Consider the following 263,547-nt stretch of genomic DNA (forward strand, 5'->3'; position numbering starts at 1 on the left):
AATTGCCATGAGTTTCAGTTGTTGTGACGTGTCACACTAGCGTATATATATATATATATATATATATATATATATATATATATATATATATATATATATATATAAGGCTGAAACACTACATCGTTTTGTGATTGTTCGATACATGACTAAGCTGTTTTCTTTAAAAACACAAAAATGCAATATGTATATCATTTTGATGTAGAACTTTTTTCAAGGTCACAGAAATTTCTGAACTTTTTCGAAATTTCGGGAATTTACTACCGCCCCCTCCCTCCCTCCCTCCCTCCCCATCCAATGTAACTTTGCGCTGAATCACGGCTCCTTTCATGGTAATGATGTTCCAGTCAGGTAGTACCATACTTTGTAGCCACTCCAACAAGGAAACAGAAATAATGTTGTTGTTGCTCAAAAACAAATGAGCGAGCACGCTGTTTATGTTACGAATACAGTATGTTAAATGTGGTGACAACGCCCCATATTAAGTATTTCTTCATTAGTGATGTCTTATAAAATTCAACTAACACCCCTGCCTTATTTTTCACCTGTTTCTGCGCAAGCCATAGCGCTACATGTATGCAGGGGGAGAGTACTTTTGTCACTTTTCAAGAATTATCAAGAACAGGTAGAATAAAACCCTGACTGTAAAGGTAAATTGAAAAAAGGTCCTATTTCACCGGTGATGAACGTGAATATTTGCCAATTATCACACTATCATCACTGCTCTCGCCACTGCTTTCTATGCTGTAGTGTTTTATATATTATAACTAATCTGTATAACCAAGGAGTATATCCTTCCATCAAGACTTTCTATAGTGTACGACACACGTGGAAAGGTTTGTCAATAACTTGCCAGAGGCGTTCCGCTTTTCATAAGTGAACAATCTGTAAGCACGGCTTTAAATAATCAAATAAATAAATCAATAAATAAATACATAAAACCATCTCTGGTAGGCAGATGTTAAGTTTCATTAATATACGACATGTAAAGTAATCGTTCACCTGCTTTAATCCGAGCCGAACCTGAATGATAAGAGCAGGATCGCATTATTGCCTCTATTAGCTAATACATTTATGACATTTATGCACGAAAAAAACAAAGGAGAACCAATCCGGGGCGTAACGTAATTCGGTCTGTTGTTCTTTTCTACCGGATTGGTGACGATCTCTGGAAAACTGGTGACGGAGTACACCATTTTAATTATGAAGATTTCAATCAACGTCACAAGTTACCGCTGCAAAAACTAGCGTGTCAAGGTTATTCCATGAGACGCCTTCACTTTAAGTTTCGGCAGTTTTACAATGAGTATAATTATCTTAAGTAAGTAGAGTATAATTACCTTAAGTAAGTAAATAATGACGCAGCGACCAGAATCTCTGATGCTTTTGCTTTATGATTATTCTGCTAATTCTGCTTAACCTGGGATGAGAGGACGTATATTCATCGTGTCGAATTAGCTGGCCACGTTGGACATTTGAACAGCTGCAATCAAAGCGCAAATGAGATACATATTTGGATGCTAACTTACATACTAGCATGGTACACAGTATGAACACTGTATTCACTAATTCGCCTAGAACATCCCTTACGTCTCTCCAACATCACTGGAAACTACTGACTGTTTCTCTTGGCATGATTCCGACATAATTTCGTATTTTATATACTTTCTTAGTTTTTTGGTGGTATGTGTTAAAGGCCATTTTAGGAATTTGCCTGGAACGTCCATTGTTGTGCTTCGAAGAAGATATAATTGTCAATCCAGCTTGAAACGGAATTGCCATTGCTGGACAAAGCGAGAATCTTTTCGCGCGTGCCACATTAATATAGGGTTGAATAGAAAGATAGCAGAGACATTTCTTACATCACTAGCTTATTAACTTCATCCAGTTGACTTAAGTAAACCCGTTTTTATAAGCATGCAATAATTTGCGCCGTGAGTGACGGGAATGTTGAAATGTTACGACAGACATCGCCCGCGGAGTGATGACACCTCATGAAAACCAGTTTTCACGGATTCTGAATTCTCTCAAGCGAGCATCATCGCGGTCAAAAGGTCAATGGATCTCTAAGCAAAACATGTCATAAATTTCTCAATTATCACAATTAGTTGTCTAATCTGAAAAGGCTTTTGCATAATAATTTGGAGTAGTAAGTAGGCAAATGAATAAAGCTACCTAAGTCTAAAACTCGGAATAAGACGCAGGAAATTTCCGAACAAACCACCAATTTTGCATTGACACAACATGAATGACCTCGTCACAGAATAGTCCATGGGCAAAGTTTATAATCCATGAAACAGAAGGAGTCCTTGGTGCATTTATGTATGTGGCATTGTGTAGGGAAAGGTTTTACGCATGCGTGTTCAGTCCTTACGTGTAGGCCTTGGTTTGTTGAAAGAAGATAATCTTTTTCTGTGAGTTGGGGTTATTGATAAATAAATTGTCATCCGTACCTCTAGTATAGAACAAATGTTTGTTTGAGACATCATCAATACCATGTCCACCCTCAGAAAGGATATTCAGGGAGAGAAAACCGGGAAATTGTGAAGAGTAAATCCTTGAAAAGAACAACAGTCATTTCCTGCATCATTTACGATCTGGAATTGCCTACGTCTTTTTCCTATTGCAAGTTTGTTGATTGAATGCTTAGGTTTTTGGTTTCTGCAATTGCTTGTGCACGGTTAAATGTTTATCGCCTTTCATGAGGAAAATATTTATCTATACAGATATTTTTAGTTAATTTCTGTTACGTTTGTTTGTTCAGTTGATTAATTGATAAATTAAAAGGTAAAAGGCGTTGACTGGAAACAAATATGCCGTTGAATACAGTTTCATGCTTATTGCCATGATTTACACTTCTGTTTTCGGTGAGTTTTTTTAGCCCGCCATTTTGACGGCCAAATATTCGTGTCATGTCATAAATGTCAGTCTCCTTTACATAATTAGCCTCTCGTTTTGACGTTTGTGAATTTGTCAGTCTCGTCTCGCGTCTATAAACAACAAATGCAAGGTCAGAAGGGACAGTCTTTACGCCTAGAAACCACTATAATAAATTCATTACACGCTATTTTTCTGCTGTTAAGACTTCTTGAGGCTGTGAAAGTGAAGGTATTTCCCCGGGGGCCTAAGCCGCTGGGTAGGGCATATTTTTTGTCCTGATTGTTTCTGCAAAAGCAGAATGACTGCTAGTGAGTGTCAATCCCAAAATGTCAGGCCTTTTACATAACAGATAACGGGCAGATTGCTGATAAGTCGACAGTACATCGAGCATTAAAACATATTACACATTTTTTCAAATTAAATTATATTTTTTGAAATGAAATCTTGCACAACGCGAGAACATTAATCATGCTTTTAACGAATGTTCATTTAGCACATGCCCTCCCAGAGTTCTTTGCCGTACGGCGTATTGTTTGTTATCTCACGGCCTCAAATCAAAATAGCCGTATCTGCCTTTTGATTCAAACTACATGATGGCTTTACTTCAAGGGGGGCAAAACTATGCTATCATTTTTTCTAAATTTGAACTCAAGTTTGTTCTATCTCTTTCCTATCTGAAGTATGATCACCATTCACACCAGCTGGCCGACAGTGTTCTGTCCTGACATCTCTGCGTGTTGTGCGCCGTAAAAAATGCCACTTACTCGTATCGATGTGCTAATGTCGTAATCTCTTTTATTAGCCAATAAGTGAGAACTGTGCAACATCCTCTTACAAAAGGGTTAAAAACTTAACAAGGTTGGCTGACTTCTGACTGTTTCATCCGCTTTAAATTTAGGTTCATGCTTTTTTTGCTTACACTTTTTTTTCTGTACTGTGGTAATGTAACAGTTAACGTGCTAACAAATCCAATCCTACTTTAGCTCGCGATCAACATGTGGAAGTAATCCATTCTGATCCCAGACGATCAACGCCTCTAATCTCTAACAATTCGCGGTTTTCGAAGCTTATAATATTATCTACGATCTCTCTCGTCTGGGATTCAAATTTCTTTTCTGCTTGCCTTACTTCATTTTTATGTTTTGTCGTTGATTTCCGTGTCCCATAAACATGACTGTTTGATTAGCTGCTTGTTGGCTGTTTATCACACTGTTCTTTACACTCTTGGCGTTTTGAGAAGGAAAGTTTTTTTTTCGTTTTGTGTGTGTGCTAATTAAGGTTGTATACGAATGTGAAATGACAAGCGCGGCCGTTTTTCTGTCCTTTTCATACAAGATGTTGTAAACTGCCGGCCCGCCAGGAACAACTCCTGTATACAGAAAGCCACACACGGAGGTACTTAACTTCAGGCAAACTCTACCTAGATCACACGATTTAACCTTGGCGATAAAAAAGACAAAGTTTGAGCTGCGTAAATAAAAGAGAAAATAATCCATCGATATTTGAGTGAGAAATATAACCATCACTCGTTTGTTGCTACGCACCCAAACCAAAGTTAACGCTGTTTTTGTAGTAGCCCAGCACTCAAGTGGGAATAAAAAAGACGCCTTTAATAGTTTATAAGTACGGCGTAAAACACCAATCAAATGTATTAATAAATATCCTAGAGTCGAGATTTCGCCCTATTAGTCCGAGGGTGTATCAGACGCTTGACGAATGGCGATGGTTTCCTGCCAGGTCTACCCAGTCTAGTCCACAATTAAACTTGCTAGCCGTCTTGAGAGTGGGTAATTCTTGATGAAGCTAATAAATAAATCTAGAAACAACATACTTAGGTTTCTTGTAGCAGGTGTCCATGTGACAATTGAAGGAATGAATGGATTTTGCTTAAAGGTGAAGAAAACATAAAAACTACATCTTCTTCAGATGAAAGAGTGTTAGTTGTAAATGTTTTCTTCGATTTTTTCTTTAAACGGAAAAAGACACTTGAAAATGTGTTTATATGGTATGTATTGGGGACCACCTTTTGGTACATATATAGTCTTTGTGTTATAAATGAGGATGTAACACATGTTTAAAAAATATATTTGCACTAGAATTTGGTCTTTTCAGGTAACAAATGTGTTCAGCCTGGATTTTGATCATATTTATATCTTTAATATATTTATGAATATTGTCATAGTTCAGAATAAATGCATATGTTTGGATATAACAAACAACTTTACATTTAAATAAATATATTAGACATGCACCACATCCTGAATTAGCAGGTTATTATGCAACGACGATAAATACCAAAATGTGGTCCTAAATACCCAACATATTAAAACATTTTCAAATACATTTCTCCAGCAAAAAATCAAAAAAAAATTTTGAAGACCATATTTTTGCATATAAGTCTGACGCTCTTTCGTCTGATTTTGAACTCAGTTTTATGTTTTCTTCTCCTTTAACCATGTCAGCAATACCGTGGCGAACATATGTTTGACAGGAACACATATGGTTTTCGATATGGTCAGGCAAATACAGCTATATCTGAAACCCACAATATCTTCGAGACATAGTTTAATTATTGGCGTTAATGGATTGAATTGTGTGTGTGTTTTTTTTTGTGTGTACATTGTGGTTTAAAAAGATGAACCTTTAGTTATTTGTGAAATGGTCATATTCATATAAAAACAGGTTATAAAATTTGTTCTGCCATATGAAGGGCGCAATTCGTACACCCACTGAAATATTTCATCACGCTGGTAAAAACTATCAGCGAATTTTACACATATATACTATTTACAACGAAACGTCTCATGGATGGTAAATTTTGTCAAAGGTAAAACTATAGAAGGCCTTGTTCCCCTTGATGTTAATGTAACGGCGAACACCAAGACAATTGATGACCAAATTCTATGAATAGTTAATTTTTGTGAGGAGTTTTAATGTATAGTGGAGACACTATGGTAGAATACGTATGAGTGCTGCACAGACGATTTGTCCTCCCATATATGCCAAATATGTTCTTCCAGATATAGAAATAAAAATATTTATGTCTTCTTCACATATATACTTTGGGATCTTTTACAAGCACTCGTTAGCAACGAGTTTTATGCTGGCATGTGCTTTTTCAGCTTTTACAAGAACTTTCTGCAGCTTTAGACATTCGTATACCAGCCGTCAACCAAGGTGGGCGCTCCGGGTCAATAATCGAAAGGCCAATTCCCAAAACGACCTTTAACACAAACTACCAAAGAATACAAAGAAAAGCAGTAAACAGTTTTCAGTGATGTAGGGAAGACGCAAGGTGTGTTCTAAGTGACTGAGTGAAATGAGTATTCAAACCGTTTACCATGCTAGAATATAAGTTCATATATCCAACGTGGCGATCTAATTCAACGCGATGAATATACTTCCTCTAGCCGCGGATTACGGAGAATTAGACACAATCATGAAGAGTGCAGGAGATTCTGGACGCTCTGTCAGAAGGCGTTTGATGAAATAACTTTGACACACAAGTTTTTGCAGTAATAACTCGTGATGTTCATTGAAATCGAAATTTAAAACACGCAGGATCTAAGAAATGTTACAATGCAAGATATGTACATGCCATATGCATGAATGGTATAAGATCTTCGAATGTAGATGACATATACTTTTAGAGCTTTAGAAGAACAAAGTGACATACCCAGCTTGTGTATGCCGGTGTTCGAAAAGCTTTTACAAGAACTGTACATCTCATCATGGACACATATATTTTTGCAGGTTTTACAAGAGCTTCTGTCGCGCTAGCAAAGACATTTTTCACAAGAAATGGGACCGTCGTTTGGTTACTCAACTACAGAGGGTTTTTCTGTCGCCCAACAGATCAGCCCCTGGTCACTTATGCTGCAGTTTCGAAACCAGCTCTCGTTGGATTGGTGGCGGTCTTAATTCAGAAAGTTTGTCATATTACCCCAATTTCACAACTTTATACATATTAGCTATATAACTGAGCCCAGTTCCCAAACAGAAAACGAATGACAAGGTTACGGTTGTTCTTGCCATGGTAACAAATGTCTCCAATAACAGTTACAATTCCACTTGCAGTCAACAAAGGATTTCGTTACATCGTGGAACAGATCTAATTTTGTATGATGCCTTTAACACTTATCCCTATATTGGAGAACATTTCCTACCTATAAACCAGCCAGTTCGAAGTTTATGAAAACATATGCTTCCCTTCTTCTGCGCTGCTGTGTCTGTGGTGTCGAATTACATCACTTAACTATACATTTATTTATTTGTTTATTTTTTTTATTGGTTAGGATTATATTCCAAACTTTTCCACACATACGATGGCGGTCATTTTTATGAATACTGAAAAACGGCCCTTGGAAAGATGCAGACGAGCATACAACATGGAGAGTACAAATCTGCACACCACGTTGATTCCAGACAAATTCTGGTCTTCAAACAAATTTCGGCTGCTCAAAGGGCCACACCAGATTTGTCCATCTGTTTCCGTGAGAGCGGGAGAATCCACAAACTCCATGCACCAGGCCATATTTGAACCTGTACTATGATGCCCTATTGAAAGTGAAATGCCAGCGCTATACCCAATCAACCACTATCCACTCATTCACAATTAACTACACAGACATAAGTGACGTTTTACACTAAAAACACAAGTGTGCACGGCTTGGACGGACGAGTTTTAAGCGGGTTATTTCTCCATTAACTCAGGCTACACGAATGTTATATGGGACGAACTCATTTTCGTTACTTATAACGAAGGATTTTCAGTAACAGACACACCGGATATAGGCTAAGCAGTTCTTTCCTTGTGACATTTCGAGCGTTATATAGAGTGAGTGAAAACTTACAGCGCTGGGTAACATAAAAACATTACGTATATTACAGGTGTGTTTAATTAGGATTTATTTATGTATCTTTATAAGATTTATGATGAATGACTTTAGAGGAAACCTCTAATATGACAGGTATCCCTCAGGTGAGCCGGGTATTACAGTTACTGACGCCTAATGGCTTAAATATGCAAATTTCTGGTTCGCTGAAATTGGGAACATGCTGGGATTAATTATTCTGATGGGCTGAAGAAGACGCCTTTGGTTCTTGTCGCTTTCAGTATATCCGTTTGGTGGCTGTAATGCAATGATAAATATAAACCTTTGAGAACACGCTTAGTCTATTTTATAGCCACCGTTTAGTAATTTATTTATTTGTTCATCTTTTAATCATCGGCGTTTAAAAATTGAAGAAACAGACTTATGTATTACATTTTGATTAGCATATATATTAAATTATTCGAACATAAATCTAAAATCTGTAAAATATTGCTACATGGTCTCTGTCCCTGTATAATTTGGAAACGCTTTGTTGTCACGACTAGCGGTATCCGAATGAACATCTTGGAGAGCCGTATGCCCCTTCATTCAGTCAAACATCTCTGGTATACTCATCTATGTTTATAACGTATTGAACTGAATAAATCTAAATCTCTGGAATGAAAGGAAAAGAAAGAAAATCGTCTATCTAAAAAGCCAGAACTGTAATACAAAAATATACTGTGAATTTCTGTGCTTTGAGAAAAATAATGTCCCTTTACAAAAGAAATAGTTTGAAAAATTCCTAATTTTATTTTGAAAAATATGAAAAAAATGAAGTATATATCAGATGAACGTCCATTAAACATTCTCTTGCAAAAATAATTTGATTTACTTTTTAGAGTTTTTCCAACCGAGTAAAATGGCTTTAAAACAGCAGATGCTAAGGTGGTCTGTATATATATATAGTGAGACAGAAGGTATCTATCACGGATGTCCCATTCACGTTTATGGCTTAGAATAGTTCGTTTTAAGGGGAATTCAGCGAAAGCATTCACTGTTCTATATGGATATGCATTTTATATGCAGTCTATATAGGAAGTTGCAAATACCACTGGTCTCAATATGGGCAGGAAAGGTCGCCATAGAATCCAAAGTTTCTTGTGTATTTTGCTGGGTTAAAAAAATTCTGAGAAAACTAAGAATGGCGTTTAATAGTGTTTCGTCTGGAAAATACTTCACGGTCTTTAACGAATTGGCACGCCTGAGGGCGCTCCATGGTTTGGCATGGTTTCCTCCGCCTACAATCCTGGGAATAACTGAAATACAAGCTTGCGTAGAGACTGGATAACATCAACTGAATCCAATGTGTAAATCATGATAAGGCACATGTAGATCTTTGGTATCTAACTGCTGTCGCTAAAATTTGTTACTTGCAGAATATTTGTTGGTCGTAGTGTTATTTTGTTGGGTTAATATTTGCAGAGATATTGACGTTAAATAAGTAACATCCAGGTGATATTCTCGATATTTGAAATGCGTGCGTGAAATGTAACCTGATCACTAAGTTCAGCTTAACTTTTGGCTTAAATTTACCCATAAGTCATTTTTCATACGAGTAGGTTATATTTTAGAATGGGGTAAGCTTATTTTAATAACCCTTGTGTTGAACTAATCGATGATACAGCTTGTTTGTTTTTTATTAATACACGTGTATGAATTGGTACATGTGTAAAATGTTAGCAGCCTACTCTGTGCGGCTTCCATGCAGTCACGGGTGGCTCGAGGTGACGCGCAAAATTGCCCCTTTTAATCCTCTTGCCGTCGCCACATAGAGGGGCAGAATCCCCACCAGAGCCGCTCGGCTTGAAGACGTACACCTTGTGTTAGTATGGAGATAATATCTGTGTTTACCCAGCCGTGCAGGCCATGACAGCTCCCCCATATCACACCTCCACGACACCTCATCTCATTTGCATGTATTTAAAACACAAGGATTATTGAGACGAAAGGTTAATAAGCCCACTGTGGCTTAGATAACGCTCCGTTGTTAACTAGAGGATAAATAAATCTTAAATGGAAAGGTATATTTTTAATAATTGTATGCTTTCTAAGTTCTTGTTTTGTTGTTTTTATGTCCTCAATTAACTCAAAGTTAAATCGACAGTTGATTTTATTTCAAGAAGGATTTCTTTTTCTTAATTTCTATAATTTGTTGTCTGAGACTGAAAGATCATCCGGCCAACTCATCAACTTGGCACGGATAAATATACTTACAACACTTTTTCCAAAATCTCGAGATTTTGTTTCGAAGTATCCATTTTGGACATTATTCATTTTAATCCTTTAATTGTGGTTTTTAAAATCTATATAGACTGTTCCAACGGAAACCGTTAACTACAAAACTTATTTTATGGCGGTCAGTCTTATGTGTGGGGAAAACAGAGAGCCCGGGGTAAAAACCACGGAGTTTAGACGAAATAATGATGATCTTTGCCACGTGTAATAAATGGAATATATAGGTGGAAGAGTATATGGTGATCCTCAGCGAATTCCGTGCGTGCCAGAGCACACACAACAGCACCGTCGACCATTATCACGGTCATTAATAATCGGAGAACAATGACACACTGACGGCATAAGCCGACTTGGTGCTTGTGAATCGCATAACGCTAGAGTTTAAAACCATGAGTAATTAATATTTGATTGACAACTGGAAAACTATTCTGAAAATACACATGTTTACAATTAGGTTTCGTTTTGTATTTAATTACCTAAATAGTCAAATGATTTAATTTAAGTCAAAGTTCAAGAGCGTATCAGTCCATTTATTTTATTGGGGTTTACTACCGTATTCAAGGACATCTTCTGACACGAGACGGCACGAGGATTTGTGGGTGAAGGAAAGCGGACTTATGACCACTGCAAATTAGGAAGAACCTGGGACCCGTTCTACATGGTGTGCTCAAATCAGAAGCGAATCAGCGGCTCTCGGATTCGACCCTGTGACCTCATTGCCCCCAGCAGTTGTTGCGAGATGTATTACCATACACAATCGATATGTATTACATCTTGACCAGGTCACAATCATGAAGCTGGATTGGTTGTAGTCCTGATGAGCGGATCTGTACATATAGCCCTCAGGGTTATTATCATAATTAGATACATAAGAAAGGTAAATTAAATCACATGAAATTAGCCGCTACAACACTTGCAAATCCGGTGCAAAGGTAATAAATGAGTTTATTCATCTTAGTCGAGAGGCATGCAACTGATTAACCGGTAATGCCGTGTTTCTCACCTGTACACTAAACAGACAATTCACCAGCTCACCTGTGCTTCTGAATGAATAATACAATCCTGTCACCTTCTTTATCAGAGTTAAATGAAATTACAAGTGAGTCTGATGTCCTCGCTGAACGTGAAAATTAGCAAGTGCAAAGCCTGTTTATAAGGTGATGTTAAATTAACTGGAAGTCCGTGAGGTGTGAACAGACACGTCTTTTAACCTCCATACAGCGAGCTGCACATGTAAATTATACCCGTCCGAATTCATAACTGGGAGATTTTAAATCGCCGCTCTTTACAAAAAGGAAACAAGTCGACTAAGAGGGTGCGAACGTCGTGTTATCGCTGATGTCGTGCTGATCTAGGGCCGGATAATCGCCTTGTACTGGATGACACGTACCTCATTCCCTCATATAATCTACCAAGGAAATCTCAGAGCAGAGATATTTTGTCAATAAGATATACACGACCCCGGTGTCAGCATATCATACAGCAGGTAGATTGCTTTAAAATAGACCACTCCACTAATTTCGTGCAGAAATTAACACAGACCTCCCATGGAATTAAATGACGAATTATAACAAAATTCGCACCTTAAGGCATGGGATCGTACTTACCAGGCAGCTTCATTTTAAGTCCTAAATTCACGAAACACGAGGACCGAACTCTTAAATCAGTGTACAAATTTCAAACTTCCAAGAGCAAAATATTTTAATTGTAGGTCTATGAATTTTTAACTTAAGTCGTAAGACGTTTGATAAATAGGGGCCCAGGGGCCAATTCCGTTCAGGCACTTTTGACGTTAATCATAATTTAAACCTGCTCAGTCGGTTAGCGCGCTAGCGCAGCGTAATAACCCGGGAGTCTCTCACCAATGCGGTCGCTGTGAGTTCAAGTCCAGCTCATGCTGGCTTCCTCTCCGGCAGTAAGTGGGAAGGTCTTCAGCAACCTGCGGATGGTCGTGGGTTTCCCCGGAGCTCTGCCCGGTTTTCTCCCACCATAATGCTGTCCGCCGCCGTATACGTGAAATATTCTTGAGTAAGGCGTAAAACACAAATCAAATAAATAAATAATTTAAACCTTCGATACATGTTCGGTACAGTTTCTACTGCGCAAAAAGTTCAAACTGCGGTACATATATCTTGACTTCCCTTGTAAGTTGTTTGAAATTTTAATTCCTGGCGTGTAAGATTTTCAGATTCTAGCTAAATTCAAAATTGGCTTTATGTAATCAATCCCTTACATATTAACTGGCGTAAAATAAAGGCATAACTGGAAAGACAAGATCTTTAGGCCCTGCTTCTTCTGTTTTGTTTGATGTTAGGTAGACGGAGCATTTGTCGGACATTCACCAGCCTTACATCATTGTGTCATGTATGTGAAACGTGACCGGCTCTTCTGGGCCAGCTACGGCCTTGTGTCAGAAGGTTTGTCACGTGCCAATGCATGGTGAAGGGCGGCAGTTTTATCATCCTCTTCAGCGTTGTTCCGTCCCAAATATGAACCACCACGTGCTTATTAGTAATAAACTCTTGAATTCTGAGTTAAACACCTAATAAAGAAATGAAACAAATAAAGTTATTTTTTAACCAACGTGTTACTAAGAACCGAAGTGGAGCTTGTACTACAGAACATTTTCTACAAGTCCTTCCTCTCGGTCCGACGAAAGGCGTATACATGTCATGCCCTCAGTGTTAGAATTTCCAGTAAACGTTCAGGGACTACTGTATATGTTTACCCTTTACAGTAAATATTCCACATTTGTAAGATGAACTAAGGTATTTTACTTGAAATAATAATCTTTCACATCGAGACAATAACAGTCAGTAAACATGTACATGTTCAGGTACAAGTATATCCCACTCTCCACCCAACATCACGACAATAACAGTCAGTAAACATGTACATGTTCAGGTATAAGTATATCCCACTCTCCACCCAACATCACGACAATAACAGTCAGTAAACATGTACATGTTCAGATACGGGTATATCCCACTCTCCACCCAAATAGCTAAGGGTTTACATCTGGCCATGGAAGAGGCTTGTGTTTTTTTTTGTTTTTTTTTTTTTGTTTTTTTTTTTTTTTGTTTGTTTGTTTGTTTGTTTTTTTTTTGTTTTTTTTTTTAATTATTGACGTCAAACAACTACTTTCCTAAAGCAAATAAGCCTACTGCAGCATGCATTAATGAGGACTACAAATCTAGGCTGCATCTAATCTGAGTCGATGTTTAAGTAAGGATTTACACATGGCCGTTATAAATTTACGACTACCTTTACATTACAAACGTAAACGTATACTTTTATGTGAGGTGAATCTTTACTAAACTGGATGCAGGCAAGTTACCGTTAGGGGAAATTTTTAACGGTGTGTACACCGTATCGTATTGACCAGTCGCAAAACATAATGAACGGTTTAAGTCAATAATAGCATGATCAATTTCTAAAACAACTATCAAACAGATTACAGTAAGACACCAAGGCGCAGTCAGGTAAATGTACCTGTAAGCATTTATATTTAAAGAAAACTGTTTTTACTGAAGGCGGTAATAATCACAAGCAACGGTCTACACGTGAGAAGTTAATCACCATCCAAACCCTGCACCATATTAGTTATACAAGTGAACATCAACCAAATTAACTATCTCCGTTCTTTTCGGTTGGAACTATTCATATATATCGAGTGTGACAATTTTATTCAACGAGGTGATGCATATACAGTCCCTAGCCCTGAGTTAAGCGGAATACAATACCAGTCCATATAAAACCACATGTGAAAAACCAGGGGAATGTTATTACATTTTCACCTGTATACGAGAAAGTCACGAGAGCGGTCATTTTATTCGGCGCATGCGCATGAGCCCTGTATAACAACAGTGAGGTCCGTGTAATCCTGAGTTTTCTTCAGCTTATTTGATCGACCGCAATTTGCTCTCGCGGTGATATTCTATTGAACGAGATCAGATCCATGGTGAAATGTATATCGCATCACTGTGTGTAATAGCGCTAAGGATATATAGGCCGTTCAGAAGTTTCCAACATGTATAATTGGCGGTTTGAATACTACTAGATTATGTTACCTGATTTGAAGTGTAATTACGGGATCAGCCACCTGCATGTGGGGGTATAGTGAGAAGCCAACTCTGAACTTGTTTTCTGGTGTGATCTGTTTACCTTTACAGGTGTGAATACCTGTACAGGTAACACAACTCGCTAATTAACTCACCTTTACTGGGCCCTACCCGGGAGTCAACTTCCTCAACACCTGGAGTAGATTATGTTTCAATGATTTTTGTTCAACAGTTTTATTTAATGTCTAAGTAGCAAGGTATCAAGTAATATCAAAAGACATAGTAATCGGGCCCCACCAATGCCTCCCTGCCGTCACCCCATAGCCTGTATTTCCGTACCCACCTCATACCACAAGCGTTGAAAAGAAGGTTGACGAATAGTATAATGTTCCGTATACCTGTGGGGTAGACAGGTATATTTACATGAACACGCCCGGGGGTTGGATTTTATATACCAGTATAGCATGACATACCACTGTTCTCGGGGCGTTGTTGGCAAAAGGTAGCCCATAGCCCCATATCAGCAACTTTGGGGTACAACTTCCATGGAGACTACATGGAGATCCATGGAGGTTGCATGCCTCCACTGATATGGCATTCCTCTGAAACTACAAATTTCATTCAAGATAAATCAAAATAAAACGAAGGCTTTTGGGTTTAATGCCACATTGTCTGCATTCCAGCCATGCCGTGGCGGCGTACCCCTGTACGTGTCCGGACCCATGAAACTCACTGTAATCGCATAGGTGTAAAACTTTTGCCTCTGGCGTTAACAAACAATACCATAAATAAATAAAACTAATATGTCGATATACTGGTCAAACTCATGCAACTCTTTTAATCAAAATTATAATTGTCCAGATCAGAAAAAATCTCAGATTAAAAATTTTCATTTTATTTTGTCGGAATATATCGTCTGCCTCTTCTTATACGAAGTACTGATTGTGGATAAGTAAGAAAATAGGTGATTTGAAAAAGGTGCTTTAATTAATGACTTACATTCAGCTTCAGCTACCAATATCACCTGTTAATCCAAGTATGTGGTGTAGATAAGCATGGATTATAGTGGATGTGTAAGAGAAACTTGGGACTTTTCTTGAGTTGTCTCGTTTTCTCGCTTGTCGGTTCTGTTAACTGTTCGGATGTTGCACTTCTCAGCAGTCACACACTTGGTGTTTTGACACAAACATCTGTTGATTTTCTTTACACTATGTGTTTCTTTCGGTTTATTTTGTTTCCATATTTCGATGATCGTGTTTATTGTTTCTTAATTTCACGCTATTTTCATGTCTCGGTCATGTTTATAGTTTCTTTCATTTCATGTTGTTTTCATATCTCGACGATCATGTTTTTGGTCCCTTTCTCAGCAATATTAAACATACAAGATTGTATGTCCGCATTTGGAATCCTGTTTGTGATGGTTCACATCATGACTTTAAAAAGTTGTCATATACAGCATATAGTACAGGCTAAAATACAGCTTGGCATATACAGCATATAGTACAGGCTAAAATACAGATTGGCATATACAGTATATAGTACAGGGTAAAACATAGCTTGTCATACACAGCATATAGTACAGGGTAAAACATAGCTTGTCATATACAATATATAGTACAGGTTAAAACACAGCTTGGCATATACAGTATATAGTACAGGCTAAAATACAGCTTGGCATATACAGTATATAGTACAGGCTAAAACATAGCTTGTCATATACAGCATAAAGTACAGGCTAAAAGACAGCTTGACATATACAGCATATAGTACAGGCTAAAGCAAAGCTTGGCATATACAGTATATAGTACAGGCTAAAACATAGCTTGTCATATACAGCATATAGTACAGGCTAAAATACAGCTTGACATATACAGTATATAGTACAGGCTAAAATACAGCTTGGCATATACAGCATATAGTACAGGCTAAAGCAAAGCTTGTCATATACAGCATATAGTACAGGCTAAAACAAAGCTTGTCATATACAGCATATAGTACAGGCGAAAACAAAGCTTGTCATATACAGCATATAGTACAGCCGAAAACAAAGCTTGTCATATACAGCATATAGTACAGGATAAAACACAGCTTCATTCATCATGCATCAGTTATCAGTTTTTAAATTTATCATTTTTTACACCTGAAGTAAACTAATGCTCGAAAAAATTTAAGCCTGATGATAAATTTTAAAGTAGGTGTGAACAATGTTTCTCGGTTCAAATGGATTTATGTAGCTTTTTAAACTATTTCCGTAACATTCTACATAACTAAGCAAAACACAAAGAGAATATGTCCGTAGTGGCATTTCCATTTTAGCTCTCCACATGTTCGGCAAATGTCAAGGGAGAATTCAGCAGGATATATACACAGTCCTGTACATGACTGACCCCTTGTGTATACCTGAAGACGGGGTGGAGAGAGGTTTGAGGCATGGGGTGGAGAGAGGTTTGAGGCGTGGGGTGAAGAGAAATTTGAGGCGTGAGGTGGGTACATGGGTCATGCAGTGGACAGCCCCTGGTTTCACCGACTCACCTTTCTGAAATTCCATTTGCATAATTGTGTCACATACCTGTCCTTGGACGTCCAGCCATTCCCATATAGTAGTTTTACCTACACGAAAACAGCTTAATTAGAGCGGTCAGCCGGTGCAAATCTATACGTCATATCTATGTTCAATTCATTGAGGTATGAAATTTTATTGTAGAACGTTTTTCACTCAGCTAATTTGATTATTTTTCTGCCTGATGGGAGAGAATGTGGACGCTGGAGGTCGACTAAATTCTTGTTTCGAATCCGGAATGTCAGATAAGGATAATAATATCAGGTGTGGACATATCAGCAATATTGTATCATATTACCGGGATGAATTATAGAGATCTAACACTTCATCTTCCCACAGGTAGCCTGCATAAGACGTATACTCAATTGTTACTCGACCGTGACAAAGACAACTACATATTCAGTGTATTATATGTTTGAATTTTAAAAGGTGTAGAAATCAAACAAGCGCTCATATGCATGCTGAAAATATATGCACCCATCGACTGTATTATTAATACATGCATGTAAACAAGATCTTGTCGTTTTTCCTTTGTAGTGCTCGGAGAATTTGTTTGATGTCAACTCATGTGTTCAAATAAGTGAGAAAATTTAATTACCGTAAAATTAACCTTTTGAAGTTTTCAGTTTCACATGCCGTTCTCGCGTTTCGCTTACTATATAAAAAGGAGATGAATTAAAATGAGCCTTAAGTTGTATTATAGCAATTCATCTTTTAAATGATTTTGAATTAAAATTTACCCAATTGCATTAAAATGCTCCGTACATTTATATTTGAATCTCAAAAACAAAAATTAATACATATATATGATTATTTTAATATTCATTCTAACCCATTTAACGTTTAACCAAACTCACAAATCTGTGAGACATAATTTCAAGTCTTATTAAACATTAGTTTGAAAAAAGAAGTATTTTTCTGTCCAATATATGGCTAAGCAGTGCCAAATAACATCAAATAATCTTTAAAAGTTTCATTTACCAAGCTATATTAAAGCACATAATGTTTGCTTCCGAGGACACTTACGCCTGTGCTTACGTCTAGAATAACAATCATCTTTGTTCGCATACATAACTGGTGAAAACCTGGAGCGACATTTGAAAAATTTGAAGCCAAGGTCTTGGCCATTAGATGACGATTTGTTAAAAAGCTGTAGTGGCGATGTGTGCAGATCAATCGATAACGAGGGTATTTCTCTGGTCCGATGCTCACGAGGTCAAGGACTAAGAACTCTTCTTTCTTGGAGGTACTTAAAAGCATTTCTTGGGGGTTTTTTACCATATCATGGTAATAATCAGATTTTTTCCTCCTCTTTTTTTCTCGGAGATTTTCGGATTTTCTTTCGTGGGAATTACCTGGGTGTCGCTAGTTGCTGCAGTCAGCGTGCCGCGCGTTCCTATCAATGATGTCTCAATTAGTGATGAGACAGTTCACCGTTATCTCGCCATCTAGGGCTTATTCCCACAGAATATTTCCAGGCTAAGTTTCAGTCGGATAACAATCTGAAAAGAAAAATCTTCATTTCCGACAAAAGCATTGCTGTCGAAGAAAACAAACTGACAAATGCGATGATATTTTGATAAAAGTGATCAGATGAATATATTTTTCCGAGCTGGACGTCGTCGTATAAGTGAAATATTCTTGAGTACAACGTTAAACACCAATCAAATGACTAAATAGAAATTTATTAATAAATTAATATATAGACATCAAGGTAAAGGTTTTGTAAAAATTTATATGTTATACATTTGTAAATATCACAATGGACAATATTATTTCTCGTTATTTCTCTAGTAGGAAGCATGAAATTCCACGCATCCAATCACTTATAGTTTAATGTGATTTTACTGAAGTATATTTGCAATACATCGATAATTACTTTTCATCTATTCAGCGATTCGGTTTTTTGCCTAGCCGAAAAAAACGCACTTTTCTGTGAGTACTGGGTATATAACCCAAATCCAAGCACAAGGTGCACTGAAAAGAATATTACAGTATTTGAGGTTGAAGTTCTGTATGCCTACACCAGAGCTATGCAACATTCGGTGCATTCGGGGGAAGGAGCGGCAAATTTTTCGTAACATTATGACGCATTAGACAGACTGATTGATTGATTGATAGATTTATTGATTAATTGGTGTATATCATTATATCACAGGGGTGAAGCTTTAAAACCACCCACGCTCGTAAGGTATCTAATAAACCAATTGACTTAAATCTGCAGAGGAAACAGCGAGTTCTAGATCGTTCAAATATATTTTATTACGATATCTTCAATATGACTAATACGACGGCGATCTTATTAGTTAGTGGAGGAATGCGTAGAGCCCTGAATAATCTACGACTCTTCGCCAGGTACAAAAATGCGGCTTAGACAGCGAGAGCCGGATTTGAACCAGAGATCTGATTGGCTAGGGGACAATTCAACAATGGGTGTATTCCTTTGTCAGGTTCATTGGTCAGAAAAGGTCACCGTAGAATCCAGAGTTTTAAAGATATTAAATTTTACTCGGTAGGAAAAAACAAATCAAGAAATAAATCTTGCCTTGAAATGGCCTATATTCCATTAGTGTTTTCTTTGTCTATAAGACTATACAATTAAGTGTTTTATTCAACATGTTAAAGACAATGAGTACAAGTTTTTTTTGGACTCTCATAATGGCATAATGTCATAATGAAATAAATTATTCACGATCCATGAAGACTTAACAGCCCATTTCCGGACAACTAAAAACTCACACCTTGAAAAAAAAACACAGGTGCATCAATTTAACTTGGGTTTTTTTTTTGTCCTGGGCAATGATGCCTAATCTCTTAATCCACTGTGAGTCACGTGAGCGTGCTGGTGTCATCGATTCATACTTGTACTGGCTTTATGGCAATAAGCCTAACCGCAATCGTCTCATCAAAAGTATCCTTCCGCTTAAAAAATAGAACTATCGTTTGAATGTAAGATAGTTTAAAGTTTTTCTGAAGTTGTCTGTCTGCTAATTCCAGCTCGTGATCATGCTGGCGTTATGTTACCTAATGAAAGCAAAGATCGATGATTGATCACTTAACGATCGCTGAATTTAGATCTAGCCAACCTAATATTACATGCCGCTGTAATTATTCTTCTAAATCCAGGGTCTCAGCTCTGACAGTTTCACCAGGTACGCACGTACTCATTTTATCGTAACAAAGATGTGTGTGTGTGTGTGTGTGTGTGTGTGTGTGTGTGTGTGTGTGTGTGTGTGTGTGTGTGTGTGTGTGTGTGTTCTCTGTGTTAAGTAATGTGATGAGTTTTTTTTAAGGGATCAGAAAAAACTGGGCGGTCATATTTCGGTTTCACATTCTGCATAGTATCATAAATAGTTTATAACAATCCGTGTGCAAACAATCAGGTGTGCAAACTGCCGAGGAAATAGTTTAACAGTTTTCGTGTTATTTGCTGTAAAATTATTTGAGAGGAAGATCGCCATAATAGGGAGAAGGTACTGGTTCAAATCCGACCTTGGTCATGATAGTTGTAAATTGCCCCTCTCTCGCTCCACGTGAAGCCTTGCTGACAATACGCGGTATAGACGACGCTAATGTGGGTGCTCGACTATAGTCTGATCGTTGAGGATCGCTTGTCTTGCGCCAATACCGTTTGCGTATTGTCTGGTCGTTGAGGATGGTTTGTCTTGCGCCAATACCATTTGCCTGTTGTCTGGTCGTTGAGGATCGCTTGTCTTGCGCCAACGCCGTTTGCCTATTGTCTGGTCGTCGAAGATCGATTGTCTTGCGCCAGTACCCTTTGCCTATGGTCTGGTCGTTGAGGACCGCTTGTGTTGCGCCAATACAGTTTGCCTATTGTGTGGTCATTGAGGATGTTTTGTCTTGATCCAATACAGTTTGCCTATTGTCTGGTCGTTGATGATCGCTTGTCTTGCGCCAATACAGTTTGCCTATTGTGTGGTCATTGAGGATCGCTTGTCTTGCACCAGTACCGTTCGCCCTTTGTCCGGTCGTTGAGGATCGCTTGTTTTACGCCAGTACCGTTTACCTATTGTCCGGTCATTAAGGATGTTTTGTCTCGCGCTGGATTTTCTTTCTGCTGCACGTCTTTAATTTTATTATATACACTGGTGTTAACGGTGTGTTTTCAAAACACTGAAAACTACCTGAAAATACAATAGTATTTTGTGGATTTTGTCTTTATTTTAGGCGGGCACAAATGTTACTCAAAACGCAAAACTGGATCTGAAGATCCAAAAGTTGCGTTCCTGGGTCCTTTAAAAGGCGATATGTTAAGACGGGCAATTCATTGTCACATCCTGAAAGATATCAGCTGTCAGCGAATTCTGGCTTCCTTCAGGTAATAACCGGTGTAAATGGAGTTTAATTTTGTTTCTTGGCTGAAGCTAAATGACGAAAAAGAGAGAAAGAGGATTGATATATTCAAGCCGTTATAACAACCCTCCAATAAGCCATAAACTAACACTTTTATAAGCGGGTTACAAACATTCACACGTTTTTGTAAAATGCTCGTTTGTGCGTATCGTCGGGTACAATAAAAGTACAGATTCTCTTCATCGGCGGAAAGTAAACAATCCCATTTTGTCCTTGCTTTATGCGCGAGTCTCGAGTTAGTATCCCATAATTGTATTTTAAAATGTATGTTTAGAGTCAAGAGACCCCTGACCCGCTCGGGCTTTGATCTGCTGGATTCAGCGGGGTTCACTGCGCATGGGTGACTCCATTCAATCAACTCCCTGAGTCATGTCATTTTATGGCGGTGTTTCGCAAATTCCTTACAAGATTAGCTCAAAGCGGAGCCAGATCTACCTTCTCATCTTGATGGCTCAAAAATCAGAAGCACAATAGCAATTTATAAAATAGGAAAAACTGAACCAATTAACTTAAGGAAACTTGAAACCGTACCAATGGTAGCCGTGGACAAAAGAGTGCTCAGCGCCTACATGACAAATATTTATCTTTTCACTGCGGACTAAAGAGTTGAGAATTAACGATCTGCGACTGTCAGTCCGAGGACCGGAAGAGTTCACTGCGACCAGTCAGTGACAATAGCGGAGAAAAGGAGAGTCGCAGAGACGGCTATGGTTGGATGGACTTGACGACAAAGCAGAGACTCAACAGACCTATCGCATTAATGGTCCAACAGGAGGGGGTGAAGAAACCCAGGAAAACAGGTATCACTAATACTGAGACCTTCTGCCCTTTTCTCTTTCAATGATCAGCAATATTGATAGGACAAACCCGCCGATTATTTTTTTTCCTCTAGGAGAATATCCAACCGGCGTCTCTTGATGACGTGATAATATTTGCCGCGTGAAGAAGTAGGCCCCATGAGGGAACACGGTTTGGGGTTGTTTAGACTAAAATGCTGGAAATTCAGTCCCGTATCCCATCCCTCGACAAGTGGACATGGAAAAACAAGGCTCATAGCTTCACCATTGTTAATCAATCAAGTGGACTTCAAATGACACCTGATGGCCGTCTAGACCGTGTCATTTTCACGCCATTCCGACCGTAAAGCTTGCCCATTGCACTGAGCTAATCGGCCGAGGTGGACAATCAACTCTATACCATTTAACATCTGTTCGTCTAAAGCTACTGGATGTGCTACAACTGCTGGCTGAATGGTCATTTCGCCGAGTGTGCAATGAAGCGGGAACGCGTCGTGTTGTTCGGAATGGTGCAGACAGACAGCATTCCGCTTGTAAAAGATTTGTTTGTTTATCTGGCGACCGGGAGCCGGAGTCTTACCGGATCCTTTCCATTTCCCGTGGTGAAGGGAATCTTGTCGAACTATTTCTATTTTTTCCTGTTTTTGTTCGCAAGAGACCTCGTGGGTAAATAGGGAGAGATTTTTTCTTTAATGCCTCAGATTTAGAGTTATCAAAGAAATTTACACGACCATAAAACATTGTTTAGTTTGTTCGCCTTTTTTCTCCCCGCTGTTTGTGGTATAGAGTTAAATCCTGTTTCATAGCTTTTCCAGCTGTCACTAAGTCCTTCTTCAATGTTCCGAAACCTCATTCACGAATCGCGATGAAAATTTAATTCTTTTAATCTTCTTCTTTTTGATTTTGTTACCTAATAACTTACTTATTTTCAAAGCTTTTTTTTCCAAAATGTAATGCGGTTTAAAAATGTTGGTTCTAAAAAAGTCATTCGAATTCAAGGCTTGCCCTTACGATCATTTTCCTCAACGTCCATCTTGGTAGCCGGATGGTATACAAATATCTTTTTTCACGACTAGGTCATAATTAACTGTGTATAGTATTGCAATGTACGTGTATATTTCCATTTCTTCCCATAAAATATTAGCCCACGTGATATCACCATCGTCCAGGTTAAATAAATTAAGAATTCGTCACATGACAAAGCTTGCAATAATTATTATGTTAATGACTTCAGAATTTATTTTGATTGTTCATAGTACATACGACATAAAGTAAAGAGACATTTAAAAATGTTACAAACAATCATATATATTTACAATCATTCACTGGCTTTCTCTCCGATCGCACGAGAGGAGGTCTTCCATTAAGTTGCGGATGGTCGTGGGCTTCCTCCGTCGCTGCCCTCAATCCTCACACCATAATGCTGACGGCCGTTGTATAAGTGAGTGTTCTTGTGTAGGGTACATAAATATTAATATAAATAAATATCAAAACATTCCACCAATAGGATCTGGACGATTAGCAAAGCCTCCCCTAAGCAAAGCAGACTGCATCAGCTGAGTCACCTAACCAAGTCCAGAGGTTTGTCAGGTAATTACCAATATTCAGCTATTCATAAAGAAGTTTATTATTCCCTATTACACAGTCTTTTAATTGTTACTTCACGTTATACCCAGTAATTTATGACTTACACGACGGCGGTCTGTTTCATTGATTGCCGAAACTAGACTGTTATACATGTCATACACGTTTCTTACTAAACTATGCAAACTAATTGCTTGGATGGATAATCTGTTTTCTAATCCCATATCTCAGTGAGGTGAGCTGAGTGAAACAATAAATGTTAGTTTATGGTTACCGGTAGTTAAGGCATTTATATGCACCCAATTATGTTATTGTTGAAACATGGGTATCTACAAAATGACACTGATGGAAATTCAAAAACCGTAACATATACCTTTAGAGGTTATTAAGATATATTTAACTGATTCGATTAAGCATAGCATTGTTGTTAGACTTTGTCATGCACGTGGATTTTAACACCCCTTAGCCACCTCTGGGTCAAAAGATCACAAGGTTTGCCGAAATGTTAGTGCACATTTAATGCCTTAACATACTGAGTTATTTTAAGTAGGCTACCTAAGGCTTGAATGAGACTTCTTTAATTATTTTGTCTTAATCTCAACAGAATCCAGGAGTCGCCTCTTGAGATCTTTATTTATCTGTGTACTGCTGTGGTCAACTCTGACAACTCATCGACATCAAGTGGAGCCGAGGTGTTAGACTAAACCCCTTTTCTCACATTTTAATTGTTGCCCTTTTTAGGTTTGTGAAGAGTTCTCCAGCTAACATGCCGGTCTTTGATCCGTTTTATCGGTTTTTGATTTCCCTACAGGCCCAGCCTAAACACAAACCCACTTATTAGCGACTAAGGATGCTGTAGCCACCACGCCTGGAGCCGACCCCCCGACCCCATCGAGTGATCTCTGAACCATGTGTCACTATCGGGGTGTGAGGGCGACGGACCTCTGACCCGCCCATTAAGTCTGGAAGCCACGCCCACCTAGCACAACATGAGGACCGACAACGGCATTACTTGGACATGGACACGGACAACATCGGAACAAAAGAAAACAATGACCCTTAACTGAAATGCGAGTTTTGCCATTGTTGCGTGTTTTATGACACAGTGTGCGGTTCTCGAAGTTTAGTCCACGTTGTGTATTTGTATAACATCAATACGTGTTGTTGTTTGCTTGTATGTTTAGTTGGTATGGTTTTGTTTTCTTTTTCGTTTCACGGTTCAAAAATCAGATCGAACTCCGCGGCCTTTTCTTGCTCAGTTGCGCTTTGGCCTTAATGTTACAAAATTTGGTTAATTTCACAGTAATTTCCCAGTTCTTTATGATTAACGTTTGCGGCATATGGCTATTGAAACGATAACCGATTTTAATTGTGGTTTTAAAAAAAAATGTTAGATTTATTGCAAAAGCATATAGTAGGGCGCATAGTTTTGCACTACACCGATGCTGGAATAGTTTTGAATTTATAATATATACCCACAGCTGAGCGTCATTTGTAACAATATTGTAACTCCACAACTTTTTAACGTAAACTAGCAACATAACCACTGTAAACATGTGACGTACATCCTCGTGACTGGAAGCCACTATATGACTGTGTCAATTGTAGACTTAATGTGACGTATTTTCTCCTGCAATTACATGGGAATTTTCTTTGTGAATGGACGATATCAACATTTTGGATGCTGTGAAGAGCCAAGCCACAAAGCCCTGGTATGAGGGCAACTTTTTGAAGAAGAGCAGTTTGTATTCGGTTCTCTCTCTCTCGTTTTACCCTAAAGGCCACAGGATCATAATTTCGGTTGGCAGTCTCATACTCATTTGTGTAGAAGGGTTTAAAAAAATAAAAGAATAAGAAATAAAAATATGTCATTTGATATGTGATTCGTCCACTGAAAGTACTAAAAATAAAGCCACATTCGGCTCTGAATATCACAATGTGTTAAACCTGTCAAGAACCAAAATAATCATATGTCGCTTAAAGCCTGATAGAAAATCACCGATAAAAAGCGGTACCTCAACACAATGCTATTGGGCAGTTACCTGGCCTCCTCATTTCAGTCGTTCATTACGCCGCCGCCCCTCGGGGAGCGTTCTTAATCGGTCTCTTAACAGATCACCTCTATTAGGGTCCGGTTATCGGTAAAGCCATCAATGGCTAACGCCACACATGATCTACCCACCCTCGCTGACCGCCGAGAGGACAAAAAAAAGGCAGTTTCATCCGATTTCATTCAGATAAGCTATTCTTTAACGGCTTAAATCGGCTTGTAAGAAGCGGTCGGCGCAAATTTATGTGTGATTTGTATCAACGCCCAAAGTTTCTTCCGCCCTAAGTGTCAAACCGAGACAACTTCCGGTCACTAAGAAAATCTTTCGAAAATAAGTCGTAACCACAAGGCAGATTTTCATCTGGGGGGCCGCTAGGAACTACCACCCCAATTTGCGGCTTCTTCGGGTGGTTAAACAAATTAAGAGTTTCTGGGTCAGTGGTATTTAGTCCACTGTTCGATTTGATCTCGTTCGAAATGCCAGTATCGTCGTCTGAAAGAATTAAGCTATTTATACATATTCAGTCAAACTAAATCCAATCCACGAAACTGCTAAAGTCAAAGTCACCTATATGAGATAAACCAGACTAGGCCCCCTAACTGTATTTCAAAATTACTTTCCGTATTTTTCTTTCAGCTACTTTTGAAACAAAACTTAAGACACTGGATTGTTTTAATTGAAATTTAATAAAAAAGAAATATAATATTGTGCAAGTGTCAAGATGTAGCTGCTTTAATTGCGCAAACATCTCTTGATAACAGTTGATGTTAATTAATTTATCCTCTACAAAGACGAGAGCTTTGTAATTACTCGGTCAGGTGGACGTAATGTTATTGATACACTCGCTGATAAACTACTTGTCCCTCAAAACGACAAATGAAGTGAGAACGCCAAGGTGAGCTAATCCCACTGTACACTTACCTAAAATGAAAGACAGCCTTTGTTTCAAATCAAACAGGCGTGATGTAACACGGCAGCAAATTTAACACTCTCATCGATTGGTCACTGATAACAGATGCAGACTTTTTTCACCCCCAGACACTGAAGAGTTCCGTTATCTGTCATTCGAACAATGGAACGTTTATTTAAATGCCGTCGAGGCTATAAATAGCTTTCATCCACTCACGCGACATACGTGAAAATTAAAACCCCATTGTTTCAGGGATTGTTATTTTAATTTATTCAGGAATATCTATGATAATTATGTACCGCGGGGCTTAGGAATGTTCTGCCAATGTTATAGCGATAGCTAAGAGGCTTATCTCTGTTATACATCAGTCGGCATGTCCAGAGAATGTAATGACCTCTAAGAATTTTAATTGAACCTGTTCGAAGGCATTTGCCAAAGCTGTTTATTTATAGTTTTTAAGAATACAGTAACAGCTTTCTGAAATTTTCAAAGGAAAATATTTCCAACCATGGTGCACGAAAATTTATTTTACATTTCCTCAGACGAACACCATTATTTCGTGTCTACTACATGGACACAACGGGGCCTCAGTGCCTCAGATGGTTAGCGCGATAGCGCGGCGTAATGACCCAGGAGTCTCTCACCAATGCCGTCGACGTGAGTTCAAGTCCAGCTCATGCTGGCTTCCCCTTCGGCCGTATATGGGAAGGTCTCTCAGCAACCTGCGGCTGGTCGTGGGTATAAGTGAAATATTCTTGACTACGCCGTAAAATACCAATCAAATAAATAAATAAACATGCACACAAATTTTCTGACATGAATACACTTATTTCGTACCAAATACAGCTACAAGTACACAAATTTCCTGACATGAATACACTTATTTCGAAACAAATACAACTACATGTACACAAATTTCCTGACATGAATGCACTTATTTCGAAACAAGTACAGCTATATGTACACAAATGTCCCGACATGAATACACTAATTTAGCAACAAATACAACTACATGTACACTTATTTCCTGAGAGAAATACACTTAATTGTTAAAAATAGGTACATTAATTTCCTGGCAAAAGGCATTAATTTTCCTAACAAAATGAATTCACATATTTCTAAACAAGGTGAGTAATCTTACTTTCTAAAAAGAAGAAAATTCCTACATTTTTCTAAGCAAAATTAATAATTTACGCACACCAAACAAATCTGTTTGGGAGACTCAATATTCAAAGGTGATTATCGTGACATTGAGATCTGTATTAAAACTGCTAGAGGATTGCGGTATTTGGTATCTTTAAATATGTAGTTTTAATCTATCACATTGCAGAGTAGTTCTCAGGAACATTTGGCAATTAACTTATCGCGTCTGACTTTAATACATCGAACTCGGCTAACATGCGGTTTAGATGGTGCACATGTCTAATTTAGACGTTACAATACATAGCTGACAGTGCTTCGTACATCGCACTGTCGTTTTACATTGGTATTAATGTACTACGCTTTTATCTTTATTACATATACTTGTTTCTAAATAACTATATTCTTGTAAAACACCAATCAAATCAAACTAATTACATATTCCTCCTGACTTGTGAAATATTCTTCGTCAGATTTTTATGTCCTATCATGAGATGTGTGTATGTGCCTTGTCTGATTGCTCTCACTGAATCCAGTTTTTACTTCGGCTGTTAGTAAGAACGCTTGTCCACAAAACACCGCTCCTCGCCATGTAGTAACGATAATTTCTCTCGATGCACGGTAGTGTCATGAAAAAAGTCCCCGAACAGTTTAAAGACCTGTGGTACTGTACTGCACACTACACTTCAGTCCTGTAACCATACAGTATTCTGTCTGGCGGCAACCCGATATAATGTCTGCTCGTGTAATACAAGTTGTCATATTTCTTTGGTTATGTGTGACCATTTGCTGCACATCTTTGATTATATTTTATTCCTGCGTAAACCAGAACTCTGCTTTTGGACTAAGCATCCCCGAGGCCTGGTCCCCGCTTTTGGACAAATCACCCCCGAGGCCCGGTCCCTGCTGGTTCACATTGTATTAATGTGATTATATGCGAAATGTGATAACAATACAGTATTTTGAAAAATTCTAGACCAGTGACGTCTAATTAATTACGATTAAAATCACTTCACATTTTCTTACCAAATTAAGAAATAAAACGGAGTTTGCCATGTTGAAATCACCCAGATAATTCAAAGCGGACGGGAATTGCCCATAGGCCTCTCGCGTCTGCTCCCGACTGACGGAAAAAACGGCAGAATGTAAAGCACTGCTCAAAGAGCGTGCTTCAGGCGGCCTCTGTATGTAACTCCTCAGGCTGGACTCGTCCCTGTGGCGCATTGTTTGTGTACTGCCGTGTGCATCACTGGAGAAGTCTGCTTGTAATACCAGCAATCCGGCGTTTTGGACGGGTTATTAGAGAACACATCATTGCTCATGGTGCTCTTATCCAGATATAGTACATAGATGCTTGTTGTTTGATGCCACCTCTCTCTTCTACTCCCTCCAAGCACTCACTCACTCACTCACTCCCCCGCCTCCCTGGAGGTTAATAAGGTAACAAAATGTTATGACTTCACTTCTGACAACCATGGCTTCATAAATGATGGTCATCGTAGGTTGATTTTTTGTATGTTTTAGAGAAAAGTGCAAGTTTCATATGGGGTATCACGCAAAAGTGGCGTTTATATTTTCAAGGTTGAAGTCGACAGATTCACTACATAAAAGGTAAGGAAATTTAATGCGCTCGTGTAACCGTAAGAAGCTCCACAAAGCCTGAGCAAAATTGTCTCATGCCTTCCTAATTTTAGGTGACTTGCAATGCAAGGGAGATAATCAGCGTACCCATATGATTTAGGCCTCTCTTTTCACTCTCCATTCTGTTGACGTCGTTCTCTATATCAAGCTGCCTGTTGGGTACACTATCATAATTTTTCTGAAGTTTAGTGTAGTGCTCAAGACTTTTTCTTGATGGTGCTCAGGGTGATGGTTGGAGAAAATAGAGTTGAACATAAGCAAATCTACGGTCAGATCATTTTCCGTCAGGACCCCGACAAACGTCCTTACATAAGCCACTGTTTTGGTGACTTTTCAGAGGGCATCTTGTGTCAGTAGGTTAGTCTATGGAAATCCAGAATTTATCCCAAACGTTATATGTTTACGCTTTATGTATACGTACTGCTCACATGACCCTATTCCGTAGTTATAATCAATAATTCATCTCACAAAAATCAATTAAATACGTCATACATTTTATAATAAATAATGATTAAATAATTAAAAAATTGAATATTGATTCATTAAATATATTTTGACCTAAAGAAAAAACATTTACACTTTTCTTTAAAGTTCTTTCATTTTAAGCAACAGTCATCCCGAAATTTTAAGATAAATAAGCTGGATCGATTAGTACGTTTTTTTAAATCAGCATTAATATGTTTTCCTCGCAGGTTAAACACAGTGTCTCATTGCAGTCAATTTTGTTACTACATCAGTCACGTTATTTTACCTCCAGCTGGCGTCGTAACAAATTCACCTTACTCTTGATCAAGCCTTTCTGTTAATGTTCCACCTTCTCCACTGAGCTTGAATCAGATCGTGAGAAGTGTTGTAGTATATTCAGCAGATCTCATTCAAAGAGCTTTCCCAAACAAGGCGGCTCATTTTCCTAAATACGTGCAGGCATATATATATATGTATTATGTTGTCTCCGTTACAACTCTCACACGGCTAAGAAGCGTTATGGGTGGAAATAGACGGTCACAGACAATTTTCAGATGTTAAATCAATGTTTAATCTGGAAAGCTCAGGAGGTCATGGGATGCGCCATGTTAAAGCAACCAGAAACACAATGCCGCGTCACTCGAGCGCCACACGCATATGATTACAGGCAAAACGTTGATGTAGGCAGAATCAGCTGCGTTTTAGGATAATAGAGATAACTTGCTATATCTAAGTTAAACAACATGAAAAAAATATAAAGTTATAATTTTTTAAACTTCATATGGGAAACTTTATCAATGGATATATACATTTGCTGTTGTCTTTTCTTTTAACTTATGGAATCTCTTATGCCATATTTTTCATTGCCTCCTCCCTATTTTGACATATCAACTTGTTGAATTTGACTGGTGGAACGAAAATAGAACAAAAACTGTACAAAAGCCACATTTCACAAATGGTTTAAAATAATGTCTGTAATCGCATTCTATACATTTTGACTAAAGAAATCGCACTATATCAACATGGCTTTATACGACCTAATGTGATAACTCTCTGTGATCGTTATGCTTTTGTTCAAAGAGATGACGAGTTGGAATCCAAGTCCGGCTGGTTCGTGTGCAGCTTTTAAGCCAGGAGCTTTGGCAGGCACCTGACGAAGGGCGGTAGTTAACTTCAGGCACTCCTGTTTCCTCCACCCACAAAGCTCACCAGTGTCACATAAGAGGAACATTCTTTAGTAGGACGTAAAACACCAATCAAATAAATAAAAGAAATATTTGCATCCCCTCTGCTGTTCAGCCATTCAACATCTTTCCGTACGTTGTAATCCAGTCCGTTGTAATCTTCGTTTCACTGCACATATCCGTGTCAGTTTGTAACGGCGGCTCTGAATTTGACCTCGCCCCTCCAACACCTCAGAATCGGGCGGATTGGAGGTAAGTGTTCCTTCAGATCTGTTAAACGACAAGTCAGTACAGAGAGCGCCGACTGACTTCAGTGAAATATGATTGACTTCGTGCGAAAAAAAAAACCTGTTTCAGGGGAGATAACCACAGCAGTCGAACAATGTTGGTTTGATCGATATGCTTCCCTATAACAGGTACAGTTTTGTTTTCTCAGACAAGTAGTCCTTCTGAAGTGTCTCGCCTTACGCTCTATATTTTCAAAATAGAACCCCCGATTTCGTATTTGGTCGGTTATTTTCATACTGACAACTTGTTCAATGATTCATTTCAAGAAATGTGTGACCTGAGAATACAACGATATCTACCTGTGCAGATTATCTACCTGTGCAGATTATCTACATGTGAAGTCAGTTCATCACAGGGCGCTACAGGTCAGTAATCGCAAGGTCAATCCTCAAAACGACGCATAACACTAACCAATACGAAATATAAAGTACGAAAATAGGACGGAATCTTGCAAAGAGAAGCAGTCAACAGTTTTCGATCATGTTGGAAGAACGCAAGGTATGTTCTAGGCGACTGAGTGAAATCAGTATTCAAATTGTGTACCATGCTAGAATATCAGTTGTCGATAACAAAATGTGTATCTCAGTTACGCTTTGATTGTAACTGTTCATATATCCTAGGTGGCGATCTACTTCATAACGATGAATATACACCCCCTACCCTCGGGTTATGCGGAATTAGACACAATCATGAAACAGAGTGCCAGAGGTTTTGGACGCTCTGTCCATATTTACTTACAAGAGAACTGCACTCACTCTAAAACTAAGAGTGAAGACGTTTGACCTTGACACAGGGATAACCTTGCAGTAATAACTTGTGAGGTTGATTGACAGAGGACTTACACGGAGTCTGTGGTTTCCTTTAAATCCACCGAAGGTGAGCAAATATCTTTGGCAGCCTTTGCGATATATGAATTGTTAAAGCTAGCAGATCATCAATACACCGTTTTGTGAATGAGAAAAATCGGGCCTGGTAATGGGTTTGATGTTCTACTGGTTCGTTCGGCCAAAGCCCTTTTTAGCTCGTTCGACCAAAGCCCTCTTTGGTTTCTTCGGTCAAAGACCTATTTGGCTCCTTCGGTCAAAGCCCTCTTTAGCTCGTTCGAGCAAAACCCTGTTTTGTTCGTTTGGCCAAAGGACTTTCTGTCAGTCGTCAACCTAAATGAACCTTGCAGACTCGAATCCAGCCCCCGTTTATTCAACTTAGGCATTGTCAGAGATTTGTGACGTACATGTACCTGGCCTAGGACAGTGGTTTACTCCAGTTTGAGCCACTAATATTAACATCGAAGAAGTGAAAAAATCTTCAACACAACTCTAAACACGCATACAATTAATTCATATCTGGAACACGGACGTCTATGCGCCTTACCCGATTTCCTCCCACCATATTGCTGGCCGCCGTCGTATAAGTGAAATATTATATAAGTAAATACGGTGTAAAACACTAATCAAATAAATAAATAAATAAATAAATAAATAAATAAATAAATAATAGAAAAGACTAGCGCAGAGCGTATAACCAGTGGAGCGCAGACAGTGTGTAAGCAAATGGTTACACATAACCGGTAACATACGGCCTCTTGTCAGTTTACCTAATCCGGGTTTTTTTGTAACTGTTCATGTATATGCTTTAAAAGTAACACCCCCCCCCCCATACCCTGCCTTTCTTAAATATGACGAAAAGATAAGGTTTGATCAATTTGAGACCAAATAAATTGCAATTAACATGCTCCAGTCATAGTGGGCAGATAAGTTGCAAATCTCTAAGAATTTACACGAACAGTTAGAATAACGCCTTGACGAAGGTAAACATGAGAGGCCGGTTACGTGCGACCATTTGTCATCAACTATCAAAGTGTCGTCGCTATTCGGGTTTTGTACCTGTCTGCTTAAGCTTGTGGGTTTAAAGTGTTCTGAATAAGAAAAAAGAAAGAACCGTTTAAAAATTTCCGGATCAGAATTCAGATCTAGATGACCGCCAAAATTTGATGTTGGCCAGTTATGTGCGGACGATATTGTACATGGACTTCTACCGCCTCAGGTTTATCATTGAATATGTCGCTGGTTTCACTCTGGATTTATGTCAGAAAGTTCGCCACGTTTCCCAAGGCCGTTCTGGTTTCATCTGCCCATAAACCCAATCATCGTCATAAAATGTATATCGGTGAAAGCGGCTTCAGTAGGCATTAAAAATAGTAAATAAATAAATAAATAAATAAATAAAAACAAATAAACAAGTGCAAAATTCAGGCATTTGTAGATTTATTTATTCACTTGATTGGTGTTTTACGCCGGACTCAGCAATATTTCACCTTACCACGGCGGCCAGCAATATGTTGGGAGGAAAGCGGACAAAGCTCGGGGAAAACGACCATCCGCAGATTGCTGACAGATCATCCCACGAATTCAGGTATTACCAAGAGATTGGGGTAATGTCATAACACTTTCTTAGCGTTGGGAAATTCTATAGTTTGTTTCTTAGTTTGTGAAAGCTTCGCTTTAGTTTAAATTTAACATTGATTGGCTCATATCACGACCTTCAGTGCATTTCTATGGTATAAATATGGTATGTGTATGAAGGTCACCAGCAACTTGCCAGGCCTCAGTAGTTTACACCTCCCTGTTTGCTCCAACCATATAGATTGCAGCTGTCGTTTAAGAAGCATGGTTAAACAACAATTAAATCAACTGTTGTCGTGTCTGCCTCAGTAGAACATCAAACCTTACAAATGTAACCAGACACAACACTGTGACACTGTGCCTCACCTAGTAACCATAAACAGTGACACCAGTTCCAAATAAACTTATTTTCCCCTTTTTACACGCTCCACAAAACGACAAAGGACCAGCGGGTCCAGATTCACACGCTTATGCGTCTTATCCGCATGACCCCACACGGGATTGAATACCCAGCGCCTTAACCTCTCAAAAATCGTTCACATTAAGCAAAGTAGAAAAAAAAGTGTTCGTTTACGCAGAAATTCAGCATTCCTTAAAGCAGTTCAGCCAATTAATTGTCAGAGTTTACCCCTGCATATACAGCATTTTCTTTCTTATGATATAACGCTGAAAAAGAAAATGAATGTAGAAGACAAGCTTAGAAATTAACAGTTGAAAACAATTGTAATTCCATATCTGAAATCTGAATTATGGATTTCATTGCTTGTGTTGGAAATCAATATAGATGACAACATCAAGAAAAAACACTTCATTCCTACAAAAAGCATCAATATGTCAAGAAATAAAGACAAAAAAGCACGAGGACAGAACTATTTGATGTCTTTCTTATCGTCAATTGCTCTTTTCTTTATCGGTAGTATTGTGTCCAACTTCGTCTCGCTTTCGTCATTTTCTTCTCTTAACCGGAACTCACTGGAAATATGTTCTGCATTTACCGAGGCCTCTTCCTGTGACTGATTATTTTGTACGGTTACCGGAATATTGAGAATCTCCGGTTTCTCCCGGTTTTCGTTGGACGCAAGCGTAGTACTGTCACAAATATGGGATACCAGTGTCTGTTTGAACATCGTCTTTGATTTCCTTTCCGTCACTGAAATTGGGGGTGAGGATGTTATATGTTTTGTGGGCTTACAACGATGTCGGTCAAAATCTCGTTGACGCGAGAATACCGCGAGACAATCGTAACATTTGTACGGCGTCAGGAACAAGCGGCTGGACGCCGACTTTTGGCGAATTTGCTTACATGATTTTGACTTCGGATCTTGATTGGGAGTTATCTCAACGATTTTCGCAGAAGAACATTGTGGTTCCTCGATTTTGGATTCGGTTTCCTGTGGTTTATATGTAAGAAGTGTTGGGATTGCGAAGAATTCGGAGACTTGGTGTCCAATTACGCTTGACGAGAGGTGTCGGAGAGACGACACGCTTTCAAGCACAGTTGATGTTGAGATGTAGCCGTCATTTTGCAGTTCCGCAGAGCGTTGGGTTTGATTCGCTGAGAGCTCATAACGGTTCTTTTGTGTCTTCACCAGTCGGTCTGTTAGTACTCCACTGACATTTCCAAGGTATGGCGACGCGGAGCTGAGAATTTGCCCCTCCTCAGTGAATCCACCTTGCAAACTCTGTTTTGTCGGCGATTCAGTGGAGTTCGGCCCGAGGCTGGACGAATTCGGGGACAATTCGCCACGGTAATTTCTGTAGACGGCAACTTCATTACTATCGTTGTCCTCCGAGATAGCCTCTCCGTCCATAGAATACTTCCGGTCGTGGATTTTCCGGTGTCTCTCCAAGTTGCTCTTGTGACTTGTGGCGTAGCCACACTGGGGACACGTGAAATCTTTCTGACCGCTGTGCACCGTCAGGTGGCGCCGGAGTAACGCTTTCCGACAAAAGTTCCTCCCACAGTATTGACATCGATATCCCGCCCGGTGGAACAGACTCACATGGTCTCTTAGCAACGCTTTGCTGCGGAACACGATCCCACAACAGTCGAGAACTTTAGAGCAGTCTTGATGCATCGTGGAGATGTGTCGTTTCAAATTGTTCTTTCTATCCGTGACGTATTTACACTGCGGACAAGTATAAATCTTCTTGCTCTGTGCCGACCCGTTAGATTGTTTCCGATACAGTTTCATGCTTTTGTGATTGCAAACATTCTGGCTTTGACTCGGTAATGGTGGACAAAATCTTTTCTCAGGTGAGAAACGCATTTTTGTTTCTCTCACCTCTAGTTCCCTTTTATAAGACTTCAGCTGTAGCTCTGTCGCCGTTGGTGGAGACTTGAAGGGTGACCTGCTAATATACTTGGTTAACGTAGACGAGACAGATTCTCCGGGATTCTGCTGGTGTCCCACAAAACTCGGAGCTTTCAAAATGGCGCTCTGTGGGGGGAAACCTTTAAACGGATCAGTGATTAAAGGAGTAGATCTACTTTTGTACGGTGATTCTGGATACGTCAGCCCTCCGAAGCTAGTTTCGCCCCCGACGAAAGATTTTTCCGGCAACGGGAGACGCATGTTCGGAAAGGCTCGACGGAAGTCTTCGTCGCTATGGTGTCGGCCACTGTTGTTGTACCACATTTTGCTGAGTCCAATTTCGTGGTGGTCAAGCGCTCGTGGCCAAGGGGTAGGGGGTGGGACGATGACTCTGGGGCAGAACACTGGGAAGACGTCCGCTAGTATCATTCTTGCATATGACCGGAGAATATGACGACTGACTCAGATTGTACACCCAACTGAAACAGAATAAAATGGCAGTGTTAACTACAAAAACAAAGAGATATTTAAATCTATGGGTCGAAACAGACATTAGTATACCAACCGTCAACCAGTAGGGATATACCAGGTCAATAATCGCAAGGTTAATTCCCAAAACGACCAAAACTACCAGAGAACTAAGAAAGTATATAAAGTACGAAAATAGGATGAAATCATGCAAAGAGAAGCAGTCAACAGTCTTCAATGACGTAGGGAAAAACGCAAGAATACAATAGTTCTGTATTACATCACCCCATGGATCGGGTGACTGGGTCAAGCAACGTCACAGCCTAGACCTTGCAATTCATTTGCAACATCTTGGACAAAATTTCCAAGATGGCTGCCTCGATTCACACCAGCCATTTTGTCAATATTGTCATTTTGCTTTACCGCTTATTCGATTAAAAATAAAGTTGAATATTTTTTTGAAAACTTGAGCATGCTGCTTTCTAGTGAAATATGTTTTCATCAGGCGTTTTATTCTCCTTTAACACGCCAACCGTCACACATATTTTACAGTCATTTTCAGTTTTACTCCTTTCCGTTTTGCACATTTCTTGCGTCAATCGTTCCATGTGAGATTCCGTGCACATTAAACAACCACAGGGTCCGTATTCTGAGAACCAATGAGAATACCACATTTCCCGCGTGATATATTCGCGGTTATATTGCTGTTCGATGAGTTTCAGATACTGACTAAAGTAAAAGTGGAGTTTTAAAATGAGAGATAAATCTAAGACATGATGAACAGAGATCAAACAAGAACGGGATTTGACCAAAATGGCAAGCTGTGTACCGCATTTAAAAATATAGTATACATTTTATCAGTTGACACGCATGAGAATGTTATATCTTCAAGAAGTAGAGATGAAAATGGAGGAAAATAGAGCAAACATATATATATACCGCTATATCCTTGTTTGGTTGCCATGTACATGTTACTAAATTCTACCTGTGTATTTGGTGGCGTGCTTTTGGCAATCGGGTTTCCTCCATTCATAAAGCTCACCACCATAACATAGGGGGCAAATTCTTACGCAAAAGGGGTAAAACAACAGTCAAATTTATCTATTGAACAGACATTCGTATACCAGCCGTCAACCAATAAGGACTTTCCAGGTCAATAATCACAAGGCCAATTCCCTAAATGACGTGTAACACAAGCCACCAAAGAACTTAGAAAGTATATAAAAGACGAAAATAGGGCGGAATCATGCAAAGAGAGGAAGTCAACAGTTTTAATAGTTTTAAGACAAACCCGCTGACGTAAAGCCTCATCCGAACCAGACAGAACTGGATTCAAGACGAACACAGCAGTTTGAAACATTCTAGACTACTGCATTTTTCTACACAGTGCAGCACAAACCATGGTGCTAGAGGGCGAGTAAATTGCTACTAATTAAGCATTTACCAGAACAGTTAGAATAAAGCCCTGACTGAGGTAAATTGACAGGAGGTGTATTTCACCGCTTACTCGTGACCATTTGCCAACTATCACACTGTGGTAACTGTTCTGATTACTCTCTCTATAGCCTTTTACATCGAACCCGTGAATCTATATTCATGAAGGGTTAATGATCTTTCAACAGGCCCTCTATGAAATCCGTCAACTCTGCCAGTATGAGCGATATTTTGCTAAATGTTAATCGGTATGCATTTCATTTTCAAATGATGATTTCTGAAATTCTTGTTTAACACAGACTTATGTTATCGTGCAGCAGGTAGGCCTGGTATAATTTTTAAGCAAATTATGCCTAATTGAGGAAAAACAGATGGCAAACCCTGTAATCTGCAACATTCAAATTACAGCAAGTTTTAATGCTGTAAAACCGTTTAATTTAATTACTTATCTGACCAATGCTTGAGGCTATATTCAAGGTATTCAGACTTTAGAGTGATCAGTTGTACTCAGTGAATAATTGTATTTATTAATGATACCGTAACTGATGATGCATGATAATGCACTAAATATAATTATCCAAGCGACGAACTCTAAGATTAATATTTCAACGAGAAGATATCACAAGACATCACATGCTGACTTTTCTCCACGCAGCAACAACGTACATGACTCAATGTATTTAAATGTCTTGTAAGCAGATATAGCCAAATCACACGTAAAACTGAACTCTACCCCCTACGGCAAAGTTTGTCATGTTGCACATAACATGTTGAAAATGGCGTTGGACTACATGACATTATTCCGGCATTTTGTACACAGACGTTAACCAAGATAAGCTGCATAACTAATATGAAATCATCTCCAGTCTTAAGCCATTGTTTAAACGTTTGTATGAAATAAAATGATTGTAATGATGACGTATGCTATGTTCCATTAACAGTTGAATTTTACGTCCGTCAAACTTCCTACATAGGTGGGCGTTGTATGGTTTACGTCGGGTTCGTCCTCCACTCATAACACTGATTTTTTTTAGATCAAGGAATAAATCTTTGGTATAATTAAGATTATACATATCTTAGTAAAGTCCTAAATCTAAACGAAATCTTTAAATGTGATGACAACACAGCATATTTCATTATTCCGGACCAGTCACGTCTAATTAATTGCAACTAACATCACTGCATCTTTTCTTTAGTTGTTTTCCTAATTCTACTTAAGCCATGGCGCTAGGAGGCGTGTAATTTGCTACTATTTGCTAGTATTTACATGAACAGTTGGAAAAAAACCCTGACTGACAAGAGGCCGTATTTCACCGGTATCGTGTGACCATTTCCCAGCTATCACACAATCGTCACTGCTCTGGTTTTACTCCCCGTGCTGTAAGTCTTTCATATTAACAGTATAGACTTCGTTACTTCATTTCCTAATCTGAAGCCGTTGTTCCACTGTATACCAACAGCACTTAAAACTAATCTGGCAGCTGATAATTTCTGAGAAACATACCAATTAACACTGACCTGTTTTCCCGTCTTCTTGAAAAAATTGTTCCTGTGACAACGGAAAAATGTTTCCAGTGGTTGACTTCGGCAATATTCCTGTAGGATGAATGATGAGAAATCTGAGCGTTTTTCTTTATATAGTGCAGCTGATGCTGCATGAGGAGACAGAACAGCATTGCCATGGTATCCACGTGAGAAAACAGCCAATCAACGACGGTGGTCTACTGTGAAGGTATGTTTGTCGTATGTATCTCAGGCTGTGATTGGCTGTGTGGATTCTTGGATTGTGCGTGACGTTATTGTAAGCTGTATCCAATTTCCACATGTATGTAAAGACACTTCTCTTGTCGTCACATCGAGCGAAAAACCAAACAGCACAAAAATATATACATTCGTTTGAAAGGAGTAAATAAAAACGATCAACAGAGTAGAGAGTTAAAGGACCATTTGAGGACAACGACTCGGCTACAAACCATACAACTATGAATGAAGCCACGTGCTCCTGAAAGGATGCGTTTTTATGAATGAAACGACGGCCGGTTCTGCACCTGCGTGGGAACGCGGACCGAGGCAAGAGCACTGAACCGTGCGGGATGCAACAAAAGAGAAACACAGCGAGCCATACATACGAATATGTAAGGATTACAAATATCGTTGTAAATGTTCGCGTAGTCTCTCTTATACAGACCGATTGTAAGGACGGGCAAGTTGTGTTTTTCATGAACTCAGCAAGGATTTGAAACCGCATAGCTCACAGCCAACAGCTGTACTGCTGAGAACAGGCGAGTTTAACAATTATCCCAGTATTTCTCCATCCATTTTAACCTTTATTGCCGCTGAAAACACGGCATTGTTTTGATTCTTGCTGGCGTAATGTATGGGAAACCCGACACGTTTTTCTGTTTAGGTTGTTAGTAGCTTTTAATTCTCCTTCTCCGCGTTTGTCCCCTCGTGAATTGACTTTACCATTATTGTTGAAATAGACAAATCCTCACGTTTATATGGAGTGAATGTAACAGTCGATTACAAAAACATCGTCATAGGGCTTGTATAAAAACAATATTAAAACGAGTTTAAAAGAGTATTTGAATCTGCTTCCATGCTCTCCAGATGCGAGGCATAGCGGAGTTTTAGGCACATTCTGATTCTATACCTAAACGCACAGAATATGGACAATACAATTCGAATCCTATAAACATGGCATTGTGTAATGCCAGAATGATATTTGGTATGTTCTGACGAAAGTTAAGTATTTATTTTGTTTATAAAGCCATAAGGCACATTTGCCCAAACCATTCCTTATTTATATGATTGTCGTTTGATACATTCTACGTAACTTTATTGATTGCGGCCAAGTTTACAGTGAAGCGAGTCTGCACAAGTCAGGTGGGAATAAATTTCGAAACATCCGTTCATCATATGATGGGAGTACAAAATGGAGTCAAATAAAAGGCAATGAAAGCAGCAAAAAAACATTTATCAAATACACGTCCTTACTTGACCTGCCTCCCTGATCTGGTGTAAACATCTTTTGGAAGACTGAAATCCAGCTCAGAATTGGTTTGGTGATCAGTTAATTTTAGTCTTTCATGTGCTAACTATAACTTCCATATAGCGTCCGATAAGGTACAAAGACCATTGAAAGCTATATCCAAAACCCGATTTATAGTTTTTTTTTCTCATTTCTAAAGTGGATCAATTCATGGTTTTGTGACCCTGCGAACTCGTTTTATTTCCATTCCAAATATCCTAAGTAATGATGGACCACCTCTCTTTTCATGAGGTCTCTTTTTAGATATGACTCTCTTTTTGTGCACGACTGGAAATTATACAATAAATATTATTTCATTCAACACCTGTATTTATTACAACACCTGAGCTACGTATCACTTTCATCGAACATTATTAAGATTATTCATAAAGCCTATATAAAATGAAATCCAAGTATTTAACCGGGCAAAGAAATCTTAAAAAGTACAAATGGATACAGATCTTTCACCACTTTTCACTTTAATGAATCAAATTAGATCAGCGGTCCTTGACGATCTTCATCTTTATAAATGTATATTGACAAGAACTGATGCTTTTATATGTAGAGACTTTACAGCTGTATGAGTTTGGATATTATAGATCAATGAATAAATGAAAATCCTCCAAATTTGTACTTTCATAATTACATATTTGTTTTGTGTGATTGTAACATTAAGCGTTGCTATGTAATAAATTATTAATTTATTTAAATATTTTGTTATCTTCTATTTTAATATGAACATTGACTAGCTTAAACCAGATATAAGACCAGCATCTATTTGTTTTTGCGACTTTTTGACGGTCACACTTTTGTCCGGTGTCCCCTTGACGGTTGCGTTGTTAAGAAAACATTTCAAAGAAGACATTCCTTCACGGACTATGGGTGTGGAATTAGATTTGGGTGCCACACTGACAGTATCGACTACCTTCCCTGCGTCAGCTTCTCTCACAAATGCTGTGGGCTTTATTTTCTGTTTATGTATGTATTATTTCTTGCATATTCCTTCTGGGGAACCTTTTGTTTTAGATTATCTCGCAAATCGCTCTCACAATTTTTCGACACGGGCCATCTTTTCATGGTTTACGAGTGGCATACGAGTGTCTTAGTTTTACCCCATGTAGTCTCTGGCCAGGCTCTATCCCGACCCTTAACCATACTGTCCACCTGTCAAGACACCTAACTGTCCCGTTCCCTCAACCTGTGCTTGTCTGACACGACCAGCTGGGCCCGGGGGTGACGCGAGAGTAATCAGACTCTAAAGGGAAGATCGGATGTTGGTGTCACAGAGGAGGGACTGATCTAGCAATATGGCTTTGCTCTGCTCTGTAATATAGACTGTCCTAACGCTTACATGTTAGTTATAAGTCAAACAGTGTCAACAAGCTCCATCAAGTTGTGAGTTGAGACGAGAATTTATTTATTTATTTATTTGATTGGTGTTTTACGCCGTACTCAAGAATATTTCACTTATACGACGGCGGCCAGCATTATGGTGGGTGGAAACCGGGCAGAGCCCGGGGGAATCAAACGACCATCCCCAGGTTGCAGGCAGACCTTCCCATGTACGGCGGGAGAGGAAGCCAGCATGAGTTGGACTTGAACTCACAGCGACCGCATTGGTGAGAAACTCCTGGGTCATCACGCTGCGCTACCGCGCTAATATTCAGAATGATAACATCGCTCGCATGTTTACTTATTCATTTATTTATTTACTTATTTATTTATTTAGTTACTTAGTTACTTAGTTACTTAGTTAGTTAGTTAGTTATCTGATCGGTGTGTAACAATGTACTCAAAAATATTTCACTTATACGGCGGCCAGCATTATGTTTGGAGGAAACCGAGCAGATCCCGGGGGAAACCCACGAACATCCGCAGGTTGCTGACAGACATTCCCACGTACGGTCGGACAGGAAGTCGGGATGTGCTGGACTTGACCTCACAGCGACCGCCTTGGTGAGAAGCTCCGGGTCATTGCGCCGCGCTGGCGTGCTATCCCCCTCGACCACCCCCCCCCCCCCACCCCGCGCTGTTTATTAACATGCTAGAAATTAAACACTTAACAAAATGACAAGGCCAATTTCTCTTCTAACACTATCTGATGTCAATGTTAACCTGCTTGTAATCTGACATTCTAATATGTTAGCGCTCAATATTTCCTGTAAGATTTGGGTTTTAAGTAGTTTACCTAATCTACCATATATCTGGGGGGAAAATCGCATTTTTCTCACTCGCTTGAGATTTGACTGATTGGTTGATTGATTAAAGTCATACTCAAGAGTTCTCACTTATAAGATGACAGTTTATCCATGGGATAGAGCATAGTGCCCACAATACATCACTGACTGAGGAAATGTTCCCCGTGTGATGTATACAGATTTACACACCATATTCACGGAAGACAAAATGTCTTAGACGACTGATAGCCTTCGCTACCTTAATGCCGCACACCCGATTCCCGCTTTAATTGAAACTCTAGATTAAAATACCGTGCAGAGATAAGGACAGCGATTCCTACACATCCTCTTCGATAATGAACAGTAAATCCAAACAAAGGGAAAATGTGTTCGTGATTATCAGTGTTTCCATTGTGGACGATATGACTTATGTCGAACAATACAATACATCAGACTTACAGTATAGAGAGAGCAAAAAAAACCAGAGCAGCGACGATAGTGTGATGACACATTGTCACATATAGCCAGTGATATACAGCCTGTCGTCACTTTATTTATGTTTAATCCACATGTGCTGGATTTGCCTATTGACTTTTTTTTGTTTTTTTTTTCGTTTTTTTTGTACCATGCATTACGTATAACATGGCGCTGAGATAGTTTCATCACATAATTAATTCCAAGTGTTTTTATTTTGACATTGTAACTCAGTTAGCATGGCTACAGGAACGACCACAGTGCGAAGATACGACCATCCAATTTATAGCAGTAACTTTTTTCAAAGTATCAGCGAACAGGTATACAATTGAAATCAATCTGCTTTGTGGCTGAAAAGTCTCCGAGCAGTTGGTCGAGTAAATAAACCGCTGGAAAATCTCTTGTCAAATTGGCATTATCTTAACACAAACGCAAAATGCCACAAGCATGGAGAACAGGGGATAGCGGAGTTATCCAATTAAACCTGCGGTCCAGCACTCTTCTGGACGAGGAAGTAAATAAGCACCTATAGAAATATCACGGCAACGATCGTGGATGGTTCAGCTAGAGATCTGATGACATAACAATTGAATAAGCTGGGTTTTAAAATATATCTCAATAAACGCGCCGTAATTGGCATGCCAACTCATCGAGCTCGCCTCGAGATGCTCACGTGCAAGTCACGTGCGCGTTTGAAGTTGTGGACCACGGGACTGTCAAGTTCGCCTCAAGTGTGGTCATGTGACTCCTCGAATAGCCGCAGCGCTATTCCAACGTGTTGTCACAAACCAGGCTCTGGAGGGAGGCTCTATTATGACTATCCGTCTGTCAGCCATTGTGAAGAGCTGTGGTAAAAACCACGTATCCTTTTTGTAGAGCTCTAGTGCCATACATGCTAAGGGACATTCTCTTCAATTTTAGAACTATTGAGTTTTTAATGAGATTTTGACAAGGAAGCTATGGCCTAACATCTGCTGGAATAATTCTTAAGACTCTAACAGATAGTGAAAGTAAAGATCCTTCATCATAAAGCTTCTTTATCGACATCTTCAGTCGTGTAACTTAAAAGTTTTCCGTCTTAAAAGGTTAGAATAGTTCAAGAAAAGAAATGTGTTGACAGAAAAAAGTTTCGATGATAATGTAAAGAACATAGGTTTTACAATCACTCCACTGAAATATTTATTATCTAACGAAGAATTCTGTCAGTTCTCAGGTAAAAGGCGTGTAATAGTGTAACGGGAAGAGAAGACTGTCGTGATAAAACAACTGTTGGAATATCTTTTAAATTACATGCAAGCTATTCAGTTTATTATTCATTTATTTATTTCTCGTAGGTTTACCTGGCACTTTTAAACAAAAAAATTTGGTGTGAAAACAACACAATGACCAAAAGTCGAAAATAAAATAATAAAGTGTTCCTGTATAATTATCAGCCTTTGTAATAATAAGCGATTATAGTCACGCACGGCTCAAGTTGGCTTCCTCTAGGACAGGACGTGGGAAGGTCCCAGCAACCTGCGGATGGTCGTGGGGTTTCTCCGCGGACTTTGTCCAGGTTTCCTCCACCATAATGCTTGCCACCGTCGTGTAAGTGAAATATTCTGAGTACGGTGTAAAACATCAATCAAATAAATAAATATAGCCATACGCGTAACGGTGTCCATGTCTTGAAACAATACAATCGCACTTGTTCATTTTGCCATCTATAGCCGCCGGGATCTGAACTTATATGTGGATATCATAACGATCATTCGAAGGCAAAATGCCTAAATGTTTTACCCAAAGAAACACTTTATATGAACGGTATTTGTGATGAGTAACTGTTGTTTATATGTTAATGAACACAAAGAAAGGCTAAACAACCAAATGTCCTAACGAACAGTGCATGTACGTTTCTGTAGCACAATACGTATTTGGGATTTGCCTACTACTGTGCAGCTGGGACGCAACTTAATTGTCGCTCGCAGACTGATATTAATAAAACTTTACATTCAAGCATCACCTTTCCTTTCAGAACTGAGAAGTCCTTGGCTTTATCGGAAAATATGTAAAAGATTTCAAGAGAATGTATATAGAAAAAACTTCGTCAAATGTTACTGTTCTCAATTTTCATTTTAGACCACATCGTATCGCCATTAATCCCCTTGAATCCCACGCTCTGTTTTGGTAATTGACTGCATTTTAGAATGTGAGATATTTTCGAAACTTGCTGTTCTCTTTGATCTCGATTTTCTCGTTCCTTCAGACGTGAGGTTTCCGAATCTGTGGTGTCAGTGTAAAAACATTAGCTGATCATTAATCCCTTGATAATCGCTCGTCGCTTTCACGTTCGCCCCCCTTCCGGTGTCGTTTGCCTAAGTTCGGAACCACGAATCGCGCGAGAACGAGACACGGTTGTCATAGTAATCGCGAGGAAGTGTCGTCTGCTTTTCACGTAAATGCCCGAAACAAGCAACATCGTTTTTTCTCACAGGTTCGCTAGTGTGCGGGCCTGAGATCGTAACATTATGTCAACATTTCACGTCCGGACTGATGAGCTAGGCGTGTCGCTGAATCCGATCAGGGCCTCTCGCAGTGTTTGTCCTCCACCATGGATGTATAGATTGCCAATTTGTGCCGTCATCGCTTTGCGGAGTACGATGAAGTTTTCGCGCGACGTCCCCAAGAACTCGTCGGACGGCAAGCACGTACTGTTTAAGATTCCTTACGGAGCACGGTGCCTTCTAGACACTGCTTAAGACATGAAAAAAGACCACTGTCAATATTGGCATTGTCTAAGCGATGACTTGTTAAAGTATCATCGGTAAGTTTTGCACATAATTGAGAGTTGGGATCGATAGTGGAGCGTATAACGCCACTTGTAGCGAGACAGGGATCGCCTTGTCTTTTGCACATCTCACACACACTTAATTAGTCGGCGGTACAGGCCATAGCGTCTCCAGCCGCGAGTATTGAACATCCACGAGACGGTGTGTTTCCACTAACGAGCGGTTTGAAAACTAACAAGAATTCGCATATAAAAAAAAGTCCGCAAGTTTCATTGCTCAAGGATCCCCTCCCTGACAGAAAACAAGTTCTGGCTTTTGAAGCCAACATGGCTAGCTTTATTTTCAAGTGACCATTCAACGGCAGATACATTTAATCGGAAATTTCATATACATTCGTCGGTCCATACATTTCATCGATTTTACAGTAAATCTCACAAACATTTATTACCACACAAGATATTGAAATATCTCATGCTTTTCGTCGTTTCATTGACACATACAGTTCAGATATATTTCAACAATAAATTCATCTCAGAATTTTCCGCGTTATGGCAGTTGTTTCCAAACTAGCATTGAATGCAATTATGTTTGTTGTTTTGTCATGGTTGCTAAGTGAATATAACTAGATGGAAGAATAATTCGATCGGATAAAAAAAAATTGTTCTGTCCACTGATTTGAGCAAAGGGGAATGTGAGTCCCGCTTTGATTGCAACTGTTCATCAAAGTACCATGTTGGTTTAATAACATGGATACTTCTACGTACCTGGGTTACGCTGTATTATATACTGGGCTTATATGACCAAAATCTGTCCGTATTTAGGGTTATACAGGGTTATATATAATGTCAGTGCAGAGTTAAGAAACATAGAGACGTTTGATGGAGTGTCCTTTTCCGAATATTTGAATCAGAAACTTGATTGAAATAGACACAGATTGAAATCTAGGATGCAGGATCTAGATGATATTGTACAAGACGAAATATGTGAAATCTAGGATGCAGGATCTAGCGAATACTGCACAAGTCGAAATATGTGAAATCTAGGATGCAGGATCTAGCGGATATTTTATAAGGCGAAATATGTGAAATCTATGAGGCAGGATCTAGCGAATACTGTACATGTCGAAATATGTGAAATCTAGGATGCAGGATCTAGCGGATACTGTGCAAGGCGAAATATGTGAAATCTGGGAGGCAGGACTTAGCGAATACCGTACAAGGCGAAATATGTGAAATCTAGGATGCAAGATCTAGCGAATACTGTACAAGGCGAAATATGTGAAATCTAGGATGCAGGATCTAGCGAATACTGTACAAGACGAAATATGTGAAATCTAGGATGCAGGATCTAGCGGATACTGTACAAGGCGAAATATGTGTATACACTATATACGTATATTGGACTCTTTGGTACATTACTTTCCAAATACAAATAATTTACAATTTCAAAATTGAATTCTTCCCTTTTATTGTAAAAAACGGCGTAAGAGGAGAGGAAATACCGATCACACCGGAACACAGTATTCTCACACGGGGACAATCGTCCCTTTCATGGGGAATTAATGCCACGGTTGTGGATTTCAAAAGTTTTAGATTTGCGTGGAATATACCTTGGTCTCTTGTTTCCATTCGAATGCTCTTCTTCTGGAAAGTATCTATGAGAACCTGTATAGGACATAATTTACTCTTTGGAAAGTCCCATGTATGCCAGACTAGAAAATGTCATTTATTTTCCCTTGTGTCCTGTGTGGTGGCATTAAACGTGTTTTGCATATGTAATATATTTTCTGTCGATAAACACGAACCAAAAGTGAAGTCAGCTGAACAAGTTCCCATGTTTACCTCAATACAGTTCTGTTCCATACTCAATATTCCATGGGCCTTTTTCACGGAATTTCTTTTTTTCTCGCAGGGATATGTCTAAAGTGAACCGTCCCTCAACTCATTTCTGTCAGGGAGAACATATTCATTGTTGACAAATAATGAGTCCTAATTACTTAAAAATGCGACAGAGGACTTAATTCGTTATTTGCTCTCTTTGTTTTCCGTTTCTGTAAATCGGTCAACACTTTTGTACAGTCCTTCTGTACTTCCCATTTCGAGAATAAAAACCACTGTAAGTTCCAATATTTGATGAACCTGCAATGAATAGTAATGAGGCAGAAGTTTTATTATCACAGCCAGTTTAAGGGCAATTAGCAGTAATCCATAAACCAAAGGGAAGAAAATAAATTCTTTGTTTTGTATGAAGAATGGCGAATTTCAAAATTTCTTTGTTTACTGAAGAGCTTTAAAAGAAAGACTGTTTTCTGCTTTCTTTTCCGTTAAATTTTGTCAATTATCAAAGTCTTAAGGCCAATTTCCAAAAACGTCGTATAACACAAGCCACCAAAGAACTAAGAAAGTATATAAGTGCGAAATTAGAAAGGAATCATGCAAAAACTGTAAAAATATTTATGTTTTTTGTACACAACATACTAATTTGTCTATGTGTAGAAACCTAATCACTTCGGCACCGAGTCAGTACATTTACCAATACATCCATTCAGCATGCAGGATACAACATTATCAGGTATTTAATGTATGTATATTTCTTTTCTTTTTTCAGATCAGAACCTCATGTCTAGAAATAAACTTCAATTTTTAACAAAGTACTTGTTATTGTTATTGTTATTATATTTCAAAACTTCCACATATTTAGGACAAACAGTTAAAATTTCCAGTCATCAAGATCAACAATTCAGACACTCCTAGACAACAAAGCCTGGCCCTTGCCTGCTCAGACTAAGAAAGCAGTGGCTCGCTGCGATTATCAGGTCTTTGGCAAAGACACTTCCGTCACACAAAAGCTGACCACCGTAATATAGGTAAAAAATTATCGAGTATACGGCGTTAAATACCAATAAAATAATGAAAAATAAGCAAATAAATAACAATATAAACAGGTGTTCATTAATACGTATTTCAAAATACGAAAAATAAATATAATTGTCTAGTGAAAGAAAGACCTGACAGATTTTAAAAGTTTCGAAAGGGCAAAACAAGCATGTGTATATACACTTTGAAGCTTGAATAACATCACAATGAATAATATCACAATTCAAAGGGACTGGGACCATTACCTCTTTCAATATTTTTGTTAATTTACAAAAGCTTTTTCTCCTGTTCACTTCCCTGTTTCTTAAGAAAGCTGAAACAAGGTAAAACAAGCCTACGCGGAGTTTTCATTCCTCCTCCCCCACCCCCCCCAAGTTAGACCATGTCCATTTACCCTCTGTTTGCGCCACACCAATCTAGTGAATAAATTAAATAAAAATATACCGAAAACTAAAGAAAAATAACACAACGAAAAACAGTTCAAAAAAAGACTTTCCAGCATCAGCTTGAAACTGTTTTCCTGGCTGACAGGTTGTATGCGTGATTCCCCGTCATGACACATTGATATGTAACCCGCCCCCTGGTGGCGGTCAACTGCTGTGGCGGCAAGGTTTTAGTCTGGGACACAGATTCTGTTTCCACCGGCCATCCTCACCTCGTGACATGCAAACCAGGCGTCTCTTGACGGACGTACCAGCCCTTCTGTCTCCCCAGCAGGTAACGGGACCTGTAGCCAAAAGTGTCCAAATAGTGCACCTCATCGAGACGGCCGATGGTCATCTGGGTGTCGCGTGACTCGTGACACTTTTATGACCTGCCATAACTGTGAGCTCTCACTATGTATTTCTTTACACTTTTAAGTAAAAAAAATTTGAACATTTTGTTGATCAAACTCTACAATATGCACACTACTCTCACACTGTATTTATTTTGTTTGTTTGGTTTGTGTTTTTTTTGGGGGGGGGAGGGGGGATTAAAACATGATAGGGTACTCTTTGCAGCTAAAAATTCTTGAGCATGTCCTTAGTCCAAAATGGAATAAATAAATAAATAGATCTGAAGACTGCTCAAGCCGATGGTTGAAGTCAAGCACACAGCACAATGGAATACTGTTAAAGGTGCTGAAAACACGCCCCGATCACACAAGTTTCATGATCGTCATTTGGCAATTACTACGCGTAAACAAAGACATAATGGCTGTGTTCTGCGCATGAATCTAAGCGTCGGAACAGATATGCGACAACTATACATCAGCCATAATGGACGTCCTAGGTCAAAAAGCGCAAGACAAATTTTCCAAAATGATGTTCAACATAAACCACCAAAGAAAAGTATATAACGTTAGAAATTAAGTCGGAGGTATGCGGACAAGATGTAAACAGTTTTCAATGATGAGGTCAAGATGCAAGGAATGTATAACGAACAATTAACGTCTCAGGCTTCTCTTTCAAAATACGTCCAAGATGTTATCGCATTATAGCAACTTTCTCGATGATTGAATTATGTCCACAAAAGATTCTCTTTAGATTTGACTTTTTGTGACACACGCCTATAGATTTTATCTCTACCCCTGCAGAAATTACTTTCGTGCTGCACTTAAGTCACGTGACACACGAAACGTATTGATTTTAATACATTTTTATTATGTTAAGACTCGATTTTATCGCGTGCCTTTAGATATTAAAGGTAAATTTACCTATTTATATTTAAAATGAAATACTTTTTCCCGTACCGTATACACAGATTAATGTTATAGATCAGGAAAACGTATTAAATGCTGCTTAGAAATATATATAGGGCCTAGCGGTATATAGGCCTACGTGATACCACCGAGCCGTCTCTCATCCTGCTTTAGTGCAATCATCAAGCTGAATTATTAACTATTCCCCTCCGGTGGCACCCGTTTAGCGGTATGGGGCCGGGGACAAGAGAAGTTTTGTTCAAATGTGTCGTACACATTGTAAAACCTGACCCGAAGTGTTGCACGGTTTGAGGTCTGCCAGTGAAAGGGCAGCCATTGTTCGCGAGCCTTTACAGACAAGGGACATAACCCCAGGCCATATGACCTGATGTAGGCTTCTGAAGCTTTTGTTCCGTGGGGCATTTACAGGAGAAATGGTAATGAGGGATGAGGAGCGGAGATATGGGGAGTGGGTAGGTCCTTTCTCCGGTTCCCGTCGTCCCTGCATGTTTGCCAGCGAGCTGCGAAGGCGGAGAAAACGCGATGTGATAAATGCTTAATACCGTTAAAGTAGAAACGATTGTCTCTTATATGTGCAATTACAGGAAAACACCATGCATATTTAATGAACACGGTCAGAAATAATTCTTTACATGTCTATCCCCACTGCTTGTGCGCGTTGTTTACTTAAATCTTGAATGAATAAATAAAATGGCTTTGAATGGGCTTTTGGACCCTGTGAGGTGAAATAGGTGAGGTCTGAGCTCGGACAGAGGACTAGGCATATGATCCGATTTAAAGATTCATCGAGGAGGGGTACCGCTGCCCTCTAAACATTCAAGAGGGCATTCGTATAAAACACACAGTAAACAAATCGACGTTGCTTCTAGGCCCGGCCCTTCATTGCTTGAGAAAGGTACAAGTCTAGATCCGGGGTAAAAGGCCTGACGCCATTAAAATATTTAAAATCTGTGAAAGAAACGCCGATAACGTTGTCGCGTGCCGTTTTGAATTCAGATTCAGCTCTGTAATTGAATGAAAGGAACAATATGCTCTCGATTATCACGTGATGGGGTTAATTTGCCGTTATACAGACTTGCATAATTTATCATGCTCTCCGCACGATTGGCAGGCATTATGGAGAGCGTACATATAGACAGCGTATACGCACTCTACGAACCAAAATGTGACATCTGAAATTCTGTGGGAATGTCGTCTTGTCGTATTTCACAGAGCAGAAAAGGCTTTCATTAAATTTAAGTTTTAGTCTGAACTTTATTACAGATATAAATATTTTATACCGAATCACTCCTCGATGGCCTGTGATGTAAAAATATATACAACTGAGTTAATGCTGTTTGCGTCATATGTGAATGGGTTATACCCATTCCCGCAGGTACCAAGCGTCAACAGTTCAAAGTTGGGGGGAAAAAGCGGTTTACAAATTACAAAATGATTGAATTGCCATTTATGAATTCGAGTTGAAATTTTTTTTTTTTTTTTTTTTTTGATTGGTGTTTTACGCCGTACTCAAGAATATTTCACTTATACGACGGCGGCCAGCATTATGGTGGGCGGAAACCGGGCAGAGGGGAAAACCTCTGGGGGAAACCCACGACCAACCGCAGGTCGCTGACAGACCTTCCCACATACGGCCGGAGAGGAAGTCAGCATGACCTGGTCTTGAACTCACAGCGACCGCATTGGTGAAAGACTCCTGGGTCATTACGCTGCGCTAGCGCGCTAACCAACTGAGCCACGGAGGCCCCTCGAGTTGTCATTTACGTTTGATAATATATGAAACATGAAACATCATAAGGCATTTCTCAATGCGACGAGATGTTTACACGCACATAGAGAAATGAGGTATAAATAGTGGTGCTTATACGCCACATAGGGAAATGCCTTATAACTAGTGATGGTTATATGCCACATAGGGAAATGCCTTGTGAATAGAAAAGCTTATACGCAACATAGAGAAATGCCCTATAAATAGTGATTCTTATATGCCACATAGATTTATTTTTTTATTTGATTGGTGTTTTATGCCGTACCCAAGAATATTGTCTCGACGTCTGCGATCGTATTTATTGTGATAAGTGAGTAAAGTTCTGCCAGTGTCACTCTGATGCAAACGGTATTCCCCATCAAGACTTCAGTGAGCATTGCGCTTCTACTAAGTTCACTCAGCCGATGAGTGAGAGACGCTCAGTAGGAACCCATTAGGGGGCGTGCCCCCAACCATCTACAGGATGCCTGTCCGAAAAATCTGAAGTAGGCGAAATGAGACTCATAAAGGTGTGAAAGTAGGCGAAATGAGGCTAAACCCTGGAGGGAGGCTCCTGTGTAATCGCGCGACGCTGGTGTGCTAATCCCTTCGGCCACTTATTCGCTACACAGGGAAATGCATTTTGAAGGCCATATAGAGAAATGAATAATAATGCTTATACGCCATATAGAGAAATGAATAATGAATAATAATGCTTATACGCCATGTAAAGAAATGAATTAAGAATAATGACGTTTCCATTACAGAGCAAACAGAGAAATGCATTATGAATATCAATGCCTGTGCCTTACATAGGGAAATGTGTAATGCATGTTAGCCACACAGAGAATGGCATTATGAATATCAATGCCTGTGCCTTACATAGGGAAATGTGTAATGCATGTAAGCCACCCAGAGAATGGCATTATGAATATTCACAAATACCAATGCCTGTGCCTTACATAGGGAAATGTGTAATGCATGTAAGCCACCCAGAGAATGGCATTATGAATATCAATGCCTGTGCCTTACATACGGAAATGCTTAATGCATGTAAGCCACACAGAGAATGGCATTATGAATACCAATGCCTGTGCCTTACATAGGGAAATGTGTAATGCATGTAAGCCACCCAGAGAATGGCATTATGAATACCAATGCCTGTGCCTTACATAGTGAAATGCGTAATGCATGTTAGCCACACAGAGAATGGCATTATGAATATCAATGCCTGTGCCTTACATAGTGAAATGCGTAATGCATGTTAGTCACACAGAGAATGGCATTATGAATATTCACAAATACCAATGCCTGTGCCTTACATAGTGAAATGCGTAATGCATGTAAGCCACCCAGAGAATGGCATTATGAATATCAATGCCCGTGCCTTACATACGGAAATGCGTAATGCATGTTAGTCACACAGAGAATGGCATTATGAATAGTGATGCTTATACACCGTGATAGAAATGGTTTGCGGATAGTGAATGCCCTGACTTTTGAATGGCATTTATACTTGAGTGGTCACACGAAACAGTAGGTGTATGTGCAATAGAAATGGTGTTACATATTGTCACATACACACACACCCACCAGTAAGCACATATAACAAACGATTTGTAATAACAAAGATACTGATACATTCTAATAAGGTGCACTTTGTATCTAACTCATATAGTTGAAAAGTTACTAAAGCAGGTTTTCTTAAAGAGCCATTTACTTTGTGTAAATGTGCACACGTAGTACTTCAGTGTATTATTAGTGCATTTAGACGCTATCTACTTAACCTGTCTCTTATAAAATGTTAATGGTGTCTTATTATCTAACATTCAACTAGTCTAATTGAATTATCTAATTTTAATTAGATAATTCTTTAATTATCTTTAATTTATCTAACTCTTTAACTATCTAACTAGTCTTATTATCTAACATTACATTTTCTTTAACACCAAACCATTCTAATTAATTATATATCGCTGTTTATTAAACTGTGAGTCTGACTTTTAATGTGGCTTTTCCCCACCTCTGTCTTTGTAGAGAATTTTTTTGAACTTCGAAAGGAATATTATTTTTTATTAAGATTTTTGATAAGAAATTTGAAACCATCCCTGTAACTCCCCAGGCCGTACGTGGGATCTCTCAGCAGCCTGTGAATGGTGGTGGGTTTCCTCCGGACACTGCCTGGGTTCCTCCCACCATAATGCTGGCCACCGTCGTATGAAGTGAAATATTCTTGAGTAAAACATCAATCAAATAATTAAATAAATAAATGTAACTATCCAGGATATGCTCAAGATCTCTGCAATGGGGACTGTTTTTTACCGCTGATGAACACAATACACCTTCGCAGGCTTTTTTTCCCTTTTTGTTCGTTTTTCTCCACTATTTACTTTTTTTACTCTAAAATTTTGTATCTGACTTAACATATATGTTTTCTGTTTCTTGGAATTTGCTTTCTATAATAATATGCAGATACATATCATTATAGGTTGGACTCTTGGTTTCATTGGCCCACCCTCCAGAAATAATTCGTTAACTGGGTTAGTGCATGGTGACCAAAAAATGCGGAAGGCAAACGAATATATTCAGTTGTGTACATTGACAAATGTAGAGCGGATTCGGAAATTACCGGAGAAAGCCGTGTAGATGTTATAGCGCGTAGCACGTCTGGAGACTCACATGTGATGACGTCACGACGACTCTGATGCAGGTGTCGTCTGGACAACATATGGCAGGCGAGGTTATGGCGGAGACGAAGCGTTGAAGCACTCTGAGATTTCTATTAAATAAACAATCCAAGGGCATTCGTGGATAACGATCAATTTAAAACACATCCGCCGTTGACAAATGGAATTTACCAGAGCTGTTGAAAACATAGAAGCATGACTTTTGTTCGAGTAACGAAAAAGAACAAATAAACGGAAACAGATTCGCCTTTTGATGATATTTAAATTGATTCAAAACAGAACTGGTTTCGAAATTATGGAGACGGTAATTCAAAATCAAGTGCTTGAACGGAGACTTTTTTATCATTTATCGGGTAGCCAAATATTTTTTTTAATTTCTATTTCGTTTTAACTTCTATACTGTATGCATACATTTACGCATGGAGAAAGAAGGGCTGTGTCTTACACACGCAGCCTTAGGCGTACATTAGACCTCAAACATCGTAGGACAGCCTACCAAGTCACGTGATGCAGGTGTTCACTGCTCGTAAAGACGCTCTTAGCGTAAATATCAAGGTAGCCTACCACTCCCGCCCTCACATTGCAGGGCAGGCCATTTTAACCTACCTCAACGGTACACCTATTGCAACGATCAATAAGTTGCTTAATATCAGAGATGTTGTTTATTTTTCCTTTTCGCCCTTTCAAAACAACATGTATTTTGCTGAACGGAATAGTCTTGACCACACCTACAGGCCAAGGATGCAGTGGCTGAAGGCCCCTTTGTCTTGTAACGCTCAGGAAATTCGCACGCACTTCCGGCCTATTCCACGCACCCTATAAATCATTGACCAGTGCACGGGCCTTCGTAGTGTTAATATGTACCTTTAACGCCATAATCAAGATTTTAGGTTTAGGTGTGATCAGCAGAAGTGTTTGTCTTCAAGCTTATATGAAGAATTCAGATATCATACAAAATTATATACATTATAAGTTACATCTTACCTGCAAATTTAATACTGAATTTTTGTGTTGTTTCTTGGCACAGTTAACCGCTACATCTTCGAATGATTATGTTAACGTAGACTGTTTGTGTTGTTTTTATGAGGGGATTTAAGAACTAAAGGAGTCACGGCTTTTTGGCGTGATCCAAATGTATCTTAACACAACTGTAAACAAGAGGAATGTTGTGAAATCGTAAAGAAAGGTACAATAAATCTATGTATTGGATATTTACAAATGTCGACTAAAGAAACCACACTTACTTTTCGAGTGGTGTCACTGATTAATTAAACCGACTAATTAAACAAATTTACTCGATGCCTGTTACCTTCAAAGGAAAAGAAAACATATGCAAATAAGCAACTTTGGTGTTTAATATTGTTTTCGATTTTTTCCCTTTTTTAGTAGAAAGTGGTATTTGAAAATATTTTTGTAGGGTGGGTAGTTGGAACCAATTCGTCTCTGCAAAATAATGTTCTAAATAAAAATGTGATGTGTGTCTTACAAATTTTTTGAATGCAAATGTGTTGTTCATATCCAAACACAAGCATTTAATCTGAATTATGATAGTATTTATGAACATACTAAAAATATTAATATGATTGAAATTCATATTGAACATATTCTAGTTGTTTTCTTTCTAATATTTAAAATTTGCAAAAGTCAGATATATTGATTTTTGGCTAACTACAGATCTCAGAAATTACCTACTACGAGTGGGCAGTGGTCAGGTGGTTAAAACGCTTGTCTTCCAATCGCTATGACCCATGAGGTGGGGTTTAACCCTGGGTTCGGACAAGGAATTTGTGGTATCCTTATGCTCTCACAGTTGATGAAGAATTGGTGACAGTGAGTGGTAGACGAAACTCACGAGGCCACGAGGCCACTTGTGCAGTCTAACTTTGTTTGAAGATCGCTCGTCTTCCACCAGTAAGGTGTGCGCATATCTACCTCATATGAGAAAAGATTTGTAGGTAACTCGCCAAAGGTTGGTGGTTTTCCTTGATTACTCCAGTTTTATCCATCCATAAAACTGACTTCAGAGTGTAGGGAGGGGGGTGGGGATTCTTGAGTATGATGTAAAAGAATGAAACACGTAAATAAATATTCCCGTCTGCTGGTCGTTAAACCGAAATCTTATAATTGGCTGTTTTTTGGGAGTGAAGTAGACTGCTAGCTGCTGTTGACCTCATTGTGTTTTAAGACGACGACTCTGAATTCCTCTCTATTCAAAAAGACTGATTAGTGGAAAGGTGTTAAGTCAGATATGGTAAGTGTCGAAAGTAATGACGATGTCATAAGTTTAGGAGTCTCGGTGATTTTTGACACACCTTCGTCTGACGAAATTAAAGTGAGAGTGATAGAAAAAAAGTCGGAGAAAAATCGAAATATGACACCCTGACTTGTCTAGTTAAATTTGACAACACGTTTGCCTCTAAAGCCATTGTATTTGTACTTAACTAGCCACGAGTAGAATGGCACCAAAATGTGCAACCTTTAATAAAAAACAGCAATTAATACAGAAAAGAAAAATATCACGATAACAGTAATTCTTGCATAAAGATATTTAATGCATGTTTTCATCTTTCATGTGATAAACAAAATAAACAAACAAACACCACGACCCACACGCTCGCACGCAATCTGTGGGCACGCAATGATATTTAAGTTCGCAGGTCTGTAGTGAGCAAACGGGTAAATGTACCAAGTAATTAACCTACGACTTGTGTATTGTCAGTTTCAGAAGTAATTAATTATTGATGACCACGTGATTCCGCAGTTCATTAATGGCCGATCATGCAGGTATGAGAGCAATACACAAGAATGAATTATGCCCGGCCACGTAGTGATATCGGCAATCCTTATGGGCTACCGTTACAATGTGATGGGTAAACCATTTCACAAAATAGTGAACCTTTTATTAACAAGCGGCATTTCCAAATAACATGGAAAGCGCCTCCGTTGTGAGGAGCGTGAAAGTGTAGCCGAAAATTTTGGACGTTAATACCTACGCTGTGAGAAGAGTGGCCGACAGGGTAGTCGATGTAGACCCAGACCCCCGTTAAATTTCCATAAGCGGCAATGTTAACGTTTAATGCTGTAACTCAGTCCCAAACAACACGTGGCCAGTAAGTTTTGGTGCACACCTGACCCAGCCTGTGAGAAAGCACCCACGAAAGTCTTGCCTATCAACGCCAATACGACATCTTACGCAGCCTCATTACCACCTATCTCCTTGTGTCCTCTCGCCCAGAGTTTCAAACCTGCCCAAAGTTCAGACAATTTCTACCATTTTGATACCGAGCATGAGCCCCTTCACCAAAAATGATAGGCTGGCAGTTAAAAAAGACTTCACACCATAAAATACACAGAATTACATTCGTGTAATAGGGTACTGATTCTGCTTAAGCTACGCTGTGAGGAGAGAGGAAGTGTGGCGTGTGGCCGATAATGACAGGTACAGAAACACGCGCTGTGAAGGGAACGACATTGTGGTCGAAAATGGCATTTCAGTTTTGTTCAAATCCAGGACAGAAAAAAACGAGAGAAGAAACAAGGGAAGACAAGTCACGTGTTTTATCTTTACTTATCCCTATGCTCACTCCCTCAGCCAGTTCCGATTTCCGACTTCCGCACCCTCACCATGTCACTGGATTACTAATTTGCAGTCATCGTTTTTCTCATTCAGTGTTAATAATTCCCAAAGCCACCTACTTATTCCACACTTAACCAACATCCCTGCACTGGTCCACCAGCTATTTCCCACGGCATGCCACGTAATGACCACTGTACTTATTTCCATATAGGCCCACCACCACTTACTCTGTCTCACACACCACCAATTACTCTGTCTCACACTATCAATTACTCTTTCTCAGACTACCTTCAATTAATCTGTCTCACACGACTTCCAAAAAAACCTCCAATTACTATGTCTCACACACCACCACTTACTCTATCTCACACTACCTCCAATTACTCTGTCTCACATACCACCACTTACCCTGTCTCACACTACCTCCAATTACTCTGTCTCACATACCACCACTTACTCTGTCTCAAACTACCTCCAATTACTCTGTCTCACATACCACCACTTACCCTGTCTCACACTACCTCCAATTACTCTGTCTCACATACCACCACTTACTCTGTCTCAAACTACCTCCAATTACTCTGTCTCACATACCACCACTTACTCTGTCTCACACTACCTCCAATTACTCTGTCTCACACACCACCACTTACTCTGCCTCACATACCACCAATTACTCTGTCTCACACTACCTCCAATTACTCTGTCTCACACACCACCAATTACTCTGTCTCACACGACCTCCAAAAACACCACCACTTATTGTGTCTCACATACGACCACTTACCCTGTCTCATACTACCTCCAATTACTCTGTCTCACACATCAATTACTGTGTCTTACACACCACCAATTACATTGTCGTCGGTTAGCGCGCAAGCGCAGCGTAATGACCCAGGAGCCTCTCACCAATGCGGTCGCTGTGAGTTCAAGTCCAGCTCATGCTGGCTTTCTCTCCGGCCGTAAGTGGGAAGGTCGGTCAGCAACCTGCGGATGGTCGTGGGTTTCCCCCGGGCTGTGCCCGGTTTCCACCCACCATAATGCTGGCCGCCGTCGTATACGTGAAATATTCTTGAGTACGGCGTAAAACACCAATCAAAAAAAAAAAATTACATTGTCTCACACACCACCACTTATTCTGTCTCACACACCACCATTTACTCTGTCTCACATACAACTACTTTCTCTGTCTCTCACTACCTCCAAATACTCTGTCTCACACTACTTCCAAATACTCTGTCTCACACACCACCAATTACTCTGTCTCACACACCACCAGTAGTTCAGGTTGAGAATCAGTACTTGTCGAAAACAAATGTGTGCTACCTGGATGAATTCTTACATAGGGCGAAATAATCATGAATTTTACCTGTAAGAATACTTACTTTGGGCGAAATAATCACGAATGTAACCTGTATGAACACTTACACTGGGGCAAATAATCACGAATGTTACCTGTATGAACACTTACACTGGGGGACATAATCACGAATGTAACCTGTATGAACACTTGCACTGGGGGAAATAATCACGAATGTAACCTGTATGAACACTTACACTTGGGGAAATAATCACGAATGTAACCTGTATGAACACTTACACTGGGACAAATAATCACGAATGTTACCTGTATGAACACTTACACTTGGGGAAATAATCACGAATGTAACCTGTATGAACACTTGCACTGGGGGAAATAATCACGAATGTTACCTGTATGAACACTTACACTGGGGGAAATAATCACGAATGTAACCTGTATGAACATTTACACTGGGGGACATAATCACGAATGTAACCTGTATGAACACTTGCACTAGGGGAAATAATCACGAATGTAACCTGTATGAACACTTACACTTGGGGAAATAATCACGAATGTAACCTGTATGAACACTTACACTGGGACAAATAATCACGAATGTTACCTGTATGAACACTTACACTTGGGGAAATAATCACGAATGTAACTTGTATGAACACTTACACTGGGGGAAATAATCACGAATATAACCTGTATGAACACTTGCACTGGGGGAAATAATCACGAATGTAACCTGTATGAACACTTACACTGGGGGAAATAATCACGAATGTAACCTGTATGAACACTTGCACTGGGGAAATAATCACGAATGTAACCTGTATGAACACTTACACTGGGGGAAATAATCACGAATGTTACCTGTATGAACACTTACACTGGGGGAAATAATCACGAATGTAACCTGTATGAATACTTACTTTGCATGGGCGAAGAGTAATTATTGTGGACATATATTATCTAGACGAGCACTTTCTGTGAGTAAAACAATCGGGAATATTACCTGAAAGAGTATTCTAACTGTGGATTACACAGCCTCCTATGCACCTATTCAGTGTGCAATACTCGTGAGGTCTGGAGCACACTCGGATTGTTGATTAACTCTTCTGGCGGAAACAGGCTGATTAACTCGGTCATTACATTCAATATCCTGAGCTGTAATTCTGAGATGTTTATTCATTCTTATCTTGTTTTCTGCTTGGAAATAAGCCATCAATCAATTTACAACGGTTAATAATACAAACGGGTTAATTCTACGATTACAGGGCACACAGGTACGCTTTACTTTTAGGGCAAAAATTAATAAATCTGTTATGTGGAAATAACGATTTGCTCGAGGGGAGAAAGAGCGATCAAAGTTTTGGTAAGCATCAAATGCTCAATGTTCTAAATAGCGATTTAGATGATATATGGTAGGCAAAGCAATGTAAAGATCACTACTCGGGTTACGAACGTTCTTCTCATCATAACAATTACTCCGCGTCTAAATGACGAGCTTGCATGCAGCTAATGTGAAACGTAAGCTTGATTTACTCGCTGCTTTGCACGGGCTCTTTTCGTCACCACCCTCGCCGCCATCCAACCAAGGGACATCCTTCACAAAAAAGCCGCATCAAAAATTCAAGACTCGCTCAAATCTTTTTGTCCTCCGCCGAGTTCGTCAAATATTCTCTTTCTTTCGATGTGGCCGAACGCTCACGGAGTTAACCGAGTGGCGCGATAGACTGGAGGCAACGTTGCGTGACCCGCCTGATTATCTGTCGGGTTCTCTACGAGGTTCGCTATCAAACTCCGACATTAACTGCCGCGATCTGTTTTGTTGAATATTTTACAAGGTGTGTTTGTAAATTACCTCTGCTGCTTTTATATATGCCCACTGGTGCCCGATAGGACTTCACTTGAAAGTTAAACAATCTTTGGTTCTGTACATCCATTCCTTCAGAGTCCCGCAATCGATCCGTACACTCAGAGCACAATCAACTCCAGTCCGACGAGAGCCATTCGGAACTCCTATAGGATTCACTGCCAAAAGAAATAATCTCTGCCGGATAGCAACCTCGATGACAAAACCCTGGCACTAAAGACAAAGTCAAACATTCTTTTTTTTATATTTCCTGGTGCATTCGCTGATATAAAGTTTTCCATATGGTCCTTCCTGTTCATTAGCGACAATGTTACCGTTTATTGCTGTTACTCAACCTCTAATATTCCATTGCCAATAAGCATTGATGCGCACCTTGCTGTACCTGTTTGCACAGAGGCACTGGTTGACCGTCAAACTCCGGACATTCCCTGGCCAGCTTCTCGGAGAACGTACCGTATCTTACAAGGCCAATGGGACGTCACTCGCAACGTCATCACCACCTGTCTGCTTGTGTGCTTTCGCCGAGAATTTCAGAATTTATCAATAAAACTCAATAAAAACTTTACTGTTTCCATACCAAACATCCACTTGTACACCAAACGGCTGGTAGCGAAAAAAAACTTTACACCCAAAAGTACAAGAATTACATTCGTTCTCCAGCAAAAAGAAAATAGTAATATAGGCTCCAAATTCTATTTGAGACTAAGCACTGTTTTGTAAGCGAAATCTATCCCTCCATATTGCAATAATTCCTTTATCCGTCAAGGTGCCCTGTTCTAACGCGGAAAACAACTGGCCTACAGCGGTGAGCCAGGAGTGACCTTATTTTACCCATTTGAATTCCACGTGACTGAGAGAAGATGGAACGGCTCAGTAGCAATTCTATTTCAATTTTTCAATCGCCATTAACAATGTTATGTTTTTCCTGGCATTTGTGTGTCTATCTCTTTGTCAGATTTGATTTTGTTTTTCAGGAGCTATTCTTCGCCACTACAACCTAGGTCACAGCTGCAGAGTACTGTTTCTTCTTTTATTACAGGTAAACTTGTACATTTAGATTTTGTGGAACTCCTGGAGTGCCTTCGGCTTGTATCCGTTTTGACCACTCAACACAATCTCGCGATGTTGACCAGATATCGCGACAGCCCTAGCGAGAGGCAGGTTCACGTATTCGATTACAACACGTATCACTAACCCATTTTTCCAAGAACAAATTCGGTAAGCCTTAATGTAATGCTGTTCATCTCGAGATCAGTGTCTTGGAGTTAATCGATGTTGCTATATTTTTACGCACTTGCATTTGTGAATGAATTATCCAGTCGCACAGTAGACCATCATCTCAATCGTTTCAAATTGAAATCCAATATCCTTAACATAGGAAGGTTAAAAGAGTTGTTTGCCAAGCAAAAAACCATAAGTGCCCGTGCACTTTTGTTTGTAGATATGGACACCATTTATAACAATCGTATAATCATATTAAGTATTTCTTAAGAGACGTGATGCATGAAAATATTTAATAGCAAAGTTTCTCGAACTATGAACCCATATTAAATAAAAAAGGATACAGCATTTTTAAAAATACAAACGGTCGATTTGTAATGTTCACCAACACGATATCATCCGGCTTACCCAAAAGCTATAGTCCGGTGAGACAGAGGCAGAAATTATAGTCTAGTCACTGCGTGGAGATCGACAGTCTGTAGGGAGTACGTATATCTCGCGCCGTGGTTTCACAAGAACAAACCACACGCACGTTTTTGCTCTGGTAGGACAAGAGAGCTATAGTCTGAGAGTGTTTGATTTGTTATCTCAGTCACAGACTCTCTCTTCGTGAATATTTTATCCGTTATCAGCTATGTAAGCTTATACAATAGGTCCAACAGAGAGAATTCCAGTGTTTTTCTGAGAAGTCTATCATATTCATTTTTATCCACGTGTGCACACGTTTTGTGGAAAAGATGTGGGAAATAAAATAAAAAGGCGTTTTGAGTGCGACTTTCATTCACCGTAAAATTGTTTTCAAGAGTATATGAATACATATTTACCCTGCAATCCATTTATGTAGCTGAAAGCCACACATGCAATGTCAGCAAATACATATACGACGTTTTGAAGAGAAAGCCTTAAAAAAGGTTTCCCTATACCGAATACAAATGGCCACACGCGTTTTGGTTCTTTAGGGAATCTTTAAATGAGTCCATGCGCTGACAGAATTTATAAGCAGCCATGGACCAAAATTAAAGATACTTTGTTTACACGGAAAGCGAATATCAAAATAAAGTAAGCAATTCCCTTTATGTTCAGGTGTGAATAAAATGTTTCTTCATGATTTTTCAAGCTTTAATTCTGCTGTCACAACATGTATCCTCATGTTTGTTGAACATAACCTTTTCCGATATGTTTCATATTGTCTTATACGTTTCAATTCATTCGACTTTTACCTGCTTCGGCGCCACGCAACAATAGAATTCGTCCACATCAGCCCGTATTTATTCAATAACCTGTAAATACAGTTATGTTTTGAGGTAGTACAAATATATATATATGTCGAATTATTTCGAACAGCCGGCCGGTAAACAATGGGCATATATTCCTTCTATATTTTGTAAACGAGTGATTCTTACAGAACCAAACTTTACAGAAACATTATAATATAAAAACTGCGACGCGGGATGTGGTTAACGAGGTATGGGTTCAATTCCAGTCTTAGAGAGAGAATTTCTGATTGTCAAGCGCCGTATATAACTAATAACATGAAGTTGGCCGTCTTATACGCACAAGTATTTTTCAATACAAGATGGCGGACAGGTTTACGAGTTAAAGGAGGAGGAGGGGGGAGCACCGCCCTTTGTTGGGTATCTGACAAACCACCTCATTTAAAGGCGCAATCGACGCGCCGGGACCTGGATTTCAACATTCGACCTCACGTCAAGTTCCGATCAGCACGGCGGGCACATTAAACATATGAGGCAGTGATGGGACGATTCGTGTGGAAGCATGTATGTATGTACGTTTGTGTGTGTGTATGTATGTACATATGCGTGTGTATGTATTACGTGTGGATGCGTGTATGTATGTACGTATGCGTGTATGTGTATATATGCGTGTGTTTATGTATGCACGTGTACGTGTGCGTATGTATGTATGTATGTATGTGTGTATGTGTGTACGTGTGAGTATGTGAGTACATGTATGTATGCTTGGGACTTTACGTGGTACTTACCAATTTTTTTTAGCCATATGACGGGAGGCATTAGATGGGTGTAGATATAATGTGACTTCTTGTGGCAGTGCGAGTCCATACCGCCAAAGTGCTGCTGTCACTGAAGTAGCGTGCCGAAGGCACCAGAAATGACATCCCACCCAGTCAACGGGCCAACCATGCGGTCCCGTTTCCATGGTCTTAACTCTCATGGCCAAATTCATAAACGTATTTTAGCACTAACAAATGTGTAAAAGTACGACACAGGGGATCAACGTCTACTTAAAGTCAGCGATTCATGAAATGTGATAGGGAAACACAGGACTAAATGTTAAACATACACTTCTAAGTAACAAAATAAACTTTAATCGTCGGTGAGAGGTAGGTTATCTGTTTAGCTCGTTTCGGGATCCGAAAAGAATCCTTTGTTTGGTCACTAAATTGAATAGAAGCCGACCTAATTGAATAGAAGACGAGCAATTGTTGAGAGGTTTCACGATATTGCTCCTTTCACCCGGAGTTGTAGGTGCTATCCATGGCCAGCTTTATGATTTATGAACAGGAAAGAATATTACAGTCTGAACTGCCAAGCTGTGAGTGACCATCAGCTTGACTTTATGAATATTGTTCCTAGATGGTGTGGTTCAGCACAGTTGAACATTTGAGGAGTCGAGCTCTTCCATACAATTCAGGCTGGAGAATACCAAGGCATTTTCACTTTGTCACCGGGTATATATGTGACGCTAATTCATTTTCACGCCAGTTCGCTACTCGAGGAAACCTACAGAAATTTGTTACAACCAATGCACCTCATGTGTCCCGTAAGTCAGTGGCATCGTCCGTTTACCTCACTGGACTATATGGCGGCCTTAGTAATTGCCTCGATATAATCAAACCAAAACACATCATAATTTAGTACCGAACAATGACACGGCTGACGTTTATCCCCTCAAAGCTTAACTCCGGATCATCTGAACTCCTGATTTACCGCGTAGACAGTAGTTTAGCACAATAGTGTAGAAGATAACCCCCCCCCCCCCCCCCCTCCACCACCGTGTAAAAGATAAGAGAGTTTTAAGAGCACGCACCTTAACACACCTTTATGAATGCGGCCATAGTGTATCCCACTAAATAGACCCTAAACAATATTCTGCCCTACAATATGAAAGAAAAGCAAGTGACATATACAATAACAATTATCCAAACCACCACTCTCCGCCATATATTTTGAAAAACATCCTGAATTAACACATCCGCCGAGTATAGAGCATAGCGTTATGGCGAGTCAGCACTTTAACCATCTCTGCCAGTGAAGGTAAGGTTTGAACAAACATCAAACAACAAACATATAAGTTGAGTTTGATTTTGTCGTGTTTTGGCACGTTGTCCACGAACTTTCCCACATGTGACCTACAGCCATGCACCCCATACTGGTGCAAGACGAGTGGTCGCGAACGAACGTACCCTCGACATCGAAAACGGCCACATGAGCGTCGTCCACTGTCTTTTGTAGACAAGACCCATCGGAACCTGATGCGTGTTAAGTTGACAAATCTGTAGCAAGACTGGCCACGGCTGAAACAAGTGCATGGATAACTGCTAGACTTGACGCAACATGTTTTAGACCAAACTCAAGAATACTTCTGCAATACGTCTGCAATGTATCTCAGCCATCCGTTCCTAGTTGTTCCGAAATGTATTAGCTAATAACTGGTATTAAGTCGTATTTTACATTTAATTTTTAGCCAAACTCAGCAGCCATTGCAAGTTAGAGTATAACAGCAGCAGTTTCAGTTCATACTTAACATAATGTTACACAATGTTTTTAGACTAAGTACAAAATCGAAGATTTGGATTAAAGTTAAATCTGGTATTAAGTCTTAAAACAGTTTTGAACAAGTGGGCCCTGTACACTACGTAGGAATGCTTGATGTCCAGTTAGCTATCTACCTTCAGTGTGGAGGGTAGGAATGCATTCACCCACAGCACAGAACGCACGCAGATTCATCCTACGACACACATGTAACTATGACAGCACAGGAATGCCAAAGCTTCCCTTGACCCACACATATAGGCCATTGAGAGATCAGTGGTTCTTTATTCAATAAAATAAAAGTATAGTATACGTTGTGACAAAAAATATATATACATATGCAAGGAAGACATAAGTACACATGTACGAGAATACTTTCCTAATCGTATTTCCTGGAAACAATGAAATAATAAAGACAAAGCTCAAATAGACTGAAAAAATGTTCCTGTATGTACAACCTGTACTATTTTACAAGTTTGAACACACTGTGTAAATTTACAGATTACAGAGCTGGCAATTTTAGGATCAGTGAATTAGGCATTACATCTCCAGTATAACCAAATAAATTCCCATCATAAAGATGTAATATTGATGTACAGAAACTAGCAGCGTATAGACAGGATAACAGGTGTAACTCTGCTGATTATGTAAATTGATTTTAACGGGTTTACATTCAGGTGCACAGATACGCCAATTTATTTGTATATACGAATAGCTGCTGTGTACTTACTTTACACCTTAGTACTTGAGTGGAGTTATAAGGCCACAGTCAAAATCAGTGGTCTCAAAATTGCAAGCAATGGGAACCTGTCCGGCAGTAGGACCTTGACGGCATTGTGTTGATGTCAAATGTTCGTTTCCCAGCTCATACTGATGCCGCCACCAACAGAACGACGTTACAGTAGAAACTGATACGTTGTAACATTGTAGACAGTCAGTTACAAATAATTTATGACATAACAATGTCCCGCGGTCCTGCTTCACACTACCGCCACATCACAGGAATAACAAATATGGGGCTTCCATCCCAATTTGTAGCTCCAAATTTACAGCAGCTTTTGAGAGTGAAAGCTCTATTGTGTCATTCTGGCTCGATTTACCACAACAACACTTCAGTCTGACAAATATTCATTAAAATATAGTAATAACAATACAAAGAAAAAAAGAAAAAAACATTAACAGTTTGTGTACTGCATAGTTTACAATATTCATGTAGTACACTCACTTCAAAACTTTCCCTCACATCAATTACGGAATTACATTCACATGAAAATCTGTAAACCTGCATGTGCCGTAACTAACCACCATGTGACATCAACATCCATGTAGTACACTCACTTCAAAACTTTCCCTTACATCAATTACGAAATTACATTCACATGAAAATCTATAAACCTCCATGTGGCGTAACTGACCACCACGTGACATCAACATCCATGTAGTACACTCACTTCAAAACTATCACTCACATCAATTACGGAATTACATTCACATGAAAATCTGTAAACCTCCATGTGGCATAACTGACCACCATGTGACATCAACATCCATGTAGTACACTCACTTCAAAACTTTCCCTCACATCAATTATGGAATTACACTCACATGAAAATCTGTAAACCCTCACGTGCCATAACTGACCACCACGTGACATCAACGTCCATGTAGTACACTCACTTCAAAACTATCACTCACATCAATTACGGAATTACATTCACATGAAAATCTGTAAACCCTCACGTGCCATAACTGACCACCACGTGACATCAACGTCCATGTAGTACACTCACTTCAAAACTTTCCCTCACATCAATTATGGAATTACACTCACATGAAAATTTATAAATCCCCACGTGCCATAACTGACCACCACGTGGCATCAACATCCCTAAAAACATGTACACGGTCTTGAAAATGATTTACTACGTCCGATACCATAATGTACACGGAATCCAATTAAGACATAGGCCTACTGCACTTGTCTCACCATCCCGTGCTGAGACAATCGCTATTAAATAAAATTTCGTTGTGTAATATATATATATATATATATATGTATATATATTTATAAATAAAACGAGACAGATTATGCCACAAAATAAATCGAGGCAATGCAGCTGAAGTTTATAAGGTGCATTTAGAGTTTGAAACAAATCCAATGACAGGATAGGATTGGACACTCGAACATCCATTTTGGCGATGTCTTCAACATCCTTACCTGTATACTACAGGAAGACACGGTCAAAGACAAAATGGTGCATATACAGATGTTCTGCACAACCACATGCATGCAAAAAATATACTGTACACAAGAGTAAAAGAAAAACAAACAATGAATTCATTTCAGTAGAATGAAATAATCCAACTTGAGTGGAAAACTCATATGGACATAGAAGTTAAAACCTTAAAATATATATCACCTGACAAGAAATAACATGACTGCACTTCTCAGCAAAAGGTAAATTTCACGTTGTATATTATATATGGTCCCCATAATATCATACTGAACATCTGCTAGACTAGCAATGAAATAAGAACTTCAGTAAAGATTTCAAATAATACTTCATTATGCAACAGGAAAGGATGATGTACAGACGATACTTAACATGATCTCTAAAAACACAATAACCTATTTTCAGATTCTCTTCAACACCATTAAATGGAATGAAATGTTTGGATTGTAAGGTGGGCCACGACAGTGTGCAGTTTATTAGTTATATATGTCACCTGACCAATGACGTTACTTAGGCGATATACATGTCAATATCGTCCATCAAGCCCACCATACAACTGGCAGCAATTAGTTCAGTGAAAACCCTTAACCTTTACATCCCACGCAGCGCCCTCTATATTCGCTTTGCTTTACTGCCACCACTAGCAAATACTGTAAAGAAATCTTGAATGCCAAGTTCACTGGTGTCACAGCGATGAGGCAGGAAGTGACATAAGAAAATACTCTCTCACAATACTTTATATACATGCATCCCCTTTATCTAGAGTATTCACAACACGATTCTAACCAAAACCTGAAACAATTTTATAGATGAATGCTCGTTACATAGTTCCGCACGGGGACACCAGTGGTGAGGCTAAGCCTAAACAAGCCTTCGTGCATCACAAGTCTAAGCCTGTCTTGAGACTAGAGAGTTGAATATACGCTGTAAAGGGTATGGTGGAAGCCATCATTTAAAAAAAAAAGACGAAGTAATGGTATTTTCAGACAGTTTTCAGTGTTCTTTCGGCTGACCATAATGCTAAAATTACACATCCACCGATTCGATCACTGATTGTGAGGATGCTCCCACTGATTGTGAGGAAGCGCCCACTGATTGTGAGGTTGCGCCCACTGTTTGTGAGGATGCGCCCACTGATTGTGAGGTTGCGCCCACTGTTTGTGAGGATGCGCTCACCTTCAAGATCTTTCCTGGTCCAAGGCAGTTTACAGCAAAAAACCTCCACTGGCTGGTCAAACATCAAGTAATTAGCAGGTTTAACTTGGTGATGTGAAGCTTTCCAAGTGACTGGATAATAATACAGTACATCCTTAAATCTTTAATTATTAAGATGGAATGGGATGGAATGGTGGAAATGAACCTCAAATTTCATTTTGGCAACCTTATTTATAATGCAACCATATGAACCACCAACATATTCGAACCACCAAAATATATGAACCACATGACCATGATTGTAATCCCCTCAATTCAAAATCCCCTAACTTCCTCACACAAGTATGGCAAATGTAAAGTTTAACAAAAAATACTAATAAAAAGTATACACTGTATATTGAATACTTTCCCCAATACTTGGTTTTGTATACACACAATACCTTATATAAGCTACTACAGGTGTAAAAATATATCAAGTTTCATAAAAGTGTCTTTCTGAGCAAAACAGTTAATATTTCATTAACATGTAAATTCAGACAATAGTGTAATGTTATTACAGGTCCTAGCAAGAAAATGAAAGTGAAACCAATGACACAATATTTAACCTTTGACATGTACTGGTAGTGAGCGTCCAATACCAGAAAATTAATATCTTCTCTGACATACTTTGTTACGGCATCTTGGAATCTTAAAGATGTTAGAGGAACACACAACTGCTGTAATTATGCTCGTGGTAAAAACTGTTCAGCCTAAAATCTGGATGTATTATCAATTTCAAACAAACAAATATCATAAATCTGATAAATGCTACCAAATTCCCAGATTTTGGAAGTGGTGGGAGAAACAACAAAATCTTGTTATCGCAAAGGAAGATTAGGACCTGAAGTCATAAGATTGGTGTTATTAGAAACATGAAATGTCCTACGCACAGCATTCTCCCATAAAACATGCATTGGTCATTTAAAAAACTGACTAGAACTTTATGAGTGAGCGTTTGACAGCTCGTTTTCACCAGGCATCAAACAAAATGATGTTTCTGAATAGTATCTAGGAAAGTTTTGTCAGCTGTCATTTCCTTCAACCAATCCAGAGTGGGTTTCATTTCAACCCTGAACTTGTGAGGATGTGCACTAAGTCTGACATTTAGTGACAATACTGGGAAAGCAAGCGCTAAACAGAGATCCAGTCAAATAAGAGATTAAAATCAGTATCACCGCTGTGTTGTGCTACACTCTTGTGACATTAACAATGTCCCTGATCATTACATATACATCAAACCCCACAGCGAACCCGAAATACAAAGGCAGTAAATACTGGAGGTAGTAGACCCAGCCTGGCAACGGCAACGGGATCTGGAGATTCCTGCAACAGCAAAAAAAACACAATTTATTGTTTAATTATTTATTTATTTACTCAAGACCCTTTTCACTCATGCAATAGTGGTCCCTTTTATGGGTGAAGGAAACTGGAGATTCAGTATACATAACACCCATGTCAATACCCAAATTCTTCAAACTTTGCAAACGCCTGTGCAACCACGATTTTGAAACATTCTGCGAGATCTATGAGGTGTAGAGAAACAATTTGCACAGTTCTATGGAGCTTGCATATTTAATGTCAAAAAAATATCATTTTTAGCATGATTTTAATAACAATTGTATACCTAAATAATACAGAAAGAAGTGCTTCAGTAGTTGAAAAAGCTGAAGATTTACAGCATATTAACTATAACACTGGTTACGATGGTAGTCATGCACAAATGAAAAACGTTACAAATAATTAAAAAAACTGGTTCTAAAACCAGATGTCTTCAGGCTGCAGCATGGAAACAATGAACAATTGCTCTTTTGGGGGGGGGGGGATGAGGTTTTGTGCTAGTCAGCCAGTCCTCACCTTATACCTCAGCCAAAACCACGCTTAACTCACGAGAATAAGACATACATTTAAATAAGAGAGAGAACAAGCTTTAATAAAACTGATCTAATTTCACATCCTTTAAGGACATAATAGGGAACATTCAGTAATATTTATAATTCCTATTGATTGGATTTTGGAGACAAAGCTACACTGGTTGGGTTAGAGGATTTCAGGACAGAACAAAAAGTATAATTTTCATACCACACAGAATAACACAATCAGAATATGGTTGAATAAACATCTTGCAAACATGTGAAACGTCTGAAGTATTATAGTAGCTAGATTTGTACATGAGTCAAACCCGTTACAACGTATACGGAGGTAGCTTGTATCTTACCCAAAACAGTTCCTTTTCGTAGCTTTATGCATCATGAGGAAGAGGAAAAAGCCACTCTGAATGTTGAGACTAAGGGAAGCAAACTTCTCTAAAATCTGAACAAAGCCCTGCGGATACAAAAACAAATCAGTGATATCACATAACAAGCTGAAAAAAGTCAGCATCACATGGATTTGAACACATGGCTTCATTGGTCATTGGTTTTATTTATTTATTTGATTTGATTGGTGTTTTACGACATACTCAAGAATATTCCACTTACTCGACAGAGACCAGCATTATAGTGAGAGAAAACCCTGCAGAGCCCTGAGAGAAACCCACGACCATTTGCAGGTTGCTACCAAATCCAAATTGGTATTAAAGTGTATGGCCAATGGCTTTATATCAGTACAACAAACGATTTATCTTTGTGTTTTTAAGATATATCCCACATGTAACTTTGCACAGATAAGCAGGTTTTATCGCAGACAATTCTAGCAGTTAACACACTGTTTCATCATGATTTAGTAGATACAGAAAAGTATTTTCCCTGGAGAATACAAAGTGTTTTCATGTACCAGTACTTTTACTTTCACTTTCAATATGTCCAGTAACTTACCTTAGGATTTGCCATAGCTATACAAAACACAACACTGAAGGCTAGAAGTGAGAGAAAAGAGCCACATACACTGAAAAGAAAAAAAAAACAGCAATCCACTAAAGTGTTAATAAAATCACTTAAATATGTAAATCTATTTTCTCTGAAAGTATTGGTTGTCTATTTTTAAGTCAAGTTGTCAAATTTTTAAGATTTGCACATATGCTGTGTTCTAAAGTCTGTGATTTGCCCCAATTTAACTTGACTGCTTCTGGGCCATTTTGACACATGCCCTTATACTTTATACTTTAATCATCCCCATAACACACAGTGTTTACTGCTACTGTCCTGCTGGTCAAATATTAGCAGCAAAATCAAGACATTTGTGAGGAGAATTAAATCCAAACAAATTACTTAAAACTGAATGACATAGTGTGAAGTTACGCTGTAGACCAGAAAAAAAAAAATGTTTTTTTTTTTCCAAATCTCAAACTGATAAACAGTTGAAAGCTGACCACATACAAGTCCAGATTTCACTTTTCACGTGCCAGTTAGGAACGTTCCTAGTCATGATGTTTACCAAGTGACACACAATATTTCTTACCACCCATAATAGTTCACAATTTCAATACCAGAATATTTTCTCACACAGTTTTCCTTCCTTTTCAGCTTTTTCAACCACTGCACAATAAACAATACCTAGTTTAAAATCCCATAATACCCACATATAAAGTCTTCAAAGTGTGCTGAAAAAAGTTGTCTATCATGGTCACTGTAACCGCCCACTTTGAACATTTCTATCATGGTCAATGTAGCCATCTACTTGGAACATTCCTAACATGGTCACTGTAACTGTCTACTTTGAACATTCCTATCATGGTCACCGTAACCGTCTACTTGGAACATTCCTATCATGGTCACTGTAACCGTCTACTTGGAACATTCCTATCACGGTCACTGTAACCGTCTACTTGGAACATTCCTATCATGGTCACTGTAACCGTCTACTTGGAACATTCCTATCATGGTCACTGTAACCGTCTACTTGGAACATTCCTATCATGGTCACTGTAACCGTCTACATTGAACATTCCTATCACGGTCACTGTAACCGTCTACATTGAACATTCCTATCATGGTCACTGTAACCGTCTACTTTGAACATTCCTATCATGGTCACTGTAACAGTCTACTTTGAACATTCCAATCATGGTCACTGTAACCGTCTACATTGAACATTCCTATCATGGTCACTGTAACCGTCTACATTGAACATTCCTATCATGGTCACCGTAACCGTCTACTTGGAACATTCCTATCATGGTCACTGTAACCGTCTACATTGAACATTCCTATCATTTAATCCAAATGTCACAACTCATTTCAGTTCTGCTCTTTACATTTGATGTTTTGGCTGTCCTCTCCGGTTATTACTGAAAAACCAGATAACCATGTAGAGCTTACCATTTTGTATTGCACCATTCGCAGAGTCTCTTACTGCGCGCCTGGAAACGTGCCTTGTAGACCGCAAACTTGTCCTGACTCCACAGAGAGTCCACCCAGCCAGAGACTGAAACATAGCAGGGGAGATAACTCAGAACTAGGACACTATACCACCTGACCAGAGAGGGAGAGAGCGAGAGAGAGAGAGAGTCTCTATTCACACTGTACACTTACTGGTGTGATGTAGGGCAGCTCCAATGGTCAGGTAGGACACTGTGGTGCTGATGACAATAAATACCTCCACTAATACAGCTATCCACATGTATGAGGGGCAGGGGTCTCCACTAGGACACTGTATACCACTTGACCAGAGAGAGAGAGTCTCTATTCACACTGTACACTCACTGGTGTGATGTAGGGCAGCTCCAATGGTCAGGTAGGACACTGTGGTGCTGATGACAATAAATACCTCCACTAATACAGCTATCCACATGTATGAGGGGCAGGGGTCTCCACTAGGACACTGTATACCACTTGACCAGAGTGAGAGAGTCTCTATTCACACTGTACACTTACTAGTGTGATGTAGGGCAGCTCCAATGGTCAGGTAGGACACTGTGGTGCTGATGACAATAAATACCTCCACTAACACAGCTATCCACATGTATGAGAGGCAGGGGTCTCCACTAGGACACTGTATACCACCTGACCAGAGAGAGAGTGTCTCTATTCACACTGTACACTTACTGGTGTGATGTAGGGCAGCTCCAATGGTCAGGTAGGACACTGTGGTGCTGATGACAATAAATACCTCCACTAATACAGCTATCCACATGTATGAGGGGCAGGGGTCTCCACTAGGACACTGTATACCACTTGACCAGAGAGAGAGAGAGTCTCTATTCACACTGTACACTCACTGGTGTGATGTAGGGCAGCTCCAATGGTCAGGTAGGACACTGTGGTGCTGATGACAATAAATACCTCCACTAACACAGCTATCCACATGTATGACGGGTAGTGATCATGGATAATCTACAAGACAACAGAAAAACAAAATTATTTACTTGTGCAACTAACACTTCACAAAGGAAGGAAACCATTATGATTCATTTTTGAAAAATGATTTAACTGTCATTAAAGGCCTATTATGTGGTCTTTTGTTTCTGATTAACAAAAAATTAAATAGAATCTGGTCAGTCATGTACCACATGTACAGTCTAGCCGGATGGTCTGTCTATCATACACTCACTCTATGCCGAACTTGGCCACACCCTGATCAAACACGCAACCATCCTCCACTTACCACCCGTCGGTTCGGCCCACGGGCCACTGTCATGGTGGTGCCATGGTCCGTGTATCATACGCCCATTGTACGCCAACCTTGGCCAGACCCTGATCAAACACACCATCCTCTTCCGCTTACCGCCTGCGCAGGGTAAGCCCACGGTCTGACGACAGTCCGTCTATGGCGGTGCCATGGTCCGTGTATCATACGCCCATTGTACGACAACCTTGGTCAGACCCTGATCAAACACACCATCCTCTTCCGCTTACCGCCTGCGCAGGGTAAGCCCACGGTCTGACGACAGTCCGTCTATGGCAGTGCCATGGTCCGTGTATCATACGCCCATTGTACGACAACCTTGGTCAGATCCTGATCAAACACACCATCCTCCTCCGCTTACCGCCTGCGCCCATGTATCATACGATCAGACACACCATGATCCTCCGCTTACCGCCTGCGCAGGGTAAGCCCACGGTCTGACGACAGTCCGTGCATAATGGCACCATGGTCAGTGTATCATACGCCCATTGTATGCCAACCTTGGTCAGACCCTGATCAAACACACCATCCTCTTCCGCTTACCGCCTGCGCAGGGTAAGCCCACGGTCTGACGACGGTCCGTCTATGGCAGTGCCATGGTCCGTGTATCATACGCCCACTGTACGCCAACCTTGGTCAGATCCTGATCAAACACACCATCCTCCTCCGCCTACCGCCTGCGCCCATGTATCATACGCCCATTGTATGCCAACCTTGGTCAGACCCTGATCAGACACACCATGATCCTCCGCTTACCGCCTGTGTAGGGTAAGCCCACGGTCTGACGACAGTCCGTCTATGGCAGTGCCATGGTCCGTGTATCATACGCCCATTGTACGCCAACCTTGGTCAGACCCTGATCAGACACACCATGATCCTCCGCTTACCGCCTGTCTAGGGTAAGCCCACGGTCTGACGACAGTCCGTCTATGGCAGTGCCATGGTCCGTGTATCATACGCCCATTGTACGCCAACCTTGGTCAGACCCTGATCAGACACACCATGATCCTCCGCTTACCGCCTGCGTAGGTCTAGCCCACGGTCTGACGACAGTCCATGCATGATGGCACCATGGTCAGTGTATCATACGCCCATTGTATGCCAACCTTGGTCAGACCCTGATCAAACACACCATGATCCCCCGCTTACCGCCTGCGTAGGTCTAGCCCACGGTTTGACGACAGTCCGTGCATGATGGCACCATGGTCAGTGTATCATACACCCATTGTATGCCAACCTTGGTCAGACCCTGATCAAACACACCATGATCCCCCCGCTTACTGTCTGCATAGGTCTAGCCCACGGTCTGACGACAGTCCGTGCATGATGGCACCATGGTCAGTGTATCATACGCCCATTGTACGCCAACCTTGGTCAGACCCTGATCCAACACACCATGATCCCCCGCTTACCGTCTGTCTAGGGTAAGCCCACGGTCTGACGACAGTTCGTGCATGATGGCGCCATGGCCAGTGTTTCATCATACGACAGTTCGATGTAACAACATCAGACGTACACTGTAGGCCTTGTATCGAGTCTCGAGCCTTACAGGCCAGGCTCGTACCATAAAGTTATGATGTATCTTGCTCTATAAATTTTTGAAACTTTATCACCTATTTTGAATGTAACATTTGATGAGGCTGATATTTGATGGGCTATTCTAAAGTAACAGTCAAAACTGGATTGGAATTGGGCTTATCTTCATAATTAACATATTAATGAGTTGAGGGATATTCTCAAAATATCCAACATATTTTACACCTTGTAAGATTTAGGATATACACTTACACTGGCCTAGGGCCAACATCCCATTTACTCACGCGTAGGCGTATATAAACGCTACATATGATTGCGCTTGTCGTGTGCAAACTAAATAAGCAGATGTTTGAGCTCATAAAATTTAATAAACGACAGGCCCTACAATTCTGAAATTGGGAATATCATAAATAGACTTGATGTTAAAAGGAAAGACATGCTGACCTTTATATGCGCCAGTGGTTTGAATTTTATAAACTGTAGGCCATGTGGGATGTACAGATATAATTCAGGACAGATACAGTTTCAATACAGACTTTTGAAAGCGCCTTTTGTTGTATATAAGCACACACATTACACACACCAATGCCAAATATTCCTGCGTAATTTTGTAGTCAACATGAAACTGTCATAAATTTATCAAATGATAAGCCAAAGACCTTGAGTCTGTTTCCAAATTCTGAAATTCTATACCGCCACAGCTGTATACAGCAGTGCAGCGTGGGTTTCAGTGATGCAATGTGCTGCACATACATATCTGCCGGTACCTAACTCTGCCATATATGCCTCTAATGAGGCTTGCTGTTTAAGAATTAGTGAAGTAATTTATGTCATATACAAAATATTGCATACTCAAGATGCAAACTTGAAGCCTCTGTCCTCAAGAGAACAGTACGTATGGGTGGCAGACCAAAACAGTTGGGGTCCCAAACAGTAAGCCCTTAAAACTCGAATATTGTGCACAATTTGTGTGGTACCCATATGAAGGTACCTGGTCGGCATATTGTACGCTGACCGTGGGCCGCCCATCAACATATCCTTCAGCCACACTGGGTGTAGGATTGAGGCTAGGATCTGGCTGTAGTGTCAGGGTCGGCATACTGTATGCTGACCGTGGGCCAACCGTCAGTGTATCCTCCAGCCACATTGGGTGTAGGATTGAGGCTAGGATCCGGCTGTACTGTACAGGGTTGGCATACTGTATGCTGACCGTGGGCCAACCGTCAGTGTGTCCTCCAGCCACTTTGGATGTAGGATTGATGGCTAGGATCCGGCTGTACTGTGCAGGGTCGGCATACTGTATGCTGACCGTGGGCCAACCGTCAGTGTATCCTCCAGCCACATTGGGTGTAGGATTGAGGCTAGGATCCGGCTGTACTGTACAGGGTCGGCATACTGTATGCTGACCGTGGGCCAACCGTCAGTGTATCCTCCAGCCACATTGGGTGTAGGATTGAGGCTAGGATCCGGCTGTACTGTACAGGGTCGGCATACTGTATGCTGACCGTGGGCCAACCATCAGTGTATGCTCCAGCCACATTGGGTGTAGGATTTAGGCTAGGTTCCGGCTGTACTGTACAGGGTCGGCATACTGTATGCTGACCGTGGGCCAACCGTCAGTGTATCCTCCAGCCACATTGGGTGTAGGATTGAGGCTAGGATCCGGCTGTACTGTACAGGGTAGGCATACTGTACGCTGACCGTGGGCCAACTGTCTGTGTGTCCTCCAGCCACATTGGGTGTAGGATTGAGGCTAGGATCCGGCTGTACTGTACAGGGTCGGCATACTGTATGCTGACCGTGGGCCAACCGTCAGTGTATCCTCCAGCCACATTGGGTGTAGGATTGAGGCTAGGATCCGGCTGTACTGTACAGGGTCGGCATACTGTACGCTGACCGTGGGCCAACTGTCTGTGTGTCCTCCAGCCACATTGGGTGTAGGATTGAGGCTAGGATCCGGCTGTACTGTACAGGGTCGGCATACTGTATGCTGACCGTGGGCCAACCGTCAGTGTATCCTCCAGCCACATTGGGTGTAGGATTGAGGCTACGATCCGGCTGTACTGAACAGGGTCGGCATACTGTACGCTGACCGTGGGCCAAACGTCTGTGTATCCTCCAGCCACTTTGGGCGTAGGATTGAGGCTAGGATCCGGCTGTACTGTACAGGGTCGGCAGATTGTATGTTGACTGTCGGCCGACCGTCAGTGTATCCTTTGGCCGCAGTGGGTGTAGGATTCATGGCTTGGATCCGGCTGTAATCACAGTACATGGTCGGCAGATTGTACGCTGACCGTGGGCCAACCGTCTGTGTATCCTCCAGCCACATTGAGTGTAGGATTGAGGCTAAGATCCGGCTATACTGTACAGGTTTGGCATATTGTATGCTGACCGTGGGCCGACCGTCAGTGTATCCTTCGGCCGCAGTGGGTGTAGGATTCATGGCTTGGATCCGGCTGTAATCACAGTACATGGTCGGCAGATTGTACACTGACCGTGGGCCAACCGTCTGTGTATCCTCTGGCCACATTGGGTGTAGGATTGAGGCTAGGATCTGGCTGTACTGTACAGGGTCGGCATACTGTATGCTGACCGTGGGTCAACCGTCAGTGTATCCTCCAGCCACATTGGGTGTAGGATTGAGGCTAGGATCTGGCTGTACTGTACAGGGTCGGCATACTGTATGCTGACCGTGGGCCAACCGTCAGTGTATCCTCCAGCCACATTGGGTGTAGGATTGAGGCTAGGATCCGGCTGTACTGAACAGGGTCGGCATACTGTACGCTGACCGTGGGCCAACCGTCTGTGTATCCTCCAGCCACTTTGGGTGTAGGATTGAGGCTAGGATCTGGCTGTACTGTACAGGGTCGGCAGATTGTATGTTGACTGTGGGCCGACCGTCAGTGTATCCTTCGGCAGCAGTGGGTGTAGGATTTAGGCTAGGTTCCGGCTGTACTGTACAGGTTTGGCATATTGTATGCTGACCGTGGGCCGACCGTCAGTGTATCCTTCGGCCGCAGTGGGTGTAGGATTCATGGCTTGGATCCGGCTGTAATCACAGTACATGGTCGGCAGATTGTACACTGACCGTGGGCCAACTGTCTGTGTATCCTCTGGCCACATTGGGTGTAGGATTGAGGCTAGGATCCGGCTGTACTGTACAGGGTCGGCATACTGTATGCTGACCGTGGGCCAACCGTCAGTGTATCCTCCAGCCACATTGGGTGTAGGATTGAGGCTAGGATCCGGCCGTACTGTACAGGGTCGGCATACTGTATGCTGACTGTGGGCCAACCGTCAGTGTATCCTCCAGCCACACTGGGTGTAGGATTGAGGCTAGGATCCGGCTGTACTGTACAGGGTCGGCATACTGTATGCTGACCGTAGGCCAACCGTCAGTGTATCCTCCAGCCACATTGGGTGTAGGATTGAGGCTAGGATCCGGCTGTACTGAACAGGGTCGGCATACTGTACGCTGACCGTGGGCCAACCGTCTGTGTATCCTCCAGCCACTTTGGGTGTAGGATTGAGGCTAGGATCCGGCTGTATGTACAGGGTCGGCAGATTGTATGTTGACTGTGGGCCGACCGTCAGTGTATCCTTCGGCCGCAGTGGGTGTAGGATTTATGCTAGGTTCCGGCTGTACTGTACAGGTTTGGCATATTGTATGCTGACCGTGGGCCGACCGTCAGCGTATCCTTCGGCCGCAGTGGGTGTAGGATTCATGGCTTGGATCCGGCTGTAATCACAGTACATGGTCGGCAGATTGTACACTGACCGTGGGCCAACCGTCAGTGTATCCTCCAGCCACATTGGGTGTAGGATTGAGGCTAGGATCCGGCTGTACTGAACAGGGTCGGCATACTGTATGCTGACCGTGGGCCAACCGTCTGTGTATCCTTCGGCCGCAGTGGGTGTAGGATTCATGGCTTGGATCCGGCTGTAATCACAGTACATGGTCGGCAGATTGTACACTGACCGTGGGCCAACCATCTGTGTATCCTCTGGCCACATTGGGTGTAGGATTGAGGCTAGGATCTGGCTGTACTGTACAGGGTCGGCATACTGTATGCTGACCGTGGGCCAACCGTCAGTGTATCCTCCAGCCACATTGGGTGTAGGATTGAGGCTAAGATCCGGCTGTACTGTACAGGTTTGGCATATTGTATGCTGACCGTGGGCCGACCGTCAGTGTATCCTTCGGCCGCAGTGGGTGTAGGATTCATGGCTTGGATCCGGCTGTAATCACAGTACATGGTAGGCAGATTGTACGCTGACCGTGGGCCAACCGTCTGTGTATCCTCCAGCCACATTGGGTGTAGGATTGAGGCTAGGATCTGGGTGTACTGTACAGGGTCGGCATACTGTATGCTGACCGTGGGCCGACCGTCAGTGTATCCCCCAGCCACATTGGGTGTAGGATTGATGGCTAGGATCCGGCTGTACTCACAGTACATGGTTGGCGTATTGTATGCTGACCGTGGGCCGACCGTCAGCCCATCCTTCGGCCACAGTGGGTGTAGGATTGTCGGCTAGGATCCGACTGTAATCACAGTACATGGTCGGCAGATTGTATGTTGACCGTGGGCCGACCGTCAGTGTATCCTTCGGCCACAGTGGGTGTAGGATTCATGGCTTGGATCCGGCTGTAATCACAGTACATGGTCGGTATATTGTATGCTGACCGAGGGCCGACCATCAGCACATCCTCCGGCCACAGCGAATGTAGGACTGATGGTTAGGATCCAGCTGTACTGCATGTATACCTGTCTCAATCTAAACCTATCTGACTGTTGTGTATTTGCACTCACTAACTCACCATTGTTAAAGGCACTGTAGAAATTTCACCATTTTCATTCGAGCTGGAAAAGGAAACAGACTGAATCATTAAGAGAATAAATTCCTCTACATATTGTCATGGCCGTTACGTTTTCCAGTCATACATTTATTCAAAAAAATAAATCACTATGCACAGAAACATACCAAAAATTGGCCAAAACACTAAAACTTTAAGTCAAAACACATGCATTCGTAATATCAATTCAAAATCACACATTAAATGTTCATAACTGTAGTTAATTTGACATCTTATTTACTTATTTATTTGATTGGTGTTTTATGCTCTAAGAATATTTCACTTATACGAGGAAACCGGGAAACCCACAACCATCCACAGGTTGCTGACAGACCTTCCCATGGAGAGGAAGCCCGCATGAGCTGGACCTGAACTCACAGCGAACGCATTTTTTAGGAGGCTCCTGAGTCATTGTACCATGCTGGCATGCTAACCCCCTCAACCGTGGAGGCCCCTTGAAATTTTAAATGTTGTAACTACACACGTGTAATTAAATAACAAGTTTGCATTAGAACAAAATGATCCAAATTTTTGATGGAGGAATATGATACAAGATAACATAGAAACATTCTGTATACAAACATAAACAGAACACAACTCACTGTTGTAGAGATATATTTGAGTGACAGCTGATAGCATTTTGCGCATAGATTTCTTTGATGGCGGATGTGTTGAGAGAGTGACCAGTGTCCACTCCTGCTGGACACTCACTTGTCTGAGGAACGATGTCCAGCACTGCCCAGCACCTATAGGAAGGCAGGTGAGAAACATGTCAACCTTGAGACAACCTACACCATGAAGAGGAAACAATGATGCATCCAGAAATTTTCTCAAAATTCTTGTATCTTTTTTTCTTTGTTTTTGATATCAATAACCAAATGATATAAGAAAAAAGTTAGCACGATCTAAAGCAAATCCAGTTTGAGAGCGCAAAACCATCCAAATGTTATGTTCAAATGCAGAACAATTTGACTTTCTTACATAAGTTTTGGGCCTTTCAAGTTTTTGGACGAGTCCTTCTGACAAACACAACAAGGCCCTGTATTGAACAGTGTCACAATGCAAATACTTATAATTTAACAATGTTAAGTCTATACGTTACAAATATCTTACAAATGTGATTAGACAAAAGCAAAAGTGAGAAGACTATTTGTGTGTGTGTGTGTGTAACCCAAACAAGACATTATACACGCTGAATCTAGAGAAACACATTTAACGTTTATTTTTTGCTTTAAATTATAAAAATCACTACTCAAGATAATCAAATGTTTCACTCACCATAAAATATTCAAACCTGTACAGGTTATAATGCCCAATAGCACAGATCTTCTGTAGTTTATCACCTGAGAACAACAACAACAACAACATCTGGGTTAAGTTTTCTTTTTTTAGGATTTATTCTGCGTCTTCCTGTCATACTTATACGATTACCATTGGCAATGTTTAGAATTCCTTTTTTCCGCGAGTCATTCTGATGCCTGCCTGTGAAGCCCACAGTATGCTAAGTACCAAGCCTGGAGGGACCTGAGTCCCGAGTCCCATGCCACAAATAAGTCAAAGGCAATAATTGTAACTACAGTAAGTCTTCAACCTTTTAGCATGTTTGCAAGGTGTTTATCCATGCAAATTCTGAAGATAATGTTTTGATTTATTTGATTTATTTATTTGATTGGTGATTTATGCTGTACTCAAGAATATTTCACTCATATGACGGCAGCCAGCATTATGGTGCGAGGAAACCGGGCAGAGCCTTGGGAAACCCACGGCCATCCGCAGGTTGCTGCTGACCTTCCCACATACGGATAGTATTTTATGTAGACTGACAAATTACATATTTTGTGATTCCATGAAACTGGCCAACCAATGTGGTTTGGTCTACAGAATCAAATTATAAACGTGCATAAATTACACTGAAAGTTGCTCTTTGATGGTGGAAAGGGTTAAGGAATTAGGGTTTAGGGTACTTCAATAACATGTAATACAGAGTATTCTAACAATATACAGACTTCAAATACAATTGCTATGGTTTCCTCCCACCAAATAATGTTCTCAGCCATCGCTTAAGTGAAGAAACACAATTCAGATAAATAAATACACCTGTTAGGTGGAAGCATGTCCTGGTGCAACATACACCCCTTGCTACAATACTGTTTTATTTAAACCATGGTAACAACGTGTCAAAGATGGAAAACAGAACTTCAAATACAATGGTAAACTGTAGCAGGAAGCAATAACCTGGAATGTGATTCAATGTTCTGTCTCACCTGGTTAGGAACTGGTTGTATTTTCTCATACAGCATCGGCATTGTCTGGAATATACCACCTGTGTATGGAAAAGAACCATTCATATATGTTAGTAACACTGTCCTCCTTTGTTTGTTTGGGTGTTTGGGTGTTAACGTTAACATAGTGTTAGCCACAAATTGTTAAACTAGGAGTGCAAAGGAAATTTTAGGGAGTGCATCGCCTTCGACCGAGTGTTCAGGCTGGGGTCCAGAGGTCACCTAGGTCCCTGTAAGCTCTTGCTTTCTAGATTTTCTCTGATGCATTTGGGGTAAATTTAGTGATCAAAAATACACAAGACATCAACTTTTTGAGGAAAGAATGAAGAGTTACCACACCTTATTAATAATTAGTTATTTATTTATTTGATTGGTGTTTTACGCTGTGCTCAAGAATATTTCACTTATATACGACGGCGGCCAGCATTATGGTGGAAGGAAACCGGACAGAGCCCGGGGGAAGCACACAACCGTCCACAGGTTGCTGGCAGAGCGCTCACCACGGCTGACATCACCATGCCAGCTGGCCCAGTTGGAGTATAGGCCTACCCTGGCCTATAAAGAGAGCCTTTCCTGACAGCTTGTACAAGGCAACTCATGATGTCATTTTGCAGTATACGCGCTTGTTTTAAAAAAAGAAACAGATAAAAATATTCATACCGGAACATCAATCTAGTGAAAATATATCTTTGCAATTTCCCTTCCCAAAACATTTACCATGCCGTTTTCTGGGTTGTGTTCTACAAACTATGCTATCCAATATTTAAAGTCGATAGTTGTGTGGCATTATTTACAGGGAAGCATTCAACACCCCATCGCATTAGGCTTTATATTCGCAGGATTGCGTTGAATCTACCGATCGCTTGTCTTCCTCCCCACTCGCATATGGGGTCCATACAAGAATGGAACATGGATGATTGCCGTTGGATCACTGAAATAATAATGTTCAGTTGAACACAGCTAATCACCACATATGTTACAAATGAGATGTACCCACCATTTACAAGCCAAAATTCTGGAAACATCTGTTTTTCTGCAATTTTTGTACTTTATATAGGTCTACCAATGTGTGCAGAGTTTTAAACAACTTTGGCAGTATTGAAAAACAGCCGTCCAATCACACAAAAACTTAAATCTTTTCAAAACGCCTCTTGCCAAGTGGGTGAGGCTCACTGAGGTGTGACAATGGCACCATGGTATACATTTTCTAAAAATGCACCTGAAATTATTGAAAATGTATGGTAAGAATAAAAATTTGATGAAAATTGATATTTTTGTTTCGTTTCATGGTCTTGCCAAATGTAAACTATCACCTTTGACATATTTACACATTTATATCAGCGCATGATACATGTATATATAAAATTAAATGACAGAAACAGTGACAGTATTCAGAGAAAATTAATCCAGTAAGCCACACAGAAAGATTAACTGGGGTAGACTCAAACTCCCAGTATCAAGAGGCCAGCAGGGCTTGTTGACAGGGAAATCAACAGGCCCTTCCTCGAAATAGAAAAAGCAGCACACGAATAAGATTTAACATTGTAGGTTGTTCTGATATGCCCCCATTACAGTGTGTTACTATCTTTTTTCAAAGAATTACATGTACATGTGCCTGGTTACCAATGACATGAAAATAGTCAAGAAGAAGTTCATGTAGCAGAGAATTGTAGCCAGGAAGTCAGCTGTGAACTTTTAATGTTGTGTAAGATGTTTGGAGGTTCCTCGCACAGACCCATCTATAAATACCGGTAGTTAAATATAAGCCATCCTTAGACCAAAGCTTTCAGGTAGAGCAGACTGAAGTCAGCTGTAGCTTATCAAGATGCTGGCACTCGTAATGGATTTGCTACATCGCTGTGACCTTTAGTTCCAAAACTCCAGTGCAGATGGAATCAAATTTACAAGCAACCTTTTATTTTTAAAGTCATCTTCTTATGTAACTCCTGCCAGCTCGGCAAAGTTGTTACTATCAACGGGCCAGCCTATGAACGGTTATTTCGACCAGTCAAACTACATCTGATTGGAAAACAGCCGTTTTACTATCCAACAGATTAAATTCCAATCAACCAAAGACCGTACATTATGACCGTACATTATGAGTCAAGTCCCCCGTGAAGCTGGCTCCTTGCACTGTTATTGTTGCTGACAACATTGAAGTCAGTCTTCAGTGAATTCCATGCTTGGTTACTTACTCTAAATTAAACACTCTACATGCCAACACAGTGAAGTAAAAGCTACAGGGCTTGTTACAGGAACAGCTGAGCTATGCATGAAATATTTAACCGTGTTTTCTCAGATCTGACCATGCAAATCACGGCTCCACTGTTCGCTAGCTAAATGCATGAACATAAAGCAATGAGATTTCATCTGATTTGTCACCACCACAGAAAATTACAGCAATTAGTTCGCAAAAACATCTATTACAATATAAATTCCTTAAAATTATATATGATTAATTGTAAATAAATACATGAAATGTTGCTTAAATTGTGCCAATAAGTGAGTAAGAAAATTGGGGGAATCTCATGAATTTTGTTCCTGCATCTGTTTGATCATTTCCGCACAAAGATAACTCACCCAATGCCACAGTGCCCATCAGAAAAGGGTCTCCAACAGCGGAGAAATCATTGCTAATGGAATTGTGGATTTTGGTGCCTAACAAAAATGTCACAACCACCTGGAGAATGAAGAGAAAGTACACACATACATGTACAGCTGATCAACATTTCCGAACAGAAATAAAATCTCAAACAAGTCTAATAATCTAACAACTAACAACCAGTCTCCTACAGCCAGAGAGACTTGTTAAAATTACCTTTTGGTGATAACTCTCTGGAATTGGAGTCAAAAATACATGTACTGACAAAGGAATAGATGTACTCAATACAAACTTTAGTAAATACAAGTACATGTAGTAGATATGGGAAAATCTGCAACGTCACCGAAACTGACCAAAAAGTTCCGAAACATCATCACCACTGTAATTTATGTAGCAAGTAAAATTACAACCGCACATTCAAAACCTGTGAAGTTATACATGTAGCTGGACAACGGAGACAGACAGACAAAATCACAATGACCAGACAGAAGTTGGGCATATGTAAATATAAATATGGCAATGATATTCTCTAAATTTTAGCTTTTGGTTGGCTGATGACAAAATTTTTGTGAAGAACATTATGTAATGTATACCCGCACATATAAAACAACTCTTTTCACTGTAACCAAATGGCTTTAGGGCAAATAAGAAAAGCTTGGAGTATCATGGGCTCCAAACACACTGAATATTGCCCACAATTCTCCCAATAGAATTCAAGTATTTGAGTGTGCATTAAATTCAGCTGGAGAAAGTGAAAAGATCTCAGATACAGTTATCAGTGGTCTGTCTGATGATTATTTTATGTTGTTCTTTGCTTTAATAAAACAGCAGGAAAAAACATAATTCTGGGGATGGGGGACTAAGGGGAGATAAATCATGACTCACTGTTCCCAGGAGTACTGTCCCTTTGAGGAAGGTGAGCACTGACACCACCGGCTGGATCAGTTTCAGGGCAAACACAATAGAGACAGTCAGTACACCGACAAACACAGGAATCACGTAAAAGTGACTGAAAATAAACACAACATACCCAACAGTTGGCTTAACTCAGAACCTGTCAGCAATAACCCATGAGTTATTGTCTACCAGAAGTCATACTCACTTTGTGTGTAAAATGTACATAAAATGAATCTGTTTAGGAGACCTTGTGTTAGTAAAACTAACAGACCTTGTCAAACAACACAGATTGTCTTATAACAAATTGTGACAATTTTCTTGTCAATGTACATATGAAAAAAATATATGATAGTTTTGTAAAACTGTGTAACGAAGAAAGCTTCTAGTGGGCTAAGGAAGAATTTGACAAAAAATACAGAGAATTTTCAACAAAGAACTTTTTCTTTCATTTCCAGACGACAGTATTTAGTTTATCTAAGAAAAAAACAAAAAATGCAATCTAAGTGAATACAATCTGCAAGTATTCAATGTTTTATATGAACGCCTGAGATCTGTTAAATAACATTTAACCTTGTCAAACACACTAGACCTTCTTAACAAAAGTTAAGAACAGTTTAATAAAAACAGCAATAGAAATTATCTCAAACTGAAATTTTAAAGCAAATTAAATACTCTAAAGAACAGTTCTAAAACACATCCAAAAACTCAGGTAAAACAGCTACCAAAGAGCTTGCCTGTAAATGTAGGAGAAACTTGAATGCAAAACAGAGACATTCTGCTTTTGGTATATGTATGATGTAAACCCTGAGCTCAATATATGCAATACTTCTTGAGATACCACGTCTAACATCTACCTATACCTTGATTTCAATAAACAAGATGCTAAGTTGTGAATTTTGTGATTTACGATAATTATTATACACGCGTGGGACGTGGGCAAAAAACATCCCCCTCCTGTTCCTGTGCATTACATCATGACATGTATGCAAAACCTGGGACATAGGCAAAAAACATCCCCCTCATGTTCCTGTGCATTACATCATGTCATGTATGCAAAACCTGGGACATGGGCAAAACACATCCCCCTCATGTTCCTGTGCATTACATCATGTCATTTATGCAAAACCTGGGACATGGGCTAAAAACATCCCCCTCAAGTTCCTGTGCATTACATCATGCCATGTATGCAAAACCTGGGACATGGGCAAAAAACATCCCCCTCCTGTTCCTGTGCATTACATCATGCCATGTATGCAAAACCTGGGACATGGGCAAAAAACATCCCCCTCCTGTTACTGTGCATTACATCATGTCATGTATGCAAAACCTGGGACATGGGCAAAAAACATCCCCCTTCTGTTACTGTGCATTACATCATGTCATGTATGCAAAACCTGGGACATGGGCAAAAAACATCCCCCTCCTGTTCCTGTGCATTACATCATGCCATGTATGCAAAACCTGGGACATGGACAAAAAACATCCCCCTCCTGTTACTGTGCATTACATCATGTCATGTATGCAAAACCTGGGACATGGGCAAAAAACATCCCCCTCATGTTCCTGTGCATTACATCATGTCATTTATGCAAAACCTGGGACATGGGCTAAAAACATCCCCCTCAAGTTCCTGTGCATTACATCATGCCATGTATGCAAAACCTGGGACATGGGCAAAAAACATCCCCCTCCTGTTCCTGTGCATTACATCATGCCATGTATGCAAAACCTGGGACATGGGCAAAAAACATCCCCCTCCTGTTACTGTGCATTACATCATGTCATGTATGCAAAACCTGGGACATGGGCAAAAAACATCCCCCTTCTGTTACTGTGCATTACATCATGTCATGTATGCAAAACCTGGGACATGGGCAAAAAACATCCCCCTCCTGTTCCTGTGCATTACATCATGCCATGTATGCAAAACCTGGGACATGGACAAAAAACATCCCCCTCCTGTTACTGTGCATTACATCATGTCATGTATGCAAAACCTGGGACATGGGCAAAAAACATCCCCCTCATGTTCCTGTGCATTACATCATGCCATGTATGCAAAACCTGGGACATGGGCAAAAAACATTCCCCTCGTGTTACTGTGCATTACATCATGTCATGTATGCAAAACCTGGGACATGGGCAAAAAACATCCCCGTCCTGTTACTGTGCATTACATCATGTCATGTATGCAAAACCTGGGACATGGACAAAAAACATCCCCTCCTGTTACTGTGCATTACATTATGTCATGTATGCAAAACCTGGGACATGAACAAAAATCATGTCATGTATGCAAAACCTGAGACATGAACAAAGACCATCCCCCTCGTGTTACTGTGCATTACATCATGTCATGTATGCAAACCCTGGGACATGGACAAAAAACATCCCCTCCTGTTACTGTGCATTACATCATGTCATGTATGCAAAACCTGGGACATGGGCAAAAAACATCCCCGTCCTGTTACTGTGCATTACATCATGTCATGTATGCAAAACCTGGGACATGGACAAAAATCAGATACCTCGTTTTCCTGTGCATTACATCATGTCATGTATGCAAAACCTGGGACATGGACAAAAAACATCCCTCTCATGTTACTGTGCATTACATCATGTCATGTATGCAAAAGCTGGGACATGGACAAAAAACATCCCCGTCCTGTTACTGTGCACTACATCATGTCATGTATGCAAAACCTGGGACATGAACAAAAAACATCCCCGTTCTGTTACTGTGCACTACATCATGTCATGTATGCAAAACCTGGGACATGGACAAAAATCATCCACCTCGTTTTCCTGTGCATTACATCATGTCATGTATGCAAAACCTGGGACATGGACAAAAAACATCCCTCTCATGTTACTGTGCATTACATCATGTCATGTATGCAAAACCTGGGACATGGACAAAAAACATCCCCGTCCTGTTACTGTGCACTACATCATGTCATGTATGCAAAACCTGGGACATGAACAAAAAACATCCCCGTTCTGTTACTGTCCATTACATTATGTCATGTATGCAAAACCTGGGACATGGACAAAAAATATCCCCCTCGTGTTACTGTGCATTACATCATGTCATGTATGCAAAACCTGGGACATGAACAAAAAACATCCCCGTTCTGTTACTGTGCACTACATCATGTCATGTATGCAAAACCTGGGACATGGACAAAAAACATCCCCTCCTGTTACTGTCCATTACATTATGTCATGTATGCAAAACCTGGGACATGAACAAAAATCATCCCCCTTGTGTTACTGTGCATTACATCATGTCATGTATGCAAAACCTGGGACATGGACAAAAATCATCCACCTCGTATTACTGTGCATAACATCATGTCATGTATGCAAAACCTGGGACATGGACAAAAAACATCCACCTCGTGTTACTGTGCATTACATCATGTCATGTATGCAAAACCTGGGACATGGGCAAAAATCACCCCCCTCGTGTTACTGTGCATTACATCATGTCATGTATGCAAAACCTGGGACATGGACATAAAACATTCCCCTCGTGTTACTGTGCATTACATAATGTCATGTATGCAAAACCTGGGACATGGACATAAAACATCCGTCCTGTTACTGAGCATTACATAATGTCATGTGTGCAAAACCTGAGCTCAATATATGCAGTACTTTCAGATAGCACCCCTATTATTTACCTCAACATTGGTTTCACTGTTACTGGACAATGACGCCTACACTGCGGTTTGACAATAGTTACACTAGTACATTCAGTTACAATACATATGTCATTCTAACTAAGATGTAGAAAAAGAGTTCTAGGGAAAAAAAAAACAAATTTGTAACATTAAATAATTTAGTAATTCTCTATGTAACAGCCATTTTTCATTTTAATCTGGTCAAAATCATTTTGAAATAATCTTGATTTAAAAATTCTGAGTAATCTGTTTTATCAGGTGATACATAGTTTTAGGTCTCTGATAAATTTATCCACTCAGGATAAGCCTACAAAACGCATAACTAGAGCTTATTTCTACAGATTAAAGTCTAGCAAATTTCATGGCACTGGATGAATATTCGATATAATTAATATCTACTGCTTAACAAAAAGGTGTAAAATTGCTACAATAGGGCAAACAAGAACAAACTAACAGAAGTGAATAAAGACGAAAATGTCTACAAAAACTGAGAAGAACTCAACAAGTCAGAATGTAAGGGTTTACACACAATGAGAGAAGTGAACAGGCATACCCCACCTCCAAGAACTACTTTTCTCCGAAAATTCTCCTGGAAAAGACCGATCCTCATTGACAAAAGATAAAAACTGAGATCCATATACACACATGTGTACACAGCAATTATCTGAATTGCTCATACTGATATACTGATCATGTGTATCGTTTTTTAAGTTTGAGTTTTTGTGCTTTATTTTATTTCAACCAAAGATTTTCTAAAAGGATTAGAGTTAAATAAGTAATTAATTTCATGACAGGTCAATTTACGAAGTCTCTACACAATGCAATGCCCAGGTAGGTGATCGCTATAGTTACCTGATTCCAATAATCTCAGCATAAGCTTCACTTCCAGCCAAAGCATAGCTGATGAGAATTGCAATACTGAAAAAAACAAAACAAAACAGAATTCTTTCAAAACAGAACACCAAAGTTATTATTTTTATTAATGAAAGTAATTTTTCCTCTGTTCAAGTTCTGTTGCACAAGTGGGAAAATTTTATATTACATGAAACTAAACCTCCATGTATAATAAGGAAACCAGTTGACATTTCTTTAAGCACCTTTAACCTTCACGGAATCACATGTTCAATCATGCCTTCTTCCTGGTTTTGAGTAGGTATGTGATTATCACTGAAGTATCAACAGTCTGATGAATGAAAGGCCATCTTCCAAAATCCAATAGAACAAACCCTGATAGTCTGAGCAAAACACAGGTATTGACCGCTCAGATTTGAGCAGTTTATTTCAAGCCAAACACAAGCCACACACTGCAAACATGTACATACGTATACCAAGTAAAAGAAAACTGTTACCATGCCATTCCCAGCATAACTTTCAGTGTCAGATCAAAAACCTTTCCAGTCCACCATTAAGGGAGCTAAACTAACACAAGCTAAGTCAATAATTAAGCAGTAGAGTTGTTAATTTGTGTGACAAGTACAGACTTACAACAACAACAGAATGGAGACATCAAAAAACTGTCGTATCCCACAGAGGAGGAAGTATTCTCCCAGCATGTGCAGGTTGGGCGGTTTGATGGCATCCTCTGCTGGAAGAATCACATGTCCTGCCAAATCAGGTACGGAGTCTGAGAAACAAGAGGAAAAAAAACACTCAATGATATCTTCACAACATACCTATAGGTGTGCTAAACAGTTCATCCTGGCCACACTCCTGTATCAACACAGGACAAATGGTAAAGTGTAGAGAGGCATGTGTTTAATCAGGTACGGAGTCTGAGAAACAAGAGGAAAAAACACTCAATGATATCTTCACAACATACCTATAGGTATACTAAACAGATAATGTTTTCACACGCATCATGATGTGACATATACATGCAGCTGTGCAGTGCATGTCAACTGCTTTCACTGCAGGTCACATGCACGATTCATACAATACTTTCCAAGATTTGTCTCTGAACTGAAGAGTGCGGGGCACTGATTTGATCATATTGCCACACATCATAGTTTGTTAATACACTATAAATTTCTCCTCTGCAGTCTTGCACAAGGATAAAATATATCAGAATTTTCTCTGTTTTGGATAGAACTATGTCTGTTTTTGGATAGAAATTTTTGGCCCTGTGATGTTACCCGTCTCCAAGGACATGACAGAGGTCAGAAAATGCCATTTATATGTAGACAAAAGCGCAAGTTGGATGTGGCAGTATGACATTACACTGCACGGATGTTAGGGGATAATTATATATTCGCGATTGAAGACAACATTTACTGCATAAATAGTAAGGAAAATCAATGTATTATGTTGGTAATACACACAATTATATAGCCAACTGACTAGGCAATATTCACACAAAAACACAAAATGAATCAAAGACCAGAACCACAAAGAACTGCATGTATTTTCAGGCTTTACAAAAACAAGGGTCAAAGGTCATATTAACATATATATGTATCACAAGGAAGGACAAAAAACACCCCTCTTCTAGACAAACACCAAACACTTTTTAAAGAATGTACCCACCTTGGATTTCTTTTTCATTAATTTCCTCTTCCTCTAAGGATTCTTCTTCATCTATTATTGAGTAGAGAGGCAAGTGTTCACCCCGGCCACACTCCTGTATCAACATAGGGCAAATCGTAAAGAGTAGGGAGGCAAGTTTTCATCCCGACCACACTCCTCTACCAACATAGGACAAACAGTAAAAAGTAGGGAGGCAAGTGCTCATCCCGACCACACTCCTCTACCAACATAGGGCAAATGGTAAAGAGTAGGGAGGCAAGTGTTCACCCCAGCCACACTCCTGTATCAACATAGGACAAACGATAAAGTGTAGGGAGTCAAGTGTTTACCCCGGCCACACTCCTGTATCAACATAGGACAAATGGTAAAGAATAAGGAGTCAAGTGTTTACCCTGGCCACACTCCTGTATCAACATAGGCCAAATGGTAAAGAGTAGGGAGTCAAGTGTTTACCCCAGCCACACTCCTGTATCAACATAGGACAAATGGTAAAGAGTAGGGAGTCAAGTGTTCACCCCGGCCACACTCCTGTATCAACATAGGACAAATGGTAAAGTGTAGGGAGTCAATTGTTTACCCCGGCCACACTCCTGTATCAACATAGGACAAATGGTAAAGAGTAGGGAGTCAAGTGTTCACCCCGGCCACACTCCTCTACCAACATAGGACAAATGGTAAAGTGTAGGGAGTCAAGTGTTTACCCCGGCCACACTCCTGTACCAACATAGGACAAATGGTAAAGTGTAGGGAGGCAAGTGCTCACCCCAGCCACACTCCTGTACCAACATAGGACAAATGGCAAAGAGTAGGGAGTCAAGTGTTTACCCCGACCACACTCCTGTATCAACATAGGACAAATGGTAAAGAGTAGGGAGTCAAGTGCTCACCCCGGCCACACTCCTGTATCAACATAGGACAAATGGTAAAGTGTAGGGAGTCAAGTGTTTACCCCGGGCCACACTCCTGTATCAACATAGGACAAATGGTAAAGTGTAGGGAGGCAAGTGTTCATCCCGGCCACACTCCTGTATCAACATAGGACAAATGGTAAAAAGTAGGGAGGCAAGTGCTCATCCCGACCACACTCCTGTATCAACATAGGACAAATGGTAAAGTGTAGGGAGTCAAGTGTTTACCCCGGGCCACACTCCTGTATCAACATAGGACAAATGGTAAAGTGTAGGGAGGCAAGTGTTCATCCCGGCCACACTCCTGTACCAACATAGGACAAATGGTAAAGTGTAGGGAGGCAAGTGTTCACCCCGGCCACACTCCTGTATCAACATAAGACAAATGGTAAAGAGTAGGGAGTCAAGTGTTCATCCCGGCCACACTCCTGTATCAACATAAGACAAATGGTAAAGTGTAGGGAGTCAAGTGTTCATCCCGGCCACACTCCTGTATCAACATAGGACAAATGGTAAAGAGTAGGGAGTCAAGTGTTCACCCCAGCCACACTCCTCTATCAACATAGGACAAATGGTAAAGAGTAGGAAGGCAAGTGTTCACCCCAGCTACATTCCTGTACCAATATAGGACAAATGGTAAAGTGTAGAGAGGCACGTGTTCACCCTGGCCACACTCCTGTACCAACATAGGACAAATGGTAAAGAGTAGGGAGTCAAGTGTTCACCCCAGCCACACTCCTCTATCAACATAGGACAAATGGTAAAGAGTAGGAAGGCAAGTGTTCACCCCAGCTACATTCCTGTACCAATATAGGACAAATATAATACAGCAAAGTGTTTAACACCCTCCACCCCTGAAATCTCTCCCCATTCCCTCCCATACAAGGCAAAGGAGACAAAAAATTCAATATGGCTGCTGATCTGCCAGTAGAATTCTTGGGTTGAAATGATGCCAGAAGTATTTAGCTGTGTGAGCCATTAAATGAAAGACATCATGTGGATGTGCTATAGTGTTATCAAACGAGGGAATGTGTAAATATGACAATTTGTCCAAAAAAAGACCAAACAGCTACACTCTAACTTCAACCTACCGTAACAGCCTCCAGTTGTACAGCATAGGCTCTCTGTAACAAGTCAGTCATGAAGTAGACCACTAACCCCTGTAAAGGAGAGAGGATTTGGGGAGGATTTAATAGCAACAAGGTTTGTCACGTTATCATTGACTGAATTGCATATGTAACTGTAACCGACTTTCCCACATACATGACATACATGTAGTTATGAAATACATGTAAGCTTTGTAACAATGGTCCTACAACTAGCTACCAAGACACAGCTTGTGAAACCCACACATTTAGTAGCAGATATGTCCATTCAGAGTACAGGAACTGTTTATATTGAACTCACTCGAACAGGTGGAGACCATCTGAATATTATCAACTCCTATGATTATAATACGACAAATGGAGAACATTTGGGTCCATGAGCAAGTGTCAGTAATACACTGCCGGGAAAACGAAATACTGATTAAAACTGTACCACAAATAAATACCTGCATAAAAAACCCAACACCAAACGAGACCAGAAATGGGTATAGCCCTGCATATGTCAATGTGACTGGTAAACCTGAAATGAAAACAAGAAATGAAACAATTACCAAGTCACAAATGTATTATCTGTTTGTTGTTAAATGCTAACACTGTAGAGCTTTTCACTAACATGGCAGTCAGTCTTATTGCTGGAGGAAGCTGGAGTGCCCGGGTAAACCAATGACCTTTGGCGAGTTGAAGATCACACAAGAATACTTTTTGCTGCTAAGTCCTACAGAGCTATCAAAGCATGGTATTGTAGAAAATTCTGTTCTAAAGTAGGATGGAACCGACATCTCACATGACCTTAACGAAGCAGTCAGGTTTAAGGGTTATAAAACCAGACGCCAAAGGAGTCTGGTGGGCCTAATTTTGGAGGGTTAGTCAGGCTGTCTACAACAAACATGTTTTTAATAATGGCCTTAGCATCACACATCCAAGTTCAGTCTCACCTAATATGCCAGTTCCCAGGATAGTTGCTATGGTGACAAAGTCTGAAATGAAAAGAAATAATGCATGAGTCACATATCAAAACCACACATTATAATAAAATTGTATGCTGTACTTTACCAAGAATTACCCATTTGAACTTTAATAATTACGGAAACAGCTATTAGAGTATCACTTACTAATAAACTTTCCATCAAGGTGTTATCCAATTTCGATAAGGTTTATACCCATGAGGGGTTAAAATCTTTTTTTTTTTCACCACCTGCATGATTTTCCCCATAGGGAACCGCTGAAAATAATCCCCCTGGTGTCTATCATAACCAAAGCCACTTGCCACTGAAGTATCATGTCAAAGACACTAGATATGACACGCCACCTTGTCACGTTATACTGACACTGGGACAACCGGTGTGGTTTCATTGCTCTAACCTTTCAGAGCTGCGTGTTAAGCCTTAGGTATCACCTGACCCATGTTTGATCCCAAATCTCCAGACATCGAGCCAGACAATCTAACCATAAGGCCACCGAAACCATCACAGCCAAGCATTTGCACATGCGTGTTGTAATCCATGCTAGTTAGTCCGTCTTTATCTTTGATAAGTCGGCCAACACATAGATGTGACCAAACACATGCAGAATACTTGTTTGTGATTAGTTTCCCTTGAGTAACCTGCATCATGCAATGTGCGAACACGTCAGCGAGACAAGGAAAAGCAGGAATGGAATCCTCAACCTCGATGACAGTTACAACACATGCTGAGTGCACACAGCCATGTACAAAAATTTATATAACTTCAAACATGTAAAAACATGTCAAACAATTTGAGCGGAAGAGTGAAACGACACAAATCTGTCCTAGAATATTTCCCTCTGTCTCTGCGCAAAAGTCTGGTACCTGACCTAAAATGAGCTCTTCGGCGGTAGCTGTGAAAAAAAGAGTCGGGATCAAAAAAAAAAGAGCGTTACAATTTTCAGAAAAATGAGAAAATTTGAAAATAAAGACTTGTCAGTGGGATTAATTTCTCCGAGTGGTAAGTGCTGTGACACAGGCACTGCTTTTTATTTGAAGAAATCACATGGAAAATATGCTCCACAACTGCGATACATCAGAAAGCGTTTCACACTGTCACTTTTGATCCTGGCTGCGCCACTTGATTCAAAGTTACGTATTTGCAACTACTTCCATCCATCACTTTGAGAGCACCCAGTCTCATCTGGATCTGCGTGAACCTGCAACTCCTGCAGTGCTGATTTGGCTGATAACTATACAACACCGCAATCTGGAGATTAAGACTGTCTGATGGGCGAACATTGTCAGCGAACATGCAGTAATAGTTATAGTTATTTGGGATAACCGAAATCTAACAGCAATTACATGAAATTTGCTAACCCCATCAACGAACAGATGAATTGACGTCACTCTAGCACATGACATCACCCGATTCCTTACAACTTAATGATGCGGACATGTGGATTTCTGAGAAATGTAGGACAGTCTTGACGACGAACTGAATTTTTAGCCCATGCTACTGATGACGTAAACTTACAACATTGAAGGTAAACTCCAAACATCCAGCCATTGGGCCGACGACGATTCGGTCCGCTCCCAAACATGGTTATTCCTTCAAAAACAATCCGGTACAAGCGTTCATTTTGTTTAACGGAACAAAAGAATAACAAAGATTTCCAGTCCAACGTGTCTGTATTTATGACAAAGCCGCACAAAAAACAGCTGTTCAAAGAAAATCCTGTGGTAACTTGGCTGGTCCAAAGTGCCTACTTGTTGATAGCCGGTCACGTGTCAGAGGTCAACTTTTTGTAGTTCATGTCATTTCACATCGCCCCGTTATACATAGATTTATTCTCCCGCCTCAAAAAATGTATGAATATCACTTAAAGAAGGTCTATTGATGTGTGGAAATAAAGTGACCGCTTGAGGTATTAAGATGCAAAACTATAATTGGAAGAAATCAAAACTGCTTCGCATTATTGACGTACTATTTATTGCTCTTTCACAGGAAGTAGCGTTGGTACTTCCTCTCGGATGTTGTTAGGTCACAGGGGCGGTCATCTGCAAAGTGGGACAAACTTGAATTCGCTTTTATTGGCGTACGTTGTCTTTTTAATATCAACAGGTTTACTGAAACAAATATTTGATGTATATTTGATATATCATTCAGACATTGCCGGACCTGTCATGATTTGTTTTGGACTGTTATTGGTTTTAAACGGGTGGTCTGTACCTGTTTGTAAGGGCTCATGTTTGAAATTCGAATGTCTTATCTTTGTACATGTGTAGCTCTTAAGACTGATATAGATTGTAGTGTAAATATAACCAGGCTAAACAAGCTGCGAATAGACGCCAGCACTGCTGTAGCTTAATAATAGTTTTGAACGAAACAAGACAGTTTTGGATATCAAGTAATTTACAAATTATTTGGTTTTGATGCACAGATAAAATGTTTGAAATGAAACCTTATTATCCACAACTGAGGTATTGCTACGTTACATTCTTGTGAACAAATGAAAACTTTTGAGGTTGTTTGCCCAGCCAGTTTCTTCCATCCATAAGTCTTAATTACTGCAGTTAGAAATATTTGTGATTATGGCACCTATAAAATGTTCATACTAGATGTTAAAAATCTAGTTAGACCTGGTTTCCTCCCACCAAAAAGCTGGCCACTTTGGTATAAATGAAATATTCTTTGGTGTAAAACATCACTCAAATAAAGTCTGGCTGAAGAAAAAGAAACATGCCAAAAAATTTGGCGTAAACTACAGTGAAATCAAATGAATAGTATGTATTGTTATAGGGTACTAGCCATTGCTGGCAGAGTTGTATAATGGGATTGATGTCCTGATGTTAAGAGTGGGAGCCAGGGGAAAAGCAATGTTATACCAATTGCCCATACACCCAAATGTCAACTCTTGGAGTTTCCATGCACATTTGGTACATTATGTAGCCATTGCTGAAGAACAGGGGTTCATCTTTATTGATGTTATCAGTTTAGTTGCAAGTTTTATATCCCATGAAACAGTTTTTAAAAAGAATATTTTTTGGTTTTTGTTTACAGGTAAAAGAAAAAATCACCATGAGCCTAAAAGAAGTTACTAGTGTGAAGTCCTTTGGAGGCTGGCAAAAAGTTTTCAGTCACGAAAGGTCTTTAATTAAGTGTATCATTATCTCCTGCTTGTATTAATTATAATCACTAATATTTCATGAGGCCAGAAGAGACAGTTTTTTTTTAGAAACTGCACTTGTAGCATCTGTACTTAACAAAAGCATTTATTGCCTGGTGTCTTTGCCATGTTCCTTTTGCCTAGCCAGCATTCTAACAAATGCACATTATCCTGCATTCAGACATGTGAAGGCTGTGTAGTCCAAAAGGAATTAAAAAAACTTCTTTGACACTTCAGTGAACGTATTATTAGTTACAGTACATGTAAGTGTCTTTGACATGATTCTGAGAATATTGTAACTGCTTACATTGGAGATTGGGAAAAGAAAGGTTTTCAAATGAGACATTTATTATTAATAATCTTGAAAACAAAGACAACACTAAAAGGAAGTATTTCAGATGAAAGACCAATGAAAACAGCTCAGGAAAATATTTGAATTTATGTTTTAGAATTTTTGTAAACAAGTAAAATGGTGTCAATAGATCAGATTCTGTGGTAGTCTGTTGTGACCGAAAGGGTATCAGGACAGTCACATCTATACTTTTTTCCTGAAATCGGTGAATGCATTCATATATCTATATAGAAATGTGTGTTGAGTAGCAAAAACCTTGCGGCGTCATTGATCCCAATGTGATCAGAAAAGACCACCAGAAAAAGTAAAATGTTCAAATGCATTTTACTAGAATGAAGAAATGTTGAAAAACAATCTTTGCCTTCAACTGGATTAAATTAGGAATTGCTTAATTGAATTTTTGAATCTAGACACTCTAGCTTCTCCTTTTCCTAATTAACATGATTAAACTTTGTTCTCTGCATTCTCCAAAAGTATTTCCATTAACAGATTTCTCTATGTACATGTTTTATTTTTAAACATAAGAATAGATTCGGTATTAATTTCTTATTTTCAGTTCTGTATTGAAATGCTCCATGAATTTCGGGTTATACTTACCGCCTCAATCCGATTCTGGCAAAGTTCCCGTACTTTACTGGCTCTCAGGTAAGCTCTATTTTCTTTTGACTGGCTGAAAGAGGTGTGGGTGAAAGGAAGTGGTACTGTAATTCTTCAACCTTTTTGCAAGTTTGCAAGGTGGTCATTCAAGCATATTCTAAAAACATTATTGTGTGTAGACGGGATAAATTACTTTTTTTGCGAAGCCCTAAAACTGACCAATCTAACTAATTTAGTTTTGTCTAAAAATCAACTGAAAATGTGTATAAATTGCACTGAAAGTTACTCTTTCATATGCGAAAATGTCGAGGAAAGAACTATCTGTAAATAACAGATAACTATCTGTAAATTTTATCTGGTAATGAGTGTAGCTAAGACTGTCATCAGACACGTATGATGTTGCAACATTGCAATATTCCTCTGTCGTCGGACAAATACACATGTTCCATCATTGCAATATTCTTCTGTCATCAGACAAATACACATGTATGCTGTTCCATCATTGCAATATTCCTCTGTCGTCAGACAAATACACATGTATGCTGTTCCATCCTTGCAATATTCCTCTGTCGTCAGACAAATACACATGTATGATGTTCCATCATTGCAATACTCTTCTGTCGTCAGACAAATACACATGTATGGTGTTCCATCATTGCAATACTCTTCTGTCGTCAGACAAATACACATGTATGATGTTCCATCATTGCAATACTCTTCTGTCGTCAGACAAATACACATGTATGATGTTCCATCATTGCAATACTCCTCTGTCGTCAGACAAATACACATGTATGGTGTTCCATCCTTGCAATACTCTTCTGTCGTCAGACAAATACAGATGCATGGTGTTCCATCCTTGCAATACTCTTCTGTCGTCAGACAAATACAGATGCATGGTGTTCCATCCTTGCAATACTCTTCTGTCATCAGACAAATACAGATGCATGGTGTTCCATCATTGCAATACTCTTCTGTCATCAGACAAATACACATGTATGGTGTTCCATCATTGCAATACTCTTCTGTCGTCAGACAAATACACATGTATGGTGTTCCATCATTGCAATACTCTTCTGTCGTCAGACAAATACACATGTATGATGTTCCATCATTGCAATACTCTTCTGTCGTCAGACAAATACACATGTATGGTGTTCCATCATTGCAATACTCTTCTGTCATCAGACAAATACACATGTATGCTGTTCCATCATTGCAATACTCTTCTGTCGTCAGACAAATACACATGTATGATGTTCCATCATTGCAATACTCTTCTGTCGTCAGACAAATACACATGTATGGTGTTCCATCATTGCAATACTCTTCTGTCATCAGACAAATACACATGTATGATGTTCCATCATTGCAGTACTCTTCTGTCATCAGACAAATACACATGTATGCTGTTCCATCATTGCAATACTCTTCTGTCATCAGACAAATACACATGTATGGTGTTCCATCATTGCAATACTCTTCTGTCATCAGACAAATACACATGTATGGTGTTCCATCATTGCAATACTCTTCTGTCATCAGACAAATACACATGTATGCTGTTCCAACATGGCAATACTGTCATCACACCAGTAGACATGTATGATGTTCCATCATTGCAATACTCTTCTGTGAAGATCTCTAGTCATGCTAGCACTTAACCAATCAATACCACGCTACCGCTGTCATTGGTGTGAATTTGTATCAAAGCTTGACAAGCTGTGGTGTGGAGTCTGCCAAGTTTCCATCACCCAGCCGATAGCAGTAGCATAGTGGATAGAGCATCTGCCTCTGCAGTTCATTCTCCATTCTGCCAAACTTAAGACGTCACAACAGATAATCTGGTATTTCCTAGTCTGTGTACAATGACCAGACGTACATTTAGTGGGGGAAATATGTGGAGAAGTTATAATCATGGCTGCTAAAAATTCAGTCTGGACCCTGGCTGTTGTGGCTAGGCACAGATTGCGGCACAAATAATTACATCACTTACATATGTCTAGCTAGTGAAATGCAGGTCATAACATCTACCCTTCCAGTCATCACTTATGTGTGTCTAGCTAGTGAAATGCAGGGCATAACATCCACCTTTCCTGTCATAACTTACGTGTGCCTAGCTAGTGAAATGCAGGTCATAACATCCACCCTTCCAGTCATCACTTGCGTATGTGTAGCTAGTGAAATGCAGGTCATAATATCCACCCTTCCAGTCATCACTTATGTGTGTCTAGCTAGTGAAATGCAGGTCATAACATCCATCCTTCCAGTCATCACTTACATATGTCTAGCTAGTGAAATGCAGGTCATAACATCCATCCTTCCAGTCATCACTTACATATGTCTAGCTAGTGAAATGCAGGGCATAACATCCACCTTTCCTGTCATAACTTACGTGTGTCTAGCTAGTGAAATGCAGGTCATAACATCCACCCTTCCAGTCATCACATGCGTATGTGTATCTAGTGCAATGCAGGTCATAACATCCACCCTTCCAGTCATCACTTGTGTATGTGTATCTAGTGAAATGCAGGTCATAACATCCACCCTTCCAGTCATCACTTGTGTATGTGTATCTAGTGAAATGCAGGTCATAACATCCACCCTTCCAGTCATCACATGCGTATGTGTATCTAGTGCAATGCAGGTCATAACATCCACCCTTCCAGTCATCACTTGTGTATGTGTATCTAGTGAAATGCAGGTCATAACATCCACCCTTCCAGTCACCACACACAATTTTGTTACCGAATAAATCACCTCTCTCAATAAGCTCATTTGCTTCTTGATAGGCTAAGGTATATTTGCAAAATTAAAGCCATGACAACAGGATTTCAAACTATGGAACACAGTAGTTACACGTACATGCTTGTCATACCATACTGAACCAAATGAAATGTTAACATATTTTGACTTCAGGTTTGACGTGCACGGAACAGAATTTTATAACAAAGGCTGGAGCCCAGAAATATGCAGCAGAGCATGGCCTCATCCTTGTAGCCCCAGACACCAGTCCACGTGCGTATTGAATCGACCAAGATAATGGCTTCCTTTTCTGTGGGTCTTTTGGTGAGAATCGCCAGAGGCCCATTATAGAGGCGTGAAAGAATGTGAAGAAATTGTTGGAAGTAGTTTCACCCAAGTACAGCATGTCAGTGCACTTAACGACATTGACTGTGCTATGGTCAATTATTACCTTCCTTTCGTGATGTTTTCTTCATTGTTTTGTAGGATTTATATGTTATGATTATACATTTTTTTTTTCAGGATATTATACTGCCATCTGGGCTGGAATTTTCTACAATTTCTGGTTTTTAGGAGCAGAAAAATTAGCCCATTTTATGCCGATGGCATTGTTTTAGCTGTCTTGTCTGTCATTATACATCTTGTGAAGCTCTGAAATTGGGCAATCCAAACAATGTAGTTTTGTGTCCAGGAAGCTAATAAACAATGTGCACAGATTGCACTGTAAGTTTCACGTGCCAAAGGTTGAGGAGTTGGGAGTGGCCAGATTGTAAAAGGTTTACCTACAAGACTACTCTACTTTTTGATAGGAGTGGGTTTTATAGTTCATTTTATCAAATCATTCTCATGCAGGCCTACATGTCCCAATTAGAGATGGTAACAGCGGAACAGTGAAATATCTGATGTAGACCATTGTGAAAAGTCCAAATATTTGAAACTCTGATATATATGTAACACATATCGTTTTCAGAATTTAGCATACCACTAACACAGAGGATTAAGGATGGCCTTAATATTATCTTATGTTAACCAGAAAAGCAAGCTTTTATTTTTTATGCCTTATTTATATATTTGTTATTGTTTATTTGTGATTTCTATGTTCCTCACTTGCCTTGTTGGTGTGTAGGGGGGTGTAACATAGAGGGTGAGGAAGAGAGTTGGGATTTCGGGACAGGGGCGGGGTTTTATGTGGACGCTACAGAGGAGAAGTGGAAGACAAACTACAACATGTACAGCTATGTTACCAAAGAGGTAAGGGCCAGGGCTGTCAACAGGAGTGGCCTGAGGCTAACATTAACCAAGTATACTTTTGAATAAAGCTGTATTGTTTAGTCACTGGGGAGGGGGCACAATTTTTAACCCTGCGAGGTGGCGCTAGTGTAAAGCAGGACCTCCAGTCATTGTCACCTCAAGAAATGATTGTAACACTGTATATACAGTGTTACAGTGTATTAGTTTCTGCTGTAATGTCGTTCTGTCTCTAAAAAATGGTATCAAGGTCCTACTACCTGTCGTTTTACAGGTCTCCATTCATGACACTGCCATTTTTAAAAAGAGAACCATTTTAGATCTGCTTCGTCCGTATTGTGCTGCGTGATTAGAGAGTTATATTTTTTTCATAAAATATACGCTATCAAAGATTTTCATTTTATCAGTAACCATTTTCTTTTGTTTTTCCAGCTCCCAGAGCTAATAAATGCTAACTTTCCAGCCAATCCTTTGAAGCAAAGTATTTTTGGACACAGGTAAGGTTAAAAATAGGAGCAAAGGCAACTTCATTAAGCTGGCCATAAACAGCAGTGAAAGTCCAGGGTCCTAATCTTGATTACTTCAGTTTGTATGCATCATTACAAGAGAAAAACAGGCCATGATTCACAATACCATCCAGATTTTACACCTGGTTGAGCTATACCATCCAGATTTTACAGCTGGTTCAGCTATACCATCCAGATTTTACAGCTGGTTCAGCTATACCATCCAGATTTTACAGCTGGTTCAGCTATATGATCCACATTTTACAGCTGGTTCAGCTATATGATCCACATTTTACAGCTGGTTCAGCTGTACCATCCAGATTTTACAGCTGGTTCAGCTGTACCATCCAGATTTTACAGCTGGTTCAGCTGTACCATCCAGATTTTACAGCTGGTTCAGCTGTACCATCCACATTTTACAGCTGGTTCAGCTGTACCATCCAGATTTTACAGCTGGTTCAGCTATATGATCCACATTTTACAGCTGGTTCAGCTATACCATCCAGATTTTACAGCTGGTTCAGCTATACCATCCAGATTTTACAGCTGGTTCAGCTATATGATCCACATTTTACAGCTGATTCAGCTGTACCATCCACATTTTACAGCTGGTTCAGCTGTACCATCCAGATTTTACAGCTGGTTGAGCTATATGATCCACATTTTACAGCTGGTTCAGCTATACCATCCAGATTTTACAGCTGGTTCAGCTATACCATCCAGATTTTACAGCTGGTTCAGCTATATGATCCACATTTTACAGCTGGTTCAGCTGTACCATCCACATTTTACAGCTGGTTCAGCTGTACCATCCACATTTTACAGCTGGTTCAGCTGTACCATCCACATTTTACAGCTGGTTCAGCTGTACAATGTAGATTTTACAGCTGGTTCAGCTATATGATTTTACAGCTTTGTGTATTGTGGACACTGTTCGGTTTCCAGTGCAGTTTTACTTAATTTTATCAGTGTTATATAAATATGTGTGTGACATGAACTTGTTCCTGTTTCTGTGTCAGATATCTGTATTGTATCAGAAACACCTGTACATCTCTCTAGGAACGTCTTTTATCCATGATTCCCATGCAGCTTTGTGATGGAAAATTTGTTCGTAGGAAGCTAACCAATACGTACTTGGTGAAATCTACCCAGTATGTACTTGGTGAAATCTACCCAATACGTACTTGGTGAAATCTACCCAATACTTACTTGGTGAAATCTACCCAATACGTACTTGGTGAAATCTACCCAATACGTACTTGGTGAAATCTACCCAATACGTACTTGGTGAAATCTACCCAATATGTACTTGGTGAAATCTACCCAATAAATACTTGGTGAAATCTACCCAATACGTACTTGGGGAAATCAACCCAATACGTACTTGGTGAAATCTACCCAATATGTACTTGGTGAAATCTACCCATTATGTACTTGGTGAAATCTACCCATTACGTACTGGGTGAAATCTACACTATACGTACTGGGTGAAATCTACCCAATATGTACTTGGTGAAATCTACCCAATACGTACTTGGTGAAATCTACCCAATACGTACTTGGTGAAATCTACCCAATACGTACTTGGTGAAATCTACCCAATATGTACTTGGTGAAATCTACCCAATAAATACTTGGTGAAATCTACCCAATACGTACTTGGGGAAATCAACCCAATACGTACTTGGTGAAATCTACCCAATATGTACTTGGTGAAATCTACCCATTATGTACTTGGTGAAATCTACCCATTACGTACTGGGTGAAATCTACACTATACGTACTGGGTGAAATCTACCCAATATGTACTTGGTGAAATCTACCCAATATGTACTTGGTGAAATCTACCCATTATGTACTTGGTGAAATCTACCCAATAAATACTTGGTGAAATCTACCCAATACGTACTTGGTGAAATGCACCCAATATGTACTTGGTGAAATCTACCCAATACGTACTGGGTGAAATCTACCCAATACGTACTGGGTGAAATCTACCCAATACGTACTGGGTGAAATCTACCCAATATGTACTTGGTGAAATCTACCCAATAAATACTTGGTGAAATCTACCCAATACGTACTTGGTGAAATCTACCCAATATGTACTTGGTGAAATCTACCCAATATGTACTGGGTGAAATCTACCCATTATGTACTTGGTGAAATCTGCCCAATACGTACTTGGTGAAATCTACCCAATACGTACTGGGTGAAATCTACCCCTGCAGCCATATGTCACACATGTGACAAAGACACCACAGACAAAACAGTTAATCAAGTATCCATGTATGTATATTAAAGACTAATACATGTTCAGACATGGGAAACGTACATGGAGATATGCACGTATGTACGCAGATACTCAAACATGTACATGTTCACCTCTCTGTCATGATAAATATGCAGCATTGTAACTGAGGAGAGGTGTATATACCCATGTCAGTCAGCCAAGCTGCACTCTTCCTAAATCCTGTCATTCCAGTATGGGGGGTCACGGGGCCCTGGTGTGTACCCTGAAGAATCCTGGGAAGTACCAGTCCGTCAGCGCCTTCTCCCCTATATGTAACCCCATCAACTGCCCCTGGGGTCAGAAAGCTTTTGCAGGGTACCTGGGTGAGAAGAAAGAGGCCTGGGATGTAAGGATATCTTACTGCATGGAGTTAAAGCATTTTCCTATTTCCCCAGAATACCCGCACGAATTTGGTGTAAACACTTGAGTGAATGAGTTCTTGAGGTTTAACGTCGTACTTAACAATTTTTCAGTCATATGACAACGAGTAAACACTTGAGCAAAGCTTTTAGCAGAACTGTAAATGACCTAAAATTTGGCCTGGAAAAGTGCATTATGGCAGACAAGTGAATGTCATAAAATATTATTTTTGATGTTTGAAAGTACATACTTCCAGTAGGATGTCATCTCCACTTATCTTCTGAACAAACCTCAAAGCACCTTTCTGAGGAGAATAGGACTGTCAGAATTTATAATGAAAAATGAAGAACAAAATTTTAGGCCTTCTTAATACAGTATTTTGTATCTTCGCTTTGCTGGCAGAATTCAGGGGAGATTACATTACATTACAGAATAGGTCAGGTTGGGTTAGTGTCAGTATAATGTGAGAGGAATGTTGTGTCTGGTGTCAGTATAATGTGAGAGGAGTGTTGTGTCTGGTGTCAGGATAATGTTAGAGGAGTGTGGTGTCTGGTGTCAGTGTAATGTGAGAGGAGTGTTGTGTCTGGTGTCAGTATAATGTGAGAGGAGTGTTGTGTCTGGAGTCAGTATAATGTGAGAGGAGTGTTGTGTCTGGTGTCAGTATAATGTGAGAGGAGTGTGGTGTCTGGTGTCAGTATAATGTGAGAGGTGTGTTGTGTCTGGTGTCTGTATAATGTGAGAGGAATGTTGTGTCTGGTGTCAGTATAATGTGAGAGGAGTGTGGTGTCTGGTGTCAGTATAATGTGAGAGGTGTGTTGTGTCTGGTGTCTGTATAATGTGAGAGGAATGTTGTGTCTGGTGTCAGTGTAATGTGAGAGGAGTGTTGTGTCTGGTGTCAGTATAATGTGAGAGGAATGTTGTGTCTGGTGTCAGGATAATGTCAGAGGAGTGTGGTGTCTGGTGTCAGTATAATGTGAGAGGAGTGTTGTGTCTGGTGTCAGTGTAATGTGAGAGGAATGTTGTGTCTGGTGTCAGTATAATGTTAGAGGAGTGTCGTGTCTTGTGTCAGTATCATTTGAATGAGTGGCATGTCATGTCTTTTGTCAGTATCATTTGAATGAGTAGCATGTCATGTCTTGTGTCAGTATCATTTGAATGAGTGGCATGTCATGTCTTGTGCCAGTATCTGGTGTGTTGTATGCGGGGTGTCAGTTTAAAGTGAGTGGGTATCCTGTCTAGTGTCAGCATGATGTGAGTAGGTGGTGTGTTGTATCTGGTGTGTCAGTTTAAAGTGAGTGGGTATCCTGTCTAGTGTCAGCATGATGTGAGTAGGTGGTGTGTTGTATTTGGTGTGTCAGTTTAAAGTGAGTGGGTATCCTGTCTAGTGTCAGCATGATGTGAGTAGGTGGTGTGTTGTATCTGGTGTGTCAGTTTAAAGTGAGTGAGTATCCTGTGTAGTGTCAGCATGATGTGAGTAGGTGGTGTGTTGTATCTGGTGTGTCAGTTTAAAGTGAGTGGGTATCCTGTGTAGTGTCAGCATGATGTGAGTAGGTGGTGTGTTGTATTTGGTGTGTCAGTTTAAAGTGAGTGGGTATCCTGTGTAGTGTCAGCATGAAGTGAGTAGGTGGTGTGTTGTATCTGGTGTGTCAGTTTAAAGTGAGTGGGTATCCTGTCTAGTGTCAGCATGATGTGAGTAGGTGGTGTGTTGTATTTGGTGTGTCAGTTTAAAGTGAGTGGGTATCCTGTGTAGTGTCAACATGATGTGAGTAGGTGGTGTGTTGTATCCGGGTGTGTCAGTTTAAAGTGAGTGAGTATCCTGTCTAGTGTCAACATGATGTGAGTAGGTGGTGTGTTGTATCTGGTGTGTCAGTTTAAAGTGAGTGGGTATCCTGTCTAGTGTCAACATGATGTGAGTAGGTGGTGTGTTGTATCCGGGTGTGTCAGTTTAAAGTGAGTGGGTATCCTGTCTAGTGTCAGCATGATGTGTGTATGTGGTGTGTTGTATCTGGTGTCAGTTTAAAGTGAGTGGGTATCCTGTCTAGTGTCAGCATGATGTGAATAGGTGGTGTGTTGTATCCGGTGTGTCAGTTTAAAGTGAGTGAGTATCCTGTCTAGTGTCAACATGATGTGAGTAGGTGGTGTGTTGTATCCGGTGTGTCAGTTTAAAGTGAGTGGGTATCCTGTCTAGTGTCAGCATGATGTGAGTAGGTGGTGTGTTGTATCTGGTGTGTCAGTTTAAAGTGAGTGGGTATCCTGTGTAGTGTCAGCATGATGTGAGTAGGCGGTGTGTTGTATCTGGTGTTTCACTTTAAACTGAGTGGGTATCCTGTGTAGTGTCAGCATGATGTGAGTAGGTGGTGTGTTGTATCTGGTGTGTCAGTTTAAAGTGAGTGGGTATCCTGTCTAGTGTCAGCATGAAGTGAGTATGTGGTGTGTTGTAACTGGTGTGTCCGTATAATCTGAGCAAATGCCGTGTTCATATCGGTATGAAGTGTGTAGGTGGTGTGTTGTATCTGGTGTCATTTGTAATTTGGTAACCTATCTAGTGTCAGCATGATGTGAGTGGGGTGTCATACCTGGTGTCGGTATAATTTGAGTGAAGTGTCATATCTGGTCTCATTAAAATGTAAGGCAGTGATTCACGCCTGGTGTCAGTATACATGTGCATGTATGAGGAGATAGGTCATAGGTCATAGTGTATGTACATATAGCTCAGGTGTGGAGGACAGATTTCTGCCATTATGAGGACATAGATCATAGTTGTGTATGTACATATAGCTTAGGTGTGGAGGACAGATTTCTGCCATTATGAGGACATAGATCATAGTTGTGTATGTACATATAGCGCAGGTGTGGAGGACAGATTTCTGCCATTATGAGGAGATAGGTCATAGTTGTGTTTGTACAAGTAGCGCAGGTGTGGAGGACAGATTTCTGCCATTATGAGGAGATAGATCATAGTTGTGTATGTACATATAGCGCAGGTGTGGAGGACAGATTTCTGCCATTATGAGGAGATAGGTCATAGTTGTGTATGTACATATAGTGCAGGTGTGGAGGACAGATTTCTGCCATTATGAGGAGATAGATCATAGTTGTGTATGTACATATAGCTCAGGTGTGGAGGACAGATTTCTGCCATTATGAGGACATAGATCATAGTTGTGTATGTACATATAGCTCAGGTGTAGAGGACAGATTTCTGCCATTATGAGGACATAGATCATAGTTGTGTGTGTACATATAGTGCAGGTGTGGAGGACAGATCATATTTGTGTATGTACATATAGCGCAGGTGTGGAGGACAGATTTCTGCCATTATGAGGAGATAGGTCATAGTTGTGTTTGTACAAGTAGCGCAGGTGTGGAGGACAGATTTCTGCCATTATGAGGAGATAGGTCATAGTTGTGTATGTACATATAGCTCAGGTGTGGAGGACAGATTTCTGCCATTATGAGGACATAGATCATAGTTGTGTATGTACATATAGCTCAGGTGTGGAGGACAGATTTCTGCCATTATGAGGACATAGATCATAGTTGTGTATGTACATATAGCTCAGGTGTGGAGGACAGATTTCTGCCATTATGAGGACATAGATCATAGTTGTGTATGTACATATAGCTCAGGTGTGGAGGACAGATTTCTGCCATTATGAGGACATAGATCATAGTTGTGTATGTACATATAGCACAGGTGTGGAGGACAGATTTCTGCCATTATGAGGAGATAGTTTTGGATCAGGAACTTTTTCTGCGCACAGAGAATCAGGATGTTTATAACAATATCAGTCACTGTATGACGCAATGACCTCTGTTGCTTTTGACCTCTGTTACAGGAGTATGATGCTTGCTCTCTGGTGAAGGGGTACAATGGACCACCTCTAGAGATTTTAATTGATCAGGTAACCTACGTTGTACAAGTCAAAGAACATTTCATTATAATTTTTAATATTTTTCTCTTTTCTTTATTTGCTATGTGTTTTGATTTACTACTGACATTGAACTTAATGAACACAAAATAAGGTGATCTATACATCAGAAGAACTTCATATACCAGAGAAGAACTTAGTTTTCTGTGATGGACTGCAACTGTCATGTTTGATACCTCCTAGGGTAAGGCCGACTCTTTCCTCCCCGCCGGGCCAGCTGCTCCCCGACAACCTGGTGGCTGCCTGTGCCAAAAATAAAGTGCTGTCATCCTCCGAATGCAAGAGGTAGGTAATCACTGGCTGCTGTTTGTCATCGTCAGAATGCAAGAGGAAGGTAATCACTGGCTGCTGTTTACCTGGTAGGTAATCACTGGCTGCTGTTTGTCATCCTCCGAATGCAAGAGGTAGGTAATCACTGGCTGCTGTTTACCTGGTAGGTAATCACTGGCTGCCGTTTGTCATCGTCAGAATGCAAGAGGTAGGTAATCACTTGCTGCTGTTTACCTGGTAGGTAATCACTGGCTGCTGTTTGTTGTCCTCCGAATGCAAGAGGTAGGTAATCACTGGCTGCTGTTTACCTGGTAGGTAATCACTGGCTGCTGTTTGTCATCCTCCGAATGCAAGAGGAAGGTAATCACTGGCTGCTGTTTACCTGGTAGGTAATCACTGGCTGCTGTTTGTCATTGTGAGAATGCAAGAGGAAGGTAATCACTGGCTGCTGTTTACCTAGTAGGTAATCACTGGCTGCCGTTTGTCATCGTCAGAATGCAAGAGGTAGGTAATCACTGGCTGCTGTTTGTCATCGTCAGAATGCAAGAGGTAGGTAATCACTGGCTGCTGTTTGTCATCGTCAGAATGCAAGAGGTAGGTAATCACTGGCCGCTGTTTTCCATCGTCAGAATGCAAGAGGTAGGTAATCACTGGCCGCTGTTTTCCATCGTCAGAATGCAAGAGGTAGGTAATCACTGGCTGCTGTTTACCTAGTAGGTAATCACTGGCTGCTGTTTGTCATCCTCCGAATGTAAGAGGAAGGTAATCACTGGCTGCTGTTTACCTAGTAGGTAATCACTGACTGCCGTTTGTCATCGTCAGAATGCAAGAGGTAGGTAATCACTGGCTGCTGTTTGTCATCGTCAGAATGCAAGAGGTAGGTAATCACTGGCTGCTGTTTGTCATCGTCAGAATGCAAGAGGTAGGTAATCACTGGCTGCTGTTTTCCATCGTCAGAATGCAAGAGGTAGGTAATCACTGGCTGCTGGTTGTCATCGTCAGAATGCAAGAGGTGGGTAATCACTGACCGCTGTTTTCCATCGTCAGAATGTAAGATGTAGGTAATCACTGGCTGCTGGTTGTCATCGTCAGAATGCAAGAGGTAGGTAATCACTGGCTGCTGGTTGTCATCGTCAGAATGCAAGAGGTAGGTAATCACTGGCTGCTGGTTGTCATCGTCAGAATGCAAGAGGTAGGTAATCACTGGCCGCTGTTTTCCATCGTCAGAATGCAAGAGGTGGGTAATCACTGGCTGCTGTTTAATTGTAAAGCTTACCAGCTCCGGTGGCGTAGTGGACAGAATTTCTGCCTCGTAATAGGTAATCAGACCCGAGGATCACAAAGTCAGACTTAAGTCTTGCCTTGCGGTGTGATTCCTGAGCTTATTTTTTAACTTAAGCGCAAATTTTCAGTTTGTTCAAGAATGTCTATGACAGCTCTTAAGTATTAAAGTAGAAATCCCTAAGATAAGTAACAATTTTACAGCGATAAACTGTTTTGAAGTTAAGACCATGAAGTCTGACTTAGTTGTAGGTGCTTCGTGATGTGCTTGGGGCCAGTGTTAAGTCCTGAATTGAGTCATTACTTTGGTTTGACTGTCAGTAGAAATATAAGTCTGAAAATAGACCACTCATCACTGAACTTGTAGTGTTCCTATAAGTTTTGTTTTGTTTTGTTTACAGGGTTATGATCACAGTTATTATTTCATTTCTACGTTTATGGAGGACCACATTAAACATCATGCAAAGTATCTCCTCAACTGATGGCTTTCGTGACAGATCAAGCTTACAGACAAACAGAATATGATGGGGACTGTCATTTGATTGGAAAATGCTGGTCATAAAAATTGGCTGTTAATAGCTGTTGTTAATTGTTCAGGAAATGAAGGGTGAAACAAAATTAAAATCTGAGATAGATATCTGTTGCAAAAGATCAAATAACAATCAGATGAAAGTACATGATTTTATTGAATTGATGAAAACCTTTATATGAAAGACTTCCATTAATGGTTTTGATGATTGGCAAGTAAGCTGTTATTACTTGTTGTTGTGATCAATAGCATAATGACTTCTGTAAGAAAGAAGGAACTGTAGAAGTTGATGTGGAAAATGATGACATGGCTGTTGATGGGTTTGCTAATGTATATGTAGCTTGGGCTAAAACCTTCATGTCGGTAATCCTACCTTTATGGTAAACACTACACGTATACTTGTGCAGTTATTGATTTGCTCAGTGTGTTAGTTTGAGTTGATCGCGTAAAAATGGTGCTAATACCGGTGTACAAGGAAAGGAACTGTAATACTGGCACCCGTAAGCCACGCTTAAAAGTTCAGCTGCAGTAGAATCGGACTCGACGCTGTCCAGTGCATAAAATGTACAATCAGTCCTTGATGTCACTGATGGATACATATGTATGTAGGGCCTACGTGTCAGGATACATGGTTTGCATTTCTGTAAATATGCTAGAATGTAAAATACAGTGTGGATCAAAAGGCATACGGCTAAATATCTGGGAAGTGGGACATATTGCGTGATTTCAGTGACGGCTGAACCTTCTAATGGAGCGTCATCAGTGTGACGTCACAGTAAGAAGACCATACTCATGTACACATAAGCGCATGTCCCTTTTTTCAATATTTAACACTAAATTTAACAATTTATACAGGGGAAGATAATTATGAGTAAATAATAAATCTGGACAATAATTCTTTAACATAGGGCAACGAAAGACACATGATCTGGAAGTCCAAAAATTCACCATCTCAGTATTACGAGAGGAAATACTGACGGTACCTCATTCCTGTTATGGTTCATGCCTCCTACCCGTGGATCCTTATTTCTGCAAACTTCAAGCCGTACCTGTCGTTTCATTCCTGGAATTATTTGTGATACTTGCTATCAGCCTGGGTGGACTTTTCAGGTTTTTGGAAAATTCGGAAACTGGTGTGCTATGAATTGCTTAAAGTATAACGTCAGTGAAAAATGTCCGTCTATATTGACTTCCAGTTTGTAGATGGTGGTGTTTTTTTCCAGTGGAAGATACAATAAAAAGATGATTGTTCCTTTATTAGGAATCAGTTGAGGATTTTCATAACAACCTTATGGCTCTTGGAGTGTTATGTGAGTACAAGGCTTTTGGCTCTTTATAAAGAAAGAGTCACGGAATATTATAAATATTTCTGTCTGTGTCAAACAGAAGGGAAAACATTACCCCCTTCCATTATGTCATTAACTAGTGCATTGAAGCTCAGTGCTATTCAATACTTGTCAGCGCTTAATCTGGTACAGTTACTCGGAATAGGACAGACTAAATTTGGTTATTTGTCATTCTGCCTACTTCTGCTGGTTATACACAGGAACTTGAAATAAAACGGATGGTGTCAGTTACTGAGGACGGAGGCTTTGTCAACTCTGCTGGACCAATAGTTATCTAGCACGGGTAAACCAATAGCCACTCACTGACCAGCCAGTAGTTTGGCACTTACCAAGCAATCTTCTGGGCCCAACCGGCAGTGTCATTTCTGACTTGTTCAAAATCTTGTAAGCAGGGTTTTTGGTATTGGAAATTGTACACATTTGCCTTAATTTCTAGGAACCGAAAATAAGTTCAAAAATGTTTTCTAGTTTTAGTAGGTTAGACGTTTATGTCAATATTGACTTTGTGGTTTCGGCACCCTGTTCTCTTTTTGTTTTAGGATTTGTTTACACTATGTATGTTTTTAAAGATTATTGGATTTGTGCCATAGTTGACAACAAAACGCATCGCTGCCTTAACTAAAAGGCAAGTGGACATTTTAATCAGGACCGTTATGCTTTTGTCCTGTCCTAAAGAGTGTGAATAAATGAAAACAAATTATCAAGTAAAACAAAATCCGATTGTTTCCCTTTTTATGTAGCAGGAAAAAAAGCAGCTGTAAAAGTCACTCTGTTGGTCTGCTAATGGTTCAAATGTTCGACATCCAATCCTTCATCATGGATATTAATGGCCTAATAATGGCCCTAAGTGGAAGACGTTCTTGAAGATGTTGCAGTTATTGCGAATTTGTGTTTTTATTGTATACCTGTACATGTGGATAGTCGTGGAATCACCCCAGGCTCCGTTGTGTTTCCCCCAACCCTGACACTGGCAGGCATCATGGAAGTGAAATATTCTCGAGTACGGCGTAAAACACCAATGAAATAAATAACAGGTAAAGGTTAGATTTGCCGACTTCTGAAGTGTGTATTATTTCACCAATGCAAAAACCACTACATGTTGGCAAGTACCCCACAAATTCCCCAACAAACTTCTTAGGAAATCCAGTGGAAGCTGGGTTCAAGGGTTTATACATCGAAAGTAATTTGTACCGTAACTTGTAGCGTTCTGCTACCAATTGTTGTAACGGTTCATAATCCCAGTATAATCCCAGCGGATTGACTGCTGAGCGGTATAATGGCGGATTGACTGTTGGGAAGTATAATGGCGCATTGACTGCTGGGAAATATAATGGCGGATTGATTGCTGAGCGGTATAATGGCGGATTGACTGTTGGGAAGTATAATGGCGCATTGACTGCTGGGAAATATAATGGCGGATTGATTGCTGAGCGGTATAATGGCGGATTGACTGTTGGGAAGTATAATGGCGCATTGACTGCTGGGAAATATAATGGCTGATTGACTGTTGGGAAGTATAATGGCGGATTGACTGTTGGGAAGTATAATGGCGCATTGACTGCTGGGAAATATAATGGCAGATTGACTGCTGGGAAGTATAATGGTGGATTGACTGCTGGGAAGTATAATGGCGGATTGATTGCTGAGCGGTATAATGGCGGATTGACTGTTGGGAAGTATAATGGCGCATTGACTGCTGGGAAATATAATGGCGCATTGACTGCTGGGAAGTATAATGGCGGATTGACTGCTGAGCGATATTACGGCAGATTGACTGCTGGGGAGTATAATGGCAGAGACTGCTGAGCGGTATAATGACAGATTGGCTGATGAACGGTATAATGACGGATTGACTTGCTGAGCAATATAATGGCGGATTGACTGCTGGGAAGTATAATGGCGGATTGACTGCTGAGCGGTATAATGACAGATTGACTTGCTGAGCAATATATTGGCGGATTGACTTGCTGAACAATATAATGGCGGATTGACTGCTGGGAAGTATAATGGCGGATTGACTGCTGGGAAGTATAATGGCGGATTAACTGTTGAGCGGTATGATGGCAGACTGACAGCTGAACGGTACAACTTGTGTGGCATGTAATGTGAAACTCGTAAAACTCCTTTCCGCCTGTATCAAGACGGCCCAAATTTGTGAACTCATTTGTTCTGTCCATTATTACGTGTGCTCGTAAGACATATACGAAGTACACACGTACTGCAACGTCACAGAAGAAAATGATGGGTTATAGTGTCATTTGGGCCACCGAGTCTCCCATTCTAATGTTTGCCAGTGCCTTGTAAATAGTCAACAGGTCACCCAGAGCAGCGTGGTTTTCCCACGCATATAAATTAAAGAACAGTTAGAATTAAGCCCTAAATGAGGTAAACTGACGAGAGGCCATATTTCACTGGTTACTTTTCACCATTTGCCAAATATCACACTGTCGTGGCTGCTCTGGTTTTACTCTCTGTACTGCACGTCTGTCACACTGTTGTTTCTGCTCTGGTTTTACTCTCTCTGCTGTGCTCTATCACACTGTCGTCGCTGCTCTGGTTTTACTCTCTATGCTGTATGTTTACCACACTGTTGTCGCTGCTCTAGTTTTACTCTCTCTGCTGTATCACATTGTCCTGTTTTTTTTCCCTATGCTGCACGTCTATCACATTGTCGTTGTTCTGGTTTTCTCCCTATGCTGCACGTCTATCACATTGTCGTTGTTCTGGTTTTCTCCCTATGCTGTACGTCTATCACATTGTCGTTGTTCTGGTTTTCTCCCTATGCTGCACGTCTATCACATTGTCGTTGTTCTGGTTTTCTCCCTATGCTGCACGTCTATCACATTGTTGTTGTTCTGGTTTTCTCCCTATGCTGTACGTCTATCATGTGGATGCTTTAAAAACTAAACGTCTCACTGAAGAACTAGGCGCTCTAATACACATACCGTATAAAGAGATATCTGCTTGGTATTTCTCCACTCTCTACACTACGATTCTTTTCACGAATTTAAAAGATAGAATTTCATCTCTAATTGTTTCGGTGTTTAATGAAACCGCCATAATAACGTCAGAGACAATAAAGCCTTGCTCAGTTCCACCACGTACAAGGATTCATTGGATGCTTCGATGTTATCGAGTTCCTTGAATTTTTCATTAATAACGTCTATGTGAAACTCGGGGAAACCTTCGCTGGATTTAAAGGAAACCACAGACACTCCAGATGGTAGATCTTTTCTGGACCTATATTTGTGCAGCTATGAAAACAGTTTCCTCTGTCGCAGACTTTACGGCGAATTTAACGTTGTAAACTATCTTTACTTGGAGAGCAATATACCGAAGGTTCCTGAATATGGCGTGTACATATCTCGCCTTGTAACATTTGATAGGTACTGTGTGTTATGTGGCGGTTTCAATCTACATCAGAAGCTATTACTGCAAAAACTATTGTGTCAAGGTTATAACATCAAACGCTTTCATTAAAATGAATATACTTCTCGTGCAAGTAAATTTGACCAGAGCGTCCGAAACTCTGGCGCTCTGATCCATGAGTGTGTCTAATTCCGCTCAGCCGGTGGCTAGTGGCAGTATATTTCATCGTATTTAATCAGATCGTCATCTTGGATATATGAACAGTTGCAATCAAAGCGTGGTTTTCACAAAATTCCATACTAATTTCTTACTTTATATATTTCTTATTTCCTAGGCAGTTTGTGGTAACCGTTGTTTTGGGAATTGACCTGCGATTATTGACCTGGGATGTCCATTTTGGTTCACGACTGGTATACGAATGTCTTTTCGACGCATGTATACTAAGTACATATAGTGTTGGCCAACACTTCTTTTTTTAATATGCCTACATATCTCTCTATATGAAAACACTAGGAGGTGATTATTCCAAGAACACGGTTTGTTTTCGCCCTTCAAATAATCTATTCTACACAACGGACGAAACGTAAATTCTCTGCGGAAGCCAGAGTGCCCAGAGGAAACCGGACTTTCCTGTGAAGATCGGAGTGCCTGAGGAAACCGGAGCGCCCTGATGAAACTACATTATCTTTGACAAGGTGAAAAAGCTACTTTCAACCTGATAAAAAAACCGTACTGAGAAGTTCAGTATTGACAGCCAATTTGTTTCAAGATATAACGTTTAATGATTGTTTATATATCAGTCTTTTAGCAAAAAAAAATGACAATCAAAGTATATTAAGTGTTATTAAAGTGAATGTGTTTATTGCGAAATATGAAGCCAAATATACAGAAATGTTCAGTGCTAATTTACATACACCAATGACACTTCACATATGACTGAATACACAAACACATCTATGGATCTGAAGGTAAGATCCTCGTGGAATGTTGTAATACCCATGGGAATCCATGGAAACCCATGGCAGTTCACAGGAGGTATTGATAGTCATAATCAAGACACACAAGAGTAGCCTTAAGTACACCAGCAAAAAGAATGGTAAAATTGAATACCCATCATGTCAGAAGACATGAATATCTCTTACCTACAAAAGCCTACACACAAGGATTTTCATGCCATCTTACATGACATTCATGCACTAACTTATTCTAAGAAGTGAAACAAGCACGTGTGTTTAGACCATGTACCTTTTTTTCTGTTTTAAACAACACCTCACAGGTCAAGAAACCTGCATTTAACTTAGCTCGTGGCCATGTTCAAATATTTACAGTTCTGTGAGGAGAAACTTAGGTATACACCCAAAACATCAGCTGAATAAACCTCCAAAATGTGATTTTCTTTAATAATATACATATATTTATATAATAAGAATGTATATATAATATAAAAATAAGAGGCAATGCAAGTGCCTAAAACACTGACACCCCACTCAAAAGTCACAAGGATACAGTACAGCAAAAGTTGATAGGTGGTAATGTTGACAGTAAATGTTGATTGGAACATATTTTGCCACAAACAGTGAAATTCCTTGATACAAATACACTTAACTGACACAAAATGTTCCACTGCTCGCAGCCTTTCCACCTCAAGTTTGGCTATGTTAGCAGCAAATTAGTGTAATACGATCACAATTCAATAGGCTGAAATTTTGTTCATAGCAAATTGTTACTTAGAAATTAAGTATGAACGCATGGAAGTATGAATAAGAGCTAATCATGTGATCATTCGAGGAGACAAAGCTATGTTCAAATTACGTCAAGTCACAACCGTCGAATGAGGAAAAAGGCGAAAGTAACCAGAGTTAAGGGCAAAAATGACCACATCACCAGTGATGTAATGTAAAGATTTCATAAGGCCCAAAAAAAACAAAAAAAAAAACGTATACACTGTACCCCAAGACAGATATTTACAAAGTCTACATTCTTAGCTCAAAATAAGCCCAAATACAAATACATTCAAAAGTGGGTATTTCATTAAAGACCTTTAAACAAAGAAAGAAAAAAGAATATTTATTTCTGTACAGCTTTGACATCAAGAGGACACTATTTTTATAAGAATCAATTCAAACAAATGTCTTCAAGGACTCCTCTGGCTGTTGTCAGTTGATTGGTGTTGCCATGGTAGCAAGTCTAAACCACTCTAGACACGAGGTGAGCATAAGCCAAAAAAACAGAAAAAACACAGAAGTGTAGTGTACCGGTATTACAATATACTAAGAAAAATATTACTTATCTACAATATTCCTATTACCCTATTCTATACCGTCATCATTTTTTCATCACTGATGGTAATGTGTTAGTAAACATATATTTTCATTTTGCACGAACATCAAAAATTGATTTTCTTGCATCTCTCATCAGTGATAAAAAGAGAAATACTAAAAAGATTACAAGATAGGAACAATTTGTGGAAAAAAGCTGTTCAAAACTGCCAAAGATACAAAGAACATTTTTGTGAGGGGAAGCAAAAAATGAAGCAAAAATCATCACAGACACTTTGTGGTTGGCTATTACATTTGCATAGGAACTTTCAAATTGCTTAGGATGGACTTGCCACCCACACACACAATCTTCAGCGACTCCAGTGAACTGAGCACAAACCTGTGCTAATCAGTAACTGATCCAATTCAACCTATGGTGGGCAGGCTTCAAATATCACCCCCCAAAAAATAAAGCAGTACACATCTAAACCGGGCTGGATAAACTATCATCACTTAAACAGTATACTCGCATTTCAACTGAAATTTGCAAATACATCTTGGAGATATTTTAAAGATAAAAATCGTACAATTTTACACATTCAAACTTGCACACATTGCTAGTTGAAACAAAACACTTGCCATGGAATGAAAAATAAACCAGCGGTACACATGTTCACTTGCGAGACAAAGTCGTTATGGTAATGCATACTACAAATTTTCACGTGAACCTTATAACCTTAAGAGCCTTATTTCACCAACTTAAAATAATAATTTATGCAGCTATAATAATTCTGAAGGTTTTCCACATTTTTCTAGACCTCCAGTAAACCCTTCGTACAACTAATAACGGCTTCAAATATGGTTCAAACTCTGTGAAAATATTTAAATTCTAACAAAATAGAAACAAGCTGAATCAATTTACAGCATTCGATTCCGGCTGAAATGAGTCACTAGTGCCCAGTACATCCGGAATTCCTAAATGCGCATGCTAAACAAACAAGATTCCTATTTTAAAAGGATCCGTTAATTTTCACAGGGTTTCTGAAAACATCAATCCTGCTTACTGATGAATTAATAAATACATTCAACCTTATTTATATATGTAAATAACAATGATAAGATTTACACCAATCTTATACCATGAGCAGACGGGGTAACACTAAAGCACGCTAAACCAAACTTTCCTCAAAATATACAAATATTCTTAATCATCAAATGAATCCAGAAAGATAATAAAAAAAAAAAGTTCTATCCTGCAGAAGCAGAGTAGTCACATACTTGTACATGCATGCCGTCATGGGTTGGTAGACAATACGCCACATTTTGTACAGTTTTTTTTTGTCTGCACAGTGTGTTATTCTGTGATATGTCACAATGTTGCTGTTTTTGCCATTCACCTTAACATGCCCATTGTCTTTGTCCAAAAAATTTTGAATCGATTCAAACCAAATAATCCAGGATAATTAATAACCACATAACACAATGTTCAAACAGCACTGCCATGTTTTGAAAGCTGGATGTTAGCGGCACAACGGGTAATTACAAGTGAGCAGTTGGTTGTCATGACAACTGGCAGGAAGTCATAAAGCAATGCCATTTTGCTGGGTTTCCATGGAACCCTGGTTGTTGATAGTGGTTGAGCCTAGCCGGTTATCTTCGTAAACCTTTCTGCTTGTTCATATTGGTCAACATCAGGCTGATATAAGATGTCAGCAGGTCATCCATTTTGTACCCCTGAGGAAAACAAATTACAATATCATTATAGAATGTCATGAAAATTCACTTCTGTCCCACATACTTTTAACAAAACTGTGTAATTCACTAAATACCTCTTGGTCATGTGTTAGCAATGTCCTGGAGATTTGTAAAGTAATGCAGGCACAAGCCAAATGATCTTGAAAATAAAAGTTCAAGGTCAATAAAAATAATAGGGTTCTACATGATAAGGTGCTCATGTGGTACAATACGGTTCTTCTACATGATAAGGTGCTCATGTGGTACAATACGGTTCTTCTACAAGATAAGGTGCACATGTGGTACAATATGGTTCTTCTACATGATAACGTGCCCATGTGGTACAATATGGTTCTTCTACATGATAAGGTGCACATGTGGTACAATATGGTTCTTCTACATGATAAGGTGCACATGTGGTACAATACGGTTCTTCTATATAATAAGGTGCACATGTGGTACAACATGGTTCTTCTACATGATAAGGTGCTCATGTGGTACAATATGGTTCTTCTACATGATAAGGTGCACATGTGGTACAATATGGTTCTTCTATATGATAAGGTGCACATGTGGTACAATATGGTTCTTCTACATGATAAGGTGCACATGTGGTACAATACGGTTCTTCTACATGATAAGGTGCTCATGTGGTACAATGATCAAGTGAGGAGATATGTTCAAATACTGACATCTGAACCAAAATAAAGCAGAATGTCACTATCTTACTCATCGTACTATCGTAGAGGAAAGCTAAAAACTATATTTTCATAAAGTTAGCCTCGCTGTTGGCCAATTCACCACACATAAGTACACACAACAATCAAAACATTAAGGACGTTATATTGTATTCCAAGTTACTGTTAACTATGTGAACAGTTAGAAGAAATAAGGCTGACCAAGTTACATGTTCAAGTGACAAAACTCCTGCCAAGCTCTGCAGTACTCACCAGTGACGTCTCACACAAGAGTTTGCTGCCCCTGACCAGGTTTCCTATCGTCATGTGGAAGTATGTGTTCCCACTGCTCCAGTTGGAAATCTTTGTGAATGGATGAGTGGCCAAAATCTCCTGGGGAAAGACAGAAAAAAACAGTGTTATCAACAAGAATATTTCATTTATTACATGACAGCAAGTTTCTTGAGAGAAGGAAATTGGAGTAAACCACTGATCTGTGGAAAGTATACATCCCTCAGGGTGATCAGAAAAATTTTGAGGGTGTAACAAAATTTTGGACGCTAAACTGTCAATCATAATGGGCACGCGATCAAAAATCGTTATTTCAAAAACATGCATCGAAAAAAGTAAAAAATTCCAGTAAAGAAAGTGTATAAAGTAAGATATTGGGACAGAGTCACGCAAAAAGAAGACAATTGATCTGCAACGAACTTCATGTATATATGGGCGTTTGAGCTTCACATCGTATTCAACAGTAGGGTGGTGTTTGGAAGTGCTGTGTCTTCTTGTCGTAGGGTAAGTATATGCCGCTACTGAAGTATCATGCCGAAGACACCAGACATGACACCCCACACAGTCACATTACACTGGGCTCCATGCTCTAACCCTCTCAGTGCTGAGGGCCAAACAAGGCAGCAAGAAGTTCCCTTTTTAAAGTCTTTGGTATGACTAAATTCGGGTTTGATCCCAGGTGTCCCGATTTCGACACGGATGTTCTCATCACTGAGGCCATTGACTTAACAAGGTCAGGAGGACTTACTTTGCTCTGAGGATGGATGAGGTTGACTCCGTTCTTGTTGATGGCGATCAGCAAGATTTCTGGGTAATGTGGCTCCGTTGTTTGCTGAAATGACACAGATACTTAATTACTTACAAAATGATCAACATTGAATCTAATTACATTGTTTATTTGTATGCATATCTTCTGCAAACCAATATACTCCGCCACTTTACAGGCGAAGAGAACATAAAAATCATGCCAAAATCAGACGAAACCATTGCTGTATGGTGGGTAAATGGGGCCACCTTTTGGTTTTTATCGTCACTCTATACTTTATCGACACTTTATCGACACTGTTGTTGCTTTACGGCCAGATGGTACAAATCATTGCTGCTGTGACGTCGTTGCTTTACGGCCAGATGGTACAAATCCTTGCTGCTGTGACGTCGTCGCTTTACGACCAGATGGTACAAATCCTTGCTGCTGTGATGCTGCTTTACGGCCAGATGGTACCAATCCTTGCTGCTGTGACGTTGCTGCTTTACGGCCAGATGGTACAAATCCTTGCTGCTGTGACGTTGCTGCTTTACGGCCGAATTGTACAAATCATTGCTGCTGTGACGTTGTTGCTTTACGGCCAGATGGTACAAATCATTGCCGCTGTGACGTTGTTGCTTTATGGCCAGATGGTACAAATCATTGCCGCTGTGACGTTGTTGCTTTACAGCCAGATGGTACAAATCCTTGCTGCTGTGACGTCGTCGCTTTACGACCAGATGGTACAAATCATTGCTGCTGTGATGTTGTTGCTTTACGGCCAGATGGTACAAATCATTGCTGCTGTGACGTTGTTGCTTTATGGCCAGATGGTACAAATCATTGCTGCTGTGACGTTGTCGCTTTACGGCCAGATGGTACAAATCATTGCTGCTGTGACGTTGTTGCTTTACGGCCAGATGGTACAAATCATTGCTGCTGTGACGTTGTTTTACGGCCAGATAGTACAAATCATTGCCGCTGTGACGTTGTTGCTTTATGGTGATGTAATGTCATAACTCAAAATCACTGTACTATAACAGGCCGGTCTCAATGCTATGTATACTGGTTCCTCACTGAAATGCCATGTCAAAGATATAAGACATGACACCTACCCACTGAACAAGGCATTCTTATGGATATATATATGGTATATAAACCAAGAAGTTGTATATCCAGAAGAAAGCCTTGCTCAGTGTACTTCCATCCCAACTTCTGAATGCCACTCAAAGAAGTTAGACGCCCACTCAGTAGTCCTATAATTTGAAATATCACCCCTTTGCCAAGTTTCCTGCCAAGTTTCCTAACAAGTTTCTTGACCTGTATCCGGGTGTGGGTAAGAAGAACCCAGTCTACTCAGCCAGTAGGAAGAATACATCATCTTCCAGGCATCTTCCAGATATGCCTTAAATGACCTCATCTTTCATCCAAAAAGGTGCATTTTTACAGGCAAGTAAATGTCAGTCAATTTTTGGTGCTGAAACTTACGACTTTCCAGTAGAATATCCTCCTATAATCAACACAAACCTGAGAACACAAACCTGACAACACAAACCTGAGAACACCTGTCTAAACTCAGCAGAACTCTCAGAATCTGGAAAAATGGGCAAGTTAGTCATGGACGAAATTGATGGTATCCAGCTGTCAGTCAGCACACATATGAATTAGCTAATCTAAACTCGTTCACAGAGGTTTAACATAACTTACCTTAACCTCAAAGAAGGCTGAGCCAAATGTTGGCCATTGGTAGATAATTTTCAGGAAGTCTATTTTGGCGTCAGCGTTTTTTTTCCCAGCATCTTGGTTGTAAGCGCTGATGATGGCCTGGATAAAGAAACAGCAATGATGACACAAATACATATACTTATAGCACCGTCAACACTAGCACAAGTTCACCCCAGCTGCGACATCCCCTGTGAATAAATTTGTGTCATCTTCAGTTGAGACCCGACCTTAAGCGAATTGCCCATGTGGAAATTTTTGTTCCAGGTAATAAAACTAAACCTGAAGCTAAGCGGGACTCGAATCTATAACCATATTGATCATGTTCTACAAGTCCTCAGGCTAAATCCATTAGACCCTTGAGCAACCTGCATGTATGCAGGGCGGTCAGAATGGGACTGACAGTGACTCACCCTCTTCCAGTCGTCAGGAGACTGTTGTCTGACCATGTCAGCTGGTACAAGCTCCTTCAGCATTCTCCTGTCAACAACACCAACAACAACAGCACATCACAACCTGTCAAAAGTCTAAACATCAAACTCTATTATGCTTGATACAAGTTAAAAAGATAACAAAGTAAGAGAATAAATGAATGAATGAATTTGTTTACTTTTGTGACTAGTTTAATGGCAAACTCTAGAGTTTTTCCAACACGCTCGTTGGTGGTCAGTTTCAAGAGTGGAGGAAATCAACTTAAACCACCAACCTTTGGCAAGTTACTGACAAACTTTTGTGGGCTACATTTATTTATTTATTTATTTATTTGAATTGTGATCCATACTCAAAACTATTTCACTTATTTTGACGGCGGCCAGGAAGGTTGGAGGAAACCGAGCAGAGCCGCAGGAAACACGTTGACAATCCACATGTTGCTGGTGGGCCTTCCCAAGTACAGCTGGCCTGCTCTCCCCTTGGCCACGGAAGCCCTTAGTGGTGGAAGACAAGCGATCTTCCTGCTAAATGCACAAACGGCTCGGACACCATATCTGTCCTAATGACTAAAAACACTAATCACTGTCACTGAATAATTAAAGTTAAACATCCCACATTTCACTCACATCGTGCTAAAAAGAACAGCAAAAACGTAACTGTGACGGCTTTTATCAGGGGAGGTAACCATGACTTACGATATGAGCTGCAGATTGGACTTATCCTCGCCAAATTTGACACGGTAAATAAGTGCGGCCAATCTGGCGGCGTCTTGGCGACTACACTGGTGATAACCTCTCAGCAATTTGGGCAATTCCTGTCACAAGACAAAAACACAACAGATAATGATGCAATATTAGGCTAGTCTGAAATTTGGACCGCCTGTGGTAATATACATAAGTGTAATAGTTACATACACAATTCCTTAATTTATTCTACAATTCTGTGTTACAACCGGTACATTAATGTTGTTATTTGTTTTGTACTTACGCTATTCTCAAGAATGTCACACTTACATAACTGTAGTCAGGTGAAAGGTTAGAAGGAACCTGACAAAGTTTAAAGGAAATCACATCCAATGGCAACATTGTTTTATTTTACAACAAAACATCATCAAACTTTAAATTATGTCTTGAAGCTGTTATGTGATACTGAGGTTCTTTTCATGCATTACATTAAATGCTTTGGGACTTGTGTCATTTTTCACTTCATGATGGCAGTGAAGTATATTACTATGGGAAACTGATGTGCCGGGCATAAACCACCATGCTTTGCCAGGTGTCTATAGACAAACGTTCTGATATCAAACCGCACGCTGAATTAGCACGAGCTGGATTTGAACCGATGACCTTACTAATCAGGCGAGGACATTGCTTTAACCTGCATTTAAATCACTGAATGACATAAACTACGGTATGCGCATAGCCTTCACTAGAAAAACTACTGTCATCTTACCTGGTGATAATAGAATAGCAAAACTACTGTCATCTTACCTGGTGATAATGGAATAGCAAAATTACTGTCATCTTACCTGGTGATAATGGAATAGCATAACTACTGTCATCTTACCTGGTGATAATGGAATAGCAAAACTACTGTCATCTTACCTGGCGATAATGGAATAGCAAAACTACTGTCATCTTACCTGGCGATAATGGAATAGCAAAACTACTGTCATCTTACCTGATGATAATGGAATATCAAGTCAGCGTTGATGTCACGGCCAGGTACGGTGTTTGTCCACAGCTTCTTCATGAAGAACACCTGATACGTGAATTGAGGAGGCCCACCTGATGAGATGAATAGAGACAGGGCTTAGTCATACATGAATTGGGGAGGCCCATCTGGTGAGATGAATTAAGATAGGGCATAGTGATACATGAATTGAGAAGGCCCACCTAGTGAGATGAATTAAGATAGGGCATAGTGATACATGAATTGAGAAGGCCCACCAGGTGAGATGAATAAAGATAGGGCATAGTGATACATGAATTGAGAAGGCCCACCAGGTGAGATGAATAAAGATAGGGCATAGTGATACATGAATTGGGAAGGCCCACCAGGTGAGATGAATTAAGATAGGGCATAGTGATACATGAATTGAGAAGGCCCACCTAGTGAGATGAATTAAGATAGGGCATAGTGATACATGAATTGGGGAGGCCCACCTGATGAGATGAATTAAGATAGGGCATAGTCATACATGAATTGGGGAGGCCCGTCTGGTGAGATGAATTAAGATAGGGTATAGTGATACATGAATTGGGGAGGTCCACCTGGTGAGATGAATTAAGATAGGGCATAGTGATACATGAATTAGGGAGGCCCATCTGGGGAGATGAATTAAGATAGGGCATAGTGATACATGAATTGAGAAGGCCCACCTAGTGAGATGAATTAAGATAGGGCATAGTGATACATGAATTGAGAAGGCCCACCAGGTGAGATGAATAAAGATAGGGCATAGTGATACATGAATTGGGGAGGCCCACCTGATGAGATGAATAAAGATAGGGCATAGGGATACATGAATTGGGGAGGCCCACCTGGTGAGACCCACAGACAGGTGGGCTGAAAGGAACTGAGTGACTAATGTTTTTATATTGCTTTCCACCTTTAAAACACCTCTCACCAGTTCATTGTTGCAGCAGAGTGATCCCAGTCTTAATTCAGATTACTCACCGTCTCTCTGGGGCTTAGCCTTCCTTATCCAGTCTGTTAGATGGCGTACAAAGTCAAAGAAGAAGTCTCCCTCTGGTACGCTAATAACTGTGAACACAAACAATACACACCCATCATTGGCTGTCATACACATTAGGAGGTAGACTTTTGCATGTTTATTTACTTCTGTATACTCTTCGGCTGTACGTGGGTTGATCTGTGGAGGTTCATGAGTTTCCCCTAGGATCTGTCCGGTTCCTCACACCATAATGCTGGCCGCCGTCATAAAAGTGAAATTTTCTTGAGTACAATGCAAAACACTAATCAAATAGATAGATAATTGAATAAATAAATAAATAAATAAATACTTCTTTACATGTACTGGAATGGTGTTTAATCAAAAGATTTTCACTTCAGCGAAGGTCTGGTAAACTGGACGAAGAAACCTTACCTGACAAGTCACAGTCTAACGAGTGAGAAACGGGAATTTTTTATACGTTTTTATTACGCCGAATCTCTGGCTTGGAATAACTGGCTTCCTTCGCCCAACATGACAGTCTTTGAGGGGAGGTAAATTTGTTATCATTCTGAGGTTTTGAGCAACATGGATTATGCAAAAGTTTGAAAAGCCATTACATTATTTTTGGCCCTGTACAAATAATGCAACTAATGGCAAATGTTACAAATACTGAATATTTAAATTTTAAATCTCAGGTATTTTCACCTTTATCAGCAATCTTCACAAAGAGACTGAATCCTTCAGAGGACTTCAGTTCTAACTTGTCAGCGATGTTTTGGCAGAAGTCTTTTGCTCTTGTACTTGAATCTACTTGGAAGGCCTGAAAAGAAACAAACACATATACATGTCCAATATTATCTCTTAACTCATTTATCTATAAATAAACCTTCATCACAAGTTACATACAGATTGGGCATTACCTTTTTTGACTGTCAGAAGTTTGAGCACTAACAACTTTTCAAACTGAAACCTACATGTACTTTGAAGATTAGGCATTGATATTTCTTGCAAATTAACAATTTTAATATCAGAACATGAGAGATAATTCATGAAAAAACTTGTACACAATCACTATTGCAATTGCTAAATCCTGCTTGATCACCTATGTCCCCATAATTATGCAAATTACTTGAGTTTTCTTGTACATGTTATTTATTGTTACCTCATCGGAGTCGTCAGGGAAGTACACTTTGTGTAAGATCTGGGTGGTCTTGTGCTGGATGGCTTCCACTTCTACCTGATGAGGAGGGTATTTCCTCGTCCCATTCCTGAAAATCATACACGCTATTTACTACATATTCACTGGCATAACCATGATCGGCATGGTGGCTTCCTTTCTGACCGTACGTGGGAAGGTCTGTCAGCAACATACAGGAGGTCCTGGGTTTCCCCCAGGCTCTGCTCAGTTTCCTCCCACAATAATACTGGTTGCTGTCAGTGAAATACCCTTGAGTACGGCATAAAACACCGATCAAATAAATAAATAATTGGCTACGACTGTCCCAGTAGTGAGCCAGTGGATTCAATGTGGCGAGTCTGTGGAAAAAAAGTAATCAAATAAATAAATAATTGGCTACGACTGTCCCAGTAGTGAGTCAGTGGATTCAATGTGGCGAGTCTGTGGAAAAAAAGTAATCAAATAAATAAATAATTAGCTGTGACTGTCCCAGTAGTGAGCCAGTGGATTCAATGTGGCGAGTCTGTGGAAAAAAAAGTAATCAAATAAATAAATAATTAGCTGGGACTGTCCCAGTAGTGAGCCAGTGGATTCAATGTGGCGAGTCGGTGGAAAAAACAGTAATCAAATAAATAAATAATTAGCTGGGACTGTCCCAGTAGTGAGCCAGTGGATTCAATGTGGCAAGTCGGTGGAAAAAAAGTAATCAAATAAATAAATAATTAGCTGGGACTGTCCCAGTAGTGAGCCAGTGGATTCAATGTGGCGAGTCGGTGGAAAAAAAAATAATCAAATAAATAAATAATTAGCCGCATCTGTCCCAGTAGTGAGCCAGTGGATTCAATGTGGCGAGTCGGTGGAAAAAAAAGTAATCAAATAAATAAATAATTAGCTGCGACTGTCCCAGTAGTGAGCCAGTGGATTCAATGTGGCGAGTCGGTGGAAAATAGTAATCAAATAAATAAATAATTAGCTGGGACTGTCCCAGTAGTGAGTCAGTGGATTCAATGTGGCGAGTCGGTGGAAAAAACAGTAATCAAATAAATAAATAATTAGCTGGGACTGTCCCAGTAGTGAGCCAGTGGATTCAATGTGGCAAGTCGGTGGAAAAACAGTAATCAAAAAAATAAATAATTAGCTGTGACTGTCCCAGTAGTGAGCCAGTGGATTCAATGTGGCGAGTCGGTGGAAAAAAGTAATCAAATAAATAAATAATTAGCTGGGACTGTCCCAGTAGTGAGCCAGTGGATTCAATGTGGCGAGTCGGTGGAAAAAAAAGTAATCAAATAAATAAATAATTAGCTGCGACTGTCCCAGTAGTGAGCCAGTGGATTCAATGTGGCGAGTCGGTGGAAAAAAGTAATCAAATAAATAAATAATTAGCTGGGACTGTCCCAGTAGTGAGCCAGTGGATTCAATGTGGCGAGTCGGTGGAAAAAAAAGTAATCAAATAAATAAACACACGTAAATACATAAATAAATAATTAGCTGGGATTGTCTCAGTGGTTTGAATGTGGTGGGAGTGTGGGACAGTGGACAGCAAGTTAAACGTATGGTTTAGCCCAACCGTCACAAGCACAAAGTCTTTTAGTGTGTCTGGGCAAAACTGTATATAGGAAATCAACAAACATGTTGTTTATAAAGCCAGTGACGGTGTTGTGCGAACTGCTAATGTGATAACAACTCAAACAAATCCTGTCTCCTGATATGCCGAACTCGCACACAGTGTTACCAAAAAGGGGTAAAAGTAAATTGTGACAGTTTTAGAAACCTCGCACGGAAAGGGTTGTTTGTGTTTGATGGAGGTTCCTGATATTAGAAAGCGGGAAAAGTCCAACTAGCTGGAAGGGCAGTTCTAACAGTACAGAAACAAAATGTGTGTGCAGACTAACATACTAAATAGGAATTACATGGGCATGGGAAGCTGATGACAGATATTTCTCAGTGAAAATCGTTTATAGCTAAAATGCATTTGTAAACATATTCACTGCATAATGAGGGCTCTCAGCAGACAACCCTTCACCAGATAATGGTACAAGTTTGACTTCCACGTAGGCCTAACCAGAATAATCAGTTCATCTGCAGTGTACATTGTGCATGTACATTCCTTGTTTGGCATGGTCATGGTTTCAGACAGTGTTCAGAATTGAAAGGTTTGTAACAGACATCACCTGTCTCAATACTTTCTTCGATTTCACTCATGGGTATATAGAGAGCTGTACATGTAGGCCTACTAGTCGGGAGACTTGCACACCTCACTGTCAGTGGCTTGCCCCCATGTGGCGAGGATTAGCAACCAGAGCTGCTAAATGCCAAGCAGGGTAATGAAACAGGCGGGGGGCTAATCACTCTCTTCTGTCATCTTGCTGCCAACACAGATTGTGCGAAAGTAAACGACAGTAACTCACGTGCGAAACTTAGGTCATTTGCTGTAAAGCATATGAGGGCTAGCAGAATGCTATTCGACAGTCAGAAGCCCACTAAAGGTGAGCTAAAGCTGAGCTAAAGGTCAGCTAAAGGTCAGGTAAAGGTCAGCTAAAGGTCAGGTAAAGGTCAGCTAAAGGTCAGGTAAAGGTCAGCTAAAGGTCAGCTAAAGGTCAGGTAAGGACAAGCCACTGTGATACGTGTAATATGTGATTTCATGAGAATCCAAGGGAGGTAACTGACCTCAGTGTTTTCTGCAATCTGATGAGACAGTCCTGGGCAATAGGGTTACGCTTTGACCTCAGGAAAATAGTGACCTCTTTCAGGAGATTGGTGCTGGGTGCAAAACATCCAGTAATCAGCCACATCAATTCCCATCCTCGCTCATCACTCATTCTGAAAGAACAACAACAACACTTTAAGCTTCTGGGATGGTGAGTTCTGCCAATGTTACTGCACTGTTAGTTTAAAGCAGACATTAAGTTTATCTGTGGTCGTGGGTTTCTCCCAGGCATTGCTTTCCTCCCACTATAATCAATTTGACACCAATCAAATAAATAAATAAGTTTATCTGATTACAGGGAAAGGAAAACAAGTGCAAATCGCTTCATCTAACTAACTATATGAAACTTAACTACATGTAAACATTAAGAAGCAGCAAAAATTGACCTTCACAAAAGATTGCCGCAAATTCAAACTAAGGTGCAAAACATCCACAGTTTATATACTAAACTTTTCAGCTCAAACTGTATAAAATAAGGTGGAAAACATGTAGTGGTAGGCCTAATATGGAACTTTCACCTTAAATTGTATAAAATGAGGTGAAAAACTATGCACAATTTATACTTAACTTTCACCTCATATTGTATAAAATAAGGTGGAAAACATGTTACCTGTGCACCTAATACTGAGCTTTCACCTCAAACTGTAAATAAGGTGAAAAAAATGTACATGTACACCTCACACTAAACTTTCATCTCAAATTGCATAAAATAAGGTAAAAAACATGTACCTGTGCACCTAATAACTAGCTTTCACGTCAAACTGTAAATAAGGTGAAAAAAATGTACATGTACACCTCACACTAAACTTTCATCTCAAATTGCATAAAATAAGGTGAAACATGTACCTGTGCACCTAATACTGAGCTTTCACCTGAAATTGTAAATAAGGTGAAAAAAAATGTACATGTACACCTCACACTAAACTTTCATCTCAAATTGCATAAAATAAGGTGGAAAACATGTACCTGTACACCCTAATACTAAACTTTCACCTCAAACTGTAAATAAGGTGAAAAAAATGTACCTGTACACCTCACACTAAACTTTCATCTCAAATTGCATAAAATAAGGTGAAAACATGTACCTGTACACCTAATACTAAACTTTCCACCTCAAACTGTAAATAAGGTGAAAAAAAATGTACCTGTACAGCTCACACTAAACTTTCATCTCAAATTGCATAAAATAAGGTGAAAACATGTACCTGTACACCTAATACTAAACTTTCACCTCAAACTGTAAATAAGGTGAAAAAAATGTACCTGTACACCTCACACTAAACTTTCATCTCAAATTGCATAAAATAAGGTGAAAACATGTACCTGTACACCTAATACTGAGCTTTCACCTCAAATTGTAAATAAGGTGAAAAAAATGTACATGTACACCTCACACTAAACTTTCATCTCAAATTGCATAAAATAAGGTGAAAACATGTACCTGTGCACCTAATACTGAGCTTTCACCTCAAACTGTAAATAAGGTGAAAAAAATGTACCTGTACACCTCACACTAAACTTTCATCTCAAATTGCAATAAAATAGGTGAAAACATGTACCTGTGCACCTAATACTGAGCTTTCACGTCAAACTGTAAATAAGGTCAAAAAAATGTACATGTACACCTCACACTAAACTTTCATCTCAAATTGCATAAAATAAGGTTGAAAACATGTACCTGTACACCTAATACTGAGCTTTCACCTCAAATTGTAAATAAGGTGAAAAAAATGTACATGTACACCTCACACTAACCTTTTATCTCAAATTGCATAAAATAAGGTGAAAACATGTACAGCTTATACTGATTCCATTCAAGTCTTCATAAATTACTCAGCCCCAAAAAGTTAAAACCACAGCCTTGGTACAAAAAGTGACATTTCCCTGCCATTTCCCTCCAACCTCCCCGTTTTTTTTCTTTTTGGTCATGTCCTTACCCAAATACTTCAGATTTCTGCTCAACTCACCTGGTTTTGTTGTCTGTCAGCTGTTTGATGATTTGGCAATAAATTTCATCTCTCAAAATTTCCTGCAAGTTAAAAAGAAATGTTGGGATAATCACAATAAAATCCTCATACAAATAATTCACCCTAAGTCTGTAAGCCCTAGATAACTGGCCATCATTAGGCATGGCCGGAACTGACCAAGAGAGTAGCCCTCTCCCCACCCTAAATGCTAACAACTGTGAAGTTGACCTAGCCAGATGTGAACACACAACCTTCTTCCAATAGGTGTTGTCAACTTGAGATCTTCATTTTATGCCACTAAGCAAGTGTCAATATGTGTCCAATAAACTTAGATGTACACTGTATAAAGCAGTTACAAGTAAACGATGACACTTACGTTTCTCAGTGGAGGTTCAAAGATCTGATCCGTGAGTTCGTTGGCAACTCTGGCCCTCTTGGACGGGTGGTCACCCATGTACTTTAGAATAAGTGGTTACCATTAAGGAGAATTCATAAAAAACATGTTAGACTGTGATAGAATCTATAAACCTTATCTCAAAATTTCACCATCAATCATGTATAACTTGATGTTATAAACCCGACTGAGTGAGCATGACATGTTTATGTGCTGTTTTTATGACAATGGGAGAAGACAGTACTGAATTACTCCTCTTCATATGTCCAGTAATTCGACAAGCATACCAGGTTAAACATATGTCAGCTGAAAAGACCAAATTCTAGTGCAAATATACTTATTAAACATGAGTTACATTCTCATTTATAACATTTTTATAGAAAGACAGTATTATGGCAAATGGTGGTCCCAAATACCCACCATACAAAAATTATTTTCAAGTGCCTTTCTCTCTTTAAATAAAAATCGACAAAAACATTAAAGACCACATTTAAAACTTACTTTTTGCCCTCGTTCATATAGGCATTATATCATTTTTATGTTTTCTCGTCCTTAATGGTTCACCTCACAAAATTTTTGCTGGACATCATGACAGTAATGCTGGATTCTACATCTAAAAGACTGACAATGTGGTATCAATAGAACATCATGCTAAAGACACCAGAAGGGACACCCAGCCAATCACAGTACACCCATACCTGGACAAGGAACCATAGGTCTGTCTTAAGTGTACCAATATTTCGCCATGTTTTGCATGTCATGATTCTAGATAGAACCAAAGTCTTTCATTTACTTGGCAGACAATTAAATCACTTGGCCGTCACCTTATCATCAGGAAGTCGAGTTCTCCTTCATCAATCCCCATTCACACTCTACAGCCCTTATGTGCCCTCCCCACACCCCCCCCCACCCCCCATCTAACAACCCCTGCTACACTTCATCCAACAAAAGGATATCTAAGAAGCAGAAACAAGCCTCTTGACTCAGCTCCTCTTTGCCCATCAGTTTCTTCAGCAGAGGCTGTTTGATTGGTTCTTTGGAATGTCGCCAGAGGTCGTCTGGTTTTCTTCGCCGGGCCGTTGCCAGGGTTTTGGTTAAAGTTCTCTTTGGAGGAGGTCTGGTAGGAGAAATTAAGAAATTGAAAGTTGAGAGATAGTGGCCTTTAAGTGCTAGTGTAAAACAGCTCCCCTAAGGCCAAACAAAACAATCTTCATGTACCTGTTCAAAAGCCCATCTGCAATAAAGTTTAGCATGGACTTCCAACTCCCACATTCGTGCATCCCTGTTTTGTATGGACTTCCAACTCCCACATTCGTGCATCCCTATCATCACGTTGTTCAGGATTTTGGCTATCCATAACATGAGGGTAAGTTCTCTGTCCCCTTCCCTCACACCATAATGCTGGCTGCAGTAGTATAAGTGAAATATTCTTGAGCACGGTGTAAAACACCAATCAAAACATTAATAAATGACAATAAATTTAACTGGACTGGCTGGATTAAAAGTTGGGTTAGTTATAAATTAAACACTGTTAGAGAACCCTGAGTGAAGCCTTCACCTGAAGTGATCCATGGAATACTCCTCCAGCGTGTGAGGATTCTCTGCTTGCTCTGTAGACATTTCAGAGACAGGCCTTGCAGATGACTGCACACGATCCTCGCCAGACTGCACAAACAGGTCCTACAACAACAACAAATTGTCAGTACAGAAACATTACAAAAAGTGTTCATCCTTCCTCACAGAGACACACAAAAACATTTAACAGGACAGAGCATCAATCTGTACAACATCAATCCGTACATCAATCTGAATCAATCAAATTCCATCCTACATGTGCCCTAATATAGTTTCTGTTTTTCAAATTCTACTTATGGGGACGATCCCTAAGACATATCCAAAGTACCCCACCTTTGTATACTGGGAGGCAATACACTGCGCAGTACTTGTGACAACACACTGTGCAGTACTTGTGACGGCACACTGCACAGTACTTGTGACGGCACACTGCGCAGTACTTGTGACAACACACTGTGCAGTACTTGTAACAACACACTGTGCAGTACTTGTGACAACACACTGTGCAGTACTTGTAATGACACACTGCGCAGTACTTGTGACGACACACTGAGCAGTACTTGTAACAACACACTGCGCAGTACTTGTTACAACACACTGTGCAGTACTTGTGACGGCACACTGCGCAGTACTTGTGACAACACACTGTGCAGTACTTATAGCAATGATCAAATGAGCCAGTATATACATCTGTTGCATCACAGTAAAGGGCCCCAAAAATTTCTTTGAAAAAAGTGCTTTTTTAGACGCAAGTAAATATCGTAAAATATTACTCCTTACTGAAGATTTACGTGTGTCTAGTTGGATATCAACTTACATGTGTCTAGTTGGATATCAACTTACATGTGTCTAGTTGGATATCAAATTACATGTGTCTAGTTGGATATCAACTTACATGTGTCCAGTTGGATATCAACTTACATGTATCTAGTAAGATATCAACTTACATGTGTCTAGTTGGGTATCAACTTACATGTGTCTAGTTGGATATCAACTTACATGTGTCTAGTTGGATATCAACTTACATGTGTCTAATTGGATATCAACTTACACGTGTCTAGTTGGAAATCAACTTACATGTGTCTAGTTGGATATCAAATTACATGTGTCTAGTAGGATATCAACTTAGCTTTCACATAAACATCAATAAAACACTCACTACATAATCAGTCCAAATGCACAACTTAGTTTTTAATACTCATTTTGTGAAGATTATGAGAGAAAATTTAGGTCATTTTGTTAAGCTTTTGGGAGAAAATTTAGGTCATTTTGGGAATCTTATCAGAGAAACTTAGGTCATTTTGGGAATCTCATCAGAGAAACTTAGGTCATTTTGGGAATCTTATCAGAGAAATTTTGGGTCATTTTGTGAAGCTTTCGATAGAAAATACATACCAGTATTTCATTGGGTGGTTTGGTGATAGTGGGCAGGACATAGACACACTCGGCCGGGAAGTCACCTGACTGATTGGTGCGTACGCACTCACCGAAGCACCAGCCTGACGTCATGACGGTCTCTCCGGTCTCCTGATCTAACATGATCAAGTCTCCCTTCACGAAGCTCAGGAATGACCCCTCACCTGAAATGTTCATTACACGATTGACCGTATGGTTGGATATTTACCAACTTCTGTAAAAAAGACAACTGGGCTATGCAAGATTAATATGTAAAATGTATCCACAGATCAAACTGGTTACAAAACAAGATCTGATGGGCCACGAAATGAATCTACATAAGAAATCTTATCACAACTGGACAACAAGTGAATTTTATCAAACTAAAAACAAAGATATGTGAAGCTGTAATTACATGGATACCAAGAAAAAATCCAAAATAAGGACACTGTTAAATATGCCAAAACATATTTATACAATGAGTAGGTTTTCAAAGTTGACAAAAAGGTCAGTCATCTCGCAAAATCAGACAATATTTTATGCAGGTATTGCTAAGAAGCCAGATCACGAAAGACAGGCAGGCAAACAGACAGACAAACTGACACAGAGAGACACAGCCCCAAACTCATATCTCTTGTTCTATGTTGGCACAAGTGTGGGATACTGTTTTCGCAACAGAGGTGAAAACTTACCTGAAGCTTGGGACGAGTAGTCTTGTAAAGCCACCACATACTTGGACCGTTTCTTTAGGCCTTCCAAAAACGTGACCACTAAATCTCGAATGTCCTCAGCATTAGGGGAGGTAAATGTGTACTCATCACCCTTCACTGTGGCCAATGTAAAGCTCTGACCGTGCATCTTACCCGTTCTGTAACAAAGACGACAAATGGATTAAATTTTCAGATGAAAAATGATGATGAACAAGGAAATTGTTCAAACGTATCAAAGTCTTTGATCCAGAGGAGGTAGCTACAGAGTGGGATAACTCTCAATGCAGTTGAGAGTGGGATACATTGAGAGTAGGACAATTCTCAATGCAGTTGAGAGTGGGATACGCTGAGAGTGGGACAATTCTCAATGCAGTTGAGAGCGGGATACATTGAGAGTAGGACAATTCTCAATGCAGTTGAGAGCGGGATACGCCGAGAGTAGGACAATTCTCAATGCAGTTGAGAGTGGGATACGCCGAGAGTAGGACAATTCTCAATGCAGTTGAGAGTGGGATACGTTGAGAGTAGGACAATTCTCAATGCAGCTGTAAGGATTTACGGGAAGAAACCGACCCAAATGTGTCAGATTTACGATATAAGAAACATTTACTGCTGTTCACAGATGCATTTTTGCATTTGGTCCTGGTCTAGGTTATGTTTTTGAATTGGAATACAAGTTGTCATAAAAACTACAATTGCTGTATTCAATCCAGAATTAATTCAGAAATTTCAGATCCAAATCAGACATAAAGCAATGCCTTTTCTCCACAAAGATGCCAAAAAAAATCTATCCCAAATTTTCTTTGTTCTTTTGGGAAAAATGGGACATCACCAAAAACATACATGTAAAAAACAAAGAGCCCTACCTGCTGCTGGAAACTGTCGTAATTTCAGGGAAGGACAACTCTAACAGCACCTGTTCCTGGTCATCTACCACGTACACACCAGTCCAGTTCACTGCAATGATCACATCATTCTTTGGCAAACTTGGCCCGGCAAATTTATACGCCTCGTAAAACCGTGAGAAGAGAAGCGGCCAGCGATATTTAGCGTAACTGACAATGTCCTCTTTGACCTTGTTTGTCTGGATGTGATTGGTGAAGTAGGGACTATGGAGCTTCTTGCTGACGGCCTGTACCCAGTAGTTGAGCGTCTTCACACTGACAGCGCTCTCTGGGATGTACGACGGTAAGAGGGTGCGCAGTCGCTCTGTGTCCACGGCCGCCCCATACTCGATGTAGTACTGCTGGGCAGCAATCATGGCCAGGTCCTCCTCCTGAAATACAAGTCAACACAGAGTGGTGGACATGTTTGATTGACAGCCCTTCACTAATACCTCCTTCGTACTCGCAGGCTTAAATGCTAAAATGGTTAAGAGGTGGTTAACTGTATCAACCATGTAACTAAATATCCCCCCCACCCACCAACCACCAAACAGATTTGCCTGTCAAACTCACACTGAGAACACATTGGCTTGAGACTCCCAAATATTACTACACCTCAAAAGCCATAATAAAGTTTGAAATTTCAATTTTTCAATTTTTTAAAGACAATTTTAATTGCCCAAGTTTAATTTGAATCTGAAGTAATTCAGGATAGCGGAAAGTTTGGTATTTCATTCTGTATATTAGATTATTAGTTGAGACAGTGATACCAGGCAATAGAGAGCGACTTTTGCTGTGACACCACAACAACCCTCACCATCTCACAACGGTACTCTCCAAATGTCACACCACGGACAACTTGCTGGTATATCAGATGGGTTGCCATGGAATCCTCACTAGGATCATGCCAGGGGGCGAATATCTCCTTACGGAAGAACAACCTCCATGGGGCGTTACGTTCCTGTGCCCCCTGCTCCTTCGCGTACTGCTCGCACTGCGAGATGGCGTCCATCACATGGTCACCACCGCTACCAAGCGAGGACACCTAGTTGGAGAAATAGACAAAACAAACTGATCAAGTCTTGGGCAATGGATTTAGCTCCATGGACGTAAACAGAGTATAAATTCCGACTAAAGACGTTACATCAGTGGATAATAGCCATCCTTTGGAATAGGTTCCTAATGGATAATAGCCATCCTTTGGAATAGATAATAGCCATCCTTTGGAATAGGTTCCTAATGGATAATAGCCATCCTTTGGAATAGGTTCCTACTGCATAATAGTCATCCTTTGGAATAGGTTCCTACTGGTTAATAGCCATCATTTGAATAGGTTCCTAATGGATAATAGCCATCCTTTGGAATAGGTTCCTACTGCATAATAGTCATCCTTTGGAATAGGTTCCTACTGGTTAATAGCCATTCTTTTGAATAGGTTCCTACTGGAACAAAGGCATATTCATCAGCAGATTTATCCACAAAGGAAAAAAATCCTAAAGTTTCCCCAGTATCAGCAAATCTAACCTTGTCAAAGAGGGCGATGTAGAGGGAGAAGCCAAACTGATCCTTGAGGCCGATCTTCTCCGCCAGCTGTTGACACAATTCCCTTGCCGTGGTCGCTGAATCCGCCAGAAGAGTTTTGGTGTTCCCATCCATGAAGGTTATAGGCAACATCAGGGGCTTCTTGGATTTTGTGGCCTGTAGAGGGAAGGGTTAACGGGATTAGCTCCTACCGACCTTTGGAAATGGGGAAAGCATGTATGGTAAACCTTCAACCTTTTCAGCAAATAAAGCACTTTTTTCTGTGGAACTTATGCATGCAATTATTATGAAAATGACACTAAAAATGATTAGTTTGGGTCATTAAAGATGCAAGCTTCGTAAAACTAACAAATTATTTCCATACATTCCATAGTTCTCTCAAAACATTTCAGAATACTGGCTGCATGGGAGACTGAAAAGGTTGAAGAATTACTGCCTGAACTAACTCATATACAAATTCTAAAAACTCACCTGCATGCATTTTGTTTTTTCATCGAGATTTGTCAAGTTACAGTAGGTTTCAAGGTGGAAAAAATTCAACAGCTATCTTCGACAATCAAAATTCATTGGAGAAAGATTTAGAGGTTATTTTTCATGAATGCACTGTATATCTACACGTGTATGAAATGAAAAAGACAGTAATATTATTTTCACTACAAACTGCAGTGAAAATTCAACATGGTAGACATTTAAAATCGGAGCAGAAAACCAGACTTCAAAGACGAGGCAGACTTTGCTACAATAATGGAACAACAAAAGTACAAAGCCACTTGAATGTGTTTGAATCTGTGTTTAAAACAAAATTCTGATCATGAGACAAAACTGTAGCCTGCTTTAGGTGAGCTAGTAGCTCACCTCTAAAAACCTTCAGCCTGGTAAGTATTCTATGATAATTCTATGATTCTGGTAAGTACACTGCCCACGCAGTTGTTTTGTTTATCAATGTCATGTGCTCTGCTCATCCTACCTGAAGTTCCAGCCAGCTTGGGGGTTGATTTCTCGTTCCGTTCGCAAATGTCCTTCTCAGTCGTTCCTCGCAGTAAGGTGCATAACCCGGGGGTCCCTCGCTGATGAAACAGCGCAGGTACTTCACAAACTGAAATGCAACATGAGCATTTAACTATAAAGCAATTATCAGTTTTCCACTAATTTTTGCTACTAATGCAAGCAATGTCCAGGGGCACTTTGACAAATAGCACTCGCATTGTACTTGGTTCAAAAACCAAGTACAATGAACTACAAGATTTAAATTCAAATCATTTTGAAGGAACATAATGGTGCTTGCCTTACCTGACTTTTCACTTTTAAAATATTGTTTTGCTCAAAGGTGGGCAATTAATTTAACACATTTTCATAATCAGAAAGTCAGAAAGTACTGGTAATCATGAAATAAGCAGCTGAATCTCATTCAGCCACCACACCAGGTCACAACTGGACAGTTATCTCATTTAGCCCCCACGCCAGGTCACAACTGGACAGTTATCTCATTCAGCCACCACACCAGGTCACAACTGGACAGTCATCTCATTCAGCCACCACACCAGGTTACAACTGGACAGTTATCTCATTCAGCCATCACGCCAGGTCACAATTGGACAGTCATCTCATTCAGCCACCACACCAGGTCACAACTGGACAGTCATCTCATTCAGCCACCATACCAGGTCACAACTGGACAGTCATCTCATTCAGCCACCACACCAGATCACAACTGGACAGTCATCTCACTCAGCCACCACACCAGGTCACAACTGGACAGTCATCTCATTCAGCCACCACACCAGGTCACAACTGGACAGTCATCTCATTCAGCCACCACACCAGGTCACAACTGGACAGTTATCTCATTCAGCCATCACGCCAGGTCACAACTGGACAGTCATCTCATTCAGCCACCACACCAGGTCACAATTGGACAGTTATCTCATTCAGCCACCACGCCAGGTCACAACTGGACAGTCATCTCATTTAGCCACCACGCCAGGTCACAATTGGACAGTCACCTCATTCAGCCACCACACCAGGTCACAACTAGACAGTTATCTCATTCAGCCACCACACCAGGTCACAATTGGACAGTCACCTCATTCAGCCACCACACCAGGTCACAACTTGACAGTCATCTCATTTAGCCACCACGCCAGGTCACAATTGGACAGTCACCTTATTCAGCCACCACACCAGGTCACAACCGGACAGTCGTCTCATTCAGCCACCATACCAGGTCACCACTGGACAGTCACCTCATTCAGCCACCACACCAGATCACAACTGGACAGTTATCTCATTCAGCCACCACGCCAGATCACAACTGGATAGTCGTCCCATTCAGCCACCACACCAGATCACAACTGGACAGTTATCTCATTCAGCCACCACACCAGGTCACAACTGGACAGTCATCTCATTTAGCCACCACGCCAGGTCACAACCGGACAGTCGTCTCATTCAGCCACCATACCAGGTCACCACTGGACAGTCACCTCATTCAGCCACCACACCAGATCACAACTGGACAGTTATCTCATTCAGCCACCACGCCAGATCACAACTGGATAGTCGTCCCATTCAGCCACCACACCAGGTCACAACCGGACAGTCATCTCATTCAGCCACCACACCAGGTCACAACTGGACAGTCATCTCATTCAGCCACCACCCCAGGTCACAACTGGACAGTCATCTCATTCAGCCACCACACCAGGTCACAACTGGACAGTCGTCTCATTCAGCCACCACACCAGGTCACAACCGGACAGTCACCTCATTCAGCCACCACACCAGGTCACAACTGGACAGTCGTCTCATTCAGCCACCACACCAGGTCACAACCGGACAGTCATCTCATTCAGCCACCACACCAGGTCACAACTGGACAGTCGTCTCATTCAGCCACATTCAGCTATTTTTTGCTTTAGAAATTATAACTTTGTCCACCTCATCAATATTATTTTAGGACAGGTATGTCAAAATTTAAACCGCCAGTACCAAAATGTGAGCATTATGAAGATGTGGAATCGACCGCTGGAGTTACCGCTATGTTCTACCTATGTAGGTCATTTCTGGGAGAGTATATTAATACAAGTCACTATGGACATTTATGCAAATACTGCGCTGCTTGATTTCTATGGCTCCCACTGATTACACTCACCTTTTCAGAGGGAGCGAAGCACCCAACACAGAGAGACAAGAGAATCCAGCCACGAGCATGGCTGCTCTTGGAGGGATTCTGGGTAAGCTGTTTACATATCTGACAGTAAATCTCGTCCCTGGTAATGACAACAAACATAATATACATACAGGTACAGGTGTATGTCACAAGGTCAGCTTGGTACAGGTACAGGTGTGTCACAAGATCAGCTTGGTACAGGTACAGGTGTGTGTCACAAGATCAGCTTGATATAGGTACAGGTGTATGTCACAAGATCAGCTTGGTACAGGTACAGGTGTGTGTCACAAGATCAGCTTGGTACAGGTACAGGTATGTGTCACAAGATCAACTTGGTACAGGTACAGGTGTATGTCACAAGATCAGCTTGATATAGGTACAGGTGTATGTCACAAGATCAGCTTGGTACAGGTGTATGTCACAAGATCAGCTTGGTACAGGTACAGGTACAGGTGTATGTCACAAGATCAGCTTGATACAGGTACAAGTGTATGTCACAAGATCAGCTTGGTACAGGTGTATGTCACAAGATCAGCTTGGTACAGGTACAGGTGTATGTCACAAGATCAGCTTGGTACAGGCACAGGTGTATGTCACAAGATCAGCTTGGTACAGGCACAGGTGTATGTCACAAGATCAGCTTGGTACAGGCACAGGTGTATGTCACAAGATCATCTTGGTACATGTACAGGTGTATGTCACAAGATCAGCTCGGTACATGTACAGGTGTATGTCACAAGAACAGCTTGGTACAGGTACAGGTGTATGTCAAAAGACCAACTTGGTACAAGTACAGGTGTATGTCACAAGATACTGATACACTGTCACTGATGTCACTGATACAGGTACATGTATTTTGATGTGATGTAACTGTCATGCGACACTCTTTGTGTCTTCAAGGTGAAGGCAAAGGTAAGAGTCACAAAAGGAAGGTCAAATCAAAAGCGAAGAAAAGACTTAAATCAAGCGTATATATGACGAAAAAATCTTAAATGAAGTGTAAATCTGATCAAACGACATAAATGAAGCGTAAATCTGATCAAAAGACATAAATACAATGTAAATCTGATCAAAAGACGTAAATGCAGTGTAAATCTGATCAAAAGACGTAAATGCAGTGTAAATCTTATGAAAAGATGTAAATGAAGTGTAAATCTGAAGAAAACATTAAAATAAGCATAAATCTGATGACAGACCATTAAATAATGTGCAGGAAAATGCTTTATAAATTCAACAAAAAGCTAAAGATTAATCTTTTTTCATTATAGATACACATAAATCACTTGAAAAATTCATGAAACTTTTCACAAATAATTACCATGCTGTGTGATTAACAGTTAGTCACCTGTAGTTCATTTGTCACAAACTAATTACCATGCTGTGTGATTAACAGTTAGTCACTTGTAACTTCTTTGTCACAAACTAATTACCATGCTGTGTGATTAACAGTGAGTCACCTGTAATTCATTTGTCACAAACTAATTACCATGCTGTGTGATTAACAGTAAGTTACCTGTAACTTATTTGTCACAAACTAATTACCATGCTATGTGATTAACAGTGAATCATCTGTAACTTATTTGTCCCAAACTCATCAGACTTCTGTACAACAGTCTGTGCAGCAGAGCAGGTAGTTTGTGAATTATTCCAGGATTTTCTAGGTGGTTTATTTTACCATCATATAAGAATGAATCTATGCATAGCAACTGACATTCGTATACCACCCGTCAAGGAATAATTAAGTCCCAGGTTAATAATAGCAACGCCGCCAAAGAACTAAGAAAGTATATGAATTAGGAAAATAGGACGAGAGCTTGAGAAGGGGATCTTTGTTCTCAGAGGCATTCCAGAGTCTTGACCTACCTGAGATCTGGACGGAGAATGCCGTTACCGATGATGAAGTGAAGCTTCTCCAGGTTGGACATGGGACGATCTTCCAGGAGGGCATTACCACTGCTAAATGCTTCAGGGTCGTGCAGCTTTCTCGTCACTTCTTCTGTTATCTTTGATTTCTTCTTCAATGTCAAGGACACTAGCTTCTTGCGCATGCTACGCTTTCCGCCTTGACGGATTGGATAGGGAACATTTGCATCGTTTTCCTGAAAGCAAAACAGAACAAAGATAAACAGTCTTCTAATGTACAAATCCAATCAAAATCCTCAAAGGATTTTCCCCCTTTCCTACCATATAAGCCATTACAAGAAAAATCAAATTACACACTAACCACAAACACTACAGCAATGCAGTGTTAAACCACAGTAAGTCAGTCATTCACTCATTCATTCATTTATTCAAACACTTCAGTCAGTACAATGAATAGACATCTTCATAATTCATATTCAAAGCAGTCTACTACTGCTTTCTGACATACAGCTGTAATTCAGACAAAATGTTTTGTTTTTTGGCCTCCTTAAACTCAGGGATATACAGAAGTTGGTCCCTTCCTTACCAAGTTGGTCCTTCCCTTATTAAGTAGTCCTTCTCTTATTAAGTTGGTCCCTTCCTTACCAAGTTGGTCCTTCCCTTATTAAGTTGGTCCTTCCCTTATTAAGTTGGTCCCTTCCTTACCAAGTTGGTCCTTCCCTTACTAAGTTGGTCCTTCCTTACCAAGTTGGTCCTTCCCTTATTAAGTTGGTCTTTTCCTTACAAAGTTGGTCCTTTCCTTACCAAGTTGGTCCTTCCCTTACCAAGTTTTGTACAGGCAGTTTGAAGCAATTAACTGTCATGTACATGTATACAGACTAAAAATAAATGAATAAAATACTGAACACACTCCTCAAAACCTCTGAAAACCTCAAGGCACCCATCCCACCCTTACCTCAGCTCCTACCCCCAGGTCCATGCCCATCCGCTGAGCCTCCTCCAAGTCTTTCTTGTTAAATCTTCTCCCCAGGGTGGAGTAGATCTTTGTCATCACAGGTGTGGTATCCTTAATGACAGGTAACATACAGGTGAACACAGGTAAACAACTTTCTGATTTTCCTTTTTAAAAATAAATTGTTTATAATTATTTCATGCACAAGATAAGCTTTCTCAACTTACAACATCATCAAAATGGAAGATGCCAACCCTGACAATGTTTAGAGTCTTACATGTACCAGTACAAGTAAAATTGTGAAGAGTTACTCTAGCTTCTGCCATGGGCGTGTGAGCGGCACTACGCTACTGCTACTGTACAAAGTTTTAAGGTGAAACTGTGTATATATTTATGATACTTCAAGCTTGTGAGGGTCGTGTAAGTAAAAAAGTAAGATGCCAAACAGAACACGGACTTACTCTGGCTTCTGCCATGGATGTGTGATACTTTGGCTCTGGTAAATCCCCCATAAAGCGCAATATGGTGATCCACACGGCAAGGGCGGCCTGAAATAGACATGTGCATCCAGACTGAGCATTTTCCAAGGCTTATATATTTATGCAACATTTGCCTTTGACAGGCTTCTTGTCACTACATGCTAAGAGCTAGTCCAGTGTTAAAGCCTCTGCATCTTAAAAGTCAGGTCAAAGAATAAGGATAAAGACAGTATGAATAGCCTTCATAGACTGAACAAAACTGCTGTGTATTAAATCCCTCATTGCAAGTTTCAGAGAATTGTTTGCTGTTTTGCCTGGTGTGACATGCGGTAAGAACACATAGCTTCAACCATTGCTGACGCAGAGGCACAAAAGACACTGAACTTTTTGACATCACTTCAGAGCAACTGCCTTATTCAATGTCATTTCTGTCTGATTTAACACCACAAAAATCTGTAAAACCAAGGAAATTTCTACCTCACCTATTAATACCCCACCTTGTTTATCTATAAACTAAAGTTTAGTAGCTCAGATGGCGGATCAGAAATTTAAAATCAAAGACATTAGTATTTTAAAAATTGTTTACCTACATGTATCTTTGTCCTGATGAATCATTTAACGGCAAGAAGAAAATGTTCATTATGCAAATTATGTTTGAGAAGTCGCTGAATTGTGTGAGCGAGTTTACCCTGCTCTATACAGAAGCAAGTCCTACTGACCAATCATATAATATGTACACTCCACAAATAATACTGTTAACCAATCACATACCAGCTGATCTCCCTCACTACGGAGTGGCAACAATGGTGAGCGCAGAGAGCGGCGGACGTAAACGTGACTGGCATTGTTCTGGAAGTACATTGCCGCAAATTTGGAGAACTTGTACTCGGATATATCCTCGTCTTCCTCAGGTAAGGGAAGGTGACCCACTGTGTCAAAGCCATTCTCCACCATGGCCTTTTTCCTTCTTTCTTCCAGGTCCTGGAGTGTTATACAAGGACATAATTTTTCTGTTCACCATCAATCTGTCCACAACTCCAAAATGTTCAAGAAAAAGGTAACTACATGTACATGTACACATTATCACCAAGAAATTTGCTATGGGAGCAAACTGAGATGAAGCAATCTTCAATTCCACTAAAATCTATAAGTATTCTTCAGCATTGTTCAGTTTTGGAATGATTATGGTTAAACGCCACATCGGCTATTTTACAGCCATAAGTTCAAGTTCAAACAGGAGTCAGTAAATGGTTTTTAATAAGATGAGAACATCATAAATGTAAAGAAAAATAGACTGACATGTTTCAAAACAGTTAAAAACAACCAAACCTTAGTTAAAACTCGAAAACCACACTATACTTATAACAATTTAAAACAATGAATGTGTATATATTTATAAATATATATATATATATATACACATATATATATATATAGATAAATGATATCGACCAATAGCCTATAAATACTTAACGACAACATCGCCCTCCAATGCTGTCAAACAGATCATGTACAGAGCTGACTGTGTAGAAACTTTGCTGGACATGGACAAAGTCTAGACAGTCAACCAAGATATGTTTGATGCCATACTGTGTTCAATTTTGGCATTTTGCATAGAACAAGATGGCTCAGTTGGTTAGCGCGTTAGCACAGCGTAATGACCAAGGAGTCTCTCACCAATGCAGTCGCTGTGAGTTCAAGTCCAGCTCATGCTGGCTTCCTCTCCGGCTGTAAGTGGGAAGGTCTGCCAGCAACCTGCGGATGGTCGTGGGTTTTCCCCGGGCTGTGCCCGGTTTCCACCCACCATAATGCTGGCCGCCGTCGTAAAAGTGAAATATTCTTGAGTACAGCGTAAATCACCAATCAAATAAATAAATAAATAGAACAAGATGGGTTTAAACAGCCTTAGGGATGGAAAACACAAAACTGACATCAGTTTTAGGACAGAAGAATCACAGACATACAAACATTACAACTTCAAGAGGATATGACTTTGACTGACCTTGAAGGCACTTGGTGCTGACCCTTCATTCTGTGAGGAGTCTGTGATGAAGCCGAAGATATCGTCCACCTGAAAGAGAACAGCTCACAGAGGTCACTTCCCCATACATTCCACAAAATCTCCTAATAACGAAATGTTTTAATTTAATATTCATGCATCTGTTGTTTCGATTGGTAAACTGGAAATATTTCCTCACTGACTTACAAACAATATTTCAAAACTGAATTGATGTAAACATAGTACATGATGAAGACCGATGACATTCATGTCAGTTTTGAACCATTTCCAAAAATTGGAAATGGCACAGAATGGTTTTGAACTCGCAGCATTCCCAGATGAGATGTAGCAGTGACTGACCAGTTTTGAATCATTGACAGGCTCATTCCTCTTCTGCTCTGCCTGTTCTATCTGTTCCTTCTTCAGCGCTGTCTCCTGTCTCTGCCTTACTTCTTCCTCAACCACTTCTTGGTGGATACGTGCCAAACGTTCCTGAAGGCAGGGCAAAATTGGAGTATTTCATTTTTGACTTCCATTTATTCACCATAAAACATAAAAATAAATACACAGAGCATACCCCATTAAGCAGATCAGCATTTAACTACAATAAGTTTAACGCTGTTCTTTTGTTGTATGTAATAACAGCAGTCAGCTTCACAAGACAGGGACACCTAAATCCCGCAGTGGCCACCAGCTAGGCCATGGCAAGTAACTCATTAACACTCACACATATATGTGTGATGCACATTTGCACTCCCCGGGAAAGCTCAGTATGCATGCCATGTGGGTGGAAGCCTGTGACTGTTGAAAACCTTCAAGGAAATGACCTAAACAAAGCTGAGAGAACTCTTATCCAAGGGGAGAGAACTCATATCCGAGGGTCCAGAAACAACTAAGGCAGGGAAATCCCTGTCCGACACAATCAAGTGTGTCATTATAAATTACCTCTCTAATCTGATTAAGCCTTCAGGATTACATTTTTAGAAATACCTTTTAGAATATTTTTTAGAAATATTTTTGAAATACCTGGTGCATCTAAACCACATGCATGCTAGTGATAATTTTAGTTACCATGACAACATATCCCTTCATTACATGTGGAGCCGTGGTACTTCCAATCAAAATTGTTCACAAATACAGTTTAATGTAACACAGTTCTGGATGATAACTTTTTTCAGAAATCTCCAGTGAATTTCTGTGTCTTATGCTTTGTTTATTCCTTTATCTGACTGATTGTTTACCAGCTTACTCAGGAGTTTTCCTCTTGTATGATGACCGTCTGTTTCTTAGGAGGAGCCTAGCGTTACTGTAATTGTTCTATCTTTTTGCATGTTGGCAAGGTGTTTATTCAAGCGTATTCTGGAGGCATTATTCTGTGTAGACTGATAAAATTATACTTTTTGTGAAGCCCCGAAATTGGCTAATCAAATAAATGTAACTTTATCTCCAAAATCAAATTAAAAATGTGCATAAAATGCACTGAAAACTGCTTTTTCATATGCGAAAAGGTTGAGGAATTAGGGTACTACCAAACTTTCCCACATGTCATATTCAGATATGCACATTGGTGGACAACAAGTCACCTTCAACAAAGTTTAGACTGCACAAACAGTCAGGCGAGCCGTGTGTACCAGAGATTTGATCACTACCTGGTGCATCTTGTCTGCTTCTTCCTTGGCTTTCTTGCTATTCATCTTCTTCCTCAGTTTTTCTTCCTCTTCCTTCCTCAGACGTTCAGCCTCAAGCATCTTCTCATGCTAAAGTATCGGAGTAAAGACATATGGTATAGAGAACAGGTATGCTGGTAATACAAGAAAACATGATTTTATTTACCTTATCTGATGCATAATAAAAATATTAACATTCAGTTTTAAACATTTACTTCTTTCATTAACATTTAACGTTTTTTTTTTACACTTTTTGCTTTCATAATAGTGAAGGCTGAGAAGTTCTTGGCCTGAGATTCTAAGAGTCATGCTGTCTGCTTGTTTAGCCCGTTCACTAACTGAGCAGGGCGTTATCAGTGCATATAAAGTACATCGGAGTAAATGAACAAGAAACATCACCATGTCTGACAAATTTTGAAGTACCTCAGGCTGAGAACTTCTCAGTCTCCCCTCGTAAGTGACGGGTGCTAAGTTGATGGATGGGGAAAACCAAAGGACTACACAGCTTGGACCTGAATTACTTCAGGCGGGAAATCTTCCCTATTAGTCATAACCTGTGATCTTCAACCGCAGGTTTTAAATTTCTGAGCCAGATAGGACTCTTGTTTGTTTCTCTCACCTCAATCTTCATACGGCGGTATTTCTTCCTGGCGACGGCTGCTCTCACTCCAGACTGGATCTTCACCACGGCCCATATCCTCTTCTGTACCCATCGGCGGATCAGGAAACCACGGCAGTATTTCTGACAAGCACAAAATAAGCATGTCAACAAATTTATTTGTCACGTCAAGATGGGAGGTTATGTTTTTTGAACATTTTCATGTCTGTCTCCAAGTGTAAGGAAAAATCAAATTTTTATCAAATTCCGTGTACATGTTGACCTTGAAATATTATGTGCTAATCCATTCAAATTTGGTGATGATCCAAATCCAGGAATTATTCTTCCCAAAGTATACAGTAACCTTGCCAATAACAAGAATCACCTGCTTGATTAACATTCCCTCACCTGGAACTGTAAGATCTTGTTCCTGACTGAGAAGAACCTCTGGGTAAGGATGCGTGACCTGAACAGTGCCTGTAGCCTCATGTAACCTTGTCGCATCTGGGGGTGAAAGGACAGACAAAGCTTATACAAGCTTTCAGTTCTATGTAAGTAGTAATCTACCTTTACACTAAAGCTTAGCATAGACGAGAGCCTAAGACGCCACACAACTCAACTGGTCGTGCAGAATTGGTCCCAACAGCTGGTGTTCATGCCACTTTACCGGCATCCATGTAACGACTAGGGCACAACGCCAGTTGAGTTGTCTTGTTATTTCACATACATGAATGCTTAGGACCTGACATAACAGTTGGCTTAAGCTGAGTTGGGTCTTGCGCTCCCATGTACGTCAACAGGATGTAAAATATTTATTTTGATGCTGAAACTTTGATTTTTCCAGTAAGATTCTATTCTACCCTTTGAAACAAAAAAACCTCAAAACACCTTTATAAGAAAAATAGAACTCTCAAGAACCAAGAAAAACTAAATAGTATAATTATGGAGGAAATTTTAGGATTAAAACATTCAGCAGAATCAACTGTTTATCTGCCGAGAGCTAGAGGAACAAGGCCCTCCTTACCAGCCTGTAGCGTTTGCGCTGGGCGTACCCACGCCATGTGCATTGTATGGTGAGAGAGCTCTTCTTGATGCGAAGGAAGTGTCGCCGCACATGCCAGCCGCGCACCACCTTCTGGATGATCATGATGCGCCGTGCCAGCGCCTGCTCACGCTGCTGTTCCAAGTACACATCCTGGGCATCCTGGGTACAAAACAGTGAAGCAAGGAATTTATTTGCGTGCCTGAGAACAACAGTTCTGATCTTTTTTTTTTCATGTTCTTTGTAGTTTTCATTCGTGTACGTGATCATTTTTGGTACATATTTCACCTCAATGTTGGTCTGTAAGACAGAACTATCAGAAACACACAAAGGCCTTAACATAATACTATGGATGACAACACTTAGTTTATCTGTTAAATTAAATCAAATTAATCAAAATTAAAAAAACAAAAACTCTTACGTGTCCCAGCATGTTGTAAGAATCCGGAATCATTGTGTCAATTCTAAACTTTAGGTGAAATACAGTATGTATATGTATGTGTATATGTACGTGTACATGTATGTGTATGTGGACATGTATGTGTGTGTATATGTATGTGTAGGTGTAAATGTACGTGTATGTGTATATGTACATGTATGTGTATATGTATGTGTACGTGTATGTGTGTGTGTACATGTATATGTACGTGTATATGTATGTGTATGTGTATGTGTATGTGTATGTGTAAAGCCAACACATTGTAATTGCACAAAAATATCACCGGCATGGCTGCCAGCTTTAACACAGAAATTTTAGAGTAAGCTGATTGTCACTACCATGACATGCATGACAATCAACTCGCAACTACCATGACAACAAATGTAGCCACAAGCATTACAACCAACTTGTAACTACCATGACAACAAATGTAGCCACAAAGGTTACAACCAACTTGTAACTACCATGACACCAAATATAGCCACAAGGGTTACAATTAGCTTGTAACTACCATGACAACAAATGTAGCCACAAGGGTTACAATTAACTTGTAACTACCATGACAACAAATGTAGCCATAGGGGTTACACCCAACTTGTAACTACCATGACAACAAATGTAGCCACAAAGGTTACAACCAACTTGTAACTATCATGACAACAAATGTAGCCACAAGGGTTACACCCAACTTGTAACTACCATGACAACAAATGTAGCCACAAGGGTTACAACCAACTTGTAACTATCATGACAACAAATGTAGCCACAAGGGTTACAACCAACTTGTAACTACCATGACAACAAATGTAGCCACAAAGGTTACAACCAACTTGTAACTATCATGATAACAAATGTAGCCACAAGGGTTACAACCAACTTGTCACTATCATGACAACAAATGTAGCCACAAGGTTTACAACCAATTTGTGACTACCATGTCAACAAATGTAGCCACAAAGGTTACAACCATCTTGTAACTACCATGACAACAAATATAGCCACAAGGGTTACAATTAACTTGTAACTACCATGACAACAAATGTAGCCACAAGGGTTACAACCAACTTGTAACTATCATGACAACAAATGTAGCCACACGGGTTACAACCAATTTGTAACTACCACGACAACAAATGTAGCCACATGGGTTACAATTAACTTGTAACTACCATGACAACAAATGTAGCCACAAGGGTTACAACCAACTTGTAACTACCACGACAACAAATATAGCCACAAGGGTTACAACCAACTTGTAACTATCATGACAACAAATGTAGCCACAAGGGTTACAACCAATTTGTAACTACCACGACAACAAATGTAGCCACAAGGGTTACAACCAATTTGTAACTACCATGACAACAAATGTAGCCACATGGGTTACAACCAACTTGTAACTATAAGGGCTGTGTAAATCAAGGAGCTAATCTGCTGTCATGGAAGAGTTCAACTAGAATAAGTTACAAAATGAAGTTATTAATGTGATGTCTTCAGATCTAATACAGTCCACGGAGCCAACCTGACACTTCAAACATTGCATTATCTACTTTGATTAAAGATACATCAGTCCACAGAGCCAACCTGACACTTCAAACATTGCATTATCTACTTTGATTAAAGACACATCAGTCCATGGAGCCAACCTGACACTTCAAACATTGCATTATCTACCTTGATTAAAGATACATTACATTATCTACTTTCATTAATGATCTGAAAAGAAAATTAAGGTAGCAGAATTATTTTTTCAGTGAAAGTTTTCAGTTCAATTTCAAGTTCAGATTATTAGGTGATTAGGTGATAACCTACACTTTGAGCTTCATTTTCATTTTCTACCAATCAACAGAAAACTATTACTACAGATCAGACGGAACAGAAACTGGTCAACGAAACCCCACAATACCAATATGATCCCCTTACCTTGAGAAAGACTTTGGTTTTGCCAAGCTGGTAATCAGCATCCTTCAGCACCTCCTTACATATCCTGTCTGATGCAGAGCGACACTCTTCCTTGTGAGACGGATTGATGCCATTTACCAAGATGCGGTACCTGTCCACAAAGTCGTTAAATCGATGCCTGATGGGATAGCCGGCCCTTCGGATTCTGATAGTCTCCATCATGCCAGAGTACCTCAGCTGTCGGCAGCACAGCTCTCTGTCGAACATCTGAGTACATAAGGACAGAGCATTATGTGCAGTTATGGTAAAGACAACAGAAGGGACAGTGAAATAACAGTAGCTGCTGAGAGCACAATTATCTATCAAAAATCTCGGTAAATAAGTCAAAGCAATACACTAATTCAAAGTGAAGACAAAAAAAAAAACATAAATACAGAGGCAATGTATACATAAAAGGGGAACAGGTATGCTGTAAGAAGGAACAGGTATGCTGTAAGAAGGAACAGGTATGCTGTAAGAAGGAACAGGTATACTGTAAGAAGGAACAGGTATACTTTAAGAAGGAAGAGGTATACTGTAAGAAGGAAGAGGTATGCTGTAAAAATGAACAGGTATACTGTAAGAAGGAACAAGTATGCTGTAAGAAGGAACAGGTATGCTGTAAGAAGGAACAGGTATGCTGTAAAAATGACAGCCAGAACAAATACATGATTAAGATTTAAATTTATATGCCACTCATTAGTTATATGTTTGCTGAACCTGTAAGTGTACATCATAATTTATATGCCACTCATTAGTCATATGTTTGCTGAACCTGTAACTGTACATCATAATTTATATCCCACTCATTAGTCATATGTTTGCTGAACCTGTAACTGTACATCATAATTTATATCCCACTCATTAGTCATATGTTTGCTGAACCTGTAACTGTACATCATAATTTATATCCCACTCATTAGTCATATGTTTGCTGAACCTGTAACTGTACATCATAATTTATATCCCACTCATTAGTCATATGTTTTCTGAACCTGTAACTGTACATCATAATTTCACAGCAAATAAATTTTGCAGAGAATCTTATTAATTTAATAATCTAACTGGTGTTTAACACATCACACCAGTATATGTAACATTTCCTCTGGTGGCCAGCAAACCGGTGGGAGGAGCACGGGCAGAGCACGTTGACACCACAACCAACCAAAGGTTGCTGACTTTCCCAGAATGTAATGAACAGCACATTTATTTTTGAATAGCGACAAGGTCACACTATTCATTCCAGAATCAGTTATTCAGCAGGCTGTTGTATAAAGTTTTTCTCACCAGTGGTTTTTTGAACTCGTTAGGCTTGATACACCTAACGAAGAAAGGCTGACATGATCCCAGGGTCTTCATCAGGGAATCCAAGGACTTCTTAAACTGTGCCCCTAGGGTGGGAGCTCTCTTACGGGTGTCTGTGCCCTGGGGAAAGGAGATACACGTACAAATAAGTGATGGGGGCAAATGAAAGAACGACACAGGGACAGCAGAAAAATGTCAGGTTGGACAAGACAGATGAATTCATAATCACAGAAACAGTTCAACCCCAGGATATTAAATTAAAGAGCCACCAACACAATATAAGATGACATCTGCAATTTTACTTTAAAACAGAATGACAAATTGAACAACCTTCTTTTATCTTCAAGATTCGCACCAAAAGAGAAGTTATATTATTATTTCCACTCTGGCCATACATATCATCATATGTATATAAACAAAGATAATAGGTCCATGTCTAACACGATGGCAGTCATTCACTCAGGAAGTGGCAAAAGTGCCTTTTTGTGGACTGACCAACCCCATAACAGGAAATTCATGTAAAAAAAATATACACTCTGTTAGTTTTAATTTTCATCAAATATTAATGTTCGCTTCAGATTCCAAAAACCATGTCAGTCACATTCATATTCCAAAAAACCATGTCAGTCACATTCATATTCCAAAAACCATGTCAGTCACATTCATATTCCAAAAACAATGTCAGTCACATTCATATTCCAAAAACCACGTCAGTCACATTCATATTCCAAAAACCATGTCAGTCACATTCAGATTCCAAAAACCACATCAGTCACATTCATATTCCAAAAACCATGTCAGTCACATTCATATTCCAAAAACCACGTCAGTCACATTCATATTCCAAAAACCACGTCAGTCACATTCATATTCCAAAAACCACGTCAGTCACATTCATACTCCAAAAACCACGTCAGTCACATTCATATTCCAAAAACCACGTCAGTCACATTCATATTCCAAAAACAATGTCAGTCACATTCATATTCCAAAAACAATGTCAGTCACATTCATATTCCAAAAACCACGTCAGTCACATTCATACTCCAAAAACCACGTCAGTCACATTCAGATTCCAAAACCCACGTCAGTCACATTCATATTCCAAAAACCATGTCAGTCACATTCATATTCCAAAAACCATGTCAGTCACATTCATATTCCAAAAACCACGTTAGTCACATTCATATTCCAAACACAATGTCAGTCACATTCATATTCCAATGTCAGTCACATTCATATTCCAAAAACCACGTCAGTCACATTCATATTCCAAACACAATGTCAGTCACATTCATATTCCAAAAACAATGTCAGTCACATTCATATTCCAAAAACCATGTCAGTCACATTCATATTCCAAAAACCACATCAGTCACATTCATATTCCAAAAAACCACGTCAGTCACATTCATATTCCAAAAACCACGTCAGTCACATTCATATTCCAAAAAACCACGTCAGTCACATTCATATTCCAAAAACCATGTCAGTCACATTCATATTCCAAAAACCACGTCAGTCACATTCATATTCCAAAAACCACGTCAGTCACACTCATATTCCAAAAACCATGTCAGTCACATTCATATTCCAAAAACCATGTCAGTCACATTCATATTCCAAAAAACCACATCAGTCACATTCATATTCCAAAAACAATGTCAGTCACATTCATATTCCAAAAACAATGTCAGTCACATTCATATTCCAAAAACCACGTCAGTCACATTCATACTCCAAAAACCACGTCAGTCACATTCAGATTCCAAAAACCACGTCAGTCACATTCATATTCCAAAAACCATGTCAGTCACATTCATATTCCAAAAACCACGTCAGTCACATTCATATTCCAAAAACCATGTCAGTCACATTCATATTCCAAAAACAATGTCAGTCACATTCATATTCCAATGTCAGTCACATTCATATTCCAAAAACCACGTCAGTCACATTCATATTCCAAAAACCACGTCAGTCACATTCATATTCCAAACACAATGTCAGTCACATTCATATTCCAATGTCAGTCACATTCATATTCCAAAAACCACGTCAGTCACATTCATATTCCAAAAACCACGTCAGTCACATTCATATTCCAAAAACCACGTCAGTCACATTCATATTCCAAACACAATGTCAGTCACATTCATATTCCAAAAACAATGTCAGTCACATTCATATTCCAAAAACCACGTCAGTCACATTCATATTCCAAAAACCACATCAGTCACATTCATATTCCAAAAAACCACGTCAGTCACATTCATATTCCAAAAACCATGTCAGGCACATTCATATTCCAAAAACCACGTCAGTCACTTCACATTCCAAAAACCATGTCAGTCACATTCATATTCCAAAAACCATGTCAGTCACATTCATATTCTAAAAACCACGTCAGTCACACTCATATTCCAAAAACCATGTCAGTCACATTCATATTCCAAAAACCATGTCAGTCACATTCATATTCCAAAAACCATGTCAGTCACATTCATATTCCAAAAAACCATGTCAGTCACATTCATATTCCAAAAACAATGTCAGTCACATTCATATTCCAAAAACCACGTCAGTCACATTCATACTCCAAAAACCATGTCAGTCACATTCAGATTCCAAAAACCACGTCAGTCACATTCATATTCCAAAAAACCACGTCAGTCACATTCATATTCCAAAAACCATGTCAGTCACATTCATATTCCAAAAACAATGTCAGTCACATTCATATTCCAAAAAACCACGTCAGTCACATTCATATTCCAAAAACAATGTCAGTCACATTCATATTCCAAAAACCACGTCAGTCACATTCATATTCCAAAAACAATGTCAGTCACATTCATATTCCAAAAACCACGTCAGTCACATTCAGATTCCAAAAACCACGTCAGTCACATTCATATTCCAAAAACCATGTCAGTCACATTCATATTCCAAAAAACCATGTCAGTCACATTCATATTCCAAAAACCACGTCAGTCACATTCATATTCCAAAAAACCATGTCAGTCACATTCAGATTCCAAAAAACCATGTCAGTCACATTCAGATTCCAAAAACAATGTCAGTCACATTCATATTCCAAAAACCACGTCAGTCACATTCATACTCCAAAAACCACGTCAGTCACATTCAGATTCCAAAAACCATGTCAGTCACATTCATACTCCAAAAACCATGTCAGTCACATTCATATTCCAAAAAGCCATGTCAGTCACATTCATATTCCAAAAACCACGTCAGTCACATTCATATTCCAAAAACCACGTCAGTCACATTCATATTCCAAAAACCACGTCAGTCACATTCATATTCCAAAAACCACGTCAGTCACATTCATATTCCAAAAACAAGTCAGTCACATTCATATTCCAAAAACAATGTCAGTCACATTCATATTCCAAAAACCATGTCAGTCACATTCATATTCCAAAAACAATGTCAGTCACATTCATATTCCAAAAACCATGTCAGTCACATTCATATTCCAAAAACAATGCCAGTCACACTAATAAAGACCAACTTTACAGAAAGAACAATTAACACTGAAAAGATTCAATCAAACATTCTCTGCTCATTACGAGTTGTTATGTTTACACAAGAAATAAACAAAGCTGCTTAAACCTTCACAAAGTACATGTTTTGTCTTTCTTATAAATTAGTTGAACCACTACATGTATAGAATGTACATCACGCATATACCCTAATTCCCCAACCGTTTTATATAGGAAATTTTCAGTGCAATTTATGCATATTTTCAATTTGATTTTGGTGACAAAACTACATTGGTTAGGTTGGACATTGTCAGGGCATCCCAAAAATACCATAAAAAATACTATTATCTACACAAAATAATTCCTTCAGAAAATGCTTGAAACAAAAACCTTGCACAGATGTGAAGAGACTGAAGGATTACAGTACTCTAAATTGTCACTTACCATGGCAACGTCCAGTGAAAACAAGGACTACAGGATTACAGTACTCTTAATTATCTCTTACAATGGCAACGTCCTGTGGAAACAAGGACTACAGGATTACAGTACCCTTAATTGTCTCTTACCATGGCAAAGTCCTGTGAAAACAAGGACTTGAGGATTACAGTACTCTCAATTGTCTCTTACCATAGCAACATCCTGTGGAAACAAGGACTTGAGGATTACAGTACTCTCAATTGTCTCTTACCATGGCAACATCCTGTGAAAACAAGGACTTGAGGTACTTGTTGTTGGCGGTCTGTATAAGCTGTATCAAATCTGTGCTGAACGTGTCCCGGTTCTTCTCCAAGAATCCTGTGGAGTGGAATGATCACCCAACATCATTGTAACATGACAAAACATGTATTTGGTTTTGATATAATATTTCATATTTTATTTATTTATTTATTTGATTGGTGTTTTACGCCGTACTCAAGAATTTTTCACTTATACGACGGCCGCCAGCATTATGGTGGGTGGAAACCGGGCAAAGACCGGGGGAAACCCACAACCATCTGCAGGTTGTTGGCAGACCTTCCCACGTACGGACAAAGAGGAAGCAGCATGAGCTGGACTTGAACTCACAGCGACCGCACTGGTGAGAGGCTCCTGGGCCATTATGCTGCGCTAGCGCGCTAACCAACTAAGCCACAGAGGCCCCCAATATTTCCATGCCTTCTTCCAGGAAAATTTTTCCTCCTCCTGACCGTTAAAACACTATTTATTTATTTGATTGGTGTTTTACGCCGTACTCAAGAATATTTCACTTATACCACGGCGGCCAGCATTATGGTGGGTGGAAACCGGGCACAGCCCAGGGGAAACCCACGACCATCCACGGGTTGCTGACAGACCTTCCCACTTACGGCCGGAGCGGAAGCCAGCATGAGCTGGACTTGAATTCACAGTGGCCGCATTGGTGAGAGGCTCCTGGGTCATTACGCCAGCTAGCGCCCTAACCGGCTGAGCCACGGAAGCCTCATTAGAACACTACATGTGCTTCATCTTCCTTCAGGCATTGAAGGAATCGCAGACACACAACTTATTTCAAATATTAATCAAATGTCAATCAAGGCCCCTTGAATAAAGATAATTTACCATGGGGAATATATGTTTCCAACATGTAGAGATAAGAATAACTTCCACATTTTAACAACAAATAAAGCATGATTTCCAGCTATTGTCACAGTATGTCAAATTAAGCTTTCATTATTCCAAATCCAGTTTTCAATATTCCAAATCGATTTTCAAGTTTTCATTATTCCAAATCAACTTTTCATTATTCCAAACCTCAAGATTTCAATATTCCAGATCAAGTTTTAAGTTTTCATTATTCCAAATCAACTTTTCATTATTTCAAATCAAACGAATTCAAATAAAACAAGATCAGAACAGCTTTGGAATGTACATGTAGTTCAGATCAAGTGAGAAAAGAAAGTATATGAGATTAGGTTTGACAAAAGGTGACCTCTTCTGGATTTGAACCCTGATCAGATTACACCCATCAGGCTGCACTGTGACTAAGATCTCTTGTCTATCTAATTGTCATTTTGCGAACAATTCTATCAAGACAAAAGATGCCATCCCCATGGTAACAGACACTAGACTCACCAATAGAATTATAGAAGACCACTCCGGCAAAATGGTTGAGACCAAACGTGGCATTGACAGCAGACTTGGGCCGCAGGTAGTTCTTATTCTTGGAGTGGTTTTGATGGAGTTTGTTCAACATGGTTTGGTCTGTTCCCTGAGGTGACCAAAAAAAAGTAAAAATGACTTCACTCAGGTTTTGGTATGCTTGGACTGAACATCAAGGATTTCATTCTCACCAAGAATTTGTTTTACTGGGGTTTTGATATGTTTGGAAGAATGCCAACAATTCTTTTCACAGATTTTTGTTTGCTACATGGAAATTTGGCATGTTTGGAAAGAATATCAAGACTTTATTTCACTTGCGGTTTGCTTGGATCCTATGAAAGACCATCAATACTTTTACTATGGTTATTGTATGGTCGCAGAAAAAAATACCAAGAACTTAACATTAGAACTCATTTCAAGCGCATATCGACACTGTATGTGACAGCTGAAATTGTTCAGGACCACATGGTGGAAAAAACACAAAAAGACATTCCTAGGGTACTAGTGAACTGTGTAATTCTGGATGTAATGATCTTCTCATCCAGTTATCTCCCTTACCTTTGGGAATTTGCTTTCCTCGTCCACCAGGGCGATGATGTTCATAGGTTTGACAGCGATCATGTCCAGTGCATCTTGGTTATCCACAAACTCTATGTGCTTCCAGTTAATCCCCTCATTGTCGTACTCTTCCTGCACACGCAGAACACCAGCAACATTACCATTTAGTCACCTTTTCAAGAATAGTTCACTTACAATGCAACTGAGTCTAATAATGGAGACCTGTCAAACGGCCAGCAGCAGTATCTAGAGGTCATTTTAGTCACGTCAAATGTTCCTTTCCCAGTTAATCATGATGCCAACACACAAAAGACAGTATGACCTTACAACAGAAACTGATACATTATAATGGTGTAGACGTTACGCTTCAATCCATTTTTGATGTAACAATGGCTCAAAGTCCCGCGTCACACTAACGCCACCTCACGGGATTAAAACATACGCTGCCTCCCCATTCAAACACAATTACCAGCTTTCTGAAGTGCTCTGTTCATTCATAAATAGGACACCTGAACTGCAACAACAACAACATGTTCACGATGGCTCTCATTATTACCAATCTTAGGGACAAACAACTGTTTGCCAGAATCTACTGGATGATTGGCTGCCACCAGTATAGGTCTCTAGCCGACGTCAGGAAAAGCACCCAAACATCACCAATACATGTCAAGTATCTAGACCATTCGGCCAACATGCCTCCCTCAAGATTTGACAGCCAACATGCATTAATTAGTAGTCATTAGGTGCCTGATTATGAAGAATCTGGTTCAAAACCTACAGTGTTCCCAGCCAATAGTCAGCACTAGTTAGTAATCTGACTTATTTATTTGAGTGGAGTTGAATGTTATAAAACAATATTTCGCTTATCAACCTGATGAATATTGGCCAGCCTTACGGTAGGAGGAAACCGTCCACAGGTTGCTGGGAAACCAAAAAGGAAGCCAGCATGAGATGGACAGCAAACTCAGAGCAACAGCATCGGTCAGAGGCTGTTGGATCACTGTGCTGCACGAACACACTAATCACTAGGCCACTAATATGACTGTTTCACTGAACGGCATACATGTATTTATTTATTTATTTGATAGGTGTTTTACGCCGTACTCAGGAATATTTCACTTATACGAAGGCGGCCAGCATTATGGTGGAAGGAAACCCATGACCATCTGCAGGTTGCTGACAGTCCTTCCCACTAGCACGCAAACCAACTGAGCTGTGGGGTTTCCTCAAGTTGCCCTGTAGCTGTAAACACGTAGCTAATCACAACCTGTCTGGCTCACGTGGCAAGGAAACCACACTGGTTATTATCTAGTTCTTCTTTGGGTTTTTTCTTTTACGGAATAATTTGCCTGACACATGAATTTTGTTTTGTTGGTTAATGAATAACCGGCTGAGTTAATCCGTTTTAAATTGGCCCAATCTTTCTAATCTGAGGACAGATTGACTAAGTGTTTGAGTGATGACTTGTACCCACCTGTTCAAGTTTGAAGATATGCTGGACAAAAAACTGCTGTAGGTTCTCATTGGCAAAGTTGATGCAGAGCTGTTCAAAGCTGTTAGAGGTCAAACAAGATAGGGGGTCAGAGAGCAAAGGTCATGCACTCAACATGCTGAACTACACTATACAGTAACAATAAGACATTCTCCAACCTTTTTGCATGTCTACATGATGTACATTTTATAGCATGTTTCCATATTTTTCAGACCAAAGTTATGAACAGAATCTCTTTTCAAGTTCCTCAAAGCAATTTTAGTGTTACTCAGAAATGCCCGCTGTTTTCAACAATATCACTGCTGACCTATTCATATTTAAAGTGCTGCCTCACTGGAATAATCTGCCACAGGCACCAGACATGATGCCTGACCCAGTTGGCAGCATACTAATTTCTATGTGCTAGGTTTGCTTGCCCGGGATTGTAAGTAGGTCTTTACTCCCTATAAAGTAGTCTTTGATATCCTTTTAGGACTTATGCTGCGTCAATGAAGTGCCATTCCAAAGACACCAAGCACAGTGCTTTGTCATGTCACACTACACTAACATCAAGCTAACCAATGCTTGGCGGCTGCTCTGCTTGTCCTATGCTTGGTACTAAACAAAGGTCTCTTACTAACAAACTTTAACAATTCTATGTTCATCATCTTACAGTTTACACTGCACATAAGCAGCAATACAGCATTGTGACTGTCCTTTTGTTGCACCAGAGTTGCTTAGACGGCCAGTTACTTTTTGTCTAATCACAGATCCTTCATGTCATTATATCAAAAGTTGTATGCAAAAAAGTTGGAAGAATACATGTACTTGAACATGGACAAAACATATCACGAAGCACACTATTTAAACTGGCATGATCACTGCGAAACCATCCAAAATCATGGCATCTCACATTCCACAATCTCCCTAGGTCATTCTCATAACGACACATACTGTCTTGCACAAAGGTCAAGGTCACATTCACACAATGCTATTTTCAGCATTACTTCATGCAACAAGTGGACAATAGATGTATACAACCTTCAGACTGGAGGTGGAGTTCTAAACTAACCTAAATGGATGTCCACAAAGGACTTGTCCAGTTATAGTTTAATAGTGCACTAGTTATACCAAGGGAATTAGTGCAATCATATTTCAAAGAATTCCGCGCTTCAAAATGCCATGCTATTTTCAATATTTTCATACACTACACATTCACTTCCTGAGTGAAGACAAAAGGTCCTCATACAAACCACATGGAACTACAGCTCTAAGCCACTGTGTCATTTTGGGTGGAATATTAACATGTTATTACTTGGTTTCCTCAAATAACAACCACAGTGCATCCATTCTACATGTTCACCAAACATGGTGGACACTTGCTGTGCAGCTGTAGTCCCACATAAATGTCGCTAGTTTATTCATAAGCTAACATCAATTTTATTGTGTTTTGCCGATGATCCAACACTAAGAAATCAAAAAATGGAATAACTATATAACTGAAAATTCAACTTTTTTATTTTGTATGATCTTGATATTTTATGATTTTGTCCAAGTTTTTCCAATCATGTAAATATGTCACCAAAAAGAGCAATTGTTGAGACAGCCAATATTTCCCATAAGATCATTTTCCAAGATTTACTTTAATTTTAACATCTCCCTCTGACATTGAAAAAAAAATTCATTCTGCCTGTAAAACACCAATAAAAATTAGTGTGGCCTACAGGATGTGACTGCATTACATAGAGAGATCTAAGCTGGTGTCACACTACAACAATTTAACTTCACTCCAATTAAAATCTGGATGACATTGCATTAAAAGCCAGATACATTTCCCTCTTTGATCATCAGTTCGTCAGTTCTTTCAGAAAATATTTTTCTCTATTTCTGATGATATCGAACATGAAGAGAGTGGAGCAAAAGCTTCACAACACAAAAAAACAATGTGCACCCATAACAAGATATATCACATTGTCCCAACTAACCACTGAGGTAATTGCCAGATATCAATCACTCAATCTTACTAAATTTCAACACCATACGCCAAGATACTAGCATATGCAAATCAGTTCCTCAAAAGTGCTTCTAGGAATGTTTTTTTTTCCAATTCATTCAAAACATTTATTTAAAAATTCATCGGCTACATTATTACCTACATGTACATAATGTCGTCTTTCATGCACATTCTGAAGCCAAGGTCGTTTTCAAGGTCGTATTGCATACCATAACATTATCAACACCAAGTGGTTACTATGGCAACACTGGACATGACCTACCTGTTGTGATCAAAATTTTCAAAACCAAAAATATCCAGGACTCCGATGCACGTTCTGAAGTGTTTGCCGCTGGTTTTTGGCTTGTAGATGGCGCTGTTTTCCACAATCCACACAAACATGCGACCGTAAATTCCCTTGACAAACGCATCGCGCACATCGAGGGCTCCGGAATGGCTTAAACTGGAAACCACCGTCTCTCCTTTGGTGAAAATTGTCTTTGTGGTCAGCGCAGAATTCAGGTCAGCCGCTCGTACCTGTAAAACACCCCAAGGCAGCCAAGTTTGTGTCAGTCCTCCATACTGAAGTCAATACTAAACCGTTTGCCGGTGCTTTATGTCAAATTGCAATTAAATACTTCTGAATAATATGAATGCTAAAAAACCACACTTTGTTTTAAAAATAAGAGAATTAGTCTTGAATTGAAATATGAAAACAATAAACTTCTTCTTTGACTGTTTTTTCTTGTGTTAGTAGTACCCCATAAGTTGACAACAAATCCCCAGTTAAAACTAGTTCTTGAAAGAAAACACTAACAAGAAATGTACATCAGATGAATGAGCATTACGGTGATAAACACTTGAAGTAAACAAAACACTAACAAGAAATGTACATCAGACGAATGAGCATTACGGTGATTAACACTTAAAGTAAACAAAACACTAACAAGAAATGTACATCAGACGAATGAGCATTACGGTGATAAACACTTAAGTAAAGAAAACACTAACAAGAAATGTACAGCAGACGAACGAGCATTACGGTGATAAACACTTAAAGTAAACAAAACACTAACAAGAAATGTACATCAGATGAATGAGCATTACGGTAATAAACACTTAAAGTAAAGAAAACACTAACAAGAAATGTACATCAGATGAATGAGCATTACGGTGATTAACACTTAAAGTAAACAAAACACTAACAAGAAATGTACATCAGACGAATGAGCATTACGGTGATCAACACTTAAAGTAAACAAAACACTAACAAGAAATGTACATCAGACGAATGAGCATTACGGTGATAAACACTTAAAGTAAACAAAACACTAACAAGAAATGTACATCAGACGAATGAGCATTACGGTGATAAAACACTTAAAGTAAACAAAACACTAACAAGAAATGTACATCAGATGAATGAGCATTACGGTGATTAACACTTAAAGTAAACAAAACACTAACAAGAAATGTACATCAGACGAATGAGCATTACGGTGATCAACACTTAAAGTAAACAAAACACTAACAAGAAATGTACATCAGATGAATGAGCATTACGGTGATTAACACTTAAAGTAAACAAAACACTAACAAGAAATGTACATCAGATGAATGAGCATTACGGTGATAAAAACACTTAAAGTAAACAAAACACTAACAAGAAATGTACATCAGACGAATGAGCATTACGGTGATCAACACTTAAAGTAAACAAAACACTAACAAGAAATGTACAGCAGACGATTGAGCATTACGGTGATTAACACTTAAAGTAAACAAAACACTAACAAGAAATGTACATCAGATGAATGAGCATTACGGTGATCAACACTTAAAGTAAACAAAACACTAACAAGAAATGTACATCAGATGAATGAGCATTACGGTGATCAACACTTAAAGTAAACAAAACACTAACAAGAAATGTACAGCAGACGAATGAGCATTACGGTGATTAACACTTAAAGTAAACAAAACACTAACAAGAAATGTACATCAGACGAACGAGCATTACGGTGATTAACACTTAAAGTAAACAAAACACTAACAAGAAATGTACATCAGACGAATGAGCATTACGGTGATTAACACTTAAAGTAAACAAAACACTAACAAGAAATGTACATCAGACGAACGAGCATTACGGTGATTAACACTTAAAGTAAACAAAACACTAACAAGAAATGTACATCAGATGAATGAGCATTACGATGATCAACACTTAAAGTAAACAAAACACTAACAAGAAATGTACAGCAGATGAATGAGCATTACGGTGATTAACACTTAAAGTAAACAGAACACTAACAAGAAATGTACATCAGACGAATGAGCATTACGGTGATAAACACTTAAAGTAAACAAAACACTAACAAGAAATGTACATCAGACGAATGAGCATTACGGTGATAAACACTTAAAGTAAACAAAACACTAACAAGAAATGTACATCAGATGAATGAGCATTACGGTGATTAACACTTAAAGTAAACAAAACACTAACAAGAAATGTACATCAGATGAATGAGCATTACGGTGATTAACACTTAAAGTAAACAAAACACTAACAAGAAATGTAACATCAGATGAATGAGCATTACGGTGATCAACACTTAAAGTAAACAAAACACTAACAAGAATGTACATCAGACGAATGAGCATTACGGTGATAAAACACTTAAAGTAAAGAAAACACTAACAAGAAATGTACATCAGATGAATGAGCATTACAGTGATCAACACTTAAAGTAAACAAAACACTAACAAGAAATGTACAGCAGATGAATGAGCATTACGGCGATTAACACTTAAAGTAAACAAAACACTAACAAGAAATGTACATCAGATGAATGAGCATTACGGTGATCAACACTTAAAGTAAACAAAACACTAACAAGAAATGTACATCAGATGAATGAGCATTACGGTGATAAAACACTTAAAGTAAACAAAACACTAACAAGAAATGTACATCAGATGAATGAGCATTACGGTGATCAACACTTAAAGTAAACAAAACACTAACAAGAAATGTACATCAGATGAATGAGCATTACGGTGATAAACACTTAAAGTAAACAAAACACTAACAAGAAATGTACATCAGACGAATGAGCATTACGGTGATAAACACTTAAAGTAAACAAAACACTAACAAGAAATGTACATCAGACGAATGAGCATTACGGTGATTAACACTTAAAGTAAACAAAACACTAACAAGAAATGTACATCAGACGAATGAGCATTACGGTGATCAACACTTAAAGTAAACAAAACACTAACAAGAAATGTACATCAGATGAATGAGCATTACGGTGATTAACACTTAAAGTAAACAAAACACTAACAAGAAATGTACATCAGATGAATGAGCATTACGGTGATAAAACACTTAAAGTAAACAAAACACTAACAAGAAATGTACATCAGATGAATGAGCATTACGGTGATAAAACACTTAAAGTAAACAAAACACTAACAAGAAATGTACATCAGATGAATGAGCATTACGGTGATTAACACTTAAAGTAAACAAAACACTAACAAGAAATGTACATCAGATGAATGAGCATTACGGTGATAAAACACTTAAAGTAACAAAACACTAACAAGAAATGTACATCAGATGAATGAGCATTACAGTGATTAACACTTAAAGTAAACAAAACACTAACAAGAAATGTACATCAGATGAATGAGCATTACGGTGATCAACACTTAAAGTAAACAAAACACTAACAAGAAATGTACATCAGATGAATGAGCATTACGGTGATTAACACTTAAAGTAAACAAAACACTAACAAGAAATGTACATCAGATGAATGAGCATTACGGTGATAAAACACTTAAAGTAAAACAAAACACTAACAAGAAATGTACATCAGATGAATGAGCATTACGGTGATAAAACACTTAAAGTAAACAAAACACTAACAAGAAATGTACTCAGATGAATGAGCATTACGGTGATAAAACACTTAAAGGTAAACAAAACACTAACAAGAAATGTACATCAGATGAATGAGCATTACGGTGATTAACACTTAAAGTAAACAAAACACTAACAAGAAATGTACATCAGATGAATGAGCATTACGGTGATTAACACTTAAAGTAAACAAAACACTAACAAGAAATGTACATCAGATGAATGAGCATTACAGTGATTAACACTTATGAGGAAAACAGGACTAGAATTTTCCCGTTTCTGACGATATGTGACTTGTGAGATTATTGTCACTAAACGCTACTGTAGACTTCTGCATTCAAAATAGAACTATGGACGAATCCTCTTAATGGACATTGAAACAAACTATTTCAAGCAAAAATACATGGCGTCGTTGATACCCACTGGGTCCCATAAGACCCAACACAGAATTCAAGGTTTCAAAAGCATGTTACTTGGCTGGTAAGAATCTACAAAATAAACAACTCTTTTTCTGTGCAGTGATTAACGGTTGTTTGTGTGTATCAGTTTATTTGCTTGACCATTATTTAAGGCAATGCTCATATGACGATGTCACTGAAGTATCATGCCAAAGACACCATGGTATGGTATGACCCGAACATGGTTTGATCTTGGGCCTCCTGACTTTGAGGCGGATGCTGTAACCATTTAGCCCCCGAAGCAGTCTGCACTTTTTGGGGCAAAACGTTAGGTCTTATATAAGAAGTTCATTTGAAGCCCTTACCTCCAGTAATCGAGCAGCCCTGTTAACCTCCGCCACATCCTGGATCTCACTGGCATCAATGAAATCTACCTGGATAGCTGTAAAAAGGAAAGACAAATCCATCATTTTCCTAATTAAGGGTTTAACACTGCTACATTATCACGGCTGTTTCATGTTGCTGTTCTCTTTATAAATAACTCCCTCTGTATAAATCATGAATTTTAAACCAACAGTAAGTTTTAATCTGCGTATGTATGACATCATGTCTTGTTGCTGTCTGACATAATCACACAGATAAACACCCCAGCTGTTGTGTTGTGTGACACACCACTCCGTGTTGTGTGAAAGGTCCTCTCTATTTAATATGTATATCTGCAGACTGCTCGCAACAGGCAGTGGCGTAGATTATCTGCCAAACAATTGACTTTTATTCTAAAAAGTATACTAGATGTAGAAACAGCACGCTTCCACAATAAAGGAAATGCTGCTAATTTGCTTTCCCATAGTTAGTCTACTTGTAGTCAGCATTTGGCATTATCTACAATTCAACACATCCCTCACCCTACCCAGACCCACAAACACCAACGCCTCTCAGACTCACCATTATAGCGAATGTTACCCAGGTGTAACAGAGCAGCGAGGACTTTCATCACTTCCCAGATGTCAGACTCGGCAAACATAAGCACCTTCATGGCTGATCGGATGTCAGCAAAGTCTTTGACATCGTCTCTTCCCTCAGCAAATATGGACCCTCCCTGTTTATGGGAAAAAAGGGAGCTCATTTTAAAATCTGAAAACTGTTTCAGTGTCTACAGATAAACTGATAAAATGGATAGAGGTGGTTCTATCAAGTTCAAACTCACCTGTGTGAGGTAGTTACCAGTTCAGATTGACCTGTGTGAGGTAGTTACCAGTTCAGATTGACCTGTGTGAGGTAGTTACCAGTTCAGACTGACCTGTGTGAGGTAGTTACAAGTTCAGACTGACCTGTGTTAGGTAGTTACCAGTTCAGACTGACCTGTGTGAGGTAGTTACAAGCTCAGACTAACCTGTGTGAGGTAGTTACCAGTTCAGAGTGACCTGTGTGAGGTAGTTACCAGTTCAGAGTGACCTGTGTGAGGTAGTTACAAGCTCAGACTGACCTGTGTGAGGTAGTTACAAGCTCAGACTGACCTGTGTGAGGTAGTTACAAGCTCAGACTAACCTGTGTGAGGTAGTTACCAGTTCAGATTGACCTGTGTGAGGTAGTTACAAGCTCAGAGTGACCTGTGTGAGGTAGTTACAAGCTCAGGCTGACCTGTGAGGTAGTTACAAGCTCAGACTGACCTGTGTGAGGTAGTTACAAGCTCAGAGTGACCTGTATGAGGTAATTACAAGCTCAGACTCACCTGTGTGAGGTAGTTATAGGCTGTGGCATCTTTCAGGTCCAACTGGTTCTTCTCTTCCTGTGACATGCCAGCCAGCATGCAGTAGAAGATGTGATAATTCCTCTCATCATGAGCCTGAAACAGACATGGAGCCTGGTTAACTTACTGGGAGGATGAGAGAGTGAGTGGGAGAGTGACATAAGAACATGGTTGAGCATGGGATGGTCTGGCATCAACCTGCGGATGGTTGCAGGTTTCCACATAGGTTTTACATTGTTTCCTCCCACCATAAGCTGGTCGCCTTCATATAAGTGAAATACTCTTGAATACGGCGTAAAAGACATATGAAATAAATAAATAAATAAATATAAGGCCAAGTTTCTCCAGATACAGTTTTCAGTGGCCTTTCTAATGATGTTTAACTCCACTTTACTTCATATTTTCCTTGCATTTCATCAATTTCCTCACCTGGTTGACAATCCTGGATTTCTCCAACAAATACTGCTCAATCTTTGCTCCTTCAATAGAGCCCTTCTGGTTAAAGTGGATGTCTATGTACTTCCCAAATCTACTGGAGTTGTCATTACGAATCGTCTTGGCATTTCCAAATGCTGGCAAAGAAAAAGTTATATGTATGTTAAAGGTAGAAGAAATCAGAGATAAGTGAAGCAACCTACACCTGTACTTTAAAAAAAAATACTGGCATTTTATTCCTCGATATTCCTCATTTTATTCAAAGATAACTTTTCAGGAACGGTGGCTGAGAATATTTACAATCCTAAAACAAAAAGCAGCTTATACAGGATCTCAATCTCCATCCTAACAATATAATCAACTCATTTCACCTCACTAATTTTATTGGCTAACCTGGTCATCAAGAAAATATTGCTGTAATCTGATTGGTTACCTTCCATGATTGGATTAGCTTCCAGGATCTGCTGTTCTATCCACGAGTGTTGACCGCTGATGGCTGCTAGGAACTGGAGGATCAACTTCGTACTCTCTGTCTTACCAGCACCAGACTCACCGCTTCAACAACAACATAAATATGTCACTAACACTGAGGAACAACCTCATGCTCCCTGTCATATCACCCAGCTGACAGCACACTTGCAACACACCTGACAGTACACTTTTATCACACCTGACAGCACACTTGTATCACCCAGCTGACAACACACTAGTATCACCCACCTGACAGCACACTTGTATCACCCAGCTGTAAAACACACGTGTATCACACCTGACAGCACACTAGTATCACCCAGCTGACAACACACTAGTATCACCCACCTGACAGCACACTTGTATCACCCAGCTGTAAAACACACTTGTATCACACCTGGCAGCACACTAGTATCACATACCTGACAGCACACTTGTATCACCCAGCTGACACCACACTAGTATCACATACCTGACAGCACACTTGTATCACTCAGCTGACAACACACTTGTATCACATACCTGACAGCACACTTGTATCGCACACCTGACAACACTTGTATCACTAACCTGACAGCACACTTGTATCACCCAGCTGACAACACACTTGTATCACATACTTGACAGCACACTTGTATCACCCAGCTGACAACACACTTGTATTACCCAGCTGACAACACACTTGTATCACACACCTGACGGCAAACTAATATCACATACTTGACAGCACACTTGTATCACCCAGTTGACAACACACTTGTATCACATACCTGACAGCACACTAGTATCACATAGCTGACAACACACTTGTATCACATACCTGACAGCACACTAGTATCACACATCCGACAACACACTTGTATCACATACCTGACAGCACACTTGTATCACATACCCGACAGCACACTTGTATCACCCAGCTGACAACACACTTGTATCACATACCTGACAGCACACTAGTATCACACACCTGACAACACACTTGTATCACACACCTGACAGCACACTAGTATCGCATACCTGACAACACACTTGTATCACATACCTGACAGCACACTAGTATCACATACCTGACAGCACACTAGTATCACATACCCGGTAACACACCTAATGATAAACACAAAATCACATACCTGATGACACTTGTGTCATATTCAATGACATAAAATAATAAACACAAGATCACATACCTGATGATCACACACTAGTACCACACATCCGATGACACACCTAATGATAAACACAAGATCACATACCTGATGATCACACACTAGTACCACACATTCGATGACACACCTAATGATAAACACAAGACCACATACCTGATGATCACACACGAGTACCACACATCCGATGACACACCTAATGATAAACACAAGGCCACATACCTGATGATCACACACTAGTACCACACATCCGATGACACACCTAATGATAAACACAAGGCCACATACCTGATGATCACACACTAGTACCACACATCCGATGACACACCTAATGATAAACACAAGGCCACATACCTGATGATCACACACTAGTACCACACATCCGATGACACACCTAATGATAAACACAAGATCACATACCTGATGATCACACACTGGTCTTCCTGGTATCTCCTCATGTTGAAGTACGAGTTATCCGCAATCGCAAAGATATGGGGAGGTAACTCTCCTATTTTCTTATCCCTGTACGACTGGATTTGCTCGGCAGTGTAGATGGGGAGGATCTGGTAGGGGTTGACTGCCACTAATATTGACCCTGTGTATGTCTGCAAGTGGAACAAAATAGAATGCGATTATATATATCAAATAACCACCCACCCACATAAGTCGTATTGACTGGAATAAATGTAGCCTATACATATAAATCAAATGGTTATTTTTTGTTTATTTGATTGGTGTTTTATGCCCTACTCAAGAATATTTCACTTATACGACGCTAGGCAGGATTATAGTGGAAGGAAACCGGGCACAGCCTGGTGGAAACCCATGACCATCTGCAGGTTGCTGGCAGACCTTCCCACGCACAACGTTTAGAGGTACAATCAACCTGAGAAGTATATGAATGTAATAAAAGACACTGATTTATTGGCAAAATTTCACAGTATATATCTCCCTGGTCTATTTTGGACATCTGCATTACAAAACTCCTGTGATGTGTGACTGGTGATCTGCACTCAGAAATTTCTTAAAATAGAGAGAGAAAAACATTTTAGAGCACCCAGACAAACGTGGCAGCTGTAATCCTCAGGAATTTCGGTCTGTCACATCTTACGATGTATGCCCAATGAAAGCTGAGCTTTTTCATATTCTTACAATACTCTTCAGGCCACAGCCTGAACTACGATTTTAAGAAATAAACATTGCACTGCCTGAAATACCCTTTAAATGCCCTTTCCACTCACATATATGAGGTTATCCATATATCTAATGAAGAGGTTACGTAGAATGCCGGCCTCGTTGAGGTCGCCCAGCCCGATCATGTCGTCCACGCCCTCTACGGAGGACGGGTGCATATGTTTGAAGTGCTTATGCTGGTCCAGCCAGTGCTCCTAAAACAACAACAACAACAACAACATCGGGCACGATCAACAACAGGTGTTAACATCTTACATGAGCATAGTTGTATGGTATACAATATATTTGATTCACGTCCGCTGATATAATGATGGGTCCTGTAGGTTTATGAGTGGGGAAAAACCACTGGCCTTCTACACGTACCTGACAAACCTTCTCACTTCAACATTATTTACAATGATTCCCACAGTTTTATTGAAAAGTAAAGATATGAATTATTGTTCATTAGGTGGACTAACCATGTGAAAAAAAAGAAACTCAATATTCCTGCTATAATCACATGTATCCTGGCTGAATAGAGTACATCAGGTGTTACAAAAATTAGAAGAATTAGGGAATTTATTTTATTTGATTGATTGGTTTTACAACTGCTTTTACAACAGCTGAACACTCTTAATATTACACGTACTTATGTCACTAACAGGACTAGATTTTTTTGGAGACTGGAAACATTGTTTTTTGATCATGATATACATGTACATGTACATGTAACAAAAGGCAGAGTGCAGTTTGAACTAATGACTCCTTTTCCATGAAAACCTCACACAGACTACTGGGAAAAGGCACTCTTTATTTGGTCAGTTAACAACCTTAACGGTAAAGAAAGCCAACACCTCAAACTGTCACTCATAGCCATATCCAATTAAAACATACCTTGCCATCATCGTCGACGACCTGTATCCGCCCCGAATCTGAGAACTGGACCTTGGCTCCGATGGCCACCTCAAACTCCCCCTTCTTGTCTGGCTCCAGCCACACATAGTCCCCCTACATAACACAAACACAAACATTACATGGCTTACGTTTACTTCCATTTCTATAATTTCTCCAGTTACTGTGCTTTTCAATCATGTATTTTGTTTGGTCATTGCAAGAACACTCAGAAGAACTTTACTGTGTTCATCAAAAGTATCACTTTATGGCTATTAGGTGTTTCTGAAAGTGCATTTTCACAGGTCAAATTTAAGGTGAAATTAGGTATTATGGTCAGTGTACATAAGTATAAAAACAGCCACAAACTATGGAATATAAGAAAAGGAAATCCTCACAGAAACCGTTGTGTACACAAGCATAAAAACAGCCACAAACTATGGAGTGTAAGGAAAGGAAATCCTCACAGCAACCGTTGTGTACACAAGTATAAAAATAGCCACAAACTATGGAGTGTAAGGAAAGGAAATCCTCACAGCAACCATTGTGTACACAAGTATAAAAACAGTCACAAACTATGGAGCATAAGGAAAGGAAATCCTCACAGCAACCGTTGTGTACACAAGTATAACAACAGCCACAAACTATGGAGTGTAAGGAAAAGAAATCCTCACAGCAACCATTTAGCAAGATCTTTGGAAAACCAGGCACATGTACTATCAAACACCCAAAAACATTTATGTCCATTCCTTTGAGTGGTAATGACAAACAAATAATATCGCACACAGCTAAATGTACATGTAAGGTAGTTCATCCCAAAGGACTCTGGGTTCATCTGAAGACTACTACATGAAGCCACAGACCTTTCTGAAGCTTGAGAAACAAACAGAGTTCCATGTACCCGTGCATATAGAAATAATGGAACATAAAAGTTAACTTCAACTTACAGGTAGGGTAAATTCAATAGTCTTATAGTGTGACATGTTGGCAATACAGTCTCACGTACATCGCGGTACCATCACGCTGACACAGCAATACAGTCTCAGGTACATCGCGGTACCATCAAGCTGACACGGTAATACAGTCTCAGGTATATCAAGGTACCATCATGCTGACACAGCAATACAGTCTCAGGTACCATCAAGGTACCATCAAGCTGACACGGTAATATAGTCTCAGGTACATCGAGGTACCATCAAGCTGACACAGCAATATAGTCTCAGGTATGTGTACATCGCGGTACCATCAAGCTGACACAGCAATACAGTCTCAGGTACGTGTACATCGCGGTACCATCAAGCTGACACAGCAATACAGTCTCAGGTACATCGCGGTACCATCAAGCTGACACGGTAATACAGTCTCAGGTATATCAAGGTACCATCACGCTGACACAGCAATACAGTCTCAGGTACCATCAAGGTACCATCAAGCTGACACAGTAATATAGTCTCAGGTACATCGAGGTACCATCAAGCTGACACAGCCATACAGTCTCAGGTACGTGTACATCGCGGTACCATCAAGCTGACACAGCAATATAGTCTCAGGTATATCAATGTATCATCAAGCTGACACAGCAATATAGTCTCAGGTATATCAAGGTACCATCAAGCTGACACGGTAATACAGTCTCAGGTATATCAAGGTACCATCAAGCTGACACGGTAATACAGTCTCAGGTATATCAAGGTATCATCAAGCTGACACGGTAATACAGTCTCAGGTATATCAAGGTACCATCAAGCTGACACGGTAATACAGTCTCAGGTATATCAAGGTACCATCAAGCTGACACGGTAATACAGTCTCAGGTATATCAAGGTACCATCAAGCTGACACGGTAATACAGTCTCAGGTATATCAAGGTATCATCAAGCTGACACGGTAATACAGTCTCAGGTATATCAAGGTACCATCAAGCTGACACGGTAATACAGTCTCAGGTATATCAAGGTACCATCAAGCTGACACGGTAATACAGTCTCAGGTATATCAAGGTACCATCAAGCTGACACGGTAATACAGTCTCAGGTATATCAAGTTACCATCAAGCTGACACGGTAATACAGTCTCAGGTATATCGATGTACCATCAAGCTGACACAGCACAAGTAGTACTAGTACACTGTGCAACACAAAGGAGATAAAATGCATGAAACATGTGGATTTCTGATGGACAGCTCCCAGAAAACATTTCTGGTTTCTTGTTGTTCTTGTTAATGTTGTGAAAATTAAACGGAAATCCAGTCCTGCATTAATTTGTAACCAATCCCAATCCAGCTCAGGTTTGGAGGTACTGTATTACAAATTCCTCGGACTCATGTACAGTCAACACTTTCCTGTAGGTGAACAGGTAAATCCGAGAGAAAACAAAAACACATCACAACCCACACATGCCGATGATAATTATCCATAATATTTCTTGCACAACGCTTGTGAAACTTCACAAATCTATCCCGAAATTACACAAAAATATGCAAATAAAAAACAATAAATAGCAGAAATTTCTTCCAAGAAATGAACAGACAAATGTGGCACATACAGGTAACTAGCGTACATGCACGTGCGATATGATCAGTGACAATTACACTGTGCTGGACAAAAACAAGATGTCAATGATCATAATGAATGGCTGACACCGACTGCAATTTTCCCAGGGATCTCAGACTCATTTTCATTGGGTAGCACAATTCTGGCTCATTGATTCAGGATAATAGAGACCAACGCCCCGTCTAATTGGGTATCAGATCTTCAAAGGCATTTGCTTAACGAGACAGTAATTGACCTGGTCTTCATTATGTAAAATAAGTCAAGAAACGTAAACAAGCTATCTAGAACCTTCTGGTAATTACAGTGTTGTCTGTTTTTGTTGATCTCGTGAATCTTTATACAAAAGATAAACATTTCACAAATATTGGATTGAACAATCTGATATTTTATTGTGTTAACACTATCATTATGAAAGCCAGAGCAAAGTGCAAAAATCCAAACCTTTTTTTTTTTTTTTTTTTAAATACCGCCACAATAAGACATCATATTTTTGCCAGTTTTATAATGCCTGCCTGTCTGTAAATTTACAGAAAATAAATCCAGGCCTTTGGCTTGAGACAAATCCATTACATTTTAGTAATGATCCAGATAGGAGAACTTTTTGACGAATGTTTCTCACTGATATTAAAGTACATGGACAGTGAGCAGAGCATCACGGCCATTTGTAATAATGTATGCAGCTGTCCAGGGAGTCACATTTGCATGTGTAGGGATCTGAGGTTTGAACTCTCAAGAGTTACTTCCCATCTTTTTTTTAACATGACAATTTAGGTATGTTCTGTCTAATGATTGGTTTAACTACAAACGCGGTGCAGGAATGGAGAAGTAAAACTGAACTGTTTTGGCCTGGACAAAATGGCAAATTGTTTCAAATTTGTGAACAAAGAGAGTTTCCTGGTGACACGTGAAAAGATCAAAGAATGGGAGTTCACCTACATATATGTACTTCCACATTAAAGCATGAAGCAATAGAGACATTGGAGCAAGTCTGTGGTTTTAGCTTCCTGAGTGTAAAATTTACCTGAGTGGTTACCTGTAATCAGCGAGGAAATACAGGTGATTTCAGAGATAAAGCCGTGTAACATTAAAACAACGACAGATAAGTCAACATCAAAGGGTAATAGAGCCATCCAGATGTGTGAAGATGTGTATAAACCAGGAATTCATGGACGTGACAGATCAAAACAGAGATAAAATTTGGCTACATTATACATGTACAAGGGTTGGAGAAGAATGGGTTAAGTGTTTCCAACTGGGAAACATTTTCTCATCATGTGAATTAAACGAGTCACATTCATTATGTTGCTCCAATCACCATTTCTGCCAAAAGAAGTTATGTTTCTGTCAGCATTTATTTGTAGGTCTGTTTTCTTCTACAGATCTGTTGGGAACTTTTCAGAAAAATTTATTTATTTATTTATTTGACTGGCCAGAGAGGAAGCCTGCATGACCTGCAGAAAAACTTGGACGAAATTTCCAGCCCAGGTAGTCCTTGGTCTATGAGCATAATTGAGGACCAATCCACTCAGTTTTATTGAATGTATAATATGATTTTTCACTATACCGATAAGAGACAAGACAGTATTGTCCCTTTGCCTGTGGTGATTGAGGGAATTTTGTACACATTCCTGTGACATAGGCTCTAATTTTCAGAAATCCAATCTTTTCAAGACAACACACCTAAATCTAAATTCAAATGTTAGCCATGCATCAAGATGATACAAGCAAAACTGAAAAAAAAAGCTGAAAAAAAAAAGCTGAAAACAAAAGCAGAGTATTTCTGTAAAAATTCTCTCCTAAAAAAATCAGATGAAAAAATGTCTAGTATGTAAAAAATGTAAAAAAGTTCATAAAAAATTTGGTTATGGAACTCCTGACAGAATCATCCAGTTGTTACACCAAATATTCAATTAGCATGAAGCTAAAACATGTTTATATTGAAGCTGAATACACTTTTGGAATCTAGCACAGTGAGTAACTTTTAATGGTCATGTTGGAAATTGTAGATCAAAATCAACTTGAACCTAGCACAGTGAGTAACTTTTAATGGTCATGTTGGAAATTGTAGATCAAAATCAACTTCAATCTAGCTCAGTGAGTAACTTTTAATGGTCATGTTGGAAATTGTAGATCAAAATCAACTTGAATCTAGCACAGTGAGTAACTTTTAATGGTCATATTGGAAATTGTACATCAAAATCAACTTCAATCTAGCTCAGTGAGTAACTTTTAATGGTCATGTTGGAAATTGTAGATCAAAATCAACTTGAATCTAGCACAGTGAGTAACTTTTAATGGTCATGTTGGAAATTGTAGATCAAAATCAACTTGAACCTAGCACAGTGGGTAACTTTTAATGGTCATGTTAGAAATTGTAGATCAAAATCAACTTCAATCTAGCACAGTGAGTAACTTTTAATGGTCATGTTGGAAATTGTACATCAAAATCAACTTCAATCTAGCTCAGTGAGTAACTTTTAATGGTCATGTTGGAAATTGTAGATCAAAATCAACTTGAACCAAGCACAGTGAGTAACTTTTAATGGTCATGTTAGAAATTGTAGATCAAAATCAACTTGAATCCAGCACAATGAGTAACTTTTAATGGTCATGTTGGAAATTGTAGATCAAAATCAACTTGAATCTAGCACAGTGAGTAACTTTTAATGGTCACGTTGGAAATTGTAGATCAAAATCAACTTGAACCTAGCACAGTGAGTAACTTTTAATGGTCATGTTGGAAATTGTAGATCAAAATGGTTATGTTGGAAGTTGTAGATCAAAATCAACTTGAATCTAGCACAATGAGTAACTTTTAATGGTGACGTTGGAAATTGTAGATCAAAATCAGCATAGCAAAATTTTTACAATTTGAAAAGTGCATTAATATTTATAATGCAGTAAGAAGTACAGTACACAGACAAGTAGTCAGCTTTAATCTCATTTGTGAATGGACTGAGCTACCGTCCTGACCTTGGACTACACAGGTATACACGTAGATGTCAGGTACACAGTATACATATGGATGTAGGCAGGAGGACTCTGTGCGGGGTTCCCCCTTTCCCCGTCATGACTCAACAAATCTGTGACAATGTGGTGTAATTCTAACTCCTGTGAAAACTTGGTTCAGAAGGGATGTACATGTAGGCCTAAATGTACATGTACCTCTGTGAATGCACAGGCGAGAGCGCAGATTATACATGTACCTCTGTGAATGCACAAGCGACAGGGCGGATTATACATGTACCTCTGTGAATGCACAGGCGAGAGCGCAGATTATACATGTACCTCTGTGAATGCACAAGCGACAGGGCGGATTATACATGTACCTCTGTGAATGCACAGGCGAGAGCGCAGATTATACATGTACCTCTGTGAATGCACAAGCGACAGCGCGGATTATACATGTACCTCTGTGAATGCACAGGCGAGAGGACGGATTATACATGTACCTCTGTGAATGCACAGGCGACAGCGCGGATTATACATGTACCTCTGTGAATGCACAAGCGACAGGGCGGATTATACATGTACCTCTGTGAATGCATAGGTGAGAGCGCGGATTATACATGTATCTCTGTGAATGCACAAGCGACAGGGCGGATTATACATGTACCTCTGTGAATGCACAGGCGAGAGGACGGATTATACATGTATCTCTGTGAATGCACAAGCGACAGGGCGGATTATACATGTACCTCTGTGAATGCACAGGCGAGAGGACGGATTATACATGTACCTCTGTGAATGCACAGGCGACAGCGCGGATTACACATGTACTAATATAACAAAATCAAGATGGAGCCCATCCAAATGTCTGTTACAGGAAGTAACGTGTATTATTTTCCATCTTAAAAATGATCCACATGTACATGTACACTAGTCAAATTTTCCCTAAAACAAAATGTGTAAACGTACACTTTAATACATGAACATCAAAACGTGAACAGTACAAAGAATGGTAAGTAGGATTTATGACTTTCTGGAACAACTCTAGGAATACATGTGCATGTATATACCATATACATGCACACTGGCCCCAAAAAAACACCAACAAGCCAATAAACAAGCCAATAAATGCCATGAAACATGGATTTCGTGTTTAAACTTAACTTTTTTATACGGTCATCATCTTACTGTACATGAACGTCAGTAAGATTACGTCAATTTTAAAGATCAAGAGAAATCAGCCTAAATGAGCCACTGAGTCCTGGGCAATTTTTAGGTCACTTACATGATGCAGGTTTAACATGAGACACTGTCATGGTCATGTACAGGTATGACAAATCAAAATGAGACACTGTCATGGTCATGTACAGGTATGACAGATCAAAATGAGACACTGTCATGGTCATGTACAGGTATGACAGATCAAATGCCTCATTCCTAAGGTACCAAGTGTTTCTTTTATTTACATGTATTACTATTTTCTTTTGTAAAGGTATGAGCAACACCCTCCAACCAAAGTATGTAGGTTGTAGTAAAAATGTATTTGCATTATGCAGAATGTGAAAGAGCTTTTGTACGGAGGGTAAGTCCACCAGTTCCTACAATGTATAGCCTATGCTTCATACATGCATCTATATGTAAATATGTTGACAATACAGCCACACACAGGCCTACATGAGCACATAGCCCTTTATCATGAAAGAAAGCTGAAAAAATGAAGGCTCTTCAGACAAAACTAAGTGCTTTTAGTTTTAATCACTTCACCTTTTCTTTTTTTTTTTTACTTTTTTTTTTTAGAGAGAAATGCATTCAAATGTTTCAATTCTTTACGGCCTTTTATCAATGACAATACATCGTTTATTTTTTTTGGATTACTTCATTAAATCACAAGTTTTTGACTTGTGACAATTAGAGCTATATATACATTCCAAAATTAAAAGGTATGTTTGGAGTGAGAAAAACTTCTTTGCTTAATCTGTTAATCCATACCGAAGGTGCCATCACCACCTCCACCTCCGCAGCCCCCCCCCCCCCCCCCCCCCACCAGAAGTATGGAGCGGGGAATTTTGAGCATCTGAGATATTAACCTTAATTGTTTCGATGAGATGATTAGAACATGTATCTGTAACTCTGTGCAATGTATGCCTGAGGGCAAAGAAAATTAAACCCCTGATATAATACACAGCCGTCCAAACTGAATGGCGACAAAAGTGCACTAGTCCACAAATTCTTGTGATGTGTCACATTTAAATATGTCTTCCTCTCTCTACAGCATCATGATTTAACATGTACATGTGCTGTTTGTTTCTCTGACATGTACATGTACATGTGCTAACTATTTGTCTCTCTGCCATACATGTACATGTGCTATTTGTTTCTCTGACATGTACATGTACATGTGCTAACTATTGTTTCTCTGGCATACATGTACATGTGCTAACTATTGTTTCTCTGGCATGTACATGTAATTTGCAAAGCTTTATGAAGCCTGCATCTTTAGTGACACAAACAAATCAGCTTTTGGAATCATTTTCATAATAAATGTATTTATACATTCCACTGAAAAAAGTGCTACAGAAGTGGCCCCACTACTATATGAGGAGGGCCCATGCACCTTCACATGTGTAGGTTCCCGCATAGGTCCCCACTGCTGTATAAAGGCCCATGCACTTTCACACGTGTACGTTCCCGCATAGGTCCCCACTGCTGTATGAGGGCCCGTGCACCTTCACATGTGTAGGTTCCTGCATATGGCCCCACTGCTATATGAAGGCCCGTGCACCATCACACATGTAAGTTCCCACATATGGCCCCACTGCTACATGTAGATCCATGCATCTTCACAGCTCAACAGTCATGAAAAGAAAGACCTGCTTCATTAGCATAACAATTACCTGACATCATATTTACATACATGTACCTGTACACCAATATGAATGTGCCTGCACATGTTCACAATCCTTATACACAACATGAACTATAAAACCAGGTAACAAGACAGAAACAAGGGGAACTTCTGATTCACCCCATACACACCTGTGAACTCTGCCCGAGTCAGTAATGTCAACAGTACATGCATGGTTTTTTTATATCTGAACAGCTTAATAGCTAAATGCATGTATGTAGATATGTAGAATACATGTATATGTTCACACTGCCACAACAGTCCATCTACCCGACATTTCATCATTTTCACGTGAGCTTATTTAGCCGTGCAAACTTGTGTAAATGTATCAATTGGAAGTTTTACAAGTGGGCTACTTGACCAAACCTTGCAAATTTGTGTAAATGATCTGATCTGATTTATTTGATTGGTGTTTTCAAGAATATTTCATTTATATGACGGCGGCCGGCATTATGGTGGAAGGAAACCAGGCCGAGCCCGGGGGGAAACCCACGACCATCCACGGGTTGCTGACAGACCTTCCGACGTAGGGCCGGAGACGAAGCCAGCATGAGCTGGACTTGAACTCACACCGACCGCATTGGTGAGAGGCTCCTGGGTCATTACGCTGCGCTAGCGCACTAACCAACTGAGCCACAGAGGCCCCAACTTACTTGGCCAAACCTTACAAACTTGTGTAAATGTATCAAGTGGAAGTTTTACTGGTGGGCTACTTGGCCAAACCTTACAAACTTGTGTAAATGTATCAAGTGGAAGTTTTACAGGTGGGCTACATGGCCAAACCTTGCAATCTTGTATAATACTGTAAATGTTTCAATCAGCTAAAGCAGAAGCACTTTCACTAATTTTTTTTTTTTTGGACTATGTCTAGAGTGAAAATTTGACCAAGTCTTGCTAAACTACATGTACATGTAGTGTATGTAGGGTATAGCAAGTTTTTCAATCGATGAAAACAAAACAACTTTCACTAAAATGTCTAACTATATAAGTATACACATGAATGTTGATTCACGCACCAGTACGTTGATTCACGCACCAGTACGTTGATTCACGCACCAGTACGTTGATTCACGCACCAGTAAGAAGAACATGCATATGCTGCTCTGCGTTTGACATCAAGGGTCACATGGTCTATACACGACTATATTACCATATTCATGCATTTTTGTTCTCCTCCCTACTTACACATTGCACATACCGGCTCAGGATTGCATACATTCATTTCATTTAAATTGATTTACAACATTAGGCGAATTTAAACCCATTTTCTTGTGCATTACCACTGGCATTGAGTACAAAGCCGTGGATGTTGCAGTGTAACAGTAGAACTGAATGACATCTAGCACATCTACAAGTAGATATACATCTTGGTCGTTCTATCAATACATAATCAATACATAATCAATACATGTACCTACGAGGACATGAAGAGAAGAAGATTATTCACTTCCATGTCATGTTCTGTTCATGTCCACGCAAGCCGCCATGAGCACATAAGATCTGGACAGGAAACCCAGTTTCACCTGCCGGTTGGGATGCTTACAAGCATGGCATATATATTTCTTGCTTTCCTTCTCTAGTCACTTGACATAACAGAATGAATGAGGATCTGCTGCCTTAAGTTAGGAGCTATTCTCAGGCACCAGTACCAGGCACACTAGTTTTCTTTCACCAGCCATACAGCTATGGTGTGAGGAACACATCAAATAAAAAAATAATGACATAATCCAAAGAGTGAGTACTGGTACTTGGGGTTTAACGTCGTACTTGACAATTTTTCACTCATATGATGACGAAGGAATCCTTATGGTGTTTGTAATGTGCCTCCTTGTTGCAGGACAGATTTCCATTGCTCTTTTTTCTAGTGCTGCCATAATCCAAGGATATTTCTGCACACAACAGCTTGTCAGGTGTGTAAATGCACACATACTTCATCGCGGTAACTAAAAGCTACTGGATGCTTTGTAAGAAAGTACCCATGCTGACAGATGTACAGGTGTGCATTAAACACGGACAACAACGAAACACAGCGTCGTACTGGTATTTGATCTAGATGATATAGTGAAGGACTAATGGATAAAAAAGATGGTATCAGTTCATCAGCGATACCTTCAGGCCCGACTGACATGGAGTTAGACCTACATACATGTACCTGCATGCTTCTGTTCACGTGACTGCCTGATTGAATGAGTGATAAGGGAGTTAAACTGGATTATCAGAGGAATGTCTAATCCACAGATGAATCTGTGGTGATTGTTGTGGCAGTGTTATTATACACTGGTAACTGTTAAAATCAAAGTAAAAACATGAAATATACCACATGTATATGAACATATTGCATGTAACTCCATTTAAACATACATGCAGGTATGGCTGCAAGGCTACCAACGAGCTCCCCTGTGAGAGGCACACTAATGTATGCAAAACTTCACCTCTGTACATGGAGTGCTGAACTGAATTTCGTAATCTACAGTACTTTTTGAGATCCCACCTCTAGCATTCATCGTATCAATCATTCTAGCATGTAATACACTATGTTGTTCATGCTGTAACTTACGGTATTTAAATTGCACACCCGAATCTTCCGATTTTGGGAAGATATTTTCCTAATAAATCTGACTTTGCTAAAGAAAGAAAATGAGTTACTGCGGTATCCTGCGCAACATGTACACACTGTGACACAGGCATCTATTCTGTGTTCCCTGCTAATAAATGTGGGCTCCAAAATGTGAACACTTAAAACTAACCACAATATCCAGTTTATTGTATGGATATCTGTCTATCTATTACACGAACACACACTGACAATCGAGGGCTAACAGCATTTTTAATGTAAAAGCCCTACAATTATCAGATGACACTTTCATCGCTAGTGACTGGTCAATTTCATAAGGACTTCTACAACATGGCTACTCGGAGTGAACTGCCCGTCAGTGCCATATCCTCAATGCTGAACTTCATCTTCTCAGCTTTTAAAACTTAACAGAAGTCCTATATCATTTTTTGTAGGAATATATAGTGGCAGACTTTATATTCACTTTAAGGCACAAGTAACTAATTCAACTGATGCCCCCCCCCCCCCTCCCTCCCATGTTATTGTGCTTCACAACTGTGCACGACCTCAGTCCAACACAGGTAGTACCTCTCACCCCTCATGTATACATGCGTCTCTTAACACGGCATTCTTTATTACTGGAAGCTAATGCTTGGGTATGACACTATATCTACACCTCTGCTTTGTACATGTACCTAGAGGATTAAAAATGAGTGCGGTTTAGATACAGTTTTCCATGGTCTTTCTAATGAACCTTATCAGAAGTTTATTTTCATTTTCTCCTACTTCAATGTAATTTTCTACGATAAAAGTTTCGGAATTTAATGTAATATTTACGGCTCACCCATCTCCTGCCACATTTCCAGTGAAGTTTTGCCAATTAGGATAAGTATACACGTACATGTAGGTTAATCAATCTAATTAAGCGACCAGTCACGCAATCAAAAGCCACTGGGACACACACAGTGTGGCACACAGAGCTGGACAAAACCTCATGCACCTACCCAGAAGTTTCCAGCACAGGCAGAACGTTTGCCAGGTTACGATGCCAAGTCCTTATCAAGTTTTATCACATCAATGCAGGCTTAATATTGAATAAGTAATTGATTGTTAGTCAATGCCACACTCAAGATTTTTTCACTTTGATTATACATGTCAGCTTATAATAGTTGGAGCAATCTGTAAAGTGCCTAGAGTATAAAACCACCAACCCTGAGAAGTTTCTCACATGACATACTGGCAGAAGACAACTGGTCTTGCATGAATGACATGCCATGCGCAGAAGACAATTGGTCTTGCATGAATGACAGACCATGCACAGAAGACAATTGGTCTTGCATGAATGGCAGACCATGCGCAGAAGACAACTGGTCTTGCATGAATGGCAGACCATGCGCAGAAGACAATTGGTCTTGCATAAATGACAGACCATGCGCAGAAGACAGCTGGTCTTGCATGAATGACAGACCATGCGCAGAAGACAACTGGTCTTGCATGAATGACAGATCATGCGCAGAAGACAACTGGTCTTGCATGAATGGCAGACCATGCGCAGAAGACAGCTGGTCTTGCATGAATGACAGACCATGCACAGAAGACAACTGGTCTTGCATGAATGACAGACCATGCGCAGAAGACAACTGGTCTTGCATGAATGACAGACCATGCACAGAAGACAACTGGTCTTGCATGAATGACAGACCATGCGCAGAAGACAATTGGTCTTGCATGAATGGCAGATCATGCGCAGAAGACAACTGGTCTTGCATGAATGACAGACCATGCGCAGAAGACAACTGGTCTTGCATGAATGACAGACCATGCACAGAAGACAACTGGTCTTGCATGAATGACAGACCATGCGCAGAAGACAACTGGTCTTGCATGAATGACAGACCATGCGCAGAAGACAACTGGTCTTGCATGAATGACAGACCATGCGCAGAAGACAGCTGGTCTTGCATGAATGGCAGACCATGCGCAGAAGACAACTGGTCTTGCATGAATGGCAGACCATGCGCAGAAGACAACTGGTCTTGCATGAATGGCAGACCATGCGCAGAAGACAGCTGGTCTTGCATGAATGGCAGACCATGCGCAGAAGACAACTGGTCTTGCATGAATGACAGACCATGCACAGAAAACAACTGGTCTTGCATGAATGACAGACCATGCGCAGAACACAACTGGTCTTGCATGAATGACACGCCATGCGCAGAAGACAACTGGTCTTGCATGAATGACAGACCATACGCAGAAGACAACTGGTCTTGCATGAATGACAGACCATGCGCAGAAGACAACTGGTCTTGCATGAATGGCAGACCATGCGCAGAAGACAACTGGTCTTGCATGAATGACAGACCATGCGCAGAAGACAACTGGTCTTGCATGAATGACAGACCATGCGCAGAAGACAACTGGTCTTGCATGAATGACAGACCATGCACAGAAGACAACTGGTCTTGCATGAATGACAGACCATGCGCAGAAGACAACTGGTCTTGCATGAATGACAGACCATGCACAGAAGACAACTGGTCTTGCATGAATGACAGACCATGCGCAGAAGACAGCTGGTCTTGCATGAATGACAGACCATGCGCAGAAGACAACTGGTCTTGCATGAATGACAGACCATGCGCAGAAGACAATTGGTCTTGCATGAATGACAGACCATGCGCAGAAGACAGCTGGTCTTGCATGAATGGCAGACCATGCGCAGAACACAACTGGTCTTGCATGAATGACAGATCATGCGCAGAAGACAACTGGTCTTGCATGAATGACAGACCATGCGCAGAAGACAACTGGTCTTGCATGAATGACAGACCATGCACAGAAAACAACTGGTCTTGCATGAATGACAGACCATGCACAGAAGACAACTGGTCTTGCATGAATGACACGCCATGCGCAGAAGACAACTGGTCTTGCATGAATGACAGACCATACGCAGAAGACAACTGGTCTTGCATGAATGACAGACCATGCACAGAAGACAACTGGTCTTGCATGAATGACAGACCATACGCAGAAGACAACTGGTCTTGCATGAATGACAGACCATGCGCAGAAGACAACTGGTCTTGCATGAATGACAGACCATGCGCAGAAGACAACTGGTCTTGCATGAATGACAGACCATGCGCAGAAGACAATTGGTCTTGCATGAATGGCAGACCATGCGCAGAACACAACTGGTCTTGCATGAATGACAGATCATGCGCAGAAGACAACTGGTCTTGCATAAATGGCAGATCATGCGCAGAAGACAACTGGTCTTGCATAAATGGCAGACCATGCGCAGAAGACAACTGGTCTTGCATGAATGACAGACCATGCGCAGAAGACAACTGGTCTTGCATGAATGACACGCCATGCGCAGAAGACAACTGGTCTTGCATGAATGACATGCCATGCGCAGAAGACAGCTGGTCTTGCATGAATGACAGACCATGCGCAGAAGACAACTGGTCTTGCATGAATGACATGCCATGCGCAGAAGACAAATTGGTCTTGCATGAATGACAGACCATGCGCAGAAGACAACTGGTCTTGCATGAATGACAGACCATGCGCAGAAAACAACTGGTCTTGCATGAATGACATGCCATGCGCTGAAGACAATTGGTCTTGCATGAATGACAGACCATGCGCAGAAGACAACTGGTCTTGCATAAATGACATGCCATGCGCAGAACACAACTGGTCTTGCATGAATGACAGACCATGCGCAGAAGACAACTGGTCTTGCATGAATGACAGACCATACGCAGAAGACAACTGGTCTTGCATGAATGACAGACCATGCACAGAAGACAACTGGTCTTGCATGAATGACAGACCATACGCAGAAGACAACTGGTCTTGCATGAATGACAGACCATGCGCAGAAGACAACTGGTCTTGCATGAATGACAGACCATGCGCAGAAGACAACTGGTCTTGCATGAATGACAGACCATGCGCAGAAGACAATTGGTCTTGCATGAATGGCAGACCATGCGCAGAACACAACTGGTCTTGCATGAATGACAGATCATGCGCAGAAGACAACTGGTCTTGCATAAATGGCAGATCATGCGCAGAAGACAACTGGTCTTGCATAAATGGCAGACCATGCGCAGAAGACAACTGGTCTTGCATGAATGACAGACCATGCGCAGAAGACAACTGGTCTTGCATGAATGACACGCCATGCGCAGAAGACAACTGGTCTTGCATGAATGACATGCCATGCGCAGAAGACAGCTGGTCTTGCATGAATGACAGACCATGCGCAGAAGACAACTGGTCTTGCATGAATGACATGCCATGCGCAGAAGACAAATTGGTCTTGCATGAATGACAGACCATGCGCAGAAGACAACTGGTCTTGCATGAATGACAGACCATGCGCAGAAAACAACTGGTCTTGCATGAATGACATGCCATGCGCTGAAGACAATTGGTCTTGCATGAATGACAGACCATGCGCAGAAGACAACTGGTCTTGCATAAATGACATGCCATGCGCAGAACACAACTGGTCTTGCATGAATGACAGACCATGCGCAGAAGACAACTGGTCTTGCATGAATGACAGATCATGCGCAGAAGACAACTGGTCTTGCATGAATGACAGACCATGCGCAGAAGACAACTGGTCTTGCATGAATGACAGATCATGCGCAGAAGACAACTGGTCTTGCATAAATGGCAGACCATGCGCAGAAGACAACTGGTCTTGCATAAATGGCAGACCATGCGCAGAAGACAACTGGTCTTGCATGAATGGCAGACCATGCGCAGAAGACAACTGGTCTTGCATGAATGACAGACCATGCGCAGAAGACAACTGGTCTTGCATGAATGACAGACCATGCGCAGAAGACAATTGGTCTTGCATAAATGACAGACCATGCGCAGAACACAACTGGTCTTGCATGAATGACAGACCATGCGCAGAAGACAACTGGTCTTGCATAAATGGCAGACCATGCGCAGAAGACAACTGGTCTTGCATGAATGGCAGACCATGCGCAGAAGACAACTGGTCTTGCATAAATGGCAGACCATGTGCAGAAGACAACTGGTCTTGCATGAATGGCAGACCATGCGCAGAAGACAGCTGGTCTTGCATGAATGACAGACCATGCGCAGAAGACAACTGGTCTTGCATGAATGACAGACCATGCGCAGAAGACAACTGGTCTTGCATGAATGACAGACCATGCGCAGAAGACAACTGGTCTTGCATGAATGACAGACCATGCGCAGAAGACAACTGGTCTTGCATGAATGACAGACCATGCGCAGAAGACAGCTGGTCTTGCATGAATGACAGACCATGCGCAGAAGACAACTGGTCTTGCATGAATGGCAGACCATGCGCAGAAGACAGCTGGTCTTGCATGAATGGCAGACCATGCGCAGAAGACAGCTGGTCTTGCATGAATGGCAGACCATGCGCAGAAGACAATTGGTCTTGCATGAATGACAGACCATGCGCAGAAGACAATTGGTCTTGCATGAATGACAGACCATGCGCAGAAGACAACTGGTCTTGCATGAATGACAGACCATACGCAGAAGACAACTGGTCTTGCATGAATGACAGACCATGCGCAGAAGACAATTGGTCTTGCATGAATGGCAGACCATGCGCAGAAGACAGCTGGTCTTGCATAAATGACAGACCATGCGCAGAACACAACTGGTCTTGCATGAATGACAGACCATACGCAGAAGACAACTGGTCTTGCATGAATGACATACCATGCGCAGAAGACAACTGGTCTTGCATGAATGACAGATCATGCGCAGAAGACAATTGGTCTTGCATGAATGACAGACCATACGCAGAAGACAATTGGTCTTGCATGAATGACATACCATGCGCAGAAGACAACTGGTCTTGCATAAATGGCAGACCATGCGCAGAAGACAACTGGTCTTGCATGAATGACAGACCATACGCAGAAGACAACTGGTCTTGCATGAATGGCAGACCATGCGCAGAAGACAACTGGTCTTGCATGAATGACAGATCATGCGCAGAAGACAACTGGTCTTGCATAAATGGCACGCCATGCAAACATTCACATGACTGTCAACGACAGCTTATTGTTACCCCCATGAAAATCAGGAGAATGCACAAATTCCTTGTTCGAGGCCGGGTTTGAACTCACACACGGCACACATCTTAACTTAGCCAAATACATGTAGTGTTAAAGTCTGCCTTACCTTTGCCAGGATAACCATCTCGGTTGTCTCTCGGAACACCTCTCAATGGTCGGCTAGTACTGAATCATCTGTAAAACAACAACAACAAGACAAGCTATTAGTCTCGCTCTACCTCACAACATTGGGTCGTTGTTTACACCATACTCAAGAATTTTCCATTTTCAATGTACAACATCTGACAAAATTTGTCTACGGTTTTTCCATGCGTTGTACTTGCATCAGTACACAGCAAATTTTATTGTTGTAGACAACGTTTGTTTTTTTAATCTGGAAGTTCGGCACGAACAGGCATAGGTTTTAAAATAAGATTTTTTGTAGCCTCAAGATTTGCCCGTCAGTTGGCAGCGTGAATAAGAGACAAGACGATGAGGCTTGGTGTTGATGATCAAAATATGCACAATTGTCCCATTTCAAATTCTAAAGTAAACCAGCTATTCTAATACAGTTTGTATGCAAAGAAGCCCAATATAACAGCAAAGTGAAAACATATAAACTCTATGTGTAAATGAAGTAAGCAGCTCTGTAGACATAGTCTGTCATACAACATATTGTCATTCAATAAACAAATTTATATTTACATGTGTCAGTAAATTCGTCTTTAAAATTACAGTATGTAACAAGATCTTGAGACAGCAAAAATCTGGAATGGTCTGCTGGATCAACCCCATTATCAAGGCGCTGTTCTCTGTCATTTTTGGCGGGGTAGGGGTAGCGAGGTGCAAGTATTTCAGAATTTTTGAACAGTGACGTTCTCAACAGTGAACTCTCCTCAAGCATATTGCAATGTGTAACTAAAATTAAAAGTTTTACACATCTCAAAAAGCTATTCATCGTCAATCTTTCAGCTTCAACACACAAGTACATGTAGCTGTCAACTTTGTAGTTCATATTATACACCTATCGTCACTCTGGACAGGTGTAAATGTCACATATATTTGTTCTGGTTATGGCCATGTTGATTTTATCCCACTCATACTTGATAAGGATAAAGGACTATGTCTACATGTCGACATGTACTTAATGTGACACTGTGACCAGAAAGCATCGTAATTCTTAACATTAAGGTACATTTGCCTTGATTTCTATGAACTATGGTAAATCTCCCAAACTTCCATGTTTTGTACATCACTTACATGTAGAAACATGTGAGGAGGTGGTGGTGAAAAAAACATCACGTACATGTACAAACCCATACACACAACATAGTGCAGCACTGAAGGGTGAGGAGGAGGTGGTGAAAAACACATCACATACATGTACAAACCCATACACACGTGCCATGGTGCAGAACTGAAGGGTGAGGAGGAGGTGGTGAAAAACATATCACATACATGTACAAACCCATACACACAACATAGTGCAGCACTGAAGGGTGAGGAGGTGAAAAACACATCACATACATGTACAAACCCATACACACGTGCCATGGTGCAGAACTGAAGGGTGAGGAGGAGGTGGTGAAAAACACATCACGTACAATGTACAAACCCATACACACATGACATAGTGCAGACTGAAGGGTGAGGAGGAGGTGGTGAAAACACATCATGTAACGTTTTTACATGTGAGTTTATACTAAAATATCCACAAAATTTTGGAAGATTTATGTTATCATTGGTTAAAATAAAACATAAATGTGCTTCTATATATCTTGAGTACATTTATTTTCCACTGAAGAACATGTGGATGTCACAGACTTTGATGAACATGCAACAAGAAATGCAGACTATCCTCATAAAAAAAAATAAAAGATGTATGCAGCAAGATCGAGATTCGAACTCAAGACTAGTACATCTCCAAACATGTACACATGTACATCTACTGTTCGGTGGTAGAGAGATAAGGTAATCCTCATCACGCCTGTAACATTTACCCGTTAAGGTTTACCCGCAAACTGTCAACAGGCCTTTAAAGTAAGGAGCACAGTCAATAGATAAGATTCCAAAGGTAAAGTGACTTCCAGGTAAAGTGATACCTGTAGTGCTCCGCTCACAAACCTTGGCTCTGTTTCCTGTTATTTACTCCTGGACATACCACGCCAGGTAAACATCCTAATGACAAGTTTACAACAAGGAGGAGGTGGTAAACGTGTTTCATTTCCCCCTTGCAGGAAACACAAGGTAAACATCCTAATGACAAATTTACAACAAATCCTCAATATTATCATTAAAATGAACATAAAGTCCTTGCCACTATACATGAATATACATAGAACAAATGACATAGGACACAGTTATCACAGAACAGTATGTAAAAAGTTCTATGAAATTTGGAAAGTAGAGAAGGATGAAGTTCAATATTGGGGATATGGCACTGACGGACATTTCACTCAGGACTAGCTGTGTTATAGAAGCCTGTATGAACTTAGCCAATCAAAAAACCTCTTAGTTCTCGATTATCAGCATGGTTTCTTATAGTCAATAGACAGATATTGATGCAATCAATTGGATTTTGTGGTTCGTTTAAGTGTTCAACTCATGCATTTTTAACCACACATTTATGAGCAGGGATCTGAGAACGGCTCCCTGTGTCACAGTGCGTACATATTGGGCAGAATACTACAGTAACTTGTCAGGGTGAGCTGGCAAGAAAACCGCCTTGAGAAAGTCATTGCTAGAAGAAAAATATATTTCATCTGAATGAAAGGGTCCGTTATCAATCAGTAGGTCCTGCCATGTTCAGGAAATTCCCTGAAGTCGGTACAACCAACTACGTGTAGGCCAAATGCTTACACCCATGCCGGGCAACAACGATCAAGGATCCCTAAAACATGATGATAGTGTTCACGAACATCACCCTGACCGAGCGCCAAACTAAAAGAAACATCGGCACTTTGAACAAGTAACAGAGGTGATACTCTTTGGTTGGGTATCCGGCATATTTGTTTGTATTTTCTCATTGTCACATTGTGATGGTACTGGAGAGCCCCTAGGCTTTGTCACATCACTCTAGATAGCTATAACATGGCAAAATGGCATCACCAAATGAGTGGCTAGGTACTGACAATTGTTTGCAGTTTACTTTGTTTACAAGCAGTGTAGAAGTTATGAAATATTTTCAGAGCACTTCTAAAATACTACTGTATTAATTAATTCAGCTTTAGTGGCTGACTTTTTGTTCACTTTAAGTCTGATTTAAATCTCTCCCATTCATATGTTACGTGTAATTTATTTTCAATATTTGATTGGTCTTATTTTTACACTGTTATTTTTCACACTGTATGTACTTAACAATATTTCACATCATACAACAATATACGAGATATACTACAGTGGACACAAACACATGTATAGGTAATGCAATCAATATGGTAGCTGAGAAGCCACCCGTCCATACCCAACGAACTATTAATTTCAGAGAAGGACAAAATTTTAATAAAATAAAATTTAATTTTCCCAGAAAAGGTTTTTCAATGGTCTTCCACACAATGATATGAGTAGCCTGACAGAACAGGAATTTTCTTTACCTTTAAGGTGGGTACGGATATCAATTCAGTGTTAATCGCATTATACTGATTTATAATAAAATACATACATGTATGTACTGCTGTACCATAATTTCAAAACCACTAGGATACATCTGTGTACACATACATGTAGAGTTTACAGCTGAGGGTCTGAAAAGGTAAGTCTACCTGTACACAGGTCAGGTACATGCGGATAAAAGCAAGGCAGGTAAGACTTTCATCGCTTCAGGAAAGCCTTTGAAATTGACAGGAAGCTTTCCCACACTTCTAAACATTTTTACCAGCCTCAGCCAAACAAACAGGGAGGGAGGAAATAAAAGAATCGACCCTCGACCTGTAAACACGCATATGTACCCCTGTATGGTTTACAGGTAAATGATCAGTTTATTTTACCACCTGAAAAACACCTGGATCTCAAACATTTCCTTTCCATCAGGTCAATGCTGAGTAATTTTTTATATTTATAGGTATAGGTACATCTATACATACTTACATTTATCAGCATTTATTTCTTTTAGGTCTGACAGCAACCTGCGGATGGTTGTGGGTTTCCCCCGGGCTGTGCCCGGTTTCCACCCACCATAATGCTGGCTGCCGTCGTATAAGTGAAATATTCTTGAGTACGGCGTAAAACACCAATCAAATAAATAAATAAATAAATAAATATTTCTTTTATACTTATTTCATTTATTTAATTATTTGTTCGTTTAATCAGTTTTTATTCATCTTTTTTGCTTTACATTTAACCAGATATGGATTTTAATGATAAGCCATACAAATAAATATCATTTTAACATGTAATACAATAAGGATTTGTTTACAGATGGTAGAAGTAAAATGAAATCCACCCCAATTCACTGCACAAACTAATGCGAGATTACAACCAGATCAACAGGACTTGATTTCATTGGTCAACGACTGTAGTGCTGTAAACTTATATGCAGTCTAGACAACTTGGGTAGCCAGAAAAATATGCGAATGTGCTACAATGTATACACGTAAGTAAATTAATACCCTGTTAGCCACATAACCACCAACCAACATAACCAAAAGAAGTGCAAATTTGCAAAAGCTGCAACACCCCTGCGTAAGATTGAGTGTCTGTAGCACATACCCCCCTTATTATAAAGTGAATGTTCCAGGTTACAAGGGAGGAGGTCGACATTAGAAGAAGTTTACGTCCCAAATTTGACCAAATGATCGATACAACTGACTGAACAACCAACTCACAGAGCTGCCTGTAACAGTGTACATGTGTACTTCATTACATGTACCTTGGCTATAAATCAACATGGCTAATAAATCCTGGGGAAACGTATGAAAGAGAGAGAGGGGAGATTTTTACACTGGCTTGTGTCCCCTAGCCGCCGTTTTTTATCTCATAGTTATTTGCACAGCCAGCATCATCGTCAAAAGGCCAGAAGGACATTCTCACCTCCAGCTAAATCACTTATTTTGTCGCCTTTAAATTTATTTATTTATTTATTTGATTGGTGTAATCAGGAATAATTCACTTATATGACGACAACCAACATCATGGTGGGAGGAAACCAGCCAGAGCCTATGGAAATTCCATGGCCATCCGTAGGTTGCTGGCATGTCGCCTCTTAAATAAATATTCAACTGCTATTCCCACACACAAGCAATATACATGCAGACTCAGGTGCACTTTAATACATATATACAAACCATGCCCTTTCACACAATTCACAACAAAAAACGGGCAGTACTGCACATGCTTTACAGGCTGCAAACAATTTACTTTCACTGGCCTAGGAGACCTTCTAACTGCTCTTGGACACAAGGAGTAAATTGTCCCTGATCAACTTTCAGTGAAGGTTTCAGCAAACAGGCTTCACAGGGGACCAGGTTTGTAGAGGTAAAGGCCAGCCCTAATAAACACTTGTTTTGAGTAACCCAACTCTCTCTATCAGGACTTACATGCATAATGACAGTCAGTAGGGAAATCATTTTTTACATTCTACAGAAATAAATACAAAAGAATTCCTAAAGCGTGGGTTACTTTTTCGGAGCTGTCAGTCAGTTTTTAGTTTGTCAGTCAGTCGGTAGGTTGGGTTACCCTCAGCAAACATATTGTTAAGGATGGCCTTAGCTGTATGCTTCATGTACCTTAGTAAAGTGAGGTCACAGCACAGCAGTAAGGGACATGGAAAACTTCTGGGGCATGTAGGATCACTTTTCACCCAGAAAATGACAGGTCCAGTAGTAAGAAATGCCTGGAGTAACTGCACACAACAGTCTGACACTGTGATTATGTCCTGGGGACATATATGTAAATGTACATGTATATCAACTCTGAATTCCAGGAACACCTTCACTACTCCATACCCACCTGTATTTTCATTGCACATCCAACAGGTCTGAAGGGCTAATTTAAACAAATTCTTCATTATTATAAAGCTATATTTGTAATTTTACCCCAGAAAAGAAAAGTTGACAAGCATTCAAGCAGAACTGCTCTTGTTATTCAACGCTGCAGTCCAGAAATACATGTATGTACAATTTAATTTTATGTATGTACAATTTAATTTAAACAACTTTAAGTTTAACTTTTAACATCTTTTCTCCACATTAAAAGTTAAATTTTAATCCGACATTACACACACAGACCCCCCCCCCCTCTCCCCCCACCCCCACCCCACCCACCTCAACCACCATATAAATGCTGGAGACAACCCTGGATTACTACCCTAATCCTTCTAAAAGTTGAGACAAATATTAGTAGTGCTGAAAGCAGAATGTTACATTTCTTTCACCAGCCTTTTGGAAAAGTAAAGACATGAGTATGCTTTTGAAAAGTAAAGATATGAGTATGTTGTTCATTAGATGGTCTAACCATGTGAGAAAAAGGAAACTCAGTATTCCTGCTAGAATTACATACATATCGGCTAAAATGAGCAGACTAGGTGTCCCAAACTTTAGAAGGGGTATATAGGGAATGTGAATATATCTACGTATGTAAAAGCATACACAAGTACACACAAATGTAGTTCATTCTTATGATCCTCTGCCTACATCCCACAAGCACTTCCGCAGGTAAAACGTGCCAAATCCACGAGGTAAGGGGAAATAATCCATGCAAATAAACCCCTGTGAACACAGCCACAAATCTGCCAGACACCACCTCTCAATGCCTAATTGCCGTCAAAAAGCGGGAGATGGGGGGTTGGTGGGGCTTGCGGTTACAGCAGGAGGAAGCCTAAACCCATAACAACACGGATAACACCTGACAATTTCACTCAAGGTTCCTTGATAAATTTCCTGTACTATTTCTTACTATATTTTTCTTGGTAATTTATAGGGAAACTGTGTGAAAAGTCTGTGGTTTTGAACATTGTCCTTCAGTATCATGACTATACTGTATTATAACTTGATCTTCTCTGCTTGTTTTACGTTCACTTTACTTCAGTATCATCACTACACTGTATAATAACTTGATCTTCTCTGCTTGTTTTACGTTCACTTTTCTTCAGTATCATGACTACACTGTATTATAACTCGATCTTCTCTGCTTATTTTACGTTCACTTTTCTTCAGTATCATGACTACACTGTATTATAACTTGATCTTCTCTGCTTGTTTTACGTTCACTTTTCTTCAGTATCATGACTACACTGTATTATAACTTGATCTTCTCTGCTTGTTTTACGTTCACTTTACTTCAGTATCATCACTACACTGTATTATAACTCGATCTTCTCTGCTTGTTTTACCTTCACTTTTCTTCAGTATCATCACTACACTGTATTATAACTTGATCTTCTCTGTTTGTTTTACGTTCACCGTTCTTCAGTATCATCACTACACTGTATTATAACTTGATCTTCTCTGCTTGTTTTACGTTCACTTTACTTCAGTATCATCACTACACTGTATAATAACTTGATCTTCTCTGCTTGTTTTACGTTCACTTTTCTTCAGTATCATCACTACACTGTATTATAACTCGATCTTCTCTGCTTGTTTTACCTTCACTTTTCTTCAGTATCATGAGTACACTGTATTATAACTTGATCTCTGCTTGTTTTACGTTCACTTTTCTTCAGTATCATGAGTACACTGTATTATAACTTGATCTTCTCTGCTTGTTTTACGTTCACCGTTCTTCAGTATCATTACTACACTGTATTAAAACTCGATCTTCTCTGCTTATTTTACGTTCACTTTTCTTCAGTATCATGACTACACTGTATTATAACTTGATCTTCTCTGCTTGTTTTACGTTCACTTTTCTTCAGTATCATGAGTACACTGTATTATAACTTGATCTTCTCTGCTTGTTTTACGTTCACCGTTCTTCAGTATCATCACTACACTGTATTATAACTCGATCTTCTCTGCTTGTTTTACCTTCACTTTTCTTCAGTATCATCACTACACTGTATTATAACTTGATCTTCTCTGCTTGTTTTACGTTCACTTTTCTTCAGTATCATCACTACACTGTATTATAACTTGATCTTCTCTGTTTGTTTTACGTTCACTTTTCTTCAGTATCATCACTACACTGTATTATAACTTGATCTTCTCTGCTTGTTTTACCTTCACTTTTCTTCAGTATCATCACTACACTGTATTATAACTTGATCTTCTCTGCTTGTTTTACGTTCACCGTTCTTCAGTATCATCACTACACTGTATTATAACTTGATCTTCTCTGCTTGTTTTACGTTCACTTTTCTTCAGTATCATCACTACACTGTATTATAACTTGATCTTCTCTGCTTGTTTTACATTAACTTTTCACACCATAACCATTTTTTCCGTTGAAATGTCAAGAGACCTTGCAGTACACAGGAGCTGGTGCTAATTTTCTTTCGTTGGCCTGTGATTTAACCTGCACGTAGCAGGGATATGCTTTATACTACTGTATGTAGAGTATCATATTCTCCATTGCAGCAACTTGTAGCAAAAACCATGGGGCAACCGAAAATACCATGGGGCAACCAAAAATACCATGGGGCAACCAAAAATACATGTAGTATGCAGAAAGTGTTTCTCTGAAATTTGAAATGGACACTCCATTAGCTCATAACAGCAGATGCTCCCTCAAACTTCAAAGGCCAGAGTCTGTGACTGGGTGTTAATTTAAGTTTGCACTGTTATGAGGAATGTGAGAATAATGATAAGCTTATCATGGAACAGCATGAGGAAGCCAACACACTGCGTACAACTGCATGTCCAGAGCCCTGTACACCACCTGTCAAAGTCTGGACCCCTATTTGGGAGGGGTTTATAACTCCACAGGTGAAGACGACTCGGGTATAAATGGCCTGGTTACATACCTGCTTTCCTTAATCGTTAGAAGAGCACTTTCAACCTGCCAGGGTTTGAGAGGAATTAGCCAGCATTGTTTACAGGCAAACTTTTCGCTGAGAAAATTTGTGGACAGAGGAAGAATGGTAAACACAGAGGGAAGTATCGATGTGGACCTAAGGGAGGTTAAAGCGAAGACGCAAATCTCCCTGAAAAAGGCCACACATTGGGCCGTAAACGTCCGACGGCAGGCCTTGAGGCCTTCTGATGAGACTGGGTTGTCGTGTGGCTGGCACAAGGCAGCACACATGCTGTGTTGCTGTTAGCGGGACATTAGCTGCATTTCCCACACTGCATGCTGAGATCCAGTGGTCAAGGTGACCCATCAATCAATGACTGCGACGACGCACATGTGCTTGTTGGAAAATATGCATTTCCTCATACCCGACTGATTATAGCCAATGGTGTACGTGGTACAGTATATACAGGTATACAATATACACAGGTTGATACACACGGTCATTATCACATGTTAATACAGAGAAGACTAACTGTTTGATTGACTGATTGACAGATTTATTTGTAATAATGCAATGTACTCTTTCACAGCGGTCTGTTTCACTGTGGCAGAAAGTGGAGAACCTAGAGTTAAAATCAAACCACTGGCCTTCAGGATGTGTACACATATACTGACTAGCAATGCTTTCCCACGTTTCCCAATGCACTGTGCATTGTACAAGTAGATTTTCACATTGCAATCAAGCTTGGTGTGTACAAAGCATTAGTTAAATGGTGGGAAGCAAGTCCTGACGGTACCTGCCCAAACTTCATGTAACACCACACAGAAACATCCCCATTATGGCCACTTTTACATTAACACACCATATTTTACCTCAAGTCTGGTACATAAAAATGCACATTCAGAAACATCTGAAGGCCACATTTCAAAAAAAGTTTTTCTGACAAGGACTTTACAAAATATTCCTTAAGTGGAAGAACCAATCAGAATCAAGCAAACTGTGTCACTTGACAATTGCTAACCTATAGGTGAAACACAGTAATACATGTATGCGTGTATACAATAGCCATGTGCACATATATATACTGGTTGGAGTTCTCAATGTAGAACATTTGCTTTGGAAAGCTGAACAGTAAAGATTGGTGGCAATATTTGTTAGACTCAGTGCACGTGTACATGTAAATGCTGAATGTTTTTAGCCAAATTTGTGAAGCGAGTGAACCTAGTAAATTCTAGAGATAAATGTACTTATTTCATTGACATCAAAACATACAATGTACTTGTGCAACTACACAAATGTTTATTAAGTTTTGTAAAGACACAAAAAATACACATTTGCAATTACATGTACATGTTATAATGTATCACTTTGGTTCAATCCAGGCTGTACAATAGAATAGGGACAGTCACTTAGCCACACAGGTATGTTTACATATAGCTTCTGGAACATGCGCTGGTTTTCTCGTTACACACCTGTATATAAATATGTACATTAATTAGCTAGAGCTGCAGTCACTGAGTAATTAGCCATTCCATGTAGCGTGTCTACTACCGTAAGCAATCAAACTTGACCAGGTATAAATAAATTACAAACGATACAAGATCAAGATAGGATACAGGTACAAGCATACAGGTAGATAGCTGTTTGAAGCAAAGGCAGTGTGATTCACACCTGGCCAGCCACGCATGTACGTATTTCCATGCTAAGATTGTGACAGATGTAAACGATATGTTCTTTATCAAATACATGTGCCCTCACTTAAGATGAAAACTAAAAGCCCACATGTATTCATGTACTTATGTATAATATGTTCCTTGTCACACGCTATAAATGTATGGTTAGGTATCCGCAATGTGCTACACAGTCGCAATCATTATGTCACAGCTGGCTTGAAGCGTGAATAGTCTTAATGGTTGACTTCTCTAATAAATACACAGTCGGTTTTGAGAGGCCGGGTTTACCTGTAGGTACAAGTACATGTAGCTAATGCAAATGGGATGTCAGGCAAATAACACTTGTTTGTGTAGCCTCTCCAAACGGCCTCACCCCCAACCCTCTTTACAAGTTCCTCAGGTAAGCTCGTCATCTTCAACCAGGTGACAAGGTTTTTACCTGAGCTAATCGCTCCCCCACCTGTATGACACATAAGGGCTAGGTACACGGGAGAGCTACGGGACATTGCTGCATAACACACAACATGTGGCTAAGAGCGAGCGAGTGAGAGAGAGAGAGCTGCAGACAACACATTCATCGTCCTCCCCACTCATACAGTAATCTAGGTCAAACGAGAAAATGTTACCTGTCCGTCATGTGATAAAAGGCAGCCCTGGACAAGAGAGCCTTTGGTCATATTACACCTGGGCAGATAAGTCTGGTACGGGCTCCACCCTAATAACAGTAACACACCTGGCCGCTCTTAAAAACAAAAGGCTAGTTAGCTAGTTAAGGACAGGTACTGGTAATCAGCTCCATGCTTGTTGGCTGATAGCACACCTGAGCTTCTAAACACACCTAGCTGTAAAGGTAATTTAACGAGCAAAGGTAGGGAACTCTGAATCAAACTCTGGCTTGGCTAGCTGTCAGGTGAAACGTACAGTTGTCACAGCGTACAATAGCACGGCTTGGGTGCTCCGCAAACCGGCTAGACGGGTTCATGACAGAGGGAAGGGAATTTTACCTGCTCTTCCTACATGGAGGTATGACTGAACAACCACATACCTGGCATACTGCACACCTGAACTGACATGGGTACAATTCCTCCCTCCCCCCATGCCATAGTATAATAAATAAAATATTCAGTCCCTACATACACGTGAATATATACAAAACTGCCTACAGTCATCAAGTTTACAACTCACCTATTTTTACCCGTACATCAAAGAACAAAATGTGCATATCATCTTCACCTGGACCATGAAGACTACACTTTACAAAGGTCTATAAAATACATGGCTACTTGTCTTCCATTCAAGGAAAATATTGCTCATTTTTTTTTCATGGAATTCTACCACCTATCCTTGTGTAGTGACGTAAATGAACAGCTGTTTGAATCCGGTAGTTTTGTTCCATTCACAAAATACAGTATGAACACCTACAAGTGCATTTATGTAGTTTCTCTATAGTTGTATATGTAGGTGTACTTGGACAATGTGACTGTGTGTCATTTCTTAATATACACCTGTACAGGACACTAGTGTGATCCCATCTGTACAGGACAGTAGTAGTCTGATCCCATCTGTACAGTACACTAGTGTGATCCCATCTGTACAGCACACTAGTGAGATCCCATCTGTACATTACACTAGTCTGATCCCATCTGTACAGTACACTAGTGTGCTCCCATCTGTACAGCACACTAGTGCTATCCCATCTGTACAGGACACTAGTGTGATCCCATCTGTACAGCACACTGGTCTGATCCCATCTGTACAGCACACTGGTCTGATCCCATCTGTACAGCACACTGGTCTGATCCCATCTGTACAGTACACTAGTCTGATCCCATCTGTACAGCACACTGGTCTGATACCATCTGTACAGGACACTGGTCTGATCCCATCTGTACAGTACACTATTCTGATCCCATCAGGACAGCACACTAGTGCTATCCCATCTGTACAGTACACTAGTCTGATCCCATCTGTACAGCACACTAGTGCTATCCCATCTGTACAGTACACTAGTCTGATCCCATCTGTACAGCACACTAGTGCTATCCCATCTGTACAGTACACTAGTGTGATCCCATCTGTACATTACACTAGTGTGATCCCGTCTGTACAGGACACTAGTGTGATCCTGTCTGTACAGTACACTAGTGTGATCCTATCTGTACAGCACACTAGTGTGATCCCATCCGTACAGTACACTAGTGTGATCCCATCTGTACAGCACACTAGTGTGATCCCATCTGTACAGTACACTAGTGCGATCCCATCTGTACAGGACACTAGTCTGATCCCATCTGTACAGTACACTAGTGCGATCCCATCTGTACAGTACACTAGTGTGATCCCATCTGTACAGGACACTAGTCTGATCCCATCTGTACAGTACACTGGGTATCCTATCTGTACAGTACACTAGTCTGATCCCATCTGTACAGCACACTAGTGTGATCCTATCTGTACAGTACACTAGTGTGATCCCATATATGCATGTACCCTATTTCTTTTGAATTTTGGGACGCCTGGTCTCCTCATTTCAGCCAATATATATGTAATTCTAGCAGGAACATTGAGTATCTTCTTTCTCACATGGTTAGACCATCTAATGAACAACATACTCATATTGTTACTTTTCCAAACGGCTGGTAAAGAAATACAATATTCTAATTTCAACACTACTAATATCTGTCCCAAATTTTAGAAGAATTAGGGTACACATGTGATATATTGTAACTTCATGGCACCACAATGAGTATAACTTGTTTAATGATACAGGCATCCAATATACATGTGGGCTGTTGTGAAATAAATTTAATTCTAAAATCTATCCAAAAGTCTGAAAAATGCCTACATGTACATGTATGTACAAATTAAAATTCCCACAAAAAATGTGACATCGGTAAACAGAGGGAATGCAAAGCCTCTGTAGCACAAGCCGAAGAAGTTAATTATAAAAAAAATTAAACATCTGTGAGAGTGATGTGGTACATGTATACGAATCAAAATGCAGAGCTGATAAACGATGATTGCCACAGCCAGCCCAAACTGGTCGAGTGAACAAACTCAGTCAGTCAGTGACTGCGATCGTACTGCTGGTTGTACCAAGGCCACCTTTCAATAATGCATGGGCAAAAATGGTTTGAACCTCATTATATGCATGACCAGACATGGAATTGAACCCTAACCAGATCCCTGTATAAAGATGTACGTGTACAAGGCCTTGTATACAGTTCAGGAACATGGTAGCTACAGATGTTATAAGAGCCTCGCTTGTACATACTCCCAAAAGCATACCTGCGCATGTAATGCTGCATTTATTTGTGTACTATTACCATGGTAACAGATGATGTACATGTGCACTATATTGGGTACACTGCATGAGCCTTACCAAAGCCATTATCATACCTCAGATGAATGTACCAGTTTGATTTGAGTGAAAGAAATCAGTCTGAATCCATATTAACATTATATCAGGATCGACAGTAGGCAAATGAAAATGTTTCAAAAAGTGTAAGGTGAAACCGATTCAAATTCAATGATAAGACCAAAACATCCCGATACCAAGATATCAAAGTGCATCTAAGCTGAGGTAAAGTTCAAGCCCACAGGTATTCATACAGGTAATTCCTCAACATGTTCAGTTACCATGTACACGCATGATACACCCCTGCTAGAAGGCCTGTGTAACCATAATACATGTACATGTAAGTGTTTCTACATGTTAATAAAGCATATATATTAAAATCGTTACACCATGTTGACACTATGACAGGTATGTGCTGACAAGGAAGCATGATTCAGACTTTCTCACCTATTGTCATTATCATTAACACCTGTAATCAACAACACCTGGCCAGGTAATAATCAGGGCAATATTCGACCACTTTCATTTCAGACAAGTACATGTAGGTTAATGATTTTGTGTAAAGTCGAGACTGAGGAATGTGTTGCTATGGTAACGACGCAGTAGAAACAAAGGTTGCCAGGGGTTAAAGCTACAGTGCAATTGTTTAGAGTGGTTTGTACTGCTGGTTTTCTTAACAGCAATAAAAATGTTCATCACCATACAAAGACTTGTGCTCATAAGATCTACGTGTATATCTAAGTCCAACGAGCAGGGGGTGGGGGGGAGGGGGCAAACACTTAGAACATAAATTACATACATACATGTATATGAAGTATAGGTGCAGTTAAATGTTAATTTCTACAAGTAACTACATGTAACTTAGTAACTACATGTAATTTAGTAACTAAATTTAACTTACATGTAACTTGGTAAATACATGTAACTTAGTACCACACGAATATAAGAAATTTATATCTATTTATTCATTTGCTGAGTAAGACATGTACGTCAGAATGTTTCCCTCATGTCATGGCCATCAGTTTTATGCATGGAGGAAACAAAATTGTCCCTGGGTAGACTGACGAACATTCCCACCTGTGATGGGCATATCCCTGTCCCACCATATGGGTGGAACTGGCAGACGAGTGGTCTTCAACAAATAGTTTACCGTCACAAAGGGCCCATGAGTGAGAATGCTACACATATATGTAGAATCTACAAATTCCTTGTTCAAAGCCAGGTTTGAACCCCCGCCCGAAGTGTTAGTGATTGTAAGGCTTTGCGGAGAAACGACACTAACTTCTAGCTTGAGTAAAAACAGTTCACAGTTCACAGTTCCAATGCTGTTACATTCTGTTGTGAATTTGAAAATCCCATCCAAGGATTATTTCAGAATTCACATCCATTCTTTACTGCACCTGTAGTTAGCCACATGCAAAATTTAGTACAGTACATGAAGATGTACACTTGATACAAGAATCTTAGCAGCAGAGAAAACTGCAACGTAGAGTGTATACTCACACCACTAATCCAAATGCCCACAGACCAAACACTCCTCAGCAGTAATCCTCCATGTACAGACCTAGCCATTCCATGACCTAATTACAGGTGCTAACGATTCTAAATTTAGATCAATTGATTGTGAAAGGGGCATGTAAATCTACTGGCTCAGTCATGCATTTCTTCACGACTCAGAGTCTGCAACACTGTGAACACAAATCTTTAATCAGACTTCACTGAATATTTTTTTCACTTTTCACAACATGCCCTTGTTTTGTCTTTAAAGGCATTTCCTAAGGACTGAACAGGTACAGTGAAAACATCTATGTTTAAAGATGTGTGAAAAAAGTGTGACTATACATGTGTCAACTGACTGATCAGCCAACCAACCTCATAGCCAACCAACCTCATAGCCAACCTCATAGCCAACCAACTCCACAACCAACCTCATAGCCAACCAACTCCACAACCAACCTCATAGCCAACAAACCTCACAACCAACCTCATAGCCAACCAACCTCACAACCAACCTCATAGCCAACCAACCTCATAGCCAACCAACTCCACAACCAACCTCATAGCCAACCAACCTCACAACCAACCTCATAGCCAACCAACCTCACAACCAACCTCACAGCCAACAAACCTCATAGCCAACAAACCTCATAGCCAACCAACCTCACGACCAACCTCATAGCCAACCAATTCCACAACCAACCTCATAGCCAACGAACTCCACAACCAACCTCATAGCCAACAAACCTCACAACCAACCTCATAGCCAACCAACCTCACAACCAACCTCATAGCCAACCAACCTCATAGCCAACCAACTCCACAACCAACCTCATAGCCAACCAACCTCACAACCAACCTCATAGCCAACCAACCTCACAACCAACCTCACAGCCAACAAACCTCATAGCCAACAAACCTCATAGCCAACCAACCTCATAGCCAACCAACCTCACAACCAACCTCACAGCCAACCAACTTCACAACCAACCTCATAGCCAACCAACCTCACAACCAACCTCATAGCAAACCAACCTCACAACCAACCTCATAGCCAACCAACCTCACAACCAACCTCATAGCCAACCAGCTTGCCAAACAGCTAACCAGCCTGCCAAACAGCCAACCGGCTTGCCAAACAACCAACCAGCCTGCCAAACAACCAACCAGCCTGCCAAACAACCAACCAGCTTGCCAAACAAACAGCCATCTTGCCAAACAACCAACCATCTCGCCAAACAACCTACCAGCCTGCCAAACCACCAACCAACCTGCCAAACAACCAAACTGCTTGCCAAACAACCAAACTGCTTGCCAAAAAACCATCCAGCTTGCCAACCAACCAACCAAACAGCTTGCCCAGAAACCAACCAGTCTGCCAAACAACCAGATAGCCTGCCAAAAAACCAACCAGCTTGCCAAACAGCCAACTGGACTGCCAAACAACTAAACAGCTTGCCCAACAACCAACCAGCCTGCCAAACTATCCACATGTGGTCTAGCCATGCTGACTGTAAGCTAATGACCTTTGCCAGGTCAGGGACAATCTCAATCTCAGATACCATACACGTACGTGTGAAGATAGATAAAGCTTGTAATAACACAGTTGTTAGGTTTAGTATCATAAACTCCTATCAAATTCAATCACTGAACAAACTGCATGAACATTCACATGGCTCTCTAAGCTTGGAGACACACCTGTATCTACATGTGATGTGAAGCATATGTTAATGATCTAAAATTTCACCCAAAGCTAAGTTGCTCATATTTCCTGCTCATTCTGACAGTTACGCCGATCTATCAGAACATTGTTTTGAAGTCGATTTGGAAGGTCAGACAATATCCTACTGACAAGAGCATGAAACGTTTAGTACCAAAACTTACATTTCCCATATAGTTAACATTATAAATGTTTGTTTCATATTTCACGTACATGTAACAGTTCTACAGAGAAAGTTTCACTTTTATGAAAAATCAAGTGTCAACTAAATGGCAAATAGAAAATGAATTTTTAACTATAGATCAGGAATTCAACCACAATCAAATGTACACCATAATTACTCAAACTTTCGCAGATGAAAGAGCAACTTTCAGTGATATTTATGTATCTTTTTCATTAGACTTTGAAGACAAAACTACATTGCTTGGGCTGGTATGATTTTATCAGTCCACCTAGACTATCACCCTCAGAATATGCTTATATACCTGTAAACACTTTGCAAACATGTGAAAAGATTGAAGAATTACAGTGGCAGTTCTTTTACTGGTCACAGCATCACGGGTGGAAGAAACTGCAGTTTTTCAGAGTACTTAAAACCACCGGCAAACCTGCTGACCTCTGGCATGACCCAATTGATATTAGAGAGGTAGATACGATCTGCTGTATTAACAGCAACATTTGACTCCACTGATCCAGCTATGAAATGATTTCAACTCAGCGCTACATATAGGCTATATAGGTGTATACTACACATAATCAGGGCGGAATTTGCCAGGTGCTGACACACAAACCCTGCACAGGGAGGTGTACAACATGTAAACCACTGCCCTAAATAGCCAAGGTCTTAGTTCACATCAAAAGCTATTAAAGTCAATCACGATCAATAGGCAGAGAATGGGGCCTATTTTATGCTGTGTTTAATCGAAGCTAACACTGACACAAATTTGCCATTACCTGCAAAAATCTAGTTGTTAGATTACTGGAGCTAACAAGGCACAAGCGATGGTTCTGGGTATTACTGCACATGGGAGTTTGAATAGTAGAAGATTTATCACAAGTACGTGTACAACAGCGCGCTGCAGAGGGAGGAACACAACATAAAAGGGGGACAATCCAAGCTGCTCTCCAAGCTCTCTCTCAGACACGAACACGATCCTTCACTCACTACAAGTCTGACATAGCAGTAACTTATATGTATAGGTGTAAAAAGTAGACATCCACTGATTGTCTATTCCAGGAGAGACATCTATCCCTCACAGACTACCAGCATGACATCCTGTAACAAGTACAGCTGTATAAAGTAGACAGTCACTGATTGTCTATTCCAGGAGATACATCTATCCCTCACAGACTAACAGCATGACAGCTGTATAAAGTAGACAGCCACTAATTGTCTACTCCAGGAGATACATCTATCCCTCACAGACTAACAGCATGACAGCTGTATAAAGTAGACAGCCATTAATTGTCTATTCCAGGAGATACATCTATCCCTCACAGACTAACAGCATGACAGTTGTATAAAGTAGACAGCCACTAATTGTCTACTCCAGGAGATACATCTATCCCTCACAGACTAACAGCATGACAGCTGTATAAAGTAGACAGCCACTAATTGTCTATTCCAGGAGATACATCTATCCCTCACAGACTAACAGCATGACAGCTGTATAAAGTAGACAGCCACTAATTGTCTACTCCAGGAGATACATCTATCCCTCACAGACTAACAGCATGACAGCTGTATAAAGTAGACAGCCACTAATTGTCTATTCCAGGAGATACATCTATCCCTCACAGACTAACAGCATGACAGCTGTATAAAGTAGACAGCCACTAATTGTCTATTCCAGGGGATACATCTATCCCTCACAGACTACCAGCATGACAGTTGTATAAAATAGACAGCCACTGATTGTCTATTCCAGGAGATACATCTATCCCTCACAGACTAACAGCATGACAGCTGTATAAAGTAGACAGCCACTAATTGTCTATTCCAGGAGATACATCTATCCCTCACAGACTAACAGCATGACAGCTGTATAAAGTAGACTGTCACTGATTATCTCTACCAGGAGCTTCATGTACATGCAATGGTCATTATTATCACTGACTATAATCATGACAATCTGGGCCTTTAAGCTCTCACCTATAACAAGACCACTTTTATTTATCCTGGACTGGACAGACCACATTTTTTGGAGGTCCAACCCTTTTGATATGGGTATTAAGCCCTATCCATTCACTGAGAGTGTCATTCCCCACAGTGCTTGTTTGAGCAGTGATCTGTCTTACTACACAGGCACCTGCTACCAGCTACCTATACTAACTGTGACTATCAATGGTACACCTGAATACGTGTACACTGACCAGTCAAACCCTGGTACTTACACAATACGCAGATCTGCAAGCTCCACGCCACCAACAGTAGACTTCCTAAAAATAAAATTGGGCAAAAAACCTATTGAGGAAAACTTTCATGAGTAGTAAAACTTTAAAATCTATGACTTGAATTTTTAAGCTATATACTCTTCAGAGTACAGAAATACAATTTCATACAATTTAGCAAGCTATGATTTATAGTAACATTTAACAAATACTAACTCTTTTTTATTTTGAATTAAACTTTGTGTTACAAAAATTTTATTTTGTTACTATGATTTTTTCTTCAAAATACTCTTCCACATGTGATACATGATCAGATAATAAACACTGGAAATTTAATTTCTATTTTTTTTTTAACAGCCTGCATGTTTAACTCATAACAGTTCAATCTAAATTTCCATCATTAATCATATTGTGTGTGGAATGAAGATCTATGGGGAATTAGAAGTGTAACATCTATAACACACAGTACCCACAAGGACGGCTTCCCAGGATGACGACCTCTGATCTCTAACAATACTGGAACAAAAGGGGAATTCCCCATTCTCAACTGTACATCTACATGTGTGTAGGCCAGCCTACAAAACAGCCACCTTAAACCTACCTCAGCGATGTACATGTACTATTATTTATGCCTGTATTAGCTAGTATTTATACCTGTGGGTGGGTGAGGGTCTCAGACACACCTGTAAGTTGCCCTGACAATAAACTTACGTATATTTGGTCACAATGGTAGTAGTCCCCTGATACAGGTCAGTTGGTATACATGCATAGTGAAACCTGGGTAGATCCTGATGTACATGCAGATGAAGGCAGGGGAGTATTACAGGCTGTGCTGGCAGTGGCTGTTCCATCAACTACATCAGGCCCCTCGTACACAAGGGCTAACTTTATGTACATGGACATAGTACATGTAAAAGTGACTGGGCTAAAAAAAGATGAAATGTCTAAAGAAAGATAAAAGTTTGATGTGATGCGCTGCTAATTTTGAGAAAAATGATTTTAGGGGCCTGGTGAGCCATTTTAGAGTCAGCTGCTCATTAAAGCCATGTTTCCATTTATTCCTGTGCATTCACTGTACATGGGTGGAGTCAATCCCACTAGCTATTCAGGCATGTGTGAACTAGCTAACATAAATAACCCAAAATTTCACTGCCGAAAAATTGCACTGTTAGAGGTAAATAAATGTGTTTAAACATTACTTTTGATGATGAAACCGGCAAGGGGGCATATCAACCTACCATTTAAGTATTAAAACCTCAAGACACCTTCCTATAAAGGTGAACAGAACACTCATAAACATACAAACTGACAGATTTTTACATGATTTACCATACGTGTGTGAGTGTCCAATTTCTGCTCCACTGACCTCTCCCCCACCCCCATTCCTACCCCTCTCATCACACCTATCTCTCTCCCCACTGTCACGCCCTAGGAGGTACAGACTACACTCTGTGACCACTTTTTACGCTAACTTGACATGGCTCACAGACATATCCCTCAACCAAACATCCCTGATGCCAAACAACAAAAGCTTCTCCTAGCACCCACAGAATTCATGCCTTACATTTACACGGCATGTGATCTTATTCATGATACAAGCACATGTGCACCTAGATCCTTGAATGTTATTGTAAGAGAAGCCCCCTGGCATGAAATAGTCTCATCCTGGATGCCTCTCATCTCAAGTCCCTAAACTCCAATGAAACATGTCCAAGCTGACAATTAGTCATGATGGCCATCACCGGACATCTGTAACAGCCCAATACCCAGTTCTTTAGCCTTTCATTATTGTATTTCTACCTGAATTTTGGTGTTTAAAAATGAAGCACCTAAAAGTCATAGTATTGATGCCAACACTTTGATCAGGAATTAGTCCAACTTCACCCAAATCTCCCGCCGAGTTCACCCAAATCCCCGCTGACTTCACCCAAATCTCCCGCCGAGTTCACCCAGATCCCCCGCCGACTTCACCCAAATCTCCGCTGACTTCACCCAAATCTCCCGCTGAGTTTACCCAAATTTGATTATTTGATTGGTATTTTACACCGTACTCAAGAATATTCCAGTTGGCATATAAGGCGGACAAACCAATCAGAATTAGGCAAAACGTGTCATCCAAAAAACTCCAGGCGTTATTAAGTACATTACATTTGGCTTATATAAATGAATAATCTGGGATTCTGACGTTTGAAATGTTCTGCAAATATCTACAATACATGATTGTCAGCTCAGCGGTTTCACAAATTTACTGCACAGGAATTTCAGCAGATGAGCTGGCTGACAATAAAGCTTCAAAACCGTGAACACCTTCATCTGTTCAGAGCAAATACTCTAATTGTAGTACATCATAAAATATGTACTAAGAAAACAGAGTATGTGACACACACATATGAACATCAACAAGAATAACTTCTGATAACACCAGCATGTGTTTGCACCACGATCAATAAACCCATCAAAACTACAACAAACACAACCAGACGAGGAAGTACAGTACATGCACCTGATCTCAACAACTGGTACAAGTGTATCCAAAAAAATTAAAAGTAAGCAGGTCAAAGATCACATTTCAAGACAAAGTCTTCTTGTGTGAGACTACACATGGCCCTGGGCAGTAACTACAGCTGTGGCATATCACACCTGTCAAGTCATCATATGAGGTTGCTTACTTGGAGGCATGTGTAACATGAACCAATAAGAGAGGGAATGAAACATTTCACCTATCAGTCAGTGGCATATCACACCTGTGAAATCCTCATGTCATACATCTACATGCAGCTTAGTTTAAGGTTACGTGCTGAAGTTCAAAGGAAAGAATTAACAGGTGGCAAAATATTACAACTTCTTTTCAGCATGGCAGTAAAAAAAACTGAATCCTAATCTTTGCACCACAAGAATATGCAAAATATCTACCGCCTACACTTCAACGCCTGTATCAAAGTCTCATTACTAATCAATACTCCTGCACAGCCCGTCCTGGTGACTTTCTACTGCACATGTACATGTAGGTTCACTTATCTGTACCAGTCAGTCCAGTTTTTCTGGGCCCCAATTCTCCCATCATTTAGACATTACCACCCCCAAACAAATAAACAAATATGCCACTTATAGTCCTACATGTACAAACATGTGATCATCTTAAGGTAATGTTATAAAGTTGGAACAAAACTCTCAACGACCACACCTACAGTGTGTATGATGGCAGCCAGACCTCAGGCTACAGACAGACCTCATGGCTGCAGACAGACCTCATAGCTGCAGAGACCTCATGGCTGCAGAGAGACCTCATGGCTGCACAGAGACCTCATGGCTGCACAGAGACCTCAGGCTGCAGACAGACCTCATGGCTGCACAGAGACCTCATGGCTGCAGAGAGACCCCAGGCTGCAGACAGACCTCATGGCTGCAGAGAGAGCTCATGGCTGCAGAGAGACCTCAGGCTGCAGACAGACCTCAGGCTGCAGAGAGACCTCATGGCTACAGAGAGACCTCATGGCTGCAGACAGACCTCATGGCTGCAGACAGATCTCATGGCTGCAGAGAAACCTCCTGAGCCATGACCTCATAGTACAAATTCATCAGGGCCCTAAACATAAACCTAGACCAGCGCATGTAGGTACATATTTCTTTTTTTTGGTTGATGATCTTAAAACTGTACATTCCTCTATGCACCCAAGTCTTGATTAACAAGACAGAAGACTGACTCATCAGTTGTCTATACATTTAGGTTAGAGATCTGAGCACTACTGAATAAGCATGTAGCTCTGTAACTCAACATGTAACTCTCAAAGTATTTTTTCCATGCCATAAAATGACTGGAGCGCAATGTACAGGTACCTTTACAAATGGCAATCTATACAAAGCAATGCTATCTTCTTACAAGACTAAACCATTACGTCAACTCCACATATTTTATACATACATGTGTGACAGCTACCAATGGGTAGTACAATATCAAAGCTTATCACATTACATGTACTGTTTAATGACAGCTATTGAATTCGTCTCCATGTTTGTTAATAGTGACTGTAAGTAAACACACAAACGCCGTACAAATTCCGTACTCCTAAATTTAATTCCAAAAGACTAAAAATTCTTCACAACAATTCATACCGCATTTCTACCAGTACCGCATTGTATCTACCATTTCTACAACATGCCGCATTCCTTTCCATATCAATAAAGTGGGAAGGTCTGGCAACAACAAGGGGATGGTCTTGGGTTTCCCCGGGCTCTGCTCGGTTTCCTCATACCATAATGGGAGGGATGGGATGTCCTATCAGGGAGATATCCTTGAGTATGGCATATAGCAGTAGCAATAAATACTACATGTGAATGAAGTATAAAAATATTTATTACCAAATAATTGGTCAATCACAATGTTTAGAACAACAAGTTGGTAACATATGTGTTCATTTTTAATGAAGACTTTATCTTTTTTATTGTAATCAATATCAAAATTTCTAAAAATTATTCAAATAATAACAGTTCATGAACTCAACACCAAGTTCTTTACGATATTAATACTGGGGGTCGCTGAACTAGAGATTGTTCATCCTGACATCCTTGACAACCCTGGAGTTCCATTTTGTACATGAATCCAGGCCAGTCACGGATCAGTGACCACTGGAAGTAAGGCAGGTGGGGGAATCAATTAAAGACGTGGGGCGTCACCTTACAGAATTCAAACCTCCATAAAAAGACACTGGCATATATAAACAGTAATGTCTCTTATGCTCAGGCTTGTAAGTGTACACTTGAATTTGTGTGCCCAGTGATAGCGCAGGATTGCAAAGGAAGTCATTCCTGACGGTGCTTGCAGCCAGAGTAGCCTCTCACAATGATGGTCTCAACTTCAAGCCTATCACTTCCACATGTAAACAGATATTTTGCATTAGAAAACTGATACCATTCCAGCCGACGTTTGTTTTATCATCCTGTTCAGATGGCTGTAATAGTCAGGCTGTACATGTACAATGTACTTTGTGGTCTCCAAAACATTACTGACATCACCCTCATGGTTACCCATACAAAGCCATACGGGGACATATCTACAGCCATTTTAGTTCTGGAAAACATTTGGCCTCCCAAAATGACATGACTGAAGGGTGGCCAAAATAAACGAGCTGTATTAAACTAAGAAGTACACTCAACAAAATATGGTTTAATATTTGGTTGGTGTTTTGCGCTATGCTCAAGAATATTTCACTTAATCGATGGTGGCCCGCATCACGATGAGAGGACAAGTATAGGGTAAAAGTGTGTTCTTGTTTACAAAAATCTTGAGCTCTAATACATATTAAAGCATTCAAAATTTTAAAAATCTTACCCTAATCCTTCTAATTTTTTGGACACCTGGTCTGCTCTTTTTAGCCAATATACCGGTTATTGTAGCTGGGATATTTAGTTACTTTTTTCACATGGTCAATCCATCCAATCTTCTTATATTTACTTTTCTCACAAACTGTAAGAGAAATGAAATTCTTTGCCTTTAATTACCAATATGTGTCCAAAAAAATTGGAAGAATTAGAGTGATCTGCATTAATCCCTGTCCAGTGTCAAGCTTACATATTAGACTTGTGAGAGGATTCAAGGTCTTGTACCCACTGATGTCACCGATAATCACTGTTTCACCACACAGGTAAGATGAAAAAGCCTTACCTGTCGTTAGCTGGGTTTTTTTCCAGCCATTATACTTTGCGACTATATATACCTGTGAGAAACTACAACTACACGTACATGTATGTTACCACAGCTTTTTAAAAACTGTACGTCTTTTCAGGTGTGATAAACCATACGTCTTACACACTGTGATCAACTAATTATAAATTACAGGTGACATTCGATAACACCCATTTTATACCAGTAGAGGTAACTACAGTATGCCATTTTCAAACCCTAGAAACAGGTGTACTGTAGGTATTGGTGTTAACAACAAAATAAATGAAAGTTACCACAGGGATCCACTCTGGAGTGATCCCTGCAAAGAAAAAAAAGGCAAAGATTTAAAAATCAATGCAAACCTGAAGCAGCTTTTGATGAACCCCGGCTTTCTTTCTTGTCACACACCAGCAGACTAAGGTTTCAGACCACAGGCGTATACCTGAAGTTTGAACACCTGTCTACATGTACATGTAGGTTACATCAGGTTTTGGTCCCTAGACATTACCTAATCAAACAGTCTTCAGCTCATAGGTAAAAACAAAGGTCATCCGAGTCTACAGGTGACATCAAACCCCTGTCTGATAAGGAGATTCCCACCAGACCAGCATGACATCTAAGTAGGCGCTGTGAAATGCACCGCTGTTTGGTTACCACAAAGGTTACACCTTTACAGCTGACTGACGAACAGGACATCGCAAGCATTCTCACCTTGTAAAGCTGTGTGCAGTGCTAGTCAGGCCTTTCCAAATTTTCAACTATGGTTTTACTTGTATATGTAGAAATACAGGTGATCTTTTCAGGGCTTTTTTTTTTTTTTTTTGACTTTTTGACATCTACACTTGGAAACAAGGTTGCCTTATCATTAGCACACTTGTAACCGACCTGTAACATCTGTAACATGCGACTGGATTATCACTAACTTTGTAACAGGCTTCTAGCACACCACTGACCCACCAATAGCGCATAAGCAGCAGGCTTGTAGCCTGCTACTGGCTTACCACTAGTCAAGTAGCACACTGGTGCTAACAGGCTTTCACCCTGCTAATGGCGTACCACTGGTGAACTGGCACACTTGTACCAGGCTTCCAGCATGCTACTGATTTACCACTACTTGTCACCTACATGCAGACAGCATACACTATTGTTCACCACTTGGCCCCAGTTGCGTGTATCTTTTTAATACTGGTCTGTCTTTCTCTATCTCTAGCCTGCCTGGTACTGCCCAAACACTTCTAAGAAATGGATTAGCAGCCATAACCTAGTGACATACTTGTTATATCTCTACTGGAGTAACATTATCTAAACCTTGTTCACCTTGCAACTGTAGTCTTATGGCTTAGTACTAAGATCAGTATAAAATAGCACATAAATATTCCCTATAACCATGTAGCAAATTTCTTAATTGTGTCACTACAAAACATTTTTTTTTTTCACTAATCTGTCCAAGTAAAGCTAAAAATGTCAAAGTCCATACACCACATACACCCAAACAAACCCTTGACAAAATCTGTAAAAAATACTGAATCATCAAAAGGGTTGTCGGATTCAGTTAAACACAATGTCCTAATCTACCAAATTTGTGATTTGCTAGCCTTGATCAGTCGGCCAGGAATTCCAGATCCAAAATTCTTCCCGTCTACGAATCAACTTCACTTCCGACCAGACGGTGATAACTAAACTTAACATGCAAGTAAGCATGAAAGAGAAACTAAACTGATTTTTTGGAGTTAATTTACATTCCACACAAAGGGTATTTTCATTGGTTAAATCAGACAGCCATCTTTGATCAGCATGTCACCAAAGCCAATAAAAAAACAACTTATAGTTTTAACCATGTTAAAGTTATTATCCCATACCTTTCAATAATGTGCTTTTCTGCTTCCTGTAATCAAACTTAAAAAAGAACTCATACAAACTACCATAGAGACATTCATAGCACAACTTGAGTCTGTTCACAGTTCGTTCATTTTTTTCATGGCTGTCAATCATCAAACTTTTCGAGCACTAAAGCACTTTTTATGTGGGATTTATGCATACAATTATTATGAAAACCACGCTAAAAATAATTTGTCTCTTTCACTGCAGATGCAAGCTTCATAAAACTTCATAAAACCCTTCACTAAACTGTGCCAATTATTTCTCTACAATATATACATGTAGTTCTCTCAGCAGGTTTCCACATGTTGGTTGAAGAGGTGGTTGAAAAAACATTTGGAGTAGTCAGTTTTGTTTAATATTTAGGTGTGCGTCAGTGATGTACTTATTTGGGCTCCAAGAAAATGTGACTAGTAAATTTATATCCCACGAAGCCAAATTCGGTATCACATAGGTCACTGCTCATGTTAAACACAAACATTTGAAGCAGTGCCTATACACATTTTGTGACATGACACAGCCTGACAAACTCTTCCATCATGATAGTACAACTATAACACTTGTATACAGGCTACATCCATATAACACGTGTATAAAGGCTACATCTATATAACACGTGTATAAAGGCTACAACTATATAACATGCGTATAAAGGCTACATCTATATAACACGCGTATAAAAGCTACATCTATATAACACTTGTATAAAGCCTACATCTATATGACACTTGTGTAAAGGCTACATCTATATAACACTTGTATAAAGCCTACATCTATATGACACTTGTGTAAAGGCTACATCTATATAACACTTGTATAAAGGCTACAGCCCTGATCCATTTACCCTAATTTCCAACATTTTCGTACATGAACGATCAACTTCCAGTGCAACTTACGCACATCTTTAATTTGATTTTGGAGGCAAAACTACATTGGTTGGATTAGCCAATTTCAGTGCTTCACAAAAAGTATAATTTCATCGGTCAACACGGAATAATGCCTTAACAATAAGACTGAATAAACACCTTGTAAATCATGTGGGGTGGTGGAAGGTGGAAGAATTACAGAACACGTAAAGGACAGACTCAGGCAGCCTGTACCTATAACCACTGACCCACTTGTCACAGATGACCACTGACCTCTGCACACCTAGGCGTCAATTTCATCTTCAAACAGGTCACCAGATTAACACATACACTGTAATCCAGGTTAATCCTTCAGACACTGGATTAACCCCTGACCCTATGTAATACATACTGAATACCCTGTTGGACAGCATATTTCTGATCATCAAGCCTAAGGCAAACATAAAAAAATACATTATAAAACATTAATTATTTGAATTTTTCTTCAAACTTCTCTCCACATACATGTATATTTTAATTTAGCACTGCAAAATGTATGTGTAGAGAAAATAAAAAAGGAAAATAAACAGCAGCTTTAAGAAAGAAGTTCAGAGAAGTAGATCTCTTCTAACTTTGTTCAAAAATGGCGTCATCTTAGCTATGTATACTCGATACCCGTACAGTGCCACAATAGCCTCTGATTTAAAGGAAATTGAAAAGTCCCAGACAAAATTAGATAACAGCTATGCCAGAGATTTTCGGCCGAAAATCCATATTTGCTAATCAAATCCAATTTTCTGTATTTACCAAAAATAGCTTAAGTTAATAACTTTCAATAAAATTTTCAGACTTGTACATGTGCCAGTTACAGTTTTCAAATGCTTCTTAAAGTTTGGAAAGGTTATACATGCACTGCGACTCGCTCACATTTTCGGAGCTTCTGGCCAACTTTGAACAGTAACACATGCACAGACAATGACGATATATATTGTGATAGGTGAATATTCACGCTATTCTTAACTTACAGCAAGCATTTTACTGGAGTAGTGCTGATTTTTCCCCCAAAAATCTCCAGTATAACCTCTTTAATTAGGTATATAAACAGTGAAATAAATCTTTTTTTTTTCCAGAGGGTTTATTTTCACCGATGACGTACCTCTCTACACTGTAATGTGTACATGAATCTATCCATCTGTAAATATGATGTACACAAATTTTTCAACATTTTCGTATATGAAAGAGCAACTTCCAGTGCAATTTATGCTCATTGTTTATCTGATTTTGGAGCCAAAACTACATTGGTTGGATTGGCCAGTTTCAGGGCTTCACAAAAGGCATAATCTTATGAGTCTACACAGAATAATGCCCTCAAAATATGCTTGAATAAACACCTTGCAAACATGCGAAAAGCTTGAAGATTTACAGTCAATGTATCCTGAACTAAACTTGTCAATTACATAATTTGATATAACCATATAGGCTACAGTTGTAAGAGAGATAAATTGTCATTTTTATCAGTTAATACAAATTCAATTATCATTAATAATAAACAAGCTTCTGACTCTGAATCAGCATAGTGTAGTTTCTGATATGACAAGAGCTAGGTTATAATTAAAGCATTACATCATTAAAGTCTACAACCTACATGTACATGCACTGTGTGGGAATTTGTCAGGAATTGCTTGTAATGTTATGTTCAGACCAATGTTCAACACACATGGACTGTAATATTTATCTGCATATTTTAGGTGCTATACTGCAGAAATCAGCTATCACCTAAACAGATGGCCTGCTAGGATTTCATGGTATTCTACACTACTCTGCCTATTATCATGGCTCTCCCCTTAGATGGACAGTAACTCTCAATTTTATTTTATTTAGATATCATTTCCCAGTTTTCAGCGGAGAAAACATTTCATATGTCAGGTATCAGTGGCAAAGAACAGGAATCACTGCATCTGATCAGTAAGTGTTAGTTGAATAATCTACTGACATTTACTTTTTATTTCGTTGATTGTTATTTTACACCCTACCCAAGAACTGAATTGTTTTTACTTGGTGGACAGTTTGATGGGTGAAGAAAACCAGAGTACTGGCATATAAAGCCCCTGGTCCTTTGGCAAGTTAATGAAGAACTTTCCCACATGTAACATACAGTCTGGTACAGATGTGTACACCACACTGATGGGCATGCTTGGTCTTCAAGGAATGTTAGACTGTACTGCCATGTGCAAATGCTTTTTACTGTCACGAAGGCCCACACAAGCTGTGACAGCAAGAGAACCTACAACTTCCTAACTTCTCTGTCCAGGGCTTATCTCCTGTCATGAGTCAGCACTGTATGAACAGAAGTGGGATCAGGACAGGTAATTTTATTGGTTAAGGAATTTTGTAGACTGCAGTGATAGCCACACCTTGTCCAGTTTTAACAATCAATTGTTAACATTCAGGCCTCACTGAAATCTCCCAACAACAATGCCCAAAACAATGGCGTCATATAATTTATTGTGAATCATTGAATCAACAATCTAAAAACACTAGACGTGATTGTAGTACATTTTCGCGGTGCTGAGACATTGCCAGCAAGTCTAGCTTTCTTAATCCATATGGCTTTAGCATAAATAAATAAATAAACAAACAAATAAATAAATATAAGACAATGATTTAAATGCCATTGTTTCTCTGGTCTTCTGTGAATACCAATTAAATTATACTTTCTATAAATGCACCTACCTTAACTGAAAGACTACTCTATGTGCCAGCCTGATCTTGGCAGGCTATGGGCCCATAAATCTAACACTGATTACCATTATAACTGCCTGACAATCACAAGGTGTGTTTTCAGATAAAGTCGAGTACTGTGAATTACTGTAGATCTAAACAGCTAAATCAATAACTGCTATTAACTCATCAAGGTTCATGAAAAGTAAAATCGATTTTTATTCCGGCCTGCAATCGTGGTAATTATGAAACTTCGCCCCAAGGTGACAAACGGATGCACTGTCTGATAGATGATATGATATTGCATTTGTAATGTAGCATTCCGAAGATGACTTCATTCATTACTTCTTTGTGAACACAGTTCATTCAATGATCGCTGACAGAACAAGCCTACATATTTCACGATGATCATCAATCTCATTGGCCTAAAATCTAAAATGGCGGACGGGTCTTTTAAAGTGAGTCAACTTCACTCAGAATCATCGAAAAAAAAATACGCACAACAAAAACTAAACCCTGTGGAGCCGGTGACCTCAGCTTGATCGATAATCAAGGCCTGTGGTTGCACGTTACAAGCTGAGCTCTGCTATATGAGTAAGAGGTTAACTGCTACTGTTACAAAATGTTTCGCCCCTGAAGACGAAGTTGCTGTCAAGTTTGGAGAGGACGATTCGATGGGCACACCCATTTTTCAGCCGACTTCAGTTCACTGCCAAAAAGTTGCCGGTTTTCTTCAGGTCGGGTCGGCCCGGTAAAAGACACCGTGCACAGCGTAGGAATAAAATTCTGAGGTGGATCGAGAAGAAATGTCTTAACAATAAAAGCCTGCTTACCTGTAGGGTTAATTTGAGGACTCCTTCATTCATAGATAAACAAAACTACTTGAAGTTTTTAGAAGAATTCAGAAGTCACAAGAACGAGTATCCGACCATGAAAGATACACAGATTTTGGTGACGTCATCCACTTCTGTTCTCGGAGTGGGCGTCAACTTTGGGATGTGCCACTTTTACTTGTCTAGGGGGTGTTATTCTGATTATGAAAAAACGATGGGTCTTTTAGATTTGACATTTTGTTTCTTGTGGCGTTTAGAGCACACCTAGACGATTCTCAGTTTCTTTTTTAAGATTTGTATCATTAGCACGTAAACATTAGTACGTAATAGCACTGATGAGGGGTGATTATAATTCTGTTAAAATGGTTCTTCATTTTTGTCTAAAAATTAGGTACGCCGTTAAACCCCAAGCACTCACTCGATCACCCTAAAAATTAGCCTTCATAAATCAGTCAAGATTATAATCAAATGCAATAAATTAATTAACTTGTTGGAACAATTAAAGCAGGTGTTCTCATATATTATATGAATCAAATGGGAAAAGTGACATTCCTTTCATGTCGAGTACTGGTTAATGTATGTTTTTTATATAATTGAGACAGCCTTATGGGATCGTGTTAGATTAGGATAAACTTAGTCATGTTGACTTGTCATCACTTGTACCAATGGTACTGACACTTTCGAGAAGCTGGAGAAGTGTAAAGCTATCAGGCTATTATATTGTCCTTTTTCAGGTACAGTTTCCTGTAGCAAAAGAATTTCCAGTTCTCAAGCTAATGACCGGAAGAACGATTACTCTGTATCCACAATATGTCATTTTCCATACAAATACAATAAGCCTGTATACAGTTATCAATTAGTAACAGTAATCAGATGAAGTTAGTCATTAAGTTAGTCATTAAGCAGTAATGGGATTTTACAAGCAGATTAAAACCATAATATTCTTAATGAAGACAAATGCACAGAGCTTTGGCATAAAATGACCCATATATTGGCGTAAAAGATGTGTATAAAGACTGTATTTTTACAAGAGGCAATCTCTCAGCAGTATAAATTCAGCAATGATTTTTGTTGCAAGGCTGTATTTTTACTGCCATTCATTGCAAATATATACTGTGTTCAGTAATTGTAGGCCCTATTGTTGTGTGATAAGTGTGTATATGTGTCGTTTGATAGTCCTGCTTTGTTTATGCTGAATAAATTTAAGACAAACTTCTCAGCATCTTCTTATAAAGGAACAGGAAAAAAAAAACGTTTACATTTAGTTCGACTATAATCATAGATGTAGGATACTCTACCCTCTTGCTTTAATCAATATTCATCACTTGATTTAAAGACATAAAATACTGGAGTCTGTAATGTACTGTTAGAATGTTAACATTGTTAATATAAATATTATTTAACTTCACCAATATCCTAATTTTCAGCTGTCTCGAATGTTATGAGTGTTCACAATCCGCCACCCCTCTGTCTGCATTATGAGATTACCCAGTCACTTGTCGTGTCTATGGCGGCTAAAAATAGACACCACAACAATGCGAACATGCTCCAAGTTGATTGGAAATAGCCAAGATTTCACAACAATTGCTCCCTTGTGGTCATCAGACAGTACATCAGACAGTTAAGCTGTGTTCGGTTTGACAGGACACACGCCTTCCTTCAACATTTTAGCAAGAGGCAAGGATGACAATCGGTTGGAAGACGCTGGACGTTGGAGAGCAGGTATTATGACTGCCTGATGCTCAGTTTTCGCGATGGAAAAAAGCTCGATATTCAGAAATTTGTATAAATGCAGACGATGAAAAGATGATTATGGATTCCTGCATACCTCTCCTTAAGAAAATCAGGAATGTCACCTAAACTTTCCAATTCTTTATGGACATTTATCAGGACCTATGTTTTGTTGGACTAGTCCGACCTCACGTAACAGTAGGTTGAGAAGAGTTACGAGTAATGGATTGCAATGCGAACAAACACTGTACACATACCTCTAGCTGGTCACATCCTAACCCAATGAATCCCGTTTTTAATTCATTAGGCTAGTCAAATCCCAGTTATAACATCTTCCCTTAATTTCTCCCACCACACACAACTTTGCCATGGTATTCCAGCTGATCAATGTTTCTCGGAGGAAGACCTCCAGGTAGGTACATGTATCTCTGGTGTTTTGACAATGTCCACCATTTACTGTGTCGTTCAGTAAGTGAGTCATGTGAACACATGAATCTTACCCACCTAGAGTCAAACTCCATAGTTAGTAATTAGCTGTATATCATTTGGTGCAAAATTATAATACATGAACTAACCAGTTTCTCCAAAATTCCTAGGGGTTTTGCAAAGACATGATTAAATCATCTCAGATCTGGAAAACAGGGTTAAACTAGATAGCCTAGAGGCTTTCCACTTGGGAAGTGACATTCCATCAGGATGTTAGGATCTGGAGTTGACCAGCTAAAAGTATACGTATACTGTTCTCTCATGCTACAATCTGATCTCAATACTTCAACGATCTCAGATGAGAGGTGAAGCAGCCATGATTATGATGTATCCAAATATTTCTCAAGCTGCTTAGTAGTACATTCAAACCATTGTTGGACGATCCAAAGGGGGGAGCCTTTGAGGCATAGTGCTTACTCAGCCTGTTAGAGTACAATGTCTGCTGAAATATATCATATAACATTGTTATTATAATATTATTATTTGTGATAATGTTGTGAGAATGTCTGCCTCAAACTCTTACCTTAGCAGACTCATAACCATGGTCTGTCGGTCAGGAATTATGCTGTTTGTCACGCTCACCTGGATTTTAAATGGTGTCTCTGTCAGTGGACAATGAGTAAAATGGAATTTGGAATGGACGAATAATTCCACTTATATTTTTTATTCCTTTTAGGCTCTCATCTACGACATCCAAGGTCGTGCAAGGGTGGAGGAAGGACCGAAAAGGGTAGGTATGGTATTGCTACAATAATCCCTCAACCATTTCGCATGTAAAAGAGCGACTTTCAGTGTAGTTTATGCATATTGTTAATATGATTTTGGAAACAAAACTGCATGGTTTGGTTTGACCAGTTCCAGGGCTTCAACAAAGGTATAATTTTATCAGCCCACACAAAATAATGCCTTCACAATATGCTTGAATAAACACCTTGCTGACATGCGAAAAGGTTGAAGTTCTATTACAGTACCTAATTTCATTTTATGCTATTTTAGGTTTATGGCCATGACAGTCCTGACCCGATTTTGTTTCTTTTTTAGTTGTTAGCTGGAGTTTCCGTGGAATCATTTGGTTGGTGCGCTAGCGCAGCGTAATGACCCAGGAGTGTTTCACCAATGCGGACGCTGCGAGGTCAAGTCCAGCTCATGTTGGCTTCCTCTCTGGCCATACGTGGAAAGGTCTGGCAGTAACCTGCAGATGGCCGTGTGTTTCCCCGGGGCTCTGCCCGGTTTCCACCCACCATAATGCTGGCTGCCGTGGTATAAGTGAAATATTCTTGAGTACGGCTTAAAACACCAATGAAATAAATAAATAAATAATAGTTGTTACTCTTGCACTAACTAGATTAGGGCCTCTAGAATTTATAGGTCCCAAGGTGTGAGTGTTAATTTGTCAGTGTGTTTAATAGCATGAAACAAATGTTGACTTTCTCTCCGGTTGTATGTGGGAAGGTCTGTCAGCAGCCTGCGGATGGTCTTGGGATTCCCCCGGGCTCTGCCCTGTTTCCTCCCACCACAATGCTGGTCGCCGTCGTATAGGTGAAATATTCTTGAGTACGGCGTAAAACACCAATCAAATAAATAAATAAATAAATGGAAGCATGCTGTCAGTATAAAAAATATACACATATAAGTTTGAGGCAACCTTTGTAATATATTGTGAGGGTTAGAGTGTGGGAGGGGAGACTTATCCATAGATTTGGTTGTATACAGTCTTCCCTGTGAGGAACAGCTTGTGACCAAGCGACTATAATGCTTGTCTTTCATTGGCCAGGACACACACCAAGAGTTGCAGCTTCTTCCCAGCCATTGGCTGAGAATGTGGTTGCCCATTATTCCCTGACCCTCATGCAATGTGACATGAGGCCTTGGTGACAAGAAGCCATTGCCCATTCATTGCTCGCCACAATATGGCTGAAATATTGCCGATGTGGCGTTAAGCCATAATCATTCATTCCATTCATTTCTGACAGCTGGACTTCCACCATTATAGTATGCATATCTCCGAGTCACGCGTGGGAAAGTTCATCAGTAACTTGCCAAAGGTCAGTGGTTCATGCCAATCACTCAGGTATTCCTCCACCCATGAAATTCCTGAGTGTGGCGATAAACAAAGATTAGAAAAAAAAATTTGTCTGTAAACTCTACTCGTTCCAACCTCCCAGAAATTTCATATCCCCGAAATGTGTTTGTTTGATGTTGACTCAGATATTCCTGTTCCGAGAGACGTTTAAGAGACTTGCGCGTTACAGCGCAAACCAGACTGAGTTCATCATTATCACCAATAAAAATGGCCTTAAAGAGCACCTGCCTGGGTACGTACGTCATCTCTCATAAAGCTGTCACTCTTTGGGGAATTTTCGGACAGCAGAAGTCGTGCTAGTCCTGAAGCACCTTGTACCGTCTCATGTGACCCGTCACAGCGGAAATTTCTGTAACGGGAACTGTGATGACTCTAATTCCTCAACATTTTCAACCCCCTGTGCGACCAAGAAGCCCTTTTTTGAAACATTTGCAAAGAACTAGCGGATGTACAACAATAATTTGCACAGTTTTATGAACCTTACATCTTTAGTGACAGAAAGAAATCATTTTTGGCATCATTGTCGTAACCATTGTACGCATGAATTCCACTAAAGAAAATGCTTTAGAGGTTGACAAGGTAGAAGATTTACAGTATAAAGTCTTTAATACAACAACAGCACAAACAATTATACGTGATGTTCCGTAATTTTGATTGGCTCGGTGTGTGTGAACAATCTCACCTGCAGGTCTCACCAGAAAGAAACATTCAGAATTTGTGTACCTTTACATCAGCATGTTGAATAGCAAAATATATGGTGTTCGAAATTTTTTAACATTTCCACAATCACGTCATCTTCTGGGGCTGCTTGCTCAAAAGTGTATGAGAACGTAATCCCAGTATTAACTTGTAAGTGTCACTTACTTTGTATTATGATAAGACTGCTTGTAAGAATTAAACCTGGTTTAACTTTTAGTGCACTTTTGAACAAAGTGGCCCAGAATGCTGGGTAATTTGAGATGTACTTTGTTGTAAGAGCTCTGAATGTTTACTGAATAAGATGGTTTGTTTTTGGTTATGTTTTATTAATAGCTTGAGCATTACAAATGTAGTGCTTGATAGGCACAAACAGATGACAAACACCTGTGCTAATTATGCCCCAGAAAGCAATTATATACCTAATACATTTGGGACAGTTGTGTACAAACACACCTGTATGTGTAAGTATGAGAACCAGTGGTAACGAAAGACAGCACTACCTGTAGTATTAAGAATTGCTGTTACCTGTGTATGCATCCAAATACCGTGTAAGCAACAGAAGTCACACATTTGAAAATGTAGTCTGTGGCTTATGTACTAATGAAAGTGTTGATGTATGTAGTAATATAGTACATTTGTTTCTTACCTGTACTGAAATGTGTTTCAGTTTTGTTTAGATAAACTTTAAATAAATTGTGTTTAATAGTCATCAGTCAATCCACAATTGTATCTATTGTTGTATCTATCTTTTCAGACCAGCTGTGGTTTACAAAAATCCTCTTGTTCATGAGAATGTATCAATCTCAGACGGAATTTCACTGGATGCGAACGAAGTGCTTGTTTCGTACAGGATTGAAGAGGACTGCAATGTTCAGCGACACATTCACTACGGCCCCATGTTGTTCATGCAAGAAGCCAGTGAATGGTGGGTGTGAAAGGCAGATGCAACCATTCGCAGTTTTTGCTAACTGCGACTTTTGAGTTCTCAACTCAAAAGGTCTTGAAAACGCAAGATATTCGAATCACATAAATTTTTGCATTGTTCTCACACAGATTTGACAAACTAATTTTCACTAATCACAAATTTTTTCTGTCTTCAATAGATGGGCCAAAAATCTTGTTTTAGTTAATGCCCGTATCATATATGTATGTCTACCACACTAGTTAAACACATAGTTATATTAAAGAAATGAATATCTGTGCAAAATTAATATAAAAACCTCGTTACATTACACGGTACTAAAAATAAATTAACATTTAATATATTAGCATACAAATAACTGTTATATGACAAATAACAGATCACTTGTGTAAAATTGGCCTCAGATGAGAACAAGGCGAGATCACAGACTTGACATTCACGACCTGGACTCTATTGAATACGGCATTGATCAACACTCAAATCTGCACAGATCAGTCATATGTTAACTTGTTTTCCCTTGTTTTGTCCTTTGTTCTTTTAGGCTTCACCTGTTTGAGTGGCACGGCAAAGACCCGGTGAGCAAGACAAGGAAAATCCCAGGTCAGCTCAAGTTCACCAAACTCAGGGTCATCCCTGACCAGTTCTACTACAACGTGAGGTTATTTTATAATTTCTCTCCTTGACATTTTCACATAAATATGTGTACATATATATTTGTGTAGAGGATTTTGGATAGTAAAGTTTGAATATGTTTGAAGTCAAATTGATTATCTCCTTGTACTTGGGAAGAAACATGTGTTTACATTCACGGCATTCACAGAACATTTCACACCAGTGTTTCCAAATATCTTGCCAAAGGTCAGAGGTTAACCCGACCACTCCTCCACTCGTAAAGAGACTGCCTGTTATAACATCTGAAAAATCCTTGAGTTAAACAAATGAACAAGAAAATCAAACTTCACACTACAGTGTTCTAGTTTCATTTATGTCAACTGTTTTATTATAATGAACAATGAAATTCGGAGTAGGCTGAAGGTCAGTTTATTCTGCCATGCAATATTCGCTGAATTGTGTATCAGTGATAGGCATATGCGTCTCACTTTACACTGAAGCTGAAATTCTGATATGTTCTCTTAATCTGATCCCTGTTTTGCGGTAATCATTCAATCATTCAATCTTGTCCTACTTTGTTATGTACATACAACTATATTCATCATATGCTAGTACCTCACTTATCTCGTTAACTCACCTCATGTCTGTTACAGGTAGAGGAGGTAAGGACTGCCGACGATGCTGTTATCACTGTCAAACTGATGATCTTCTACGAACTAAAGAACATTGAACAAATGGTAAGACATGCACCTGTAGGTTCGTGAGCGGGATGCTGCAGAGACCGAATACATTTCTCTGTCAGACCAGACTGCAGTGTGATCTATGTCAGGAGGTTTGTCAGGTGCCAGGCCAGGTGTGCTTGTTTTCTCCATCAAATAAGTCAAATATTTTTGAAATGTATTGTAAAATGCCTGCCTCTGCAGTCATAAGTTGTGTTCCAGTGAGGCAGCATTTAATACAGATATGTCAGCTTTGGGTCCAGCATGCAACAAGGAGACACCGTCGTGATATGACTGAAATAATGTTGAAAGTGATGTTTAACTCTAATCAAACGAACAGAATCCTTCACCTAGTCAAATTTTAATACCATGGTTTGAAAAATTTGGGCTTTGGAGAAAGAATAATGTTTTCATGAAGAGAAGAAATATCTGTCTGTAATGTTTTTTCCTTTCCTTCTTTCAGTTAAATTCCACTCAAGACCCAATTGCTGATTTCATCAAGTAAGTATCATTTTTAATCCAGTTATGGCTGTTCTCTTACAACATTCTGTAATTCCGGAGTCTGGATGGAATTTTTTGTTCTCTAGCAAACCCTGTTAATACATTTTTGTCAGTGAATCATTCCTACCCGCCTCCCCAACATACACACACAACACCAGCTTTAGCAATGCGTGCATGTTCCCATTGGATATAAATCACACCCAGATATTAATCACACTCAGATATAAACCACACTCAGATATAAATCACACCCAGATATAAATCACACTCAGATATAAATCACACCCTGATATAAACCACACTCAGATATAAATCACACTCAGATATAAATCACACCCTGATATAAACCACACTCAGATATAAATCACACTCAGATATAAATCACACCCTGATATACACCACACTCGGATATAAATCACACTCAGATATAAATCACACTCAGATATAAATCACACCCAGATATAAATCACACTCAGATATAAATCACACCCTGATATAAACCACACTCAGATATAAATCACACTCAGATATAAATCACACCCTGATATAAACCACACTCAGATATAAATCACACTCAGATATAAATCACACCCTGATATACACCACACTCAGATATAAATCACACTCAGATATAAATCACACTCAGATATAAATCACACTCAGATATAAACCACACTCAGATATAAACCACACTCAGATATAAATCACACTCAGATATAAATCACACCCAGATATAAACCACACTCAGATATAAATCACACTCAGATATAAATCACACCCTGATATAAACCACACTCAGATATAAATCACACTCAGATATAAATCACACTCAGATATAAATCACACTCAGATATAAACCACACTCAGATATAAATCACACTCAGATATAAATCACACTCAGATATAAATCACACCCAGATATTAATCACACTCAGATATAAACCACACTCAGATATAAATCACACCCAGATATAAATCACACTCAGATATAAATCACACCCTGATATAAACCACACTCAGATATAAATCACACTCAGATATAAATCACACCCTGATATAAACCACACTCAGATATAAATCACACTCAGATATAAATCACACCCTGATATACACCACACTCGGATATAAATCACACTCAGATATAAATCACACTCAGATATAAATCACACCCAGATATAAATCACACTCAGATATAAATCACACCCTGATATAAACCACACTCAGATATAAATCACACTCAGATATAAATCACACCCTGATATAAACCACACTCAGATATAAATCACACTCAGATATAAATCACACCCTGATATACACCACACTCAGATATAAATCACACTCAGATATAAATCACACTCAGATATAAATCACACTCAGATATAAACCACACTCAGATATAAACCACACTCAGATATAAATCACACTCAGATATAAATCACACCCAGATATAAACCACACTCAGATATAAATCACACTCAGATATAAATCACACCCTGATATAAACCACACTCAGATATAAATCACACTCAGATATAAATCACACTCAGATATAAATCACACCCTGATCTTATGATACAGCACACTTGAGATTATTTAGTCGTTTAGAGCTGGGTTTAATCCCAAATCCGGCCACATTTAAAAAGATTGGCTGGGGTTTTTCATTTATGATGAGTCTGCTAGGTGACAGCTTACAGTTAGAGTGGTGCGATGTCTTTGACGTGTGGTTTCAGTGAGGCAGCGCTGTATAAGTTAGGCTGGTAAATGGCCTGCATTACAAAGATACAGATACACCTGCATGACTGAAATCATGGTTAAAGTATTGTTAAACCCCCTAGTAATGGGAAACACCACCTATTTAGGGCCCATAACCAAGGTAGGCATACCATTACCCAGATGTTGTCTAAGGGAGGATAACTCAGTGATGTAGCCCAGTGGTACTGCCCATTGACTTATACCTCTGAGTTATCCCCACTTAGCCAACATCCAGATGGCTGTTTTCTGTCTGGAGTATTCTTTCCCATGAATACCAGTCTCGTGACCTTGCCTTTGTGTGTTTGCTGTTTTCAGTTGTCTTTCTGCTGATGTTGTGGCATACGCGTCTAAACTCACGTAAGTCTTCTCTCCTTACACATTCTAACTGGACTTTGTAAATAATGAATGAACATTTGTGATATGTTTTCAAGTCTAAATTCCAGATAATATTGCAGTAAGAAACTTCCACTAAGAGATAAGACTGTATAAGTACCAGGAAGGAAAGAAGCATTACCACCTGACATAGTATGTATTTTGGATTTAATGTGTGGAAAATGATAAACTGTAACCAAATCTGACATGAAAGAGATATTTAACTGTTTTCTGCCCTTCCAAGGCATGCGTTTTTCCAGGAAGGTGACATACAACATACAGTGATGCCATACCCAAAAGTCCCAGCTTTATCTCATACAAACCAGCGTGAACTCACCTTAGTCCTCAAACACTGATACAGCTTATTGCACTGTGTTGCACCCGCAGAGACTCTTGATGTGTGTTGAAGTACTGAATGATTTGAATAGGCAAAACTCATCCTGAGATTTAAATTTCATTTATTTATTTGATTGGTGTTCTACGATGTACCCAAGAATATTCCACTTATACGACGGCAGCCAGCATTATGGTGGGAGGAAAGTGAGAAGAGCCCGGGGGAAACCCACAACGGTCTGCAGGTTCAGGGCGTAATTGTTTCATTGCAGAAGATTAAAACTGCTAATGAGCACCTGATTTCAGGTACTTGGAATTTATTGAGAGATCAGGAGAATTAAACGAGAATGCACGCTACCCTCAACTGCATGAACGCTGCAAGGTGATTGGCTATGAAGTGTCTAAGGTGGTCTATCGTGGGTACCATGCGGATGACAAACTTCAGAGGATGCACAATCGGGCAGTGGCAGAGAGAGCCAAACTCAAAATTAATGTGAGTAACAGAAAGGGCCAAACTCAAACTTAATGTGAGTAGCAGAAGGGGCCAAGTTCAGAATTAATGTGAGTAGCAGAAAGGGTCAAACTCATAATCAATTTGAGTGGTAGAGTCAAAATTAATGTGAGTAACAGAAAGGGCCAAGGTCAAAATTAATGTGAGTAACAGAAAGGGCCAAACTCAAAATTAATGTGAGTAGCAGAAGGGGCCAAGTTCAGAATTAATGTGAGTAGCAGAAGGGGTCAAACTCATAATCAATTTGAGTGGTAGAGTCAAAATTAATGTGAGTAGCAGAAGGGGCCAAGCTCAAAATTAATGTGAGTAACAGAAGGGGTCAAACTCATAATCAATTTGAATGGTAGAAGGGGCCAAGTTCAGAATTAATGTGAGTAGCAGAAGGGGCCGAACTCAAACTTAATGTGAGTAGCAGAAGGGGCCAAGTTCAGAATAAATGTGAGTAGCAGAAGGGGCCAAACTCAAACTTAATGTGAGTAGCAGAAGGGGTCAAACTCATAATCAATTTGAATGGTAGAAGGGGCCAAAGTCAAAATTAATGTGAATGGCAGAGAGGTCCAAACTCAAGATTAATGTGAGTGAGAGGGCAGCTCAAAAGTAATGCCATGGAGAGAGCAACTCAAAATTAATGTGAGTGAGTGGGCCAACTCAGAATTAATGTGAGTGAGGGGGCCAACTCAAAATTAATGTGAGTGAGGGGGCCAACTCAGTATTATTGTGAGGGGGCCAAATCAAAATTAATATGAATGACAGGGCCAACTCAGTATTAATGTCAAAAATGATGAAAGGAAAAACTGTATTAATTTAAACCTTAGTCCCACTGTGCTATTTTCTGTTTTCAGTTTGAAAAAGAGCAACAGGAACAGAGTTTAACAGATTTTCAGCTGGAACGAGAAATGGAGCGGATAGAGACAGGTGGGTCCTGATAATTTGTAATAGGCTTTTCTGCTGGGATATCTTGAGATAGGCTTTGCTGCTGGAATAACTTGAGATGGGCTTTTCTGCTGTGATAATTTGAGATAAGTTTTGTTCCTGGAATGACTTGAAATAAGCTTTGCTCCTGGAATAACTTGAGATAGGTTTTCTCTGTCCTTGACAGGTTTTTTCTACCCTGATAACTTGCTGTAGCCTTTTTCCTCTGTGATAACTTCTTATAGGCCCGATAACTTGTGATAAGATTTTCTACCCTTATAACTTATACCCTGGTAAGCACTTTTTGTCCTGATAGCTGATAGGCTTTTCCTCCATCATAACTTGTGGTAGACTTTTCTACCCTGATAACTTGTTATTGACCTTTCTGTCTCAGTAGCTTCTGATAGACCCTTTCTTCATGAAAACGTTTGAAACAGATTCACAAAATGTGAGAGTCCCCAAATGTCCCCAAATGTAAAGTTCTTACCTCATGATTGTTGACTTGACTGTAGTGTTCAGAGAATTGTCTGGTATATTGTAGTGAAGGGCTTGCAGGCTCAGCCGTCGATTCTGCACAGGCATTTCGTCCCAATGCTTAGATTTTGATGCTGGAAAATAAAAGTTTGACACCTCTTTCTTGAGGTGGTATTGATGAGGTCATCAGAATTTCAATTTATCTTGACTTAAGTCAGAAATGGTATTGTGGAATGGACAACCCATGGTTCGCTGTGAATGTGAGGGTCTTGCACAATATAAAGGTTTTGTGTTAAAATTCACGTCTTGCTAGTTCAGACACAGGTTTAAGTCTGGACTTTGGGCACTGCTAGTTCAGACGCAGCTTTACGTCTGGACTTTGGGCACTGCTAGTTCATAGGCAGCTTTACATCTGGACTTTGGGTACTGCTAGTTCAGAGGCAGCTTTACGTCTGGACTTTGGGCACTGCTAGTTCATAGGCAGCTTTACATCTGGACTTTGGGCACTGCTAGTTCATAGGCAGCTTTATGTCTGGACTTTGGGCACTGCTAGTTCATAGGCAGCTTTACATCTGGACTTTGGGCACTGCTAGTTCAGAGGCAGCTTTATGTCTGGACTTTGGGCACTGCTAGTTCAGAGGCAGCTTTACATCTGGACTTTGGGCCCTGCTAGTTGAGAGGCAGCTTTACGTCTGGACTTTGGGCACTGCTAGTTCATAGGCAGCTTTACATCTGGACTTTGGGCCCTGCTAGTTCAGAGGCAGCTTTACATCTGGACTTTGGGCACTGCTAGTTCATAGGCAGCTTTTCATCTGGACTTTGGGCACTGCTAGTTCAGAGGCAGCTTTACGTCTGGACTTTGGGCCCTGCTAGTTCAGAGGCAGCTTTACGTCTGGACTTTGGGCACTGCTAGTTCAGAGGCAGCTTTACATCTGGACTTTGGGCCCTGCTAGTTCAGAGGCAGCTTTACATCTGGACTTTGGGCACTGCTAGTTCAGAGGCAGCTTTACGTCTGGACTTTGGGCGCTGCTAGTTCAGAGGCAGCTTTATGTCTGGACTTTGGGCCCTGCTAGTTCAGAGGCAGCTTTACGTCTGGACTTTGGGCACTGCTAGTTCATAGGCAGCTTTACGTCTGGACTTTGGGCACTGCTAGTTCATAGGCAGCTTTACATCTGGACTTTGGGCACTGCTAGTTCATAGGCAGCTTTAAGTCTGGACTTTGGGCACTGCTAGTTCAGAGGCAGCTTTACGTCTGGACTTTGGGCACTGCTAGTTCAGAGGCAGCTTTACGTCTGGACTTTGGGCACTGCTAGTTCAGAGGCAGCTTTACGTCTGGACTTTGGGCACTGCTAGTTCAGAGGCAGCTTATGCCTGGACTTTGGGCACTGCCAGCTCAGAGGCAGCTTTACATCTGGACTTTGGGCACTGCTAGTTCAGAGGCAGCTTTATGTCTGGACTTTGGGCACTGCTAGTTCATAGGCAGCTTTACATCTGGACTTTGGGCACTGCTAGTTCAGAGGCAGCTTTACATCTGGACTTTGGGCACTGCTAGTTGAGAGGCAGCTTTACATCTGGACTTTGGGCACTGCTAGTTGAGAGGCAGCTTTACGTCTGGACTTTGGGCACTGCTAGTTGAGAGGCAGCTTTACGTCTGGACTTTGGGCACTGCTAGTTCATAGGCAGCTTTACATCTGGACTTTGGGCACTGCTAGTTCAGAGGCAGCTTTACGTCTGGACTTTGGGCACTGCTAGTTGAGAGGCAGCTTTACGTCTGGACTTTGGGCACTGCTAGTTCAGAGGCAGCTTTATGTCTGGACTTTGGGCACTGCTAGTTCAGAGGCAGCTTTACGTCTGGACTTTGGGCACTGCTAGTTCAGAGGCAGCTTTACGTCTGGACTTTGGGCCCTGCTAGTTCAGAGGCAGCTTTACGTCTGGACTTTGGGCACTGCTAGTTCAGAGGCAGCTTTACATCTGGACTTTGGGCATTGCTAGTTTATAGGCAGCTTTATGTCGGGACTTTGGGCACTGCTAGTTCATAGGCAGCTTTACATCTGGACTTTGGGCACTGCTAGTTGAGAGGCAGCTTTACGTCTGGACTTTGGGCACTGCTAGTTCAGAGGCAGCTTTACATCTGGACTTTGGGCACTGCTAGTTCAGAGGCAGCTTTATGTCTGGACTTTTGGCACTGCTAGTTCATAGGCAGCTTTATGTCTGGACTTTGGGTACTGCTAGTTCAGAGGCAGCTTTACGTCTGGACTTTGGGCACTGCTAGTTCAGAGGCAGCTTTACATCTGGACTTTGGGCACTGCTAGTTCAGAGGCAGCTTTATGTCTGGACTTTGGGCACTGCTAGTTCATAGGCAGCTTTACGTCTGGACTTTGGGCACTGCTAGTTCAGAGGCAGCTTTATGTCTGGACTTTGGGCACTGCTAGTTCAGAGGCAGCTTTACGTCTGGACTTTGGGCACTGCTAGTTCAGAGGCAGCTTTACGTCTGGACTTTGGGCCCTGCTAGTTCAGAGGCAGCTTTACGTCTGGACTTTGGGCACTGCTAGTTCAGAGGCAGCTTTACATCTGGACTTTGGGCATTGCTAGTTTATAGGCAGCTTTATGTCTGGACTTTGGGCACTGCTAGTTCATAGGCAGCTTTACATCTGGACTTTGGGCACTGCTAGTTGAGAGGCAGCTTTACGTCTGGACTTTGGGCACTGCTAGTTCAGAGGCAGCTTTACATCTGGACTTTGGGCACTGCTAGTTCAGAGGCAGCTTTATGTCTGGACTTTTGGCACTGCTAGTTCATAGGCAGCTTTATGTCTGGACTTTGGGTACTGCTAGTTCAGAGGCAGCTTTACGTCTGGACTTTGGGCACTGCTAGTTCAGAGGCAGCTTTACATCTGGACTTTGGGCACTGCTAGTTCAGAGGCAGCTTTATGTCTGGACTTTGGGCACTGCTAGTTCATAGGCAGCTTTACGTCTGGACTTTGGGCACTGCTAGTTCAGAGGCAGCTTTATGTCTGGACTTTGGGCACTACAATTTCTGCCATCCATCATATGGCTGCCAATTCTTGAGTGCAGCATTAAATATCAGTCAAATAAATAAGTAAATACTATTGTGTATTTTGTTGTTGAAATAGAACAGAAGATGGAAGTAGAAGCATTGGAACATATCCACAAGATGGAGAAGTAAGTGTAGAGCTGTAAGTCTGGGGCCACTTTCACAACACTCCGTAAGTCATGTTTTCCGTAAAAAAAACTTGTGTGAGTTATAACGCCATAGGGTGACATTATTTACGAGAAAAGTTACAAAAATTGATTTACAAAGTTTTGTGAGAGTGACCCTGATTCTCGATGGTAAAACGCTATTCAGCAAAATGCAAAACATGGAGGCTGAGACAGCGACCATAGTTCACCATTTTAGCAGGGTTTATCAGTGCTCTATTTAGTACTGACGGTATCTAGGAACTCTGACATCAAATCACATTTTTTTCCTGATATATAGCAGAAGGAAGGAATTTTTAGGAACATTATTTCAGTAATCTTTCACTCATGGGTAAAAAGAGTTATTCCAACATTCAGTGTCGTGATGGGAATTGGATAAACTTGGGTAAAAAGTGGTTTACTTAGTGATGCCTATTTCGAGTGTTTAGACAGTTTTTTCTATAACATCCTCCCCTCTCTTCAACAAAATCATGAATCCAATTTTTTTTTCATTTACCTACATTAGGAATATGGCTTTAATTTTTTGAAGAGAATTTGCTTTTTTCAATGCTTGCACCTACTGTACAGAAAAATATTTTGCTGGAATATCTTTACATTTACATATCTTTACCATGTTTCAAGTAAGATTTAGCATTTTTCAAATTTTGCTTAAATCTGACCGATTCATGCACTTGTAAAGGTTGATTCATTTCCCATCAGAAAAATGTAAGTAACAGCATCAATATGTATCAATTTACAAAGGCTTTATGTGCGTTATGTGCTTAATGTGCTTTTAGTGCTTTTCACAGTGTTTTTTTTACAGGCCAGACTTTAGGTGAAATACTCTGCTAGATAGTTATATCATAAAAGAATAATGAGATAAATAAAGATACTTCGTATATTTTAAACTGAATGAATTTGTATGTGTAAAGATATATATTTAAAAAATCTGCCAAGGCAAAATTTAATTTGCAGTCAGATTATCTTATGATTAAATACGTGTTTCAGAGCCCAAATGCTACACAGGCTAAAACTGAAGACTGAAGAGCAAGAGGAGATAATCCAACAGTACATAGAGCAGAAACAGAGCAGTCTGCAGGTTTGTGAGAGTTACTTCCCTTGCAACAGTTACCCAATGGAGCCAGTGTGCGTAATCCGTTTAATGCGGTGCCAACAAGACAAAACCTCCTCAGCGGCCACCACAGTAGTGAGCCTCTAGCCTGCGTGTGGTGAGCTTGTGGAATGATATGGGACTGCTTGCAGAATGGCATTATTTCCTGATCACAATGCGCATATTATTTGGTGTTACTGTATTAAATGTTGAAACTAATTTGAGAATTGTTCTGTAAAAATTTTCTTTTCAAACCTGGCCATGGAAAGAGAAGCTGTAGATTCCCCAACTCTCACTGTCGACAGCAAAATGGTCGACAAAGCTTGTGTGGTCGTCTGCACAGTGTATAACCATTCGTTGAAGACGACTTGTCTCCCTCCATTGTGGTTTACATATCTGTAAGCCTTGTGGGAAAGTTTGTCAGTATCTTGGAAAAGATGGGTGGTTTTACCTAGGCAAATTGTTCAGTATGGCATTAAGTAACACTCTATTACAACGCCCTACTTTAATTATTTTCTCACAGGGGAAGAAACTCGAAAATGATCAGAAAATCCGCCATTATGGACAGCTTCAGCAGATGAGCGTGGATTTGACGCAGTACCTACTCAGTCTTTCGGAGAGACCCGAAAAGATTGTGAGAGTTATTGCTCCTTCTAATGCTAACAACATTCACTTCCATCATGACAGACTTTGAGCTCTGTGTGAAGGATGGACAGTAGCTGCTAAGTTAATGGTGGGGACCCGAAAAGGTCATGGCCCCTGGTTATGCGACTGACATCAACCATCATCCGACAAACTTGAAGAACCATGCAGGTCATAGTTCATGCGTGTAAAAGTATAAAAATTTTTCGCTGGCGAAAACTTTGTTTTAGTTATTCATGTATAATGTCATACTTGTAGCACTCAGATGTCAAATTGTGTCAAATAACACAATTTGTGAAACAAATGGTTTTTTTGGCTTTTTTTTTTGTATAGCTTCAATTTATCTAAGCTTACAAAATTAGACTTTAAAATTTTTATGGATCAACTACATCTACCTCATGCTGTTCCATCAATTTTCCCATTACAGAACTTTATCCAGTCACACTCAGGCTGATCAGTCCATACTGGAACATTGCCTATATATTTTATGTGTCATCTTATTTCAGTCTCTTTTGTTTAAAAAAAATTCATTTTTAGCAGTGACGACTGATAATGTAAGCTAGAGGTAGAGTATAAGGTATTTTTAGACTGTCTTAAGAAAGTTTAGACGTTTTTTTGGACCACCAATTGCCATACCTCCATTTATAACAGCTATAAATAATCATTTTGCATCATCAAAACACAAAGGCTTTGTGAGAAGGATAGGTCTTTAACATTAGCAAATCTTTTTTTTTGTTTGTTTGTTTTTTCTCAGGCCAGCTTAACCTGACCTTGACCTTATAAGATTGTGTAAGCTGTGTTCATCCACATCCTATTATAGGATCTATTTATTCACCCATTTGACAGCCACCTGAATATTTTACATGACTATTTGATTGGCTTAATTAAGGAGTCCCTGGGAGGATTTATGTCACTTGTTCAACAGTTTAAATTGTACAACCATTTGATTGGTTAAATTCAGATGCAGAGGCAGCTCATCCAATAAAATTGTCTCTCAGTTTTAATCTATCATAACAAATTTCTCTGTCCTCTACAGAAACTACATGGAAAAGGAAGTCTTTGTTTTTATGAATTTTTAGCCTACAAATCAAAGCAAAAAACCCTGCAGACTCATATTTTGAGAGTTCCTACGATTAAAATGTGTGGAAAATGTTGCCACCAGAACAACACAAGACTAGTGAGATTTCTTACACAGGACATGTAACCACACTGGCAAACAAAGTTCTCTTACCCCAAGAAAACATCAGTGTTACTAACTGGGAGGACGTGTAACCGCATTGGCTAACAAAGATTTCTTACTCCAAGAAAACATCAGTGTTACTAACTGACAAGACATGTAACCACATTGGCTAACAAAAATCTGTTACACCAAGAAAACATCAGTGTTACTAACTGGGAGGACATGTAACCACCTTGGTTAACAAAGATCTCGTACCCCAAGAAAGCATCAGTGTTACTAACTAGCAGGACATGTAACCATGTTGGCTAACAAAGTTCTCTTACCCCAAGAAAACACCAGTGTTACTAACTGGAAGGACATGTAACCACATTGGTTTACAAAGTTCTCTTACTCCAAGAAAACATCAGTGTTACTAACTGGGAGGACATGTAACCACATTGGTTAACAAAGTTCTCTTACCCAAAGAAAACTCCAGTGTTACTATCTGGGAGGACATGTAACCACATTGGTTCACAAAGTTCTCTTACCCCAAGGAAACATCAGTGTTACTAACTGGGAGATCATGTAACCACACTGGCTAACAAAGTTCTCTTACCCCAAGAAAACATCAGTGTTACTAACTGGCAGGACATGTAACCACACTGGCTAACAAAGATTTCTTACCCCAAGAAAACACCAGTGTTACTAACTAGGAGGGCATGTAACCACATTGGCTAAAAAAGATCTCTTACCCCAAGAAAACATCAGTGTTACTAATTGGGAGGACATGTAACCACATTGGCTAACAAAGATCTCTTACCCCAAGAAATCTTCAGTGTTACTAACTGGCAGAACATGTAACCATCTTGGCAAACAAAGTTCTCTTACCCCAAGAAAACATCAGTGTTGCTAACTGGAAGGACCTGTAACCACATTGGCTAACAAAGATTTCTTACCCCAAGAAAACACCAGTGTTACTAACTGGGAGGACATGTAACCACAATGTTTAACAAAGATCTCTTACTCCAAGAAAGCTTCAGTGTTACTAACTGGCAGGACATGTAACCACTTTGGCAAACAAAGTTCTCTTACCCCAAGAAAACATCAGTGTTACTAACTGGAAGGACATATAACCACATTGGCTAACAAAGATCTCTTACCCCAAGAAAACACCAGTGTTACTAACTGGGAGGACATGTAACCACAATGGTTAACAAAGATTTCTTACCCCAAGAAAACATCAGTGTTACTAACTCGGAGGACATGTAACCACATTGGCTAACAAAGATCTCTCACCCCAAGAAAACACCAGTGTTAATAACTGGAAGGAGATGTAACCTCATTGGCTTACAAAGATCTCCTAACCCAAGAAAACATCAGTGTTACTAACTGGGAGGGCATGTAACCACATTGGCTAACAAAGTTCTCTTACCCCAAGAAAACATCAGTGTTACTAACTGGCAGGACATGTAACCACACTGGTTAACAAAGATTTCTTACCCCAAGAAAACACCAGTGTTACTAACTGGGAGGACATGTAACCACATTGGCTAACAAAAGTCTGTTACACCAAGAAAACATCAGTGTTACTAGCTGGGAGGACATGTGACCACATTGGTTTACAAAGTTCTCTTACCCCAAGAAAACATCAGTGTTACTAACTGGGAGGACATGTAACCACATTGGTTAACAAAGATCTCTTACCCAAAGAAAACGCCAGTGTTACTATCTGGGAGGACATGTAACCACATTGGTTCACAAAGTTCTCTTACCCCAAGGAAACATCAGTGTTACTAACTGGGAGGACATGTAACCACATTGGCTAACAAAGATCTCTTACCCCAAGAAAGCTTCAGTGTTACTAACTGGCAGGACATGTAACCACTTTGGCAAACAAAGTTCTCTTACCCCAAGAAAACATCAGTGTTACTAACTGGAAGGACATGTAACCACATTGGCTAACAAAGATCTCTTACCCCAAGAAAACACCAGTGTTACTAACTGGGAGGACATGTAACCACATTGGCTAACAAAGATTTCTTACCCCAAGAAAACACCAGTGTTACTAACTGGAAGGACATGTAACCACAATGTTTAACAAAGATCTCTTACTCCAAGAAATCATCAGTGTTACTAACTCGGAGGACATGTAACCACATTGGCTAACAAAGATCTCTTACCCCAAGAAAACACCAGTGTTAATAACTGGAAGGAGATGTAACCTCATTGGCTTACAAAGTTCTCCTACCCCAAGAAAACATCAGTGTTACTAACTGGGAGGGCATGTAACCACATTGGCTAACAAAGTTCTCTTACCCCAAGAAAACATCAGTGTTACTAACTGGCAGGACATGTAGCCACACTGGCTAACAAAGATTTCTTACCCCAAGAAAACACCAGTGTTACTAACTGGGTGGACATGTAACCACATTGGCTAACAAAGATCTCTTACCCCAAGAAAACATCAGTGTTACTAACTGGGAGGACATGTAACTACATTGGCTAACAAAGATCTCTTACCCCAAGAAATCTTCAGTGTTACTAACTGGCAAGACATGTAACCACATTGGGAAACAAAGTTCTCTTACCCCAAGAAAACATCAGTGTTACTAACTGGAAGGACATGTAACCACATTGGCTAACAAAGATTTCTTACCCCAAGAAAACACCAGTGTTACTAACTGGAAGGACATGTAACCACAATGTTTAACAAAGATCTCTTACTCCAAGAAATCATCAGTGTTAGTAACTGGGAGGACATGTAACCACATTGGCTAACAAAGATCTCTTACCCCAAGAAAACATCAGTGTTAATAACTGGAAGGACATGTAACCACATTGGCCAACAAAGATTTCTTACTCCAAGAAAACATCAGTGTTACTAACTGATAAGACATGTAACCACATTGGCTAACAAAAGTCTGTTACACCAAGAAAACATCAGTGTTACTAACTGGGAGGATATGTAACCACATTGTTTTACAAAGTTCTCTTACCCCAAGAAAACATCAGTGTTACTAACTGGGAGGACATGTAACCACATTGGTTAACAAAGATCTCTTACCCCAAGAAAACGCCAGTGTTACTATCTGGGAGGACATGTAACCACATTGGTTCACAAAGATCTCTTACCCCAAGGAAACATCAGTGTACTAACTGGAAGGACATGTAACCACATTGGCTAACAAAGATTTCTTACCCCAGGAAAACGCCAGTGTTACTATCTGGGAGGACATGTAACCACATTGGTTCACAAAGTTCTCTTACCCCAAGGAAACATCAGTGTTACTGACTGGGAGGACATGTAACCACATTGGCTAACAAAGATCTCTTACCCCAAGAAAGCTTCAGTGCTACTAACTGGCAGGACATGTAACCACAATGTTTAACAAAGATCTCTTACCCCAAGAAAACATCAGTGTTACTAACTGGACGAACATGTAACCACATTGGCTAACAAAGATTTCTTACCCCAAGAAAACACCAGTGTTACTAACTGGGAGGACATGTAACCACATTGGCTAACAAAGATCTCTTACCCCAAGAAAACATCAGTGTTACTAACTGGGAGGACATGTAACCACATTGGCTAACAAAGATCTCTTACCCCAAGAAAACACCAGTGTTAATAACTGGAAGGAGATGTAACCTCATTGGCTTACAAAGATCTCCTACCCCAAGAAAACATCAGTGTTACTAACTGGGAGGGCATGGAAACAACATTGGCTACCAAAGTTCTCTTACCCCAAGAAAACATCAGTGTTACTATCTGGGAGGACATGTAACCACACTGGCTAACAAAGATCTCTTACCCAAAGAAAACACCAGTGTTACTATTTGGGCGGACATGTAACCACATTGGCTAACAAAGATCTCTTACCCCAAGAAAGCATCAGTGTTACTAACTGGCAGGACAGGTAACCACATTGGCTAACAAAGATCTCATTCCCCAAGAAAACACCAGTTTTACTGTCTGGGAGGACATGTAACCACATTGGTTAACAAAGATCTTTTACTCCAAGAAAGCATCGGTGTTACTAACTGGGAGGACATGTAACCACATTGGCTAACAAAGATCTCTTACCCCAAGAAAGCATCAGTGTTACTAACTGGCAGGACATATAACCACATTGGCTAACAAAGATCTCTCACCCCAAGAAAACATCAGTGTTACTAACTGGGAGGACATGTAACTACATTTGCTAACAAAGTTGTCTTACCCTAAGAAGACATCAGTGTTACTAACTGGGAGGATATGTAACCACATTGGTTAACAAAGTTCTCTTACCCCAAGAAAGCATCAGTGTTACTAACTCGGAGGACTTGTACAGTATTTGCTACCTTAAACATCTGGCCCAGGGGTGATGAAGCGATTTTAGACTCAATTCAAAATTTCAATCATTAAACTTCGTGCGAGGTATGTTCCTTTGCATTTTTTTAGCTGAAATTTGTTTTACAATAACTTACCCAGAATGTACACTGTCAAGCAATATTTTGAATGTTGCTATGGGCCACGATGCTCACTTGTAAAGTGAATTGAAATTTTGGCTTAAGTCTAAGGCTGTTTCGTGATCCTAGAGCCATCTTGGCGTTTTACCTTCACCTTCACTTTTAAATCCAATTCTACAATATTTGTCACAAGTTTTTCTATGTATCTACATATACAGGTGTATTCTATGTTACAATTCTACAATATTGGTCACAAGTTTTTCTATGTATCTACATATACAGGTGTATTCTATGTTACAATTCTACAATATTGGTCACAAGTTTTTCCATGTATCTACATATACGGGTGTATTCTATGTTACAATTCTACAATATTGGCCACAAGTTTTCCTATGTATCTACATATACAGGTGTATTCTATGTTACAATTCTACAATATTGGTCACAAGTTTTCCTATGTATCTACATATACGGGTGTATTCTATGTTACAATTCTACAATATTGGTCACAAGTTTTTCTATGTATCTACATATACAGGTGTATTCTATGTTACAATTCTACAATATTGGTCACAAGTTTTCCTATGTATCTACATATACAGGTGTATTCTATGTTACAATTCTACAATATTGGTCACAAGTTTTTCTATGTATCTACATATACAGGTGTATTCTATGTTACAATTCTACAATATTGGTCACAAGTTTTCCTATGTATCTACATATACAGGTGTATTCTATGTTTTTGATACTGGTACATTTACAGGTAATTGCTTTTTGGTTAAACCAAATTTTTAAAGAAAACGTTTGCTTCTTGCTGTTGTTAGTATGTCTCCTATCAAGTGTGTTGCAGCTGAACCTAATAAAATTTAATGTGAATCATGATTACATTTGAAATACCTACTGTTTTAATGTGGCACTGTTCTAATTTTATTCTCTCTTAATGTTAATGCTAGCAGCCAAATACTGATTTAGCCATGGGGAAGGCATGTCTTTTGGTTCCAAAATCATTTTTCTCCTTTTACATTGCCTGTTTTGACAGCACCATACCTGTTGTGACACCACCATACCTGCTGTGACAGCACCATATCTGTTGTGACAGCACCATACCTGTTGTGACACCACCATTTGTCCGTATGGTCAGTGATATGTACAGAGACAGTTACACTGAACGCCATGAATTTTTATTAACATGCGAAAAATAAAATTAAAAATACAATTATTTTATACATCCATAAATGTTTTCAAAGCACTGTTGTGAAATATTGTCTTAGTATTGTTGTCAATGACTTCAGATCTTTTTTGTTTATACTAATCTTTTATGTTTGTTGAGGTATAAATCTGACTGAAAATAATAATTATTTGTATTATATAAGTTTTCCAACAGAATGTTTTAATGTAAAAACTAACTTTGGATTCTGTGATAAGAAGTTTATTCTCTTTACTGTGTGTGTGTGTGTGTGAGTGTAGTAAAAAGTATTGTGAAATACATTTCTTTGGATTCATATATAATCTGTCTTGCAGTATTTTTTGTCCAAGTTTTGAATTACGAGGGATATTATTCTGGAAGTTGTCAAGTTTATTTGATTACTTACTACTGTGACTGCTTGCACAGAGGTAGATTCTATCTCCATGCTGCTTGCTAGTTTGATTACTTGGTAGTTTGATTACTTGGTAGTTTGATTACTTGGTAGTTTTTTTTCCTTGGTAGTTTGATTACTTGGTAGTTTTATTCCTTGTAGGCTTGTTTGCTTGCTGGTTTGATTACTTGGTAGTTTGATTGCTCCATAGGTTTGTTCCTTGTTGTGGGCTTGATTTTTTGCTAGTTGATCGCTTGCTAGTTTGATTTCTTGCTAGCTTGATTACTTGCTAGTTTGATTACTTGCTGGTTTGATCACTTGCTAGTTTGTTTGCTTGATAGTTTAATTGCATTACATTAATTGGTTTTTTGTTTGTTTGCTTGCCTACTTATATTATTGAATGATGGCCGTTTTGTTCAATTAATGAATGAAATAAAAGATGAATGTCTATTTTTATATATTGTATTTATTTATGTATTGGGAGTTTTATGTTGTACTCAAGAATATTTCACTAATACGACGGCGGGCAGCATTTTGGTGGGAGGAAATCTTGCAAGACCCGGAATTGAACTCACAGCAAACGCATTAGTGAGAGTCTTTTTGGTCACTGTTCTGCTGTAGCCCTCAAAGAATTATTGTCCAGGCAGACCCACTCTATATACTGATGGATGACCTGTTTTAAAATCGTACCACAACAACGTACGTTCTATTACCATGTTGTAGTAATACGCAGGCTTTTGCCACCAGGGGGTCACGGCTGGTTTATACTTCCATACCGAGCCTTTACGCGGACTAGTTCATCACAGAAATTATAAGCAAAATGATCGTAATTTTTATAACCGAAAAAAAAACTCACAGATAACAGCTATAAATAACATATTATTAATGTTATTATCGAGATAAGAGAAATACATCATAGTACCGGTGATTATCTGCAAATCCATCTGTGACCCCACCTGTCTAAATGACCCCTGGAATAAAGCGGTGGCAGGGGGTATACCATCGATTGGATGGGGATCATTTTGTATAATTACTCAATTTTTATCACATTAACTGAAGTAGCCTAAAGATACAACTAGAACAGCGTCACTCTTCACTCGCTATTTACGAACTAGTTTGTAGGGTTATAACAGATGGATGTTGTGGCTTTAAGTCGGAATGTTTCTCAGGTGCGGTTTTTCAGTCTAATAAATCTACATGTTAGACGTCATAATATGGGAAAATTCTTGGCTATACGTCGTAAAACATCAAATCAAATCAAATTCTGAATTTATGTGTAGTAAGCTAGGTGAACTGAAATAATTTCCCCGCGTACAAAAGAACAGATCACCATCAAAATCTAACGGGACAAGCCTTGCTTATTCGAAATTGATATGGCTTTTATATGGTGGTTTTTATTGCAATCTTTTTACAGTGTATAAGATGCAAATTATGATTGCGCTTACATGGTGTTACATCTTCATGCCCGCTGCCAAGGTTAATGTAACCAAACACGACAAACAACAGCCACCAAACACCACGCCTCACCCTGTCATACCGAAGACACCAGACATTAGGCCTCACCCAATCATAACGAAGACACCAAACACCACGCCTTATCCAGCCATACCGAAGACACTAGACACGACACCTCACCCGGTCATACCGAAGACACCAGACACCAGATATTACGCTTCACCCGGTCACACCGAAGACACCACACATTACGCCTCACTCGGTCATACCGAAGACATCAGACACCACGCCTGGTCCGGTCATACAGTATACACCAGAAACAACGCCTCATCCAGCCACACCGAAGACACCAGAAACGACGCCTCACTCTGTCATACCAAAGACACCAGACACCAGACACGACGCCTCACCCAGTCATACCCAAGACACCAGACACTAGACATAACGCCTCACCCAGTCATACCGAAGACACCAGACACCACGGCTCATCCAGCCATATCGAAGACATTAGACACAACGCCTCGCCCAGTCATACCCAAGACACCAGACACAATGCCTCGCCCGATCATACCGAAGACATCAGACACAACGCCTCACCCGGTCATACCGAAGATGCTAGACACCAACCACCATACACCACGCCTCACCCAGTCATACCGAAGACACCAGACATTATGCCTCACCCGGTCATAACGAAGACGCGAAACACCACGTCTCATCCAGCCATACCGAAGACATTAGACATGACGTCTCACCCGGTCATACCGAAGACACGAGACACCAGACATTACGCCTCACCCGGTCATATCGAAGACACCAGATGCCACGCCTAGACTGATCATACCGAATACACCAGAAACGACGCCTCACGCGGTTATACCGAAGACAGAAGACACCAGATACCAGACACCACGCCTCACCCGGTCATACCGAAGACACGAGGCATTACGCCTCACACAGTCATACCAAAGACACAAGACACCACGCCTCACTCGGTCATACCGAAGACACCAGACACAATGCCTCACCCAGTCATACCGAAGACACCAGACACCACGCCTCACCCGGTTATACCCAAGACACCCGACACCAGCCACCAGACACCACGCCTCACCCGGTCATAACAAAGACACCAAACACCACGCCTCCTCCAGCCATACTGAAGACAATAGACATGACGCCTCAGCCGGTCATACCGAAGACATCAGACACCAGACATTACGCCTCACTCGGTCACACTGAAAACACCAGACATTACGCCTCACCCGGTCATACCGAAGACACAAAACACCACGCCTCATCCGGTTATACTAAAGACACCAGACACCACGCCTCACCGTGTCGTATCGAAGACACCAGGCATTACGCCTCACCCGGTCATACCGAAGACACCAAACACCACGGCTCATCCAGCCATACCGAAGACATTAGACACCACGCCTCAACCGTCATACCGAAGGCACCAGACACCACGCCTCACGCGGTCACGTTATACTGACAGCGAGCCCATGAGTTCTTGCTCTGCTCCTCCTATGCTGAGCATCAAACGGGTTAACACCACGATTACCGATGTTAAAGTCTTAGGTATGACCCGATTCAGGATAAAATCCCGGGCCTACCGTGTACAAGGCAGATACTGTATTCACCACGGCGCCACAACAACAATCGTTGCTATGGTATATGACATCAGTTCTCCAATGTCTGCTGGGGAAACATTTTACAGTTACATCTTCATGCCCGCTGCCAAGCTTAATGTTACCAAACACGACAAACAACAGTCAAAATGTGGAATGTCAACAGCCAAATGCTCCTGAAGCTCCTGAAAACAGCGCAAGTGATACCAACCGGATCTCAAACAGAAATGGTGCTCTCACATTTCCAACCAAAAGAAATTTGGCTTTGAGATGATGATTAGTGTTCTTCATTTGCATAAGAGGAACACACCATTTTCTAAAATAAAATATCGGTTTGTGGCATTGTAACCGTATCCAAATGAGAATGGAAAGAGAGAGCAGTGCTAATTTAACTTTAAAACGGTGTGGTTTTCTAGTTTTGATATATCCACCAACAACACGCTAACACAACATTTTAACTTAGAAAGGTGAGTTGTCGCTCTGTCGCTCCAAATAATTAAATAGCAGAGAACCGCGATATTTTAATGAAAACTGGCGTGTTGCTCTCAGTTTTTGTGGATGAGACTTTCACTTTCTCCAAATAGGCCTTCCGGAAAGATGTGTCATTTACGTTTATGGCGAGATATCGGCCTGCCGTGAAATATCCATACATACATGTCGTCTGGTTGTTGTCAATATCGCATTTGTGCATGGAGTGAAAAAATACAGGTGTTCTATACGGTTCCACCTGTAGAGTTGAGAATTTCATGAAAGGTGTCGACTGTCAAAACCTTACGTTTAATCATTTTGAATATTTTGACTCTTACTTCAGGATGACAGATCGACATGGGCGCGAGCTATATTTTAGGTCACCCATTTTGTCATTATCAGCCACATGTATAAAGATGAAGGTATAGTACTAGAACATCCCCTAGAGCCACTGTGTCCAATTTTGTGCAAGAATGGAAGCATATAGGTGCAGAACAACGCAGATATAATCTTTATGACATAATTACTTCAATTATTACAAGCAATGCGTCAAATTTCTGACTTCGTGCCCATATATAATACACACTTCTAATGTATATAGGCCCATGCCAGCCACATTATCAGTGTCATTAGGGTCAGCCTCATTTTGCGTTAATATATCTAATATGATTATATATGAAGCCCAAGGAAGAACGAAAATTGCTTTAGTCGGTATTATGGGTGTAAACCGCGAAATCGCTGGGATAACGACACATGCCAATATGCACACCATGTTTACTTTTTATATATTTTTTCATTTATCTATTTATTGATTTCATTATTTATTTATTTGGGGGCCTGATAATGGTTATGGCGGCCTAATGACTCAGGAGTAGCTCACCACTGTGGTCGTTCTGAGTTCAAGTCCAGCTCATGCTGGCTTCATCCCTGATCGTACGTGGGAAGGTCAGCTAGGAAAATACAGATGATCGTGAGTTTCCCCCGGGCAGTGCCTGGTTTCCTTCCACCATAGTGCTGGTCGCCGTCGTATGAGTGAAATATTCTTGATTAGGGCCAAAAACAGCAATCTAATAAAATAAAGTAAACAATTTATAAAAATTTATTTATTTATTTCATTGTTGTTTCATGACATATTCAAGGATCTTCAGGATCATGAGTTGTTTCATGACATATTCAAGGATCTTCTGGATCATGAGTTGTTTCATGACATATTCAAGGATCTTCAGGATCATGAGTTGTTTCATGACATATTCAAGGATCTTCAAGATCATGAGTTGTTTCTTGACATATTCAAGGATCTTCAGGATCATGAGTTGTTTCATGACATATTCAAGGATCTTCAGGATCATGAGTTGTTTCATGACATATTCAAGGATCTTCAGGATCATGAGTTGTTTCATGACATATTCAAGGATCTTCAGAGATCTTAATATTAGCGGACAGTATTATAGATGGGGAATCCATAGTCCTCGGCGAAAGTTACAGACATAATGCACAGATATGTGCACCATATTCGTGGTAGACAAATGATCTTCAGTGCACGTTAGTCTTGGCAAACAATCACACGAGTATCATCGACAGCTTAACGGCTTCAAGGAAGAAAGGGAGGATTTTATCTTCAAATTCACTGCATAATGACCCAGGAGCCTCTCACCAATGCGGTCGCTGTGAGTTCAAGTCCAGCTCATGCTGGCTTCCTCTCGGGTCGTAACTGGGAAGGTCTGTCAACAACCTGCGGATGGTCGTGGGTTTCCCCCGGGCTATGCCCGGTTTCCACCCACCATAATGCTGGCCGCCGTCGTATAAGTGAAATGTTCTTGAGTACGGCGTAAAACACCAATCAAATAAATAAATAAATCAAATTCACTGCCAAGACCTTCTTTGCAAGGGCCCGCACAATTGATAAGCATGCACGTTAACCTTTAGACCACGCCCATCTTTAACTTAAAATTAATAATTAATACAAATATAGTTCTGATTTGAATAATGTCAAGTGTTGGTTTGTACTGAGACAAGTAATTTATATTACACGTATACACAAATAAAAGAAGAGAAAAGAAAAAATAGCAATAGATAAGAAAATCATTTGGGAAAACCAAAATGCATGAAGAAAAGAAAATTGTATCATTTGTAATCACGTGCGTCGCATAATTTGAAATTGCTGTCCTTATTGTGTCTATGAACATTTTCCATGCTGGATTTGGTATGTACAGTTATTTACAGTTGTCTCTGTTTTATTGTTATGCACTCGGAGCGTTTTCAAGGTTCGGCGGCAGTTACTACACTAACACCAGCATCCTGCATTTACCGGTAAATTAACATGTGTTTGCAAAATGATGTGTTCTGCAACAGGAAAAATAGAAATTTCTGCCGCTCACAAGATCCGGAATAACAAACAGTTGGTCATTTCTTAATTATGTGTGGAAGTGAGAACCGGTAACTGATACTTGTCAGACGTGTGTTGCAATTCGACCTATAAATTAAAACCATGTTTCGGGATTAATATATTCTAGATGATGTTTTAGCGATGTGAAGGATTTTCAGGCGTCACGAAATATTAAAGTCTTGAAACTAAATACGCACCTCGAAGCCATGCATAAAAGAACAACTGCCATTCGCCAATAACCCCTGCGCTGTGAGGAGTGTGGAAGTGAGGTCACGGAACCTAGCGCTTTGAGGAGTGTGGAAGTGAGGTCACGGAACCTAGCGCTTTGAGGAGTGCATGGAAGTATGGCTAAAAATTGATGCCATTGAAACTATTGAAAAGTGTGAAAGAAAATTGTTGTTATTGAAACTAGCACTTTGAGGAAGGTATGGAAGTGTGAAACTAGCCCTTTGAGGAAGATATGGAAGTGTGAAAGTAGCACTTTGAGGAAGATATGGAAGTGTGAAAGTAGCACATTGAGGAAGATATGGAAGTGCGGCCGAAATTGAAGTCGTTGAAAGCTGGACAAGTGAAGAAAGACACATTAGCGATCCGTTTCAGTCAGTCAATAACAGTATGCTTCTTGAGGGTGTAAAACTAGGAGCAAACGGCTTGGCACATACAAATCCCAGCATATAAATCGGGGAAGTAAAACTCGGAACACACGCTTTGTGAATAAAACTCTTAACGTACAACTCGGGAGTAAAACTAGGAACACACGGCTTGGAGCATACAACTCCCAGCGTACAACTCGGGATGTAAAAATAGGAACATACGGCTTGGCACATACAACTACCAGCGTACAGCTCAAGATGTAAAAATAGGAACATACGGCTTGGCACATACAACTACCAGCGTACAGCTCAAGATGTAAAACTAGGAAAACACGGCTTGGCTCATACAACTGCCAGCGTACAACTCGGGATGTCAAACTAGGAACAGACGGCTTGGCACATACAACTCCTAGCGTACAACTCGGGATGTCAAACTAGGAACACACGGCTTGGTACATACTACTGGCAGCGTACAACTCGGGATGTCAAACTAGGAACAGACGGCTTGGCACATACAACTCCCAGCGTATAAATCGGGCACGTAAAACTCGGAACACACGCTTTGTAAATACAACTCCTAACGTACAGCTCGGGAGTAAAACTAGGAGGACACTGATTGGTGCATACAACAGCGTACAACTCGGGATGTAAAAATAGGAACATACGGCTTGGAGCATACAACTACCAGGGTACAACTCAGCGTACAACGTGGGATGTAATAGTTGGAACACCCGGCTTGGCGCATACAACTCCCAGCGTATAAATCGGGATGTAAAACTAGGAGAGCACGGCTTGCTGCATACAACTTCTAACGTACAACTGGTGATGTCAAAGTCGGAACACCTGGCTTGGCGCATACAACTCCCGGCGTATAAATTGGGATGTAAAACTAGGAGAACACGGCTTGGAGCATACAACTACCAGGGTACAACTCGACATGTAAAACTCGGAACACACGGCTTGTCACATACAACTCCCAGCGTATAAATCGGGGAAGTAAAACTCAGAACACACGCTTGGTGCATACAAGTCCTAACGTACAACTCGGGATGTAAAACTCAGAACACACGGCTTGGCACATACAACTCCCAGCATAAACCTCTGGGTGTAAAACTATCAGCACACGACTTTGGCAAATACAACTCCTAACGTACAACTCGGGATGTAAAACTCGGAACACACGGATTGGCGCATACAACTTCCAGCGTACAACTCAGCTATGTAAAACTAGGAGCACACTCCTTGCCTCATACAACTCGGAGGGCACAACTCCCAGCGTACAACTCGGGGTGTAAAACTAGGAACACACCGCTTGAGGCATACAATTCGGAGTATACAACTCGGGGGTTATACAACTTGGAGTGTACAGCTTGTAGGGTGTAAGATAAGAAAAACACAGCTTAGCGCTACACCTTAGAGCGTAAAACTCGGGGGTGTAAAACTGGAAACATACAAATTGGGGCATGCGACTCGGAGTGTACATCTCTGGGGTGTAAAACTATAAACACACAGCTTGGGGCATACCACACGGAACATATAACTTAAAGGCGTTTTTGACAGATTGATGTATACAATGTAATATTTATTTATTTGATTGGAGTTTTATCTCTTCTTCAAGAATATTTAATTATACGAGGGCGGCCAGCATTATAGTGAAACGAAACCGAGTTGTGCCAGGGAGCAACCCACGTTTATTCGCAGGTTACTAACAGACCTACCTCATACGGTCAGAGGGGAAGCCAGGATAAGCTGGACTTGAACTCATAGCGACCGCGTTAGTGAGAGGCTCCAGGGTCATGGCGCCGCTTTGGCACGGTAACCACGGCGGCCCCATGCAACTTAGTAAGGTAGCGCTCCAGGCCCAGTGTAAAAAACACTATTTTTGATGGTCATATATGCACTCATATCCGGTTACAACTCAATTTCAAATTTCCCAATAACTTAGAAAAACAAGTAAGCCCTGTTGGGTAAATACTGATTTATATTGAATGCATCTATTTATATGGACCAACAAACCACATACCGGCTTACACTTACACTTCATGGGTTTACAGTCTTTCTGTGTTTAAGCAGAAAAATTTTCAATCAAAAAAAATAGTTTTTGTATTTCTCGGAATAAGAGATGATGCATGTAATGCACACACCCCCCACCCCCACCCCCCACCAACCACCAACCACCAACCACCCCCGACCCCTCATAAGTATACACACAAACGGATGTACAACGACTTCCTGGTAAAAGTTCAGTAACAGGTACAATCATGAACCCATTCTTCACAGCACTCGTATCTTTCCACACGCGCTTAGTTTCCATGGTAACGCTATGTCTTCAGTACTGGTCGCTATGGCGTTAACCGTAAATCTACGAACGCTTTGTGAAACCGGTGTCTATAACGATTTTATAAATGATATCTGAATTTACAGGAAAAGTACAATTGCTAACGTTTGCGTGGCAAACTACTTTTCAAATCGTCTCGAGGTCGTTGTCCGCAGGACGCGAGTCACCAGCTCATCAGGAAACATTTATGTTGAAAATCCTAATAAACTGAAGAGCGAACTTTTCAATGCGGTTTCATTTAAACCGTTTTTTTCTATAAATATTTGAAAAACAAAGCTCATGCACACTACGTCAAGTAATAAATCACTAAAATCTTAGTCATCTTTCTTAATGGCTCCCATAATATGTCTAGTACGGAATTTAAATTGTTCAGTATAATGCTCAGTTGTAAACTAAGATGGACAAACAAACATGTTGAATATATTTCCAAAATACTGTGTGTTAAAACATTTAGTTGGTTAGCACGCTAGCGCAGCGTAATGACCCAGAAGCCTCTCACCAATGCGGTCGTTGTGAGTTCAAGTCCAGCTCATGCTGGCCTCCTCTCCGGCCATATGTGGGAAGGTTTTTGGATGGTCGCGGGTTTCCGGGCGGCTGTGCCCGGTTTCTTCCCACCATAATGCTGGCCGCCGTCGTATAAGCGGAATATTCTTGAATGCGGCGTAAAAGACCAATCAAATACATACATAAATTAAAACATTTACAACAGGCCGGTAATAAAAACTCATATTTATTTTCTATTGGGCTATTTTTTCTGCTTATCTTTTATAAGCAAATGCCTTATAGGGAAATACTTTCTCGTCTCACTTTAAGCCTCTCCTTTCATTGCCAGATGAGCTCTCTGTGTCATACCATTCCCTAGTGGGTTATAGCGATCAAGGGATTAAAAGAAGTAACCCACACTCCCCCTAACACCGTGGCTAACGTATAATTAACTAAAAACAAATGCCTGGATGCTAATTGCAATTTATTAGACGTCAAGGGTCTACAGTTACTCAAAATAGGTGGTGTTGTCATCACATTTATTAGACAATCCCATGAAAAGAATTCACAGGGACTTTATTTCACAACTAAGAACAACTAAAGCCTTATACACTATACAAGCCGAGAGGAATTCGACAGTTTACATTCAAATCGATGTTTGAAAAGGGAATATACCGCATCATTTAGGATAGTGTAGGATTTAAACAAAGTCTTATACTAAATTGTGTGTATCTCTCACTTTTTGAATTTCCAAATGTTATTATATAGTTTGGAAATGTTTATTATTCGCTTTTGTTTTTTTTTTTTTTTTTTTTTTTTTGGACGGAGAAGTTTAAGATTCCACAGCTTCATTGTTGAAAGGGATTTTATTACATTAACGTATCCACGGAGCAGTACATTGTGAAAGGTAGGCATTCTGGTTTCCCCCTCCTCCCATAAGACTGACCGTCGTCGTGTGGCGTTAAATAACGTGGCGTTAAAAAACAAGACAATAAAAAAATAATAAATCCCTGGCTTGAAATAACCACTTCGTATATTCAAGCATCTATCCATCACTGACAGATCAAATTTTGTGGGTTTAGTGTAGCTCAACACAGCTGATCGAATTTACTTATTGCACAGGTTTGTCACGTGGGAGAGACGTACAGAACAGAACATCGCAGAAACAGCGACATTTGACACTGGACAAATGTTTGCTAACAAGTTTTGTTTGGTCGACTGGCACAAATTAGGTCAACCTGCCTAAAAAAACAACAACAACGCTGACAGACATGCCATGTCACGAATAGGATCTCGAGAGTTGAGTGTGTTTAATGCACGTCAAGCTAAGTGGTATAGCCTATAGGGGACAAACAATTCTAAATATAAAAGACCACAGCATCCATGTTACTGAGAACAAGGCCGTATCTTAACTGTCAACCCCAGCTAGGTTATGGTGCAACTTGCGGATGGTCGTGGAGTTCTCCTGGACCCTTCCCGATTTTCCTGCCGTCGAATACGTGAAAAATTCTCGAGTACGACGTCAAACACCAATTAAATAATTCGATTTTAGCCAAACTCTTCATGTAAATACTTAAGTTGCTTAAACGGTAGCAACTCAGACACCCTCTAGCACCACAAATGTCGACATCGGCTAAAAACTGTGGAAATGCTTATCATGACTGGCTTAATAATGGCTTATTCTCCTGGAGTCTACAAATTATTACCAGTCCTTATATTTTCTTTGCGTTTCTTACAATAGGGCCTCTGTAGTTTTCTATATAGGCCTGTATGAGGAAGAAGGAAAAATATTTTGAAGAGTATATGGCTTCGGTTATACCTTAGCGAGAAAGAGTGTTGATGGTATGTGTGGACATATTCGGAATATAAAAGACTTTCGACATTCAGTGCTTTCAGGTGAATACAGAATTCTCCTCTGTCTTTAAAAGGATTGTCAGGTACCAGACGAATGTGGGCGATTTATTCCGGGTACTCAAGTTTATTGCGGGCACTCCGGTTTACTTTGGGCACACTGGTTTGCTCGGGGCATTACGGTTTACTCTGGATACTCCGGTGTCCTCCGGGCACTCGAGTTTACTCTGGGTGCTCCGGTTTCCTCCGGGAACTTCGGTTTACTCTGGGCACTCCAGTTTACTCCGGGCAATTCGGTTTATTCCACCCACAAACCTGACCGCCATTATGTTAGTGAAAAAGTTTTGGATACAGGCTTAAATCAAAATAATAAATAATTAAATTAGCAAACAATAAGTAAATTATGAATAAATGTACGTATAGAAACGCTCTCATTTAGCTAATCTACAAATTCCACGTGTTCATGGTGCAATAGCTTATTTATTTTACTTATTTGATTGGTGTTTTACGCCATACTCAAGAATATTTCACTTATACGACGGCGGCCAGCATTATGGTGCAATAACTGGCTGCATGTCCAGGGATATTTCATCAGTTTGCTCATTTGTCTGCCTGTCAAAGTTGTAATGACTTAGAAATTGGTTTTCCCCAGAAATTTAAATATAGGTTTGTGTACTCATGCTGGTTACAGTATACTCTAACAAACCTAATTGCATCACAAGCCATAAAATAACCGACACAGTAAAGTGAAACGATATCCGGTGCGGAAATCGGATGAGTAATCCAATCCCGCGGATTAATTTTAACTGGCTTCAGTTTGCGTATAAATAGGTCCGTGTGGTCAGATTGACATGTAGCGGCTATAGAAGTCCACGTGGGGAGAACGCAGACGAGTTCATACTACACTGCTGCCGGTCACATGTGCTCGCGAGGAGTTTGACAGCCACAACTAGATTCAGCGGTTAACTCACTGTCGCTTTGTTAAGCGGATTCGGCCGCATTTTTGTGATACCGCTCTAACTGCATTAACAAACGTTCCAGTCAACTATATAAACCACTCCAGAACTTGGCGGTACAAGCAATCGTATATTTTAGCAGTGCGATTCTGGTGTAGATAAAGTACATCTGTGATAAACCATGGTGTATCAGCTTGTAGAGTTTCTATGTCTGACAGCGATCCTGTTATTGGGCTGCGCAGCCCAAGACAGAACCAACGCCACGAGAGATCTCGGTTTCTCCGATGACGACTCGAGACTTTGTTTTGTGAAGACTCTTAATCAGGATGGGCGCGTGATCGCTGTGACGTCACTGGGTGAGATACCTCACGATGATGCTGCCCGTTTCGACACTGGCATCATCTGGAGACGGCCCTCAAGAATGGGAAGGGTTGGGCTGAGCGGTGAAGGTCATGGTATGTCATTTATCTAGTTGATGCCCTGAATAGCTTAGATCTATAAGTAAGCAAAGTAACTCCAAAGAAATTCATTTTGACGATCTCAATATTTCGACTTCAGTTAAGTCATCGTCAGGAGAAGTGTGCCAAGTGGGCACGTTTTAGCTGTGTACATGGTATACAGTAGGCTGCCAGAAAATCAGCAAATGTTACTTTGCTTATTTAGCATGTCACTTATGTATACAGTCATGTTAAATCTGTACATTCTACAAGGTAATCTGTTAAACTGACAGAAAACTCAGTTGTTTGAGTGATGGCAGAATAGATTATGCTATTCCTTTGAACTATTATGTTATTTGTAACAAGCTTTTCTGTCATTAAAAACTACATGAAAAGATACTATAAAACGAAGAGCAAGGTTTTAAGAAAGTGAAGAAAGATATGCCAAAAAAAAAAAAACATAGAAAAAAATAATCGATATTCAAAATCTCCAGTCACAGCGCTAATTTCGCGAACATCGTTCATCGCCATTCATTTCTCAGAAAACAACAAAAATCCGTTTTTGTTGGTGTAGAAAGAACTTTTGGCCCCTGTAAGTGCAATTTGCAGAATCAGATTCCAAACTAAATACACACTATAGCCAAAATTTGTTAAATGTTGACATAGTAGTATGTTTCCTGAGCAATATAATGTTCTGTTATAGACAACAAAATACCTCATTACGCCAGT

The 263,547-nt window shown here is 40.0% G+C and overlaps 4 protein-coding genes across 5 annotated transcripts; 2 read left to right on the plus strand and 2 right to left on the minus strand.

Moving 5' to 3' along the window:
• Positions 1–69,046: 69,046 nt before the first annotated feature.
• On the minus strand, positions 69,047–98,995 carry LOC135479301 (uncharacterized). Its single transcript, XM_064759123.1, has 20 exons — positions 98,771–98,995; positions 97,226–97,267; positions 96,737–96,810; positions 96,276–96,344; positions 94,277–94,370; positions 93,239–93,377; positions 92,606–92,671; positions 88,056–88,179; positions 87,149–87,248; positions 84,551–84,609; positions 83,565–83,629; positions 82,889–83,032; positions 82,251–82,293; positions 75,489–75,603; positions 75,145–75,273; positions 74,803–74,952; positions 74,590–74,695; positions 73,147–73,216; positions 72,549–72,655; positions 69,047–71,656 (listed from the first exon to the last, which is right to left on the minus strand). Exons 1-20 carry the CDS (start codon positions 98,835–98,837, stop codon positions 71,521–71,523), a joined length of 1,899 nt encoding a protein of 632 aa, XP_064615193.1. The 5' UTR covers positions 98,838–98,995; the 3' UTR covers positions 69,047–71,520.
• Positions 98,996–99,277: 282 nt separating this feature from the next.
• Positions 99,278–114,838, plus strand: LOC135479617 (S-formylglutathione hydrolase-like). Its single transcript, XM_064759507.1, is given in 12 exon segments — positions 99,278–99,332; positions 100,298–100,383; positions 101,312–101,400; positions 104,272–104,370; positions 105,224–105,348; positions 105,778–105,842; positions 108,337–108,490; positions 112,344–112,409; positions 112,620–112,646; positions 112,648–112,696; positions 112,699–112,721; positions 114,389–114,838. Coding segments are annotated over 11 exon segments (846 nt in total). The 5' UTR covers positions 99,278–99,332; positions 100,298–100,315; the 3' UTR covers positions 114,470–114,838.
• A 5,237-nt stretch (positions 114,839–120,075) lies between these two features.
• Positions 120,076–226,067, minus strand: LOC135479616 (myosin-VIIa-like). 2 transcript variants are annotated; one of them, XM_064759504.1, is made up of 49 exons: positions 225,975–226,067; positions 194,634–194,701; positions 177,449–177,562; positions 176,623–176,769; positions 175,802–175,986; positions 174,178–174,299; positions 173,739–173,881; positions 173,292–173,405; positions 172,505–172,658; positions 171,925–172,001; positions 167,505–167,758; positions 165,232–165,310; positions 163,758–163,889; positions 163,173–163,308; positions 161,770–161,876; positions 157,555–157,692; positions 156,250–156,495; positions 153,870–154,049; positions 153,254–153,349; positions 152,867–152,989; positions 152,230–152,337; positions 150,941–151,072; positions 150,584–150,652; positions 149,353–149,562; positions 148,564–148,650; positions 148,106–148,216; positions 147,151–147,386; positions 145,270–145,387; positions 143,086–143,214; positions 142,101–142,274; positions 141,394–141,621; positions 140,559–140,968; positions 139,675–139,850; positions 138,983–139,167; positions 137,571–137,692; positions 136,969–137,129; positions 135,995–136,086; positions 135,619–135,680; positions 133,612–133,764; positions 130,930–131,035; positions 130,473–130,587; positions 129,770–129,856; positions 128,771–128,877; positions 127,786–127,904; positions 127,072–127,138; positions 126,644–126,760; positions 124,940–125,023; positions 124,174–124,293; positions 120,076–123,223 (listed from the first exon to the last, which is right to left on the minus strand). In XM_064759504.1, exons 2-49 carry the CDS (start codon positions 194,649–194,651, stop codon positions 123,140–123,142), a joined length of 6,534 nt encoding a protein of 2,177 aa, XP_064615574.1. In that variant the 5' UTR covers positions 194,652–194,701; positions 225,975–226,067; the 3' UTR covers positions 120,076–123,139. The 2 variants fall into 2 exon arrangements, with proteins under 2 accessions (XP_064615574.1, XP_064615576.1); XM_064759506.1 differs by lacking the exon at positions 225,975–226,067 and adding an exon at positions 205,696–206,236.
• Positions 226,068–227,502: 1,435 nt separating this feature from the next.
• On the plus strand, positions 227,503–243,545 carry LOC135479619 (uncharacterized). The gene is made up of 13 exons (XM_064759509.1): positions 227,503–227,696; positions 228,868–228,921; positions 230,400–230,506; positions 231,728–231,898; positions 232,437–232,548; positions 233,161–233,244; positions 233,690–233,727; positions 235,795–235,836; positions 236,491–236,677; positions 237,538–237,610; positions 241,213–241,261; positions 242,285–242,375; positions 242,911–243,545. Exons 1-13 carry the CDS (start codon positions 227,658–227,660, stop codon positions 243,079–243,081), a joined length of 1,218 nt encoding a protein of 405 aa, XP_064615579.1. The 5' UTR covers positions 227,503–227,657; the 3' UTR covers positions 243,082–243,545.
• Positions 243,546–263,547: the final 20,002 nt, after the last annotated feature.

The sequence above is a fragment of the Liolophura sinensis genome, chromosome 12, assembly GCF_032854445.1.
Source record: "Liolophura sinensis isolate JHLJ2023 chromosome 12, CUHK_Ljap_v2, whole genome shotgun sequence".
Lineage (NCBI taxonomy): Eukaryota > Metazoa > Mollusca > Polyplacophora > Chitonida > Chitonidae > Liolophura > Liolophura sinensis.

What these genes read in the sequence shown, in the direction of transcription:
- LOC135479301 (XM_064759123.1), bottom strand. Translation starts at nt 98,837, where the DNA reads ATGTTTGGGAGCGGACCGAATCGTCGTCGGCCCAATGGCTGGATGTTT. An exon ending in GATGGGCACTGTGGCATTGG is followed by an intron (nt 84,610 to 87,148) that starts GTGAGTTATCTT and finishes TTCCATACACAG; the next exon opens with GTGGTATATTCCAGACAATG. An exon ending in GAATGGTGCAATACAAAATG is followed by an intron (nt 73,217 to 74,589) that starts GTAAGCTCTACA and finishes TTTTCTTTTCAG; the next exon opens with TGTATGTGGCTCTTTTCTCT.
- LOC135479616 (XM_064759504.1), bottom strand. An exon ending in ACGACAGTTTCCAGCAGCAG is followed by an intron (nt 139,851 to 140,558) that starts GTAGGGCTCTTT and finishes TCTTTGTTACAG; the next exon opens with AACGGGTAAGATGCACGGTC. An exon ending in AGATTGCAGAAAACACTGAG is followed by an intron (nt 131,036 to 133,611) that starts GTCAGTTACCTC and finishes TATGATTTTCAG; the next exon opens with GAATGGGACGAGGAAATACC.
- LOC135479619 (XM_064759509.1), top strand. Translation starts at nt 227,658, where the DNA reads ATGACAATCGGTTGGAAGACGCTGGACGTTGGAGAGCAG. An exon ending in CCAATTGCTGATTTCATCAA is followed by an intron (nt 233,728 to 235,794) that starts GTAAGTATCATT and finishes TGCTGTTTTCAG; the next exon opens with TTGTCTTTCTGCTGATGTTG. An exon ending in AATGGAGCGGATAGAGACAG is followed by an intron (nt 237,611 to 241,212) that starts GTGGGTCCTGAT and finishes TTGTTGAAATAG; the next exon opens with AACAGAAGATGGAAGTAGAA.